The 252,483-nt window shown below is 49.0% G+C and overlaps 74 protein-coding genes and 4 non-coding genes across 78 annotated transcripts; 39 read left to right on the forward strand and 39 right to left on the reverse strand.

The window, feature by feature from the left end:
• Positions 1-2,848: 2,848 nt before the first annotated feature.
• Positions 2,849-5,088, reverse strand: F5J12DRAFT_780352 (uncharacterized protein; the record flags this gene model as incomplete). Its single annotated transcript, XM_051742456.1, has 10 exons — positions 2,849-3,134; positions 3,184-3,230; positions 3,309-3,449; positions 3,503-3,632; positions 3,716-4,004; positions 4,069-4,094; positions 4,224-4,426; positions 4,554-4,724; positions 4,836-4,885; positions 4,983-5,088. The coding sequence occupies 10 exons, from the start codon at positions 5,086-5,088 to the stop codon at positions 2,849-2,851; spliced, it is 1,449 nt and encodes a 482-aa protein (XP_051603858.1).
• A 1,073-nt stretch (positions 5,089-6,161) lies between these two features.
• F5J12DRAFT_910819 (uncharacterized protein) lies at positions 6,162-8,245 on the forward strand (the record flags this gene model as incomplete). Its single annotated transcript, XM_051749028.1, has 2 exons — positions 6,162-6,808; positions 6,967-8,245. The coding sequence occupies 2 exons, from the start codon at positions 6,162-6,164 to the stop codon at positions 8,243-8,245; spliced, it is 1,926 nt and encodes a 641-aa protein (XP_051603859.1).
• Positions 8,246-8,897: 652 nt separating this feature from the next.
• On the reverse strand, positions 8,898-10,294 carry F5J12DRAFT_780354 (uncharacterized protein; the record flags this gene model as incomplete). Its single annotated transcript, XM_051742457.1, has 4 exons — positions 8,898-9,253; positions 9,353-9,872; positions 9,912-10,155; positions 10,212-10,294. 4 exons carry the CDS (start codon positions 10,292-10,294, stop codon positions 8,898-8,900), a joined length of 1,203 nt encoding a protein of 400 aa, XP_051603860.1.
• Positions 10,295-10,530: 236 nt separating this feature from the next.
• F5J12DRAFT_807889 (rab-GTPase-TBC domain-containing protein) lies at positions 10,531-13,337 on the forward strand. The gene is made up of 9 exons (XM_051744696.1): positions 10,531-10,634; positions 10,689-10,818; positions 10,883-11,125; positions 11,183-11,250; positions 11,306-11,448; positions 11,500-11,815; positions 11,874-12,019; positions 12,068-12,474; positions 12,528-13,337. The coding sequence occupies exons 1-9, from the start codon at positions 10,594-10,596 to the stop codon at positions 13,275-13,277; spliced, it is 2,244 nt and encodes a 747-aa protein (XP_051603861.1). The 5' UTR covers positions 10,531-10,593; the 3' UTR covers positions 13,278-13,337.
• A 48-nt stretch (positions 13,338-13,385) lies between these two features.
• On the forward strand, positions 13,386-16,206 carry F5J12DRAFT_396567 (succinate dehydrogenase). The gene is made up of 13 exons (XM_051739222.1): positions 13,386-13,585; positions 13,647-13,696; positions 13,753-13,864; positions 13,916-13,939; positions 13,995-14,036; positions 14,087-14,164; positions 14,221-14,692; positions 14,743-15,042; positions 15,093-15,142; positions 15,190-15,494; positions 15,556-15,654; positions 15,702-15,819; positions 15,877-16,206. Exons 1-13 carry the CDS (start codon positions 13,454-13,456, stop codon positions 16,024-16,026), a joined length of 1,932 nt encoding a protein of 643 aa, XP_051603862.1. The 5' UTR covers positions 13,386-13,453; the 3' UTR covers positions 16,027-16,206.
• Positions 16,207-16,353: 147 nt separating this feature from the next.
• Positions 16,354-18,163, reverse strand: F5J12DRAFT_396616 (uncharacterized protein). Its single transcript, XM_051739223.1, has 12 exons — positions 18,068-18,163; positions 17,984-18,016; positions 17,842-17,856; positions 17,748-17,786; positions 17,670-17,698; positions 17,599-17,612; positions 17,515-17,550; positions 17,274-17,336; positions 17,097-17,225; positions 16,800-17,031; positions 16,696-16,744; positions 16,354-16,644 (listed from the first exon to the last, which is right to left on the reverse strand). The coding sequence occupies exons 2-12, from the start codon at positions 17,990-17,992 to the stop codon at positions 16,450-16,452; spliced, it is 810 nt and encodes a 269-aa protein (XP_051603863.1). The 5' UTR covers positions 17,993-18,016; positions 18,068-18,163; the 3' UTR covers positions 16,354-16,449.
• Positions 18,164-21,780: 3,617 nt separating this feature from the next.
• On the forward strand, positions 21,781-24,511 carry F5J12DRAFT_737491 (uncharacterized protein). The gene is made up of 5 exons (XM_051742004.1): positions 21,781-21,855; positions 21,908-22,076; positions 22,131-22,330; positions 22,383-22,527; positions 22,577-24,511. The coding sequence occupies exons 2-5, from the start codon at positions 22,016-22,018 to the stop codon at positions 24,205-24,207; spliced, it is 2,037 nt and encodes a 678-aa protein (XP_051603864.1). The 5' UTR covers positions 21,781-21,855; positions 21,908-22,015; the 3' UTR covers positions 24,208-24,511.
• Positions 24,512-24,745: 234 nt separating this feature from the next.
• Positions 24,746-26,701, reverse strand: F5J12DRAFT_396771 (uncharacterized protein). Its single transcript, XM_051739225.1, has 15 exons — positions 26,691-26,701; positions 26,544-26,630; positions 26,429-26,479; positions 26,340-26,372; positions 26,270-26,289; positions 26,191-26,205; positions 26,105-26,143; positions 26,019-26,047; positions 25,955-25,968; positions 25,864-25,905; positions 25,637-25,699; positions 25,462-25,590; positions 25,178-25,409; positions 25,077-25,125; positions 24,746-25,025 (listed from the first exon to the last, which is right to left on the reverse strand). Exons 2-15 carry the CDS (start codon positions 26,551-26,553, stop codon positions 24,831-24,833), a joined length of 921 nt encoding a protein of 306 aa, XP_051603865.1. The 5' UTR covers positions 26,554-26,630; positions 26,691-26,701; the 3' UTR covers positions 24,746-24,830.
• A 745-nt stretch (positions 26,702-27,446) lies between these two features.
• Positions 27,447-30,205, forward strand: F5J12DRAFT_961299 (uncharacterized protein; the record flags this gene model as incomplete). Its single annotated transcript, XM_051749939.1, has 6 exons — positions 27,447-27,720; positions 27,831-28,216; positions 28,266-28,482; positions 28,539-29,355; positions 29,412-29,737; positions 29,796-30,205. 6 exons carry the CDS (start codon positions 27,447-27,449, stop codon positions 30,029-30,031), a joined length of 2,256 nt encoding a protein of 751 aa, XP_051603866.1. The 3' UTR covers positions 30,032-30,205.
• F5J12DRAFT_396887 (uncharacterized protein) lies at positions 30,149-30,944 on the reverse strand. The gene is made up of 3 exons (XM_051739226.1): positions 30,764-30,944; positions 30,502-30,694; positions 30,149-30,433 (listed from the first exon to the last, which is right to left on the reverse strand). Exons 1-3 carry the CDS (start codon positions 30,836-30,838, stop codon positions 30,267-30,269), a joined length of 435 nt encoding a protein of 144 aa, XP_051603867.1. The 5' UTR covers positions 30,839-30,944; the 3' UTR covers positions 30,149-30,266.
• A 55-nt stretch (positions 30,945-30,999) lies between these two features.
• Positions 31,000-33,482, reverse strand: F5J12DRAFT_807948 (Mpp10 protein). Its single transcript, XM_051744697.1, has 10 exons — positions 33,296-33,482; positions 33,156-33,237; positions 32,998-33,133; positions 32,708-32,945; positions 32,518-32,652; positions 32,246-32,468; positions 32,066-32,211; positions 31,922-32,013; positions 31,504-31,842; positions 31,000-31,449 (listed from the first exon to the last, which is right to left on the reverse strand). Exons 1-10 carry the CDS (start codon positions 33,438-33,440, stop codon positions 31,084-31,086), a joined length of 1,902 nt encoding a protein of 633 aa, XP_051603868.1. The 5' UTR covers positions 33,441-33,482; the 3' UTR covers positions 31,000-31,083.
• Positions 33,483-34,681: 1,199 nt separating this feature from the next.
• F5J12DRAFT_780361 (uncharacterized protein) lies at positions 34,682-35,317 on the reverse strand (the record flags this gene model as incomplete). Its single annotated transcript, XM_051742458.1, has 3 exons — positions 34,682-34,771; positions 34,853-34,872; positions 35,056-35,317. 3 exons carry the CDS (start codon positions 35,315-35,317, stop codon positions 34,682-34,684), a joined length of 372 nt encoding a protein of 123 aa, XP_051603869.1.
• On the forward strand, positions 34,742-34,826 carry F5J12DRAFT_t42. Its single transcript has one exon. It is a non-coding gene; the product is annotated as a tRNA-Arg (tRNA).
• Positions 35,318-35,488: 171 nt separating the features above from the next.
• F5J12DRAFT_t46 lies at positions 35,489-35,572 on the reverse strand. Its single transcript has one exon. It is a non-coding gene; the product is annotated as a tRNA-Glu (tRNA).
• A 110-nt stretch (positions 35,573-35,682) lies between these two features.
• Positions 35,683-35,766, forward strand: F5J12DRAFT_t43. Its single transcript has one exon. It is a non-coding gene; the product is annotated as a tRNA-Glu (tRNA).
• An 897-nt stretch (positions 35,767-36,663) lies between these two features.
• Positions 36,664-39,014, reverse strand: F5J12DRAFT_903735 (uncharacterized protein; the record flags this gene model as incomplete). Its single annotated transcript, XM_051748443.1, has 8 exons — positions 36,664-37,204; positions 37,261-37,505; positions 37,563-38,159; positions 38,197-38,286; positions 38,316-38,360; positions 38,423-38,571; positions 38,624-38,755; positions 38,852-39,014. The coding sequence occupies 8 exons, from the start codon at positions 39,012-39,014 to the stop codon at positions 36,664-36,666; spliced, it is 1,962 nt and encodes a 653-aa protein (XP_051603870.1).
• Positions 39,015-40,345: 1,331 nt separating this feature from the next.
• Positions 40,346-41,518, reverse strand: F5J12DRAFT_807960 (SGNH hydrolase-type esterase domain-containing protein). The gene is made up of 4 exons (XM_051744698.1): positions 41,389-41,518; positions 40,786-41,334; positions 40,650-40,732; positions 40,346-40,587 (listed from the first exon to the last, which is right to left on the reverse strand). Exons 2-4 carry the CDS (start codon positions 41,212-41,214, stop codon positions 40,560-40,562), a joined length of 540 nt encoding a protein of 179 aa, XP_051603871.1. The 5' UTR covers positions 41,215-41,334; positions 41,389-41,518; the 3' UTR covers positions 40,346-40,559.
• F5J12DRAFT_397119 (uncharacterized protein) lies at positions 41,246-43,060 on the forward strand. The gene is made up of 4 exons (XM_051739227.1): positions 41,246-41,681; positions 41,736-41,873; positions 41,922-42,494; positions 42,581-43,060. Exons 1-4 carry the CDS (start codon positions 41,576-41,578, stop codon positions 42,772-42,774), a joined length of 1,011 nt encoding a protein of 336 aa, XP_051603872.1. The 5' UTR covers positions 41,246-41,575; the 3' UTR covers positions 42,775-43,060.
• Positions 43,061-45,383: 2,323 nt separating this feature from the next.
• Positions 45,384-46,675, reverse strand: F5J12DRAFT_807994 (uncharacterized protein). The gene is made up of 5 exons (XM_051744699.1): positions 46,272-46,675; positions 46,035-46,196; positions 45,864-45,985; positions 45,667-45,803; positions 45,384-45,609 (listed from the first exon to the last, which is right to left on the reverse strand). The coding sequence occupies exons 1-4, from the start codon at positions 46,272-46,274 to the stop codon at positions 45,797-45,799; spliced, it is 294 nt and encodes a 97-aa protein (XP_051603873.1). The 5' UTR covers positions 46,275-46,675; the 3' UTR covers positions 45,384-45,609; positions 45,667-45,796.
• Positions 46,676-46,834: 159 nt separating this feature from the next.
• On the forward strand, positions 46,835-48,109 carry F5J12DRAFT_889345 (uncharacterized protein; the record flags this gene model as incomplete). The annotated part of the gene is made up of 6 exons (XM_051747318.1): positions 46,835-47,129; positions 47,176-47,306; positions 47,364-47,543; positions 47,586-47,756; positions 47,818-47,879; positions 47,929-48,109. The coding sequence occupies 6 exons, from the start codon at positions 46,835-46,837 to the stop codon at positions 48,107-48,109; spliced, it is 1,020 nt and encodes a 339-aa protein (XP_051603874.1).
• Positions 48,110-48,167: 58 nt separating this feature from the next.
• Positions 48,168-50,724, reverse strand: F5J12DRAFT_925488 (glycoside hydrolase family 18 protein; the record flags this gene model as incomplete). The annotated part of the gene is made up of 17 exons (XM_051749366.1): positions 48,168-48,203; positions 48,310-48,420; positions 48,473-48,613; positions 48,698-48,747; positions 48,812-48,840; positions 48,907-49,115; positions 49,185-49,372; positions 49,431-49,450; positions 49,526-49,566; positions 49,627-49,707; positions 49,776-49,792; positions 49,861-49,950; positions 50,022-50,257; positions 50,340-50,423; positions 50,485-50,566; positions 50,649-50,656; positions 50,707-50,724. 15 exons carry the CDS (start codon positions 50,722-50,724, stop codon positions 48,549-48,551), a joined length of 1,218 nt encoding a protein of 405 aa, XP_051603875.1. The 3' UTR covers positions 48,168-48,203; positions 48,310-48,420; positions 48,473-48,548.
• A 1,313-nt stretch (positions 50,725-52,037) lies between these two features.
• Positions 52,038-52,866, forward strand: F5J12DRAFT_808011 (SGNH hydrolase-type esterase domain-containing protein; the record flags this gene model as incomplete). The annotated part of the gene is made up of 3 exons (XM_051744700.1): positions 52,038-52,261; positions 52,316-52,729; positions 52,783-52,866. Coding segments are annotated over exons 2-3 (489 nt in total), but the record flags the coding sequence as incomplete, so codon positions are not given.
• A 1,690-nt stretch (positions 52,867-54,556) lies between these two features.
• F5J12DRAFT_961323 (uncharacterized protein) lies at positions 54,557-55,786 on the forward strand (the record flags this gene model as incomplete). Its single annotated transcript, XM_051749940.1, has 5 exons — positions 54,557-54,713; positions 54,760-54,890; positions 54,948-55,148; positions 55,176-55,340; positions 55,402-55,786. Coding segments are annotated over 5 exons (951 nt in total), but the record flags the coding sequence as incomplete, so codon positions are not given.
• Positions 55,787-55,828: 42 nt separating this feature from the next.
• F5J12DRAFT_808026 (etoposide-induced protein 2.4-domain-containing protein) lies at positions 55,829-57,858 on the reverse strand. The gene is made up of 6 exons (XM_051744701.1): positions 57,557-57,858; positions 57,314-57,506; positions 57,026-57,249; positions 56,958-56,972; positions 56,746-56,905; positions 55,829-56,680 (listed from the first exon to the last, which is right to left on the reverse strand). The coding sequence occupies exons 1-6, from the start codon at positions 57,727-57,729 to the stop codon at positions 56,309-56,311; spliced, it is 1,137 nt and encodes a 378-aa protein (XP_051603878.1). The 5' UTR covers positions 57,730-57,858; the 3' UTR covers positions 55,829-56,308.
• A 711-nt stretch (positions 57,859-58,569) lies between these two features.
• On the reverse strand, positions 58,570-60,223 carry F5J12DRAFT_808032 (uncharacterized protein). Its single transcript, XM_051744702.1, has 6 exons — positions 59,988-60,223; positions 59,687-59,748; positions 59,526-59,632; positions 59,402-59,469; positions 59,048-59,347; positions 58,570-58,988 (listed from the first exon to the last, which is right to left on the reverse strand). The coding sequence occupies exons 1-6, from the start codon at positions 60,084-60,086 to the stop codon at positions 58,881-58,883; spliced, it is 744 nt and encodes a 247-aa protein (XP_051603879.1). The 5' UTR covers positions 60,087-60,223; the 3' UTR covers positions 58,570-58,880.
• Positions 60,224-60,745: 522 nt separating this feature from the next.
• On the forward strand, positions 60,746-61,881 carry F5J12DRAFT_903742 (RF-1 domain-containing protein; the record flags this gene model as incomplete). Its single annotated transcript, XM_051748444.1, has 7 exons — positions 60,746-60,827; positions 60,882-60,902; positions 60,952-61,122; positions 61,171-61,279; positions 61,336-61,463; positions 61,514-61,659; positions 61,750-61,881. 7 exons carry the CDS (start codon positions 60,746-60,748, stop codon positions 61,879-61,881), a joined length of 789 nt encoding a protein of 262 aa, XP_051603880.1.
• Positions 61,882-61,975: 94 nt separating this feature from the next.
• Positions 61,976-63,946, forward strand: F5J12DRAFT_889351 (adenylate cyclase associated N terminal-domain-containing protein; the record flags this gene model as incomplete). The annotated part of the gene is made up of 9 exons (XM_051747319.1): positions 61,976-62,025; positions 62,085-62,355; positions 62,404-62,628; positions 62,682-62,767; positions 62,824-62,929; positions 62,978-63,254; positions 63,305-63,396; positions 63,451-63,574; positions 63,627-63,946. The coding sequence occupies 9 exons, from the start codon at positions 61,976-61,978 to the stop codon at positions 63,944-63,946; spliced, it is 1,551 nt and encodes a 516-aa protein (XP_051603881.1).
• A 200-nt stretch (positions 63,947-64,146) lies between these two features.
• F5J12DRAFT_397468 (uncharacterized protein) lies at positions 64,147-67,793 on the forward strand. Its single transcript, XM_051739228.1, has 20 exons — positions 64,147-64,261; positions 64,326-64,463; positions 64,520-64,691; positions 64,755-65,004; positions 65,060-65,201; positions 65,267-65,421; positions 65,475-65,642; positions 65,698-65,717; positions 65,771-65,779; positions 65,839-65,843; positions 65,901-65,919; positions 65,968-66,004; positions 66,056-66,108; positions 66,163-66,310; positions 66,361-66,467; positions 66,522-66,754; positions 66,814-67,019; positions 67,077-67,164; positions 67,226-67,386; positions 67,438-67,793. Exons 1-20 carry the CDS (start codon positions 64,220-64,222, stop codon positions 67,481-67,483), a joined length of 2,199 nt encoding a protein of 732 aa, XP_051603882.1. The 5' UTR covers positions 64,147-64,219; the 3' UTR covers positions 67,484-67,793.
• Positions 67,587-69,722, reverse strand: F5J12DRAFT_903745 (uncharacterized protein; the record flags this gene model as incomplete). Its single annotated transcript, XM_051748445.1, has 3 exons — positions 67,587-68,013; positions 68,108-69,399; positions 69,654-69,722. The coding sequence occupies 3 exons, from the start codon at positions 69,720-69,722 to the stop codon at positions 67,587-67,589; spliced, it is 1,788 nt and encodes a 595-aa protein (XP_051603883.1).
• Positions 69,723-69,752: 30 nt separating this feature from the next.
• On the forward strand, positions 69,753-70,675 carry F5J12DRAFT_715109 (ubiquitin-conjugating enzyme; the record flags this gene model as incomplete). Its single annotated transcript, XM_051740929.1, has 7 exons — positions 69,753-69,785; positions 69,856-69,918; positions 69,977-70,054; positions 70,254-70,331; positions 70,398-70,425; positions 70,483-70,553; positions 70,616-70,675. Coding segments are annotated over 7 exons (411 nt in total), but the record flags the coding sequence as incomplete, so codon positions are not given.
• Positions 70,676-76,620: 5,945 nt separating this feature from the next.
• On the reverse strand, positions 76,621-77,315 carry F5J12DRAFT_889355 (uncharacterized protein; the record flags this gene model as incomplete). Its single annotated transcript, XM_051747320.1, has 4 exons — positions 76,621-76,800; positions 76,861-76,939; positions 76,995-77,134; positions 77,193-77,315. 4 exons carry the CDS (start codon positions 77,313-77,315, stop codon positions 76,621-76,623), a joined length of 522 nt encoding a protein of 173 aa, XP_051603885.1.
• Positions 77,316-77,764: 449 nt separating this feature from the next.
• F5J12DRAFT_808087 (uncharacterized protein) lies at positions 77,765-79,523 on the reverse strand. Its single transcript, XM_051744703.1, has 7 exons — positions 79,285-79,523; positions 79,101-79,167; positions 79,019-79,039; positions 78,811-78,957; positions 78,583-78,595; positions 78,080-78,523; positions 77,765-78,020 (listed from the first exon to the last, which is right to left on the reverse strand). The coding sequence occupies exons 1-7, from the start codon at positions 79,434-79,436 to the stop codon at positions 77,836-77,838; spliced, it is 1,029 nt and encodes a 342-aa protein (XP_051603886.1). The 5' UTR covers positions 79,437-79,523; the 3' UTR covers positions 77,765-77,835.
• Positions 79,524-79,571: 48 nt separating this feature from the next.
• F5J12DRAFT_808091 (N-terminal glutamine amidase-domain-containing protein) lies at positions 79,572-80,631 on the reverse strand. The gene is made up of 6 exons (XM_051744704.1): positions 80,390-80,631; positions 80,303-80,331; positions 80,162-80,268; positions 80,031-80,085; positions 79,905-79,968; positions 79,572-79,850 (listed from the first exon to the last, which is right to left on the reverse strand). The coding sequence occupies exons 1-6, from the start codon at positions 80,549-80,551 to the stop codon at positions 79,632-79,634; spliced, it is 636 nt and encodes a 211-aa protein (XP_051603887.1). The 5' UTR covers positions 80,552-80,631; the 3' UTR covers positions 79,572-79,631.
• A 548-nt stretch (positions 80,632-81,179) lies between these two features.
• Positions 81,180-82,728, reverse strand: F5J12DRAFT_808098 (uncharacterized protein). The gene is made up of 6 exons (XM_051744705.1): positions 82,529-82,728; positions 82,268-82,476; positions 82,118-82,218; positions 81,877-82,070; positions 81,684-81,827; positions 81,180-81,599 (listed from the first exon to the last, which is right to left on the reverse strand). Exons 1-6 carry the CDS (start codon positions 82,677-82,679, stop codon positions 81,526-81,528), a joined length of 873 nt encoding a protein of 290 aa, XP_051603888.1. The 5' UTR covers positions 82,680-82,728; the 3' UTR covers positions 81,180-81,525.
• A 1,176-nt stretch (positions 82,729-83,904) lies between these two features.
• F5J12DRAFT_397722 (muts domain V-domain-containing protein) lies at positions 83,905-88,326 on the forward strand. The gene is made up of 19 exons (XM_051739229.1): positions 83,905-84,600; positions 84,661-84,747; positions 84,801-84,895; positions 84,948-85,073; positions 85,128-85,297; positions 85,349-85,374; positions 85,424-85,515; positions 85,564-85,697; positions 85,754-85,928; positions 85,977-86,105; positions 86,156-86,288; positions 86,345-86,599; positions 86,646-86,691; positions 86,744-86,799; positions 86,849-86,913; positions 86,965-87,464; positions 87,514-87,650; positions 87,705-88,036; positions 88,099-88,326. The coding sequence occupies exons 1-19, from the start codon at positions 84,022-84,024 to the stop codon at positions 88,214-88,216; spliced, it is 3,255 nt and encodes a 1,084-aa protein (XP_051603889.1). The 5' UTR covers positions 83,905-84,021; the 3' UTR covers positions 88,217-88,326.
• Positions 88,135-92,435, reverse strand: F5J12DRAFT_961357 (DNA polymerase phi-domain-containing protein; the record flags this gene model as incomplete). The annotated part of the gene is made up of 13 exons (XM_051749941.1): positions 88,135-88,665; positions 88,688-89,268; positions 89,318-89,651; positions 89,714-89,944; positions 90,003-90,104; positions 90,143-90,342; positions 90,395-90,506; positions 90,569-90,743; positions 90,813-91,021; positions 91,088-91,272; positions 91,327-91,492; positions 91,556-92,098; positions 92,163-92,435. 13 exons carry the CDS (start codon positions 92,433-92,435, stop codon positions 88,222-88,224), a joined length of 3,555 nt encoding a protein of 1,184 aa, XP_051603890.1. The 3' UTR covers positions 88,135-88,221.
• Positions 92,436-92,592: 157 nt separating this feature from the next.
• On the forward strand, positions 92,593-95,127 carry F5J12DRAFT_903752 (bifunctional tryptophan synthase TRP1; the record flags this gene model as incomplete). Its single annotated transcript, XM_051748446.1, has 16 exons — positions 92,593-92,638; positions 92,703-92,740; positions 92,764-92,847; positions 92,899-92,950; positions 93,020-93,128; positions 93,164-93,266; positions 93,326-93,638; positions 93,688-93,749; positions 93,785-93,908; positions 94,068-94,207; positions 94,263-94,304; positions 94,409-94,523; positions 94,607-94,834; positions 94,911-94,939; positions 94,969-94,986; positions 95,050-95,127. 16 exons carry the CDS (start codon positions 92,593-92,595, stop codon positions 95,125-95,127), a joined length of 1,581 nt encoding a protein of 526 aa, XP_051603891.1.
• Positions 95,128-102,122: 6,995 nt separating this feature from the next.
• F5J12DRAFT_808135 (uncharacterized protein) lies at positions 102,123-103,780 on the reverse strand. Its single transcript, XM_051744706.1, is given in 7 exon segments — positions 102,123-102,142; positions 102,230-102,665; positions 102,729-102,999; positions 103,031-103,191; positions 103,271-103,304; positions 103,324-103,544; positions 103,610-103,780. 6 exon segments carry the CDS (start codon positions 103,727-103,729, stop codon positions 102,537-102,539), a joined length of 936 nt encoding a protein of 311 aa, XP_051603892.1. The 5' UTR covers positions 103,730-103,780; the 3' UTR covers positions 102,123-102,142; positions 102,230-102,536.
• Positions 103,762-107,058, reverse strand: F5J12DRAFT_808145 (glycosyltransferase family 4 protein). Its single transcript, XM_051744707.1, has 9 exons — positions 106,587-107,058; positions 106,272-106,517; positions 105,726-106,221; positions 105,644-105,657; positions 105,533-105,585; positions 105,252-105,451; positions 104,946-105,198; positions 104,513-104,895; positions 103,762-104,460 (listed from the first exon to the last, which is right to left on the reverse strand). The coding sequence occupies exons 1-9, from the start codon at positions 106,704-106,706 to the stop codon at positions 104,009-104,011; spliced, it is 2,217 nt and encodes a 738-aa protein (XP_051603893.1). The 5' UTR covers positions 106,707-107,058; the 3' UTR covers positions 103,762-104,008.
• Positions 107,059-107,190: 132 nt separating this feature from the next.
• F5J12DRAFT_808150 (uncharacterized protein) lies at positions 107,191-109,498 on the forward strand (the record flags this gene model as incomplete). The annotated part of the gene is made up of 5 exons (XM_051744708.1): positions 107,191-107,398; positions 107,461-108,014; positions 108,037-108,360; positions 108,386-109,372; positions 109,444-109,498. Coding segments are annotated over 4 exons (1,906 nt in total), but the record flags the coding sequence as incomplete, so codon positions are not given.
• A 225-nt stretch (positions 109,499-109,723) lies between these two features.
• Positions 109,724-111,770, reverse strand: F5J12DRAFT_808157 (uncharacterized protein). The gene is made up of 7 exons (XM_051744709.1): positions 111,469-111,770; positions 110,829-111,413; positions 110,737-110,774; positions 110,602-110,666; positions 110,374-110,498; positions 109,984-110,273; positions 109,724-109,932 (listed from the first exon to the last, which is right to left on the reverse strand). Exons 1-6 carry the CDS (start codon positions 111,764-111,766, stop codon positions 110,026-110,028), a joined length of 1,359 nt encoding a protein of 452 aa, XP_051603895.1. The 5' UTR covers positions 111,767-111,770; the 3' UTR covers positions 109,724-109,932; positions 109,984-110,025.
• Positions 111,771-111,917: 147 nt separating this feature from the next.
• On the forward strand, positions 111,918-114,250 carry F5J12DRAFT_961384 (LETM1-domain-containing protein; the record flags this gene model as incomplete). Its single annotated transcript, XM_051749942.1, has 7 exons — positions 111,918-112,373; positions 112,444-112,587; positions 112,647-113,261; positions 113,317-113,511; positions 113,565-113,726; positions 113,786-114,074; positions 114,153-114,250. 7 exons carry the CDS (start codon positions 111,918-111,920, stop codon positions 114,248-114,250), a joined length of 1,959 nt encoding a protein of 652 aa, XP_051603896.1.
• A 375-nt stretch (positions 114,251-114,625) lies between these two features.
• On the reverse strand, positions 114,626-115,410 carry F5J12DRAFT_715329 (Shr3 amino acid permease chaperone; the record flags this gene model as incomplete). The annotated part of the gene is made up of 4 exons (XM_051740944.1): positions 114,626-114,897; positions 114,967-115,014; positions 115,084-115,308; positions 115,362-115,410. The coding sequence occupies 4 exons, from the start codon at positions 115,408-115,410 to the stop codon at positions 114,626-114,628; spliced, it is 594 nt and encodes a 197-aa protein (XP_051603897.1).
• F5J12DRAFT_398143 (uncharacterized protein) lies at positions 115,341-116,329 on the forward strand. Its single transcript, XM_051739230.1, has 3 exons — positions 115,341-115,988; positions 116,042-116,104; positions 116,160-116,329. Exons 1-3 carry the CDS (start codon positions 115,575-115,577, stop codon positions 116,307-116,309), a joined length of 627 nt encoding a protein of 208 aa, XP_051603898.1. The 5' UTR covers positions 115,341-115,574; the 3' UTR covers positions 116,310-116,329.
• A 441-nt stretch (positions 116,330-116,770) lies between these two features.
• F5J12DRAFT_t45 lies at positions 116,771-116,841 on the reverse strand. The gene has a single exon. It is a non-coding gene; the product is annotated as a tRNA-Gly (tRNA).
• Positions 116,842-118,274: 1,433 nt separating this feature from the next.
• Positions 118,275-119,300, forward strand: F5J12DRAFT_903760 (ribosomal RNA-processing protein 7-domain-containing protein; the record flags this gene model as incomplete). The annotated part of the gene is made up of 4 exons (XM_051748447.1): positions 118,275-118,454; positions 118,489-118,558; positions 118,581-119,162; positions 119,215-119,300. 4 exons carry the CDS (start codon positions 118,275-118,277, stop codon positions 119,298-119,300), a joined length of 918 nt encoding a protein of 305 aa, XP_051603899.1.
• A 373-nt stretch (positions 119,301-119,673) lies between these two features.
• F5J12DRAFT_763912 (uncharacterized protein) lies at positions 119,674-120,870 on the reverse strand (the record flags this gene model as incomplete). The annotated part of the gene is made up of 2 exons (XM_051742161.1): positions 119,674-120,302; positions 120,390-120,870. 2 exons carry the CDS (start codon positions 120,868-120,870, stop codon positions 119,674-119,676), a joined length of 1,110 nt encoding a protein of 369 aa, XP_051603900.1.
• A 1,514-nt stretch (positions 120,871-122,384) lies between these two features.
• F5J12DRAFT_889369 (cytochrome P450) lies at positions 122,385-124,463 on the forward strand (the record flags this gene model as incomplete). The annotated part of the gene is made up of 12 exons (XM_051747321.1): positions 122,385-122,474; positions 122,534-122,641; positions 122,699-122,824; positions 122,880-123,039; positions 123,094-123,177; positions 123,224-123,297; positions 123,347-123,502; positions 123,550-123,645; positions 123,698-123,709; positions 123,770-123,944; positions 123,993-124,236; positions 124,292-124,463. The coding sequence occupies 12 exons, from the start codon at positions 122,385-122,387 to the stop codon at positions 124,461-124,463; spliced, it is 1,497 nt and encodes a 498-aa protein (XP_051603901.1).
• Positions 124,464-126,079: 1,616 nt separating this feature from the next.
• On the forward strand, positions 126,080-128,315 carry F5J12DRAFT_961399 (cytochrome P450; the record flags this gene model as incomplete). The annotated part of the gene is made up of 12 exons (XM_051749943.1): positions 126,080-126,169; positions 126,229-126,336; positions 126,394-126,519; positions 126,575-126,734; positions 126,789-126,872; positions 126,928-126,978; positions 127,074-127,207; positions 127,255-127,350; positions 127,403-127,414; positions 127,476-127,650; positions 127,704-127,947; positions 128,006-128,315. The coding sequence occupies 12 exons, from the start codon at positions 126,080-126,082 to the stop codon at positions 128,175-128,177; spliced, it is 1,452 nt and encodes a 483-aa protein (XP_051603902.1). The 3' UTR covers positions 128,178-128,315.
• Positions 128,316-129,300: 985 nt separating this feature from the next.
• F5J12DRAFT_398310 (uncharacterized protein) lies at positions 129,301-131,703 on the forward strand. The gene is made up of 4 exons (XM_051739231.1): positions 129,301-129,484; positions 129,558-131,279; positions 131,336-131,474; positions 131,534-131,703. The coding sequence occupies exons 2-3, from the start codon at positions 129,573-129,575 to the stop codon at positions 131,444-131,446; spliced, it is 1,818 nt and encodes a 605-aa protein (XP_051603903.1). The 5' UTR covers positions 129,301-129,484; positions 129,558-129,572; the 3' UTR covers positions 131,447-131,474; positions 131,534-131,703.
• A 403-nt stretch (positions 131,704-132,106) lies between these two features.
• F5J12DRAFT_808218 (uncharacterized protein) lies at positions 132,107-133,737 on the forward strand. The gene is made up of 9 exons (XM_051744710.1): positions 132,107-132,158; positions 132,210-132,446; positions 132,495-132,655; positions 132,710-132,771; positions 132,822-132,866; positions 132,919-133,021; positions 133,070-133,123; positions 133,174-133,251; positions 133,313-133,737. The coding sequence occupies exons 2-9, from the start codon at positions 132,422-132,424 to the stop codon at positions 133,589-133,591; spliced, it is 807 nt and encodes a 268-aa protein (XP_051603904.1). The 5' UTR covers positions 132,107-132,158; positions 132,210-132,421; the 3' UTR covers positions 133,592-133,737.
• Positions 133,738-135,445: 1,708 nt separating this feature from the next.
• F5J12DRAFT_398520 (cytochrome P450) lies at positions 135,446-138,159 on the forward strand. Its single transcript, XM_051739232.1, has 13 exons — positions 135,446-135,513; positions 135,568-135,828; positions 135,888-135,995; positions 136,053-136,178; positions 136,234-136,393; positions 136,448-136,531; positions 136,587-136,683; positions 136,739-136,865; positions 136,915-137,010; positions 137,063-137,074; positions 137,137-137,311; positions 137,365-137,608; positions 137,664-138,159. Exons 2-13 carry the CDS (start codon positions 135,739-135,741, stop codon positions 137,833-137,835), a joined length of 1,491 nt encoding a protein of 496 aa, XP_051603905.1. The 5' UTR covers positions 135,446-135,513; positions 135,568-135,738; the 3' UTR covers positions 137,836-138,159.
• A 1,814-nt stretch (positions 138,160-139,973) lies between these two features.
• On the forward strand, positions 139,974-143,976 carry F5J12DRAFT_780389 (uncharacterized protein; the record flags this gene model as incomplete). Its single annotated transcript, XM_051742459.1, has 15 exons — positions 139,974-140,562; positions 140,773-141,344; positions 141,411-141,692; positions 141,747-141,884; positions 141,933-142,365; positions 142,415-142,547; positions 142,599-142,710; positions 142,732-142,765; positions 142,886-143,046; positions 143,101-143,162; positions 143,214-143,258; positions 143,311-143,413; positions 143,463-143,645; positions 143,707-143,783; positions 143,856-143,976. The coding sequence occupies 15 exons, from the start codon at positions 139,974-139,976 to the stop codon at positions 143,974-143,976; spliced, it is 3,045 nt and encodes a 1,014-aa protein (XP_051603906.1).
• Positions 143,977-144,559: 583 nt separating this feature from the next.
• F5J12DRAFT_398585 (heterokaryon incompatibility protein-domain-containing protein) lies at positions 144,560-147,544 on the reverse strand. Its single transcript, XM_051739233.1, has 8 exons — positions 147,380-147,544; positions 145,476-147,318; positions 145,322-145,424; positions 145,218-145,266; positions 144,933-145,161; positions 144,845-144,880; positions 144,685-144,796; positions 144,560-144,631 (listed from the first exon to the last, which is right to left on the reverse strand). Exons 2-5 carry the CDS (start codon positions 147,311-147,313, stop codon positions 144,959-144,961), a joined length of 2,193 nt encoding a protein of 730 aa, XP_051603907.1. The 5' UTR covers positions 147,314-147,318; positions 147,380-147,544; the 3' UTR covers positions 144,560-144,631; positions 144,685-144,796; positions 144,845-144,880; positions 144,933-144,958.
• Positions 147,545-149,492: 1,948 nt separating this feature from the next.
• F5J12DRAFT_961420 (uncharacterized protein) lies at positions 149,493-152,519 on the reverse strand. Its single transcript, XM_051749944.1, has 15 exons — positions 152,446-152,519; positions 152,257-152,374; positions 152,060-152,190; positions 151,847-152,003; positions 151,764-151,788; positions 151,597-151,710; positions 151,425-151,546; positions 151,268-151,392; positions 151,051-151,218; positions 150,836-150,998; positions 150,671-150,783; positions 150,601-150,626; positions 150,432-150,541; positions 150,300-150,377; positions 149,493-150,239 (listed from the first exon to the last, which is right to left on the reverse strand). Exons 1-15 carry the CDS (start codon positions 152,468-152,470, stop codon positions 149,918-149,920), a joined length of 1,797 nt encoding a protein of 598 aa, XP_051603908.1. The 5' UTR covers positions 152,471-152,519; the 3' UTR covers positions 149,493-149,917.
• Positions 152,520-152,556: 37 nt separating this feature from the next.
• On the forward strand, positions 152,557-155,697 carry F5J12DRAFT_398865 (heterokaryon incompatibility protein-domain-containing protein). The gene is made up of 8 exons (XM_051739234.1): positions 152,557-152,662; positions 152,717-154,493; positions 154,548-154,673; positions 154,729-155,245; positions 155,292-155,330; positions 155,381-155,452; positions 155,512-155,581; positions 155,647-155,697. The coding sequence occupies exons 2-4, from the start codon at positions 152,721-152,723 to the stop codon at positions 155,215-155,217; spliced, it is 2,388 nt and encodes a 795-aa protein (XP_051603909.1). The 5' UTR covers positions 152,557-152,662; positions 152,717-152,720; the 3' UTR covers positions 155,218-155,245; positions 155,292-155,330; positions 155,381-155,452; positions 155,512-155,581; positions 155,647-155,697.
• On the forward strand, positions 155,698-156,934 carry F5J12DRAFT_398866 (uncharacterized protein). The gene is made up of 6 exons (XM_051739235.1): positions 155,698-155,858; positions 155,913-156,229; positions 156,277-156,333; positions 156,384-156,440; positions 156,495-156,571; positions 156,624-156,934. Exons 2-6 carry the CDS (start codon positions 156,011-156,013, stop codon positions 156,721-156,723), a joined length of 510 nt encoding a protein of 169 aa, XP_051603910.1. The 5' UTR covers positions 155,698-155,858; positions 155,913-156,010; the 3' UTR covers positions 156,724-156,934.
• A 127-nt stretch (positions 156,935-157,061) lies between these two features.
• Positions 157,062-159,449, forward strand: F5J12DRAFT_714498 (Cullin repeat-like-containing domain protein; the record flags this gene model as incomplete). The annotated part of the gene is made up of 10 exons (XM_051740896.1): positions 157,062-157,091; positions 157,150-157,198; positions 157,245-157,340; positions 157,392-157,476; positions 157,524-157,620; positions 157,674-158,063; positions 158,119-158,508; positions 158,563-158,731; positions 158,780-159,262; positions 159,394-159,449. The coding sequence occupies 10 exons, from the start codon at positions 157,062-157,064 to the stop codon at positions 159,447-159,449; spliced, it is 1,845 nt and encodes a 614-aa protein (XP_051603911.1).
• A 664-nt stretch (positions 159,450-160,113) lies between these two features.
• On the reverse strand, positions 160,114-161,168 carry F5J12DRAFT_714437 (silencing group B protein; the record flags this gene model as incomplete). Its single annotated transcript, XM_051740893.1, has 5 exons — positions 160,114-160,337; positions 160,462-160,590; positions 160,698-160,807; positions 160,926-161,013; positions 161,105-161,168. Coding segments are annotated over 5 exons (615 nt in total), but the record flags the coding sequence as incomplete, so codon positions are not given.
• Positions 161,169-161,757: 589 nt separating this feature from the next.
• Positions 161,758-163,866, reverse strand: F5J12DRAFT_889378 (cytochrome P450; the record flags this gene model as incomplete). The annotated part of the gene is made up of 12 exons (XM_051747322.1): positions 161,758-161,929; positions 161,997-162,240; positions 162,295-162,457; positions 162,530-162,541; positions 162,594-162,689; positions 162,737-162,863; positions 162,920-163,016; positions 163,072-163,155; positions 163,210-163,369; positions 163,425-163,550; positions 163,607-163,717; positions 163,777-163,866. The coding sequence occupies 12 exons, from the start codon at positions 163,864-163,866 to the stop codon at positions 161,758-161,760; spliced, it is 1,482 nt and encodes a 493-aa protein (XP_051603913.1).
• A 1,405-nt stretch (positions 163,867-165,271) lies between these two features.
• On the reverse strand, positions 165,272-166,495 carry F5J12DRAFT_808343 (uncharacterized protein). Its single transcript, XM_051744711.1, has 5 exons — positions 166,220-166,495; positions 166,035-166,104; positions 165,856-165,943; positions 165,584-165,737; positions 165,272-165,461 (listed from the first exon to the last, which is right to left on the reverse strand). Exons 1-5 carry the CDS (start codon positions 166,241-166,243, stop codon positions 165,363-165,365), a joined length of 435 nt encoding a protein of 144 aa, XP_051603914.1. The 5' UTR covers positions 166,244-166,495; the 3' UTR covers positions 165,272-165,362.
• Positions 166,496-166,717: 222 nt separating this feature from the next.
• Positions 166,718-168,829, reverse strand: F5J12DRAFT_889379 (cytochrome P450; the record flags this gene model as incomplete). The annotated part of the gene is made up of 12 exons (XM_051747323.1): positions 166,718-166,889; positions 166,957-167,200; positions 167,255-167,429; positions 167,490-167,501; positions 167,554-167,649; positions 167,697-167,823; positions 167,880-167,976; positions 168,032-168,115; positions 168,170-168,329; positions 168,385-168,510; positions 168,570-168,680; positions 168,740-168,829. The coding sequence occupies 12 exons, from the start codon at positions 168,827-168,829 to the stop codon at positions 166,718-166,720; spliced, it is 1,494 nt and encodes a 497-aa protein (XP_051603915.1).
• A 12,991-nt stretch (positions 168,830-181,820) lies between these two features.
• Positions 181,821-184,937, reverse strand: F5J12DRAFT_808353 (major facilitator superfamily domain-containing protein). Its single transcript, XM_051744712.1, has 18 exons — positions 184,850-184,937; positions 184,301-184,799; positions 184,172-184,245; positions 184,050-184,111; positions 183,953-183,993; positions 183,760-183,893; positions 183,652-183,699; positions 183,579-183,603; positions 183,477-183,523; positions 183,250-183,419; positions 183,081-183,196; positions 182,966-183,033; positions 182,884-182,906; positions 182,798-182,831; positions 182,590-182,745; positions 182,399-182,533; positions 182,187-182,343; positions 181,821-182,114 (listed from the first exon to the last, which is right to left on the reverse strand). Exons 2-18 carry the CDS (start codon positions 184,451-184,453, stop codon positions 181,827-181,829), a joined length of 1,731 nt encoding a protein of 576 aa, XP_051603916.1. The 5' UTR covers positions 184,454-184,799; positions 184,850-184,937; the 3' UTR covers positions 181,821-181,826.
• Positions 184,938-198,671: 13,734 nt separating this feature from the next.
• F5J12DRAFT_780398 (heat shock protein 70 family) lies at positions 198,672-200,876 on the reverse strand (the record flags this gene model as incomplete). The annotated part of the gene is made up of 7 exons (XM_051742460.1): positions 198,672-198,927; positions 198,969-199,017; positions 199,074-199,277; positions 199,325-200,340; positions 200,395-200,471; positions 200,523-200,582; positions 200,631-200,876. The coding sequence occupies 7 exons, from the start codon at positions 200,874-200,876 to the stop codon at positions 198,672-198,674; spliced, it is 1,908 nt and encodes a 635-aa protein (XP_051603917.1).
• A 1,030-nt stretch (positions 200,877-201,906) lies between these two features.
• F5J12DRAFT_709196 (uncharacterized protein) lies at positions 201,907-202,089 on the forward strand (the record flags this gene model as incomplete). The annotated part of the gene is made up of 1 exon (XM_051740614.1): positions 201,907-202,089. A coding segment is annotated over one exon (183 nt), but the record flags the coding sequence as incomplete, so codon positions are not given.
• Positions 202,090-202,378: 289 nt separating this feature from the next.
• F5J12DRAFT_714922 (uncharacterized protein) lies at positions 202,379-203,230 on the forward strand (the record flags this gene model as incomplete). Its single annotated transcript, XM_051740915.1, has 2 exons — positions 202,379-202,633; positions 202,694-203,230. 2 exons carry the CDS (start codon positions 202,379-202,381, stop codon positions 203,228-203,230), a joined length of 792 nt encoding a protein of 263 aa, XP_051603919.1.
• A 666-nt stretch (positions 203,231-203,896) lies between these two features.
• F5J12DRAFT_714312 (uncharacterized protein) lies at positions 203,897-204,372 on the forward strand (the record flags this gene model as incomplete). Its single annotated transcript, XM_051740885.1, has 2 exons — positions 203,897-203,941; positions 203,992-204,372. Coding segments are annotated over 2 exons (426 nt in total), but the record flags the coding sequence as incomplete, so codon positions are not given.
• Positions 204,373-205,560: 1,188 nt separating this feature from the next.
• On the forward strand, positions 205,561-206,390 carry F5J12DRAFT_715323 (uncharacterized protein; the record flags this gene model as incomplete). The annotated part of the gene is made up of 2 exons (XM_051740943.1): positions 205,561-205,688; positions 205,748-206,390. 2 exons carry the CDS (start codon positions 205,561-205,563, stop codon positions 206,388-206,390), a joined length of 771 nt encoding a protein of 256 aa, XP_051603921.1.
• Positions 206,391-207,581: 1,191 nt separating this feature from the next.
• Positions 207,582-208,310, reverse strand: F5J12DRAFT_399894 (uncharacterized protein). The gene has a single exon (XM_051739238.1). It carries the CDS (start codon positions 208,199-208,201, stop codon positions 207,701-207,703), a length of 501 nt encoding a protein of 166 aa, XP_051603922.1. The 5' UTR covers positions 208,202-208,310; the 3' UTR covers positions 207,582-207,700.
• F5J12DRAFT_903767 (uncharacterized protein) lies at positions 208,252-209,009 on the reverse strand (the record flags this gene model as incomplete). Its single annotated transcript, XM_051748448.1, has 2 exons — positions 208,252-208,360; positions 208,423-209,009. 2 exons carry the CDS (start codon positions 209,007-209,009, stop codon positions 208,252-208,254), a joined length of 696 nt encoding a protein of 231 aa, XP_051603923.1.
• Positions 209,010-213,490: 4,481 nt separating this feature from the next.
• F5J12DRAFT_780402 (uncharacterized protein) lies at positions 213,491-214,840 on the forward strand (the record flags this gene model as incomplete). The annotated part of the gene is made up of 7 exons (XM_051742461.1): positions 213,491-213,600; positions 213,657-213,831; positions 213,893-213,911; positions 214,019-214,187; positions 214,211-214,256; positions 214,460-214,492; positions 214,763-214,840. The coding sequence occupies 7 exons, from the start codon at positions 213,491-213,493 to the stop codon at positions 214,838-214,840; spliced, it is 630 nt and encodes a 209-aa protein (XP_051603924.1).
• Positions 214,841-223,101: 8,261 nt separating this feature from the next.
• F5J12DRAFT_808503 (uncharacterized protein) lies at positions 223,102-225,965 on the reverse strand. The gene is made up of 6 exons (XM_051744713.1): positions 225,682-225,965; positions 225,310-225,627; positions 224,215-225,268; positions 223,968-224,118; positions 223,707-223,912; positions 223,102-223,645 (listed from the first exon to the last, which is right to left on the reverse strand). Exons 1-6 carry the CDS (start codon positions 225,861-225,863, stop codon positions 223,580-223,582), a joined length of 1,977 nt encoding a protein of 658 aa, XP_051603925.1. The 5' UTR covers positions 225,864-225,965; the 3' UTR covers positions 223,102-223,579.
• A 1,947-nt stretch (positions 225,966-227,912) lies between these two features.
• F5J12DRAFT_808510 (Mu homology domain-containing protein) lies at positions 227,913-229,801 on the forward strand. Its single transcript, XM_051744714.1, has 11 exons — positions 227,913-227,934; positions 227,987-228,016; positions 228,069-228,103; positions 228,154-228,285; positions 228,334-228,464; positions 228,515-228,609; positions 228,658-228,787; positions 228,837-229,074; positions 229,123-229,356; positions 229,414-229,648; positions 229,695-229,801. The coding sequence occupies exons 1-11, from the start codon at positions 227,926-227,928 to the stop codon at positions 229,698-229,700; spliced, it is 1,275 nt and encodes a 424-aa protein (XP_051603926.1). The 5' UTR covers positions 227,913-227,925; the 3' UTR covers positions 229,701-229,801.
• Positions 229,796-233,646, forward strand: F5J12DRAFT_808522 (SIT4 phosphatase-associated protein-domain-containing protein). The gene is made up of 13 exons (XM_051744715.1): positions 229,796-229,982; positions 230,038-230,250; positions 230,304-230,505; positions 230,563-230,697; positions 230,749-231,195; positions 231,236-231,361; positions 231,415-232,086; positions 232,139-232,320; positions 232,376-232,799; positions 232,857-233,033; positions 233,085-233,162; positions 233,215-233,297; positions 233,353-233,646. The coding sequence occupies exons 1-13, from the start codon at positions 229,972-229,974 to the stop codon at positions 233,546-233,548; spliced, it is 2,946 nt and encodes a 981-aa protein (XP_051603927.1). The 5' UTR covers positions 229,796-229,971; the 3' UTR covers positions 233,549-233,646.
• F5J12DRAFT_808531 (uncharacterized protein) lies at positions 233,647-234,792 on the reverse strand. The gene is made up of 7 exons (XM_051744716.1): positions 234,707-234,792; positions 234,506-234,659; positions 234,366-234,443; positions 234,199-234,301; positions 234,090-234,147; positions 233,939-234,034; positions 233,647-233,885 (listed from the first exon to the last, which is right to left on the reverse strand). The coding sequence occupies exons 1-7, from the start codon at positions 234,746-234,748 to the stop codon at positions 233,727-233,729; spliced, it is 690 nt and encodes a 229-aa protein (XP_051603928.1). The 5' UTR covers positions 234,749-234,792; the 3' UTR covers positions 233,647-233,726.
• A 1,774-nt stretch (positions 234,793-236,566) lies between these two features.
• F5J12DRAFT_400549 (uncharacterized protein) lies at positions 236,567-238,314 on the forward strand. Its single transcript, XM_051739239.1, has 9 exons — positions 236,567-236,843; positions 236,898-236,930; positions 236,984-237,156; positions 237,205-237,287; positions 237,337-237,540; positions 237,592-237,730; positions 237,776-237,879; positions 238,097-238,181; positions 238,261-238,314. Exons 1-8 carry the CDS (start codon positions 236,703-236,705, stop codon positions 238,105-238,107), a joined length of 888 nt encoding a protein of 295 aa, XP_051603929.1. The 5' UTR covers positions 236,567-236,702; the 3' UTR covers positions 238,108-238,181; positions 238,261-238,314.
• F5J12DRAFT_400550 (uncharacterized protein) lies at positions 238,315-239,092 on the forward strand. Its single transcript, XM_051739240.1, has 3 exons — positions 238,315-238,345; positions 238,421-238,834; positions 239,067-239,092. Exon 2 carries the CDS (start codon positions 238,517-238,519, stop codon positions 238,754-238,756), a length of 240 nt encoding a protein of 79 aa, XP_051603930.1. The 5' UTR covers positions 238,315-238,345; positions 238,421-238,516; the 3' UTR covers positions 238,757-238,834; positions 239,067-239,092.
• Positions 239,093-242,626: 3,534 nt separating this feature from the next.
• Positions 242,627-243,950, reverse strand: F5J12DRAFT_903773 (GTP-binding protein; the record flags this gene model as incomplete). The annotated part of the gene is made up of 6 exons (XM_051748449.1): positions 242,627-242,769; positions 242,799-243,020; positions 243,078-243,160; positions 243,223-243,392; positions 243,534-243,666; positions 243,853-243,950. 6 exons carry the CDS (start codon positions 243,948-243,950, stop codon positions 242,627-242,629), a joined length of 849 nt encoding a protein of 282 aa, XP_051603931.1.
• Between the last annotated feature and the right edge of the window lie 8,533 nt (positions 243,951-252,483).

A 252,483-nucleotide genomic window follows, 5' to 3' on the forward strand; every position in this document is an offset into this window, starting at 1 on the left:
ATTTAATGTGTGAAGTCCAATTCATTTTGGTCTGTGACCAGATGCTCTAGCAGATTGAGATGGGCGACGATAGTGAGGTTTTGGAATATGAGGACGAGGATTTTGCCAGATCTTCTGTATGCTTGTACCTTTCTCAGCAAATCACTTAGAGGCGATGCAAGAATTATTGCTCTCTAGACTTAAAAAGTCTAGTGGAGGGAAATAATGATAGCTTAAAAAGCTCCAGTTGCAATCGTGCAATGGTATCCCATCTGAACAAAATCCAAGATATGGATCGGTGCAAGAATATGGTACATTTACAGCATCAGAGTAACGAAAATGAAGATCTTTTACAAATACTTCCAAAGTATTGTAAGACTTGTCAATGATGCAACTGTCAGTTCCCAAATGGTATTGCCCTCCTGATACATACAGTACATCCATCAAACTTGGAAGAAGATAGTTTTTGGCATATGGCTTGAGCTGCACAAGCTTGGCTAAGAGCCATAGTCTGTATTCTGCGAGGTCTGGGTTCTGCGAGATAATTGAATGTACCTTTCTCCATGGCACATTCAAGATCATAATTAATCTCTGTTGTGCCAGGCCAGTAAGCGAAGTCAGTGTGAGTGGCATTTGTAGACCAGAAAAGATGCCTGTTAGCAGGCATATATCGCAGCTCACTTCCCATATTGGAAGACTCCTTGAACCATCGTATAAACCCAAGTAAGTCACTATCAAAGCGGTCTCCTCCTCGTCAGCGTTCCTGGAACCACCTTGGGACACACTGGATATCAGTGCTTCCATCATCCCAAACTCCTCTGAAATTCCACTCCAGATGTTGGTTCCAAACTCATAAAGGAGGGATGAGGCCATGGAAGCAGGTGTCGTAGAGTGGATGGGTGTTATAGTAGATGTAGACAAAAGTGTCATGGGTAACGGTGAATGCTGGAACAGTGAGGAGGGAAGGATCTTCATAAGTAACACTGGGAAGATCACAACCATTGAAGTTAGTGATGGTGTGAGGAGTCGAAGTATGGGTAAGTTTAGGGAAGAAGTTGCTTAAATAGCTGTGGAAGGCTAAATGGAGGCCAGGATAGAAGTAAGGAGATTTGAAACTGGGAAAGTGGGGCATTATCTGCCATGCTGTTTCCACGGTGTTGAGCAGAACAAGGTATGTTGCAGGATTTGGCTTTTTGAAGTATGCCATAGATGATGGAACCGCCTCTCTCCAAGACGAACAGTTGTGTACATATAACATCTCAATAAATTCTATAATCTCTTTAACCACATATTTTCTCCATTTCACCTCATGCATTCCATCACGATGCTCAGCAGTGAGCAATTTGGTTTTCTTTGCAATGACGAGAGACATACTTGAGAAGTAAAGACCGTAGATTAGTTCCCATAATGACAGTGAAGAGTTATGAATGAAATTAGAGCAAATCAAACTCAGCATTGTCATCAGGGATGACAGCGAGAACGACCTCAGGATTGAGTAATTCATTCATCACAACAACTTCCTCTGGAAGAGGAGTTGGTGCACGACATGGAGGAGGTGCATCAGCACCCTCAACAACGTCATAGGGAGGTACGGGATCTAGGTCAGCGTCAAAGTCAATATCAGGGAGATGGAAATGCAGGTAATGAGGCAGCGGAGTTGGAGGTTGATGAACAAGCATCTGTATAAGAGCTCTGTGAACAACCATGTCTTGTAACAATAGTTGTTGCCATCACCACCAAGTGGAGAGACCTAGAAATGAGAGCCAAAATGCAGTAGAGCGTGCAAAAAGCTCCTGCAAGTGAATTGGATCATAACCACCATAATGAAGTAAAAGAACTGCCTGGTTTAACCCAGCAGCCAACGACACAGCGAAGATAACTACTACCGTCCCTAGTGCATCTAGGCCTACGATATCCATAGTGATATGCCTGTCAGCAGTGATCACTCTATGCAGATACATAAATAGTGCACACGCCTAGAAGATGGGGCTCATAACCTATTGCACAGAGGAATGGGAGCTAAACGAAGAGCAATAGACAAGAACACTTGCCTTTGTTAGAACAGTAGTAGATTTGAAGTTGAGTGTAGGGGCTCAATAGATTGTCGTGTAGACAGAAGATTGCAATGTGGAATTGCGATGATGCTAGGGGAGAAATCCCTGGGTTTATATATATGAGTAGGTACACATGGACCAGTAGTGTAAAAGGAAACTACTACTATGTATAGTAAGGAATAGCAGAGAATGTCATGGAATATGACATATAATATGATGTCATAGTGACATCATTGTGGAGCTGATTGCTAAGACAAGTCATGTGATAGACAACATGTTGATACACATGTATGTCTAGATGTGTCTAGACGTCAGAACATATGAAATATTTCCAACAAGGAGCTCAAGGACTTCAAGTTCCACAAGGCAAGTTGACTTGCAGGAGCATGAAAGCTACCCTCTTTTGGTCCTCCATGACCACTCCACACTGGCATGGTGATATTCCATTGCATGCTACTCTAGTCTGATGTCTTTCAATAGGGAAGATTACACAGTACATGGCCACCCTGTAGACACAATCAGGATTGTGTTGACAGTGACATGAGCCTGACATTTAGAAAATTGTGACCAGACACTTCGACATACAGATTGTGTTTGACAGATATTGATGACAGATGTGCCTGCTCCAAATGTTATATGAGGCTGACACAATTTCTGGAGCTGTCAATTTGGGCTGCCTGTTGTGCTCCTGATTTCACCTGATCACAGTATGCTTGTTCACCCTGCACATAAAAAACACATAGCTTGCATGTATACATAAATCAATGCAGAGGTTAACATAGAAATAGTAAAGCATAGATAATGGCCTGTTAATACTAGAAATTCTTGCTCAGCAGATCCTCATTACTGTCCTCAGCATGCAAACCCTCCAAGCAATGACTGCAGGCAGGTTGTGGTGATGTGTTGGTCTCAGAGGATTGCCTAATGACAGACAGCTGGGCTATACGAGATGTGCTGTGATTTCCAGGAGTAGGCAGTGCATGAGGGGCAGAAGAAACAGTAGCTGGTGATTCTGTGTACATGCTGGGGAGAGGCAGTAGGATGGATCCAATGTTCTTGCCATACAGTTCTTGATCCTGAGTGATGATCAAGTTGAAAAACCTACAAGTATATAAATATCAGTCACCAATAACAAGCTTGAGCTACTTACTCATGCCATTTATTGTTCTTCATGTCCTTTCCAAGCCAGTCAAGATCCTTTGAAAACATGCAGTCAATTATGCTCCAGAAGTCATAACCTGTTTTGACTCTGCCAGGGGGGGCCTTGTTACTTACTGTCCTGACATGTTTTGCAGGTGGTTCATTCATGGACCCTTTGGCACTTGCTTGTGTGGCCCCTTCACCACCACTCTCCAAGTCACTATCATTGCTCACAGTTCTCCCCACAACATATTGATGGGCCCTCCCATAATAATGCTGCAAGCTTGATTGGTCAGTGAAGGTTGAGAGAAGAGTCTTGTGTGACATACCAGGAAGGCAAAGTGTAGCTGATACTCAGCCTTTGAACCTGAACCTACACCACCACATTTGTATTTGCTGAGTACCATCCATGTAAGTTCTTCCAGCATCATGTGCATCTTCCCTTCCTCCTGGCCAGTACTGTCCAGAAGCACATTTGTGCATGTCTGTAGCACAATGCAGTGAAAGCCTGACATGGTTGGAAGGGTTGACATAAAACTTACTCAAGTTGGGCCACAATACCATCAAGCATTTCTAGGGGGGGAGCAATGTTAGATGTGGTGAGGAAATGGATGTTGCTCTCTTTGTGGACCAGAGCATGTGGGAGACCAGCTGCAGTGAAGAGAAATGAGTTGTGTTTGTTCCACTTCTTTGACATATTGCTGGAGGTGTCATCACAATAAAGCCATATCATGTAACTGAGGACATGGTGCCCCTTTGCACATGTGTGCCATATATTCCCAACCACAGGATCAGTCAATGTCCATGGGAGGACACCATGTCCTCTTGTCTCTATCAAACCTAACACATGCTGAGTCTGAATCAAATAGAGGGGAAGGATGGGCACCATACACACCTATGATATTGCATGGGTTGGGTTGACTGTTGATCTGATGCATTTGAAGCAGGTGTGGTAATGAGAGGAGAAGACTGCTCACTGGCACCTTGATGGTATCATGTGTGTGGATAACATATCCACACATGTGACCACTCACAATGGGGTGAGCTCACCATGCGCAGGCCCAATACTCAAGCTCAAAGGGAGGAGAAGTTAGTAATGCAGAGGGTTTTGTATACCAGCACTCGGGAATGACCATTGTGCCATCCATCAACTTCGCCAGCTCAAACACATAAAAATCTTGACAGCCTTCACAAATCATGGGTGTGGCAACAGTGGGATCACTCTCATACAGCCACCTTGTCACTTGCCATGGCTGGTCAAGTCACCCCCCAGCATCTTCAGGGTAATGGCAGATATGTGGGCAGATGTGTGGGTTCGCCATTTCCTGCAAGGGTGCACTGTTATTGGTTAACGAATTGCAAGCTAAAAAATGAACTTACTTGTGTGATGATAGAAGGCAGGTGGTTGACATAATAGACATGGCCAAGCGCACCTTGATAACAGACCAATGGAATCCCATATTGGGCCTGGAGGGAATTGTCAATATCTTTGAGCATCTTCACAGAGGGAACATTATCAACTCCAAGGATTGCAAGTCCCCAGAGGATGACCTGAAGTTGTGCATCTGAAAATAATGAACACAGGAGGTGCCATAGAATATCAAGTATGCATGTCTGTCAATTGAGTGAAATGATGCTCTAATTATATATGAAATGACATACCTGTTTATTGGGCCATGGGAACCATGCAGGATTTGCAGGTGCAGCATCACCTGCATGCTGAGATGAGCATGTCACACCTGGCTGAAGCAGCTCCGTGGAAGGATCAGTGCATTCAATAACCTGTGACAAGCATATATCACTTCTTACCTGGACAATATTCTTTGCCTTCAACATCAGGGGAGTTGGACACATCTTCATCAGAGGAGATCACATCATTACCATTGGCCAACCATGCAGCCAAGCTGCTGGCCATCATCATTAGTTGCTCATTGTGTGCAGATGGTAAATAGAGCTGTTCATGGTCAATGGCATCCCAGTCAAGTTGAAAACTACCATCATTATTAGAGGGAGTAGCCACCTGTGGCACACCATGAGGAGGGGATCCTGATTCTGAGAAATCTGCTAAAAGGTTAAGCAGGGGTGAGGTTGGGTCAGGTCAGGGTGGGGAACTCAAAGGGCAAAGATGAGGGGATAGAAGGTGGCCAACATTCTCTTGATGGAGGGTGGTTTTCTCATGTTGTCAAGCAGAATGGACATCTCACCACTTGTTGTCCTTGCAGGCAAGGCATGACCACTTGTACTGGTTGTGACCAATGCCTGTTGCCCAGACTGTTTACATCATTTGTGGAGTCAATGCATTGGCAATGCCAATGTGATGTGGAGGCTGAGGCTTAGATGTAGTAACCCAAAGTAATCTGGAGTTAGGGGTGGGACTTACACTTGGGATGTGCAAACTCTTCAGTCATCACTATAATATGACAGTGAGAGTTGAACTTTGCAAAAAAAAAAAAGTACATTAAGCACTGCTTCCGAACATCAAGATGCATTTCACTTGCATCCACTACAGTTTCAAAAAAAAAAGTCTTTAAGATTGTGTCTAGCCCAAACCATAGTGAAAATGCTATCCGACCTAATCGGGACTGTGTCAAGCTCGTGTTTCACGTGACGCAGTTCCACCTACTTCTCAGACTTAGTTTGTTTGTGTCACAAGAGTGGCCATGTACCAAAGGATATGTTTCCTATTTAGGATATGCCCTAGCATTTACTCGTAACGTCGCTCTCAATACATACATGGTTTCGCAAGCTGCTGCAATGTGATCGGTGGAATCATTGATAAGGATACCGACAGTCTACCCTATGACCTGAGCGTCGCTTCCACCACATCGATTTCCACACGAATCCAGAAACACTATTCAGAGAGCGTTTTGAACACACCGGCCTGGCCTGTCAGCCCAAGAAAGACTACCCTCTGGTGGGACATGGAGCTTTCGTAAAGTAATTCCCAAGACTAATTTTCATTTTAGTTTAGTCCAACTTTCCCCGTTTATGACTTCCGCGGGGACATCCATTGATCAGTTAACAAGAGATCGAAAGCCCTTCAAAGACACCATATGGCTCGGCGGAGTACATGACGGATACCCTCAAGTATCCTTTGCGGAATATCGCAAAATTCGAATCACTGACGAAGTCAAGTCGAATGCCCGAAAATCCGCTGCGCTAACGCAGAGTCACCTCACGTTTGGGTTGCTGGAATCGGTGATGAGGGTACGGGTGCAAGAGAATGTCCTGCTTAGAAAGCAGGACAACGGCGAAGTCATCGTAGTAAGCGATAACTTGTACCAGTTGCTGAGAGTCTGGCAGTATCGTATCCGTGAAGAAGGAAACACAGATTATTGCCAACAGTGGGCAGCGGATGTCCAGGGCATACTCACCCAGGCGGAAAGAATCTTGTCGCTCGAACTCCATTTTGAAAGCGGTTCTTTCTTTCTTGCGCGTTTGCCGCTATATGACTTCGAGATGATCTTATTGCAGTTGGCTTCCATCGGAGAGGCCCTCACGGAAGGCAGGCTCACATTCCCATCATCTGTACAAGTATATCGTGGGCTTTCGCGGTCGGCGCTGCCAGCCTGCACCGAAAGCAAATGGAAGAGGCGGGGTGGTGTCCATTCCTCATTCGCATCGCGTCAGAGAGAGTGTGTACATTGACCTATGCGAGCACACAAAGGCCCTTTCTCCGTGGTGGAGTGAAATTGCACTCACACTGTACCTGGGAGAAATGTGCAGCAAATAACATTAACTCCGAAAACTACACCAATCCCCATATCACTTCCACATGCGTCTGCACGTATAGCCAACCGCCCTTCCCTGACGTCGCTGGACCACTTTCGCGTGGACACATACCAGTGCTTCGATGGGACAAAGCGCACCACAATTTCCTTGTCGGAACCTCTTCGGATAACCCCTATGTCGCAATTTCTCACGTCTGGGCTGATGGTCTTGGGAGTACCACAGAAAAAGGACTTCCGATGTGCCAGATCGACGCTCTTGTGCTCGCAACCCAGCGGTTCATTTCCACTGGGGCATTCTGGATTGATTCTCTCTGCGTTCCCGAAGTACGGGATTTGAGAAAACGGGCGATAGGTTTGATGTCGAAAACCTACAGAGATGCTCAAGTAGTGTTGGTACTGGATTCAGGAATACGTTCTTGTTCCATATCGGCTCCACGCGAGGAAAGGCTGCTCAGGGTGCTATCGTCTGGTTGGATGCAGCGACTATGGACCTTGCAGGAAGCGCTGCTCGCAAACAAACTGGTTTTCATGTTCCACGATGGTATACTCTCCATCGATGACCTCCTGCCAACAAGACCCGACTACGAAGTAAAGGATACGCTCTTGCTCTCTCTTGCGGCAGAAGTTTTCCGTCTCACGAAATACAGGCGATACTCATTCGTGATGCACGACGGATTCACTATCGCTGACGTCGTAACTTGCCTTCGACATCGAATGACGAGCAAAGCCGAAGATGAGACTCTCGCCATCTCAGGTCTTCTGAATGTAAACCCCTCTGGGCTCGTAAATCTTGCCCCACAGCAGCGGATGAAGTCGCTGCTTCTTGGTGTGGGAAAGGTTCCCCGTAGAATAATCTTTCTGAACGGAGAAAAACTTTTGGATTTCGGATTTTCCTGGGCTCCTAGCACACTTATGGGGCACAACATGGACATCGGGTTTGAGGCAGATGCAAATGTAAGCCCCACTGGCTTGCATGCAGATTATGCAGCCATCTACTTCCGAACGACGATGGTCAGCACACAGCGAACAATCCGGTTGCTTCTTCCTGAGGAGGAGGTTTATGTGGAGGTCGATCATGATGGCAACCCCTTTGAATGCAATGCCTTACTCCTTCCAGGTCAGGTGGCATCGTACAATTTCGGTCCGGGTGTAGCTGTTCTTGTAACAGGGGCAGATACAAGCAAGAGAGAAGAGCCCGCTGGGGACAGATTCGTCTGCAAGTATCAGATGCGTTTCCTGCTTGCATCCAAGAGCCTGCGGTCGGACAAGGAAGGGCCAACCAATAAAGATTTTTTACGTGTCCAGGCAAAGAGTGGGATGATGAGAGTCAAACTTGTCTGACGATCATCTCAACACATACTACTTGATATCATCGGCTTGTGGTATATAGACTCCTTTGTTTGCTTGAGCGACGATGAAAAGTGCGACGAGCGCTTATATGCAAACGACGATCACGTGCAGGCACTCGACTTGACCCGCTGGATGAAGCGAAGGTAGAAATCTGCGATAGGAATCTGTATATTCTGTACATCGTGCGAAAACAAAAAGTCCGGTCAGTAATGGAAGGAGATAAGAAAACCTAATCAAGGTCGCTCACAGATATGCAGGCGTTGCTCAGACGGGGCAAGCCTCATGTTCGCTGCAAGCTGCAAGACTGGCTGAACGCACCTCTGTACTTGAAGTTGGGCTCTGCCATTACATTAAAAAGCTTCCAAGCTGTGCGACACAGCACGGATACTTGCTCAGCGCTCATCTCTGGACGACCACAAACAAGTTATTTTCCAGTCGTGTACGGAAGATGGTCATGACAATGTCATCGAGAGATTGAACATAGGGTCCTCGCTCCGCGATAGGCCAAGAAGGTCTGAGTCAATTTGGGGTATCGATTAAGAGTCCAATGAGTCAGCAGTAAGAAAAACAGAATGGTATACATGTACATCACAATGGATAATTCAAGGATGAATCAGCAGTCGGCGTATAACGGCCACGTCAATTAGACCAAACCGATAGCGGAACTAGAAGTTATGATGGTTGGACTCAAGATGGGTGGTCCTTGGGGTACAGCAGCTTTCTTTGCAGCATCTTGCTTATCAGCCTCCTGCGCTTTCCTTTCCCAGAATGCTTCCTCATCTGGATATAGTTTTCCTGGGAAAAAGGTCTGAAGCATACTCGCGCCGAGACGAGGATGTCTTTCTTCAACCTTCATTAGCGTTTGCATCACTTTCCGATCAAGGATGCACTCCTCGAATACCAAAGGCACGCCGAAGGCTTCAGGTGTTCGCGGAAGTCCAGCCACCATGACATTATGCATCATGCCAATGCCTCCGACTAGCATCAAGAACCAAGGATCTTGTTGAATATTGACCACCGTGATAAGATGTGCAATCCACAGTACGGCCAGCGAGATGGTAAAGAATCGAGTCTACATGGACCCCTTCGGGTCTGCACACGCAAGGGCCTCGAGATCCAGGGAGCTTTTATCGCCAATGATAACGATCGCATGCTGTGCACCGTTGCCGCGAGTAAGAATCGCGGTCTTCGCAACTCGTGAGTATCCCCATTTCTCCATCCCCCACTGCGGCAGCCATCCAGTGGCAAACGCAAGAACAATGCCCACGCTGGTGGTCAAAAGAACAACCCAGTCGTCATGAAGGATGAGAGGGATAGCTGCGATTATCAACTGCACGAGAGCGGTTGCGACACCGCTGTAGTAGATCCAATCAGCAGCAGGAACGCCAGAGGCGCGGTTAGGATCGGCCCGGAAAATCGAAACGCAAAGTCCGGCCTTGGTGCGAGGCGCGACAACAGGTTTGTTATCTTGAGGAGCGCCTGCGTTACTCTTCTGAGACGCTGACTTCAACATCTCGTCTAATCGTGATCCAACCTCCTGTGGTTTCCAGTGTTCGAAGTCCCTGAGAATGCGACCAAGAATCCAACTGTGATTGTCGCGCGAGTAACTGAAGAGACACTGTTTTAATGTAGAATAGAAATGGAAAGGCAAATCTACCAACCCTGTTTTACCATTGATCACTATAGAGGAGAAATCGGGTTCGGGCATCAACTTATTGTTGCCCACGGCAAGGACCAAACTGTTGAACGAGTACGCGACCCATCCGAACGAGAATGCTACTGGAGTGAACCGATGGCCAGATAATTGTGCGAGAGCACGCTGGATAACGTCTGGGCCAATTAGGGTGAGTACAGAAAGTACCCCAGGATGCACCCATGCGTCTTTGAGTAGAGTGGCGTCACTGTGAGTAAGGTTAGCGAGCACGAACTACTGATAGACTGAGTGGACGCTACTAACCTAGTGGACATCGAAAGGCTGGAAATGCAGGAACTAAGGTTGAGCCAGTAGTAACTTGCAAGTCGAAAGAAGGGTTTTTCCATTTGGAAAGTGACACGAGCTACTCTTCGCAGCACTGCAGGGAGGCTGCAGGGTCATCAGACTCCCAACATGATGCTTATATGTTGGCGATGTATGTCACTGAATCCTCGTCAATACGTATGCAAATGAAAGGCTTGAAGTGATGCTGGTAGTATGTAGATTCAACCATAAGTACATACTTGCCTTGCCCAAGGCGAGGGAATTCAAATCGAGGTTCCGTAGATAAGATATCAAGTCGTCGACGATAGACAAGTGCAATAATCCCTGCTCTCCTTCACTTTCGCCCAGGGTGGCGCAAGCAATGACCGAACGCAGTGCACGACCACCAGTACAGCTCATCCAGTGGGTCAAGACTCCTTCATGCATGTTTTATCATATATCTGACATTCCTCACAGGAATGTCTACCAGCGACTCTTTCATGATGGTGTAACACTCTCCAAGCTAAGGGATACACTCAGCCAAGGCCGTCTACAAAATAACCATGGCAGCACCGTTGGCGTACCGGGGCGTAGTCTGGCATGGAAGGCGAGAGTCCTCCATCTTGGTCCTTACTTCGCGGGGGTGTTCATGCTATAATACTGACCACTAGATGTTCCTCTTGCGCGGGCTGGAGCCGTTGGAGCGGCCATCCGACGAGGTGCCAAGTGTACCGATGGAGTTGCTGAGGGAGTCACGCAAACAGTTCTCGGAGCTCTTACTTGAGAAAATGCGTGCACCCGATGGAAGTTATGATGAAAGTTTCGTGGTTTCTGGGTTGACGATACCGCGGCGGAGTAGTAGTCAGGCACCGCTGAATCTCGAGACTAACAATCCGTTGAGTCTTCACGAAGAGGTATGTATCGAGGCTGCATCCCTGGCATGCAGACCCCACTGACTACCATCTGGTCAGAACCCGTGGAAGGAGTGGTTCACTGCTATGGATCTGCGCAAGATCATCCAACAGGACGTCGAACGGACGTAAGTTGGTATCGCGGTCTACCACGCGAAACGTTGTTTAATTGCGATCACTCAGGTTCCCAGACATGGGCTACTTTCGCAGTAACGAAGTGCAGTATCAGCTCACCAACGTGCTGTTCTTATACTCCGTCATGCATCCAGATATCAGCTATCGTCAAGGCATGCATGAACTGCTCGCGCCCCTGTACTATGCCATAGGTAATCTTCCATTCTCATCGCGAATATATGTAATGCTCAGCTTTACTCTAGACTTTGATTCGGTGCCGGAGGCGCATGAAATATTTGAAACGGATTCGCTTTTTGCAGAGTTCTGTTCCAGAGCGTGGGTTGCGGCAGACTCTTGGGCACTCTTTTCCGCAGTAATGCAGAAGGTGTCCCAGTGGTACGAATGGCGCGAGCCTGCACCACCACCACCCACAGCACGCGGTCCGATCAACTTGAAACCATATGTCCCTCCCATCGTCGAAGCATGCAATCGTATTCAGGGCAGTTTACTCAAGTCCGTCGATCCTACTTTGTACGAGGCAATGCAGAATGCAGGCATAGAATCACAGATATATGGGCTGTACGTCGTTTCTGTTTGTGGATGTGTTTCTTAGCTAGCATTTTAATGTTCTGTGAAGCCGGTGGTTACGACTGCTGTTTACGCGTGAATTCCCCATGGATGAAGCCATGATGTTGTGGGACGGCCTCTTCGCAAGCTCGTCTCTTACACCTGACCTCGTTATGTGGCTTTGCGTCGCAATGCTTATTCGCATACGGACGAAACGTAGGATCCATTCACCCTCCTGTTCTTCACACTCACCTCAAATTTCAGTGATCCCGTCTGATTACAGTACACAGCTGATGTACCTGCTGCGTTACCCACCATGCCCTTCAACAGAGCCCGGAGCCCCGCACCACATTGTTCTACTCATTCGACACGCTACGGCCTTGGAGATATCGCCCAATCCAGCAACAGGGGCCACACTCATGATGGAAAATCGGAATTTATTGAATATTCCACTAGATGTTCCAGATCCGCCGGTAGCAAGACGCAGACCTCGCCAACCGGAGAGAACTCATCAGGCGACCTCCTCAGAGAGCTCCACTCCGGGTATTTCTGGAAGCCAAGTGTTCTCGCCACAACTTAGTTTCCCGGAACTCTTTGCCCGTGGACTGCTTGATCGGGGGGAGAGTCTTGGAATCAACAGAACAGTCATGAATGCCGTTTCTGAGCTCAAGGTGAGTAGCATTCTCCTTTTGGCGATCGTTGTTAGGATCTAAAGTGTAATCAGCGCAATCTGCCTGACTTGACTTCTAATCTCGTCCGTTCACCGTCTTTCGCAACTAGCACATTCTCGGCATACCCCCTCCTCGATGAGAGGTCACCAGAGGAGCGTTATATCCGTAACCACCGCAGTGACCTGGAGTCTGCTCGGGAACTCGCCGACCTTCGCAGGCAAAATAAACGCCTAGGTGAGGCCGTGGGATGGGCACTGGATATTCTCGGTCAAGAGAGTGCGAGCGATACTTATCAATTGCAGAGGAAGCAAGCTCTGGAATCTCTTTCGTACATGCGTGACGTATTGACTGGACAGGTCGAGGAGGTAGATGAGCGTCGATTATGGGGCGAAGCCGAATTCAAAAGGAGATGGGAGGTCCGAGAAAAATCCCCATCCCCGAGCAGCGAGTCATCTCTGACTGGACGAGATGCACGCTCTGGTACTACGTCTGCGAAGTGGACAGCAGCTCGAGAGAATCGTCGCTTTTCGCAAGGCAATACCAGTGGTGGCCATCCCCGCTCTATTACCGCGACGACTATTCCACCGACCAGAACGCCACCCCTCCCTGCGACTCATAATCGTTCGCAATCTTCTGGGAACGTGATCCAAGGGTCGACGCGTGTGGATGTTCAACGGGCGCCCTTCCGCGTGTCTGGAAACAACCCATTCCAGAGAGTTTCCGGCGGGAGCAAGGTTGTGCAAGACCCTCCCAGCGTGCGGAGTGAGGCGGTCGAGTACGATCCACTGGGGGTGTCCAAGTAGTTAGTTAGCACATGATTTATGCTACGGTGCGGTGATTAGAGCCGGCAGCCAATGGCGACGGCTCCATTATAATTGCCTGTTTCGGGTGAGATCGTGTTGCGCCGGAGAGTCGCCGGCCGACGGTCACGCAAAGACATTTCGCTCGCCCGCTCCTCCTGCAGAAAACAAGTCAAGTCATGCTAGTAACAAGGACTCTTACAAGGACTGCTCCATCGAGAGCTCGGTGGGGCCTGCAGCGCTCTTTTGCAACTACTCTGCCTGCCAGAAAGGTCGTCTCGACCAATCCCGTAAAAGCTCAGCAGGTCAAGGTACATCATTCATCTTACATCTTCGACGTCAACTTGCTGTCTCACACTTTCTTTGCACTAGTCCTCGGCAAAATATCCGCTCATTGAACACGAATACGATGCCATTGTCGTGTGAGCGTAACCTCTTCGGCCGTCGTCTCATGGAAACTGAATCGGGCATGTGTTAGTGGCGCAGGTGGTGCTGGTCTTCGAGCTGCGTTCGGGCTAGCAGAGGCTGGCCTCAACACAGCGTGCATCACCAAACTTTTCCCAACTCGAAGTCATACTGTGGCTGCTCAAGTATGTTCCGGAGTTAACCGCGCACGACGGGTATTGACGATCATTTGGTAGGGCGGTATCAATGCTGCACTAGGTGTAAGTCCGTATGATGTAGACGAATCAGCTGTGATGTTCATGTGGTGGTTACTAGAACATGACGGAGGACAATTGGAGATGGCATATGTACGATACGGTATGTCCCTCGTCTAACTCCGTATCACTCTAGTAGTCATTTCACCATAGGTCAAAGGCTCGGACTGGCTTGGTGACCAGGACGCAATCCACTATATGTGTCGAGAAGCACCGAGATCAGTGATCGAAGTATGCTGATAGACTTTCTCGGAGTGAATAACATGCTTATCATTGATCGTTGCTAGCTCGAACACTACGGTGTCCCTTTCTCTCGGACAAAGGAGGGTAAAATTTACCAGCGTGCCTTCGGTGGTCAGTCCTTGAACTATGGCAAGGGTGGTCAGGCATACCGCTGTGCAGCAGCCGCTGACCGCACCGGACACGCTCTCCTTCACACTCTCTATGGTCAATCTCTTCGTCACAACACAAACTTCTTTATCGAGTACTTTGCACTGGACTTGATTATGGAGGACGGCGAATGTGTTGGTGTCATGGCATTAAACATGGAGGACGGTACCCTTCATCGTTTCCGTGCGCACAAGACCGTTTTGGCCACTGGCGGTTATGGACGAGCCTACTTCAGCTGTACAAGTGCGCATACCTGCTCCGGCGACGGTAATGCCATGGTAGCCCGCGCTGGCCTCCCTCTGCAGGACCTGGAGTTTGTCCAGTTCCACCCCACAGGTATTTACGGTGCTGGCTGTCTCATCACCGAAGGTGAGTGTCGCGAAGATCTCTGCCGCAGGAATTTACGACATGCGGTTTAGGTTCTCGTGGTGAGGGTGGATATCTGCTGAACTCGGCGGGTGAGCGTTTCATGGAACGATACGCTCCTACTGCCAAGGATCTTGCCTCACGTGACGTGGTTTCTCGCTCCATGACCGTCGAAATTCGCGAGGGTCGTGGTGTGGGACCAGAGAAGGACCACATTTATCTGCAGCTCAGTCACTTGCCCGCTGAGGTCCTCCATGAGCGCCTGCCTGGTATCTCAGAAACAGCCGCCATTTTTGCGGGCGTCGATGTCACCAAGGAACCAATCCCTGTCTTGCCCACAGTACATTACAACAGTAAGTGGCGTGATGTCTCTAGCAGTGCCGCGTGGCTTATGGCATGACAGTGGGTGGTATCCCTACAAGGTATACCGGTGAAGTTCTTACCGTTGACGAGGTGCGTCCTAGCTGATCCTTCCAGAGTCTTCTACTTATCCTTGACAGAACGGCAAGGACAAGATTGTTCCCGGTCTTTATGCTGCCGGTGAGGCCGCATCTGTGTCCGTCCACGGTGCCAACCGTCTGGGTGCGAATTCACTTTTGGATATCGTCGTTTTTGGCCGTGCATGTGCAAACCACATCAAGGAGAACCTTACGCCGGGAAAGCCTCACAAGAAGATTCCTGATGAGGCTGGCGTTGAAAGCATCGAGTTCTTGGATAAGATCCGCAATGCAGACGGTCCCAAGTCGACGGCGTCCATCCGGTTGGACATGCAGAAAGGGATGCAGACTGATGCAGCTGTTTTCCGGTAAGCAGATCAACGTTGATACTTGGCGTTTAGGGGGTTTATGCAGTCTTTACATCAACAGTACTCAGGGGACTTTGGATGAAGGTGTTGAGAAGTTGCGTACCATCTACAAGTCTTTCGATGAGGTTGGAGTCAAAGACAGGAGTATGATTTGGAATTCGTACGTAAGAACCCAATTACATATAACTCGCGGCTGACCGCTCGCAGTGACCTTGTCGAAACCTTTGAGCTCCGCAATATCCTCCAGTGTGCCGTTCAGACTATCACTGCTGCTGCCGCACGCAAAGAATCTCGCGGTGCTCATGCCCGTGAGGACTACCCTGATGTTTGCGTCTCTAGCTTCAGTGATAAGGTACATTCCACTCACGTTTGTCTTTGTTAGCGTGACGACGAGAACTGGATGAAGCACACGCTCACGTGGCAGCACGATGTCAACTCGCCAGATGTGACCATCAAGTACCGCGACGTTATCAACAAGACCCTTGACGAGAACGAGTGCAAGCCCGTCCCGCCGATGAAGCGCACTTACTAAACGATTTCTCTTCGGGTTCGTTCTTGGGTTAGCATTGAGCTCAGTGTCCCGTCTGCGTGGGCGGGACGGTTGGATCGTAGTAACTATTTCTGTTGTCTTTACGGAACCTCTTCAAGCTCGAAAAGAAGGCGCTAATCCTGCCGTCCACCCTCCCTGGGGTGTGTTTAGTATCCTGCCATCAAACGTAAGTGTCATATGAGCGGTGCACCAGCAGGCACGCACGCTCGATAATGCTGGTAGTTGTATGGTGCATTGACTGTTTTTGCTCTGAATCCGGATCTTACACTCCCAACATGTCAGTCCTCGATACTCAATGGAATATCAGGTACTATGATAGTACTGAGGGAATTTGGCCTTAAATGGCGTTCAATTCGGCTACACGACGGTCTCGGATAGTACCCTACTTCGATAGGAGAACACAAATCAACAAGATGTACAACTGCCAGTTGTGTACGAGAAGGCTATGGAGGGCCATGAGGGAGCTGGACCGTCCTCGTCAGTTACGTATGACGAAATGCGAAGTTGTGAAGCTGCGCTTCGGACATGCAAGATAAGGCGACAGCCAATAAGGATTGTGAAGGAAGCTCCGAGGGAGAGTATTCCAAGGAGCCATTCAACCTGTCAGGGATATCAGAGGTGAAGCCGCCTGAATGGCGAATGTCAACTTACAGGAAGGGTGAGTGATATTACTAGGTATACAATGGAATAAAGCATGATCCTATAGTTCTCGTCATTTCCTCACTTCCCTGGATATGGCGTTGGAAGTAACGTACACAAGAAAGTAAAGCACATTTCCTTCGATGAGAATGTCCTTTAGGCGTTTTACTCCATTCCAATTGGCGGGGAGAGGTCCGAGCTTCTCTCGATGCCGCCGGACGGCTGCAGCGAAAGCGAGCGAAAACAATAGGCATTCGCACGCTATCATAGCGGAATAATTGACGTAGATTTTGAGGGCTACATCAGGGAACGCGCTGACTTTGAACCCGAGGTTCAATAGGATTTCGTCTAGTAGATATCGATCAAATTTATACTCTACTTCATAATAATACGGAAGATGGTAGATGACAGACCTGCGGAAATCGTAAGAAGTGCCACGCACACGATCATGACGATGGCTTCTGCAGCCAAGCCTGAGACTGCCGCGAGTAGAACCTTCCGTGAGCCGCTATACAGAACGTAGAGCCGCAATACCAAAATAACTGAGGAAATCATCACCGTGCGATCTTTGATTGTAAAGATAAACTTACTTTGGACAAACCAGTAAGCTAAGCAACTGAACCACATGTCGACGGCAGGGAAATCATGAGTAACTACGACATAATCAGTTAGGTGAAATTTTACGATCATACGGCTGGCTTACAACTGTTGGTTTTGATTGGGAAGGACATCGGGGATCATGATCTGAATGTAACACTGGACGAGCAAAACTACGCACAACTGTTGCGATTCTTGTCAAGCTAGCGTGCTGCTCGTTGATCTGAGGAACACCTGCCTTGTTGGTAGAATTTTCATTCGCAATGAATTCTGATAGCGGTGAACATCCCGACACAGCCCAAGCGTTCTATAACCAACCTGCCATGGAAAACCTACGGTGGTGTTAAGCTCTGGAAACGTGATCCGAGTGCAACATGCGGTGCACGTACAGTATATATAGGATGCCGAAGTATCGAAACTGTCATTTATACTGAGCTCGGCGCCGAAACCGAATTTATGAAGCTCACTATGAGATAAATGACTGAGATGATTGAGAACCGTTTCTTCTGTCGTGGGGATGTGTCAGGATACTAGAATCCGAGAAGGGCATAAGCCATGTACCCAAATATATTCGACCTTTCAACGGAATGCTAGTCAGTTACTGTGGACCAAACGCCCAAAAGAAGTGCCGACACCTCATCATCCCAAGAAAGTACTGTCCACTTTGTCAATGCTCATGGTTCGTTGGAACGGAAATACATACCATAGTCATACACCATCAGAGTAGCCGGTACAACTGATGTTGATACGCTTTTAATACCACTAGTGTTAGAGCTTTGAGAATTACCTTGCAGGAGTCGGATCGTTTGAGCGTCTCTCTCTACACCAAGAAGGTCGTAATTGACTGTTGGTTCCATCTCTCCTTGGGGATGAAATAGACACCTGCTAAGTTCAAGGTATATAAAGCTTAGACCCGAAGCATATGGTGAACTGTGTTCCCGTCATCCACGGCATCTGAAACAGATGGAGGACCTTGGCCATCAGCGGATACATAATATGTAGGTCAGAATTCCCTGGCTGATCGATGTGATTGCAGATGTCTGCCGTCAGAGAAGGGTTTGCGCCAATTATCATTTCCCCGTATTCCGATGAATTCGTAGTTACTGAGCATGGATGTCGATTTCCCCTCGTGTCCTAGTGCAGTGTCGATAGTAACCCTGCTGAGACGAGAACGCGCCATCTTGGTCCCACGTCGCAAAGTACAGGAAGTTCTCGGGTCCTCCTTTTGGTTGGCGTTGTGCTGTAACACGACAGAGCATGACGCCTTAGTAGTAAGACACCAACCTGGCAGATGACCCGTCTAGAAACTGGACGGCTCACTTGAGACGTGACCAGTTAACACGATAACGCCCAAAAACTACCCAGGCTGAATATCGTGTTTAGAGCCTCACTTCACTGCTTGTCATCCTCTAAATCAGGTGTTCTGATAGTGGACAGCTCAGACCTCAAATTTCAGTCAAGAATGTTGAGGCTGTTCTCAGCCCCGTGACATATTTGCGATGGAGTCGCAAGAAAGGGTGCACTGAGTGAAGGAACTCTAATTTCGTACGGCGCGGACCCGGGGCGGAGTTCATGCGATTGTGCATTAATCTAGACATCTAAAAGGGGAAAACCTAAAAGAAGCCAGCTCGATTGCAAGAAGTCGGGGACACTCGTTCGCAATAAAAGACATTGACGGTCTTCGTAGGCTGCCAACCTATGATGCCCATCATGACCCTTGACAACGTCATTTCTAACTAAGTAGTTTTTCTAAACCTTCTATATGCACCATGGGTAGTTCAATCCTGCGTAAGCCGTCTTATCGGTTCGGTGCCCCTTCGCCTGGGGTCCCTTGAATTCCACCAGCTCCCCCTCATCGTCCCAGCTCCCCTTTAACTTGTGACGTTAGCCATGATTCTGACTTGTTGTGCCACGAGGTCGCCAGCCGCCCTCGCCTCGCTCCACAGGGTTCGCGGTTGAACGGACAAAACACGGTCGACGCAACGGATACACACAATCATTTTCGAACTGTAAGTCTCCAACATCTGTACCTTTGGAGAACCGAAGAACGTGCCCTCGACAATGGAGTCCGAGCCCGAATGGGCATCTTACACCCTGAATGTGGATAACCTGAAAAGCCTAGACTTGCACGCGGCGAAGAGGAATTCTACCTCGCACGATCCGCTTGTATCAAACTCCAAGGCGTCGAAGCACTCGAACTGATGCGCGCTCCGATGGATGAGATGTTCGTCAGTGGAGGTCCGTCGTATCACATTAAACCTCGCCCATCTTGACGAGGTGGTACACACGTCGACGAGCCTGCTGATGGACCCTTAAGAGGTGCGAGTTGGGCGTGTTTATCATCCCGTGAGGCCTTCGGTTTGCAGGCAGATTCAGGATCCTGGTGGGAGGAAATGGAGGTTTGAGTATATCAGCGAGCGTGAGGATATAATGGAACTCAAAGATTTGTTGGGACCGATGGGCATTTGATGCATGGGGTGGAAAACTTTCTGAGATTGGGTGATTGTAGATATGTCTACACGTTGCTATGTCTTCCTTCGACACGTTTCCGCCAACCTGTGTGCGACTTCGTGCGGATGTACACCGGACCTTGTGGGGCTCAGGAATCATTATTAGTAAGACTTGCTCTGCCAAATCTTTCGTTTTCCTGATCTTGATGCGACTGTGGCGATGTCAGTTGATCCACTGTATATTGGGTACAGCAGGTAACCCTACGATGCGTTGTCCTTTTCCCCTCTAAACCCCAGGACAAGTTGAGTTGGCAGGGCTTGCCAGTGGTGATGATGGGTGAGCACCAGCAGTCAGAGAGGCTGAGGTAGCCCTATTGACAGTCCGCTGTCGTGTTTCAGATGCGAACCGGATCGAAATCGTCAATGTACTCCAGAGTGATGTAAACGCAGTCACCTTTGCAGACGAAAGTCAGGTCATAGGAGGATATGCCAACAGTGAAATTCGTCGATGGAACATTGAAGACGGACAACAACGGGGCCTAGCCATGAAAGCGAATGGTGCTATCAATTGTATTCTCGTTTCCCAGGATGGTCGGTGGATGGTGTCTGGGGACCGCGGAAAGAAGGCCATCGTCTGGAATGCGGTCACTCATGAACAAGTGCGCGAGTTCACAGAAAACGTCGCCGATATAACAGGGATCGATATCTCGAGCGACTGTACTAAATTTGTATCTGCGGACTTGAAGAATGTCAAGCTATTCAGCATCACCTCCGGTGAACGACTCCATGCTCCCCTCCCACACGATCGGGTTGCTAGTGTCAAGTTCTCCCCCGACAGCAGTCGACTTGCTACCGCCTCGGAGCATTACGGTTTCCGTGTCTACAGTACCCACGACGGCAATATCTTGTTCGATTCAGGTCGAAACGGCTCAACGGGTTCATGGTCGAGAACTCGTTTGGCTTGGTCATCTGATGGCCAGCAGCTGTTCATCGTAAACAAAGGCCAAATCATTTGTTTCAACCTTTCTAAGTCTTCAACTTCAGAATGGTTGATCCATGAAAACCAATCTCTGGTGTATGCAGCATCCAACGGCAGGTTCATTGCGTGTGCTGCAGGCTCATCAGTTTCACTATGGGATTGTGTATCGCACAAGCAGATCAAAAGCCTTATCACACACACCTCACAAGTCACATGTGTTGCTCTCTCACCGAGCGGGAGGTATCTCGCATGTGGACACGGCAGGAATATCACAATTCACAATCTCAGAAATGTTCTTCCCCCCGAGTATTTCAACAGGCGGTGTAAGAGTACATTCACTAATTGAGCTCAGTTGGATCGCTAACAATCAATACACTACATAATTCATCAATCTGTCGGCAACTCCACGTTTCTTAGGTTCCGCTCATACAGGTGGGCGGTGATACCCTCAGGTCATGGACGCAGAACGACCCGATGAATACCGAAAGGCTGCTTTTAAAGGAGATCACGAGCGCTTCAAGTCCTAGTCACCACCTGCTGGCAAGCCGCTCTCTTATAAGGATGCGTTTGAGATACTTGGCACTTGCAATTAAGGACGCCAACGAGGTGAGGCCGCTTTCTTACCATTCCATGCACATTTTCACTCACGTGCGCCTTAAGTCCCTCCGGATTCAGCCATCACCTATCGGTCATATCGCGTTGGCGATTGCTCTACTTGGCCAGGGCGATCGAGAGGGTGCACTATGCACATTTGACCATGCCTTCCATGACTGTGAACCACATGACAATAAATTTCTTCTATTACTGAAGGTGCGCGAGATGATCTAGATCATTCTCACAATTAATCTGCGTTCCAATCAGTTTATCCTCGTATATGAATCTGGAAATCAGGAAGAGGCGATATTGCACGTAGAATATCTTACTACGAGGGCGAACGAGTATAACGATGATAAGGCCACCTACCTTTACACCCAGGCATGTGCCTCACGTAATACAGACGTGTATCGCCACTGATGCATTCTGCAGGTCCTTGGAGTTATGTACCTCAAGAAGGGAAATTACGGACGTGCGATACCATTGATCGAGCGTGCAAAGAACCTAGCCCCAAAGCATGATCAATGTTCTCCGCTGGTGACGATCTCGCTCGTATGTCTTCTGCCATCACTACCACTACCTATTAATCTAAGCCTCCATAAAGATATTTGGGTGGGATTTCAGTGCACTGGACTTCGTTCCACAGCGACGTTTATGTGAAACTCTTTATGCTGAGGGGCGCACAACTGAAGCCGTAGGGGTCTTCGTCAGCATGATTAGGACTTCAGATACGGCGATGCAGGCAAACCAGGCAACTGCAGATTGGGCCGCAGGTATGTGTTGTACCCACTAATCTGATTAACGAGCACATTCATGTCCGTCATCAGAGTTCACCCAAAGATGTGCCGTAGTGCTTGAGCGCGTTGGCGATGAAGCCCTCAGATCTGCAAGATATGATGATGCAATTACACAGTACTCTGCTATGCTATCCCTCAGTCCTCCAAGTCCTGCAGGTCTGTTTATCAAACGGAGCAGAGCTCGAGCAGCTAAAGCGTTGTGGGAGGATGCACTGCAGGATGCGAATGAGGTATGCACAGTATCCTTCTTGTATGGGTTGGTTCCCTAAAATAGTCATGTAGGCAATAACAGCAGACTCCTCTAGCCCTTGGGGCTATGAGGCCAAACATGCCGCGCTTCATGGGGCGAAATGGTATGATGAAGCAATCGATGCCTTCGAGTCTATGTTGCGAGTAATCGAGCAGTCCGATGATCCCGAAATCAGGAGTATGTACCTTTTCTATGAATCTAATGCCTATAAATGACGGTCCCGCAGGATTACGCAAGAACCACATTTCTCCTTCGAAGATAATTGCCGCTATTGATCCTGCTGTTCGTGAGATCCTAAAAAGTCGTCCTCTCATCCTCATCAACGTCAACACTGGCTGCCTTTGTGATGGCCCTGAGCAGATGCGTATCTTCAAGGCTAGTCCGACATGTAAAGAGCTCGTTTCATCTATGACGAAAGAAGTGGACAACGAGCGGATCCTACGAGTGGTTGCAAGGTTTTTCGGATATGTCATGTTCTCTCATACATGGCAGGGAAAGGAGCCTTCATTCCAGGACGTCAACACGGTCAAATCTGTGCGGAAACTCCCTGGCACGCCGCTGAACGAAAAGTTGCGCAATTTCTGCAAGGAAACACGTAGACTTGGTCATAATTGGGCATGGTCGGACACATGTTGTATCGACAAGTCCATGAACTCCGTCCTCGATCAGTCTCTCAAATCTATGTACAAATGGTATGGAAATTCGGCGGCCACCCTCGTATTCCTTGCCAATGTAACACATCCGTCCAAGCCCGGGGACCTCAGGTGCAGTTTATGGATGACCCGAGCATGGACTTTACAAGAGCTTCTCTCGCCACGAGTCATCTTTTTCTATGACTCTGAGTGGAGACCATACCTCGGCGATACTGGCGCGAACCACAAGGAATCCCCAGAGATTATGCAAGAACTAGCAGATGCTATCAAGATCCCCCGCGAAACCATCGTCACGTTCTCTCCAGATAATCTTGCGGTGCGCGAGAAACTTCGTCTCGCTTCGACTCGCATTGCAACAGTCGAGGAAGACGTCGCATACTCTCTCATCGGCATATTCAAGTCGGATATCGTGCCCCACTATGGGGAAGGGGCCGACGCTGTAGGACGTCTCTTGGAGGAGATCGTGGCCCGCACCGGCGAGGTCGCCGTGCTTGCGTGGTCAGGAAAGTCATCATCATACAACAGTTGTCTCCCAGCTTCCGTTTCCGTTTACAGCCAAACTTCTCACAACCCTCCATCACTCAAAGGGGAAGAAATGGAAATTTACATCACGAGGTTACGCAGCAAGTTGCCTCAGCGGGAAGCCCTGAGCATCTATAACCAGATCAACCCCCTTCCACCTGCCCGTTTTGAGAGCCGACGCCTACATCTTCCATGCATCGTCTTCTCTGTTGGAAGCCTCCGTATACAGGAACTACGTGAAGGCAATGAGAAACTATATCGCGCCATGGTATCGGGACTTGGAAAGGTGGAGTTCACGACGGCAGATGATCTCCCGCTGCGCGAGTCACACAAATTTGTCTTCGCACATCCGTGGATTCATTATATCCGCCGCCAGAGTAATGGGGTTTCTCTGGGAAGTGACTCAGAGTCTGACACTAGCTTTGACTCGGATTGGGATGGCGATATCAGACCCGATGAAGTTGTGTTATCGCACACTGTCTCCGCGTCTCAGGTTGACGACTATACCCGAGCACTACAGATGATTGCTCGCCTCGGACAGCCGTTCAACGCTTTGCTTCTCCTACAGCAGCCGAATGGAGAGTACAAGAGGGTTGCTACAGAGAACGAGATTGTCGTCTCGGGACTCGGAACCAACGTCACTCCCGAGAACGTTCGGGCGACAGTCCTGGAAATCCTTTGACATCTGTGGGGAAGTTGGGCTCAGCTGCTGGTGTCGCCCTTCATCCGCTATTTTTCTTTTTGTATTTCTGTGCTGTTCTCGTTTGTTTGTTTGTTACACGGAGATGGAGCCTCAAGAGACTCGAGGCTGAGTTGGAGATTTGTTCATACTTACGTTCCATGGACAACGAGAGCCTCCGTAACTTCTCCTTCCATTATTGCTTGTACTTGTGCATACGTCCTGGTGTAGTACCCCTAACAACCTGCGTACCCGTCACATAATTCTTGCGTAGTATCATGGAACTGATGGAGTGGTTTTCACGGAGGGTTTTGGCGGAGTGCCGTCCAGTTATTAGTTTGCCAACGCGGTGCAAATGATTGAATCGCACTGCAGGGCCCCAAGCTTTGGACGGTAAATAATGATTATGAGTTGGATCACTCAGAACTGCAACAGGTTGGCTCTGAGACTTGGACTCATGTATCACAATAGACCGCGCAGCCGTTAGGCTTCGGATATGCGATACGAGGCAGTAACCAATAGTGGCTGTCACAGAAAACCCAAGGAGAATGCTGGCAACGATCACTAGGACTTTCAGAGAGGCGAGACATAAAATTACACCATTATAAAACGGGACAGACATCGGATTAGGGTGGTAGGCCGTGTAGGTCTATCATCGTGCCGGTGCGGGGTGATCGTAAGACTACAAGAGTGTGGCTCTCACGTTCCTCCGAGTCATCCCCTGCAAAAGCCCTCGAACTTCTGATATGCAGGACAAGATGACATCCGAAGACTGCAGTTATGGCAGACCCCAACCTCGGCACCGCGACTATCCATTGAGTCTGATGGAGATATCAGACATCTCTACACTTAAGAGAGCGGCAAGGACGTACAGGGAGTAACAATGACACCACCACATAGGCAATGAAATAGAGTAGGGTTCTGCAAGTGCCGGTTACTTGATCCGCTCACAGAACACGAAGTTAGTACCTACCCAAGGAAGTAAATTACATTTCCACCTATAAGAATCGTCCTCAAATCCTTCATTTTGTTCAAGTTCACCGGAAGGGGAGCATGTTCCTCCTTGTAACGTCGAATGGCTGCATAGACTGCGAGGGCAAATAACAAGCATTCATAAGCCGCGACAGCAGCATAATTGATGTAGATGTTAGTGGCTACAGTAGGATAAGCCATGATATGGTTAGTAACGTTGATCACTTTGCTGACTGCACTTGAGTATCAGTCTACACCCGACATTGAATTGGGGTCAAAACTCACCTTCAAAATTGGTGATTTGTACCATGCAGGTGATCGTGACAATGATTTCGGCAACAAACCCCAAGAGTCCGGCGAGGAGAATCTTCTTTGAGCCATGATAAAGGGCATACAACCGCATTTGGAGAATTACTGAAAGAATGAGGTGATTGCATTAACTATATGAATAGAGGCGTACTTTGCACAAGCCAAATCAACACGCAGCTAAACCAGCTCTCGAGAACGGGGAGAAATGCTGGAACTATCCCAGAGTCAGTTTGGAAAGAAATTGCCCTAAAGGACGAGGTTACAACTATTCGTCATGGTAGGAGATATACAGGTCATCCTTGAGAACACATGCACAAATAGAAGGTACGTACAACTGTACAATCTTATTAGTGGATGCTGGTTAATGATCCAATGTACTTGCCTGTCCCGAGGAGGGGGAGCTCTTATCCACAATATAAACTGGTGACCGTGAGGAGCGCACAGGACTTGGCTGTATTCCACGACTTACTGGCCGTCGAAAATCTGTAATGAAGGTTGAGTACTGCTGCATGCGTGCATGCCAAAGGACATACAAAATGAGCGCGGTCCCAATGTACCGAGTCTGTCGTACTGCACTGAGAAATGCTAAAATCGAGACTTTAACGCATTTTGGGCTCACGATGAGATATATAGCTGAAGCGACTGACATGCGCCTACTCTGATGATGTGTTAGGATACAGTCAAGTGACCAGAAAGGTGAGTTACCCAAATACAGTCGACCTTCCATGAATGGGCTGCAATGAATGGCCAGTGGTATTGGATGGCAATGCAATAGGACTAGTACCTCTTCCTCCAAAGTAAGGACTGGTCATAAAGATCAGGTTTGAAGTGCCGCGGGGAAGCAGAAGGCTCACCATAGTCGTACAGCATAATGGCGGATGGTACCACTATAACGTACGTATCGGTGCTGACGTCTGGGACTCAGGTAACTCTGATGATTTACCTTCTAGAAATTTGATTGTTATGGTCGTCCACAAGATTGGTGCGACCATGACTAGAAGGTGGGGCGAAGTGGAGCGTCGAGTTAAACAGGCGTCTGATCAGCCTGGTATATATACCATGCACCATGCCTTAGATCATGGCTTTAATCTTCCTCGCCATCTTACGCGAAGTTGACACGCGTCCTCAAGGTTGACTAAATTGAGCTTCCCACATCAGTTTATCAATGGCGCCTGTTGCGAAGATATGGGCAAGGGAAATCTCACGTTCTCAGTAGTGTCCCCACTAAAACACTGCAATTCTGCGGACTTTGATCGACAATACCAGGGCTGTGAGCAGAGTATGCGGAAACTGTCGAAGCACAGTCAACTGCAGGGCACACGTACGACTTTGGATAGCGGCATTTTGCGGTTTGTGAAACGGCCCCACTTTCCGGGACTCGAGCACAGGATATCTTCTTCGCTTTGGTAAATGCAGAATCTCCACATACAAATATTTACAAAGGACAACCATGTGATATGAAGAATACTGAAGAAAGGCTTAGTATGATTATCATTATGATCACTGGCGGCCAACTTACCTTAGGCTGAAAGCGGTATTCATGAGCCGAAAGTGCGGGCAACGCTATCTACTTGTGACCGCGAAGATAATATCAATGCTGGTGACTTCTGGAAAGCATATAAGCCTACAATGCAGTCGTCGAGGGAGGATTCGCGGGCGCAATTGCTCCGGGGTACGAGCTTCAAGCCGTTAGCATTGGTTGGGTGAACCGCCAGTTTTGTTGTCGAAATTAAACGTTTCCACTAGAAGCGTTCTGAAACCAAACTTAAGCGAGGCGTTGCGCCTCTGATATCATGCCCATGGGCTTCCAGATAAGTCCTTCCTGTTATTATTGGTATAGTCAAAAACCAGAACTATCAGTCTATCAAAGCTTACCACCTAAGTGGTGGGAATGCTGATTACATAACGCTGAAGGGTTTGCCTCAGCTTATCTAATCCCATTCCCGCTCCTGACCACCACGATGTCGAGCAGAGCGGGTGGTTTGTATGGCGGCATCCAGTTTTCGTCAGGCGTAACGCTCAACTTTTCTTCGTCCGTCCCAACACCTGCCCAACCTTCAAAGTCACCAGAACACACTCTAACACCCGCAGTCAACACAACCGAACAGACGGGAAATGTACAACCCAGCACATGCAAAACAGAACGAGGAAAAGCTGGCTCCGAGGGATCGGGAGGAGGAGGAGTAGCGGGGGAACCAGCGTCAAAGTTGGGGTCTGGGTCAAAAGCTACAGCCGGTATCTCTCCATCCCCGTAACTTGCTCGTGACTCGCCCAATATTGACCGTTGTATCCATCATTCGTACCTCCCTCCATCTGCACTCTCCCAACGCCCGTCGTATTCACAGGATGGTCTGCTGCACTCGCTTTTGCACCAAGAAGGACAGCACAGAAGCCCAAACCACCCGCACCCGTTCAACGTCTGCCCGTCGGCGCCACCACGGTAGCCGCCACCCCTGCAACGATACCTGGCGTACCTCCCCCACCTATCAACAGCTCTTCGTCGTCCACAGTTTCTGCGACCGCTGTCATATACGCCCCTCCAGAACTCATCACCCCCAACACTGATCAAGCAGAGGACAAAGAAGACGCAGCCAGCGCGGCAGGGTGGCGCAAGAAGGAAGGATGGGGCAAAAAAGTAAAACCACCATCGATGGTACTTGACGAGGATATCAACGGATTCAGAACACAACAGAGGCAACGGAGAGGAGGGGGCGGTAAGAAAGGGAAAAAGGTCCGTCGATGCGTTTTCCTGTTATTCGACCAAGTTAACGCGTTATCAGAACAAGAATGCCCAGCCGATCGCGATGTGGGATCCTTATGAACAGTACGATCCACTCAGGCCGAACGACTATAACGAGTATAAGATATGGAAACAACGGGAGCGGGTCGACAGAGCGACAGAGCGAGCTGCCGAACGAAAGCGCGCCCGCGATGCCCGGGACAGAGGTAGTGATTATACAGACAGCGGCAGCGAAGATGATCGACCCAGGAAATCCGGTTTGTTATGGCCTGATTTTGCATGTCGGCGAATATTGACATATAATCTACTTTAGGGAGATTCGACGACAACGACACCTTTGACCACTGGTCTCGTGCGGACGACGACCGTCTGCGTGGTCCCAGCGTCCACGAACCGCTTTCAGCGCCTGTGGACCGTAACATGTCTGGTGATGATGCGTATATGCGCCGTCTCGCGATGTCGCAGGGCACCTCAGCTACTAGCGCGCCTTCGCCTCCTCCGGCACCCGCGGATCGAAATTTGTCAGGCGAGGAAGCATACCTTCGCCGTCTGGTGTTGTCAACTCGGGGTAAAGCTGTGCGACGCAGTCCAGAACTGGCAGCTACAGCATCAAACACGGTGAACATGGAGGAGGAGCACGACGAAGATGCGATCCCTGGTCTTGGGATGACTTCGAAAATGGACGCGGACGCCGACGTTCCTGGGGCGACCGATGGTCCCACTGCATCACCTTTTCGAGCTGAAACAGGCGACGAGGCCTACCAACGGCGTCTTACCATGTCCCGTGGCTTGCAGCCGACTGCACCCCCGTTCCAACCCTCTTTTCAATCCTCTGTTCAGGCCGCGCCGTCTCCTCCAGTCCAATCGCCTCCACCACCTTCCCCTCCTCGCATGGCCTACAACCCATTTACACCACCCTCAAGTGTCCCACCGCCACCCGCATCCAGCCAACAACCACAAAGGCCAAGCGGTTTCGAGGACAAGATCAAGCAAGCTGCTAGCATTGCTGCTAAGTTAAGTGCCCTTGCGCCACCTGCGAGTCTGAGCACCAGTGCGGATGGCAGCGCCAACGGGACGCCCGAGCCGGCTGCTGCTTCCAGTGCTACCACTGAACATGGCGGGGCGAAAGGGTAAGCCAGGCTCAAAGTCACAACGTAAGCGACTTTGACCTAAAATTACATCATAGACCTGGCCCACATGGTTTTGCTGCTCGCCTGATGGCAAAGTGGGGTCACAAAGAAGGGCAAGGGCTTGGTGCTGATGGGTCTGGCATCGTCAACGCCCTTACCGTAGAACAGATCGCCGCTCAAGGTAAAAACAAGAAAGGTCAAGCTCAGAGTGGGAAAGGCGGCACATCTATTGGGTCGAAAATGGGAAGAATTATCAACGACAATGAAGACGCCAGAGCCAAGGAGGACAAGGCCAGGTTCGGAGAACCTAGTCGGGTGGTCGTCCTCACGAATATGGTGGATCCAGAGGACCTGGACGACGGTGAACTTAGGAATGACATTGGTTAGGTTTCTTTGCGGCCTGTACGATGTTTAAATCCTAAAGTTAAATTCTTTCACAGGCGCAGAGTGCTCTAAGAATGGCACTGTCGAGCGCGTGATACTCCATCCTGCATTCCCACCTCCGGAAAATCCTGAAGAGGCGGTGCGCGTGTTTGTCGTGTTCGCTGGACCCTCTGGGGCGTGGAAGACAGTGCGAGAGATGGAAGGGAGGTACTTTGGAGGACGTCTGGTGAGGGCGAGGTATTATCCTGAGACCGCATATAGCCAGCATAATCTGGACGCTCCGCTTCGGTGATTTTCTACTATCTATTGGTTTGACTTCTTATTTTCGTCGTATTTTCAATGTGATGCAGGTTTCTCCCCTCAGCGTTGCGACTGTTCCATATAACAATGCATGTGCAAGAGCCGAAAAAAAGACCTAGCGCTAGACAAATATTGGTATATCACACAAGATGTTACAATCGTATCCCCCAGATCCACTACTTTTCCTATCCTACAAGCAAGAGGAAATCGGTGTATGAAAAATCGCTTTACTGGTTGAAACCAAGGGATTCCTTTCCTGCCTTCGTTGCTTGGTGATCGCCAGTGGCGACGCCGTAAACAATGTTGGCCGCGCCTTCAGCGGCAGTTGCGAGACGTTCTTTTAGGCCTTGCCCCTGCGTAGGGATCGACCGACCCATCGTTCTCCCACGTCCTGCTTCTGGATCATAAGGGACGCCATCCGTGATTTAACATGGTGTGATATTACACAAAGGATCGGCTTACCACCTTCCTTGTATTCCTCATCCAGAGGTTCGATGTGGGACGATTCGATGATACCCGGGTAACCCTCGACGACCCCCGCTGATGCTCTGCGGGTATGCATCGCATCTCTCTGGGCGTGCTTTATATCATCTCTGTGACCCTTTAAATGTGCGCCTGTACCAGTCCCCTTCTCCCCAAAAGTAGGTTCAGGAACCTTGGACGGGTTCGTTAAAACAAGGTCCTTGATGGCGACAAGGAAGTTCGATGGAAGGGACTCTCATACCTTAGGGTTTGAGGTCGAACCAGGGTATATACTTGCCGCCTTGCTCGCACCATTATCGCGTTCGTTCAGTGCCATTGTCTGTTTCTCTCGTGGGATGTTTTCTTGGTCCGAAGGCGACAGCGCCCAGGTTTATAAACTTTTGTAACCATGACGCAGGCCGGCGCGGGGCTCGACGTCATCGAGTGGCCACGGGAGCATAGGGTTGACAGGTCTCACTTCTCCAAAGTCAGATGATGAGTCGATCAAAATGGCGTCAAACTGCGGTCCAAGACACATCCAAATAAGCTAGCTAACTCGTAGAGTATCATAGCCCCCCTTTGCTATGACTTGCGTTTGCCAGCCGTCTTCACCTTTTTGCCTTCCTTCCCAACCACGGTGACACCCTTCCCAGACTTAACCAAACTTTTCAGCGCTGCATCTTTCTGCTGTTTTACACCCTTCTTTTTGGCAAACTTGTCGACGCTCTTTTCAAGCAAGTCACGTTCCTTCTTCCTCGCCTTGCGTTGTTTCGTTCGCAAGGCACGCTTCTCGGCCGGCGTGAGCTCACTCTGTACGCGAGGATCCGATGAAGCAGGCGCAAATATCTCCTCGGGAGCGAGCGTGCTCGATACGGACTTGTTGGTCGGTAGGGCAGACTCCAAAGTCGCAGCGGCGACGTCAGTTACAGTAGATATTGTTGCCTTTGGCTAGTTGTGAAAGGTTAGCCACCAACCGAAAAAATGTTCAACGCCACCGCGCACCTGCTTGGGGACGTAGTGCGCATTGCACAAAGCATCGAGTTTGTTACATATGCCGTCCCACAACTTGGTGATTTCCTCGTGTTCCTTGCTCAGCTTCGCGTCCCTGTCATTGGCAGCGGTACCTGCTTGAGCCGCCATATAGTCATTTTCATAAATCTGTGCGAGCGACTGTTGGGACTTGGTATCTTGCAGCTCAAACAAGCGAGACGGCAAGAATGCTTTGTCGTCCAAAGGCCGTCGGCGAACAACATCATCGAATAGGCCCTCTTTGATGCGTGCCTTGATGCGTTCCTCGAGCCCCGCCACCACCTCCTCAGTGACGATGGGCACAGATTTAGGCTATTCGATCAAATTCCAGATCTTCTTGGAGCAGTGAGTCGCGTGGGCGGCTCTTAGAAGATGCCTCTCCCATGAGTACCCAGTCCTTTTTGGCGACGTTCTCGGCCTCGAGTTGCTCGATTTGTTCCCGAAGTGCAGCCATTCGACGCTCGTGGGTGGTCATGTCCGAGTCTGCGTAGGAGTATGAGCGTCGTTGGTAGATCTTGCAAATCACATTACCCGCCTTTTTGCTGTTCCTCGTCCTCCGCGAAGAGGTCGTCCTTCATTCTCTCAATAGCCAACCTAGTACCATCCTCTGTTTGCACATCCTCTTCTTCCTCATCTTCTTCCCCTTCTTCCTCGTCCTCATCCTCATCTCCTTCCTCAGTCCTCTCCTTCCTCGTCATCTGACACTTCTACATACATTTCTTCGTCGTTGCTGTCATCATCCTCCGGCACAAAATCTTCGTCATCTTCGTCGTCTTCCTCGTACATCATAGCTGACACGGGAAGCCCCTTACCCCGTGCTTTGATTTTCTTAACCTTGACTTGATCGTGGAACCGGACCTTTGACGGTTTGGATGTGCTTGTTGTTCGACGCAAGTTCGATGATCTCGGAACATCGAAGAAGTCCTTATAGAAGTAGTCTAACCCACTTGTCAGGGCAACCGGGCACGGATTCCACACAATACATACCTTCTTCCAGGTCCTCCTCGTCCACAGCATCATCCACCGCCTCGAATAAGTCGACATCCGACTCGGTGCCTGAGTCGTCTGAATCTGAATCACGATGTAATCGCCCTTTTGAAACAGATTTTGCCTCCGCTTGGTCTGTTTCCTGCGTTGAACTCGTGGAGATTGAAGAAGCCATCGTCGAGCTCGGAACGTGTTCCTGCCTTCGACGCGGTAGGCTTTTTGCGGATGACGTCAAACATTGAAGACGGCCGGTCTTCATCCTCCTCCTCCTCTTCTGAAGACTCCTCCTGAAGTTCGGCGACGTCCTCCTCGCCTGGTAGTGAACTGTCGTCCTCTTCACCGTCGTCCCCCGACTCTTCCAGAGAATCCTCTTCTTCTTCGTCGCTTTCTTCTTCGTCGAACTCACTCTTTCCATCTTCGTTTTCATCCTCCATCTCCATCCTCCCCATCTCCTTCTAATATCTGCAAGTGTTCGCACACCCTAGCCCCTCTCAGATCCAACTGTTCCCAAATTTGTTCTATTGACATCCTGTCAACGAATAGCGACGGTATTGGTGTTTCCAGTTGTGATACTCTGTTCTTTTTCTTCTGAGGCTCATCAGGTAGGGCATGACTGCTTTTCCGCTTGGCAGCGGAACGCGTCTGGGGTGGTTTCGACATCCGTTAGGGTATTGAGGAGGCGTGCTATGTGTGGCCAAGATGCAGGTTCCGTTTGCACCGCTGTACCGCACCTTTGTATCAGAGCCTGGCGCTGCACAGATATCTAGATTGTGCTTACCCCAATCGAATACATATTTCGTGGCTCGGAGTGCAAGGCCTTGAAGCTCGCTGTTTTCATGGGCCAGACTTTCTGGCTGCGTGTCGATGAAAACAGACAAATCCTGGAGGGGAGGAGGCAATGGTGCAATTTGTTCGCCCGCCATGGCATATTACCGACTGACCGACTCCGGGTTGCTGTACAAAAATGTCGGCGATCACGTGATGCCATGGCTGCGGGCCGTTCCGCTGTGTCTGAATCAGACTGCCATATGCTTAACCGTTACGCCAAAATGCAGTAGTACTGAAAGTACTAAAGGTCGGCTCTTCATGACTCAGGTAAGTGTTCTACGCAGGTGACAGCCTTGTCATAGCCTGTCGCCATCCAGTTCAGACGGTTCACTGAAACCAGGTATCCGCTTCAGGGGCCAGGCTCTTTGTATCACTTGTGGATATCGTAACCACGTGTTCCCAGGTGGCGCCGATCTCGAGATAACTTACATCCTGCGATCTGACGAATGGAAACCAGAAACTTCCGCCATCGGGGCGCGATTGCAGACGCCTTCGTCAGCGCCGAGCTCTTACAGGTGCGTTTACTCCCGAGAAAGGTTAGCTAAGGTAAGCTATGGAACTCCACGGATAGATGTGGATAGGCAGGTCGATACACCGACGAAGAGTCCGCTTTTCGTCGGTACGAACTCCTCAGAATCCACTCTGTCTCATATCCTTCGGCTGGCCAACATATGGGTCGGGTCAACCCCTGTCGATTGCGCAAGTGTACACTGACATTTTATTGGTCGGAGTGAAGCTGACGGGTGCCCACGTGGTCTTTGGAGGTCTGACACTTCCGCAACAGGACGCCAGTCCGCCGAGCACAGCACACCATACGATCACTGTGTCGTCGTGATAGTGCCCTGGTACTTCCCAGCTGTGGTGCCTGACGTCCGATATTGTCAGTCACTGGTCTCTTGTAAAAGGAAATGGCGTAAGGATTAGTGACTAGTAGAAGCTTGTCGACTACCCACTTCGAACTGTGCATTGCAACCGCAACGCAGATCGACCTTTTTCATGCAAACAAATGTTGTGGCATAAGTACGTTAGCACACTTTACAATGGATTTTGCACTTTACAACCCGTTCCCGGCGAAAATTTCCCACTTTTCGTTAGCTAAGAGCATAGATAAATATGTGTAGGACGTGAACAGAGTTCCTCAGCACCCTCCCAAGCCATCCAACCCAAGCCACGACAGTGTGATGCCCGGCAGGGCCCACCCAAACGCTCGACCCCCTTCCCCGCTCACCCGCCTGAGGGCGGCATTTCCTTTTAAGGAAGTTCCCACGGCATCGCCACCTGCCAATTTTTCGTGCTAAGTCACGCCCTAAAATACTGCGGGGTCTCTGCGAAAGCATTAATGCTGTTGTCGCCAGTCCGGCACCTCATAGAGCCTCTGCGAACTAAGTTGCCAACTGGCCGTGTGGCGAAATGGCATCGCGTCTGACTACGACTGAAAGCAGTTCATCAGGAGATTGTAGGTTCGAGCCCTATCTCGGTCACTTTTTTTCGAAGCGCCTTTGCTTACCGGTTGTGCGATGAATGGATCTACATACTGCAGTGATAGACAAGTGGTAGATGATGAATTGATTTACACCAACCCAGAACTGTCCAATACGCTTCTGGAAACTACACTACCGCTAATAGGACAGTTGACAGTCGTTGGAGGCTGCCTAGTCTCAATGTAAGCAGCAATCCCCTACGTGGTTTTCACTTGCCAAACTATCTTACCATAAGGCGTTGCAGATGTACCCTCTTTCCCTCCAGGTTCTACCCAAAAAGCAGCCTCGTAGACACCGGGTCCCCGTTCGGCAACGTACGCTTCTTCGTCCTCGTCCACCGGCGCGCTCAAAATTAAGCGTGGCCTTAGTACCCCCAATCCGGAATGTGGGGTCTCCAGGGACCATGTATAACCCGACGACGAGTGCTCAACTGGGGGATCTCCAACTACTGATGTCAGTTGTGACGATTGAGCACCCAGTGACTCGGCCATCGTGAGTATCCAGACGTGTGAAATTCCAAGTACTCCAGATGGATGAAACTTGTCGACTACCCATTCGAACTGTGCATTGCAGATCGACCTTTTTCATGCAAACAAATGTTGTGGCATAAGCCACGCCCTAAAACACTGCGGGGTCTCGCGAGAGAACACGGAAAAAAGTAACTCGGATACGGGGAATCGAACCCCGAGCTGCCGCGTATCCCCCACAGTGAGAGGCGGCAATGTTAGCCGTTACACCATATCCGACACTCATGGTTAGTTTCCGAAAATCCTAATAGTACGACTAGCAGTTAGTTCACCCGGTCGAGCATAAGTGGAACAACTTGTAAGTTTTCATATGCCACTACCGAGATATGTCGGATATGGTGTAACGGCTAACATTGCCGCCTCTCACTGTGAGGGATACGCGGCAGCTCGGGGTTCGATTCCCCGTATCCGAGTCTTTTTATTTTCCCCTACCAATTCGCAGGTCGACGCATCAACAAGGACGAACTTAGGCTTGTTGAAATACAATCACTTTGATGATAATTATCAGAGTCGCTTACGCTCAGCCTCAACTTCACAGGGTGAGATAGAACATAGGTCTCATGATATTGCGAAAAGGTATAAACACAAATGTCACAGCCCAACGGCGGCACTGCAACCTGTTAAAAAAATTGGCAGTCACGAAAAGTCCAGGTCCTGTGCGGTGTAACAAGTACTCATGGAAGAAAGATGAGCTGCGCACGAGGACGCGGGAAGGGAGGAGCTAACGCAAGAGGACATAAATAGGTGTTAGGTTGTCACAAATGCATTGTAAATTTGGATGAAAAGATGAACATGTAAGCGACGAAAGGCGGTTGTAGGGAACCGTCCGTTGCGCACATATGATCAAAGATGATAATGAGAAAAGTGAGATGGAGATGCGGAGGCATTAAAACCCCGGCGAGGTCGAAAAAGTGGATCCGGTTGATTGTCGGCTTTAGAAACTGGGGGGAAGGGCGTGGACGGAGGCATTTGATCAAGATGGCTCGGAAGACATTGGCACACATGTGGGTTTCGTTTCCAGCGAGATATCGAAAGAGAGCATGCTCAGCATCGCAACGGCATCTTGGAAACGGGTGTAAGGGAGTGATGAAACGTGGCGATCTTGAACCTCATTGTTAGGCGCACAGCGAAAGATCGCAGATGAAAGGGCAAATGGTTGACGACTTCGAGCGACAACGGTGAAGAGCTCGCTCCAGCGGCTGAACGACAAGTAAGATTGAAAAGAAAACTTCTGATCGACAGCAAGTACTTGAAAGGACGGCAACTGGAAAAGTACGCAGTGCGAGGAGATAGAATGTTGTGAGATACCGTCAGTATACGGCCATGCGGGAGGCATCGAACGTTTCAGCCCGAGTGATGGGCGCGCGTCCTAATTTCTTCGCTTTCATCAAGCCACCTTTGTTAGGAGGTGGGCAAGGGCTGTCCCCAATATCCGTTTCCTCGTCGTCGGTCTGCGTAATGTTCCCGATCTCGGCCAAAGTCGAGAGACCGTTGCGACGGGTGCGAGCAGCATTGGCAGCGGCAAATAACTGCGTGGAGCCAACGGCAGGGGCTGTGTTGCGTTTCACCTGCTGTTGTTGGGCAATTCCCGCGAGTTTCGAGCCCAGGTCTCCATACGCATAGGATTTAGTGCGGCCGAACTTAACTTTACGGAACTGATCCAGGTCTTCTCTGCGCGAGTGCGCGTGGTTCGGATCGTCCATTGTCACATATCCTTGTGGTTGGCATCGTTCGCCAGAGTGTTTGAAGTATTCGCAGTAGCCGCCCTCTAGAATGTAAACTTCCGGGTAGTGAATCTTCGGATACAAATGGTTATTCATTGCACGGTCATGCGAACGGAGGTGCTTGGCACTGCAAAGCGTTAGTTCCAGCCCAAGCGGAGACTAAGGAAAACAAATTATACTTACAAGGTTGGGGCCCTCTTTGCACTAAACTCACAGTGGAAGACGAGGACAGTTTTCTTCGATGAATCCCCGCTAACACATGGCTTTGGCTTGCTGGCGCCAAGGAGGAATTCCTCAACACCTTGTGTAGTGTTAATGTTGACGGCACCGGGAATATGTCCTCCAATATACTCGTAGTCGAAGCGGCAGTCGATAATGAAATACCGCTCGATTCGGTGGTTGTACGCGCCATCCAAGAGTGAATCCAACTTTAGGGTGAGAAGAATATTTGAGTATGAACCATAATGCAAAATACCAAAGCTTACCGTTTGTGGTGCGATGCGCATGAGACCGTCCTCACGCACGCGATGGCATGGCAAGATCTTCCCGATAGTTTCGTTGTCACCAAAACCAGGTAAACCAGCACGCATAAATTTCGCTGAGGGGCTTTCGGCATTGATCCTTTGCACGACAGGCGACATGCCGCTTAAGGGTCTAAGGTCCTCGGCACCGTCTCGCCGGCGAATAGTCTTTACCTGCTGACGCTTAGCATAGGCTTGGGCGGGCGAAGACATGTCAGGTCCATCAAAAGATGACTCGTCAGAGAGATGGTCGAAGGTAGTCGGTGGGAGCATCGCGGATACGGCGCGCCGATTAAGGGGAGGAGCAACCAAGAGGCTCTGGCTAGGAGATCCATCGGAACCCATCGCGGGACACGCGGGTGTGCCCCCGCTCTCAGTGGGACATTCAATAGCGGAGAAAATAGGCCTACGGAGTCTTTTGTTGGCGAGGGATGGAACGCCAAGACCTTGCAAACTTGGTTTAGTAAAGTTGGTAGACGTAGACTCGTTGTTGATCCGTTCAAATTTATGTTCGGACGGCGAGGATGGAGGGGAAGACGAAGCTTCCGCATGACTGACTGCCTCAGGAGACAAGGAAACCCTCTTCTTGGGCTTGTACCTCATCGCCGCGCGAGGGTGACATATTTGTGTAGAATAAGTTGTGGAATTGTGTGACCGTCGGGGTTGCCGATATCGGCGGGGACGGCAACTAGCTCCGCAGGAGGAGCCGAGTCCGACATCCATCGCGTCGTCTGACGCAAGAGAGACAGATACTGAAGGGGGCTATAGGGATGTCATGATAGACGTTCCGGTGACTGGTCGAGATTGAAATATTTTGAACTTACCTGTGTAAACATAATGTCATCCATCGTCTTGGTGGCCTTTAGGGGTTGGGTCGAGGCAAGCCACTCGAACGGTAAAGCACTACGTTGTGTGCGCTTTGCCCCTGAATTAGTGCCGGACTTCGTGTTCAGAGAAGCAGAGTCATTCAGGACTGTTGTTGCTCATATCTTGTCCAAACATCCGCGCTGCGCTGGTGAACGCACGTGGACGCGTGATCGACCTACCACCCTGTTCATTCTCCTTCTGGACCGCTCTAGGCGGTGCGGGCGAAATATCCATCGGTTCACCGTGCATACTCTCTTGTCCGAGGTCGACGTAATCACGTGAGGGAGAGCCTGAGGGACATCGTAGAGGCGAACGACAATTCGAGATCGGAAGAGACCAATTCATCAACAGTCGTCACGGGACTTTCATTTGCTGGCTGCGTTTACACGAGGGTGCGAGAGGAGCGCCGAGATATTGTGAAGAGGCCGAGGAGAGCGTAGAAAAAAAGGTCATGTCGTGCGATGCGTGGCCGTACTCTTGATACCGAATTTTTTGGAATCTCTTGTTGGAATGATATTCTGTGAATCGTTTCATGAAGGCGTCGGACATTGTTGAACGCGTTGCGTCGCGAGTGTTATATACGTCGTACAAGCAGAATAATTGAGGGAATAAGTCAGCGCAGATGGCAGGTGTAGTGTGGTTGTAGTTGCACAAATCGACGCGACAGTTATCCGAAGAAAAGGAAAAACAGTCAGACGTCCTGGTTTAAGAACATGAAGTGGAACAAACGGCGGAAGAAATACTGACCGAAACGTGACCGGAAGCAACTTGGTCGTGACCAGTATGACTATAAACGCAAATGGCAGTGTGACAACTAGATGAATGATATGATCAGTAGGAAATCCAGGGGTTTGAATAAAGAGAGCTTGGTGCAAGGAGAGAGGTGGCTATTGTTCACCCAACACGGTTTGACACCTCGTGGCTGTCGGGTAAACTGCGACCACCCCGGTCCACCATTAAGCACATACATATGAAGAGGGCTCACCTCGAACTTAATGAATGTATGACAGAGGAGGCTGCGCCTGAGAGCGAAGAGTAAGCAGGGACAACTTTTCCAAGTCCACCAGCAGCAATATGGTTCAAGACAATAGTCTCACGAATATTTGAACGAGAAAGGCAAGTGAACTGTGTTGTGGACAATTGTGGGTCCCACAATTACGGCGCCTTGCCAAAACGAGGTGAGCAACGAGCTTCTTTAGGTCGGCTCCCTTGACAACTCACCAGAATAGACGAAGCCAAGTCAAATAACGGGTTAAGATATCAAAAAAACCAAGAAATATATACGAGAGACGCGTTTTCGAGGCAGTACCCTGTCGTTCTGGTTGAAAGAGCACTTGTTTGGACCCCCTTTGGTTCCAGTTGATATTCGTCACGTGCGCCCCTATGTCTGACCAGCGCCAACGCGTCACGTGAGCCCGGTCGGGTGATTAACTACAGGCTCATCTGTGCAACTGTGTCTTAGTAGTCTGCGGGTAGAACGTGCGGTCGCAAGACCATTTGCAGCTTAACAACAAGCCATAATTAACATTCGAAGAACTGTGCCGGGTAGGGTAGGCCTATTTTCCAGCTCCTCTTCGTCACCGCTGCCCACCATCACATGGTGGACTGGCAGAAATGCACAAGGGTTACCAGGTGTGATCACGTCGTCCGTCGCGAAAGTCAAAACTGCAAATCTGAATGTGTATTATCACTCGAGTTACGACACCGAAACTCAATCCTGGAGTCGCACGGACCCACATTGCGAACGCTGCTCAACTTTGAGCGCGCCTAATAATTGATGCATTGGCGATGATTCGATTTGCTGTCTAATCAACGAGCTCTGTCTCAATTGGATCAGTTCTCATTTCTCATCATACGAACGCTTAGGCTGACTGCGCAATCCACCGTTACCAAGCAACTTGTATTGCGAGAATCAGATGTGTAGAGATGCTCTGCGGTTACATGATCGGACGCTTGGGTGTTCCCATCCTTTGTATGTCTTCCATTTGACCAAACACCCTTATCGTGGTAACATCACCATGTTACTCATGTTCTCGTAAATCTATGTCCTTCCTTTCAAAAAATGGTGTTCCGTTGGACCAGTGGGGCATGGCCCTATTCGACTTCGACGTTTGCCCAATACCTGACAAGTCCGGAGTAAAACAATAAAGACAGGCAGATAAAACAGTAAAAACAGAAACGTACGGTGGGAAAACCGTTTCCAACCTGTCGTAGTGAATTTCGGGGTATTTCTCCTCGATGATCTTCATGATCAGATTATAGACCACCTGCATCTCCTGAGCCACGGACCGCTTCCACATGAAAGCGATCATATCTATACCTCGTATCCTGCCTCGTTTAGGTGCAACCCATCGTGAAGGAACTTTTCAAGCGCCCTCTCGTCTCTTCCACTGGCATCCCACATTGCAGCCCATACGTCCGCAACAGGTATGGCAAGTGCAGTTCCTAGTTCATTCACCGCCTCAGCGTAGGATTTGGTTGCGTCAAAGTTACGATCCTGTCTTTGATGAGAGTTTACCGGAGGCGGAGTGATGAGAATGATGCGGGTACTGGGTGAATAGTATGGTGAAGTAGGGGACCTGACCATGTTGACGAGATGCTCAAGATTCTCCCTGTACTGATCCCTCGGCACGTGCTGACGATTGGGGAAGGGTGCGGCATCGTTCGCGCCAAACCAAATGGTGAGTAGCTGTACTTTAGGAACATGGAGTTGCTGGTGCTGCATCGCGAAGATCTGCGCACTACGCATCACTCCTGTAATTAGACGGATGGGATATGCATTACCCACTTGTTCGAACATGGGTATAGCCCACTTTGTCTGGTAGCCGCTAAGCCCACGGTTTATCACGTCCATCTTGCGGGCGTAGTTCTCTAGACAGTGTCCGTCGTCAGGAGGTAAGTTGATATGAAGATCGAGCCTTACCAGCCAGTCGCTGACCAAACCCGCCTGGTACCCAGCCCCCTTGGGTGATCGAATCGCCAAAGAGCATGATAACATCGTGTGTGTTCGCGGCCATGCCCGGCTACGGAGTGGTACGTTCGGGAGAGTGCAAGGAGGAATGGACCTACCTAGTAGATTGATGTAATAGCTAACGCCCGAGCGTCCAAAAATGGGATTATCCGTAGACCTCGGTCCTCAACTATTAGTAGCATGGACGGAGGGACCAATCCCGCTACGAGTGTCGAATAAAAAAGCTTATGTATGGGACGTAGACGGCAAGTACTAGACAAAACAGCCTTGGTACTCACAAATCTGAATATTCTCTCCAGATGTCGCCAAACTGCGTTCTCGCCATGGCATATGTGGCATGCTGACTGGAACGCTCCCGCATCTGTCCCAGCAGAACGTCTTTTTGGGAGTGCCTCTGTTGCTTATGCCAGAGGAAGCGGTCTTCCTCGTCGAGAAGGGTAAGCGTTGGTGGTTTCGTGGATGTATTTTAACTACTAATTTTTTAGGCCTCGCATGTCTCGTTGACGATAAAAACGCTCATCACGATCCAGGCCCCTCGCGCCTTGCCAAGTGGGACAATTCCAGATTAAAGGCCATCGAACGCCAACTCGCCTTAGCGGAGGAAGAACAGGAGGCCAAGGAACACCAATACTCGACGATGACGGAACAAGCTATACGAAAACGAAACGAAAGGGGACGGAAAAAAGCATACGTTGCTTCATTCCCGAATGACAGGTCCTTCTCCTCTACGGAACCACCAGAAAACGCGTTGGCTCACGATAGCGATAACACCACCTCTGACACGCGACGCGGTCAAGATTCATCTGGCACATCCAAAGCTGGCACAGTGGGCGCAACCTTTACGGTGCATGTCGCCGCGCCTTCGTCCCAACTTGACTGGTATCAGCAGTCATCACATTCCTTCACCACACTCGCATCTGCACGAGAAGCTGGTATATGGGACTACCCAAGTACCCCCGAAGAGCGTGCACGATGCGCTGTGTTCCGTGACTTGCGAGGGAAGGGATATTACTTGGGAATCGGGACTAAATTTGGTGGAGACTATTTGATATATCCCGGTGCGTTCGCTTCACATGGTCTTACTCGCTGGACAGTTCCCAGCGATTCGCCGGAGGACACGAGATATTCATGTCCTCCCGTTCAGGTGATCCTCTGCGCTATCACTCGCATTTCGTGGCTTCTGTTATTGCCTCGCCCAGAACGCCCCTACGGCCAATGGAAATTGTGGCCCACGGTCGACTTGGTACCGGCACCAAGAAATCTCACCTTCTGTGCGAATGGAACGAAGAGAACGATATTGTCACATTTTATTCGATTGAATGGGCAAGATTCGGATGATTACCGTGCAAAGTTCGCGGCACGGTCCCGCCTATCTCATTATCATTACATATTGCTGATAAGGAGATAGTAATGTTGACGTGAGGAAAAGAGCCATGGGTACACGAAGCAGTCATGGGGAGATAGGCAAGGATAGAATCCACAGGAGATGCATGCGAAATAAAATGCTGTCAGGAAAGGTCGGTGTTGACAATATTCTAGCCTTGTTTCCGGTGACTGCCCTTCGTTAGACTTGACTGAGTCGTTAAGTATGCCACGAGTAGAAGCCACTGGGGACGTACACGATCGAATGAAGAAGTCACAATAAAACTCCCCTAACTCCAGTAGTTTGTTGGGCTGTCCGTTTGTTGTTACGATCTCCCTGACAAATAGCTTTATATCGCGGGTCAGAAAGTAGTGGAAGAGGTAACCAAGTATTCTACAGTGCATCAAGTCCTTCTCGTATCTTTCCCAGAGTTGGTCGCATGTCGAATCCTCATTTAAGGTCACGGCATAAGTTATAGCTGCTGGTAATCTCGTAATAACAGGGACGCTCTCGTATCCTGGGTGGAAGCATGATGACTCATGCATCATACTAGGTGGTTTCCTGCAAGGGTCGTTACATCGCAAAGTTACTGGATAGTTTTATACTGGGGTGGCAGCCGCGGGCGATCTGTGGCATAGGGGATAAGGAATAGACTCAGTGAATACGCTATTCTGTTCTGGTGACAACGAAAGCTTATGCTCGGGTGATGCAAACGAATCCGATGGGTAATCATTTCCTCGATATGACTTCAGAGGCCGATTGCGCGCACACCACGAACTCCCAGCTCTATTGTGATAACAATTTTTAGTCAGTACTAGTGGTTGTTGGGACAAACTAAGCTCTTGTAACGAGTAACCAAAGCGGTCCAGGTCTGAGTCTGATGAGATATTCGCGCTGGTAGACTCCCCGTAGAGTTCTTCTAGCCTGCCTAAAGATCGCTTGCAATGCTTCATCGGTGTCGACGGCGTGCGCATCAAAGACCCCCGTGACGACACACCGGAAGCCATCCCTGATGAGGAAGCCGCCTGCTTAGAACAGTAAGACACAATAGTATGTTCAGCTAACTAAAGCAGGTGATACGAACCGAGAGGACAGCGAATTCGATGGGGGACCAAATCTTGATCGTCCGCATCGAATTCGAACGTGGTGCCTCCGTCGTTGAAGGCAGGGTCGTCATTTCGGCAACAGATGTGACGTCGTCATTAGCGTGGGGGTCAGGGTCAGGATCTATGAGGCGTCTAGCGTTCGGTACAGGGTAGGATGTGCACCGGAAATGGTGGGAGGCGGTGCCTGCAGGCTCCGTGCGATCTGAGAGCGGGGTGAGGTTGATGGTGCGGTTGGTACTGAGGAAAGGGAAATCTGGGTGGGTGAGACGAGTGCGGGCATACTTCCCATGCGGGAGTGAGCGTGCACAGAAACTTAGTCTTACGTAGAGCACCTACGGGTACCGATGGAGAGAAAGAATGCATGAACGAAACGAAAGGACTTCGAGGCCCATAAGTTTCTCTGGAAAATACTAGTAGGAAATACCAAGTGCCCTCCGGACGCTACAACTACAGACAAATTGAGAGACAGAGGCAAACGGGGTCATGCACTAGGTAGACTACAGTGGTGAGTATGCTGCACTGGATCTGCAGACGAGTCCAGACCTGAGGAAGGACTGGCCAGGCTTCGGAGAGCGATAACTGCAGGAATATTGAAACCTCCCAACACGGGAATGCAAGCTGTCGGTGTCCTCATATTGTGCACAGTCCTCCATTCTAATATTTCTCTGTTACAGGTGGCAAAAGCCCCAACTGATGCCTTGCGTATGCTCGAACACGCCACCGTTTCGATCGTCTCTGCCCTCGTCCCCGAACAGGCCAACTCTGGCTCGCTTGGCAGCATGATCACCGTCACTCCTCTATGCTGAAACTCCGCATGACCCTTCCCTTGCATAATGTGACGCTGTCGGAACTGCAGAGATTGAAGGGACGGTTTGTAACGTCGCGTAAGGAAGCGATTACGCTTGGTACGACAGAAAAGGATGGGGTAGATTGGAGGTAGCAGAGCGTTGCGGACAAGTTTGTTGTGTATCTTGAAGAGAATATAAAGCCTTGAGTGGGCGACATCGAAATCTTGCGTGTAAATTATGGGGATCTACGTCGCATCCGTGAACAACGTGCCTGTCATCCCCGATGGCCCTATCTTCTAGTGTATACGTGTTGACAAAGAGTCGTGCTATGTGAGCCTAGGAAACCACACGAGAACCGGCCTCGTCAGCGATGTCAACCACCAATCAGCGCGCACCACCATCCATGTGCATTTGCACCTGAGTACCCCGCATATTGAATATTCAAGCACAACACAGAGATCGACCTTTGCCACCCAAAGGTCAGCCCCCCATAACAGGGTTGTTTCCAAAAACAGACAACCCGGCAAAAACTCGAGGGACAAAACAATTTCCAGACCTGGACCAGGGTGCATCCAGGAACCTCCTAATGAGTCGATCGACGTGATGTCGGATGTCTTACATCTGGATTGTCACCCGAAGAACTGGGTGGGCTCGCAGTACTGTTACAGTGTACAAGCTCTGTCGACTGACCTCCGGTAAGACATGGGTGTCTTCTATGTGTCTAAATATTTGTATTTTTTGGATTATTCGCACCGGAGAGATAGGCAATTTTGGTGCAAGCGGCATGGATGGCAAGGTAAGTTGGGCCAGGAAGAGGAAGGTTCTCCGGATCCGGGGTGGAGAAGGTTACATACTTCGGGAGTTGGGAAGTGAACACGTCCCGAGCTCCTTCGAGTTTATACGTGTTGGGTTCTTCCTACGATGCGAAGTCCTTACTCAATCCCGAAGTCGAAAGAGAAAGTATGGTACAAACCGTTTCACTAAACCAAATCCACAATCGATCAAAACGGGAATGAAGCGATACTTCCATCGTCACTATATTTTCTAGTCGATGTATGTTGGAACCGTCGAGCTCCTCTCGTAGCGTTGAGTAACCAAAGCGGTCAAGGGCTGTCCAAAAAGACGCAGCATACGTTTGCGTTGGTGGACTTCGGAAAGATGTGAGCGCACTGAGTGAACACTCCCTCGTCTCCTTCTCGCATAACCATCGTTTCCAACTCTGTATCGTTCAAGATGGCGCCGAAATCAGACTGCTTTGTGATAGTACACTGAAAGTTGTCCCCTTCGAGGGCCTATTTGAAACGTATGTAAGATAAAACTCGAAGGATTGATGATACGAACACGTGTTTTAGCCGTTTGATGATTTTGAGGGGGTTCTTTCAGTTTGGGCTCTATCTCATCTGCGAGCCTGTCAAATGAGGGTCGCGATGGGTGATGCGACCGCGCCGGAGTGCGGCCTTTGTTAGACTTAACTGGGCTCGTTAAGTACGTCACGAGCAACAGCTGTTGAGGGCGCACAGTGTTAAATCATGAATTTATAATAGAATTCCCCTAACTGGAGCAGTTTGTCTTGCTGACCATTTGTTGTTACGATCTCTCTGACAAAGGGTTTGATGTCGCGAGCGGGAAAATGATGAAAGAGGTAGCCCAGGATTCTACGGTGAATCAAGTCCTTCTCCAAATCTTTTCCCAGGTCAATCTCGCGTTGAATGCTCCATTCAAGGTTTCGGCACGAGTTATAGCCGCTGGAGATCTCGTGATAGCGGGGATGCTCCCGTATCCTGAGTGGTAGCGCGTCCTCCGGGGGTAGTCGTAGGGGTGGAAGCATGATGATTGGGTGCTACATGTAAGAATTGTTCAACTTCAGCAAACGCAGAAAGTCTAGCCCCCGGAAGAGTCCGGCGAGGCTTGCGAGGCCTCGCAAGAGCTAACCACCAGAGGGTACCACGGCGCATCCCTAGGACGGTTGGCGAGAATCAAAGGATCAGCATTGGATAAGCTGAGGATCCATGTATTAGTCTTTACCATATATGGAATTATCTTGTTACTTTGTTTACATAATAATCAGGAAGTGCCGCCTGAGGTGGCGCTGACCTTCTGCCTATATAACTAATGGACCTTGGACCCAGATTCGGTGCATCATGTTTCCACCGGAGGATGCGCTACCACTCAGGATACGAGACCATCCTCGCTATCACGAGATCGCCAGCGGCTATAACTTGTGCCGAAACCTTGAATGGAGCATTCAACGCGAGATTGACCTGGGAAAAGACTTGGAGAAGGACTTGATTCACTGTAGAATCCTGGGCTACCTCTTTCATTATTTTCCCGCTCGCGACATCAAACCATTTGTCAGGGAGATCGTAACAACCAACGGTCGGCCGCGCGAACTACTCCAGTTAGGGGAGTTCTATTATGATTTCTTCATTCGATCGTGTACGTCCTCAGTGGCTTTTACTCGTGGCATACCCAACGACTTCAGTCAAATCTAACGAAGGGAAATCACCGCCATCGTCGTCTCCCCTGTCACCGCACCCATCTGATAATGTCGCCCAGCTGATAGAGTGTATACTACAGGAGGCCCCTCAAGATCGTCGAACGGCTAAAAAACATGTTTGTATCATCACCTTTAAATCTAGACATGTTGCGTCTTATATATGTCCCGAATAGGCTCTTGTTAGAGACAGCTTTCAGTGTCCTGTTACGAAGGTGTATGATTGGGACGCCGTCATGTGCAGCGAAGAGATGGAAATGAAGATTACGTGCGAAGGAGCGGAGGGAGGGTTCACTCAGTGTGTTCACATCTTTCTAGAGTTTACCAATGCAAATATCACACCAGACTCGACCGAAGTTGGTTTCTTATTCAACCGAGTTCTTCGTTGTTGATCATAGTTCTGGGCGACGTATGCTGCTTCCGTTTGGGGGGTCCTTGACCGCTTTGGTTACTCGGCATTACGGGAGGAGCTCAATGGTCCCAATATACATCGACTGGAAAACATAGTGACAATGGAAAAATCGCTTCGTATCCATTTTGATCGGTTATGGATTTGGTTCACTGCAACGGTTTGTACCGTATTTTCTCTCCTTTTGTTTCCGGCATCTGAACAAGGACCTCACATTATAGGAGGAACCCAATACGTATAAACTCGAAGAAATTCGTGACTGGCTTATTTCCCGGTACCCGAAGTATGTGACGTTCTCAACCCCAGATCCTGAAGAACCTTCCTCTTCCAAGCCCAACTTACCTCTCTATTCACGCGGCCTGTGCCAAAATTGCCCATGTCTCCGGTGCAGGTAGATACATTGAGAAAATATTTAGATGCATGGCAGATGTTCGTGCCTTGTCGGAGGGTGGAGGGTCGGCAGAGCTTTTGGATGAAGCAATTCTGTCTTCGATGCATGCTATTCCAGTCTGATGTATTTTTTGCTATTCGGTCATCGCGATGTTTGTAGGATGTATATCTGGTCTGGCTGCTAAACTAGAACAGGGCCGTCGCCGCCGGCAGGCACCTTGTTTACCACGCCAAAATGCATCATAGGAACAAATGCAAAATGTATTATCCCATTACAGCCAAAAACAAAACACCCGAGAAGTGCGCTTCTTCGCGGTACTTACTTCTGGTGCGGTGATCCGCTGGCATGCACAAGAGATACTTGTGCCCTGTTCGCTGATCGTGGGGGGTTTGTAAAGTAGCACGCATCTGGTATAGCCTTTTGGTTTCTGGGCCTAAGTTGACGGTTCCATCGTCAACGCACACATCCACGGCAGATCGTCATACCTCCTTGTGTATCCAGCTATAACGCAATTGTCAACACGATCATCTCCGTTACAACGATCCGATCCGTGGTCTTCGGCTATGGAGGCCGTGGTAGTCGTTGATCGTAACAAGATGCGGTTTCGGTCCATACACCCGCTGAATCTATGAGATAACAAGAAAAAGCGTACGGCGCAGTAATGCATCACGGTTAGTAACGTGTCCATGAAACGTGGCCGTTGGACTCACCTCCAGGTACATCATCGTACGTCCACCATTTTGCTGTCCAAAGTTGACCGCTAGGTGATCAATTAGGTACGATCTGTACATATAACCGATTCGTCGGCAGAAATCACTACTCACTTGTAAATCACTTGGTCTCCGTCAACGTACTGAATTGATATGAGAGGAATAGGGTCAGCGTGATGCGGTGAAAAGATCGGTGAGCGAACACGTACTGCTATCGCACTCGACCATGTGCATATACCGGAGCAACTAGTACCAGTTGCAGTTGCTGTGGCATTCGCCGCTGTAGTGGCCGCGGTAGTTGTCGCAGTCGTCGTACCGGCGGTAGTTGTCGCAGCAGTAGAAGTACTAGCTGACGTTGCAACCACAATCCCACCAACCGTCAACGCATTCTTCACAGCCCGATCATACCTCGAATTTGCTAACCCAAACAAAAATCCACGTCAACTCGAATCATTCACTACCATCACCTTCAAGAAGAAACATGTACCATAGGCTTGCGATGCATCCCACAACATCACACCTCCAAATGACGAGTATTGGCTCTGCGTCTGCTGAATGATCGTCGCAAACGTCGATGCGTTAATGTATCCTGACCCAGCTGCAGACGGGGATGCAGGTGCACCGATGTAGACTTTGGCGTTTGGATTTGGAGAGACCGTTCTGGCCCAATTGTCCCTGTCCACGTCATTCATCCATTAGCAGCCATTCGATCGGTCAGGAGTGTTGGAAGCACCATGTACCAAAATTCCATGCCTAAGGAATGGGAATACCATGCAGCCGCGTCATGTATGCATCAGACACTGGCTACCCATTTCGCTACGCACTCACATTCACATTGCTATAGTTGTTGAGACCGCAGTAGTTATTATCTAGTAACGCAACGCTCGTCAAAAATGCACGCGCGGGCACAACGCAGGAGACACCCGCACAGAATTGGACATAGACAGCATCGAATCCAACAGCATTCAGTGTTGTGCCAATGTGGACGTCTGGGTAGAGACATTGTGGAGCTATTTGTGAGACATCAGCTTTGCCCGAGTCTCCTATACAAGTCGGCGGAATGATGTGTGGTACCAACCTGCAGTGATGTAGTACCTGACCAAAAATTCGAGCGCTTCGTGAGACGGCAGTCCAGAAAAGCGCCCAATATGACGAGGACGTACTGCTTGCTTCCCTTAGCCATCAGTGCGCGGAGTGCAGTTACGAAAGCCGCATAGCCGGTCTGACTACCACCTTCAATATCGAGATCAACTCTGGAAAATTGCGAATGCAAATAAGAACCATTATGATCGACCCCTCAGACCTTGGAAGGAGGAAATCTCACCCATCCAATACCGCAGAACCAAACGGACGATTAGGACTACTTCCCTCAAGAAAGAGATCCCAAATCGTCTGTGCAAACACTTGCGCCTGGGTATCATTCAAAAACCCAACCGAACCAGCCTCTCCGCCTAGGGAAATCGTGACGATCTTTCCTGCAGCTTGACAAGCTTCTATATCGGGGGCTAAAATGGTACAATTGAGCATCGATGTACCGGGAAATGAGGAATTAGAACACGACTGCAAGGAGGGGACAATGAATACAGAAGCATGAAGTTGGGGTTAGACAATTGCAAAATGCTCAGAGGGAAGAAAGACACACGTTCCCTAGGTTGATGGAAGGAAGACCTCCTGTAGCGAAGAACGCGTTCAAAGAAGCAATGGGAAATGTATCGATGGTGTCATCCTGCCAAATGGCTGCGGTTACATCCCGAGATCCGTATGGAAAATATCCAAGAAACACGCACATTGCAATAATATGACATCGGTTGTTGCCAGTTGGCGGTATCAGATGGATTATCCACGCCATACGAATCCTGGCCCCAGTATCTATATACACCACAAACAAAAGATGAGAGGTAGGGATGGGGATCGGTTCACCAGATGCTGGTTACAGTTCAAGGAAACATACACGACAAGCTGGAGGACTTCACATCAGGACAGAGCAGGTATCTGAATTCAGGACATACATTAGTGTTGCGTAGCATGCTAAAAGTTGGTGAATCTTGAGAGAAAAGCGGAAATGAAAGTGAATTGTGGGCAGACAGCCAAGAGATCATCATTTTGAAGAGGTAACAATAGCAAAGAGACCAGTGGTAGACAGGGGATCTCACTCGCCTAAGCCGAGTACAATTCCAGCTTTTATACATCAGCGCAGGTACGGGAAGCTTTTGATGGGGAGTTCGTTAAAGTGCAGAATATGAGCTGGCCTCAAAAGCATATCAGTGACACGCTAAAAATCAAAGTGAAAAATGGGAAAGAGTAAGCGAGAGTCATTTCAGTGGGGCCTGATGCCAGGTCATCGTCATCTTTAGTCGACCAAAAGCGCCGTCATCACCAATGCACCAAGCAGGAAATAGGAGAAAAATTGAGAACTGTAACCACGATCTTACAGGTGATTATGTGAATGAGGCTGGGGGCAGCGTCCACAGTCACTCGAGGAACATCATTGGGATTCCCATACTGCATCGTGACCGGAAGTGGATGTCATGAGACGTTATGCTGCGATCTTTGGATATCTCCACGAGGGAAGGCTGACAACTGGAACCGTCGACTTGGGCCCAGAAATCAAAAAGCTATACCGGACAATCAGAATTGGTCCGTGTGGGGGTGGACAGAAGGGCCGACCGCATGCGTGCTACCTTACAGATCCCCCACGATAAGCGGACGTCATGAACAGGGCACAGGTACCTCTCGTGTAGTACCTAAACACAAATGTTTTTCTTATGCCAGCGGATCACCACAGCAGAAATAAGTGCCGCGAAGAAGCTTCACTTCTCGGGGGTTCTTTTGGCCGTATCGGGATAATACACCGAGTTGCCGCATATATTTGTTTCTGTCATCGGAACGAGTCGCCACGTCAACAGAATGGAATCCAGGATGCACATAGGTATGTCGTACCGACCGCTGTGAACCTGCACGAGACTTGGCCAACATAGGTAATAGTATAGCTGGACATGTGCTCGATCGAGCAACTTAGAAGTTCGTTGGTCGTTCATCCGAAAAACTTGATAAATAACAGTCATTACACGTGTGCTGGAGACGGGTTGATAATGAGTCTATGCGGGTTCTTTCAGCACTTTGTTTACCACGCCGGAGCTCTGCAGAGGCCAAATGCACCACACGGAACAGAAACATGTGCTGTGAATACGATTTACAGTTCGAGCTGTAGCTGCGTGGCTGGTGGGATTTGCCGTGCGGGGGTGTATGCCAGCGCGGTTGTCGAAAAAAGCACGGGCTGGAGCAACTTTGCGCTCTCCCAAACGCACTACTCCGTAGCCGGGCATGGCCGCTAATATATACGATGTTATCATGCTCTTTGGCGATTCGATCACCCAATGGGGCTGGGTACCAGGCGGGTTCGGTCAGCGACTGGCTGGTAAGGCTCGATCTTCATATCAACATATCTCCTGATGAGGAACCGACGACGAACACTGTCTAGAGAACTACGCCCGCAAGATGGACGTGATAAACCGTGGGATTGGCGGCTACTAGACAGAGTGGGCTATACGCGTACTTAAATAAGTGGGTAATGCATATCGCATCCATATAATTACAGGAGTGATGCGTGCTGCGCAGATCTTCGCGATGCGGCACCAGCTACCTCACGTTCCTAAAGTACAGCTGCTCACCATTTGGTTTGGCGCGAATGATGCCGCACCCTTCCCCAATCGTCAGCACGTGCCGAGGGATCAGTACAGGGAGAATCTTGAGCATCTCGTCAACATGGTCAGGTCCCCTACTTCACCATACTATTCACCCAGTACCCGCATCATCCTCATCACTCCGCCTCCGGTAAACTCTCATCAAAGACAGGATCGTAACCTTGACGCAACCAAATCCTACGCGGAGGTGGTGAATGAACTAGGAACTGCACTTGCCACACCTGTTGCGGACGTATGGACTGCAATGTGGGATGCCAGTGGAAGAGACGAGAGGGCGCTTGAAAAGTTCCTTCACGATGGGTTGCACCTAAACGAGGCAGGATACGAGGTATAGATATGATCGCTTTTGTGTGGAAGCGGTCGGTGGCTCAGGAGATACAGGTGGTCTATAATCTGATTATGAAGATCATCGAGGAGAAATACCCCGAAATTCACTACGACAGGTTGGAAATAGTTTTCCCACCGTACATTTCTGTTTTTACTGTTTTATCTGCCTGTCTTTATTGTTTTACTCTGGAATTGTCAGGTATTTGGCAGACGTCGAAGTTGAATAGGGCCATGGCCCACCAGTCCAATGGACATCAGAGAAACAGGGAATGACAGAATTGCAGTCACAACCAGTCAGTGATGGGTTTAAACAGGTCCAAACCATTTTTTTGCTTCCTGATGGACATCATTGTTTGAAAGGAAGGACATAGAAATACAAGAATATAAGCAACATGGTGATGTTGCCACAATAAAGGTGTTTGGTCAAATGGAAGACATACAAAAGATGGGAACACCCAAGCATCTGATCATGTAATTGCAGAGCATCTCTACACATCTGATCTTTGCAATACAGGTTGCTTGGTAACAGTGCACACCATAAAATTACACAGTCAGCCTAAGTGTTCATATGATGAGAAATGAGAACTGATCCAATTGAGACAGAGCTTGCTGATTAGACAGAGCAAATTGGATCATTGCCAATGGATCAGTTATTAGGCATGCTCAGAGTTGAGCAGCATTTGCACCATGGGTCCATGCAACATCAGTAAATCACTTTTGCTGGCCAGAGCTGTCCAGAGCTGTCCAGTACTGGACAGATTCCCTAGGACTACCAGCTCACAAAGTGGTCTACTGATGGACTCCTTTCTACTGGCCTCAGCACAGCATGCATCTCCAAACTCTTCCCAACTGGAAGTCATACTGTAGCTGCTCAAGTATGTTCCAGAGTTAGCCATGCATGACAGGTATTGACGATCATTTGGTAGGGCGGTATCAATGCTGCACTAGGTGTAAGTCCATGTGATGTAGACGAATCTGTAATCTCGAGAGGCGCCGCTTGGTCAGCGTTCGGGGTTGGCTTCTGGTGTGTCATCACGGGGGTCTTTGATGCGCACGCCGTCGACACTGATGAAGCATTGCAAGTGATCTTTAGGAAGGCCAGAAGAACTCTACGGGAGTCTACCAGCGCCAATATCACATCGGACTCAGACCTGAACTGCTTTGGCTACTCGTTACAAGAGCTTAGTGGTCCCAACATACACACTAGTACTGACTAAAAATTGTTATCACAATAGAGCTGGGAGTTCGTGGTGCGCGCGCAATCAGCCTCTGAAGTCATGTCGAGGAAATGATTACCCATCCGTTGGCATCACCCTTTCGTTGTCGCGAGAACAAAATAGCGTATTCGTGGAGTCTATTTCCTCATCCCCAATATGTGATGATCCATTATGACTACGTGCGTTGGCAAAGAAATAGAGATATTATAGCCAACCTAACGCTGATGACAGGACTAAGATACAGGATAGAGTTGACGACAGGAAGCATACCTGATAACAGGAGGTTAACGCTAGAGAAAGTAAATGATACGCAAGTGGACTATATACTACACAACGAAGTGAAACAAGGTTCGCCATAGGGGCCTGCGGAGGTGGTCAGACCGGTCCAATCGGGTGATCCCTGCTGCAGCACACTGGGTTTGGGGACAGCCAAGTAGTAGCGTGCATATAACTAACAGATTCTCTCAGTGCATCATGCTTCCACCCGGGATGCGCTACCACTCGGGATACGAGACCATCCTCGCTATCACGAGATCGCCAGCGGTTACAACTTGTGCCGCGACCTTGAATGGCGCATTCAACACGAGATTGACTTGGGAAAAGACTTGGAGAAGGACTTAATTCACTGTAGAATCCTGGGCTATCTCTTCCATTATTTTCCCGCTCGCGACATCAAACCATTTGTCAGGGAGATCGTAACAACCAACGATCAGCCACGCGAACTACTCCAGTTAGGGGAGTTCTATTATGATTTCTTCATTCGATCGTGTACGTCCTCAGTGGCTTTTACTCGTGGCATACTTAACGACTTCAGTCAAGTCTAATGAAGGGCAATCACCGCCATCATCGTCCCCCCTATCACCACACCCATCTGATAATGTCGCAAAGCTGATAGAGTGTATACTGCAAGAGGCCCCTCAAGACCATCGAACGGCTAAAAAACATGTTTGTATCATCACCTCTAAATCTAGACATGTCGCGTCTTACATATGTCCCGAATAGGCTCTTGTTAGAGATAGCTTTCAGTGTCCTGTTACGAAGGTGTATGATTGGGACGCCGTCATGTGCAGCGAAGAGATGGAAATGAAGATTACGCGCGAAGGAGCGGAGGGAGGGTTCACTCAGTGTGTTCACATCTTTCCAGAGTTTACCAATGCAAATATCACACCAGACTCGACCGAAGTTGGTTCCTTACTCAACCGAGTTCTTCGTTGTTGGTCATAGCTCTAGGCGACGTATGCTGCTTCTGTTTGGGGGGTCCTTGACCGCTTTGGTTACTCGGCACTACGGGAGGAGCTCAATGGTCCCAATATACATCGACTGGAAAACGTAGTGACGATGGAAGAATCGCTTCGTATCCATTTTGATCGGTTATGGATTTGGTTCACTGCAACGGTTTGTACCGTATTTTCTCTCCTTTTGTTTCCGGCATCTGAACAAGGACCTCACATTATAGGAGGAACCCAATACGTATAAACTCGAAGGAATTCGTGACTGGCTTATTTCCCGGTACCCGAAGTATGTGACGTTCTCAACCCCAGATCCGAAGAACCTTCCTCTTCCAAGCCCAACTTACCTCTCTATTCACGCGGCCTGTGCCAAGATTGCTCATGTCTCCGGTGCAGGTAGATATATTGAGAAAATATTTAGATGCATGGAAGGTACTCGTGCCTTGTCGGAAGATGGAGATGGAGGGTCGGCAGAGCTGTTGCATGAAGCAATTCTGTCTTCGATGCAGGCTGTTCCAGTCTGATGTATTTTTTGCTATTCGGTCATCGCGATGTTTGTAGGATGTATATCCGGTATGGCTGCTAAATAGAATGACTTTCCACACCTCGGATATGCATATACTGCCCTGTCGGTGCATCTCCAGCCCTGTCGTTCGTTATCCCGCCCCGAGACACGTCTATCTTTGTGAAAATCAGCACCAAATTATTGTTCATCTACTCTCTATGCCACTCGGTACTCATTAGCTATGTGGTGATACTTGAGTCTGATCCTTGTGTGCCACTAGTGCATGATAAAGGGGATAAGAGTGCTAAGATGTAAGGGGGATTGGACAATACGAAGCCCGGAGAGGGGCGGCAATGCGAGCTGTGACCCAAAAAGGAAAGTTAGCGACGAGGATGGAAGGAGCTAAAGACTGGCCCTTATCGTACTGAAGGCTGGGCGTATTTAGTAAAAGGTTTGAGCATGGGAGAAGCTTGCAGGCAGGGAGGGAGAAACATAGCGAAGGCAAAATTAGCCAAGAATCAAGGGTATCATAAAAGGCAGTCGTAAGGAGGATATAGGCAAGGCGAGAATCTACAGGAGATGCATGCGAAGTAAAGTGCTGTCGGAAAAAGATCCGTAATGCCATCAATCTAGCCTCGTTTCCGCCTGTCCATAGACGGTTCCTTGCGGTGTTCTCTCGTTCGTTCGATGGGACTTCGGAACTCATTGCGACGAACCGACCTTCCACTTACGTTGTTAATAAGTCTGGGTGGCTCCACCCCCGTGCTTTCTTCCGCCTTCTCTGATGAATGACTGAGTGCTCTGTGATGGCGTGTGATCTGGCCAGCACTTCCAGTGATGCTCAAGATCTGAACAATAATATCGTTAAGCCATATCACAATAGCAAAAATGCGCAGGCGAATCGGGATCAGTGGCGATGGGTACCGCACGACGTCAGCGGATGGAAGCGGGTTATACGGATCTTGAGGTGCAGGACGAGCAGTCATTGCCATGATAATGTACTTTTTTTTGCCACAACTTAGATTCAGAAGCTGTGGGAATTAGGAAAGTACGCCTTATCACTCACCGCAGGGAATAATAGATAGAATAAGGCAGCATTTGCAAGTCCGCTTCCCCATGTGCAGATAGCAGCGGAGGGAAAGCCAAATGCGAAGTAGTACGCCCATCGCTCTTCAAGGTGTCTTACCCTACTAGCAAGGGATAAACCGCGAGCTACCCACACGAATCTATTTGACGACATCAGAAAACACGTCTCTCGGTGCAACCAAAGTGACTTTCTCAAAGCAATAGTACCTATTTAAAAATGTTATTTTGAGGGAATGTGAGGAACATGGACGTGAACTTACGCGTCGATCCAGCACATGAAGGCAAAGCTTATGAGTGGCCCAGCACGAGGGATTGCACCAAGACCAAAGGAGACGATCACAGATGTCAAGACCATGACTGTGCGATACGCTGACGTTGCTAACGCGTTGAGCATACCAGTATAAGTGACATGTCGTGGTTGGACAGCACGATTGCCATATTGCAGTACGAAGGTACGTTTAGCAATAGTGTTACACCATGAACTCTACAGATACAACTTCCGTCAGTAAGACGTATAGAACCAAATACGGAGAAACACGTTCACCAACATTGAGATAGAAAGATATACCCACTACGGGAAGGAGCCACAACACCTGATAGCACCAACCCACATTCCGACGCAGCCAACTCGGATGGTCGTGCACGAGTGGCTGAAGCAGCAAATCGAATGCATAGATTGATGCCAACGAGAGCGAATTCAAGAGGAGGGACTTGAGGATATTGGACCGTATTTCAGGGTCGCTGTGAAGCGCGTCAACCGTGGCACACGCGAAAGGCGGAGAGAGGTGTACCTCGTCGCGGTCGCAATAACCAAATCCCACCTAAAGGCGTCGAGGAGTCCCTTCAACAGACACTTTGTATGGATCCAAATTGTCTCGTGGAGTGAAAGGAATGATGGGTAGGCAGCTCGAGAACTGGACTGCAAGTGGCGCATATCATACTCATATGGGACTTGTCTCGACATAAACCTCTCCAAGTGTCCAAGTTTCTCGTAAACTGCTCGAGGAGTCTTCCCTGTCGATGGTTTCTTTCGCGGTACGAACGGAGGCTGCACGCGCGGATGCCTCGTTAAGCTGTAAAGGACAGGTCAGGTCGGCCTCTATGAGCCTATCATGCATCACGTAATAACAACCGCTGTTTACGTGGACACAAGAGTTACCCCAATTGGTTTGTTCCCCTATTCTACCCGCGAGCTCCGCGTTCGATATGATCTTAGTACCAGCGGCAGTCGTTGATTTTACTCCCAGCGTCATGATCCGTAGCAATTTTTGATCGCGATAGGGAATAGAGGTGAATATATAGTCAAGGAGATGTTGTTGCACGACGAACCCTCGCCCGTGGCAAGGCGATGTCACGGTGATTTTGTGGTGAACCCGGATCTTTGTCTACTTTAGCTAGCACGCCTCGTTTTTCTCATTTCATGTCACCGTTGTGGGAGGGGAAACTACTATATGGATGAGTGCAAAGATTGTGTTAATACTGAGAGTTGACGATATGCTCCCAGTCGACAGTTATCGGCCTGTGCTTACAGCAGGGACCGGAGAGGGAAACAGCACTGACAGAGGTCAGATAGGGTTCATAGAAGGTCGCCGATATAGTGCACCAAGGCGGGATGCTTGCCAAAACTCGTATATCCTGACTGTTGTCATCTGCTCGGTCGGAACATAGCATGCCACCCGTCCGCCACACCCCGCTGGCTCTCCTCCATCGCCGCCTTCCCGTACCTCCCTTCCCGGCCATGCAAAGCTGTGTGCACAATTTGGGTAAGGATCCGAGGCACGACGAAGTGTCTTTTACCTACCCCATACACCCATCCCGCTCCCGCGTATGCTCTCAGATTCCAAGTTACAACATTCAGTGCCAAAGCATATATACATTTCCCCTCTCGGCCGCTGGGCCTGGTTGGCTTCGACAATTATGTACTACAACAAATAACGACACCTGAGTACCAGCCACGATAAGAGTGAAAGAAAAGAAAAAATAAGAAATGACAACAGATCACAAGCGTACAAGTGCACAGAGAAACTAGAGTATGCACGAACAACTAGAAGTCATCTCTCATTTCCTCCCAGCCTGGAAGGGAGTAAGATCGCCGTTCTTTCTAGCATAAAATTTTCATACCTTCCTGCTTGAGGGTGCAGATGCCTTAGCGGCTGGCTTTCTTGCTGACTTCTTGGTGGCTGCCGCCTTCGCCTTGGTGGAAACAGTCGTGCCCGTGACAGCCTGCGGAACACGACAATGTCATGAGGTACCGCGTGAGAAGCAACGTACTACTACCGCACCTTCTTAGCAGCTCCCCGTTTGGAGGTCGTGGAGGTCTTCTTCGCAGATACGGGCTTCTTACCTGCTACAACCTTCTTGGGAGCAGCAGCCGCTTTCGTCTTTGATGCAGGCGCGGTTTTAGAGGCAGGTGTTTTGGCAGACTTGCTCGCTGTCTTGCTCTCGGTGGCCTTCTTTGTAGCCGTTGCGTCGGCCTTAGATTTGGGTACGGGCTTTTTAGCAGCAGCAGCCTTGGCAGTGGCAACCTTCGTAGGACGTGCTTTGGTTGTGGGCTTGGGTGGTGCAGCCTTGGCCGGCTTATTCTGTGGTGTAATTTAGTCGGTGCTAAAAGTCACGTGCCATAGAAGTGCACGGACCTCCTTGGAAGCGGATGTATCAGCAGCCCTGCTGGTCTTGGGAGGGAGTTTGACTCTCCCTGATATGCCTTAGATAACGCCGTCAACCACGGAACAGCCGCTAAAACCAAAGATAAGCGATTACCTTTAGGCAGAACGAAGATGCCTTTCTCAGCGCCGGTGGCGATGGCACGAGCCAGCTGAGTGTTCTGTGCGTTGCCGATCTGCAGCCTGTATGTCTCTTCAACGTACCTAAACAGTGCTGAGAACTACTATTGAGCAGAAAAAAAATGGATAAGAACAGACTTCTTGATATGGGGGCGGGATACCCCTTGGCGGGAGTCTTCGGTGCTGGCGGTGATACACTCCTATTTCGTTGAACGGTGGTCAGGAGACAATCTAGCGTAAAAGCCACCAATCCAAGGCAGAAATAACGCTTCGTGTACCAGCTGAAAGCGGTGGAAGCATGTCGTAATGATGAAAAATGATCGGACGATAAACCCCCCCAACTCGGGCGGATAACAGTGTTCCCACTCATATGCAAGCAATTACCATTGGTTTCGGAGAAAAGCCGAAGGAGCAGGCGCAGTATCAACGTTTTACAGACCTTGATCATGTCAATCCAGCTTGGATGTGTAGGGGCGGGCCGACTAGCAGCCTTCTTGGTGGACGATTTAGTAGCGGAGGCTGTCTTCCTTGCGGACATCTTGATGATTGCTGCTTGTAGATATGTGACTGTATCCGATATTCTTGTGGTAGTAAGAGGTAGACTGAGGGGCCGGGGGGTTCGAACTGGGAGGTCGCGCAGGAGATGGTGGTGGTTTAAGAGAGGGGAGCGTTAAAACTCCGAGGGCGCGTCCTGCGATCAACAAACTCAATTCTGCCAAGTCACGTGAGTCGATATCTGGGACGCGTATGACGCGACTGAATATCGGCCGCGTTCGTCTTGGGAAAGCCCTGCTTGCGTTCGCCCACAAAGTTGAAGGAAAAAGGGCGTGTTCTAGCAAGAAAAAACCGAAGAATTTGAGCGTTGAAGGTGGTTCATGCCTAGCACCCAAACTGTCGCTGTAGGACTCAGGCACGAGCGTAAATATCGTATATTTAGTGCCAGTAGCTATGATTTTTGCCCGTAGTTGATGCGGTGGCCTTTGATTCATAATTTTTGGACGGTTGCTTGTTTTTTGGGAGCGGAAAACATTCGGTGTGTTGGAGGGCAATCAACGGGGACGCGGCATGTCCAAAAAAGGAGCGCGTCTTGCGCCCGCCGAATTTGGAAGTGCCACGCGATGATCTCAGATCGCGAACGTCAAAATTCCGGGTTCCGCTCGTCTCAGCTTCCGAGTGTTTTTAGAGAGAGCGTCTGGCATGGCTGCCACCCCAGCTCTGAGAGCAGCCGCACGCTCGGCGTACCGCGATTTGCTGAGAGCATCGGCATCTACCTTCTCAGGTAAGTTGTCTTGACATTAGGCTACTTGAGTGACAATAATAAACTTGCTTTCAGGCGATGAACCAGTAAAACGAGGTATAACAGCATGATTGCTCGGACCCTGCCCACCGCTCACAACGAGTAGCCTTCAGATTGAAAATGCGCACAGAGGCACTTGCTCTGGATGAAGTTGCACGACATGATGCGAAGCAGGTGGAAGAGAAAATCCAGCTAGCCAAGGACCTAGCCACGATGCTGCGCAGAAACGTCGTGCAGGCACGGAAGATCGAAAGTGGCAAAACTGGAGAGACATGGAGTGCGTATTTGATAATTCGGAAATTTCAGTAACATTGACATTATGGAGGTCTTCGCTTTACCAAGGATACCGAACTCGGTGACAATTCGACCATCAAGAATCCACCTCCATTGCAATCAAGCCGTCGCGCGCGGAAAGATGGGAAAGGAGATACCCCGTCAGTGACATTTTCATCCCCGGATCACCCTTCTTCTGAGATGGCACTTACCCTAGACTCATAGAACCTGCTGCTCCGCCTGACCCTTCTCCCCCACGTAACTACTCAGCACTGAAAAAGGCACACAAAGAACGAAAGATTCCGGAGTTGCGTGAAGAGGATATAGAAGAATCATTCGTTCGTGGTTAGTCTGCGTTCTTGGAAAACTAGGCGATGGTTAGTTATTCGTTGCAGGTAGTGGCCCAGGTGGACAGTCGATAAACAAGACCAAAAATAACGTGCAACTCCTACACAAGCCTACTGGTATCCGTGTGTCATGTCAAGAGACCCGTTCCTTACAAACTAACCGCATGCTTGCCCGTCGTCAACTACTTCAAAAGGCGTGTAATAGTAAATTCCGCTCGTTTCGTACATTCGGTGCTAATGCCAATCCGGTTTTACTCGATTTATGATTGGTTCAATGTTCATAGTTGGATCAATTGAATAATCCCGGCCTTTCAAAGGCTGAACTTCAACAAGCGAAAAAACTTGAAAGAGAGCGTCAGCGGCGTAAGAAGGCAAAGAAGAAAGCGAGACAGAAAGAGAGCTCTGGCGACGAATGAACTTGATATCTTTTAAGATATTGGATTACGTAATGCATGAGTTTAGACGCGTATGCCCGAGTCCCGTTTAGTGTCTTTCACAGATCATACGACCATGTCGAATACAAACCAAGGGTTGTACACCTTGGCTACCATAATCAAGCGGTAGGTATCAATCAGTAGTCACGAGGAATATGTCCTGAAGCAGATGTTGCAACCATCAGATTGGAGGCGGTCGCGTCACGATTCGAGGACCTTGAGGAGACTACACGGAGCAGAACTTCCAAACGACAGAGCACTAGCACCGTAACTGATGTCTCAGAAGCTCAAGCCGTCCATTCGCCACGTCTAGAACCACTGGTCCCTCCTGCGGTCGTGATCCAGCCGCTTTCGCCGCCGAGTGTGACAGCATTCGATACGATCGTCATCGATGGCAAGCTCAGGGCCTTCGTGGAGTTGACGAAGGCCTTTGCCCCTCAATTCTTGATTGATCAGGTTTGGTTCAACCCATTAACCTCTTATGCGCTGTTCCGATGAATCTAGGTCACACTATTTGTCGATGAGCTGAATCTGCTGCGCAACCTTCTGCTTACTGCCGCAGCATGCAAGAAGCCTGATCATAAGGCCTTTGTGAAGCTGTTGGAGCCGCTGCAAACTGCCATCGAATCAATTTCACGTGCCAAGGTTACTCATGGAAAGGAGACAGCATGGGTCAACCACCTTTCAGCTGTTGCCGAGAGCGCCCCATGCGTAGGTTGGGTCACTGTGGTAAGCGTGCAATAATGCTCGTGTAATATCTAGGTTTGAAGGATGCCTTGCAGGAACCGAAACCTGCAACATACGTCAATGATGTCAAAGACTCTAGCAGATTTTTCACAGATAGAGTGCTGAAGGAGTATAAGGGGAAGTACGTGATTGATCTCCAAACCAGTTCGCGACCGCTCAGATTGACGGTTGCACAAGGGACCCTAAGCATACAGATTGGGTTCGAGCCCTCATGGCCGTCGTAGATGAGATGAAACGCTACGTTCTGGAGAATCATCCTGTTGGCCTTGCCTGGAATGCTTCTGTAAGAACTCCATAATTGTGGCTGCTTGCATATTAAGCATGTTTCTAGGGCGTCCCTGTTTCCGAGTACAAGGCTCCCTCGCCAACACCTGTGGTATCTGGCGCAGCGGCACCTCCGCCTCCGCCTCCACCCCCTCCTCCGCCCCCGCCTGTCGAAGTTGCTGCTGTGCCTCCGGCTGTTGGTGGCACAGCTGCCGTGATGGCTGAATTGAATCGCGGAGCGGAAGTGACCAAGGGATTGAGGAAAGTGGATAAGAGTGAAATGACCCACAAGAATCCAGCGCTTCGCGCTAGCAGCGTGGTCCCGGCCTCAGCAGCCGCATCATGTAAGTGATATCTGTGAAATCAGAACTTCTACGATTCTAAGTACCAGTAGCTGGCAAGAAGCCTGTGAAGCCTGCTAAACCACATGCTTTGATGGGCAAGAAGCCTGCCAAGTTTGCGTTGGAGAGCAACAAGTGGCTGATCGTCCGTGCATTTTGCCACTTTATCTGACTCATCACCAACTTTCAATACAAACAGGAATATCAAGAGAATGAACCCGCATTGGAGGTCTCCGGTGCGGAGATCAACCAAATTGTCAATATATTTGGTTGCAAGAACACCACTGTTGTCATTAAGGGGAAAGTGAACGCAGTAACAATGCGTAAGTGAAGTCAATCTGCTTCCAAGACACTAGGTTCACTTGCTCTCGTCAGTTAACTGCACCAAGACGTCAGTCCTGGTGGACTCGGTAATTTCATCCGTTGAAATCACCAAGTCGGCTTCGTTTGCGTTGCAGATCACTGGGACTGCGCCGACGATCCAGGTGGATTCGACGGATTCGGGACAGATATACCTCTCGAAAGCGTGTCTTGGAGTGGAAATTACCACAGCCAAATGCAGTGCTATCAACGTAAGCGTACCCGTTGAAGGCGAGGAAGATGGCATATTCCAAGAGCAGGCTGTGCCAGAGATGTTGAAGACGGTTGTTCAGAATGGCAAACTTGTGACATCTGTCGTCGAGCATGTTGGCTGACCAGTGTCCAGTATATACTGTGTGGGGAGTAGGTAGGCTCGGTGGTCGATATCAAACATGCTCTCACGGATTTAATATTCATTCCTCGTGTCTATCTCATGCCATGTGAGTGTGCACGCTTTCGCGGACGCTCGGATCAAGTTTTTGCAAATTGCGGGATACACTGCCGAGAACTTGACATATGTGGCGTAGCTGATAGTCTTCTAGTACAAGCACTGCTTGCTAGCTTCTTATACATAAGTCGCACACCACTACCACACAGACTAGACAGCCATGGACAACGCGGGTTGGCATGCCCAACGCAGAGCTGAAAGGGTGTGAAACCTCATTTTGATTGCGGCAAAGCACCAATATTGATCAAATGTGTTTCATACTACAGGATTCATATCGCTATTTCTCTCGTCGCCATAGAGGCTCAGATGGCCAGTACGTTCCTGAGGTGGTGGTGGGACCGCTACCAAGTGGGCAATATACGACACAGTCGCCACCCGAGCTTGCCCCCCGGCCTTCCAATGTCGTATGCCCCGGACTTACCGTACCGCCTAACGGTGCCTCACTGACCTCGTATCGTAGAGCGACTCCGCCACGCATAGGGTGGGCTTGGCACAGCTCCCCCCTGCTGAACGCGCCAGGGCACAGAGAATCCCGCAAATGGATCCGGTTCTTCAGTTTATGGTCGGTCCGCTGTTACGATACGATACGGTTGACATGAATGGCGTCTGGCATGGTGCAGCGCTTATTGTTAGTGGGTATCAGATAAAATCTAACCATTTAAATAGACTGTTGATATTGTCGTTATACCTTGTAGCCGCTGATGCCGGATCATTCTATGACCCTGTGCCTGTCCTAACGTACCAATGGGATCCAGAGGAGCCAGCGAGAACACCGAACGGTTCCACGCTGTCGACTTTCTCCAAATACGATCTGTCACCCCATCCAGCGGACCCTCATGCAACTGCACTACTTACCTGGGAGGAGTCAAAAACTAAGGCTACATCGATTGACCAGACTCAACGCGTGGTGGGTCAGGAGATATATGTGTACAGCGGACGTGGTGGGTGAGTTTGGAACCATCTTCAGTCTAGGATCAAGCTTGTGTCTGAACGAGAACAGGACATTCACATTCTGGCGATTTCCAATCCGCATACAACTTGGGTATAATGAGCTGTGCATCAAGTATAGCATTAATGGAGGCATGCAGCTTTCCTTTCATGTCCCGACAATTCAACAGAATATGCGCTGGGCTACCTATTCTGTGAGTTCTCATAACGAAACCGTGGCTGTTACAGTTTTTACTCAAACTACTTTTTTTTCCTCAAGTGCAATGGGTTTAGTGCTGGTGTCAATCCTGATGATTTTCGAGGACCCGGCTTTAGGAGTGGGTATGACCCGATGTGGGTCGACCTCCTGCAACAGCATTCACAGCAACCTTTCCACGTCCTGGTTGGAGGTGGCGACCAGCTCTATTGCGACTCGTAAGCTTTATCAAACTACGGGCATCTACATTAAAGACCCATTCATTAATCAGCTTAACCCGAGAGCCCGAGATGCAAGATTGGGTACACTCACAGAATACAGCCGCTAAATTATCGTGTCCTCTCACACCCGAAATCACCGAATGCATTGACCGATTCCTTTTCAACCATTATTGTGCTTCGTTCAGACATGGTGCATTTGCCCGAGCCAACAGTTCTATGTGAGTTGGTCACTTACGTATGTACGCATTTGGCTGATATATGCCTCCACTTAAGTCCTATGCTGAATATGTGCGGTGCGTCGTTTGAACCCGGGAACCATACGCTTAATTAACCTGTCCGTTGCCAGATGATCATGGTGCGCCACGTCACATATACCCGTTACGTTTTTGCTGACGGTCTTGGTTTGATGTTAAGATTTGGTATGGCCTTTCACTTGCGCCAGTTTGTAGTAGGCTGATTAGGGACCTCATCTAAAGATTGACGGGTTTGGAAGCTGTAATGGTGATCACCAGTCCAAGAATTATTTACTGATGAGTACCTCAGATCCGGACGACTTACAGTCTTGCCCAATTTTCCAAGCGTAAGTTCCGTCTATTTTTCCCCGCTGTCTCTAACTTTACGTTTCTCGCAGCATCGGTGCTCGTGGTTACTTCTTCTTCTTGCTTTTCCAGTGCTTCATCAATCGTATGTGTGATGCCGCTAAGCGTGCCCGCTGGTATTAAGGACTCTTCTGCGCAGCCTATTATGACGGTCTCAGTGACAGGCCCGGTGAACACCCGTTCAAATCGCTTGTTCTAGGATTTCAGGGGCCGTTTGTTGGGTTGCCCTCACATTCATTCCTTGCACCCTTGGGACCAAATGTGCAGATTCTAATGCTGGATTGCCGGTAGTTTCTCTCTACCGCGTTCAACAAACCAGAGCTAACGTCATCTCAAGCGCCGAAAGGAAAAAAGACACAGTTTGCAGCCAAGCTCAGTACAAGAAGATTTTCGACTACATCACACAGCTGCCAAGTGGTGTCGAGCACCTGATTGTGCAACTCGGTACGTCGAGGTGATAGCGTATTCTCTGGAAGGCGTTCCAACGTCGAGTGTCAGGAATTCCTATTGCATATCCTCGCCTCGTGTTCTTGGAGACAGCGCTTGAATCCAAGCTAAACCCACTGATCGCATTGGGCCGCACTCGTAACTTCGGTTTGGGTGGCTTGGTGAATAAATTCAACTCAGATGCAGAATTACTGGATGATCTGGTGCGAGTCAGACTAAACTGTGTTGATCGCTCACTGGAAGTATGCCTCAGAACGATCACTGGACGGCAACTGGCGCACAAAGTATGTAACTCATCAACTGGTGATTTGACATATTCATGGGAACACGGTTTGGGTTTTAGAAAGAACGTAATACCTTTATCCAGGAACTTCAAGGTATCGCAAAGATGAAACGCCTTCGCATCACCTTTTTATCAGGAGATGTACACTGTGCCGCTGTTGGCGTTTTAAAGACTTTAGCTGGGGGAAAGAACACGCCCGAAGTACCTCCTTCAGTAGACTTCCGGTATATGATCAACGTCGTGACCAGCGCAATTGTGAACACTCCGTGAGTCTCAAGACCAGCAACGCTTCTTTTTCAGAGGGCTAAAGTAAAGCATGCTAGTCCACCCGTTGGGGTTATCACCATGGTTTCCTCGTTGGCAACCAAAATGCACAAGACACTTCACTATGCCCAGACTGACGAAACGATGGTAATGAACATTCCAACCCGTTCTTGCAAATAAAATATGTCGAGTTGACCAACGCCTATAGATGCCAATTTTCACTCACGATCCAGATGGCACATCGCGTGTCAAAAACAAGTATATCATGGGTCGGCGGAACTGGTGTGCTGTGCGGTGGGATAACAGAACGGGAGAAATGATATTCGATCTCCGCGTAGAGAAAGAGAAAGGCTTGGGCACCAGTGTCGGGTGAGCCAACTTCTGCTTTTCCAGAGACAGGCATAACTCAATTTAGTGCAGTTATGAGGTGAAAGTCCCACCGCCGCAGTGGGCTCCAGGGCGCTAGGATAGTCGGAATGATTTTTCACATTCTATCCGTATCGTATGCCATTATTTTCTGGCTAGTTTTTTGTATGTAGTATGCACTATTATTCGCTTTGTATTTCTTGTCACAGCAATTCTTCCAACTCAAGGTCTATCGATGGAACACCGTCCGACCTATTTTCCGCGTCCATATTTCCGTACTGCTCACCCTCTCCGTCACCAACCTCCACTTCACCATCCGCGTGATCCGATTCGTATTCACTTCCTGCATCATGGACGCGATAATCAATACTGGGCGTCGTCGTCGGCGCTGGGGAATGGGCCATCTCGATATCTTCGGGCAACTGCATCGTGGCCGCAAGCAGGGAAGAGACGATAGGTTTGTAATTGTCGCCGAAGTCGGCCACAAGCTCCCGTTCGGTGGATGTCCGCGATGTGGAGATAGCCCTGACGCTAGCCTGACGTGTCTCTGCTTCTTTTGCCCGCTTCTTCGCCTCCGTCTGCCGCTTCCTACGCTCTTTTTGTGCTTGCTTGGCTGCTTCAGCCTTCTGCCTCTCAGCCTTCAATGCCATTTCAACTTTGGCTTCTTCCTCCTCTCGTGCATCGAGATCCCATTGCTCCTGCATGAACTCAGGGTACCGTTCACAGATGGGCCTGCCAGGTGCGGTCACATGAGGGTTTGATATCTTCATCTTCTTTTCGGAGCAGTGCTTCGATATCCGGGGGAGGTGGGAATTCAAAGTCTGGACCTGGATTAATCCTCACGCGAGCATAGTTAAATAGGGATATGAACGGATAATATCCGAGGGTGCCATCGTCATATGGATTCTCCTTGTGCTCCCGTGGTGCACCTTCCCGAGCACGTTTTTTCGAACTTTCTTTGTCTTTGCGCGACGCGGCCGTCCTGCGCAATGGGAGGTAGTCAAACAGATCGCTAAATGCGACCTTTTGACATTCTCCGTTAACGAAGAATGCTATGTGCGAGCCTCGTAGCTGTGGAAGTGGACGCAGTACAGGTGTTTCTGGGCCTGGACCTTTGCGTTCGGGTAGACTCTTTGCATTTGCAGATTTCTTGGAGGGGACAGACGGGAGGGAGGCTGTAGAGGAGGCTTTATTGGAATACTCCATGAGAGCGATCATTTCTTTGCTCTGCGCGTACTCCAGACTTTCAAAGTACTCCTGTCCTTTGAACTCGATAGGTATGCGCTCTCGCTTCAGATGCGCAGGGTCGTGAGGATCGGCAGGATCGGGTTTGCGTCGCGGGGGAAGAAATATGTACATCCCAATAACATCGCCGCTCCGAAAGCTATGCCCATATGTGCGTGGCCTTGATAAATGAACCTTGTCGCCGGTTTTGTCCCGGTATCCATAAGAATATCCGTCCAAGCCCGCAGGTCCGTTCAATGGTGCTTCTCTGCGTGCCCAGCCAAGACGGACATGACTTCCCTCGCGCATGTTGACGTCTGGTGCATCTGGAGGACGCTCTCCGCCACCGCACTCAATACGTACCTCCATATACCAGGCACCCTCTCTTATAGGGGCATTGCATCGCGCGCTGCGAAAGCCCCGTTCGCCCAACAAACCTAATCCGTCCGGGGTAACCTTAATGAAAGCGCTGCGATCTTCCCAGCTGACACGGAATTTCGCCGGGCCACTTTCGATCGTGCGACATGGCAGAGCAGAACCGAGTGGTGCTACGCCCGCAGGAACGTAGCGGAATCCGAGTCTGTTCATCGCGAGCTGTTCGGTGGTGTGGTAGATGATATTAGGGGTATCTTGAAAAGTTGGAAAGCGGGATATCGTGAGTCTTGGACGAGAGAAGAAGTCGTGACGGGCGGGGAGTGTTACGTTGGCTGTTGCAGTTGCGTTATTACCATTAGCAGAGTCGGACGGTGTAGGGGATGGTTCTGGGACCGTATTAGCAACATGTCTGCGTTTCTTTGGTGGATAGTGGAGGTTGTTCGCAGTGGTACCCGGCGTGGACTGTCTGGAGGACTCATTGGGGACGTTCAGCGACGTGGAACCGGTGGTCGCCATTGATTTCAGGGCTCGTCGACCTCCCAAGTACTTCTCTACATTGAGGCACGTGACTCAGACACATGTTACCATATTCAGGGGGTACAGGCGGGGCAGTGGCTAAATGGACTTGGCTTCCTGCAACGATCATGACTGCTATTAGGTACGAAACTCACATGCACATCGAGATGCTGATTCTTTACCCGTGAGGCAGACGGATCCAAAAGGTACAGCCGTTGTTCCATGTGGCAGTACCGATTCAATTATGCCCTTAGGAATTGAGAGACATCAAAGAGAGACCTATCGATGTACGTATGATAACCACCCTTCGATCCACATTGTCGGCCCAGGTAACCTGACATGCACACGCTTACGTAGGGCATCTTTGTCGAACCGGAGAACGATAATTTGTTCGTGTGGAATTGTGCCGTGAAAGGGGCTGTGAGTGAGCATCCGGACGAGTTCTCCGTTCCAGACCACCGATCGCCCACATGCATAGTCCGATACTCCATACAAGGGTGGAACCTTCCGTTTCAAACTCGATCTGCCGTCCAACTTCCCGTTCAAAGCACCTACCGTAAGTCACCCCCCGTAAGAACTTGTACCATGATCTCCGCCTCAGGCGTGCCTTGTGCATCCGAGATGCCGTCCGTTTTTCATTTACGCCAACCACGCATCCTTTCACATTGACATATGTAGAGTCTTTTCAATTGTTTTGTTACCCACCTCAACTCTTGCTACCGCGTGTTATATTACGAAACTCATCGCGATTGCAGGTTGTATTTCAAACCAAGATCTATCACCCGGGGATCAACGAGGAAGGTCATATCTGTGTACCCATCCTCCGCGACGAAGTAAGCACTCGGATTCTTCCTGCTCACTTGAACTAAGGATTGCGGACACCGTTGCCAACCTACCAGTGGAAACCTTCCGTCACGTTGTCAACTGGTACGTCCGATTTAAATCGCTTCCCCGTCTGTCGGAAATGAGACGACCTCGTTCTAGTGCTGGCAGTTATCCAGGAGAAGGTGAACAACCCGAGTGCAGATGACCCATTTGAGCCAGATATCGCGGCAGTGAGGACCTCATTTGACCCTTTGTAGTTGAAACGCGTTGATTCATTACTTCTGGTTCGTAGTTGCTGAAAAACGACAAGGCCAAGTTCTTAGCCACAGCGAGGGAACACACGAAGAAGTGAGTTCTCCGATAGCAAAATAAGCTCCCCTTTCCGATGCTGATAGTTCTGTCTGACACAGATATGCTACTTGACGTAGACGATGGGAAGCAGACCTAACCAGATTGGTAGGAGTGATTGTAGCGATAGTGTAATAAGACATACGCATGTGAGGTTGCGGTGATAATGGCCTTGCGGTTTGTCCCCGATCGATTTTTGATCAAGGTGCGGGCATTGGTTATTTGTTTGATCGAAAATAAACGCTACTACGCGAGTCGCTTGCGGGAGGGGACTGCTGCACCAGATCACCCCGCGCACGGATGGTATATGACATATTATGGCCATCGTACCATTAATTATGGATGGATCTGGGTGGGCGTGGCACGGCAAGGTACAGCTGCAGCCTCTGATCCAGCCGGTGTCCAGTCGAGACTCAAGCTGGTCATCTCCGGCGCCCATCCTTGTCTTATCTTCAGTTCATTTAGTCATACTACTGGCGTACTAGCTTGATAGGCACTTTGACAACACCGTGTGGGTCAGGAGAGCCTTTCGGAGCAGGTTCCAAGGTTCCTTGTTCCCGTAAACACCAACTCCTCGTGTTCACCACGTTCCTTGTCTGAGGTCTCATCTTCTCGTCTCCCAAACCTTGAGATCTAATCCTGGGACTCCGTCACAGCAAACGTGTTCGAAACGAGGGTACTCGTGCCAATGCATCGTTTGCGGTACGATCCCACTGCTAATTCTTGTCTATCGCCATCTCATTCATCTCATGCCCCGATGTCATAATAATCTGTGCGGCCCATAATCTTCGCCCATTGCAACCCTGTCGCGTAACCGTAGGAAAAAGTCCGACGCTCCCAGCCAAATCGCCCACAGTTCCTCGTCCTCCACAGTCTCCTACGACACCGACCGGCCCCCAGAGCTCCCTTCAGCAGAACACTTCCGCACTTCCCTCATCCTCCCAGAGTAAGGTTCACTTGTTCGCTTCCAGGCATCGGCGTTGATTCAAATGCCGATTCAGACTTGCACGCCGTTTCACACTCCTCCGTACCCCAACCGGTGACCCCGTCTCTCTGGAGGACCTGAGGCAACGCTTCGCAGTCCAGAGAGCCAGGGGCGGTCCCGACCAGATATCCGAGACTGAAGAAGACATGCTTCTCGAGACACTCGGCCGTATTCGCTCCAAGAGCACGGCATCCAACAAAACTGACCACCATGAACCTAACGCTCCCAGTATGTCCGCAGGATCTGGCGCAGAGTCTGATTATACCCCCGAGCGCTCGTCCAATTATTCTAATAACACGTCAAGCTCGTCAACATACCCTGCTTCTTCACCAACCTCGTCACCAAGCTCGAGGTCCGCTAAGCGATATAGCAACAATTTGTTTTCTTCCGGACGCCTTCGAGATTATTCCTACCTCCGTTCTATATCACAAAAGAGTGGGAGTAGCAGAAGTGCTGCATCCATCACCCCCACCGACTCTAGCCAGAGTTTACGAGAGGGAGCATCTTTGATATCCTCAGACAGTCTGAGGCCTGTAACTCCCGAAGAGAGTGGACATGACTCCTCGACACCCTCGAGCCCAAATGAGAAGACACCTGTTGCACGTTCAGTATCACTTGTGTCATCCAACGAAGACGTGCCTCCACGAGCCGAGAGTGGGGACCATCCTCATACGTTGGAAGACTCGAGCACTGCAAGTTGTCAACGGACGTCCGCGGCCGTAGCTGAAGTATTTAAGGAGATAGAAGAGGAAGCGGAAGATGAAATCGTCATGCCACGCACAAGTCGAACACCTCGTCCTGATACCGACCGCGAACGCGTTTTCAATGACACACGAGACCAAGCGGAAATTGGCACATTGGTAAGGGTAAGACCAAATATCGTTTTCAAACCTCTCACCATATGGCATCCAGAACCATTCATCCACGCACCTCCACTATGAGGCAGGGACTGCAATATCCTCCGACAAACAGATTGTCGTTGACCCAGGTACTCACCGAATGTCACCCATTCCTACTGGACGTCCCGGGGCAACTTCACCCCGCCTGCCGGGCTATGTACCGGGAATGCCTCGCCCCATGACTCCGCGCGATCCCATACTCGACGATGATATCCGCTCGCACTCCACTACACCCCGTGCGATGTCACCCAATCAGAACGGGCACGTGTCTCAACTCTCGTCAACTTCATTTACGTCAGGCCCACTCAGACGTGGTTCTGACGCATCCCGTAGCACCCCTCGGCCCACTTCCCCCCCTTACACGTCTTCGACCTCCTACTCACCGAGGAACCTTACCGGAAGGCGGACGCCAGATGAAAGTCAGCGCGACAGTACCAGCGGTACTGAGCAAGAGGGTCCTGGCTCATCTCTCTTCCTGCGAAGGCGACCGGTATCGCCCTTGACCAGCACTACTTTTCAGCCAATGGCTGTTTCCCCCCGGCCCAGCACGCCTTCCAACGTCACGTGGAATGTCGGGCCTGCCGGCAAGTCCGAAAGTAGATCAATGCACAGCCGAAACGGAAGTTTGACAGACACCGATTTTTCAGTTTACGCGGACTCTTCCAAGTCGTTGACCATGTCTACCCACCCTTCGGATGCCCCAGTCACGCCTAATTCGGTTTCAACGAAGTGGAGCCGATCAGCCAGCCCCGCTGTTTCGGTGGAGTATCGTTCGCCCTCAAGTCTCTCTGGTTATGACGTTGGTTCGCCTTTGTCTTCAAGCCATACCCTTCGTTCTCCAACGCCTACACAATCCCGTAATGTCGCCTCGCCTGCATTCACCTCTTCTGACCCAAATCCCGTCATTTCGCGTACTTCGAAACAACATGCATCCAACTTCTCTTTAGGCTCCTCTCAACTCTCGCTTTCTCCTTTAGCCAATTCTTCTCGTTCTTCATTGGAATCTACTGGGTCAAGCTACCATTCGGAGAGCGGCCAGGCAAAACGCCAGGCCGCAGGTATTTTCATTAATGGCGCGGGCCAGGCGCAGCCCGCGTGGCATGACCTCGATAAGTCGAATTCTACCACTCCTAGCAGTTCACAAGAAGGATGTGATTTCGAAGACATCGTAAGACGTTATGCGGGACTGACGAAGTCCGACTTCTTCGCCATCCAAGAAAGGCTTGTTGGAGCTGCGGTTCAAAAGTCCAGTTACCCTGACACGCGGGAACGAGCCAACTCATTGCGCAGGCGCAGGCCGTCGACCTCACAGTCAAACTATTCTGTGAATGGTAAAGAGAGCCGGGTAATTTACAGTTGTATCTAAATGACGTTTGCAGTCTCTAATACTTGGTACAGGTTGCTAGCCCGCAACCGGTTCAAAGTGCAACTCCCGGTACCCGCTCACCTGCCCCGGACAACAATGCCAAAGCCAATGCTCTTCTGGAGTCCGTAGTGGGTAGTATACCACCGATTACCCTCACTATAGACGACAAGGTCGAGAACAAGCCCCCTTCCGAAGTTTCCCCTACCACGCGAAGAAATCGTGATCTCGCACGTGCCTTGGGCTTTGGGACCGAGGAGGAGGATAATGGAGTTCCTGAACCAGCATTGACACATGAACCCGAACCATCCTCCTCGTCGGTCTCGCTTACCGTGGAGGCAATTTTGCCCCACGTTCCTTACCCCGACGAAGAAGAGGTTAATCCCCCTGCCATTACGTCCCCACAACCTGAACACATACCCCTTGCGTCTTCTCCAAGTCCTAACCCTAACCTGCAACGTTCCACTTCGGTTCAGGACCCTAGATCAATTGACGAATATGAGTTGGAGAAGGAAGTACAGCGCAAGGCGGAGGCCGCCACAGCTGCTCTTATGAAAACAACTTCAGGGCAGAAGTTTACGGAGGCTAACTCTTCGATGGTGTCTGTGACCCGTAAAAGAATAAGTCCGAGCCAGATATCTACTCCGGTTTTGGTCTCTGCTCCAACCAGTATGGAGACGATACCCTTGCCACAGGCTGGCACAACTCCGCCTTCCAATACCCAATCATCTCTTGGCATTACACAGCGCGTGAGACGCTTCAGGGATACGTTGCGGGTGAAACCTGCGGTCTCCAGCGTGGAGGAAATCTCATCCCTACCTACTGATCAGCAAGCCCAAAACAACACTTCCTCAGGCCTCCGTAGACGCCCTACACTCCCTAAATTTAGTCCACCCGACCCTGCGAAGTCCAAGATTCCTCCATCTAACACCCAAGCTTCGACAACGACACCTGGTCTGAAAGGATTGATCGCACGTTTTCGGAAACCCAAAACTAGCGAAACCCATGGAGATAGTCACTCTAGCAACCGTTCTCGGACATCACCTTCCGACTCTTCGCCTACGGCATCGGCATCGTCTCATCGCGGGAATTCTGTGGCTACCCTGCCGATGAAATCTGGCGGGTCTTCGTCAGCGGAGGCGACTGCCCGTCCAGCTACCGTCACAGCCGCACTTAACAGCGAAATGGATTCCGCAGCCGTGAAACAACTCTTCGACGCTGCCTCAAATCTTGGGCTAGACAAAGTGGCATTGAATGACTTGCTTGCTCGTTCGACGTCTGTGTCGCGTGCAACGGGTTGGGGTTTGTCTGCAGGGTCTCGTGCCGCACGTGGGACTAAATCGCCGACACCTACTAGGCCAGTGGCCGATAACGTCGATCAAACCCTCTCTGTTACACCCGAAGATAAACGGAACGATGACGTTAACAGCACTGTGAATGGCGCAGACGACAGGACCGTGAGAGCCATGACAATGCGAAAACCCGTAAATTCCACACCATCCGACCAAGGTGTTGAAAGCCCCGCAGTAGTTCGAAGGACACTCATCTTTCCCTCGGACTTTAGAACCTCCAAAGTCGATGCGAGCCAAAGTTCCCGGAGGCATTCTATGAAGAAGCATCGCCGCTCTAGCAGTGCAACTTCGGCGCAGTCAGCCCGGTCTGTGCATGATCGGGCACCAACGCCACCACCTCCGAAGACAAACGGTGCTCGGCGCCTGTCAACAGACCGCTCACCACCTGTACCGTCGATGGCAACCTCTATCACCGCACAAGCCGAGGCGCTTCTCCGTGGACCCACTGGAGGTGTCACGACGGAAAAGTCGAACTCTGCGTACGAGTCACTGTGAGTGATCTATCCCGTCCCAGGGTTTCTATCTGATCATTTCCTTGTGGATCAGTTATGACATGTACTCTGGCGAGAACAAACATGCATCCACCCTCGTGGACGATTCAGGTCGGGAACGTGGTCATGATAGCACAGCCACTCAGGAGGGAACTGCGGTTGAGGTCGTTGAGATGGCCAATGGGGAGACGATCTGGTACGTGACTTGCGTATACTTTTTGCCGTATGCGGGACTTATTCTTCGTCAAGGTCTATCGTGAATGGTCTACGGGAAGATGATGTCGAGTCATTTAATGCCAGCAGGACAAGTTCACCCGATTGCGCGCGGGAGAACAGAGATGATGTGCAAATATTTGTCAAGGAACATGCGCGTTCGACGTCAAAGGGTAGCAGCTCCTCGTTCTCGCTGAAAAAGGCATATCAGGGCAAGAACCGTCCGGAGACGAAGGTAGGCCGATACAACATATCAAAATTAGCCCAACACCCAATCACCTGCGCCCCAGATTTATTATAGCTCGTCTGCGCAAATTGGTCGACTTATAGAAAATCTTTCTCAAGGAATGGACAGTGGTTCCTTCAACTTTATCCCTAATCACCATTCTGATCGCTCGAGTCCGAGCTCCTTCCAGTCTGGTGGCGATGGTCACTGGACGGTTGAGGAAAGACTTGAACAGCTGCTTGGCGCGATGAGGGACCCTTGAGTGCTTGGTCGGTTTACTGATAGCATATGGATATTGTGTGGTATATGGTATTCTTCTTGGTTGTCTTGATAATGGATTACATACAGTGCTCGTATCATCTCTGTTTAATATTCTGGGATATGTTGGTTCCCTTGTCGTGTTGTTATGTAGTCCTCTCGTTACCCGGTCATATTCAAGTCAAGCCAACGGTTAAGATTCAGCGTCACGAGTGCTTCAATCAAGAGCAGCCCATTCGTGAAGCAATATTGAAGGGTCCCGTGTGACATACCGACGGGAGTCGAATGGTCGAACTTATGGAATGTGGCAATTTGTACATTCAGATTTGGGCCTGCCCACAGCTGACAGTGACAGCGAACAGTGAGTTGTCTGCACCTACATAGAGCCAGATGTCAACGTACTTCGTATGATGTAGGGTCTTCATATGACCGACGCCATTCATACATCCGGTCGTCGGTAGCGGAGACGAACTGGCGGGCACTGACAAACGGTACGTCAACGACTGAGAGGGGGGACAAGAGAATTTGAGAATTACTTGGGACTGGATCCCGGCATGATGAGACGTTCTATGGGGATCTCTCTGGACTGTCCGAGTGTCAGGAATTGCGCAGACCCGAGTCCGGAATGGCCGCCTGCCCAATGGAGGGCAACAGCGGGTTGTCTGTCGCTAAAAATCTGCAACAGAAGGGGGCGGGTTCACGACTGACGTGGCACAGCCAACGACGGTGCCTACCGTGGTGCACATGTCCGTGGTCTCAAATTCGAAGAAGACGTGCTTCTCGTCTTCTCCGATGACCATGCAATCACGGGGATCATCGCGGCCAGTGAAGAAAACTAAGTAGGGGAAAGCAGACATGGTGAAGTGGGTTGTTTGACTGGTAATTCATGAACTTCGCAAGGCTTCATATACCCTGCGGACATTGCAAGTGCTTCCCCGGTTTCGTCAGAGGCCCCCTTGCGACCACCGGACGGATGAAAACTAGGAAATAAAATAATACCTTATCGATATTGGCTTACAGCCAGTACAGGAAGACCCCCCCTAGGTGGAGCGAATAGAAAATTACTGAAAAGCACCCGTCTTGGGGAAACGCGGGGGCTCGTGATTGTTTAATTACCCGGCTTCGTGCATCACGCTAGGTTCGTGGCTATCAGCGCGTTAAAAGCTAAAACGGGCACCTACCTTGTAGGGGCATCTCAAGGAATTCATAGTAGTCAAGGCCATCCATGCTGTATCACTAAGGAGTGCTCCGTTCATGGCCTTGGCCAACGCCAACAATATTGATGCAGAGTTTGGATGAAATCAACACATGGCGTGGGATCATTGATCAACTAAACCTAACATAACGCAGTATAGTCGAAAACAGCACGTCGGTGGCTTAAGAGTTAACCTTCCACAGCGGCCGTTTTCGTATCTTGCGAGTGACATGGACAGCACTTTCACCCATGTGACTACCACCAAAGGCAAGTACGACCGTCTCTTCTGCTCCACGACCCCGCGCAATGCCCTTTTTTCTCAGCTCTACGGCGTCCTTTGCAAATTTAAAACGACTTTGATCTGAACCTAATGTAGCGGGTAAGATTATAGCAAGTCGGACCAACGTGAGGAAAACGAAGCCGTACCTATTTGGAAGGCCGGGGACTCAACAGCCGCCTTGAACATGTCGAAGGGCACGAGGGAAAATATCTGAAGCAAGGTCTCTCGTCCCGACCTGCCTTGTGACGAACCAGATTCGGAGACAGCGGATGAATTTACTTCCAATACATTGGGAAGGGTATCCACGAGAAAGTGGAATACATCATCTCGCAACCTCCGCGCGTATTGACCAAATACGGATGTTAGGGTTTGTTGTTCGGGATCGAGTGATCCGTCTGAGCCAGGAATGCTGTCAACGAATTCGAGCCATTCATGAATCGTCTCCACATTGATGGACTGCCTGCAACTTTCGTACGCGTACACACAGAGATCATCCATACCCCCCAGTAGGCATCCGGCCGCCAGAACGCCTCGTGAATTGTCGGGCCGGATAAGATCGATGGAAACAGATGAGTAAAGGTAACCAAGCGCTGACAAAATGACAAATAATGAGTGACCCGTGACGGACGAAGACCCATCAGTGTGATACCTATGACGAAACCCTGTGAATGCAGCGATTAGCCTGTCAAATCTAGTAACAGCTACGTCAATGAAAATGTCCAATGCGGACCCCCGGAACGGTAGTTGTAAGAGATAAGGGTCCTCAACTACTAGTATCCGGGGGGTAATTTACAAATACCGACAAGGGGTATATTCATCGCCACCCAGAGTGGCACACAAGGAACGGACCAATGATTCACGTAGAATGAATGCCCACCTCTTGCGTGACTTCTGGTTCGTTGTCTAGTTGTACATATATTACGCGTTGGCCACCTGCTGGGGGGGAAGTGGACATTAAATGTGCGAGGAATGGTGACCGCGAGAGGATTATGGCGTGAAGACGATACGAGTTCTGGCGGACGTTCTAAACTCAGACGAAACAATTGATGCCCCTTCTTCGTAGATTAAATGAACAACGAACTCACAAGGATAGTGTCGGCGTAGTGCTGTATCACATGGGGGAAAGTTAATTTGGGGTATTTTCTAAACTAAAACGATGGTACTCACGCCGGTCTGAAAGCCTGCATGATAGAGATGATGTATAATTTCTTCGTTGTGCGAGTTAAGTGCTCTACTACAAAAAGGGTGGCAGTTTCATGATTTTCCCGTGTGCAAAACACGGAGCGCAGCCATGAATGATAAGATCCAGCAAGATGATCGGGAAAGAAAGCACACTCTGGGGAATACTCACTGTGAATACCCATTAGAGGTGGGGAGAGGAGATACTGCAACCGAGTCACATGGAAGGTTTTGCTGGTTTTGTATTGGGGTTTCGAGACCGTTACTAGGAGTGCCATGACCATTAAGACTTGCGCTAGACGAGGAAGAGAGCAGGATTTCCATGTTTTTATCTGACGAACGGTGCGCCCAGCAACTCAGGATATGCGTCAAGTCTGGCGGTCGCTCCAACGAATCGGACGGGGTTGGTTGACCAAGTCCATACTTCCATTTGTGCGTCACATTTTTAGGTGACGGTCACTGTCACACGAGAGGATAGGGGGATCCTCGTAGCATAATGCGGGCATATGTACTAGTTTTCTACACACTTCTAGGTACTGGTTTACTGCCTGAACACCAATCTTTAAATGATGCGAAATCAAGCACGGTGCCAAGTCCATTGACTTCGCCACCCATATAAACGAAGTCACTCATCAAATTGTGGCTGACACCCTGCGCAGCTGCCAAGGGTCCACAGATACAAGGGTATGAAGGAGGCACTGCAACATAATGGGGTCCGTGAGAGGGATCGAAAATGACCTAGAAATTTCATTGGAGAGTTAAGATACCAAGGACGATCAGTGTTTGCGTTACCATGTGCGATCTATCGGATGCAAAGCTGTCCAAGTAAACCTTAGAAGGAACGACCCTGAAGAGACTGCAGAGGACGACGAGTCTCCACTGAGATAAGGTAATCGGATTTCCCGTAGTTGATTGTACCTTTGGAATTGTTCTGGCAAGTCCGCGTGGCCGGGGAAAGTTTGCTCCACGTATTCTATATAGTAGATAAGATCCGGGTTGAGCCCATGCCAGAAGGCGATGAAGCGTTTCACAGTCGAGTTTATACGCACCTTCCCAAGGACATGGCACGGGAAGGCGAGTGTCCAGATCATAGATCCAAGTTCCTTGTTCGTCATCTCGATTTGCAGCGAAGGCCCCGCGCAGCGTTAGAACAACACTGGTAGTCCCATATCACCGCGGTATCTCTAGACGAGCTTATCCGCTGGTTCCATAAAGCGACCTGTTGGGGTAAATAAAGTTGTGGCAAGAGAGAGTCGTCGAGGGTGAGATTGCGTTACCGTCCTGGATAAATTGGATACAAAGATAATATTGATATCCCACCTGCTGTCACTGTCCGGCTGTGCCAGCATTCGCTGGGCGAGATGGTAGATATTCTCTTCGCAATACTGACTTGTGTACACGTTGTCTTCGAAGTTGGGTAGCATTAGATTCTCACTCATACTCCGACGAGGGAGTGCTGTATTGCCCCTATTTGGGTCATTTTGCGATCGCTGCCCAGCTGTCCAGGTTTGACATTTTGAACAACTCCAAGCTAGCGAAGCGTCTTATTAGAATGCAGGGTCGCTGACGAACGCATAATCTCCACTGCAGTCTTACTAACCCTTGACCCATTGGCAGGTGGCGGAATACCTCTTATGAATGGCGCGAAATATTTCCCTTGTCAACCTATTCACGTACAATTTCATCCGCAACACGCGATTTCGAAACTCCTAGGGCCGGCTGCTTGAATGGCCGAGGGTTCCCAGCAGTCCATCTTGTCACCAACCTGTTAATCAAGTCTGCAGGGAAAGGGTCAAGTGCGTGGCTTAAAGTTCACATTTCCTGCACTTCTCGGATCATGCTATAGTGGCGTTGGCCAAATTCCGCGGGAAGTATCCCTGCTAGTTACACTCGACGCAGTAGTAAATCTAGATCACCCAAAGGCACACAGGATCCGTACTGACCTTCCAAGTCCCATTTCTTGATTTTTGTGCATGGTAAAATCACAGAGGTTGAATCTTATAAAAGCAGTACACATCAGGCTCCACGCCAGCACTTAAGAACGTGCTTGATAATCAAGAGGGATTGCAGCCACTGACTTGATGCCTGGTTCACACACCTATAAGTTACATGGCCGTTCTGTAAGGTCATGCCGCAAAGAAATCGACTGAACCATGATATCGTAACTGTCGAGTACTACTTATGTAACGATCGCCGACGTCAGAAAGAAACTCTGGTTATGAAATGCGGGACGGCCCTCCGGAACAGAGTTTGACGTTTCAATGCCAATTAGGGTATCTACTCACGTCAACAACGTTGCTGAATCTACCTTCCGGGGCCCGGTGTCAGCCTTTGTGAGCAACAGGTTTGGACAGCCATACTACGCGACGCCACGGGAACGGATCGATAGGATGGTGTGCCAGATAGGAAAGGCTTAAAGCATATTAGTGACCAAACAAGCAGAACTCCCCAATTCCCTGCGAACGTCATGGAAATCTACGTCGTGGGCTGGTGATAAGAGTTAAATGATGCACCAAAAAGGGATGGGCACGATCACCATCCTGTGGGCAAGAAGAGAGCGAGGAAACTCACTATCTTCCACCTCTCCCCATCTTTGAATCTGGCTCTCCACCTCGACTCGCGCAGCAGCAGCGGCTTGCTCGACAGTAAGGTGCCGCTTAACGAGAGCAAGCGCAATGAGGAAGGACTTCGTCACATAGGTTGCGCGCTCCATCGCTAAAGAGAAAGGTTGGAACCAACTCGCACAGTTACATTCGCAGCGTACCAGCCATCTCCCATGGGTCCATCTGGCCAATAACATCGCCAAGTACTTTCTTCGTTTGCTCAGGCTGAGAGTGTAAAAGTATCGAATCAAACACCTTGACTTCGACACCATACGTCACCTTCACCCACTCAAGAACGGGCTCCCAGCGCTTTTGTTGCAGCTCCACCAAAGGCGGTGGGTCATCGTGATGGAAACTATGACAGAATGAGCAAGACCTCATATATGACTTTCACGAACGTACCAAATAGTGTCAGTGTCTAGGTAATTCAGGAGGGTAGTCTGAACCTGCTTCCGGGTTTCCTCATCTTGGAGAGCGTCGATTGCTCGCGCAGCGATCGATGTCTAGGACATTAGTCCACAAAACAATATCAAGCCAGCTTCCCTAACTTACCATTGGCAGAGCGTGTTGTTTAAGAAACTTTTCCTGGTTTTCCCACTCGTTGGCTATCACAGTTGCTGCCAAACGCTTTCCCTTTGGGAGTAAGAGTGTGTTGCCGGAGGGAGTCTTTAGTGCTCGTTTGTCCAGCGTCACGGCAATGCCATTATCCCTAATGTCAATTCCAACTGTCTTCCAGAAACGCTTCAGAGTAGCCTCTGCGCCTTCACGCATTCATAAGAACGCTGTGACATGGTATGATGCAAAAGCACTTGCGATTAGTTTCGGAGACCACGGGGCCCTCTCCTGATATTGAGGTCGTAGTATATTTGCGGAAATGGTGTAGCATATAACATGTCTGTACGACTTGTCGCGACGATGACCAGGTTAGCCTGGCAAGAGATAAAGTTTGCGCGCTCCGCATCATCAGAGTTGATGGTATTTACTTGGGCTGGTAGTTCGACGCGTAAAAATCATAAGCACGTGACTCATGTAGTCTGATTCCGAAAGCATCAAATTTATTGAACAAACAAAATAACACATATAGCTCGTAGCAATCGGGAGGGAATAGATCTTCGCAGCTAGTGTACCCGGTCTTGCCTACAAAGGTCATAGGTTGCACACCAGAAAGAAGGACAGAAAGTTGCTTTAGTTCCGGTGCAACGATGTGAGAATATGCGCGAAGCAAAGCTGCAAATGGAGGGTCAGCTGAGCATATGCAGCAAAAGAACAAGGAACCAAGTGGTTGCCTCAAGATCAACATTATTGGTATCCACAAACCGTAACACCCGGGATGGTTATTTGGGTAAGCCCATAGTGAAGTTAAACAGTTGACGAGCCTCTTCTGCGCCAAAGACAAGGGTAATTAGCTGTTATAATAGCCGTAGAGGGCCATATGGGGATGGAAATCTGACCTTGAATATATGGTTCGAAGGAGACCAGAGCGTTCATTCGCATAAGGCAGAACCGGTCTGCGAGGTCAGACATGACAGAAAGTTGAAGTAGCTTGAACCGTCACTTTGGATGACATGAAGTGGTGCAGACCAGGCCGAGGTAAAAGCAGTAGACTTGCCCTATAAACGGTCTGAAGTGCATGATACTGCGTGTTCCATCATCAGTTTCGGGCAAATAAACTCTCAGCAGGGCCAGAATGTTCGTGTGTGGTTTGTTCAGAAGGGTTAAAGGTCGAAGGATGGCCCGGATGGGAGCAACGACGACTCGCAGGTCACGATGAATAAATCTACATACATATGCGTCATCAATGATGAGCGTCGAATGACAGCAACTGACACAGACTGACAAACGGAACGGGAGCAAAAACGAGCTAAGGTCCCATACCTAATAACTCAAATGCTTACTGGGTGATTTGAGACAGCCCTCCATCACAGCAGAAAGTCCACTCGGTTATCGCCTTGTTTACTGGGAGCGAAATTCTATTCCTGATCAACGGCAACGGCATCAAAAGGATTTTATCTTAGGTGTGATTTGCATGATGGCATTGAGAATCAGCGGGAAGTCTCGATCACGAGTCTGTTTTCGTCGATCCAAGTAGTTCCCTGTCCTATCCTGTACCGATGGCACAGTCCGCAGTTTCTCAGACTACCGGCTTAGTTAAAAATGCGCACCCGATACTGCTTACCAAATACTGGTCGGCTCCTTGAGCTCCTTCAAGGACATGCACTTGCTCCTCGCATGACGTCACGTGCCAACCAAGGTTGTCCGCACGGCTATAACTAGTGCCTCTCTGTCTTGAGGAACATCGTCTTACAATGAGTCGAAAATCGCCCGCAGTGCCAGTGGGGATGCAGAGTCAGTCCCGTATCTCTGCCTACTTCTCCCAGACTTCGTCGCCGGCCAAGAAGCGTCAACACGACAGTGGAAGCCCTGTCATAGACTTGACCCTTGGTGATTCAGAGGCGGTTGAGCAGCGACCCATCAAAAAACTTAAAGCAAGCCAGGATGGCCGTCCCTTGGAATACTGGCGTTTCGACCCAAGTCAGCCGTCTTCAGCAACTGTTGAAAGAGCATCATCCATGGACGAGGGCAGAAAGAAGAGACACGAGGAGTTCAAACGCGTCCTACTAGGGGAAAACAACATTTTCGCTCGTCCTAAGCATATTCAAGAGCAAGCCGCACACTCAGACGTGGGGGAAGTGAGTGGAGAGGATGAGGATGGAGGCCCTGAATCCGATCGCTCCGACGTAGCGTTCAAGGAGCTGACAGATTTGTTCTCGCATAAGCCCGTCAGAAAGAAGGGCAAGGCGAGTGCTCCTAGTATAAAACGAAACAAAGGAGCTTCAGAAGAGATTGGGCCGAGTGGGCTGCCATACACTCCTGCGGAACTACAAGTGGGTATCCCTAAACTTGGTGGTCTGACTCTTCTCAGGAAGCGTTACTTTCTTACACAGTCATTGAAACTTATCAAAGACAATCCGGGGGTAGTTCTGATGATTGAATCTGGCTACAAATATTATTTCTACGAAGAAAGCGCTACGGTACGCTTGCCGGGAGTAGCGCAGCGGGACACCTATCTAAGAGATATCCGCAGATAGCCAGCAAAGAACTTGGCATAATTGCCTACCCGCGACGCAATCTCATGACTGCTGGTATCCCCACTCATAGGCGTGATGTACATGTCAAGAAGTAAGCCCATTTTCTACTAGTGGCGATTCTGAAGTTTTACCTGAGCCATTAGGCTCCTTTCCCAGGGATACAAGGTCGGAATTGTGGAGCAGACAGAGACAGCAGCGCTCAAGAAAGCAAGTGAAACCAGAAACATGCTATTTGAGAGGAAACTCACTTATCTTTATACTGCCACAACGTACGCAGTGATACTGGGGAGAGTCAACATGATTGTGATGCTGTTTATTTGCAGATACGTTGATGAAGTCGGATCTACCGACGACCTTGACAAGTATGGTGCTCCGTTGCTTGCTTGTTTCCTCGAGTCACCCAGCCGTGGAGCCGTCCCTGACGACCAAGTCTCGATAGCAATGATCGCTATCACACCCAGTACTGGTGATGTTATATGGGACGAGTTCGATGGTTAGTCGAGTTATGTTCGACTTGCTCGTCTTTTCTGCTTACCCGGAGTAGATTCGATTATGCGTTCTGAGCTAGAGGTCAGCTCTTCTTGGTATGACAAGGCGTGGGTTCGTGACGCTCCAATAGACACGTCTTGTACACACTCGGCCAGCAGAACTGGTACTTCCGGAGCAGGGATTGAGTAGATTGACAGAGAAGGTGTTGAAACATTTTGCCAGGTAAAATTTCCCCCGTGGCTTCTCGCCAGTATTAACAGGGAGTTGCAGCTCCGCAGCAGGCGAGCATAGAGTTCGAATCGAACGCTACGAGAGTCCCATGGAGTACACAGCAGCCTTTGATTTTGTAACACAGTTTTACAATGATAAGGCAAAACAGGGAGCCATGAAGGATCCCAAAATGGGTATGAGACTGTGTCTTTTAATATCACCACTCTGCTATTCATTTTGGGCCTTTCAGAGGGTGTCCTTGGCATTATTGCGAACTTCCCGCAGCGAGTTGTCATAGCTCTTGCGCACGCTATTGAGTACCTTTCGGCATTTAGTATAGCGGATGCATTCCTTGGCGCCAAATTTTTCTCGAAGTTCGCTAACAGGACTCACATGTTGTTGAATTCTAACACTCTTACCAACCTGTCGGTCCTCTCTTAGCACCCTAGAATCCAGTCTAATGCATCTTACAGAGAAATTTACCATAACCAGACAGACTACACAACCAGAGGGTCGTTAATGTGGATTCTTGATCACACGACAACTAAGTTTGGGGCCAGACTACTAAAGAATTGGGTGGGCAGACCACTCACCGATAAGACGTTAGTGGCCTGTTTCAAACAGAGAGTTTCTGCGAAGCTAACTTCAACAGGATCCTGCAACAGCGAGTAGATGCCATCGAAGAGATAATCGCCTGTACCTCCGAAAGACTGGTTGCGCTTCGGCAGGTTATGAGGAAGCTGCCAGACCTTGCGAAAGGACTCTGTCGGATTCAGTATGGGCAAGTGAGTACGCTGAACTCGTTAGATCGGGTGTGCGGCTGAATCGCGTATGCATGAAGTGTTCTCCCAAGGAGCTTGCAACACTTCTTCCCGCATTCAACAAGGTCGCAAACGCATTTGACGGTCTTGTAAACGAGCCTAGCGGTGGCTTCACATCCAAACTATTGAACGAAATCGTTTTGGCGCTCCCGAAACTTAAGGCACCAATGCGTGACCTGCTGAGTGCCGTATCCTTGGAAGAGGCTGCCCAAGGATCCAAAGTGTCCCTATGGAAAGATGACGAGAAGTACCCTGCGTTGGTCGAGCTACAGTTGGTGCGTATTATATCTTACTGTCGGAACTCATGATCGACCTTTTTAGATGATTCAAACCGTTGAGTCTGAGTTATCGGAGGAACTAAAGAGAAGTGAGTTGATCCTTTGCTGTTGAAATCACTCATTTCATACCAACACATTCAGTCCGCAAAATTCTCAGAATACCGTCACTGCAGTGGACTACAGTCCTTGGCTTTGAGGTACTCTTCTTTGCTATCTGTGGCTTCTAAGTACCCTGACGGCTACTAGTATCTCGTAGAAGTAAAGAAAGCTGATAATCGCGAGGTTCCTGTTGGCTGGGAACTGGTGTCAAGGTAACGCTCCATTCCTGTATTGCTGTGAATCGTTACTCTATGGTTACCCAGCACAAAGTATCTGAGACGTTACTATACTCCGGAAGTCAAGAAGCTATTGCAGGAGCGAGCACGGTATCAGGAATTGCTCACGGCTGAAGCTAACAAAGCATACAAGTCTTTCTTGGGCGATATCATGCAATCATACTATCCTGTCTTACGTGACGCTGTGAGTAAGTTGGCAATTGCCGATTGTCTTTGCAGTTTGGCGCAGGTCGCGCTTCAAGATGGTTACGTGCGACCCGAGTTTACTGAAGACGATGTTCTCGATATCGTGGATGGCCGCCACCCGATGGTGGAAGCTTTGAGGCCAGATCCATTCGTTCCCAACACAATTTGCCTGGGCGGGGATTCTCCAAAAAGTGCGATCATTACGGGTCCTAACATGGGTGGCAAAAGTTCAGCAGTTCGGATGGTTGCTCTCATTGCCATCATGGCACAAATTGGATCGTATGTCCCTGCAAAGGCTGCTAGGATTGGGATGTGTGACGGCATCATCACGAGGATGGGAGGTAAAGGATCTTGTTGGCCGACTTGAACCTGAACTTAGAATTTCTACAGCATCGGATGAGCTAGCGCGCGGACGGTCAACGTTCATGGTCGAGATGGCAGAAACCAGTGAAATCCTCTCTATGGCCACCCCCAAGAGTCTAGTGATCCTTGATGAGCTTGGTAGAGGTACGTCCACAGCGGATGGGGTGAGTACATATATTTCTTTTCCTGGCCTCATTTGAATCCGGACGGGTTCCTAGATGGCAATTGCAGACGCAGTCCTCCACCACCTAATACAGGACGTAAAGTGCAAGACCCTATTCATCACGCATTATCCCCTTGTTGCCATTGACATGGAACGACGGTTTCCGATGGATGTTCAAAACGTACACATGAGTTATACGACGGAAACCCGTATAGACGGGAGACGAGACGTAACGTTCTTGTATCGCCTAACCAGGGGCTTTGCTAAAGAGTCGTTTGGAGTGGAATGCGCACGGTTGGCAGGTATTTCTGAAGAGGTTCTTGCTGTTGCAAGTGAGCGCTCCGAGCGTTGCCGGCTGTCCGTCGAGGCTCACAACAGCCTAATTAGGTTTGTGGTATCAATTTTTTGGTGTTACACAATCGTTTTCATTGATCCTGGTGTTATTTCAGAATGCATGGTTGTTTTCATCTTATCCAGCAGTGTCTCGCAAATCCACCAGACGCAACCCAGTTGCTACGAGAACTCCGCACCCAAATGTACCTGCATCGATCTACATTAGGAGCATAGTGTTACTATGATTTGGTTTTCTTTTGTTTCTTCCGACCCGATTTTTTAGAGGAATCCGTAGTATCTACCACTTCATCCGCCTTGCGTTTTCCTCCATCGCCACTCCGAGTTGCGGGTTTCAGCTGAGAAGCAATTGATTCTATTTGACGACACATGCTCAGGAGGGGCGACGACGATTTGAAACGGTCGCAAGCAGCGAGTCTCGCATGTAGCGCATTCCATGCAGCAGGGTTCCAAATCACCTTTCCGGGCGACGAGTTTGACTTCTGCACCTGGCGGATACAGATTAGGACGCCTTTCAATAGGTCCTTCAGCTGACTGGCACTCCAGCTGCATTGATCGTCGACAGCTCCGTTTGCGAGATCTAGCACGGTTTTCTGTAGACTCTTCTGGAACGACGACGTGATCGCCTGGTCATCCTTCTCCCAGTCAACGTCACCCAAGTACCTCTAGAAAGACAGACAGACACACCTTGCTTGGCTGGCTCAAAATTATGCTCAGGAGTTGGAATGCCTGGCATCTCCTATAGGAATTGACGGCGTTTGAGGACGCAGTCAAAACAGGGTCACGGAACTTTGATCCTAGTACCTGGAAGCGACGGACGAAGTCCTGGAAGAAGCTGAAGTTGGCCTGAGATGCCTTGCGGGACATGTAATCATCCAAAGATTCCTGGTATATGCGGACCACACCATCATCTTCATTTAGCTGGACCAGTACCCGGCACAAATAAAGACTACTTTGGCTTAGGACCGAGAGGTTGTCCGGGGAATGCGACTTCCGAACTCGTTGGTGAACCTCGCGAAGGATGGTTTCGACTTCATCGCGTGTCGCATTGATTGGCACGTCCTTGGACTTGGCAAGACGGTTATTAAGGATGCCCTTCGCCTTATCAGAGAGCTGTTTCTCGTCCATCCCGCTCTTCGTCACCAGGTCAATCAGAGGGAGTATAAGTCGAATGTTGAGCGGATTTTGAGGTTCTCTCTTAACGAAGGTATCGACGAGGTCAAGAACCCTATTCTTGAAGTGCGTTGCTTCTCGTTGTGCATCCACACCTGGCGTAGACCTTAGTAAGATAGACGTTCAGAGGTGACTACTACTAACCTTTCTTGGACCTCTGCTCGTCCTTCCGGAATCGGAAGATCTTAGCAAGTTGCTCGTCTATTGCTATCATCTGTTCATCATCCATAAGTTCTTCGGATTCTTCGTCAGATTTTTCATCCGACTCGTCATCCTCGACGCTGCCCATGCCGCTAGCCTTGAGCAAGTCAACAATTTTCTTCCGAGTCTCCTGAGCGTCTTCATCGTCACTCTCTTCAGACTGGCTTTCGTCATCGTCCGATGCTTCTGAAGAGTCCTCATCTTCTTCGTCGCTGTCGGCATTCATCTCTTCGATCTCAACCTCAGCAAGCTCGGCTGGATTCCGTCGTTCAAGTTGCTAGCCAATACAAACTTGCAGTCAGAGCCTTGCAAGACAAGACGTGACAATATATTGCTCACTGTAAGAACGAGATCTATTGTGCTCTCCTGAACCGCACCAGTGACACAGGAGAAAGCCTCGTTGGCCACTGAGCGCGTGTATGCACTCGCATTTTCCAGGTACCCAATGAGCAGGTCCACCAGAACATCAATCGGTTCTGGCTCGTCTTCCGCGGGTAATTCACTTTGTTTGCCTTTCTTCTTGGATGATTTTTTAGCTGCGAACATTCGCGACGCTGCGCTGAGACAGGCCTTGGAAGTCAATGTCAACCTTCGAGTAATGCGTTTGATAACATAGACAGCAAATTACTTCGAGATTCCCAACACTGTCCTCTCCACAGCGACATTGGAGGACTAGGGATGAAAGGACGAGTTCGAAGCCTTTCGCAATTTCCTCCTTCTCAGCGGACACCTCCCTCACGATCAGACGAACATTCACTGAGCACGTACCAGTACAATGAACCTCACCTTGCCCAACTTTTCATGGGTTTTCTTGACCCTGTCCAACAACTCTTGCCTCTCCTCATCCACGGGTGCTAGCGGACTAACATGTTTGGTATCTTTGTCTAATTGCGCCAGCGTCGTGAGTACTTTGGATATCCAGAATTCACCGTCAGCAGCAACGGCCGTCTCTTTGTGTGTTTTGTCACCTGACCAAGCGATCAGGTCGACGGGGGCTCCCCAAGGTGAAACTTGACATACCCTTCTTCACGATCGTGGTTTGGCTCGTGAGGTCTGCGAGACTACTGAGCAACCTTGTACGACAGTGGGCTTGGAAACCTTCTGTAAACGGTGGAGACGGAAGTGCACGAAGCTGGGTGGGAAATAAAAAAAAGGGATCAGAGAATCGCGTGTCTGAATATCACGAATACGAACCGCTCGTATCGAGCTAGACCCGGATTTCTTGCGAATCGAATATAGTCCGTTCACGGTGTACCAGTCTAGAAGAATTTGGATCCATTCATCACTTTTTGGCACAGATCCATTACGTATTAGTGCTGCGAATTGGTCTGCGATCCAAGTTCGCCGAGAGTTCAGAGCTGCAACATCCCTGATGTGATCATGAATATTTGTAGTTATTTCTGCTCTGACGGCCATTTGAAAAGAAAGTGGGACATACTCATCGGCGTCCTTCGCATTTGCTTGGTCTAGCAAAGAAACGATGTAGCTCTTGATTCCCTCGCTATCCATAACTGACAGAATGGACTCCACTGTCTTTGTTCGGGTCAATTTGTCGAATTCTTGGCTGCCATTGATGCCTGTGAGTTGCAGGATCAAGGGAAATCCCAAAGTAGGATTTTCTTGGACGAACGACTGAATGTGTTTTGCCTGCGGAAGTTTCAATCGTATCCCCTAAGGGTGGCAGAGGTGACTACAATTATTTAAACGACGCACCACGTCGAGGGAAATTTTGTGCAGATAGCGGTCGCTTTTAGATAGGTGGTTTATCCATGACCGCATGAGATTTTTGGTGAAGAGCATAGGCAATTCGTCGGTGCTGACGCGGGTAAGCGCCTTTTTAAAGACTTGAAAACCCCAGTACTTCCTCTCAGCTGACGACGTGGAGGAAAACAAGGAATCTAACATGTCATGTCAGATTATAACAACGATTATGAAGGGTTGCGAATAGTCACCATCGACGACTATGCGGAAAAATTCTCGGAAAGATCCTTGCGGGGGTTGTATTGAGTTAGAGGTTGGTAAGAGACGGTCGAATAGCATGTCCCAGACAAAGTGGATTTGGGGATTCCATGAACCAGAACCAGGATTAGGAACTTCATCATCATCTAAAGCAGACTCCTGTGATGGTAACATCGACTTTCATGAGCCCAACTGCGCAGGAACCAAGGGATCGATGCATACCTTCAGAATCCGCCCTAATGAAGCGAGATTCGCGACAGCCAATATGTTAGAGCCCTTAAACACAGGTGCCAGCGAACTCTCCCAATCGTGGTTCGGCAAGAGAGGCTGCAGCTTCAATGTCATTGCAACTTTTTCCGGCGACCAAAACGACTCCTTTTCCTTCGAAAAGAGATACTCGACAGTTGTATCCACTGCCTTCACTTTCCACGGCACGGAGGACTCTTGCACTGCATCGATGGCCAACCCAACCGTCCACCACGCGCTCTCTCTCAGCCACGACTTCGTCTCCCCAACCTCGATCAACTTCTTCAATACCTCTTCGTAGCCCTCTATGCTCGAAACTTGAGTATTGGACGAGCCAGAACTCGGGAGAGGCGTCTGACGAACGAGGAGGCCAGAGCGAATGACAGCTGTGAGTCCAAACAGACGGGCGAAGAGAATGTCGCGTTCTTCTTGACCCGACATCGAGCCTTGTTTTTTTGTCGAATCGCTTATAAGAGAAACGACTTGTGTGCATGTAACGGTGTTTATTCTCGAGAGAAGCTGCAATAGTTATGGATATTGTTCCAAAGCTCGTTCACATAGACGGACGGTTGACACAACGTACCTCTGTCAAAGCAACGCTGAATCCCAATCTGCTGCTTTCTCTCGGACTTGCAAGACCTCTTAGAAGCCTACGTATCGAGTAAGACACATCCGGCGAGTTGAGGAGGTCGAGTGCATCGCCGCCGCCGTCCTCGGTGTCTGAACCGACGTCCGGCTGAGGAACATGGTTTGTCTGAAACTGCTCGAGTGCGCTGATGAGCTTGACGGACGCGTCGACGCGCTCCTTCTTTGAAGCAGAGGACAAGTCCCAGAAAAGCGGCAGTGTCGTAGACATGCTGTCTCGACTTCAAAATTTCAATCTCGATCAGGCAGGCGTGTTTGTTGTGGACTGTTGTAATTAAATTGATTTAATCAATTGAACAACCCAGTTCTATGAAGTGAAAAGCTCCATGTCGAGTACACTTACCACCACGACTGACAAGTGCATCATTATGGATGCTATCAAGGCAGTGTTTGACGCGAGCCAAGCAGAGCTTCGTGATATCTGAATTGCTAGGTGTAACTCATCCGCTCGACGTCCTGTAGGGAAGCCATGCTTTAGCACTTGTCACCGCAGATTGTCCGAGCGAGGATGACTCCGTCCCATCCTTTTAGCGATGCAGACCGGAGGAGTTGATATCATCGAAGTTAGTGAACTATTCTCAGGTCCCATCGCAGACCGTCTTGCTATTCAAGAAACTAACCTCGTGAGTCTGTTCATTCCAAATCTCGTTCGTACGCTAAGAGGAGTACATCAGGTTGCTCTTCAAAATAGAGTCGACTATGGAACGATTTTCGCACAAATCAAAAGTCGCTCGGAGCAAAGGCCTTACGTTTTGGGTGCTTCTGATGGGTGAATCCAGAATGCGACATCATGAGGCTGTTCGTGCTCATTAGCTTGTGCAGGTTATTACAACCCTATCCTTGCATACGGCGAAGACCCGAAGAGGCGTCCATATTCTGCGAGAAATATGTACACGAAAGCTGGGTGAGCACACATGCCGCTGAATCGTGAGGGTTAAGGCAAACTCATCGGCGAGCTATAGCCTGTCTTATGTCCCTCTCGTGGCACCAACTTCCTTACTTGGCCCCCACTGCAGATCCCTTCATTTACATCGTCTCGCGTGTAAGTTCTTCCTCTATGTTAGCGGGACATTATCGGAATATGCATACCACTTCTCCCAGATGGGCACTACTGGCACTTCCGTCAAAGGGTTCGTGAACAACGAGTTTCCCGAGATCATCACTCCTATCCGCAAGCACACCTCCGTCACCCTTGTCGTGGGGTTTGGAATCGTTACACGTGTTCACTTTGACGCTACTGTCGAAGCTGGAGCTGATGGCGTCGTCGTCGGGAGTCGCATAGTCTCCCTCATCAAAGAAGCGCCGGCTGGTAAGGTTCCTCGGGTAGTCGAGGACTCAAGGAATCATTGTCCTCCAACTCCTTCACTGCCGGAGTTTAAAGCTCGCACTATCATTACCCCGTCGTTGCCGGGATGTCTCGACCGACTGAAATGACGCTTCTCCCCTCGCGCTTCGCCAGCTAGGGGGCTCGTATGTGCCGGAAGTGCTTTCCGACTGCCTCGTCGAGTTAGAGGAGGCTCATAATGTGACGCGAGATGACCCAATGTTCTGGGCTGAGAGCGAAAGCCGCTTGGTTTCATGAGCCGCTCTTCCAAGCTATACTTTGCAGAGAGTCTGACCAAGTATGCTAATGGTGCACAGATCTGGCTGAAAAGAGAGGGTCTGTACATGCCCACAGATCACAGTACAATCGGCCCAAACCCATCCTTTCACGACAACCACACAGGGTCGAATAAAATCAATAACGCAGCTGGCCAGGTGCGTGCTTGCCCATTCTTTTGAACCTTTTAGATTGAACGTCGGCCAAGATCTTGTTGGCCAAGCGTCTTGGAAAAATTCACAGAAACGGTGCCGGGCAGCATGGTGTGGGGGGTGCGACCGTGTGTGCTCGTTTTCGGGATGGAATGCACTATGGATATTGGTGCGCAGGATGCACGGAGACAACCACTGAACGTTTTCCGTATGAAGATGCCTGACGCGAAGGTACCCAATTTGCCATCATGTAAATCAATCAAGGTACTGAATATGTTGTACTTAGGTCGCGCCCGTCGAGTCCGGCTCGGAGACACTGAAAGATGCTGTTTGACGAAGCAAAGTATTTCCTCATCGGATCTTGTTTCGGCCCTCATCCAATCCCGACTATTATCCGCTACTGGTAAAAGGTGATCGGACGTGAAATCAAAGCACAGATCACGGATGAAGGAGACGACAGGGAAACTTCGGGACGTAGTTGTCGCATGCGTTCGCGGCGGCAGCAATACCATTGGGTCCTTTTGCAAGTTCCATCCCGGGTACGTCTGTGCACCTCCTGGGCATTGGGGCAGGAAGCGAGGATGGGTATATGGATAAATGTACCGTCCTTGTATGCTACCACTTGATAAGGTATCGACGGCGACCGTCACGGTGTAATCCTGACTAGAGGCAAGCCGGGTGTCTTGCACGGAGTTCGAATATATGTCCTGCGAGATCCCGCTAGTCAAATTGTAGAAACGCATTCTATCAGCGCTGGATTGGATTATCCTGACGTTGGACCGGAACACTCCTGGTTAAGGGACAGCGGGAACGCTGAGTACGAGGTTGCGATGGACGAGGAAGCTTTGAGAGGATTCCGTCTGTTGCACTCACCTCGAGGGTATCATTCCAGGTTAGTATTTTCTGCTCATAGAAATGCATATTCAGTGACGAGCATTAAAATCTTCACACGCTCTGTGGGGGGTGTTCGTGGGGCAAAGACACTTCCAAAGGAAACCAACTTCGTTATAGTATGTGTCTCATTTTCAGCCCCTCCCATCTCTGTTGACACCACGGAATGCAGTGCCTCTCAGGGAGAGATAACAGACGTAGAACCGATCTCTGAGCTCTTACCTGGACAGTGGGCCAATCACTTTGATTGGCACATTTAAAAGATGATAGAGGGAATCTAGCTGAAGTTGGGGTACAACCTACAAGTGATTGAGTGTAGGGTAATATGTACATTTAAGGTGTTCGACAAGCATATGAGGGTAACTATGTGATATTGGGTGTGCCATTCCATTACAGATGCCAATGTGGTGAACAAATTCTGTTGCTTACACTGTACTTGGTAATCAGAATACAAAGAGAGTGACCCATGGATAAAGCACACATCAACATTATGCATTGTATTTGAAACATTCCTGCCATTGGTTTCCATGGACCATTTTACTCAAGTCTAGCTCCACACAACAGCCACTAGGAATGATCAATGTGGTGGGCATGGAATAGAATGGGCATTGCAAAGATGTTAGTATCCAAAGAAGCAATCTACCCTGTAGTCCTCTGATCCAGCCATCATGGTGGAGCTGTACTAGTTGAGTGTTGCCTTCAATGGGACCATCAAGAAGTTGTTCACTGTCAGGTAATGCATGTGATGAGACAGATGAAAAGCAGATGGGATGTGTTCCATAAACTTGAACAGCTTTTTTGGAATGAAGTCAGATTGTATAACAGCATAAATGCAGGTACCTGCAGGTAATGTACTCACCATTGGTAGCATGTGGAGTGGCAGGAACTTCATTTACATCTCCTGGGATTCCAACTGTATTTCCTGAGTTCCTGTTGCCATCAGGAGAGGATGCAACTGAGGTGACATGCTGAGTTTGGCCCTGAGGACTGTCAACCTGAACTCTATTCTTTGCATCCCACACCCTCACAGTTTTGTCATATGAGCCTGAGACAATCCTGTTGCCATCAGGGGAGAATGCAACTGAGGTAACCTGTATACCATGCCCCTCAAGAGGGCTGCCAATCTGAACTCCACTATTTGCATTCCACACCCTCACAGTTTTGTCCCAAGAGCCTGAGACAATCCTGTTACCATCAGGGGAGAATGCAACTGAGGTAACCCAACTACCATGCCCCTCAAGAGAACTGCCAATCTGAACTCCACTATTTGCATCCCAGACCCTCACAGTTTGGTCCTCTGAGCCTGAGACAATCCTGTTGCCATCAGGGGAGAATGCAACTGAGGTAACCCATCTACCATGCCCCTCAAGAGGGCTGCCAGTCTGAACTCCACTATTTGCATCCCAGACCCTCACAGTTTGGTCCCAAGAACCTGAGACAATCCTGTTGCCATCAGGGGAGAATGCAACTGAGGTAACCCATCTACCATGCCCCTCAAGAGGGCTGCCAATCTGAACTCCACTATTTGCATCCCACACCCTCACAGTTTGGTCCCAAGAGCCTGAGACAATCCTGTTGCCATCAGGGGAGAATGCAACTGAGGTAACTGGTCCACCATGCCCCTCAAGAGGGCTGCCAGTCTGAACTCCACTATTTGCATCCCAGACCCTCACAGTTTGGTCCCAAGAGCCTGAGACAATCCTGTTGCCATCAGGGGAGAATGCAACTGAGGTATTCAGGTCATTTATCCTACTCATGCAAGTTCTGGGCAAAGCATCTGGCAATGGCTAAATTTGACATTTCCCTTGCAACATCTTTGCAAGCCATCATGGAGAATGAAAGAGTGCTATTCTGGCTTGAGATTCTCAGTCTTCTTGGTGCATTAGGGAGTGCTGAAGTCTCCTTTGCAACTGTAGCCAGATGGTTGCAGGTAAGTATGCTAGTCAAATAGTATTTGATCTCTTGTTAATGTCATGTGAAAGGGACATGCAGGTTATGAGGTCACATTAGCATTAGCAATGGATGGAGTCAAGTTTATCCAAAATTGCACCACAGGAATATCATGCAGCACACCACACCTATACCTCTCTGCACTGCCATTTGCACCTTCTAGTTCTTTGCTGTCAAGAATGCTGATGCCCAAATTCTCCCACCTTGTGCAAGTCCAAGGGGGTCTGCAGGACTGGCCAGCTGCCCAGCTTGCCTTACATGGGCACACTGGGCCTGTCACCTCAGTTGCATTCTCCCATGATGGCAACAGGATTGTCTCAGGCTCTTGGGACAAAACTGTGAGGGTCTGGGATGCAAATAGTGGAGTTCAGATTGGCAGCCTTCTTGAGGGGCATGGTAGTTGGGTTACCTCAGTTGCATTCTCCCCTGATGGCAACAGGATTGTCTCAGGTTCTTGGGACCAAACTGTGAGGGTGTGGGATGCAAATAGTGGAGTTCAGATTGGCAGCCCTCTTGAGGGGCATAGTAAAGAGGTTACCTCAGTTGCATTCTCCCCTGATGGCAACAGGATTGTCTCAGGCTCTTGGGACCAAACTGTGAGGGTGTGGGATGCAAATAGTGGAGTTCAGATTGGCAGCCCTCTTGAGGGGCATGGTAAAGCAGTCCACAGATGTTGAAACGTAGCTCCATGCGAAGTAACTGCAGTGAGGCATAGGCCAGGTCGCTTGAGTCAGAAATGTCAACGAAGTGGGCTCCACTTCGTGAATGATCAGTTAGGAAGTCATAAAACGATGCATGGAGGGGTCGGACTGGCAGCGCATTGTCTGCAATACCACTCAGCACGGGAGCCATGAACTGAAGGATGATGACTACATCGTAGCGGTCATTTTCATCGGGGAAGCAACTGCGCATGGCATTCAATGCGGTCATCGGCAAAGGTTCGAATGTCATCAGAAGCTGTTGCATAACAGAGCAGAATCGCAGGAATGGCGTGCCTGACTTTGGCACAACACTTTCAAGGATGGCAGCATACATACTATCCAAAAGTGTCTTGCTGTCGTCGGATGGCATGGCTATTAGGCTCTTGAGTCGTTCTTCCACAGTCTGACCAAAAGTGTTCGGGTTGATAAACTCGCAGGCCAGACGTGCCCATTCGAATAAGCCATTCGACTTGTGAACGATCTGTTGTATCTCCGTGGGCGCAACATCTTTGAGGTCAACAAGTGCCTTCGAAACAAATAGAGTGACGTCACGCTGGGTCAACTCCGCAGGGACGTCGTCCAGACACATCGCTTTGACGTGCTTAGCACTACGGAGAGCACGTTCAATATCCGGTAGAGGTCGGAATGTTAAAAGGATGCGAAGTTTAGGCAAGGTCGCGGCTTCTGTCGATGTCAGAAGAGACAGGATGTGCCTCCTCGATGAGTCGGGGCCACTTTCATCTAGCGCATCGATGACAACTACCACATTTCCGACGATAGCACCTGTGGCCTTGCCCAACGGCTCCAAGATCAGTTTCTGCCATTGCTGCAACAAGTCAGGTGTCGTCTTTAGAGTGTGATCCTCAGCGAGAATGTGTCCTAATGCTCGTCGAAACGCGGGGTATTGGCCAGCGAGATCTCGGGCAATCGATGTCAGCATCTTCTCCTCCCGACGTTCAACCTGCCTGTCACGAGCAAAACAGAAGCACGACCCAAGCCCTCCCATATCCTTGAGCCAAGATGCAACGGTATGGGCAATAGCAGATTTGCCCCTTCCGGCCTGCCCGTGAAGCCACAAGATGCATGGGGCACTGGGACTGGGGTCATTGACCCAGTTGATGATATCCCGCAGAATCTCTGTCCTCGTGTTCTCTAGGCATTTCTTCATCGTGTTCAGGCCTGCGCCGCCTGCGTAAGCCATACCCTCCATGCTCAGGTCTTCGAGCACGCGGTAGATGTTGATCTGGATGTCCCGGGTCTGGCAGTCTCGGTATTGCTGCATCAACTCATCTAGCGTCTTCGTGTAGTCGCTGATGGCAGTCTGCGTCTCGGATATTATGTTCTTGCCGAGTCTCCTCCCTGAGGACGTATGAGACGAAATGAGAGTTTTATAACGACAACGGAAATAGACCTACAAAAGTTTCTTGTTCCTGAATAATCTTTGATGAACTGTGCACCAGCACTAATTGCCCGCGCAATCTTCGCCAAGGGGACTCTCATGCTATCGACGTTCTTGATGGCGTCGTCTTCCGAAAGGAAAGCGTACACGGAGCCGACTTTCTTCAAGAGCTCCGATACTGCATTATCTAGGTTCGCTTGCGTAATGATCAACTGGCGCGAGGACGGAGTGAGTAAAGAATGTAGATAAAGGATCCTGACTCGTACTTGGGAAGCGACGATGAGAATGCCTAAAGCTATCTGGGCATAGGGATGGACCTGTGCAGGATCGTTCAGTTGCTAGATAGATGCCAGAATAAACTACGCACGTTTGCAACAGTGGTAACTATGCTATTAAAGACTTTAAGAGGTTTGAGATAGGTGTCATTCAAGTTCTGCAGGTCAGCAAACGCGGCACCAGCCCGCGCGACAGTTTTGACAACAATTTCTCCGCCGCGCGGGACGGCTTCTATGCTCTCAAACACTTGTTGAGCGACATCGAGGTCATCACCCGCCGAAGCTGGGTCAGGTTCAGGTTCTGCTTTATTGAGTAGCCCTTGATTCTGCGAGAGATACACGCTTAGCATCGTTGCAGTGCTGGACGTCGTAGATCACATACATCGTCGTCTTGAACAACTTGTGGCGGTTCTGGATCCTCCTGGGCACCTTCCGATGTAATGGGGTTGGCAGAGGAACTTGACGGGCCTCCGTGGGACCGGCCGAAGCGACTCCTCACAGCGGCCAGTCGGCCCATAAGGCCATGTCCCAATTGTCCAAGATTCGATGCAATACTTTCAACAGGAGCCTGAGACTGCCCCTGCGAGTCATGCTTGACCGATCCATTAGTCTGATGCATTGGCTGCAACAGATTGCTTACTTGACGGACGTTAGGCGCTGATGAGGGTGACTTTCCAATATAGAAAAGACGATTCTTTGACTGGTTTCTGGCCATTTAGGAATCAATAGTTTTGATATGTACTGTGAGTTGGATTGCACTGCCGTTTGTGTGTTGAGAACGAACGACGATGCTGGTGGTAATTGCAAGTGTGCTGTGGTGCAGGCCATACTGTAATGTAGCCGATCACGTGGTATGCAATAGCCACCTCCATGCCTCTCTTATGCCTCCTCACCTTCGCCAATGCGCTCAGCTCAGCCCGTTCTCTCGTGTCTCCTTCCTGACCCGACGGTCTTCCTTTTCCATCTCCTCACCAAACTCCTCTCGTCCGAGCTTCCTTTGCAGTGTCCATCCAATGTTCCAATACTTTGCTACGACGCAGCCGACGATGCGCAATACACATGTGAGGGCCGTAATAACCCGGACGACAACAGCCCGCCAGCCTATCAAAGATGACGTAACACGAGAAGTAACCTAAACATCTGGTATCTGAGGTAGTGTGTCACCCTTGGTGAAACCCCCAAAATAAGACGCCATCGTCGTAAGAATCCCGCAGGGAATTGGTTTCCAGCATGCTTACTGTACATTTCCAGGGAAAAGTACAACCGACGCAGGACCACTCATTGACCGCTCCGCCAGCCCTGTACTCTTCTTAGTAGACCTGAAGGCTTCCGTCAGTAGGTCGTCTTGCGTTTGAGACATCAGCAACCAGCCACCGATCTTACTACAAACATAGCTCCCGTCGTCTTCCCTCTCGTGATCAGGCTCCGGGCTACTCATCTTGATCAACACTATGTCACCATTGTGCGTGTGTTGTGCGGTACACTCTGGTTCTCGTAGGAGTGAACTCATCCTCGCAACGAACCAATATCCGACGAAATGCTGCAGCGTAGGCTGGACATGTAGTGGGCTCTGGTCAATGTCAGGATGAGAAGAGCGGAATGGTGGTGATTGGCTGTCACGCTTTCGAACCCCCCAAGTTTAGAAAGTGTTTCAGTGGGGCGCTGACGGATTCCAAGCAACCTGCCCTACTGACGAAGGAGTGAGATTCCCAACCCGCCGAAATCAAAGCCATACGACAATTCGTTCTATGTCTTTTCAGCCACGCTTACAACACTTGTTTTGAAGTGATAGGTTACGATTGCCTGTATACTGACTGCGTTCTCCGCACTAAAAGGTGCCAGCGATTGTTCTTAGGTGTCCGTGTTCCTGTTTTGTGGACGCTGAAGTCCTGAAGTGAACGAAATAATCATTACGAAGAACGTACAGGAAACTGGCGCGAAGCCCTCAAGAGTGATTCGGGGGCATACCATCACGGGCTGAATCGCTGCCAGTACACCTGTGCCGGCACCGAGGATAGGTATAGTACTGGATGAACAAGTTGATTTGATCTACCCTCTCATGTATCGTAGTGCCGTACAAGTAGCTTCGTATACATACATAATAGTGTTACAGGTGTATGGTTCATCGACATGCAAGCGTCATCAACCACCATCTAAGTTCAGAAGTGCCGTCTGCTGGTGCGCCACGAATGGGTCCAGTAAATCATACCAAGATGCTTTTATTCTCTTTTCTCCGGGGTGGTGAGTCGCTTGGGGTCCGACCCAGTATACGGCCATGTGTGAGAAACCCCTTACTTATTAATATGATCCACTCTTCCCTTCAGCGACATGATCACTGACAAACCCCTTGGCCTGCGCGAGCTGAACATGTGTTCAGGTAACGACTCATCGCGAGTCCGAACCCACCCTGATCCCGAGAACCAGCGTCATACACAATACCCCAATGACACTTACGTAGTTGCTGATCGGGAGCAGCACTTCGTCGGTAGTGGGGGTCCGATTAGGCGTGATGAAGATGATTTTGCGGATGCGGTCCGCAACGCCGCGCGTTGTATGTCGGGAAGCGCACGAGTTATTTATCCCCCACTGAGAAGCGAGGCAGTATGCTCGCCTCTTTTTGTCGACGAGGTGGGGATGTGAAGGTTGTAAAGTAAAAAGCTGACAGGGTACCTTCCGAAGAAAAGATGTTCGATAGGTCAGCTTGTATTAGAGGGACGGCAATTTGCATCGACCACTCAGCGATCATGTAAGAGTTACGGAACCAGGCGGTGCGCTCATTCTGAATGAGAGCCTTGGTCGTCATCTGAGACCGAATGTGGTCACGAACGGCACTATGGTCTGCGCAAAGTGATGTTTCCCCTAGACGTCAATGAAATAAACCCACGATAATGACCACTCGAGCACATTTGATACTGCAAATATCATTTTCACTGGAGTGGCGGGAGGCATGCTGCTGAGGGAACAGGGCGCAAAGGGATAAGTCGTAAAGTAATGACGAGAAGTAAAGGAAGACAGCCGTAGCAATAAAGACAAGTACTTGCTGAGAGCTGGCGGAATGAGTCCAATTTGTACTTCACAGCGGTCAAGCACATCAATACACCCATAGTTAGGTCGTGACAGATAGCAAGCGCATCTAGTCGGAATACTAAGCGGCATCGAGGCTCTTTTGGTTGAAAGGGTAGTAAGAACTACAAAAAGCGCATAGTACACAGACAAGCAGAGAAAGCAATGGTTACCACGGTAGAGCCGAAGCCCCGACGCTAGTGACGGCGTTCACGAACGCAATCACGTAATGGACCCTCTCAGGGGCTAATTGAAAATGTCTACATAATAGACAGGCTCTCTCAATCCAAATGCACCCAATGACCCTTGACACCCATCCTACACTTCATACAATCTACCCGAGGACCCATAGTAAATCGCTGTTTCCTTCCTGGTCCAGACGAACAAGGTGAAGAAGGCGGTAAGCACGACTTGCCCATCGATATACTACCACTCCCCGTCGGTAACGTATCGTTGTGCCGAGATTCAGATACCGATACCCCGCTCGAGCGTTCTATAGTGGTAATACCATGTTGGTGGTGGTGGTGGTGGGATGGGCCAGCACATAATTCGTGTTCCTGTTCTCGAAAACCGTAGTCATGCGACGGAGGCGTGGGTGCCTCGGAAGACGGGGTTGCGGGGGAAAAGTAGATCGCCGGGGGATATGCGGCCGATGGCGCCATGGAGGATGTTGATGATGATGGTGGGGGCGAGGGCGAAGTTGACGAAGACGACGTAGTAGTAATAGTGGTCGAAGCTGGTATGCTGAACGGTGTGGCAGAGGGTAGGAGGTGACATTGTGTGTTCACGGGTATTATGGTCGTCCATTGCAATCGTAGTATTATGGTGGTGGTTGTGCGACGAAGATCTGGGTGATGACAATATTGACATAGCGGACTCCTCAGGGATGATGGGCGCGTCCGAATAAGGATGCGAATGGGGCTGCATGTCTATGATCTGCAGTATTGCCAAAAGGTCATCGTCAATCGTATCTACGACCACTACGATACCGGTGGGATTGGGGACGACGGCATACCATATTCTCGTCCGAACCACCGCCACCCGGTGCACTGTTGACGCCTCCTTCACATATCGCAAGGTCCTTTGCTTGGACGTATCCAATCGTCCTGGAATCCCATTCCAGGCTGGTGTCCCGACAAATGCAGGGGCATCGACGCCGACGAAGACGAAGACAGAGGAAAATGACACGGATCGCTGACGTCCGACGCGGCGAACGAAACACGACGGTTCACATTGAGCACAGACGTTGCCGCGTCGCCCCCATTTGCGATAGCAAGCGCAACGCGTTTCTGCGTGAAAGCCTCGAGTAAAGAGAACCGTCCTCATTGAGTAGGGTGATAATACCGATACTCACAACTTGCCTCTCCGCCGTCGTCGGCGACCCAGGTCCAGGTGAACGGGCCCTCTTCAGAGTCGTCGCGTAAGGAGTCGGTGTCGAGACGGCCGTACGGAATGACTGGGGCGGTGATTGCATGTTCAATGAAGGCCCCTCATAAGAAATCAGGCCTTTAAAGCAGTCCAAAACACAGCCTTCTAATTCTTTTCGTTCTTTCTACGAGCCACAACAGCAAACATCTACAGCAGGGATACACAGGTATACAAGCCACTCCGATATACGCAGATAATCTCTTTCTACTGAAACACCACCTAATACCTTCTACGTCGTTGCTGATATAGTACAGCGGGATAAATGGGACAGAAGCAACAGGACAAGGAACACTGATTGGTGAGTGAGTAGTTGCGGGAAATCTATTTATCCTTGAAGTTTCATTCCCCCTCTAGGCAGCCTCGGCTCGCCCTCCACATACAGCTCCCCAGTCTCCTCCCGGAGCATGTCGTTCAACCACGCACCGTGTGGCTGAAGCTTGATCCCGCGGTTGTACATAACTGCAAGGTACAACCAAGCAGCCGCGTTTCCGACCGTGCCAACCTCATCCGAAACGTGCGAAGCGGCGTACTCGCTCACTTGCTTGTACAATGCCTCGTCCGTGTAGAGGTCAAATAGGTGCTTGGCCACGGCATCGTTATCACCAACTTCGGTGAGGTAGCCAGACTTGCCATGCACGATCTGGAGAGGGATACCACCTGTGCGAGAAGCGACCACAGGGATACCGGCATGGAGAGCCTCCGATACCTTGACTTCGAAACCCTCCCGCAGAGACAACTGCATTGCAATCTTGGCATTGGCCATCAATGCGTTCAGGACTATAGAATCAGTGAGTAAAACACGTCCAGAAGCAAACCACGATATACGTACGCTGGTCACTGGGAGGCAGCCTCATGACAACGATATCCTTGGCGTACTGCTTATAGTCGTCCGAGTGAATCAAGTTCAGGACCTGGTCGTATATGATGCTTGCATCCGGGTCATCGACGGCACCATGGCCACAGATCAAAAGCTGAGGCATTTCATCCTCATTAGCCACTTTGCCAGAGGACTTCAAGAGCTTCCGGAAACGAGCGTATGAATCGATGACGTTGGGGATACCTTTCGAGGGGTCGAAACGAGCAACCTGAACGACGTAGTCGCGAGCGGGCCACTTCAACTCGTTCATCTTTTCTTTGACACACAGGCTGCGGAATTCTCCCATGTAGTATTGTGAATCCCATGGGTTGAGGTGCTTGTTGAGACCATCGAGCCTGGTATCACGACGTTAGTAGTCGCTTAGCAAACCCAAGGCAATACGTACCAATCCGTGGCAGCGCCGAGCAGAGCTAACTTCTCGATCGGGACATCGCTAGGCACAAATTTGCTGACGGGGTGGCTGATGAACAAGTCGGCCTGCTTGATGTTCTTCCAGAGGTACTCCCAGACTTCTTCTTGGGGAGATCCCTTTTGGTGAACGAGATCGCTGCGGATCTCAATGTGCGAACGGTAGATAATGGGGAGGTCGGGTCGGACTTTCTTGATGAGGGGGATAAGACCAGGCATCTGCGGGTCGTCTGCGGCCGAAGTCAATGAATGCCAAGACCCCCGTTTTGTAGACCAGACTAACCAATGAAGGCGATGTCGACACCGCCGGGGGCAAGAGGTCCGCCCTCAGCGGTCCATCTCAAACCATTCTTCAAAATCCATGCATCGAATTGATCCTTGGCCTCCTGGGTCAAGCGCAGATCGGGAGCTGCGACGCCTTGCAGAATGTTGTGGTTGTTTTTTGTGGTGCGGAAGACGCTCGGCGATGGATTAGGCACGTACCTATGCACGCATGTGCAGGGACATCAAATTAGTTCCGAAAATGAGGCGCAAGAAGGCATGAAGCCATGTAATAATGCGCACCATGCGGCGTCAACGTCTAGGAGGGACAGGAACCTAATTAGCGCATGTCGCATCTGGCAAGTTGTGGATAAGTATTTGTTCCCTTGACGTTTACGACGGCGGAAGACGTACGAGAGCAACCCCCCCTATAGAAAACAAAAAGAGTAAGATGTCATTTCTCCGCGTATGCCGGATAAATTTAGAAACACCGTACCTCCTTGGGGTGTGGAGGAAAAGAACCCGATTTTGATCTTTTTCTCGCGCATTTCGTCGGCAAGTTTGATAACGGCGTTCCAGGTGCGCTCTCCAACTGACTTTCTGTAGACATCGAGGTCGTCGATCAAGTGGATTTTTCCACCGGCGTCCACGGTGACTTGGTTGCGGGGTCCGATAGTCAAGCGTGGGTTGTTATTGGGGCCGTAGTACATGAGACATTTGCGTGCGGCCGAATCGGCTTGCTCATCGAGCGTGCGAGGGATCGGGAGCTTGTTAGTAACGCCAGGTTGCAGGGTGTTTTGGTCCATGAGAGGGGAGGGGTCCACATATACTGTGGGTGTTTCGGCACCAGAAGGGACATAAGAGCCAGTTGTGGACGAGATGCGATGTTTGACGTTGGGACGTGTGAGTGAGTCCGTGTGGAAAGCCTTGATGTTGAACACGATGGGAACGATGTCCAACTCGAACCAGAGGCGCGTGCAAAGGTTAGGACACTGTGGATGTACTGTGAACAAAGATCGAAAATCATCAGGAGATCACTTACCTCCTTCAAGAGGCTGAGGGTGACACCTGCGCCGAGGAATTTGCAGATGTGTTCCTGGGAGAACCGCTTGATGATATCAATGACGTGGTTCTCGATGTCGGCGGCGTTCTTGGCTGGATCGTTGGGGCTGTATGAGACGACAGTGGAAGAGAAGTCGGTGTTGTAGACGGAGTCGTGAACGGAGATGGCCACTTCGAACGATTTGCCGCCGTTGACGACAGTGCCGGCGATACCGGCCCACATGGGCTAGAGAGGGTGATGAGACGATCAGCGCCGAGAGATAAGTATCGAGATCAGATACCGATGGCGACTTACAGTGAGGCTGGCATAGGCCTGTACGAGGGGTTTCTTCCCCGTAGCGCTGGACAGCCTGCGCCTAGCGACCGATGATGGCTTTGATTCGAACTCGAGGTGGACGCTGGCTGCTGGGGACATTGCGAACACAGAGAGGGTTGGGTTGGGGGGAAAGAAAGGGACGTGGATTGGGCAGGTATTTATGTGATTGCGGGGCTGGGAGGCTAATAAGCGGGTGGTCGTATATGGGATAAGTCACCAAGATTGAAATCTAGGGGAAGGAATAAATTGTACCATCTGGCTGGGATGGGCTTGTCTGTCCAGTCGCCGATTTGAACAAGGCCACACGAAACCCCCTAATAGCAGTAGTCACCTGAGGTTGTTAGTGGCCTGACGACGGCAGCACCCCCATGACAGGCAGACAGACATCCCAGCTCGTCGGTTGTGCTGTCTGCGATGATCTCGAGAGTGTCGGCTTTGCGGTCGGTCGCCGCCATCACTCCAGAAAGAAGCCTATCGATGATGCCGAACCGAATGAACAGAGTTTCCGGGGTCCCTCTTGCCACGTGATCTGCACGTGTCTTTTTCTGTTCCTAGCCTCAGACCAGGGTTCAGAACGTTCTGTGATGTCCTGTCCCGAATGCGGCGCAGAGTGTGTCGTTGAAGACGACGGGTTCAAAGTCTGCACAAGTTGCGGACACTATGAAGAACAGACCATCCTAGCTACCCATGTCGAACACTACAACGACCCGTCGTCTAGCAGGGCTGTCCGCAATCGAAAAGGATGGGATCTTGCCGGCCAGTCCAAGGAAGCCCGCGACAAAAGGAACATGGTACGTTCTCGGCACCTCTTTCCTATTTTCTGTCGCTCACTTACTATATTCGACACGCGCAGACATCCATGTCTATCTTCATCAATTCTGTCTTGACCAGGCTAAACAATCCCGGTCTATCCCCACGAGCCCAAGCCATATTCGCACAAGCAATGGCAGCCGGTGGATATAGGTGGGGTCGCAAGGCAAAGCTCACTGCAGGCGCTTCTGTGGCAATAGCCCTCCGCGAGTCGCACAAGTCAGACTCGCTGCGCGATATCGCATTTCTCCTGGACGAATCCCGGCTTTCCATCGCCCGCGCTTTCCAGTCCGTCGTTTCCCTTCTCAACTTCTCACTTAGCTCTACAGACCCCTCCGTCCATTTCCCAGCTCTACAAACACACCTCGTCTCGCTTATTCGCCCTGATTCCGGCTCAGCACCGCCTACTTCTGCCACAAGGCTTCCTGTGGATCTGCTCGCTACACTTACGCCCCTCTCTTTGCCCGCTGCTATTCGCACAGCAACATCTCTTGCGGGAATTATATCCGCTTACGTCCCGCCGCTCCCTATCACGTCCCTTCCCACACCCCCTACTGCATGTGCTCTCCTCATCCTTGCAGCTCGAAACCGATATACGTGCACCTCTTCCACACGTAAGTGAATTGGCATGTGCCCTCGGAAGCCGATTTGGTCTCTCGGGCGGTGTCGTCTCATCGCGATACAAGACAATCTACGATCTCATCGAGGTATGGATCCGTGACGTCCCCTGGCTTGATCAGTTCCCGCAGAAAAACAAGGGTCGCAGTCGTCCAAAGCTCCCTAAACGTGCCGTTGTCGCAAAGGGAATTAAAGACGTTATCCAGTTCCGAGAAGAGATATGGAAGAAGCAGATCGATGGGCAACGCAAGATTAGCCTTGTGATTGAGCCTGACCCTAGCGAAAATCCCGCGGAAAGTGCCAGTAGTTCGAGATCTTTCGTCGAGTCATCGACGAGTGGACCCTCAGAGATACAATGTCCCCGAAAATTCAACCGACGTTCGATCGCAGGCTACAAAACGGCGCAAGATTATCCACGGAAGTACATATGAAGCTTGTCGGTTCTTATTGAATCCTCTATCATTTCCGACCACGTCATTCCGCGGATCCTCTTCCTCTCGCGAATACCCGGGTAACGGAACAGATGCCGGCGACAGTAACCTTGACGTATCTCTAGCGACGGATTTGCTAACGCGCCCTAACGAAGCAGAAGAATTCTTTACGTTCCAAAGCAAAGACCCACCAACGCGTCTTCAGCTTCTCGCGCTATCTCGAGGGGGCAGTGCGCCGCAAGACATTTCTGATGAGGAACTGTTCGAACAAGGCGAGTTGGAGGGACTGTTTAGGAGTGAAGAGGAAAGAGATGCTCTAATACCTTTGTTTGAGCTGAACTGGGGAACACAAAGCTCAGCCAAGGATTCAACCCCTGTTTCACGACAAAATAAGCCGATACGGACGGAACCCAACCGTGGCGCAAGACGTATCAACATGGAGGTTTTAAGCCGTATACTTGAAGGAGGAAGTACTGAACTTTCCCTGTCGGATGCAGGCTGGGAAGATAACTCGGAAGAGGATGACAACGAGAACAAAGCTGACCAATTTGCAAATCGACTTGACTTCTCGGTCGAAAACATATGCTCTTCTCCTATCAGCGAACCTAGGCGTATCGGTCGTTCGTCGATAGAAGAGGAAGTCGAGACGATAGATGATTGGCGGCCCCTTTCTCCGGAAGCCGGGTTTAGGCGATTTGGCAATACTGCTGAAGCCGATAGGTATGAGCAGGAATGGTAACGACATAATCGAGATCTTCATAATATATATTGTCCGTTCGACGTCTCTTGTGATACCATGTCTTCGACGAATGCTCACCCGTTATCATCATCCTGTGGGTTATTCTTTCCTTTTAGTACCAATGATATCTCTACCCCAAGGCTTTTGTTTCCGGCTTTTGATATTCCCTGATTGAAACAGAGTTTTAATAACAGCAGCCCACGATTGAGCAGGAGTGCTCCATGTTCTGATAACTTGCCTCCCGCTTCCCTGAGCTGCTTCTCGACTTCTGCTTCCTGCAGCTTTGCTAAATATATATTCCATGCCGACGTATATGAAGAGGTATCCGTGGTCTTCGTCAGTTGGCGCCTTGGCAATTTTCATAATGAAGTTTCAGGGTAGCACCGTATCCCCAAATCACCGTTGAGTACACCCTCATCAGCCCAGAATATCCCATTTGATACAAGTGGCTCTTCGAAGCGATGGCGACTTTGGCAGGCTCTTCTCGAAATGTCATATTGGCCCGATGTGCGGGTGGCGTGATATCTACAGATATATACAGTAAAATCTACCCAGCCGTTTCCAAGGATTCATCATAAATGTTGGTTATGAGACATAGCATATTAAAAATCCACTTTGGAGCTCGGGCTCCAACGAAGTTCTCATGTGTGTCTTGTCTTTGTCACTTGCCCGACAGCCGAAATGACAGAGGAGCGAGCCCAAACTCGCATTGGCTTAGTTTATTGCCCTGAGCAAGTCTATAGTCCCAGGAACCAACAGCTAGACACATACTACCTACCCCAACGTCAGTCTCTCTTTCATCGACCTTACCCACGTTGGTCTAAGTGTTGCTGATGCGGAGAGCGGGGTTGACAGTCCCAGGAACGAATCCTTTCGGAAAGACCTGCCGAACGTTGATATTGATGCGGGCGTTCTGCATGTAAGTCCCATATGGCTCCCACGCCGACGCCACAGTAGTAGCGCTAGCCCTTTCGGTCTGGGAAGCCGAAGGGTTCGCGCCATCGTTAGCTGGCCGTGACGACTGTGCAAAGTGTTCAGGGAGCGTGCTCTCCAATATACGTGGGACGCCTGTCAGTGCGGATTTACACGGTCAGCTATCGTTCAGGCGGGGAGGAGTGGCGCCGTGTGAACAAGTTGGAGAGCGCGTGTGTATATTGTACGTACGTACCATGATATGCCCGTCTGCATGCTGGTCCAGACATAATCACGACATCACCGGATCGCAGAAGAATAGGGGTGGGCTCCACATCCCGTGTGAGACCACCAATGAGGAAGATAGCGGTGTTGCCTAGTCTAACATTAGAGTCAGTGCTTATTAAGGCACAATGCGGATCACAAAATGAGAGGAGACGTCTGCTTCGGAGGGAAAGGTCCAGTGTCAGACAGAGAGACTTACGAGATTGACACCAGGGGTGATGTCGCACAAACTTCGGAGCGATCAACGTGAGCCATGAGCGTATCCTGTGTTGTACAGTATCATTTACATTTAGATCAGGGCGGATTGGACGTGCGGAGTATGTAGATACCCCACCTTGGTCTGGTAAAAATTGACGATCCCCGCATCCGGTTCTTTCCAAAGGAATGAGGAGAAATACCTTCGGCATTGAAGCCATGTATACATACCATAAGTCTCGCTCCACGTCCTCCAATCATTGTCTCCCCATCCTTCTTCGAGGCTACTGTCCGCGCCAAAAACCTTATCCCAGGGTACCAAACTCACAGCATTCCGACACAGATCTCGGATACGAGAATTGACGTGTCCTTTACCCTTTGAAAAGTCATACTGCTTAGTTCCCCAATGATACGACCACCCGATATTGGCCCATCGTAGCTTCGGAACGAGCTCGGATGGGCTACAATCGGAGACTGTCGTAGATGGCTCCGGGGATGGTTTCGGAATCGCTTGGAGAGAGTATATGTTGTCTGTACCCGCTGCATCATTTGAGATGAGTTGGCGTGGTCCGGAGGGTACGTTCTTCTGGGAAACTACTCCTTCGGCAGTAGATGCTTTTGTTTTGACTAAGGATGTGGCATCCTTGGGGCAAGAAGAAAGGGATGCTACGTGTGCATTCCAGATTCCCTCGGGTGGGAGAATGTAGTGTGCGTCGAGATTCGTTTCATTCGGGTGACGTGCATGATCCCGGAGAGCCCATTGGACAAGCGCGCGTTGGCCATCTGGTGACACGAAAGAGGGTAACAATACGAGTCCTATTAGACGAAACGTTGGATTAGCGGTCCACCAAATACGACGGGCTCACTATACCTGGCACGGCTGGTACAGTGCAAACATTTCCTCCATCAGACAACGTTCCGATACAAACGGCTCGTCCTCCGCCCGATCCACCTTCACTGCGATCCTCTGCAGCAAGATCGAGTACGTTGGTTAGATCAGGGGGCGGGAATCGAGCCTTAAATTTCTTTTCAGCCGCTCTGAACGGTGTCCAGTTAGCATCTACATCCTGGTTTCTGTTCTTTGTCGTCCTTATATACTGCCTCCTGGCTTTTTTGAATGCCGCGCTAGACGGGTCTACTGCCACGACGTCAGTGGTACTCGGAGACATGGCATATTCCTTTTACAAACATGCACAAATATATCATTTCACTCAAAATTTGCCGGTTGCCGTTCAAGTTGCGTAGTATAGGCGTCTGTCCGTGGATGGTCCAACGTCGAGCCGGCTAGCAAGTTTATTCTGTCATTGGAAACCTCATCCTATGTCTATATGGCTGCCGCGTTCTCAGCAGCAGCATGTGGTTTTCTCGCTGTCGAGTAGGAACCATCGAGCTCTGCTACACACCCATGCATTCTGTCGACCGGCTGCGATCGCTCGTTCGTCCGTATTCCTCGTCGCACGGTGCTTGGATGATGACTCGCGAAATACACCGAGGACATTTGCGGTAGTACGGCTACAGTCGACAAGCACGAGTACAGCTGCAAATACCGCGACGGCGACTCCTCCTTCCCCATCCTCGCCTGAACAACCAAAACCCTCTCTACCGGCTCCGAAAGAGGACGCGCCTCTGCTGACAAGGGCATGGAAAAAAGTGAAACATGAAGCTCAGCACTACTGGCACGGTTCGAAGCTGCTCGTGTCGGAGGTCAGGATATCTGCAAGACTGCAGTGGAAGATTTTGCATGGAGAAAGTCTCACACGGAGGGAACGCAGACAGGTGCGTGTGGCGCAGTATTATATGTGAATGACCAGAACTATTAACTTATTGGATGGCCGTGGTTCCTTAGTTGAAGCGGACGACACAGGACCTGCTCAGACTCGTTCCATTCTCCGTGTTCATCGTCGTACCATTTATGGAGCTCTTACTCCCCGTTGCCCTAAAACTCTTCCCCAATATGCTCCCTTCTACCTTTGAAGACAAGTTCGCAGCTGTGAGTGATCCACACTTCGTCTTTGCACTCGTCCCCTCAACCAACATGAAAATACGCAGGAAGAAAAACAACGCAAACTCCTCCGTGTCCGTCTAGAAATGGCCAAATTCCTGCAAGAAACTCTACGTGAATCCGGACTCAGGGCCAACGCGCATATCGTTGGCTCAGACGCATTCAAGGAGTTCTTCCGCAAGGTTCGTTCGACAGGTGAATCACCCTCCGCGACAGATATCATCAACGTAGCCAAACTTTTTGACGATGATCTCACCCTCGACAACTTGTCCCGTCCACAACTCGTATCTATGTGTCGTTACATGGGCATCAACGCATTTGGGACGGACAATTTCCTCAGGGGCGCTATTCGCTCGCGGCTCAGGAATCTCCGTAGGGATGATCAATCAATCGACGCTGAAGGCGTGGATTCGTTGTCCGTCGCAGAATTGCAGGCGGCCTGTCAGTCAAGAGGGATCCGTACCTCTGGAGTGTCTCCAGCGAGACTCCGCGATGAATTATCGACCTGGATCAGCCTACATTTGCATAACCGCGTGTCAGGGGTACTTCTCATCCTTGGACGGGCGTTCCACTTTGATAGAAAGTCTGGAGAAGATGAAGATGGAAAAACTGTTGTCATCAAGGGCTTGGAGAGTGTCATGAGCGGGTTGCCGGATAACTTGGTTTGCCTTTTCCCTTTATGAGCATTTCTCGCTGCTTGCTTATGCATCTTTCTAGCTCAACGAAGCCGAACTCGAAGTGGACTCGGACAAAGCAAGTTACAAACAGAAGCTCGAAGTGTTGCAACAGCAGGAGGAGCTCATCGAGGATGAAGAAGAGCAAGAACAAAAGGAAGAAGATGCCCGGCGTGCTAAGCGTGAATCCCAGGAACAAGAAATACGCACTGCCCATTCACTTCTTCCTGACACGGAAGTGAGTATGCACTTGGGACCAGAAATGGACGAGGCTTAATAGTGTTGCACCAGCTCCATCCAGAGGTCACCCCAACTACTGAAAATGCCCGCATGACAACGGAACAGCTAAATGAACTAGGAGAGGCACTCTGCATCTTGTCTGCTAAATCTAGTGTCCTTAAAGAACGCGACGAGCTGCGCACGCTTATGGAGGAAAACCTCCAAAGAGACGAAGCGAGTTCTTACTTCTTTCTTTCGACTACCAACACGCTCATTTTTTTATTGTTACACAGGACCCTAAATCGCCCTCAGGTGCCCTCACGAAACGTATCCGAACCATGCTCACTAAGATCGACACGCACCTCCAAGAGTACGACACCCACGTAGGAAGTTCGTTGCAGATGATCTCTGCGGATGCGCAAGGTCGAATTCCAGTCGAAGATCTCCAAAAGGCGCTCACGGTTATCAAACATCGCCCGGATGACGAAGTCATTCAAGCTGTCATCCAGAAGCTGGATGTTGACCAGGATGGATATGTGGAACTTGAACATGTGTTGGGGTTGATGGAAGAGGAAGGGCTTGGTAAGTTCTGCTCGCTTCCATTTCCACGTGCCCTCCTAAATGCGTGAATGTGTGCTCATTGTGGACCCGCATGGACAGGCATCGAGGTTGACGACGAGGCACGAACCATTATCGTTCAGGGCAAGGAGATCAAGATGGATTCCAAGCCCCGAAAAGAAGACATCGTCCAGGAGTAATCCATTAGCAAGCTTGTATACACGCACCCTTTAGATATTTAATGCAATCACAACTTAATCAATACTCGAATGATGGTTGTGATGGTGGGCGGGTATGGATGGTATTACTTTGTGAGATGTGGATAGTGATACACCATCGTGGTAACGTCAATTGCTATGAACATCGAAAGCATACGAGAGGAAGCGAAGAAGAATATGCCGAAATAACCGCGAGGGTCCGAGAGTATGGTGGATCGTGTAGTGAGGGAGGGAAGAACACTAAACCTCAAAGGAAACATGGTTCATGCACGTAACGTCCACCATATCAAAGGAGCGGAGCCGAAGATCGAAGCACCAGTGGTGGCCCCTTGTTCATCCACAAACTCTCAGAGGGCGCTAAAGTGGGGGTATCGGAACGTGGGGTTGAGATATGGGCTCCTCAGCGGGTGTGCCGGGTCCCTCTGATTTTTCCTGGAAGTACGTCGGTTCGTCATCTCCATCAGACAGTTCAGCCCACCATCTGCCGGCTTGGAGAATGAGGATGCCGGTGAGTGCGACACTGCAGATGAGGTGATTGGAGGCGAGCTCAAGCGTCGAGGATCGAAGAAGGCGGGGGAAGGGTTCGTCAATCCGATAGTGTGGGAGCGATGAGAACTTGGCCACTACACCTGGATGCGGAGGAGATAGATTCGTCAGCGGAAGGGAACGACCCGGGATGAGAAGTAATACAAACGCACTGGGGATAACAGAGTACAAGTACATCATCACTGTCGTACCATAGAGGACTGAAGTGGTGGGTTTAGTACCAATCAGACTGGACACACGACCAGGCATTAAATATTGGTAGTTCTTACCTATACTACCTCCGTCGAACATGAGGTTGCCAGCTTCGCCATCGCGGAAGCTCCAAAATATCGTGATGCCTCCCAATGCAACGATGGCAAAGAGGACATATAAGAGTTCTATGGGTGCCTTTGTGAGTATAGAATAGTACAAGGCTGCGGTCCAAAGGTGCTCGTCCGTGACGGGCGACTTCCAGAGTGTGAGAGAGTCTGCAATCCAGTGGGTAAACAGAGAACCTGCAATGTGATGGTCAGTTGGGCTGTGCCTCCGACGATGAACTGGACCTCACCGAGAAGAAACGAGGTTGTGCAGACAACGATACCTGCTCGTACACCCATGGTGAACTGCGTGTAAGGCAGGCTGTTATCCTGCCCCCTCCTTCTTGTACTTGAACCGAAAATCACAAGCTGTCAGCTGTCGGCCCATTCCTGAGTCCGACAGTTGCCTTTCCTGGAACATTACAACCCTCGCTCACTTGGTCTTCGGCCGAGTAGGAAAGGTCATGCAAACTGTACTGCGAACAATCTTGCTGTCGTCCAAGCCAACGACGGCAGGGACAAGTATATCTCACACCGTAACGCGTCTGCTGTCGACCAACGCAGCACCATCACCATGGTTCGTGGACCCAGAGCCACAGCCATCTCAAAAACACACCCCACCCCATCTCACACCTAAAGTACAAGAGTTTCCCCCAAATCTACCGGGTCCGATCAGACAACTGTATACAAAATTAAGCCAGTCTCCTCTCCTGGAGCTATCCACGTTGGATGTACGTGAGTCTGTTGCACCTCCGCCAGGTCTACCGCTACCCAAACGGGCACCACGGGGTCGTAGAAGGCGCGGGGGAACATACGCAGGGGAAGGTATCGACGAAGACGCCGTGGGTGGTTTATGGAATTGGGTCGTCATTGCACAGGTAAATCACGCGCCCATATCTTATCTTCTGTTGCCTGAACTGCACAAATAAAGGTGAAGGAAGGCACTGAGAATCGTGGGTCGATTGCAGCTGTCCTACGAACTGTCCGGAAGACTGTAAGCACATTTCGGAACTTGGCCACCATATTCGATTGCTCAGGGCGTTTATCAGTTGCTCACGATGGATACCCCCATTTGCCTTCCCCCGGGCTCTAAGAGACGGGCACATAACGGCTGGGCAGTAGTCGACGCAGGGAATTTTGCAGTTCACATCCTTAGTCGAGACGCCCGGCAAAAGTATTTCGAACACTTGGACCAGTGATGGGTCTCCACGTCAATTCCCCGACTCTACTTCCGATATCCTACATCATCAGTTTATTTGCGAAGACGATAGATATATTGGGGGCCTCGCCACGTTTGCTAGGTGACCCGATACTACTTGGAAAGGGAGTGCCGCGATGCGGTTCACCACGATTAAGTATATTAATAGTATTGTCTGGCTGCCACTGCTCTCCCATCTCATCTGAGTCACCTAAACTAAGCTGGTGGGGACTATCGACGGCAGCGTTACGCCGCCAATACTATACCAGTACCGACTAAATAGGACCTTGGATGTGTCCCCGACTTCTACCATCAACAGATATCCCATTCCCAGCATCCCGTGTTTCAAGAGAAAAAAGAGGGGAAAAAAACATCGTAAAGGTATATTGTTCTGCCATAAAGCATTTGGGCAATGTACCCGCGAACACAGCCAATAGGCTCACCAACCCCCAATCTCATATTTGCATCAGCCGGGAGTCGAACCCGGAGCTAGGCCATGGGAAGACCCAATGTTACCGCTACACCACTAATGCCTGTACACCCCTATTAGACCAGGTACCCTCACAACACTGAGAGCATTTCTAATACCATAAGCATGTGCACGTCCTCCCGCATGATAGCATGAAGCATCATTAACACTTGCCATGTCAATGGAGAAACATCCCTTCGTCGCCCAACATCGCTCTAATTCACTCAGGTCCAACCACCTACTTTTTGTTATTAAGCCTCACTCATTGTCTTTCGATATCTCCAAACAACGGAGATGCTCAAAAAACCATGCAGAATTTCCTGCACCCTTGCTCCGTTCCTTGGAACGGCCTCGGAGTCTCCCCCCTAGAATCAACAGAACGCGCGTTGTAACCAAGTCGTGAAACGACACTTGCTTCACGACTTCGACATAACACACATTCCACCAGGGGGCCATCGAGCTGTGGGCAGAATCAATGAGATGCACTGGTTGAAATGTCCTGATCCGCTGATGAAACATGCATAAATCGGAGATAAGTCTCCGCCTCGCCTAGTCCGATATTCGAGTCAAGCAGCATGCGAACGAATTCCAGGCAACATTGCCACAACCGTCAACCCAACAAGGAGCCTAAACCACAATTGCGCACTGCTCGTGGGTGTTGAAACTTCCAGCTGTACAACGCCAGCCTTGAGATTCGGATGGTTCGATCCCAGGCCGTGATGCTGTAGTTCATGTATGCGCGGCCCGACTGTACATTGTGCATATTCCTTTGCAGAAACTGCGAAACGATACCCCGCTTTCAACGAGTTGTCCTCGAGGATGGCCTTTGTGGCCTCTAAAGCTTCGTCGGTTACGAGGTTGAGAAAATAAACGAGGGAGACTTCGCCGTAGAGGCGGAGGTGCCCTGTCAAAGAGCGCTGAAAAGTTCAACCTGATCCACCTTTCACTCCAGCGATGTGTCAGAAAGGAAGTGTACCCACGTAGAATAGCATCATCAAAGGCCGCTCTTATTTCTTTTCTCTGCCTCCCAAGGCTTTCTATCAAGAAGACACTTCCACGATTCCTTGCGAACGCATACCGTATCGTCAGCTAGGAATTCATTTAAAACGAGCGTCTCTTGCGAGAGTGGCTAAGATAGGACAATCAAATATGCGGGTCAGCTAGATTGACCATCATGTGAGGATATGTTCCGGCCATACGCGCACCTGTAAATGCTACGCTACGTTGCGCTGCACCAGGAAGACGAGTGTCAACGAAGTGCCATCGATTTGGACACGTACCTCGATGGGAGGGACAGTCGACGTAGTTGCATATGTGACACCAGTCGATCAACTTGTTTACGAGGTACAGTAGTGACCCGTGCAGATGACAGTCTTGTTATGTTCCTCAGGAATGTTGCGCTCGCCCTAATACTTACGGATCGAGCTTGATGACGACAAGCAAAGGGACGAAAAGGGAATGCTCCCATTTGCTCCAGTCTCCGCCACACCACCCGTCATGGCACTTCCAAAGATCGTGTCGGGCTTCACAGTCCTTCCAGTCGCATACCCTCATTCAACGCATATCATATACGCAAGGGCACATGCATCCTCCTCAAAGTCCTCGAAACCGACCTTTCCCCCGGACAGAACGCTCTTTCTCGTCAACGTACCCGTAGATGCTACGGAACGTGAATCTGTCACTTTTTTTCAGATACGCCGGTACGGTGGAGCGGGTGATATTCGATCAGAATGATTTGGATGACACAGAGCTGCAGGGGGATGCATCGGGGAGTGGGAGTGGTAGCGAAGGATGAAGTTTCAGATGCCCCGGACTCATCTATGGAAGTCGACGCCGAAGAAAACGCAGAAACTCGACCTCGAAAAAATCGCAAAGACAAAAAGAAGGATGAACCGGCACCCCCTACTGTAGTCCCACTGCCTACTAGCCCTCATCGCACCCTTCGCAAAACCGGCGCCGTCGCACACCTTGTCTTCCTCGATTCGTCTTCGCTTTCAAAGGCGCTCACACCCCTACCAAAAGCACGCTCTTGGCCATCATCTGAAGAACTGAGAGGGTTGGCTCGCTACCGTGCTCTCTACGATGAACAACGACCCCCTCTGGACATCGTCAAGGCACATGCGGACACCGCCATGGAACTCTATGAGTTCGAGCTCGCCAAGAGTAGACGACAGTCGGCCTATCGCAAAGGAGAGGCGATAGTGGACGAGGACGGTTTCACTCTGGTCACTCGTGGAGGAGCGTATGGTAAAACGCTTGGCGGTGGCGTTGGCGTTGCCAACAAGCAGTTCCAGGCTACTGGGAAAACTGGCAGTAAAAAGAAGAAGGAATCAAAGGAGAAAGTGTCGTTCTACGCGTTCCAAAAAGCGGAAAAACAGCGAAAAGGTAAACCATCGAACGCGTGTTACATTATGTGCAACTGAGCCTTCCAATGTAGCTATCATGGATCTCAAGAAAAACTTCGAGGCAGACAAAGCCCGAATAGAGAAATTGAAGCAGTCCCGTCGTTTCAAGCCTTACTGACAAGCTGTACACTTGCGGGTCTGTTCGTCATCTCTGTCATGTCCTTTGAGAGAACTTTGGTCCTAGCGACCTTAGTTCTGGAACGAAGGGTGAAGCACGCAGAATCCGGTTTTTTCTCCCCCACGAAGCACAACGTTCAAGCTCCAGGACTGCTACGGACATCGTAAAGTTCATTTCTTCATCAATATTACACTTATCAATCAACGTCTTTCCGTGGCTAAAATCACGAAGTCCGAACAACCACGGATCCGCACTGCCGAAGCTTTGAAAATGGAATCCATTGAGTACATCAATACCAGGACATACGAGTCTGCACCTTACCTTTCCATCTTATCTACAAAAAGGTTGTTCTATCCCGACGGGTGATCGTCGATCAGTGTTTAGAACATCCTTTCGTGCCACAGCTATAACAAAATGCTGTCCCACATCGACATAGCATGTGAGAACATCCTGAAACACGTTCCACTATCATCTTGCAGCCGGGGCAAGTCTGCCACCTCTCCCTGGCTGCAAGCGCCTTCACCTCACGCGCGAGCGAGTTCTGCTTGCAGTCGTCACCTGGGTGAGCTTGCTCCGTGCATTTCAAGCAGACCAGTGTATTGCACTTGGCGCACGTACGCTCAAGCTGCCTTGTATTTGTCTTCACTTCGCCCATGAATGCGGAACATGTCGCCTTAGGACAATATACCCGCTGAGAGGTTGGAATCGATGCTTCTATAATTTTCTCCTGGATCGCTTTGCGCCGTTCTTTGGGCAAGCTTTTGAGCAGAGGATCTACCGGGAGTAGTTGAAGACAACATTGCAATGGAAAGAGTTGTTCATCGCGGCACGCAGCTTCCACCATATCTGCTACGCACTGACGACAGAAGCGATGTGAGCATGGTGCGCTCAACGAAGTATATACGTCGCATATTTCTCCGCAGACGACGCATCTGCCACGATAGGGTGTTGGTTGGCTGTGATATCTAGTCGAATGCAATTCATGACTTACATCTCTCTCTCCTTCAAGGCTTTAGTTACGGATCTTGTCAAGGGTCGCGTTCTGTTCTCAGGTTTCGTCGTGTCTTCTCTGGGTTCTTCGCCGTTAACCCTGTGACCCATTCAGTTTTGTGCTCATTAGGCATGAAGGAACATACAACGAGAGGGGCCCTAGCCTTTGCATGGCTTTCTGGGCTTCCGTAGGTTCGGGAAGATCCTCTCCTCGCGCAACGGCTTCTGCGGCTCTACGGTCATCAAACTCTGCCTCTGCCAGTAATGCAAATTGCCCAAGCAACTCCTGTGTGTCGGGAATGATTGCACTTTGTTCCCCACGGCTACGCTTGGAGCTCGACCTAGCTGTCAAACGCAGAGTCCCCGTTCTCTGCAACGCGTCTTTCACACGGCCAGCGAGAGCGGATAGATTACCCATAGGAGAACCAGCGTCGCTCGAATTGGCTTGCCCACGGACTCGAGCACGGTTGAAGGTGTCTATATCTTGAAGAAGTAGTTCTGTTATGAGGACTTGTGTGTCGACGTCCCACTCGCCGTCGTCAGCAGGTGCAGGTCGTTTTCGTAGAAGAGCTGAGGCCATGTCTTTGGGGGATGAAGAAATGGAAGACACCCCCTAATCACCGAATGAGTGCGAGGCTAATTGTGCCCCTGAGTCGTTCTAGATGATATTTCATATGCGTCATCCACAATGGAATGTTTGGGGACTTTCGGCAAGTTGATCCCTTACCAAGAATACCACCTTGTTATCTGTTCAATTTAGGAGCTCCAATTCGCATCGGTTCCCCACCTGCATGTGAGGCTTTGTGCAATCATCGCTGTTACCTTAGAGTGAGGACAAATGAAGAAACACACGCGGTTATCCGGTTCGTTTATATCGTCCAATTTTCTACGTGTCGCTGGAAGCCTCTTATCTACCCTCGTAAGGATGTCTGAAGCGTTCGACTATCGTGAGTTCAAATATTCTTGCACCACGGAGGTAAGATTATCCAATATTAATCTCCCTTACGTACCCCCCGAGCACACGTCGACGATCTAAAAAACATAACTCCCAACACGTGGTGCCAGGGTGATATTTGTTGTCTGAAGTAATCCGGACTGCGGAACTCCAGAGAGCTCTGCATTCAAAGGTCGTTGGAAATGTGTGATAGTAGTGTAGGCCGTTTCTTTTTGCGGCGGCTGTTGCAGCGGCAATTGGAGTAAGGGTAGACCTTTCCGTGCCAGATGACACTCCTATCTGGCCACAGTCTTTGTCACGCTACCATCTTGACACGATTCCCGTTGTGTCCACACCGGCGACGTCCCATGAATAGTGTATCATTCTACTTTTTTGAAGTGCTTGCAGTGTACAGGCGGCAAACGTTCGGTGATAGGCTTCTGTTTAGCCCCTTTCTCCCGCGAGTCGACAGGGTATTTACTATTGTTTGTATCACAACTACTCTCCTCTGTCATGATAGGGTGGTTCTTCTTGTGCAAAGCAGGAGGCAAGTGCACTTTATCCATTGTCGACACACACGCACTTACATGCCCTTTTTGTGACTTTTGACCCTCGATTTTTGTAACCCTACCTCCGCAGGCTGACATATGGGCGTACTGAGCTCCGATCCTCGTGGTTGTGATATTATTAGGTTATGATGCCACTCGGCGAATAGCGACGGCACGGGGACAGAAGTCATGTGTCACAGTTATTTCCAAAGTTCAACGGTCGTAGTCAGTTGTCTTACCTAGCACCGGAAGAAGAAATCTGGAGTCTCACCATTCATCCAGATACAGCGACTCTAATCTCGATATTGCAATAGTAAGTATTTGACCTGCGAGATTATCTAAGATCGTCCACTGTTCGGATACGGTATGGCTTCATAAACATTGGTCCAAGGTTACCGTCACTCCGGCTCCGTCGGGAGCAAGGCCTAGCTACCGCAAGCAGGCTTCGAACTTTATGACATAGACTATACCGTCGGCAGGTGGATATCTCTTTCATATGCACTCCGACGGTGGACACCGTCGGTTTCTCTACTTCCACGGGTGTCTGGATGGTATATTATCGTCGCTCTTCAAGGTCGTTGGCCAAACCAACTCTTGGTCAACGTCCACTTCATGGATTTCCTCTCCACGCCTTATCTCGTCGCTACTATCTGTGCTGCTCTAGTCGTAGCATGTTCATTCAAGCTTCTTAGGCGCCCAAACGTAAGTCGAACGCATTTTAACAGTGATCAGGGATTGTTGAAGGTGTGCTCTGTAACAAGCTCCATCACATCCCTATTGTAGGCCACTCAAGTTTATTGGCATCGTACTGGTTCACGAAAGGACTCGAAGTCGACCGTCATCGGTTTGTGCAGGAGGGATACGACAAAGTGGGGGGGTCTTTTGTGTCGGTATCCGTGAGGATGGTGCTGACTGCAATAATTCAGTACAAGTCTGGAGTATTTAGGATCGCTAACTTGACACATTGGGTTGTCTGTTTGGACCGCAGTCACCTTGAGCACGTGGCGAGGGCTCCCGAAGATCACCTCTCCTTTATGGAGGCAGCGGATAACGTAAGTCAATCCCATCTTTCGGATGTTGGTTGTAATTCAATGTAGGTCACTGCAGATCATGAAATTAGAATATACGCTCGGCTTGAAGATCAGCGACAACTATCATATATCCATTATTCAATCAACTCTTACTCGCAGCCTTTCCGTTTTATATGCAGATATGAGGGACGAGATTGTCGTTGCATGCAACGAATACCTTGATATAAAGCACAATGGTCATTTACTGCATCACATCTAACTGGAAGCCACTAACGGCCGTTTGATTACAGAATGGAAAACCATCTCAGTAGTGCATGTTGCTCTCCAGATGGCGAGCAGGACAAGCAATCGGATGTTCGTTGGCCTCCCTCTTTGTAAGTCACCGAGTTGATGCACCGTGCATATCTTTCATTGGCCTAGGTCGTGACCCCGATTGGCTCGAATTGAATATAAATCTCCCTGGTGCAGTTGTGGACGAAGCAAGAATTTTGAGAGTCTTTCCTAATTTTTTGTTACCGTCCGTTTTTCTCTACTCTCTTTCAGTATGCTTTGCTTTACGCCGAAGTTGATAGACTGGCTGCAAAGTTTCTCGCCAATCTCTCCGGACGGACCTGTCGGGGGGTTACTTTCCTCGGTCCAGTAATTAAGGAACGTCTGCAACATATGGAAACAGAGGGCACCAACTGGTACGGTAAACCGGTGAGCCCCTGCGCTCGTTGTACCTTGGAAGTGCTAAGATCTGGTAGAATGACTTCTTGCAGTGGTGCCTGGATACTAAGCGAGAGACTTCCCTAACTTCACTGACCCAGCGTATCATCGCTGTTAATTTTGGTGGCATTCACGTTCGTTCGCTTATTTCCAATTCTTCTTTATTGATCACTTCCACTACCACAGACGACCTCGAACGTGCGTTCTTAATTACCAGCGGGACCGGCGCGCTGATTTCAGTGTGGTGTCTGTTTCCAGACTCTCTCTCAGGCGCTCTTACATCTTGCAGAACATCCACGACATGCACAGGCACTCCGCGAAGAGGTCGAGCTGGTTGTTAGTAAGTACGGGTGGACGAAAGAGGGTCTTTCGAAGATGCGAAAAGTCGATAGTTTTCTGAAAGAAACTCAGCGTTTTGACGGGCTTGCTGTTTGTGTGTATCCCTTTTCATCACTCCAGCTGGTCAGCTCAAAATTGTCAGTGGGCGTTTCGCGGAAAGCAATGAGTGACATCACACTCCCTGATGGAACCTTCATACCTCAAGGAACCTTTTTGGCCTTCCCAGCGTATGCCATGCATCGCGACGATGCAGTGTATGAAAACCCAAAAGAGTTTGAGCCGTTTCGATTTGCTGAAATGCGAAACAAAGAATCTGAGGGTTCTAGGCATCAAATGGTCGCTGTAACCCCGGATTTGTTATCGTTTGGCTTTGGAAAACACACATGGTAGGCACACAATTTTCCCACCTAAAATTACCTCCTCATGCACGTTATGCTGTAGCCCTGGCCGATTTTTTGCGGCTACTGCGCTCAAAACTATGTTGGCGCATGTTGTCATGTTGTATGACGTCAAGAGGGGAAATGATGAATCTCAGCCAGACACCTTGTACGCAGGGGATGCTATTGTGCCCAACCCCATGACCAAGATCATGTTCCGGAAGAGAGTCAATTGACTGCTGATTAACTTTGTACTTCGATACGCACTTCTCGTTCTTGTACGTTCCTAGCCCCTTCCAGGAGTTCGCCTTCCACTTTGAGTTTATTTCTCTCCATGACTGGTACTCTAGTCCCAGAGATGTTCTGCGTGGCCTCAAGGTCAGCATTCGACTTAGAGATGTGTTAGTTGTGCATTGTTTCCAATGTCTCCCTGTGAAGAGGTACAGCCACTCACAGCTTCTCAGCCGCACGCGTTCAAAGTTTTCTCGGATTACTACTGCCGGTATAGGTTTGCCGCAAAGTGACAAAGCACTGATGTTCGAAACTAGAGCGTTGATACCTCTGCTGCGGTTTTCCCCACCTGATATCCGAACCTTATACCCCCAGGCCAATTGCCCCACTGAATCGGATCAGTGAACTAGAGAATGAGCCGTCGTGAACGGTGGACACCCTGTGTATGGCTGGGCCATAGATACCCGACTGCAGTGATGAGAGCCAGAGTTCCGTTTATTAGACTGTCCTCTCAGACTTCACCTCATGAAATATTTGTTCCCTCGGATTTTTCCATTCCTCACGAGACCTTTTGGAGGCTTCGTGCGTCGTCCACCTGTGCCGACAAGATCACGATCAGGAGCTCAAAAGCCGCAGTGGTAGCCAAATTATCTACCAGCCTACTTTCTTGCCCATCAGTCATTGCCACCTTGGCTTTACGGTGATATTCTTGCCCCCTTTTCTTTTCCATCTTCCGTACAATGTTCTCACTGGTATCAGAGCTCTTTCGGCGACATGAAAATGTTACCACGATTATCAAGGGTGTTCGGTCAAAAAAGATTTGGAACACGTAAGCGTACTATCACGTAACCGCAGAATATTTCTACACATTCGACTCTCGCAATACAGGTTGCTCGATAGCAGTGCACTCTACGATCAGCCTAAGCATTTGTATGCTGAGAAATGAGAACTGTCCCAGTTGAAACACAGAACTCATTGATTGGACAGAGCAGATGTGGGCCCTTAAGATACATTTTCAATGGATCAATTATGTCACTAAATGATGAAGTGCGCTCAAAGTTGAGCAGCGTTCACACCGTGGGTCCGTGCGAGGTCCGTGCGACCCCTTTCTAGCTAAATATGGCAATGTACTTCGGCTAGTCGTTCGAAGCGATACTCCCAGCAGAGCATTTGGTATGTAACTCCTGATATAACCTGCAACGCGTCCCATTCCGCAGGCTACTCTATTTCCAAGTGGCGCACGCCAAGTACTGTCCGTATCTCCTGCATGAGCTCGGCCTTCACCACTGCACTGTCGGAATGGTGTGCTAGGCCCAGGGGTGGTCATCTCCAAGTCGTCAAAACCTCACAAGACAAAGGCGCTTTCCAGACCTGGACTCAGTCGACCGCATCTGGGAACAACTTTGAAACAACTGCTAGTGTGCCATCAGCTTCGTAATCGTAAGGTCACCATCACCCTAGCTCCCTCAGAAACCTGTACTGTATGGCCATTGCAGCTAGACTTCGAAGTGCACTGCGATAATCACTGTCAGTTCCCACCTTCACTGTATGGAGTCTGGAGGGTATAATACGACTATTGCAACGTTGTTGACCCAGTCAGCTCTTGGTTAACGCCCAGCTCATGGATTCCCTCTTCACGCCTTATCTTGTCACTGGTATCTGTTCCGCTCTAGTTGTAGCATGCTCGCTCGGTTTTCTTAGGCGTCCAAACGTAAGTCGTGTACGTCTTACTTGACGTCGGGTGTTGTTGAAGATGTCTACTGCAACAAGCTCGATCACATCCCTGTCGTAGGACACTCAAGTTTACTAGCATCGTACTGGTTCGGAAAGGGGCTTGAAGTCGACCATGATCGGTTCGTGCAGGAGGGATACGATAAAGTAGGGGGGTCTTTTACGTCGGTATTCGTGACGCCAGCACTGACTGCAAAAACTCAGTACAAGTCTGGAGTATTCAGGGTCGCTAACCTGACTCATTGGATCGTCTGTTTGCACCGCAGTCACCTCGAGTACCTGGCAAGGGCTCCCGAGGATCACCTTTCGTTTGACCATGCAACAAACAACGTAAGTCAATCCCACCTTTCGAAAGTTCGTTGCAATTCAAGGTAGGTCGATGCAGTTGTTGAAAATGGAATATACGTTCGGCTTGAAGTTTAACGACAACTATCAAGTATCCCTTGTTCAATCGACTCTTACTCGCAACCTTTCAGTTCTATATGCAGATGTGAGGGACGAGATTGTTGCCGCATGCAACGAGTACCTTGATTTAAAGCACAACGGTTATTCGCTGCATCACATTTAACTGGAAGCCACTAACGTTCATTCGATTACAGAATGGAAAGCCATCTCAGTAGAACATATCGCTCTGCAGATTGCGAGCAGGGCAAGCAATCGGATGTTTGTTGGCTTTCCTCTTTGTAAGTTGCTGAGTTGATGCACTGCAGATGTAGTTTTATTGACCATTTTTCCTAGGCCGTGACCCCGACTGGCTCGATTTGAATATAAATATCCCTCACGCGAATTGTAGCAGAACTAAAACTTTTGAAGTTTTGCCCTAGTTTTATGCTACCGTCAGTTTTTCTCTACGCTCTTTCGGTATTCTTTACTTTACATTGCAGTTGACAGATTGGTTGCAAAGGTTGTCACCAATCTCTCCGGACGGACCAGTCGGGGAGTTACTTTGCTTGGTCCAGTCATCAAGAAACGTCTGCAGCATATGGAAACAGAGGGCACCGACTGGTGTGATAAACCGGTGAGCTTCCGCGTTCATTATGCTTCAGAAGCTCTAAGACCTGGTAGAATGACTTCTTGCAATGGTGCTTGGACACTAAACGGGAGACTTCGCTAACCTCATTGACTCGACGTATGATTGTCATTAATTTTGGTGGCATTCACGTTCGTTCACTTATTTCCGATTCTTCTTTATTGATCACCTCCACTACCGCAGACAACCTCAAGTGTGCGTCCTTAAATTGCCAGTGGGACCAATGTACTAACGTTGGCGTGCAATCTCTCCCCAGACTTTCTCTCAGGCGCTGTTAAATCTTGCCAAAAATCCACAGCACGTACAGGCACTCCGCGACGAGGTAGAGCTAGTTGTTAGCAACCACGGATGGACGAACGAGGCCCTTTCGAAGATGCGAAAAGTCGATAGTTTTTTGAAAGAGACTCTGCGTTTTGAAGGTAGTTCACTTTGTATGTATCTGCCACCATTGCTCCAACTGTACAACTCAAACACTAATTGCCAGTGGGCCTTTCTCGGCAAGCCATGAGTGATATCACACTCGCTGATGGAACCTTCATCCCTCGAGGGACCCTTTTAGCCTTCCCAGCATATGCCATGCATCACGATGGCGCAGTGTATGGAAACCCAAAGGCGTTCGAACCATTTCGATTTGCCGACCTGCAAAACGAAGGGTCTGAGGGTTCTAGGCGTCAGATGGTCGCTGTAACTCCTGATCTATTGTCATTCGGCTTGGGAAAACACGCATGGTGGGCACAATAATTTCACAACAGAGATTTTCTCCTCCTCATGCGTGTTATACTGTAGCCCTGGTCGGTTTTTTGCGGCTACTGTGCTCAAAACTATGTTGGCACATTTTGTCGTGTCGTATGACGTGAAGCGGAAAGACGATGAATCTGTCCCAAACACCCTGCGCATGGGAGATGCCATTGTGCCCAACCCCATGGCTAAGGTCATGATCCGGAGAAGAGTCAATTGACTGCCATTTACCTGAGCACAAGAACTACTGGCTGACTTGTCATGTGTGTTGTTGTATTGTATTTTCGACTTGCTTTCACGTTTTCCTCGTTGTTTCTAGTATTTGCCTTCCACACTAGATCTATTTTTCTCCGTGAACGTGGTACCAGAGTTCCGGAGATGTTCTACACTTCATGTTTCGTGAGCATATACGCAATTTACCGCGACGTACCAACGTCAAGTAAAATCTTGTGCAGATAACAATCGCTTTTAGATAAGTGGCTCATCTACGGCTTCCTAGATTTTTGGTGGAGATAGCCAGCTGATCAGCGCTGACAATGTGGAAGAGGATGTCATGTCCGACAGCGACAATAACCATGAAACGTGCGATAGTCACCGTTGATGACTATGCAGGAAAATTCTCTGAAAGATCCTTGCGGGGGTCGTTTCGTATCCAATGCTGGTGAGAGACGATCAAATAGTATGTCCCAGGCAAAATGGAATTGGGGGTTCCATGAACCCGACCCGGGATTAGTGGCCTCTTCTTCATCTAAAGCAGACTCCTCTAATGATGATATTGACGGTCGTGAGTCCGACTGAGCAACGACCGACGGACCGATACCTACGCTCAGAACCCGCCCGAACAAAGCGAGATCCCCAACAGAAAGGATATTAGAGTCCTTGAACACGAGTGCCAACATAGTTTGCCAATTGTGGTTTGGCAAGAGAGCTTGCAGCTTCAATGTCAATGCAACCTTTTGCAGTGACCAAAACGACTCCTTTTCTTTCGAGAAAGATATTTGACGGTTGTGTCCAGCGCCTTCGCTATCCACAGTACAGGCGAATTTTGCACTGCGTCGGTGGCCAACTGGCAACCGCTCACCGTGCTCTCTCTCACGACTTTTTCTCGCCAATCTCGATCCACTTTTTCAATACTTGTTCGTAGCTCACTGTGGTCGACACTTGAGTAGTGGAGGAGCCCAAACTGGGAAGTGGTGTCTGGCAAACGAGGTCTGAGGAGACCCGAGCAAACGACGGCTGTGAGCCCAAGCAGACGGGTGAAAGGAATGTGGCGTCCTTGACCCGACTCAGAGCCTTGCTTGTTTGTCGATGAATCACTTGTGGTTGTCTGGAACGACCACCGTTCCGGACCAGATGGCCGTCTCGCGCCGGTATCAACGCAGCGGACGAGACCGGCACCAGTACAATGCTATTGGCGCTTCCCGTTTCTTGCCAACTCCCTCATCATTGTCTGATCATTGCTTCTCCCCAACTTGGGTCTCTTTCGGACGGACGGTTTTTTTCCTTATTCGTACAGCGAGCGTCACGGTATGGTGTGTACGAGCTCTGTCACCGTTCACGGATCTCAACCATGACCCTTCGTTAACTTGGGCTTTTGTAGCCTACGTGGTGAGCGATGCGCTACATCATCGTAGATGCATTCTTGGAGAGGGAGAGGCAAATACAAAATGGAATGAGCGAATCTCAACTCAACGTCTTCGAGAAATGCAGAGCTCCGCGGATGGACTATTGCATATTATCGCATCGCTGGACGACAGAGGTAACCTACGAAGAAATGGAGAGCCTCACAAAAATAGAGAACAAGAATGAGATACGCAGCCGGAGCGGTTATCAAAAAATCCTTAGGTGCTGCGAGCGGACCCAGTGCGACGGTCTTGGGCTACTGTGGATCGATACGTGCTGTGTCGACTTTTCGAACGTTCCGGAGACCTCCGATGTCATCAATTCTATGTTCCAGTTGTACCAGAACTCGAAATATTGCTATGCTTACCTCCATGACACTTCTGTCTTTCCGACAAGACGCGACGACAAGATGTTCGGAAGGTTCGATGGATGGCCGGAGTGGTTCTCACGGGGCTGGACACTGCAGGAATTGATAGCTCCGGAAAATCTTCGATTTTTCAACAAGGACTGGGAGTACGTCGGCGATAAGCGAAGTTTGGCACCCAAGTTGGCGGAAATCACAAAAGTTCCAGTCCGTGTTTTGAGGGATGGTCTCTCTTCATACCATCCTAGCGCCGCTCAAGTTATATCCTGGGCTGCTGACAGGAGGACTTTATGCGTCGAGGACCGAGCATACTCATTGCTAGGTCTATTGGACGTCAACATGCCGGTATTATATGGGGAGGGAAAGAGAGCATTCCTTCGTCTTCAGCTAGAGGTTATGCGGATGTCAAACGACCAGAGTATCTTCGCATGGAAGCACAGCGTGACCTGCAGTGTCCGGTGGACCGGCGGTGTGTTAGCTGATGATCCGATCTTCTTCAGAGATTGTCACGACGTCATCAAGATGGAACCGAAGGAATTCTATGAAGGGCTTTCACTTTTGTGGGAGTCAGATGCAAAAGGACTCGTCACCAGCCAAGGAGACGAAGGAATTCCCGCATTCATCGTTACCAATGGAGCGATCCAGATACGTCTTCCCCTTTTACCTTACTACGGCTGTCCGTCAGTCTTCTTAGCGGCATTGGCGTGTCGCAAGGAAAATGACCCACTGCCAGTGACCATTGGGTTAGCAAGCTTTGCATCCAACTATTATAGATATTCCGGTGCAACTGGACCCCTGCAACTACTTCCCCAGTACCGACAACTCTCTCTGGCATATCGAGGACAAAGGTCTCAGGCCATCACATTCAAGCTCGATGACAGGATGGTCCCATATTATGGTTTCACTCGCACTGATGTGCTCCCAGACGGGGAGTCACTTGCAGGCAATTCCCTCAGACTGTCGGACACCAGCCCTCTTGCGATAGTAAGCTATGTCAATAGCGCCGTCAATTCTTCCTTCGCTATCGCATTCGGTTTCTGCTTTGGTCAGGACTGGGTACACATTATTTGCGACGAACATGAAGCGATCGATGTAGAGAAGGTGCATCGCAGAGTATGGAATACAGGCGCAGAATATGCCCGTGTTATGTCTGAAGTGCGCTTTGGTAAAAGGGGCCGGCCTCACTACGCGAAACATGAGCCACTCCCTTGTACCATTTGGACTGTGAAAGTTATTTGTGGAGGACTTGAGGATTCGAGCGATCGCAGAGTTACAGTCGACGTTATTCCACTCCCAGGAGGTCATTGGAAGACGCACGAGTGGGAGCCTGTATATGTGAGTACATATCTGCTCACATTATGAACAGGGCTGTGCTAATTTGCTACATCTAGGATATTGAAGATAATATCCATATGCCCTGCCTCATGAAAAAGACATCTTGGATCGGTGGACGCTTTGACAACCACACACTGCTAGTTGGACTCGATTCCCAAGGTGTTTGACCTTGCTCATGCTCTGCAAGTGGTTGAGGTGAGTTGTAATGCATATCAAATGCGTATACTCTAGTTCCACGAACTTCATGAATGCAGTTAGGCGACTATGGCATTATCACATCCGATACCAACGGCATGGGCCACTTTGAACATCGAGGCAACATCTTTGATGACTTCAAGTCACACGCTCATGAACTTGGCATAGACCCGGATGATCCAGACCTCATGCCTGTGGTGCACACGGTTCATGCTCCTTACGAAGGTAGCGCACATATGACAAGCAATGATGTGACGACAAAACTTATCAGTTATGACGGTGACCCTCGGGTAAAAGCCGGGTTGACTTTGCGCCAACCGAGAGGTCTTTCACTCCCGAACACTCAACCTATCCTTATGTTGTTAAAAATGCTGTCTACTCGGAACAGGAACTACTCGTTAGTGACAACGGTTGTGCAGTGTTCAACATGCTACCTCACCGACGACTTCAAACAAAGGATCAACTCAGCAGTGACGCAATACCCCAAATTTTGGCAGAATTGTAGGTTTTTCCGTCAGTGCCGGTCCGTTGGTTCTTACCTCTTGGATAAGATACCACATCGGACCTTTACAATGTCTCCATCAATCTACATACCATTACTCCCTTATACATGGTCTCCGATCCCTGGATTTGGTGCAGACGTGAGTTGAACGCAAAGGTGGTAGAAGAATACCGAAGAATCAGGTGGGTTTGTCATTCGGTCGTATGGTTGATGCTACATCCTTTGGTATTTAGAGAACAGTTTAGCATCATACAAGGCCACCTGCCACGACATCGGGAGGACCTAAAGGAACCAGCGTTCAAATTCTTGAAGGATATGTTTGGTGTTGAGCATTTGGAACGTGTCGTGAGTGCTTGTCTTGTCCGGGTATCTACTAGTACACGGGCCTAGAAACCACCAGGTCGGCGATATAACCTTCTTTGAATGGCTGGCCTCGTCTTTGCGTATGGGCAAATCAACAATCTCAGAAGGTGGGATTGATCTGTTAAGTCATGCTTATCCTTGACATATGGTTGTAGGGATCGTGCCTGGTTCACCGAAGCGATGTGTTAAGCAACTAGTGATGATGTTACTTCAAGCAATGAAAGGGGTCACGCATGCGTTCCAGATGCGCCAGTCGTCAAGGGTTGTGGAAATGATGTACATGACAAATCCGATCATGACAACCCTTGGTGCGGAGGTAAATGGCCCAGTTGCTATCGTTAGAAATCCACGTTCTTATGCTGTTGAATAGTTCCTTGCTGATATCAGTACTACATTCCTTGGAGCAAAGGACATACTTGATGATGTTAAGTCGTAAGTAGTTGGGACTACTTCTGCTGCTTGTATGATTTAATGTGCTGCAGTGCAGACAGACGAGAAAGAAATAACTGTGAAACTAAACATTGCAGGTGAGCACAGGTATCGAAAACACCGCCTGAGAAGAGCTATATATATGCGTAGCATCCAATCGCTGGTGGACGAGATTATGGCTTTGCAAACGCAATATCATAAATCAAAGGATGACGTTGAACGACTGGCTCTGGAACAAGATATCGTTGGCACGGTACGATGGATTGGTGATGTTAATGGCTTGGGTGACAATCTTCTACAGATCTTACTGGCTTGCTATTATGGAATATCTTCGGAGATCCAGCAAACAATCAGGCAGGAGAGCCCCCTCCTCACTTCGTCCTTTCGGTTGTACCTGATGCAAAACAGGTTACAGATGACGTTCTGAGATATGAGACAACAGACACGTCAATGGCTTTGCCAGAGAGGAAAGAACGTCTCAATGTAAGCTTTTTCTTCGCGAAATAGACTATAAACCATGCTTAGCTCGCATCTTCCGCATCAGTGTTTACATTTCGTTGGAGACATCTTCGAGGATGCATTCTCTGGCGCACCACTTGATAACCACTTTCACTTGCGATGGTATGTACACCATGAACAATCTAATTTGAGGTCGTCATATGAAGCATCGATTCGTGTCCATTTTCTAATCAAGCCCATGGCCAACGCCAAAGCAAGGACATCAATGCATAAGCTCTACCTTGCCACTCGTTCTGGATGGGATGTCAGAGGGACTGGCAGTATCCAACTTGATTCGCAAGGCTCCTTCCCGGGTGATACGTGAATATTTCATGTACGAAGGACTTGATGTCACCGCGGCCAGGAACTGTGCGTGGCATGCATCAAAATAATACCGCTGCGTAAGTATAGTATTTGTCAATGTTACTGCAATACTACAACAAACGTTTCACCACACTTACATACGTATGCACTTACTATTACACTGTTCGCGATCGCCTTGCTAATTTAGCCGCCCGACTGAGTCTGGTACAAAGCCTCCTCTAGATACATTTTGTCATTCTACGTTCCCGCCTTCGCATCTACTTTGGCTCTGTGTTTCCGGGCCGCGTTGGTCTTCCGTACTGATGGGAAAATGCAAAATCATAGCACATACCGCCACAAATGAGCTTCGCTACCGTCTGGGATATCACCGAGAATATCTTACAAGACCTTGGCGATTTTATGCACGTCTCGGCAAAGAGTCAAATTAGATCAGGAACTTCATATAACTCTGCGTATTAGAGGTCGTCACTTGTACGAGCAATGATTCCAGTGTGCTGCATTCCTATCTTGCTCGGAGTTTCCATCTCGTTATACAACAGCGATTTGACAACCCGGAGGGTCAGATGGCATCAACGAGAATGACAGTGTCAACTCTCCATCATTGCCGCTTGCCTGACCTCAAGGGAGATTCCACGCTTGCACGCCAAGATCTACCCGCATGACCATCAGTGAAAGTGATAATGCGATTGTTTCTTGTCCACACTTTCCCACAATATCTTCTTCCAGTGCTCGCCATTCTCCATCATGTCACTCGTTTTGTGGCATTCTTCTTCTAGTGTGTTTATCTTGCACCATACTGTATATATAATGGGTACTGTGATGGGTAAGACTGCAAACCAACCCGAGTACTAAGCATGCAGTGTATTCCATAAATCATTTATCTTCGGGAGGGCAGAAGTGATGTCTTCGATGAACTACTCGTCCGGTGACTGGGTGTGCAGAGACCTGAAAGCTGATTAGAATACGTACCCCAAAACCGAGGGTGTTCACTATTGGATGCACTTCTCGGACCACCATAGCCACTGATTCACTAACGAACAACCAGCTTATGTGGTGTTCCCGGCGTTTTGTTGAGCTCTAGGTACTCGTATCACTAGGCAGTGAGTCCACTTGTAAGGACTGTTCCACTAGACTCCTTACCGGCTCTCGAAGGTAATGCCAAAGCGCTCGAAAAAAAGTCATGTTGCCAGCCTGGCAAATTTCATCTGTCGACATTTCGAATGTCCTGGAGACCTCCGATGTCATCATTTCTATGTTCCAGTTGTACCAGAACTCGAAACATTCTTCCACTAAAGTACTGGTGGTAAGGATATCCAAATCCTAATGTCATATCTTCCCTGGACAGGTGTCCCGGCGTGGAGAGACCCGCTCTTTCAATCGTCTAAAAAACATATTTCTCTTTACCGCCCAACGGTATTTCGTGGATGATATATGATACCTCTCTCTAGCCACGGTAGTTTCACTCAGTTCCCGTATCTCCGCATCCTTCTCACTATCATCTCCGCTGGCTAGGGGTTTACTGTTGTTTATACCTGACATACTGTATGCGCAAGTGGTTCATTTGCCATACTTATGGTTCCTCAAATGAAGCTTCGCAGCCACTGCTACCAAGTGGCGTCCGTCGTCCAATACACGTGCATTTACGTATTCTTTTTGGAAATGTTGACCTTGATTTACTTCGAATGTAGCAAGCAATGCCGCAGTAATCTAGTGATCCACGCGCTCACTGCAATGCCACTCACTGCGGAAACGAGATTTAGGTCTGGTATTGGATAAGACTCGGTGGCGAGTCAGCAGCGTCGTGTGGTGAAGTCCTGTATTACTTTCCAAAATCCAACGGTCGTAGTCAGTTGCCCAACAATGGAACCTTCAATCAGATACAGCGGTTCCAATATTAATTCATATTGCAGTGAACAGTTACCGGTGAGTATCTGACCTATGAGATTATCTCCACTGTTCGGTTGCACCAATCAATAGTTCCATAATCGCAAGGTTACCGTCGCTCCAAGTATGGTTGCTGCAGCCCCAACTTGAAATCCACTTTGATATTCACCGCCGGTACCCGCTTTTGCTCTCTGGAACCTGGAGGGTATAATACGATAACTTCAACGCTGTTGGCCCAACCAACTCTTGGTTAATGCCCAGCTCATGGATTCCCTCTTCACGCTTTACATCGTTGGTGGTATCTTCGCCGCTCTGGTAGTAGCATGTTCGTTCAGTTTTCTTCAGCGTCCAAGCGTAAGTTGTGCACGTCTTATTATATATCAGGCCTTGCTGAAGGTGTGCACTGTAACAAGCTCGGCCACATCCCGGTCGTAGGCCACTCAAGTTTATTAGCATCGTACTGGTTCGGAAAGGGACTTGAAGTTGACCATGATCGGTTTGTGCAAGAGGGATACGACAAAGTGGGGACTCTTTTAATGTCGGTATTCGCGACGTTGGTGCTGACTGCAATAACACAGTACAAGTCTGGAGTGTTTAAGGTCGCTAACTTGACTCATTGGATTGTCTGTTTGCGCCGCAACCACCTCGAGTATGTGGCAAGGGCTTCTGAGGATCTCCTTTCGGCTGGCCAGGCAGCAGAGAACGTAAGTAGATCCCATTTTTCGAAAGTTGGTTACAATTCAAGGCAGGTCAATGCAGTTGTTGAAAATAGATTATACGTTCGGCTTGAAGATCAGCGACGACTATCATGTATCCCTTGTTCAATCAACCCTTACTCGCAACCTTTCAGTTCTATATGGAGATTTAAGGGACGAGATTGTTGCTGCATGCAACGAATCCTTTAACGCAACGCACAACGGTTATTCACTGCACCATATCTAACTGCAAGTTGCTAACGGTCGTTCTATTACAGAATGGAAGACTATCTCAGTAGTACATGTCACTCTCCAGATTGCGAGTAGGGCAAGCAATCGGATATTTGTTGGCCCCCCTCTTTGTAAATCGCTGAGTTGATGCACTGTCTGTGTGTTTTATTAACTATTTATTTACAGGCCGTGACCCCGACTGGCTCGATTTGAATATAAATCTTCCTCATGCAATTGTGGAAGAAACAAGAATTTTGAGGTTCTTTCCTAGTTTTATGTTACCGTTAGTTTTCCTCCGTGCTCTTTCGGTATGCTTTACTTTACATCGAAGTTAATAGAATCGCAGCAAAGTTTTTCACCAATCTCTCCGGACGGACCAGTCGGGGGGTTGCTTTGCTTGGTCCGGTAATTAAGGAACGCCTGCATCATATGGAAGCAGAGGGCACCAATTGGTGTGATAAACCGGTGAGCTTCTGCATTCGTTATACCTTGCAATACTGCTAAGATCTGGTAGAATGATTTCTTGCAGTGGTGCTTGGATACTAAGCGGGAGACTTCGTTAACCTCACTGACCCAGCGTATGATTCTTATTAATTTTGGTGGCATTCACGTTCGTTCACTTATTTCTGGTTCTTCTTTATTGATCATTTCCATCACCACAGACAACCTCAAGCGTGCGTCCTTAAATTACCATCGGGACCGGCGCACTAACTTGACAGTGTGCCGTCTCCCCCAGGTTTTCTCCCAGGCGCTCTTAAATCTTGCAGCAAATCCTCGACATGCACAGGCACTCCGAGATGAGGTCGAAGTAGTTGTTAGCAAGCATGGGTGGACGAAAGAGGCTCTTTCGAAGATGCGAAAAGTCGACAGTTTTTTGAAGGAGACCCTACGTTTTGGGGGCATTTCACTTCGTGTGTATCCTTTCCCATCATTCCAACTGCTTAACTCAAACACAAATTGCCAGTGGGTCCTTTGCGACAAGCAATGAGTGACATAATGCTCAGTGATGGAGCCTTCATCCCTCGAGGGACCCTTTTAGCCTTCCCAGCGTACGCCATACATCACGATGGCGCAATGTATGAAAACTCAGATGTGTTTGAACCATTTCGATTCGCCGACATGCAACACGGAGAGTCTGAAGGTTCTGGGCATCAGATGGTCACTATATCTCCTGGTCTGTTGACATTTGGCTTGGGAAAACACGCATGGTGGGCACGAAATTTGACAGTTGAGACTCTCTTTCTCATGCATGTTACTCTGTAGCCCTGGTCGGTTTTTTGCGGCTACCGTGCTCAAAACTATGTTAGCCCATGTTGTCTTGTCGTATGATGTCAAGCGGGGAAGTGATGAATCTGTCCCAAGCACCCTGCGCGTGGGGGATGCTGTGGTGCCCAACCCGATGGCTAAGGTCATGATCCGGGTAAGGGTCAATTGAGTGCCATTTACCTGGGCGCAAAGATTGTTGGTTAGCTTGTTGTCATATGTATTGTTGTATTTCAGCTCGCTTTGGTGCTTCCCTCACTGTTTCCAAGCTTCGCCTTACACTCTGAATTTACTTTTCTCTGAGACTGTAGTACCAGGGTTTTAGAGATGTTCTATACTTCAAGTTTCGGTAGGATATGCGCAATGTTCTGTGCAGATAGCGATCGTTGTTAGATAGGTGGTTCATCGATGACTGCGTTAGGTTTTTTGTGAAGAACTAGGCGGCTGATCAGCCCTGTCAAGTGTCAGCACCCTTTCGGCGACGTGAAAACTCCAGTACTTCGTCTCAAGGCTGGCAACATGGAGGATAATGTCATTTCAGACAATGACAATAACTATGAAACGTACAACAGTCACCAATGACGAATGCGGGAAATTTCCTTGCAGGGGCTGTTTTGAATTCGATGCTGAAAACAGACGGTCAAGTAGTATATCCCAGACAAAATGGATTTGGAGGTTCCATGAGCCCGACTTGGGATTAGAGGCCTCTTCTTCGTCTGAAATAGACTTCTGCAAGGATGACATCGATGTTAATGAATCCGGCTGCGTTGGAATCAAGGGACTGATGCCTACTTTCAAAATCCGCCCGAATGAAGCGAGATTCCCGACAGAAAGGATGTCAGAGCCTTCGAACATGGGTGTCAGCGTACTCTCCCAATTATGATTTGGTGAGGCAAGTTGCGGCTTCAATGTCATTGCAACCTTTTTCCAGTGACCAAAACAACACCCTTCCAAGAAAAGATACTCGACAATTGTGACCATTGTCTTCACTTTCCACGGTATTTCGTTGCGTCAGTGGCCAACCCAACCGTTCACCACGCAGCCTCTCTCAACCACAACTTCATCTCCCTAATTTTGATTCACTGCTTCAGCATCTCTTTATAACTCTCTATTCCCGACGCTCGAGTATTGGATGAGACCGAACTAGAAAGCAGTGTCCGACGAACGAGGAGCCCTAACCGAACGACGGCTGTGATCCCAAACACTCGGGCGAAGAAAATATCGCATTCTTCTTGACTCGACGTCCAGCCTTGCTTTTTTTGCTGAATCATTTAAAGAGAGACGACTTGTGAGCACGTAACGGTGTTTATCCTCAAGAGAAGCTGTAATAGTAAGGATATTGTACCAAAACTCATCCACATAGACGGACGGTGACACACGTACCTCTGTCAAAGCGACGCCGATACCCGGTCTGAAGCTTCCTCTCGGGCTTGCAGGACCTCTTTCAAGCCTACGTATCGAGTAGGTCGCATCCAGGGAGTCGAGTAGGTCGAGCGCACTGCCGCCGCCTTCCTCGGTGGCTGAACGTTCCAGTGGAGGAACATGGTTTATCTGAAACTGTTCGAGTGCACTGATGAGCTAGACGGACGCGTTGATGTGCTCTTGTTTTGAAGCTGACAATGACAAGTCACAGAAAAGCGGTAGTGTCGCAACGTCGCGTTTCGTGTCCTATCTTTATTATACCAAAAACCCTTTGGGCGAATGCCATACCAGTCCAAAGACGTCCATGAAAAACTGCGTGTACAGACATTGCTGACGCCGTCCTACAGGTGTATGTGAGGGGATATGTGATCCTGTGCATTTGGACGGAGCCACATGCCGATTCATATGCTAAGTTCATGACTACTGGAAAGAAGAGCGGAATTCCTGCGAGAGATTTTAGTATCCATAAGAAACAATCCTGCATCTATATTACTACGTTAGAATAGCTTGCAAAGCACAATATTGCTGCTTGATCTTTCAGCACATGCTGGTTTGTGTCACGGTGTAGCGTTGACAGATTAATTACGTAAGTATGGCTGGAACGGTAGCCTTCCAGACCGGTCGGTTACCTCGGACCGGCGCCAGGACCCTGCGGGAACACAACCGACACGAGTGACAGTGCTATGGGCGCTTCCCCTTCGCCGGTGCGCTTAGCGTTGGCTAATCGTTGCTTTGCTTTCTTCCCAAGTTGAGTCTCTCTCGAGTGGCCGGTTCTTTTTTCATTCGCACAGACGACGAGCATTGTGGTGTGTACCAGCCGTCTCACCGTTACAGATCTCGAACATGAACATTTCTTAGCTTAGGCTTGCGTAGCCTACGTAGTGAACGATGCGCTTGATCATCGTAGATGCGTTCCTGGAGAGGGAGAGGCAAATCCAAAATGGAACAGTCGAAGCTCAACTGGAGGTGTTCGAGCAATATAGGGTCCCTCGCGTGGACTATTGCATATTATCCCATCGCTGGACAGATAGCGAAGTAACCTACGAAGAGATGAGGAGACTCACAAGAATGGATAATAGAGACGAAATACGAAGCCGGGCTGGTTATCGAAAGGTCCTGAGGAGCTGCGAACAAGCCAAACACGAGGGTTTTAGATTGCTGTGGGTCGATACGTGCTGTGTCGACTTGCTGAACAGCCCGGAGATGTCCGATGCCATAAATTCTATGTTCCAGTGGTACCGGAAGTCGAAGCAATGCTATGCTTACCTCCACGATGTTTCTGTCTTTCCCACCAGACCGAATAACGAGTTGTTTGGAAGGATTCAACGGGATGGCCGGAGTGGTTCTCGAGGGGCTGGACGCTTGCAGGAGTTGGTGGCCCCAGAGGATCTCCAGTTCTTCAACAAAGATTGGAAGTGCATCGGCGACAAGCGAAGTTTGGCACCCAAGCTGGCCGGAAATCACGAAGGTCCCCTTAGTGCGTTTTGAGGGACGGGACTATCTTCATACCGTCCTAGCGTCGCTCAAGTTATATCCTGGGCTGCTGACAGGAGTACTACACGTGTCGAGGACCGAGCATACTCACTGTTGGGTCTATTAGGTGTCAGTATGCCGACATTGTATGGGGAGGAGAAAGGGAGCATTTCTTCGCCTACAGCTAGAGATTATGCGGATCTCAAATGACCAGAGCATCTTTGCTTGGAAGGACAGCGCGACATGTGCAATGCTCGCTGGTCCAATGGTGTGTTAGCTGACGATCCCGAGCTGTTTCAGAGACTTGTCACGACTGTCATCAAGATGGAACCGAAGGAGTTTTACAAGGGGCTTTTACTTTTGTGGGAGTCAGATGCAAAAGAACTCGTCACCAGTCAAGATGATGATGGAATTCCTACGTTCACCGTCACCAATGGGGCGATCCAGATACGTCTTCCCCTTTTACCCTATTATGGCTGTCCGTCGGTCTTCCTGGCGGCATTGGCATGTCGTAGGGAAAGTGATTCACTACCGATGACTATTGGATTGGCAAGCTTCGGATCCAACTATTATAGGTACTCCGGTGCAACTGGACCTCTACCATTATTTCCCCAGTACCGGCAACTCTATCTTGCATATCGAGACGAAAGGCTTCAGGACATCACATTCAAGCCCGATGACAGGACGGCCCCATATTATGGTTTCACTCACCGTGATGTATTCCCGGGCGAGGTGTCACTCGTAGGGGATTCCCTCACGCTGTCAAACACTAGTCCTCTTGCGATAGTAAGCTATGCTAACAGCACCCTCAATGCTTCCTTCGCTATCGCTTTCGGCTGCTCCTTTGGCCAGGACTGGGTTCACGTCATATGCGACGAACAAGGGATTGATGTAGAGAAGGTGCATCGCAGAGTGTGGAATGCAGGCGCAGAATATGCCCGTGTCATGGCTGAAGTACGCTTTGGTAAAAGCGGCCGGCCTTACTATGTCAAACACGAGCCACTCCCTCGTACCATTTGGACTGTGCGAGTTATCTGTGGAGGATTGGAGGAATCGAGCGATCGCAGAGTCACAGTCGATGTTGTCCCACTCCCAGGAGGTTATTGGAAGACGCGCGGGTGGGAGCCTGTATATGTGAGTGCGTTTCCGCTCACGTTGCGAACGAGGCATGTAATTTGCTGCATCTAGGACATCGAAGATAATAGCCACATGCCCTGTCTCATGAAAAAGACATCTTGGATTGGTGGCCGCTTTGACAGCCATACACTACTGGTGGACTCGATGCCCAAGGTGTTCGACCTCGCTCATGCTCTGCAAGTGGTTAAGGTGAATTATAGCGCATATACTCTAGTTTCATGAGCCTAATGAATATAGTTGGGCGACTATGGCACTATCGCCTCCGACGCCAGTGGCATGGGCCACTTTGAATTACAAGGCAACATTTTCGATGACTTAAAGTCACACGCCCATGAGCTTGGCATAGATCCGGATGATCCAGGCCTCATGCCCGTGGTGCACACGGTTCATGGTCCTCACGAAGGCAGCGGGGACACGACAAGTGATGATGTGACGACCGAGCTCACCAGTTTTGACGGGGTAAATGCCGGGTTAACTCTGCGTCAGCCAAGAAGTCTCTCACTCCCGAACACTCAACCTATCCTTATATTACTGAAAGAGTTGTCCACTCGGATCAGGAACTACTCACTAGTGACGACGGTTGTGCAGTGTTCATCATGCTACCCCACCGACGGCTTCAAACTACGGATCAACTCAGCAGTGCCGCCGTACCCCAAATTCTGGCAGAATTGTAAGTTTTCTGTCAGCGTCCATTCGCTGATTCTTACTTCTTGGATCAGATACCGCATCGGATCTTTATAAAGTCTCCAATAGTCTGTATACCGTTACTCCCTTATATACTGTCTCCGATCCCTGGGTTTGGTATAGATGTGGGTTAGACGCAGAGGTGGCAGAAGAATACCGAAGAATCAGGTAGGTTTGTCATTCAGTCGTGCGGTTAATGTTACATCCTTCGGTATTTAGAGAACAGTTCGGCATCATACAAGGCCACCTGCCTCGTCATCAGGAGGATCCGAAGGAACCAGCATTCAAATTCTTGAAGGATCTGTTTGGTGTTGAGCATTTGGAATGTGTCGTAAGTACTTGTCTTGTCCAGACATCTACCTGCACGTGGGTTGAGAAACCACCAGGTCGGCGACATAACTTTCTTTGAGCGGCTCGCCTCATCTTTGAGTATGGGTAGTACAAGAATCTCAGAGGGTGGGATTGAGCTGTTAAGTCATGTCTGTCTTTGACATATATGGTTGTAGGGAACACGCCCGGTGCACCGAAGACCTGCGTCGAGCAACTAGTGATAATGCTACTTCGAGCGATGAAAGGGGTCACGCATGCGTTCCAGATGCGCCAGTCATCAAGGATGGTGGAGATGATGCATGTGACATGTCCAATCATGACAACGCTTGGTGTCGAGGTAAATGGCCGAGCTACTATCGTTAGAAATCCATGTTCTTATGCTTTTGAATAGTTCCTTGCAGATATCAGTACTGCATTCCTCGGAGCAAAGGACGTGCTTGACGACATCAAATCGTAAGTGGTTTGGGCTACTATTTGCCGATTGCGCAATTTGATGTGCCGCAGTACGGATGGGAAAAAAAGAAACAGTTGTGAAGCTAACGATTCCAGGTGAGCACGGATACTGAAAACACTGTCTGAGAAGAGCTATAAGTATGCATAGCGTCCAATCACTGGTGGACGAGGTGGTGGCTTTGCAAACGCAATATCATAAATCAATGGATGACGTTGAACGACTGGCTCTGGAACAAGATATCGTCGGCACGGTACGACGATGTTGGTGATGTTAATAGCATAGGTGACATTCTTTTACAGATCTTACTCGTTTGTCATTATGGAATATCTCTGGAGATCCAGCAAACAATCAGGCAGGAAAGCCCCCCTCCTCACTTCGTCCTTTCAATTGTACCTGATGCAAAGCAGGCTATAGATGGCATTTTGAGATATGAGACAACAGACATGTCGGCGAATTTGCCAGAAAGGAAAGAACGTGTCAATGTAAGTCTTTTCTTCGCCTGATAGACCATAAACCCCACTGAGCCCACATCGTCCGTACCAGTGTTTGCATTTCGTTGGAGAAATCTTCGAGGACGCATTTTCTGACGTACCGCCTGATAACCACTTTCATCTACGATGGTGTGTACGCCGTGAACGATTTAGTCTGAGGTCATTCTACAAAGCAATAACTTGTGTCCGTTTTCTAACCAGGCCCATGGGCAACGCCAAAGCAAGGATATCGATGCACAAGCTCTATCTTGCCACTCGTGTTGGATGGAAAGTCGGAGGGGCTGGTAGTATCCAATCTGATTGGCAAGGCTCCTCTGGATGATATGTGAATATTTCATGTACCAAGAACTTGATTTCACTGCGACCAGGAACTGTACGTAGCATTCATTAAAAATAGTAACGCCACGCAAGTATAGTATTTTCTAACATTACTATAATACTATCAAAGCATCGTACTGTTGCGTTGTTTCGTGATCGCCTTCCTAATTTAGCCGCCCGACCGAGTCCGGCCAAGATCTTGTACCAGCCTCATCCAGATACATTTTGTGTTTCGATGTTCCTGCTTTCGCATCTGCCAGGGCTCTGCGTTGCGGGCGGGGTCGCGTCAGTCTTCCATATTGATGGCAAAACACGAGGTCATAGCACATACCGCCGAAAATGAGCCTGGCTATCGTCTGGGACATCGACAAGAATATCTCGCAAGACTTTTGCAATTTTACGCACGTGCTGGCAAAGAGTCAAATTGGTTCAGTAACCGTATACAACTCTGTGCATATTGGAGATCGTCACTTACACGTGTGGCGGTTCCAGTGCGCTGCAAGCCTATCTTGTCCGTAGTTTTCGTGTCGTTACACAACAGGGATTCCACAACCTAGTGGGGATCAGATGGCATCAACGAGAATGGTATAATGTAAACTTTCCATTGCGGTCGCTTGCCTGACTTCAAAAGAGATTCCACGCTCGCACGTCAGTAAGATCTACCCATATACACTGTCGGTGAAAGTGATGGTGCGATTGCATTGGTACAAACTTTTCCCACAATATCTTCCTCCAGTGCTCGCCGTTCTCCGTCGTCGCTCGCTTTGCGATGTTCTTCTTCCAATTTGTTTATTTCTTGCACCATATTGCATATATAACGGGTACTTTGAAGGGTAAGACAGCAACTAACCTCGGTGACTGACCATGCTCACTTATCGTTCCATTTGTCATATTCGTCCCTTCGATGACTGAGGTAATATCGTAAACTGCAGGGCTCACGAAAGAGTACCAAGCACGCACAATGTATCCCACAAATTCATTTGTGTTCAGGAGGGCAGAAGTAATATCTTCGATAAACTACTCATCCGGGTAACTGGGTGTGCAGAGACTTGAAAGCTGATAAGAATACGTACCGCAAAACCAAGGGTGTTCACTATTGGATGTACTTTTCGAACCACCAAAGCCACTGATTCACTGACGAACAGCTGGCTTATGTAGTGTTCCCGGCGTCTTGTTGGCCCCCAGGGTACTTTCTGACACTACATAGTAAGTTCACATGTAAGGGACGTTCCATTAAACCCTTACCAGCTCCCGAAAATGATGCCAAGCGCTCAAAAAAAGTTATGTTGCCAACCTGGCATGCTTCAACTGAGCAAGCCGCCACGGTGGTCAAGGAGAACGATACATACAAGATCTTTGAGATGCCTGATGCCGAACACATCCATGAAAGGCTTGATCGCAACCTCCTTCCGATCGTTCGGGGATCTGTGACATATTGCATGGAAGGAATCCCTGAAATCCGCAAGGAAATATCATAATATATAGAACCGTAGATCAGCCTACCTTAACCTGTTAAATTCCGACCTCGTTGCTGTGTCCATGTTATGTGAACAACAAACTCGGAGATTGGCCGCAGTATGTAACAGGGCAACAGGGGTAACGGGATGTGGATTTGTCAAAGTCCATCCTGGCCTTCCTCCGCAACAGCCTGCACATTGAACGACGTCGATACTTACTTTGCAATTGCCTGACCTGCCCCGGGCGCCATAGACTACATTTACAGCCCAGATAGATTTTGGGAGATGGCCGTGCTTCGTGTAGTATGGCTCACCTTCCTTCCCAAAGTGTACCTCAGCCATGCGCTGAGCATAGGCAGCACCTGAGTTGCGCATTCGTTCGTCCACCTTCTTGGCGAAATGGTCTGCCGAGGGCACATTTTGTTGCTCGCATACAACATGCACCCACTCCTGGCCAAAGCAGTAGCCGAATGCAATTGCAAAGTAAACTTTGGCACTACTGTCTGCGTAAACAACAGTGGCAAGTGGATTGGTGGTCGATAGTGCTATGCAATATGAGTTGGGCAAAACCACGTCTGGTATCGGAGGGAAGATACCACAGCGAGAGAAACCAGAGACCGCGCTGTCATCTACCTCAAATGTAAAGTCGTGACGCGCGTCATCTCGACAAGCAAGGTAAAGTTGTTGGTACTCTGGAAGTGGCTGTGGCCTTCCAATTGCGCCGATGTATCTGTAGTAGTTGGATCCGAAGGAGGCCAGGTCAATGGTCATTGGCATCATGCTGTCCCCCTTGCGGCATGCCAATGCTGCTTGGAAGACCGAAGGACAGCCGTAATACGGCACAACTGGAAGCCACATCTGAATTCCCGCGTTAGCTATGGTGAACACATGGAGCCCTTGGTCGTCTGGTATGGCAACTGGCATGTCGGTTACTGCTGACAGCGACGAAGACCAAACCGAGAGCATCTTGCGATTGAATTCCTTCGGTTCTATCTCGACGACGTCATGGCAATCCTTAAAGAGACCCAGGTCGTCAGCGAGGACGCTGCTGGTACGCCGCGTCTTTCCCTCTGGATCCCAAGCGAAGATGGTCTGGTCGTTCGATGTGCGGATGACCTCAAGCTGTAAGCGTTGAAAAGCCTTCTTTCCCTCTCCGTATAACATAGGCATGTTGACGTCTAACAGACCCATCAATGAATATGCTCGGTCCTCGACGCGTGTCGTCCTCCTATCGGCAGCCCATGACATAACTTGGGCAACACTGGGACGGTATGAAGACAAACCATCCCTTAAGACGCTAGACGGGACTCTTGTGATCTCCTCTAATTTGAATGCCAAGGTTTGTTTGTCACCGATGCACTTCCAATCTTTGTTGAAGAATTGAAGGTCTTTCGGCGCGATCAACTCTTGCAGTGTCCAGCCCCGTGAGAACCACTCTGGCCAGCCATTGAACCCTTTGAACTTCTCGTCGTCACGTTTGGTCGGAAAGAAGATGGTATCGTGAAGGTAGGTATAACATCGCCCCGAGTTTTTGTACCAATGGTACATAGAATTGATTGTTTCGGACAGCTCCGAGCTGCTCTGCTTGTCGATACAGCACGTGTCGACCCACAGCCATTTAAAACCATCATTTTTCGTTTGCTCGCAGGTCCTAAGGATCTTGTGATAACCGTCCCGCCTTCGTATTTCGCGTCTATTGCCCATATTTGCGAGCTCCACCATCTCCTGGTAGCACACCTCGTTGCCCCAGCGGTGTGATAATATGCAGTAGTCTTTGTTCATGTCGTCACGTTCCACAAAAACTGTAAGGTTAGGTTTGCCCCATAACCAACTTTGAAATTGCTTCTCCCTCTCCAGGAACGCGTTCACGTCGATCAAACGCATCTTTACTGGGCAGCCGAGGCAAGTCTCAGCGAATAGTCAATAAGCTATAATGCAGCTAGTGCGCACCGCAGTGATGAAGCCCCTGGTTTAATGGAAAACTCGCTGTCTGAATGAGGGAGACACAAGTAACCAGTGGACGGAATGGCACAACTATGAGAGAAAGTAATGGCCTAGTAGAGAACTGTCCGCCCTCCCCGTACCATGTCGAGGACGTTCGCAAGACTAGGCGCTACATACCAAGTAAATATGTACATACAAAGTATACTTGGCACCAATTCTGGTCAGGTGCCGTTCCAATCTTCGCAAGCCTGTACATAACAAGTTCCTAGTGCCAAGATAGAGCTACTAAGCCTCGAACGCTCACAAAAACTGCGCTGAAATTGAAACCTGATGTCGTCAAAAGCTGGAGCAGCTCGAACAAAACACACCAGGTATCGAAATAGATGATATGTAGGTTTACCCTTCAATCTAGAGGCAACCCGTTCATCCAAGTAGCCGTCTTAACCGGTCTCGATACACGTTCGGTGAAAAGTTAATATTATCACTGTACACGCAACTCAGAAGTTGAACTAGAGGTCCCTCATTTGGTTTCATCCACTCTACCTGTCGACTGAGCTCACGAACGGGCCAGTATATATCGACCATGCATTATCAAAGATTGACGAAGTCGCGAGTAGCCAGGAAGGTATCGTCGCAGAGGAGGGCTTGATGCTACGAGGGTGCTTCTATTTCGATGGCTAGAAAGATTTGACTGACATTGTTTCAGCCCTCAACCTAGGTAGGTGGAGGCGCATATGGACACCCTTGGGCATTGGAATGCGGCTGTTGCGCTCAAATCCTCGGATGCAGACTCTTGGGATACTGTATACCTGACCTTTGTCTGCCGTGTCCTTACTGATGTGCGAGTTGTATGCTGGCTCGTTTGGTCGAAACAGGAGCCAAGAAATTTACATGGGTTGCCGATCTACTTTGGACAGCAGAGGTACGTCCGTTGTCGCCTGTGATTCTATCCTTGCTGACAAGTCACTTTTAGATGGGATATACTCTGTAGTTGACCCTGCTCCACTTTCCAGTCTATCCCTCCTTCATCAACTTACAACACTCTACATACCCCACTGCTTCAGCTTTTTACTGACACAAGTTAGTCCTTCACTTCTCTCGTTAAGCGGGCATTGCACAAATGCACATTTCATGCACTGTCTACCTATTCTGCTCTCGCATCTTCCAAGGTTCAGTGGGAAGCCCTCTTGGCACGAAGAGGTGATGAAAGGAAGGACGCCAACGAACCAAGGGGTGGAACAAATGCAATCAATGGTGTTTATTTTAAGAAGTTTTCGGCAGATTTGAAGTTGACCGCCACCGGATAAGGAAGGGGTGGAGAACTGGATGTGGGATTGGCAGAAAGTATCTCCACCTTGTCTTATGCTTCCGTATACTGAACGATTCCAAGATGATGACATCACCACCATAATCAACAGTGTCGCCATCGTTTCGCGGACATGACAGCAAGGTGCCATTGGTTGGTCTTCCTGTTGAACAATATATCCCATTTCCATACGAGCGTGCTTCTTTAAGTCATGCTTCCTCCCCATTTCTGGGATTCGTCTTCCACTCTGAAATTATTTTTCTCTGCGACCATTGTACCAGAGTTTCAGGGATGTTCTACACTTCATGTTTCAGGAGGATGTATGCAATGTAGGTACGTCTCCAAGAGCAGGGTTCCTAACAGTTTTTGCAGCTGTGCATTTGAAAGCTGGAGCTTCAAGGAAAGCATTCACACCAGAGATAATTGGTGCTGCTTAAGAAGTTGGTTGCATGCGTGCTTGGATGTCATCTGTGGCCATAGTATCGTAAACAAGTTAATAACTGCAATGGCCCTTTTCCTCTCCCCTCACAAGTATGAACAATAATATGCAGATCCTGCGAGGCCATGTGATCGATAGGCCAGCGCCCAGCAGTGTTAATCTGACAACAAACCCTAGCCATCAAATGGATAATCGTAGAATTTGTCATTGTCATCTACATACTTTCCCAACTATTCCACACTGGCAACTTCGCGAGCCTGAACAGTTGGCAAGGTTGTTGAGGATAGCGTTTCTGCTGCTCATACCGCAACATGACTTTTGTGCACTACCTCCGCTAGACTAGGCCTGGGAGATCTTGGATACTTGTCATGTTCAACCGAGAGATGTTCTGTTCGAAGCGGAGAACTACATCATGTGAGTGGCCAAGAAATCAAGTAAGGCACCTTCCTCCTCTGATGTCCATACCACAGGCAGCCACAAGGAGTTACAATCGCCGACTTCATTGAAGCCAAAGCAAGGTTCGATGTTGGGAAAGACGGAAACACGAAGCGGGAATGTGTCAAGATGACACCCACGAGCCTCTGAGCTGTCGCGCATTGACGGCCGACTGTAAATGTTTTCCAATAAAAATCCATTCTGGAAGACTAGTACGCGGTTAGTATAACTACAACTACAAGGCACGACGACAGGGATGACAGGCAAGCGACGCGACAATAAACTACAACCGCACAGAGGACCAGGTGAAAGTCGAACAGAAACAGGGGTCTCAAGAGGCTTGCTAGCTATTGGCGTCGATATGCTACTCTTCATCTCTCTCCAGGTCAACTGAGTCCATGGCCAGCCCGAGCACTCTGGACACGTTGGTGTCCATATCATCGGAAGAGAGGAAAGATGCAATATTCTCGAGTATCACATCACGATCTCTAATCTGATGTCCGAAATCCCTAATAATCCTGTGAACGACCTGCATCCGTTCCGATGCAGAGTAAACTGTGAAAGCAAGCCTAATTGCAGTGCGAGTAAGCTTCTTTCCCTTCATGTTGGTCGTCAATGCAAACAATATCTCCAGAACGTTTGTCAAATCCACAATATAAGCCACAAATTGGCGAGCAGCATATTGCCTGAAAAGGTGAGAGTCATTTGACATTTCTGAAGGCGGAACATCGCAAATTACTACGTACAGTCGCATGTATAATTTTATGAGGACTAATGGCAGGGTTAAAGGCAGCAGAGTAATAAAAGAGACGAGATTGCTTGTGCTACAGCGACTTTCATTGAATGTGTCACTCAAGAGCTTGCACGGCAGCACTTACCGGGCTAAATCAGCTGCTGCGTAAATGGTGTTTAGGATTGACTCTGGCGCTGCACTAACATTCCAAACCATTTTCGTCATGGATTCTCGAAATTCATTGCTGTACAAATACTGTAAGGGAGACGTCAGTTCATGGTAGTGATGCTGACCGGTAACGTTGCAGTGCTCACTCGAGAAGGATCACAGAAATTCCACACTGATACAATGTCAGTGTGTATGTCACGAAGACAGTCCGACAACCCGTCATTCCGGAGACTAGTACAGACAGCCAATACCCTCCGGCATCCTTTTCAGGGAGTGTGAGTTCTCTAATATATCGCTTCATGGCCAAGGACTGACTCTGATTTCCGATGCTGCACGTAACACAATTCAGAACATGACACAACTGCAACGAATGAGACTTACCGGACCGAAAACTTTGCCTTCAAGCTAGGCACCATTCTTTGTGCCATGGCGGCTGCCAGAAGTACCGGTGACAGTGTATTTAGCTGAGGCGTGAAGCTCTCAGATATTTTGTCATAAGTGAGGCTTATCAGTTCTTCATGCCCTTGCTCGTGAGCGGGTTGCGCTAATGGTATTCAGGATGAATATTAGAAAGGGTCTTAATGAACAACACCCACAACTGACTGCAACATATGAAATGTTCATGCCTCCCATGAAGTCCTGAATTGGCTGGATGCAATACCTTTGCAGGTATAGTTTTGCTTCTGCTTCAGAGTCCCCGTCATGACTTCTCTGCATATAACCTACTAGCCTGTCATATTTTGTGAATATGACTATCGTAGGGGCTGACGGCAGTCATTACACTGGAAACACAACAGGGGGATACTTGCTCACTGTTCCCGAGGACCGCCTTCGCATCGTCCAAGAATACTTCTGCTCCCTCTTCAAATATAGGTTCACCATTTTCCTGTAATGGGTACTTGGACACACAACCTATCACACCGGCCCGCTCACACAAACTTTTTAACGCAGCAGTTTCAGGGAAACTTACCAGACTGCATGAAGTTGGTCTTTAATATGTGACATCCTCTTCCTGTTCGCAATGAACGCCTTCACGGTATCATAGTCGTTACCTTCACGCAGTTCACAACTGTGCAAGATGAATCGCTCGTTCTGTGGAGAACTGAGTTCTTCCTCGATATCTCCTTGCCCCGGTTGATCACTTCTGAGGTACTATGCTGCTCTTCAACGACAGACAGGATGCCAATTTTTGATAACTCAACTGCAGCTTCCACACCAAAGATTCGACTGATCAAAGAAGATTTCCCAACACCAAACTGCAAAATATCGTTGCTGAAATCCACCTGGGTGACACATGAGTTTAAGTTACCTTTCCGATTATCAAAGCTCGAAAACTGTAGCACATAGGTGAGATAATCACATGTAAGTTCAAAGTTGGAATTCGACACTCACCAAGGACTCTGTCTGATATTTTCCTTGATGAATTCCTCAGTGGTTGTGTTTAGAATCCCTTGATTACGCGGGGTGGATATGGTTTGGAAGAGGACTCCTAGTGTTACAGATAAAACACCGAGCGTCAGGAGTACCTTGCCACCTTTCCTCTGAAATTCTGTGCATGTTTCAGAAGTAGTCGAAAACGTCATACAATGGGTACGGAAAAAGTACTTCTCCCCTGTAGCTTGGACAGGACCTGGCCAGAGCTAATAGTGAGGGTGTCGGAGGCTGTTTCAGATGAAAAACCAAAGCGCGACTTCTTTGGGTGCACTGAGAGAGAAAGATGCTCGGTTGCAAATAGCCTATCATATGTAAGTCAAGGACATGAGACACTGCGTTGACGAATGTGGTGCTGAAACGAAACTGACAGTGGTTCATGGAAAACTTGCGCAAAAGTACCCCTTCCTCGTCGGGGGATACAGTATCGAACGTCATTGAGGACGAGCTCGACAAATTCTATGTCTTCTGCATCCCGTATCCTGATGTCTGCTCATACATGTTTGGTGTAAATAGATTAGCCTTGTCGAGATCGTAACTGAAGGTCTCAAAAGCCGTACAGGACAGTCGCGGAGGCAAAACCATGGTAGCAGTTGGAGATAGCCTATGTGCGTCGCTTACGCATGGGTCCCGTGGTAGAACACGTGGACTTGTTGCCTTCCTGCTCCCCTCTCCAAACTCCGACCGGAATCCTAATTGAGAAGCTTGAGTTCTGTATCCTGACCCAATCTCTCTGGGAATAGAGTGTCAGATAAGTGCAAATTCACGGTCCAGAGTGTACGCACAAGTTTTGTAATCATGCACCCGTGTCATGATATCTTTGTTTTATAGGAAGATGCGATTGTTGAATGTGGAAGCCTTTCTCGACAGGGAAACGAATATCGGGCGAGCAACACCCGCAACTAAGGTGTTGGAAGAACGAGATGATGCGACCACAGCTTATGCGATATTGTCCCATCGCTGGGGGGATGAGGTGAACTACAATGAGATAAATGAACTGACGAGGACGGGCGAAGAAGAGAGAGAGAAAATTAGGGCACGTAATGGCTACAAGAAGATCCTCGGGAGTTGCAGACAGACCATGAAGGACGGCCTCCAATGGCTGTGGGTAGACACTTGCTGCATCGACAAGAGGAGCAGCTCAGAGCTATCTGAAGCCATCAATTCCATGTACCGGTGGTACGAGAACTCGGCCAAGTGCTATGCATACCTCCATGACGTCGACAGCCCCACTTTCGTTACTGAACCCGACCACAGGCAGTTTAACAACTCTAATGGTTGGCCAGAGTGGTTCTCACGCGGCTGGACACTCCAGGAGTTGATAGCACCAAGGGACGTTCAGTATTTTAACGAGCATTGGGTGCCCATAGGAAGCAAGCGTAACCTGGCGGATACTTTGGAGAAAATTACACGCATTCCACAGGCTGTTTTGATAAACGGTCTGGCTTCAGGTGTCCGCAGTGCGGCCCAAGTGATGTCATGGGCCGCAGACCGAAAGACAACCCGGGTGGAGGACCGGGCATATTCATTGATGGGATTATTTGGAGTGCATATGCCAATGTTGTACGGGGAAGGGAAGAGCGCCTTTCATCGTCTCCAGCTAGAAATCGTCCGGTCATCCAATGACCATAGCATCTTCGCATGGGACCCAAAAGGAAGGATTCGGCGATCTGGTAGCATTTTGGCCGATGACCCAAGCTACTTTCGCGATTGTAATGGCATTTGGAGCGTAAAACCAGATTGGTTCGTGCCACGGTTCAAGTCTCGCTTGCAAGATCATCTGCCAGCGGTTAGGCGTGTTATGCCTGCGAATCTAATTCAATCCGTTCTTTTGACGCTGCTTGGACAATCTCTTGTCAGAGAGCTGAGCACATTTTCTATCACCAACGGTGGCATACAAATATCATTGCCCCTTGCCCCTTATCCCAACTCTCCGTCCCTTTTTAGGGCCACACTGAGATGTAAAATGGATATAGCGGCACCTCTGATGACGATTGACTTGTTATCCGACTCCACCGTCTATTACAGGTTCTTCGGTGCAACGGGAGAACCCACGGTCTTTCCCCGCATCAAACAACTTTTTCTTTCTTGCGATCAAGATGAGTCACGCCACAGTCTCACACTTGACGATAGGACCGTTTCTTACTACGGGTTCACTCGCTGCGGCACCTTCCCGCGCAGTATTTCAGGAAACTCCGTAAAGCTGTCGCTTTCGAACGATTTAATCGTCATAATCTATGCTAACGACAACGCTAACGTTCGCTTTGCGGTCGGACTCGGCTACTACCTTAGAAATGCATGGGTCCATTCTGCCTATGACGAAACCCGGGTCCAAACTTGTACACCATGGGAAGATTATGCCAAGCAAGTATATGATTGGATGTGGACTAAGCAGGCAGATCTTGCCCGTAGTATGCCAGGCCGCGGTACTACTGCCGATACCAGTTCCGATAGTGTGAGCTTCATAAAGCACACCCGCCTTCCCCGATCAATCTGGGCCGTGAGGACCATGTGGGGAAATTGGCCCAGCGGCAATTGTACGGTCACTATTGATGTTGCGCACTGCGCTGGTTGTTGTAATGGTCCCCTTGAGTGGAAAACGTTGGTTGTTAGTATGTTTTCTGTCGTCCTGAAACAACATTTGATATGCATGTCACCACAGAATGATTGGGACGGCCTTGACACCCCGGGACCTATGCAAATGGCTGGTCCTCTCTCGCCGAAGTATGTGTTGTACCTGGATGGGACCTATGTGCAGTTTCTTAAGTCCACCTATATTGGAATTATGGTAAGTAGTAATATATCCCTGCAAATCGTTTCCGTAATTTACATGGTGCGAACAGCTGGGTGATTACGGCCGTTTCGATTCGACCTTCAAGCGTGACGGCAACATCTTTCAGGACCTTGAGTCACTGGCCGAAGTCCTCTGCGTTGATCCTACAGATCCGGCTTATCGCCCAGTGCAGCGTAGTGTTTCTGGTGGAAATGCTGCGACAAAAGAAGAGGACACGGTGATCGCACGAGCTTCTGGCGATAGTTCCTCTAGATTAATTCTACGTCAACCCATTGGCCTGTCGCTTCCAAACAATCAACCACTGGTGTCATTGCTGAAGGCCTTATCTACTCGCCTCACCAACAAATGTCTCGTGACGTCGGTCGTGCGTTGCGCAGTGCAACCCGGACAAACTGTTACACGTCTTTGCTACTTTTCGACACCTCAAGTTTGGCATGCGGTTGCACCCAACGAAGTGCGGCTGGCACGGTTCAAAGAAATTAGGTGTGACTTTTGCAGGTGTTATCGAAGGATGGTTGACTTCACGCTTCCATCGTAGGGAACAGTTTTACATCTTGCTGAACTGGGTACGTTTATCCACTAGTCATTTCGCACACTCCTAAATGTTACCAGCGTCAGCCTGCCACATCAGCAAGTTCTAGTCGGTCTCTGGTATGCATAACGCTCTGATTGCAGGACTATACTCACAAGCTGACAACCAGAGTGGTAAAATGATAAATGGGGCAATCAAATACTTCTCAGACTTATTTGGGATTGAGCATTTCAAAAACTATGTATGAGAATGTGCTCTCTGTGACCGCTAATGCTGAGATTATCCTGTCCTGAAAATTAGGTTGGAAAGACAACGTTTTTCAACAGACTCTCTAGCCTAGACGTAGGATCTCCCACCCATTCGCCCGAAGGTAAGTTTGATGTAGTTTTTACTCTCCGTACTCCATGATTTCAGAAGACATCCCGAATTCGTCAGGTTCTCAACCGGAATCATCAAACGATCCTTCCTCAATGGCCTCCGGACCATCTGTGGAAAGAGAAGAACCCGAGGTAGCGCAGAATTCCTCTATCAATGCCTTAGTGAGGACACTGCGTAGAAGGATGGACAGAGCAAGTACGAGGCATAGAAAACGAATGCAAGAAGTGAAGCGTGAGCTCGGCGCCATATCCCAGACGCTCGGAATTAGGGCATGTGCCTCTGCCGTTGATAAAAGCGAATGACGCTAATCTTGACGACCGTAGCTTCTCGAAGAAATATCGGCGGTCTACGCAGGAGCGCATGATATCCTCTACCCGTTGTGAGCATTCACCTGACCCCTACGCTACATTGCCATGTCCTCATGGATCTAGGCACGATAACTTGGATAGACGCTACTTCGAGTATGACACCTCCTAAACCACTTACCGAGTTTGTTGGTAGCCTTGACCCACAGACGGATGTCTCCGGACACGACGGTATTCAGAGTATGGTGCGAGAGATTAAGAGTCTCCAAGCAGTACTTGATGTTACGACGGATATCGGTGAAAGATGCGCCCTTGAAGAAGATATCACGGGAAAAGTGAGGTTTGGCCCACGTTTACTGGCTTCTGAACTTTATCTTGTTAGATCTTATGGACCTGTCATTGCGGACTTCGCTTTTCAGTAGGACATATACCGGCCAAGGCAAGCTAATGGAATTGGTCAGTCTGTGATCGTTTCTTGACCTTAATCAGGTGCTATACAGTATTCTGAAAGAGGACAAGGTGTACGACGTGATGAATCGCATCTCTGTAAGTGACTTTACATGCACATGAACCGATTGCACTGAATCATAGCATGTCAAGTTCTTGGAGGAGATCTCCAAAGTATTTAAAGACGCGCTAGCTGCACTACCAAGTGATGATCACACTCATTTGCGACGGTGAGGGTGGCGATTTAACTTGAGCATTGTGACCAACTGCTGAACATCCCAGTATCATGGCCGACGCAGAGGCAGGTACGTCAAAACATCAGCAGCTCTTCGACGCACGGACACAGGAACTGAGGATACCGGGAGCCATCCGCGAGGGATAAACCTCAAATTCAGCTTGGTACCTAGAACAAGGGTTAGTACTTTTCGCTGTATAACCCTCACATATTGGCCTTCCTGTACACCGAGGACGAGGGTAACCCACAGCAGTACATGGTATGACCGGGCACGTCCGCATTTTGTATGTACAGTATAAATGGGCATGGCGGTAGTACAGTAAATTCATAGTAAGCCATCCGCGACACGTGTACACTACCGAATCTATTTCTACTATCTCAGCCGCCCAGTCCATACGGGTGCCAGTTTATCAAATGTTCCAATCTAAGCAAGCCGCTGCATAACAGGTCCATACTTTTTCATACTCGGCGACGAAAGGTCTGTTATGGAGGACGATAGTGCCGAGATAGAGCTGGTAAGCCTCAAACGCTCTCAAAAACCGCGTTGAAATTGAGACCCAATGTCGCCAAAAGCTGGAGCAGAACCTGAACAAAACACACCAGATATCGAAACGGATGATATGTACGTTTGCCCTTCAATCCATAGGCCAACCTGTTCATCCAAATAGCCATCTTAACCGGTCTCGATACACGTTTGATGAAGTTGGAAAAGTCGATATTACCGTTGTACACTGCAACTCAGAAGTTGAACCAGAGGTCACTCAGTTAGTTTCACCTGCTTTACTTGTCGACTAAGCTCACGAATGGGCGAGTAGATATCGACCGTGCACTATCAAAGATCGACGAAGTCGCGAGTAGCCAGGAGGGTATCGCCGTAGAGGAGGGCTTGATACTACGAGGGTACTTATATTTCAACGACTAGAAGGATTCGACTGACATTGTTTCAGCCCTCAACCTGGGCAGGTGGAGGTGTATATGGACACCCTCGGGCGTTTGAATGCAGCTATTGCGTTTAAATCCTCGGATGCAGACTCTTGGGATACTGTATACTTGGCCCTCGTCCACTGTGTCCTTACTGACGTGCAAGTTGTTTGTAGGCTCGTTTAGTCGAAACAGGAGCCAAGAAACTTACCCAATTGTACACGAAACTCGTCGCAGAAGGATCATCCGGTTCTCCGCCTATCGCGGGACTTGATTTCACCCCAGTCATGTTTCCTCCCTCGCTACTGGCGTCCTTGAAACCCCTTGTCGCATTTCTGCGCACTTTGCCTGTGCCGTCCACGCATCCCTCACATCCGGCATCTCAGACTATTCTGGCAACTTTGAAGGAGGCACAGCGGGGATACGCTGATATGCGCGGGACTTGGAATCGTAAAGCTCTAGAAACCAATGCGAAGCGCGTCGTAGATCGCGCCGAGACCCTCGATGGTGTCGTGGCTGGCAAGGAATTTGGTGCATGGGTTGCCAATCTACTTCGGACAGCAGAGGTATGTCCATTCATGCCTGTTATTCCGCCCTCATTGACGAGTCACTTTTAGACAGAATATACTCTTGCTAGTTGACCTTGCTCCGCTTTCCAGCCCTTCCCTCCTCGCATCAACTTATGACACTCTACTTACCCCACTGCTTCAGCTTTTTACTGACACAAATTCGTCCTTCACTTCTCTTGTCAAGCGGTCATTGCACAAATACACGTTCCATGCACTCTCTACCTATTCTGCTCTTGCATCTTCCCAGGTTCAGTGGGAAGCCCTCCTGGCACGAAGAGGTGAAGGAAGGAAGGACGCCAATGAACTAAGGGATGGAACAAATGCAATAAGAGGTGTTTGTTTAAGAAGCTTTCCCGAGTTTTTGGCAGATTTGAAGTTGGCCGCCACCGGATCAGGAAAGGGCGGGGAATTGGGTGTAGGATTGGCAGATTTTGTTGTTTCGGTGAGTATTTCCACCCCGCACCTTACTCACCGGACGTTGAAAGTATCGTCTTAGGCAGTACAGTATTTGGACAAGCTGCCCGAAGTGGAGAGAGCTGTGGGTTCTGCTCTCCACGCGTTGGGCGACGGGAACTGGAAGATGGGTGATGGCAAGCAGGTCGGAAAAGGACAAAGAGCAACAGTTGGCGAAGTGAGCGAGACAGTTCTCATCCAACACTACGTCTGTACGTTTGCGCATTCCCTTACGCTTCCGTATGCTAAATGGTTCCGAGATGACGTCATTACCACTACCATCAGCAGTGTCACTGCCGTTTCGCGGACACAACGGCGAGGTGCCTTCGGTTCGGTCTTCTTGTTGAATAATATAACCTACTTCCACACGCGCGTACTTCTTAAGCCTGCGCACTCTGGACTCGCGGAGTATCTTTCAAAACCTACAACAGACGCACTGGCTTCTGCCTTCCGGACCGCCAAGGCTGGGTACTTCGAGGCCAATTACTCACCGCTGATGCAAGCACTAAGCGAGGACAGAGAGAAAGAAAAGGTGGGAAGCAGTGCATGGAAGGCTGCAACAAAGGAAAAGTTTACGAGGTTCTACGACCTCTTGGAAGAAGTGGGGGAAAGACATCGGATGGCGAAAGTTTTGGAAGAGGATGAAGAAGCGAGAAAGGCTGTTGGAGAAGAGGCGGTGAAGTTGGTAGTGCCAAGCTTGCAGCGGTTCACGCAAAAGCAGCGAGAAAAGGAGTTCAGCAAAAGTCAGTACCTCCCTACCCGCAAAACTGTAGACATGACAACTTTTTTTTTCTGACTCATCTCCATCACGAACAGATCCGCAGAAGTGTACGTGTCCTCTTCTCCCAATGGAGGTGTGCTCACATTCCTCCAGACATTAAGCTTTCGGCGGAAGAAGTGGAGAAGCAGATTCGCAGTTTCTACAAGTGATCTCTTGCGTATATTTGGTCATCTATTGCAACACAGCTTAAAGTGACATTTAACTAACTTGGCCTTCGAACAGACATGTATTACTAACTTTTCTTCCCTCTCCCAAATGCGTATTTTCCTGCATACCACAGTCATATGTCAACACTTTGTCAGGAAATCTCGTTCCCCGTGTCTGAGCAGTTAGCCTCCCAGTACCAGGTTCTTCGCCTAGTACAGAACCGTAAGCTTAGAATTATTAGCGGTCGAGCTTCCCACCACGTCGCTTTTTGCAAATGATCGTTTTCGGAATGTCTCTGTCACTGACTGTTGGGGAGTGGCATCCTAGCCAGCGAATCACGCACATTCCTTTTCTTTCATAGTACTCACTGATGCTGCACGAGTGCAAAGGGAATAGGGTGTGTGTGTTATTTTGTGCGCGGTCATGATCGGTCAAACTCCAAGCTTCAAGCTTTGAAGGTAGTCATCATGCTGCTCGACATGGAATTAATGGACCAGCCTATGAATAAAATCTCGCACACCATAGGATGTACCTTCGGAGGTCGTACCTACAGACAGCACATACGCATTAATGGCGCTGGCTTATTTTATGTAATAGGAATAGATACGGCGGTATGATAGATGTTTTGTCATTATCACGTTGGTGAACGTGACCTTCGAAAACAGGCTAGAAGTAATCGACCCTTGCACGATGCGTACTGATGCACGGCGCGAAGCACTGTTCGTCTTTCTTGCCTAGTGTATGTAAATTGGGGGGGTTCGTTAACGCTCCTGCGTCCTCGCACATTGCTGAGATGAGATAAATGAAAGAAAGAACTGACCGTGTATCCGCCACATTTGGATTGCCGTGAATCCAAAGCCGCATGGTGAACGCATCCTCGCTATCAGCATCTGCGCGCAGTAAATTCGTATGTCCATGACCGTTCCAGCACAAGTGTGGGCGATGTAAGGGGTAATTGACATCCTGGCCTTCTATACCTTCTGAGCTTGACGCAAGAGACGGGAGCACGCTCACAGTATTTGCGCTCGACGCGATAGATGGTGTACCCCAGAACGTCCCGATAGAGGGCTAAGGCAGCCCTGTTCGATATCCGCACGTTCAGCTGGATATACTGGAGGTGGTAGGTGCTTGTCATGGATTCTCCTAGGTAAAGACATCATGTATATGCCGGCACCGGCGAGGGGAAGAAAAATATTTCAGTTAACGTCCCGCAGTCAAGAGAGGAAACACAGCGGGTGTAGGACACGTACTGGAGATATTCATGAGTCGCTTCGCGAGCCCAAGGCGTCGGTAAGGGCGAAGGACAGCTAGAGAATTGATATGTCCGATTAGAAGATGGGGTTGGCCGTCAACTGGTTCCCTGCGCGGCAGAGGAATTAGTTTATTAAAGTCGGGTGTGACCACAAAATGAGAAAAGGCGGTAGAGCGTGCACAGGAAGCTGCGAGTGTCGAAAATAGATGTCCAACCAATTACTTACACGGACGCCAGTACATAACCAACTACCATTCCGCCTGCGTTTTCTGCAAGGAACGATGCATGAGGCCACGATACGATAGAGAATGCCCCTACATCCGCAGAGCAAAGCGAGTGGCGAAAAATCATTCCGAGAGTCAACCCAAGGGAGGCTGCAATAATATCTGACTGAAACTGACTCACAAAATTGTGCAAGGTAGTTTTCAGGTAAACAGAGCTGGTTGCATCGTTGGATATTAATGAGATCTTTTGGCTGGTGTGAATCGGAAATAATGTTGGATAATCAGACAAAAGGGAGATCATACATAGGAAACGTTCCAGCACGGGTATGAGCGCCCAGCAGTTCATAAGAAGCAGGACAGACGTACATTCGCAGGTCTAATATTCAACATTGGATACTGCCAGTTCGGAGTACTGGTGTTTCACTTATCCACCACTAAATGAATCCGGTCGGGCAGGGTATATGGCGTGACACAGGCTGGGTATCAGGTGGGGCAAGCCGCAACAAACGCGCCAACGTTCCGCTTTCGAACAGCAGTGCTTCGTCGCTTTGAAGCGAACATATACCGGTAGTAGTAATCCGAGGAAACTCTGAACGCGCCTGGCTGAGAAGCTGAGTGAGTGACTGATAAGAGGGCAGCTGACTAAGCTCTTGGCTGCGAAGGTGCCTCTCGAAAAAATCTACTGACTTATGTAAGAACGTCTTTGAAACTCTGGTATTACAGTTACAGAGAGAGAAATAAACTCAGGGGAGAAGGCGAACCTCCCTGGAAAGTATGAGAGCGATATCGAAGTACAACAATACTTATAACGACGAGCAGCAGTCGACTTGCAATTCACTCTTCTCTTTTCCGGAACATGACCTTGGCCGTGGGGTTGGGCACAATAGCACGCCCCACATGCAGGGTAGTTGGGCGACTTTCATCATTTCCCCGCTTGACGTCATACGACATGACAATATGCGCCAACATAGTTTTGAGCACGGTGGCTGCAAAAAATCTACCAGGGCTGTACATGCCGTATGCACACAACGTGAATGAGAAGGCAATCTTGGCTGTGAAATTTTCATGCCCACCATGTGTGTCTTCCCAAGCCAAATGATAACAAATCCGGGGTTATAGCGACCATCTGATGCCTGGAACCCTCAAACTCTTTGTTTCGCATGTCGGCAAATCGAAACGGTTCAAACACATTTGGGTTTTCATACACTGCATCATCGTGATGCATGGCGTGCGCCGGGAAGGCCAAAAAGGTTCCTTGAGGGATGAAGGTTCCATCAGCGAGTGTGATGTCACTCATTGCTTTCCGCGAAAGGCCCACTGGCAATTAGTGTTTGAGCCAATCAGTTAGGGTAATGGGGGAGGAATACACACAAATTGAAAGGCCTTCAAAACGCTGAGTCTCTTTCAAAAAACTGTCGACTTTTCGCATCTTCGAAAGACCTTCTTTCGTCCACCCGTACTTACTAACAACTACCTCGACCTCATCGCGGAGTGCCTGTGCATGTCGTGGATTTTCTGCAAGGTGAAAAAGCGCCTGAGAGAAAGTCTGGAGAGAGATTGCATGCCGACGTTAGTGCACTGGTCCCGCGGCAATTTAAGGACGCACGCTCGAGGTTGTCTGCGGTAGTGGAAGTGATCAATACAGAAGAATAGGAAATAATTGAACGAACGTGAATGCCAGCAAAATTAATAGAAATGATACGCCGGGTCAGTGAAGTCAGCGAAGTCTCCTGCTTACTATCCATGCACCATTGCAAGAAGTCATTCTACCAAATATTAGTGCTTCTAAGGTATAGCGAACGCAGGAACTTACAGGTTTATTATTCCAGTCGGTGCCCTCCGCTTCCATATGTTGCAGGCGTTCTTTGATTACCGGACCAAGCAAAGCGACCCCCCGACTGGTCCGTCCAGAGAGATTGGTGACAAACTTTGCAACCAGTCTACGCAACTTCAGTGTAAAGCAAAGCCTACCGAGAGGGCGACGAGAAAAACTGACGGTACCATAAAACTAGGAAAGAGTCTCAAAATTCTTGCTTCGTCCACAACTGCACGAGGGAGATTCATATTCAAATCGAGCCAATCGGGGTCACGGCCTAGGGGTAAATGGCTAATGAAAGATAGGCACGGTGCATCAACTCGGTGACTTACAGAGAGGGAGGCCAACAAACATCCGATTGCTTGCCCTGCTCGCAATCTTGAGAGTGACACGTACCGCTGAGATGGTTTTCCATTCTGTAATCGAATGATCGTTAGTAACTTATAGTTAGATGTTATGCAGAGAATGACCATTGTGCTTTAAATCAAGGTATTCGTTGCATGCGGCAACAATCTCGTCCCTCACATCCGCATATAAAACTGAAAGACTGCGAGTAAGGGTTGATTGAATAATGGATACATGATACATGTCGTTATTCTTCAAGCCGAACGTATGTTCCAGTTTCAATGACTGCATTGACCTACCTTGAATTGAAACCAACATCCGAAAGATGGGATTGACTTACGTTGTCCGCTGCCTCGATAAAGGAAAGGTGATCCTCAAGAGCCCTCGCCGCGTGCTCAAGGTGACTGCGGTGCAAACAGACAACCCAATGTGTCAAGTTAGCGACCCTAAATATTCCAGACTTGTACTGATTTTGCAGTCAGCACCAACGTCACGAATATCAACATAAAAGAACCCCCTCACCTTGTTGTATCCCTCCTGCACAAACCGTTCAGTGTGGTCGACTTCAAGTCCCTTTGTGAACCAGTACGATGCCAATAAACTTGAGTGGCCTACGACAGGGATGTGATCGAGCTTATTACAGCGCACACCTTTAACAATGCTTGATCTCTGTTAAGACGTACACGACTTACGTTTGAACACCTAAGAAGCCTGAACGAACATGCTACAACTAGAGCGGCACAGATACCAGCAACGAGATAAGGCGTGAAGAGGAAATCCATGATGTGGAGATTAACCAAGAGTTGGTTGGGCCAACGACCTCGAGGAGTGGCCATAATATACTGTCCAGGCACCCGTAGAAATAGAGGAACCGACGGTGTCTACCGTCGGAGTGCATAAGAAAGGGATATCCACCCGCCGACGGTATATTTATGCAATGAAGTTCGAAGCCTTCCTCCAATAGCCATACGTTAGTCCCGACGGAGCTGGACTTATGATTATCCTGTCCAATGATTATGAGGCTATTGGTTGCCGCATCCGAAACGGTAAGAAGACGATCACGTAGGTCAGGTCCTTGCTGGTAATTGAACGCTGCGGTATCGATATTAGAATCGTTGTATCTGAATGAAGGGTGCGGTTTCTTTCTCTATCTGTGGATGACTGACCACGATCGTTGGATTTGGGGAGTAACTCACGGGACTTCCCTCCGCATGTCCCCACTACTCGCCGAGTGGCATTATAGCCGCGAGGATCATTGCGGAATCAAACCTTATATAGTCCGGTGCTCACTACGTTCGAAGTAGGGTAACAAAAAAGTCTGAATTCAAGAAATGGCATGTAAGTGCATGGGAATTGGCACTGGATAAGTGTACTTGCGTCTCGCTCTGCGTAAGAATTATCCTATTGTTAGAGGATGCTCTAACGACCGTGACAATGGCTACGAACGGATTATTGGCTGACTACAGTTCGTCGGGTATAAACAACAGTAAATGCCTCGTCAATGATGATACGGAACAGTACAGAAGTTATTAGTGAGGATATTATGCCCCCGTAATCCGACGGATACTTACACTTTTCATGCATCACGCACCATGCCACATGTTATAAATTCTGCACGGGACGGGAAGAACGTGGACTGCGTGACCAGAGAGGAATGTCATCCAGGAAAGGCCGTTAGGCGGTAACGAGAAATGTTTCTTAGATCGTCGAAAGAGCAGGTTTCCTCCCCCTACCACTGGTACTTTAGTGCAAGAACATTCGAAAACTGCATCCTTACACGAAAGCGTCCAAAGGGCTTCCAGCACGTAGAAATTTGGGCGACATCATTAAACCTAGATCACCTCGTACGTCTCTAATAGGCCACGAACAATTGACTTATATTTTATGAGCTCGTTGCTGAGAGAACGCTTGCCTGGCATAGTACTCGGAAAATGTGGTGCACTACGGATTTTGAGAGTGAGTGCTGTCTGCTCCGAGCGGGATCTGGCCGCCATAAATTTACGGTGTCCCAGGTAAACAAGTGGCCAATATCTGTGCTGTTGTATCTAGTCACTGGAGATTATACAGTCGCGTATAAAATATGATATATGTACTTACCAATAGGACAGATGTGCATATCAAGATCGAAGTTGCTTTTCATGTGGCCTGAACCTCCTCCTTCGGAACAAGAGCGATTGAGTTTGTTCGCGTTAAATCTGCACAGTGCCCTTCATCCTCTGCTTTATATTTTGCCTCTTCCGCCGTGGCCGCCATCTCAGCATCGTTCGGACTTCCCCACTCACCTCTCACGAGCTTGCATGTCATAGAGTACCCTCGCAGAAATAGCATCAGAGCCAACGCAGCGCCCGAAATTGGTGTATTCATGATCCAGATTGTGCTGATAGATCGGGAATAGGCATGCAGAATGGCATTACGAACGGTGACATCATGTGCGACACGTTGATAAGAATCACGAGACGAACAAGGCTCCTGGGAGTCTCAGACCAGAACGAAACTCACCGGAATAAGATGCAGATACGAGAAGTCATCATTCAACAACGCAGTAGAGATATTCATGAGCCGCTGCGCGAGCCAAAGGCGTCGGTAAGGGCGAAGAACAGCTAGGGAATTGATATGTCCGATTAGAAGATGGGGTTGGTCGTCAACAGGTTCCCTGCGCGGCAGAAGAATTAGTTTATTAGAGCCAGCTGTGACCACAAAATGAGAAAAGGCGGTAGGGCATGCACAGGAAGCTGTGAGTTTCGAAAATAGATGTCCAACCAATTACTTACACGGACGCCAGTACATAACCAACTACCGTTCCGCTTGCGTTTTCTGCAAGGAGCGATGCATGAGGCCACGATACGATAGAGAATGCCCCTACATTCGCAGAGCAAAGCGAGCGGCGAAAAATCATTCCGAGAGTCAACCCAAGGGAGACTGCAATAATACCTGACTGAAACTGACTCACAAAATTGTGCAAGGTAGTTTTCAGGTAAACAGAGCTGGTTGCATCGTTGGATATTAATGAGATCTTTTGGCTGGTGTGGATCGGAATAAATGTTGGATAAACAGACAAAAGGGAGACCAGACATAGGAAACGTTCCAACACGGGTATGAGCGCCCAGTAGTTTATAAGAAGCAGCGCAGACGTACATTCGCAGGTCTAATATTCAACATTGGATACTGCCAGTTCGGAGCACTGGAGTTTCACTTGTCCACCACTAAATGAATCCAGTCAGGCAGGGTATATGGCGTGACAAGGCTGGGTATCAGGTGGGGCAAGCCGCAACAAACGCGCCAACGTTCCGCTTTCAAACAGCAGTGATCCGTCACTTTGAGGCGAACATATACCGGTAGTAGTAATCCGAGAAAACTCTGAACGCGCCTGGCTGAGAAGCTGAACGAGTGCCGACTGAAAAGTAGCTCAGTAGGCGGCTGACTAAGCTCTTGCCCCGAAGGTGCGCCGTGGAAACACAGCATGACTAAGACATCTGCACTCCTAAGTCGCCTGGCAGCACGTAGAACGTCTTTGAAACTCTGGTCGGAGAGAAATAAACTCAAAGGAGAAGGCGAACCTCCCTGGAAAGTATGGGTGCGACATCGAAGTACAACATTGCTAATACATATAACGACGAGCAGTCGATTTGCAATTCATTCTTCTCTTCTCCGGAACATGACCTTGGCCGTGGGATTGGGCACAATAGCGCGCCCCACGTGCAGGGTATTTGGACGACTTTCATCATTTCCCCGCTTGACGTCATACGACATGACAATATGCGCCAACATAGTTTTGAGCACGGTAGCTGCAAAAAACCTGCCAGGGCTGCATATGCAGTATGCGTGCAACGTGAATGAGGAGGCAATCTTGGCTGTGCAATTTTTATGCCTACCATGTATGTCTTCCCAAGCCAAATGATAACAAATCCGGGGTTATAGCGACCATCTGATGCCTAGAACCCTCAAACTCTTTGTTTCGCATGTCGGCAAATCGAAACGGCTTAAACACATTTGGGTTTTCATACACTGCATCATCGTGATGCATGGCGTGCGCCGGGAAGGCCAAAAAGGTTCCTTGAGGGATGAAGGTTCCATCAGCGAGTGTGATGTCACTCATTGCTTTCCGCGAAAGGCCCACTAGCAATTAGTGGTTGAGCCAATCAGTTAGGATAATGGGGGAGGAATACAAACAAACTGAAAGGCCTTCAAAACGCTGAGTCTCTTTCAAAAAACTGTCGACTTTTCGCATTTTCGAAAGAGCCTCTTTTGTCCAGCCGTAATTACTAACAACTGCCTCGACCTCTTCGCGGAGTGCCTGTGCATATTGTGGATTTTCTGCAAGATTTAACAGCGCCTCAGAGAAAGTCTGGGAAGAGATACCACACTGAAGTTAGTGCGCCGCTCCCACTTGTAATTAAGAACGCACGTTCGAGGTTGTCTGCGGTAGTGGAAGTGATCAATACAGAAGAATAGGAAAAAAGTGAACGAACATGAATGCCAGCAAAATTAATAGCAATGATACGCCGTGTCAATGAAGTCAGCGAAGTCTCCTCCTTACTATCCATGCACCACTGTAAGAAGTCATTCTACCAAACCTTAGTGCTTTTAAGATATAGCGAACGCAGGAGCTCACAGGTTTATTGTCCCAGTCGGTGCCTTCCGCTTCCATATGTTGCAGGCGTTCTTTAATCACCGGACCAAGAAAAGCGAACCCCAGTCTGGTCCGTTCAGAGAGATTGGTGACAAACTTTGCAACTAGTCTACCCAACTTCGGTGTAAAGCAAAGCTTACCGAGAGGGCGACGACAGAAACTGACGGTACCATAAAACTAGGAAAGAGTCTCAAAAATCTTGCTTCGTCCACAACTGCACGAGGGAGATTTATATTCATATCGAGCCAATCTGAGTCACGGCCTAGGGAAAGATGCCTAATGAAACGCATGGACAGTGCATCAACTCAGTGACTTACAAAGAGGGAGGCCAACAAGGATCCGATTGCTTGCCCTGCTCGCAATCTTGAGAGTGGCTTGTACCGCTGAGATGGTTTTCCATTCTGTAATCGAATGACCGTTAGTACCTTCCAGTCAGGTGTGATTCAGAGAATAACCATTGTGCTTTAAATCAAGGTATTCGTTGCATGCAGCAACGATCTCGTCCCTCAAGTCTGCATATAAAACTGGAAGGTTGCGACTAAGAGTCAATCGAATAAGGGGTAGATGATAATCATCGTTAATATTCAAGCCGAACGTATATTCTGTTCTGAATGCCTGCATTGGCCTACCTTGAATTGCAGCCAACATCCGGAAGATGGAATTGACTTACGTTGTCTGCTGCGTGGTTAAATGAAAGGTGATCTTCGGGAGTCATCGCCACGTCCTGAAGGTGACTGCGGTGCAAATAGACGACCCAATGGGTCAAGCTAGCGACCCTGAATGCTCCAGATTTGTACTGAGTTTTTTGCAGTCAGCACCAACGTCACGAACGCCAACATAAAGGACCCTCCTCACCTTATCGTATCCCTCCTGCACAAACCGATCAGTGTGGTCGACTTCAAGTCCCTTTGTGAACCAGTACGATGCCAATAAACTTGAGTGGCCTACGACAGGGATGTGATCGAGCTTGTTACAGCGCACACCATTAACAGTGCTTGATCTCTGTTAAGACGTACAGGACTTACGTTTGGACGCCTAAGAAGCTTGAACGAACATGCTACAACTAGAGCGGCGCAGATACCAGCAACGAGATAAGGCGTGAGGAGGAAATCCATGAGGCGGGCATTAACCAAAAGTTGGTTGGGCCAACAACCTCGAGGAGCGGTCATAATATACCGTCCAGGCACCCGTGGAAGTAGAAGAACCGACAGTGTCTACCGTCGGAGTGCATGCGAAAGGCGTACCCGCCTGTTGACGGTATATCTCTGTAATGGGGTTCGAAGCCTGCCTCCATTGGTCCCGACGGAGCTGGACTTATGATTATCCCGACCAATGATTATGAGGCTTTTGATTGTCGCATTAGACCCTCGCTGGTAACTGAACACTGCGGCATCGATATTAGAATCGTCGTATCTGAATAAAGGGTGCAATTCCAAATTTCTTTCTCCATCTGTGGATGACTGTCCACGATCGTTGAATTTTGGGAGTAACTCACGGGACTTCCTTCCGCATGTTCCCACTACTGGCCAAGTGGCATTATAGCCGCGAGGATCATTGCGGAATTAAACCTTGAACAATCTGGTACGTTCAAAGTAGCGTAACAAAAAAGTCAAAATTCAAAAAGGGCATGTAAGTGCATGTGTATTGGCACTGGATAAAGTATACTTGCTGGCAGGTTCCCGCTCTGCGTAAGAATTATCCTATTGTTAGAGGATGCTCTGACGACCGTAACAATGGCCCCGAACGGATTATCGACTGACCACAGTTCGTCGGGTACAAACAACAGTAAATACCTCGTCAATGAGATGATACGGAACAGTACGGAAGTTATTAGTGAGCCCCCTTATCCGACGGATACTTACACTTTTCACGTATCACGCACCATGCCGCATGTTGTAAACCCTGCACGGGACAGGGAGAACGTGGACTGTGTCCAGAGAGAAGTGTCATCCAAGAAAGGCTGTTAGGCGGTAACGAGAAATGTTTCTTAGATCGTCGAGAGAGCGGGTTTCCTCCCCCTACCACTGGTACATACTTCAGCGCAAGAACACTCGAAAACTGCATCCTTACACGAGAGCGTCCAAAGGGCTTCCAACACGTAGAAAATTGGACGATATCATTGAACATAAATCACCTCATACGTCTGTAATCGGCCACGAACACTCCCATTGACCTACATTTTATGAGCTCACTACTGAGAGAACACTTGCCTGGTGTAGTGCACTTGGAAATGTGGTGCACTACAGATTTTGAGAGTGGTGGAACTCACCACTGTGGGGTGAGTACACTCAGAGCGGACCACAACGACAACAGAACATGGACAGGCATGTGATATTAAGTGATCAAGCGCACACACTGATACAGGTAGATCGATATATATATATAGAGAGAGAGAGAGAGGAGAAAGAGACATAGTACTGTGGAAACGAAATTTTAGCAGGGGGCATAACCAGATTCTCCAAATGTAGATAATCCGACCTTGATTTTTTTTTGTAAGATATAGCTATTAGTCTGAGTAAAGTCCGACTCAATGATTTTTGAGTAACATATCCAAATAATCCGACGTAGGCAAGATCCAAATATAGGCAATACACCAATAGCCTGACCTCTCGTACATGCATTTTGCCACCCTGACTATGCTCGACTCCATTGGCCATAGTCCAACTATAATACCATCAGAAGAGTGGCTCTTGCCACCTGTTACACTTCTGTCAGGGGTCTTTCCTTTTCCGACTCTTCGTGGTCACGTGCGTCACATGCCTAGTCATGTCCCTAATAACCATCGCCATCCTAGGGGCCCGGATGCTTCAAGGAATGCTTGGATCACAAACTGTGGAGGTATTTCCAATACCTGTCACCTCCAGCACTGCTTCCTAGATCTGCTCCCATTGTCTCCTGATGGACAACATGTTTACTTCTTGGTTCGATGACTTGTTTCCCTGACTCATGTGTTGTACTATAGATCCAGTGTCTGGCTCCTCACTGCGCATTGATTGTGCAGCCAGTATAGCCTTCGTTTCCCTGCCTACCCCCATCTTTGACACCGTATGACTCTTTTCTATTTCATTGATGAATTCGTTGATTACTGCGGATACACGTCACGATGCGTCACTCGTGACTGGTACGGTACTCGTACTTAGGAGTATATAATCCTATGTACTTCGTCCTGTATCTGCAGTTTTTCAATAGCTTGCAACTGAGCTTCATCCCATTACTCTAATCCTCGTTCTCTCTCCATGCGAACCGATTTTGGACTTCGCCAGCAGACAGAACCTCTGTCAGATTATTGTAATAACTCAGCCATAGGGGTTACGACAAGTTTGGCCTGTAGACTCCCACCTTGCGTGCTTCGTGCCTATTCCATTTGAAGAAGTCACCGCGCTCGGGCATAACAAAATCGAAAAACTCAAGTGTAGTTTTCGGGACTCGTCGACCTCTTCACGAAAGTCTACTCATCCCTCAGTTACTAAACTTCAACAAACCAATATCAAGTCTACCAAGGCTCGTTGGTCTCCCTCAGTGTAAAGACTAACTTGCTTTCAACACATCCTGCTCCTCAACCTTGCTCTTTGGACAAGTAACAAAATTGAGAAGCATCCCTCCTCCCTTAATCAAATTCACCGCTCTACAGGCAGCCACTAGGCTTTAATAGATCGCCTCCCTAAAGTCCACACTCGCATCTCCCTATGTGTAAAGCCACTCGCGCAAAACCAAACCCCTTATGCTGACAGGTTTCTTTTGAGAAATAAATCCTCCCTCAGCCTTCGTTATCACTTCTTGTTAAAGTGTCTAATCCTCAAAAGTCGAGACCTCCAGTCCCACCCCATAATACTCCTCTAGGACTTGGAAGGAACCTGCCTTTGCCGCTGATACCTGGAAGACTTGGGCCGTCAGCCACAGCAAGTAATCCCAGGTTGTCCTATTTGTCCCAATTTAGGGATAAGGAAGTTGCACTTAGTTCAGAAGAAGAAGACGATCAGAAGTCCGATACTTCTTACGGATCAGTCCTCAAAGAAGAACAAGAAGCGCACAAGTTACCCGTTATGTCCATGACACTTGGTCATGGAGAGTCAGCCCCTGAGATGCTGTCGAAGGTTTTCTCTGAAATGGAGCTGAAGGAAAAGTTGGATGAACAGAGACGCTCTTTGGCGGAAGACTGGCGCAAGATAGCCAGTGGACAGTCAAGCGATCCCTTTCCAACAGGTACGCCCACGGACTCAGCTCTACGAGCTTGGTATGCTCGGAACTACGGAAAGGTAATTCCCCCAGAGGATCCCATTGGTGGGTCCAGTAAGGGTAAGGCCTCAGTAGATCCGGACAACTCGTATGATGTCCGCCCACCCAACGGAGGTCGGGAGTTTAATGTCAGGCGCCCCGGTGAATACGACGGAAGCCACAATGGGCTTCAGACCTGGATCACGCAGGTCGAAGGTTACCTGAACCTTAACAAGCATGTCTATAACATGGAATCTCTCAAGATCTCATTTGCCCTTACATATATGACGAAAGGAGCCACCATTTCATTCACAGAAAATTACCAAAATGAAAACAAGTTGCTTGATGGAACCATCTGGTACTCTGACACCTTCCAGAGGTTCGTTGAAAGACTCAAAGCCACCTTTGAGTCCGGCGACCAAACTGCTTTGGCAATTCTCCAGCTCTCCAACATCACTCAAGGAAAACGAGAACTTGAGTTGTACATTGCCAAGTTTACCGGGCTTGTCAACAAGGCTCAGTTAAAAGAAGAATCATGTGAAGCAGGGATCTTCTTCGGAAAAGGATTAAACAAAGAGTATCGCGAATGGGTTCTGAATTCAGGGTGCATGCCTTCCATGGTAATCGAGTGGATCCAGTGCACAGGGGAAGCAAGAACAGCGATTGTGACAAAGCATATCCTTGAAGGGAAGGAATCTCGGTATGAACGAAAGTTTGTTCATTACCGTGGAGGTTCCTGAGATCCTGATGCGATGGACATTGACAAACGCAAATGGAATGTTAGATGTTCAAACTCCAAAATTACGTGCTTCAAATGCGGAGCAAAGGGTCACTATTGACGTGACTGTACCAAATCAAGATCGAAGTCCCCGAAGGAAATCCGTGTGGTCATCTCGGATGACGGAAAGAAGGAAGCCTTCATGGGGAATCGTCACACTAATCCCAACGAAATGAAAGTGGCTGGGATAAATTTTTAAATGGGACTGCCGAAACTCCTAAGGCAGGTCCCATGTACATGTCTTCTGTAATCTGTACTACTTCCATAGAGGATGAATCTGTCATGCGCATTGGTTCTCCTCTTGGAAGGGTGTGGTTACCGGATTTCATGGCAGGAGTAATGTGCTGCATTGACTCAGGTGCAGAGGTATCCCTCATCTCTGAGCAGATCGTTCAACACCTGAAGATACCGACATATCGCGTCAAGAATCGCTTCAAGATGACGTCCTTTACTGGAAAAGATGTGGAGTGGATCTCTCGGAAAGTCATGCTTCGCATGATCATCAAGAATCATGTTATCCACGTCAAGTGTTTTGTCGGGCCCCTGGTTGGGAAGGAACACATTCTGCTCAGAATGCCTTTCCTTTGCGAGTTCAGGCCAAGAATGGACTGGGTCAACAACAAAATAACCTGCTGGGATGATGGGTTTGTTCCTAACTGCGAAACTGACTATTATATTAGGGACCATGTGCCGCATTATGAAGGATACATGGTAAAGTTCAACAACGACAGTTCTGAAAAGGAACCGGTGGTAAGTAATATTAATAAAACCACTCTTTCGACAGAACTCAAGGCTGCCTTATCCTCGGCTAAGGAGGAAGTTTTACTTCCAAAGGAATATGAAGAATTTGCACAAGTGTTCTCCAAAGAGGACATCCTGTTGCTGAAGCATCGACCGGGTCTTGATCACGAGATCCGTTTACGAGAAGACTTCAAGCCCAAGAAGGCAACAGTTTATCCGATGTCCCTGGAGGAGTTAAAAGTGTTAGATGAATTCCTTGACAAAAATCTTAAATGTCACAAGATTCAACCGTCAACGTCACCACAAGCTGCGCCGGTATTCTTCGTAGCAAAGAAGGATGGAAAGAAGCGGTTAATTCAAGACTACTGCTATCTAAATTCGTTCACCATTCCAGATGCTCATCCGTTACTGAATGCACAGGCCTTGTTCGATGAATTGGTCGAATTGAAGTACTATGCCAAGTTTGACATCCGATGGGGTTTTACCAACCTCCGGGTAAAGGAAGGTGACGAGTGGAAAGGGGCGTTCATCACGCCAAGAGGGTTGTTCGAGCCGACAGGTAATGTTCTTCGGCCAATGCAACTCACTGCCCTCTTTCCAGTGCTATATGGACCAAACCTTCGCCTCTCAAAGAGGAAAGCAGGTCGGATATATGGACAACATCACAATTCATGGCAAGACTAAAGAAGAACTCCGGTCCCATGTTAGAGAGTTCCTCCAAATCTGTGCCAAGGAAGGTCTTCGCCTCAAGATTAGCAAATGTGTCTTCGAGGCTGAGGAGATTGAGTTTTTGGGAATGATTATAGGTCGCAGACATATCGAGACTTCGCCGATGAAGACCGATGCGATCAGCACCTGGGAAGCCCCAGACAATTTAACTGGACTCCGACACTTCCTTGGGTTCTGTAATTTCTACCGGAAATTCATCCCCTCCTTTTCAAGTATCACTCGTCCCTTACACGATCTCACCAAGAAAGGGGTGTCCTATCAATGGACAGATGAACACAACTCGGCGTTCGAGAAACTTAAATCTTTGTTATGCTCAGCTCCTGGTCCTCTCTATCCCTGACTTTTTGAAGCCTTTCACCCTGTTCACTGATGCTTCGAAACTCAGAATGGGCGCAGTTCTTGTGCAGAAAGGATCTGATAACGAGTGGCACCCCTGTTCTTACCTCTTGCAGTCCTTAGTGGGCATGGAGCAGCACTATCAGGTCTATGACCTTGAGATGCTCGCTGTTATCCAAGCCCTGAAGGCGTTCCGTCCATACCTCCTGTCCCCTGTCGAGCCTACTGTGGTCTTCACGGATCACAAGAATCTCGAGTATTACCAGTGAGCCTCAACAGCTCACCCCTTGTCAAGCTTGTTGGGCTGCCACTGTGCAGTCTTACCCCATTCGTTTCTCCTGGCAGGCCAGTCGCCTCCAGGTTCCCGCCGACACTCTTTCACAGAAGAATGAATCCACCGAGCCTGCTCCCATTGCCATGGTCCTTCCCCCAGACCTTTGGCTTTTGTGGGGGGTGGACTCCCAAATTTGTCTCGTTTCACCCTTGTTTTCTATTACAAAACTACAAAAACAACAGAAAATCAACCGCTTGTGCTGTATTGGATGGGTTCCATCTCGAAAAGAGAAGGCTAAAACCCCCAAGCCGTATTCCCACCCACATGAGGACACGTCAAAAGGGAATCGGCTGCCTGATGCTTGCACCCTTCTGAGGAAATAACCAAAGGAGCTAAGGGTGTTTACGCCATCTCTGCCGACCTGTATGAATGCAGTCAAGAACAATTCGTCAAAAGTTTCGACAGGTCCAGGAACCCTCTGACAACATAACACTCATGCAAGACGGAACAAAAAGGTTCGGAACAACTAGACTGTATATCCCCCCAGAACATCGACACCATTGTATGCGAACTTACCATGATCACGAGTCCTCCAGTCACCCAGGACAAAAGGCGATGTTCGCAAAAATGTGCAAAGAAGTATGGTGGGAAGGTATGGGAAAAGACATTAAGGCTTACAGTCGCAGGATGCCCGGTCTGTCAGACCACCAAGGTCATTATGCATCCTCTGACACCCCTGGTTGTTCCCCATGAAACCCCAAAAACAGCCTTCCCATTCCAGCAAATCTCCATGGATCTCATTACAGACCTCCCGATCTCGGGAGATGAAAAGTTTGACTCTATTCTCATGGTTGTCGATCAGGGCCTTACCAAGGCTGTGCTGTTCCTACCATGTCATAAGACTATAGACTCCGAAGGGCTTGCCAGGATGTTCCATTGGTTCATATATGCCTGATATGGAATTCCAGAGTCTGTCATCTCTGATCGCAGACCTCAGTTCGCATCATCATTTACCAAAGAATTATACAAGGCAATAGGGGTCAAAACCAAGTTGTCTACTGGATACCACCTGCAGACCAATGGAGAAAGCGAATGTGTCAACCAAGAGGTGGAAGGGTACCTACAGCTGTATTGCTCCGAGTTCCTGAACTCTTGGGCTGCCAAGTTACCTTCCGCCAAGTTCGCTCATAACTGCCCAGGTCCACTCCAGTACATCAAATGACCCCCTTTTCACTCATCCTTGGATACAACCCTGCCCCATACCCTGAAGTACGGATCACTCCAGTACCTTCGGTCGATGAATGGCTGGAACGACTCACGTCAAACCGGGATGTTGCCATCCTTGCTCATAAAAAGGCACAGGAGTCAATGAAACTGCGATCAAAAGGAACTTATGTTGCGCCGAAGATAGGAGATAAGGTACTCCTGGATACGAGTCATCTTTCGAATCAAAAACCAATGCAACAAGATCGTGCCCCATTGCCTTGGCCCCTTTGAGGTGACTCAAGTCGTCTCCCTGGTGGCTTTCCAATTGGACCTTCCAGAAACTTGGAAGGTTCACCCCGTGTTTCATGCCTCTCGTATCTTTCCATTTATTGAAAATGATACTTATGGAGCTGCACCCGCAGCTTCCCTTCCGGAATTAGTCGACGATGAAATTGAATGGGAGGTCGAGTCAATTCTGAATCACAAGCTTGATGGTCGTAGAGGAAAGAGACGGTACCTGGTCAAGTGGAAAGGGTTCCCTCATTCGTCAAATATGTGGGAACCTGAAGAAAACATAAAAGACCATGCCTCGGAAGCCCTCGACCAGTACAAGCTTGCCTGACACCTCAAAAGTTAAATGGACTCCCCCCATTCTACCAACACTGAAAATGACTATGCCGACCTCCCCTACTCCTCAGAATCCGTTTACCACGCCGACGACTGACAGGCTCATACCCCCCGTCGCTATCTATGCCCCAACCTTGCCTCCAACATCCCCTGCTGGCTTTTATATCTCCGGGCTCTCCTCGCCCGTCTCTCAATCCCGTCCAGTATCGCCCCCCGTCTCCCACATTAGTGGACCGCGTCCACTCAAGGGGTTCTTGGTGCATCGGGTCCCCGCCCCCAAGGCCAGAGCCCTCCCCAGTGAGGACAGTAACTGAAAGGGAAAGGGTAAGGCGCGCCCTGACAATGACCCCGAATCACCCAGCAACTGCCACCAGTAGCTCCAATGCTGCTGAACCTACCAACCTACACACCACCTTCACCACCTACTCCGACAGCAGCTCAACGTGCAGCCCTTGACCTCCTCACAACGGCTGCCACTGCCCAGCTTGACCAGCAGTGACTACCAGTCTCAGCAAGTGACTACTTGGACATTGTTAGGGCACTTGACATCTTTGACGACGGGGACAACATTAATGGGTGCTCACCAGAACAGGTTGAGTATTTTGGGATGTTGTCTAAAATCTACAGAGCGTCAGACATAATCAATGGGCTGGTATCAAAAATCTGTACTTGGAAGCTAAGCAGTACAGCTCCGCTGTTGGAAGTCATCATGATCAACATGCTCGAAAAAGCTTCTTCGGATCTTACCGAAGCCATAACTGGAGGAGCATATCATCATTTACAGCAACAACAAATTGGTGAGTTTCTCACTCCACCTGCTTCTCGACTTCTTGATCGCATTGTCCTGAAGCAAGAGGAACCATCAGCTTCGGAGATTAAGAAGGATCTTACAGATCAGGAGAAGGAAGAGAAGTGGCGCTCTATGGAGTTAGGGTTTGTGGACTCAGGAGAGCTGTTTAAAGAGGTTGGTGCCCACCTCGGTACTGGTACTCACAACTCCTCTTGGGAGGTTTTGCTCCAGGACGCGTCGTGGGCAGGAATTCATAAAAACTATTTTAATGCCGTCCACTCCGCCGATCCTCTCCCTTCGGCTCCCTTCATCCCCATCCCTACTGATCAACTTCGGTTCTACCTCAGAGGACAGTCCCCTGTTCCTCCTGACCACCCTCTATACCAACACGCATGTTTCCAGTGTTGTTACCTGGGACATTGGTCGTGTCGGAACAGATGTGGCTCCCATTTTACTCCGTCCCTCGAGGAACCGCATACTCCATCGCCATCATCGCCCATCGCCACTAGGACGCATTCCTGCATCTATACTACTCGCAGACCCCTTTCCACCCACCATTCCAATGCAGCTCCCGCTTCATCCTCAAGGGTCTGAGGACCTTAGAGGGGGGGTGATGTTATGCTTCTGTCAGGGGTCTTTCCTTTTCTGACTCTTCGCAGTCACGTGTGTCACGTGCCTAGTTGCATCCCTAATAACCGTCGCCATCCTAGGGGCCTGGATGCTTCAAGGAATGCTTGGATCACAAACTGTGGAGGTATTTCCAATACCTGTCACCTCCAGCACTGCTTCCTAGATCCGCTCCCGTTGTCTCCTGATGGACAACATGTTTACTTCTTGGTTCGATGACTTGTTTCCCTGACTCATGTGTTGTACTATAGATCCGGTGTCTGGCTCCTCGCTGCACATTGATTGCGCAGTTGGTATAGCCTTCATTTCCCTGCCTACCCCCATCTTTGACACCGTATGACTCTTTTCTATTTCATTGATGAATTCGTTGATTACTGCAGATACGCATCGCGATGCATCACTCGTGACTGGTACGGTACTCATACTTAGGAGTATATAATCCTATGTACTTCATCCTGTATCTGCAGTTTTTCGATAGCTTGCAACTGAGCTTCATCCCATTACTCTAATCCTCGTTCTCTCTCCATGCGAACCAATTTTGGACTTCACCAGCAGACAGAACCTCTGTCAGATTATTGTAATAACTCAGCCATAGGGGTTACGACAAGTTTGGCCCATAGACTCCCACCTCACGTGCTTTGTGCCTATTCCATTTGAAGAAGTCACTGCGCTCGGGCATAACACCACCCTTGCACCCCTCAGAAAAAATAATGGACTTTGCGAAAATTTTCCTTGGTCTCCAAGTTCACTGGTTTGCCATGTACACCATGAACCAACCCAAGGTATGTGGTACTCAAGTCCTCCAGCCTATCTACTCACCTCCAAAAGTTCCATATTGATGCTAACCAGATGGTTCCAACCTTACAAGCCAACAAAATTGAGTTTGTTGGTCCCCCAACAGTCATCAAATGTAGGCCACACATCCTTCAACTTCATGTCCCAACCAGCATCCAAAATGTTATGCTCTCTTTCAAGCCAAACTCCCAAGGCCCTGTGGTACATGTGGCTAATTATTGTTCATGTGTCTTCCACTCATGGCCATACACCAGACCATAGAAATCTCCCTAACAACAATGTCACCAGAACTTGGCAATGATACCTTTTGTGCAACTCAAGCGTGTGTTGTCAACTTCGGTGCTAACATTGGTACTGGTGGGGTTAAGTTGGGGTCTGCAGATGCCCATGTTTCAGCCATCTCAGTAAGTCATCGTGTAATTCATATCCTTGCTGATGGTATTACATAGGATCCTCCTCCCTCATTGCCAGTTTCTTTTTCATATTGCAATGCAGCCTTCTGTTGAGTGGCAGCAACCTACAATGTATCAGGTGGGTTCATATGATCACTCGTCAAAACTACAGATACTTACTGTGATACGTTGTGCTCGCTGCCAGCTATGTTCAAGCCTTGCCTCAAACTTGCAAGTGCCTTGATCGCTATGAAGCTCTTTCGCCCTTTTACACATGCTTCAGAAATATGTTTTGGCGCACTCTAGGATTATTGGTAGGGTGAAGGATGTGTCGGGTATGGAATTCATCTTGGTTTGTTCCCTCTGACTCTGTTGGTCACAGGTGAGCACACATGATTAATCCCAATCGCTATGAAGAATACCTTTTCATTATTAAAGGCACACTTGGCGACTTCTCTGATAAATCTAGCATTCACCTCATCATCAACATTGCCAAGCCAGTGCGGGTGCCAAATCTGTACACCTTCATTTGTCATCTCAAAGGCTTGTTTGTTGTCAAGTGGCCTGATAGTGGTGAGGGCCGCAACACGATTCTGCTTTTTACCATCACAGTCAATTCTGCACAACTGGCAGAACAACAGTTGGAGAATGGACTCAAAATTAATGGTACCAAGTGAGTACTGACATACAATTGCAAGAACGGAGTGCTGATACATACCTTGAGAGCTACATGATTGTTTGAACACGTCTTTGTTGCCCCTTTGTGACCTATGACTTTGCTTCAAAGCTCTGCAAGGACCTCCTCGACATCATTAAGACGAGAGATGATGGACTTGTTCTCTTCTCTGATATTGGTAAGTTTGTCCTCCAGGTTAGTGTTCACTTTACTGAGATGTTTCAGATTGGCTGTTAGCTGGGCAACCATCATATGTAGACTCTGGTTGCTCGTGTGATTGTAATTGGACTCTTCCATCAGGTAAGATGCACTTCAGGAGTGGGATGCTGAGTACAGAGTACTCTGATGATCTTCCAAAGGAGTTTCACTTTGCCCTTGACCAACTGACTGACCATGGGAAGATGCACCGGCATATGAGAAGGACATATGGTTATGGGTGCCCTCGCTGCTATGGTAAGTAAATTTGAGCGGTTGGTTTGACTGACCCCTTCCCTGATAGTCATAAGATGACCCCTCTTGTGGAACAAGTGAATCAATGGGACTTGTGGGATCCATTGTGTCATGGAGCTGATGTGGGAAGGAAAATTCTGGCAAAAAGAGCTTTAATCAAAGCATGAAGTGAGTGGAGTATAAATAAAGGTGTGATTTGTACTGACTGATGGACCATCGTGGTCCCTTCATTGAGCAGCAGGCCTGGATGCGAATGGATCATCAAGTCTGCTGTGTATAGATGGAAGGCCATGTTGGGAATGCCCTGAGGGCATCATTTGGGTCTGTGGTACATGAGAACACCTGTGTGTGACACCCTCTTGACTCATTGAGGACTGCAATCCAGGCTGTGTGCTGCCGCTCATGTTTCTCTGTGGTCCAAGGCCATGTTGGGGATGCCCTGAGGGCATCATTTGGGTCTGTGGTACATGAGGACACCTGCGTGTCACACCCTCTTGACTCATTGAGGACTGCAATCCAGGCTGCACGCCGCTGCTCAGTTGTCTCTGGGAATACATAGTACTGTACCACAGTACAAACACCAAGTACTTGCAAAGGAGGTGAGTGCGAGTAAGCACACAGGTGGGACACTTTTTTTCGGGGGGTGCCAGGGGCAGGAAAGCATTTTCAAAGCAGTCATCATAGCGAGCACACTGAATGTAATCTGATGTTACTATTCTGAAAAGCACAACTGAAGTCGAGAGGATCATTGATATTAATACAATGCAACTCAATATCATAGTCTATAACCACACTCGAATCTGATCTGAATATTATCTGCATTGTCAGGATTACCATGGTGATAAGTTTGCGAATCAAGTTGGGACCACACTTGGAAACAAGAACACTTAGCTACTATAGTCAAAGGTATTATTAACTTTGGCTTCCCTCGACATATAGCACAACTATTATTACTAACCCGACTATCCCCGAACCTGATTAAAAACCTGTTTCCGCAGTGAGAGATGATGACCCGCGCATACAGATAGCACCAGTATATATATGCCCCCAGAGTCCAAACAGCACAACACAGCTGAGGGGATCCGCATGCCCAGACGGCGCAATAGGAGATGTGATACCGTGACGAGAAAGCGTGAGCGGTGTAGTGGTAAGCGTATGCTTACAAGTGGGTACCGTCTGCTGCGTGGCTCTCAAGCAGAGACTCTCCACGGCATTCTTTGGAGTGAGGTCTAGCCGCCATAAATTTATGGTGTCCCAAATGAACAAGTGGCCAATATCCGTGCTATCGTATCTAGTTGCTGGAGATCATACGATCTCATATAAAATATGATGTATATACTTATCAGTAAGAAAAATGTGCATGTCAAGATCAGAGTTGCTCATCAGAGAGACGGGGAATGACGGAATCGCGGTCACGACCAGTCAGTGACGGGTTTAAACAGGTTTAAACCATTTTTTTTCGCTTCCTGATGCTTTTCATGTGGCCTGAACCTCCTTCGGAACAAGAGCGATTGAGTTTGTTCGCGTCAAATCTGCACCGTGCCCTTCCCCCTCTGTTTTATACTCTGCATCTTCCGTTATAGTCGCCATCTCAGCATCGTTCGGACTTCTCCCCTCACTTCTCACGAGCTTGCGTGTCATAGAGTATTCCCGCAGGAATAGCATCAGAATCAACGCAGCGCCTGAAATCGGCGTATTCATGATCCAGATTGCACTAATTGATCGGGAATAGGCATGCAGAATGGCATTACGAACGGTGACATCCTGTGCAATACGTTGGTAAGTATTACAAAATGATCAAGGCTCCTGGGAGTCTCCAGCCAGAACGAAACTCACCGGAATAAGATGCAGATACGAGACGTCATCATTCAACAGTGCAGCGGTAGATCCAGAGACGTATGAACTTATTCCAGGTATACTCGCTATCTTCTTCGAAAGAAGACTCGAGATAATGGCTTCACCGACGGAGATACCGACCGCTCCGCCGACCGTACTACCAGCAGAAATTAGGGGGCGACCACACTTTCGGCCAGTAACCGCTGACGTACCGAAGGAACATGAAAGCACTCGAAGCAGTGGCCATGTCTTTCATTGGCATTGCTGCTTGAAGAGCGATAATGGGAACCTGGAATAAGCACCCAACACCAAGGGTCGCGACGAATGGGTACAATTCCTTCTCCGCACTGAGGATGGTGCCTGGATGAGACCACGAAGTCAACTGCGAGAATGTATCCCATACTTGTTTGAGTTATAATCCAGCATAGTCATGAGACCCCATCCGAGTGTCATCATAGCATACGCCGACCATATTATGGGGCGGGACTTGCCGGTTCGAGAATTGATGACTCCCGCGACTATGGACATAATAGCTGTGCCCAGTGAGAAAGGAATCATCCTAGAGGAATTCTTAGGTCAGAACGGGAAGGCTCCATGGAGTAATATCCCACCTGATTCCTGCACCAGTGGCACTAGCACCAAGGACTGCATTGTATCAGTTCATATTCATGAAAGCAAAAGTGACCCGATCATGAACCTTGATAATAAAGTGGAAGATAACTGAAAGCGGGTCGATGGATGCTTGTGAGACATACTACATGCAGAACATTAGTACTCACTATGTAGCGGTGAAGAACGTAATAGCATGAAGAAATGCGCTGACGAGCAACACTGCAGTTGTACGAGTCTTGAATCCGTAAGTTGAATGGACGTCGCATAGTGGTCACTGCATACCTTGAAAAGGCGTGCAGGCACAATTGCAGAGCGTGTGGTGAATACTTCATTGACGCCTCCCAGAACAAGTAGTGTACATCCAACAACGAGCAAAGCGATAGTCTTGGCATCAGACCCTGATGATATGCCCCTCTAGTTCCAGCTGTCTGCAAGGAGATGAAACACGTACAACTTGTCTGACTGAACTGGAATCCGAGAAGTAGACACACAACACCCCCGACAAAAGAGAAGAGCCCGACAAAGTCAAGTTCTGCAATCTGCTCGTGGATAGGGCGACTTTGGTGTGGGTTGAGGTTCAGGAAGATGAATAGTATCACTGCAGAAACGCCACCTGTCGGCCTGTACAAGCGGAATTAGGACATGGACGTAATCTTGGGTCAGCTACTGAATGCTCACAAATTGATGAAGAAACACCACCGCCACGAAACGTGTTCCGTGAGGGCCTGCAGAATTCAATCCTAATGAGGTACGAAAAATCACTTGAGAACCAGGACTCACACCGCCCAACAGTGGACCAATGACACTGCATACCAATCAGCAAAACCTGGTGTCAAGAGGAACAAATACCTGCCTAGCCACACCAAAGGTAGCACCGACAAAACCCCCGTATCGCCCTCGACTGTGAAGAATTAAAGCTAAGCAAAACCGAAAAAGAAAGAGAAAGTGGCTAAGAACTTACTCCTTCAGGGGAACGATATCTGATATTGTGATAATCACAAGTTGAATAATCCCTCCACCACCGATGCCCTGTACTGCACGAGCAACGATCAACCATATCATGCTCTGGGCTGCCCCACATAACGCTGATCCAAGCTAGTGACAAAATTCAGACAACACTCAGGGCATAGAAAACGAACGGAAGAACACCCTACCAAAAAGGTACATATTGAAGTATAGAGTATCGGCTTACGACCTACATATTATGGTTGATGGGTGACAAACACAAAAGTTAGCTGGAAAGGTACATACCAAACATATTGGATAATTTCCCATACAGAGGGCCAAAAGCGCCGGCCGACAGCATGTACGCACTGAGCAGCAACGGCACTGTCATCAACCAATTTACGAAAGTAAGGGAAGAATGCACACACCTGCCGACCCAGCTGTACTGACTACCCCCACCAAGTTGTGCTACTATCGTTGGGAGTGCAGTGGCGACAATAGTCTACTCTCCGATGCCTATCAGGGACATGGATTCTGAAGACACACCGGGAACTTACCTGATCCAAAGCCGCTAGGAAAACAGAGCACATCAGGCCTAGAAATACAATGCCCAATCGATTTTTGGGGAGAACGAGCTCTTCCTGGTCCTGCCATGATGCTCCCGGCGGAGCCTTGCGCCCGGAATTCTCTGTTTGCGTCGCTGAGGCCATAAAACCCGAATGATGGAGTCAGAACTAGGACAGCTTATTAGTGGGAGTGTTATTTTATACGGCCATCATTACAAAGGCAGGTGAGAAATTGGGGGTATATGCGTTCCGGGTGGAATGCCGACGACCAACGTCGACTTGATCACTATGGGATGTTCCGCCTTTGCTATAAATATTCACGTTGCCTTGATAAGTGTCTCTTCCCCTAACTGCTCGCGGTCCAAAATCAGGCTGACTCATAACGAGGTATCTCCGTGACAAGCTGGCTTGGCATATACCAAACACGACTCCTAAAGGGGTACTGCGCCAACGAGATGATCGTATCATGTCACCCAAACGGTAGACAGTTCTACATGCCGATAGTTGTCAGCCTTGCAGGGATCCAAGTCAGAGACCTACATGACGTTGGTAATCCAACGCTAGGTTGCCTGAACGTGGCGTCATTAAATGTCATGGGACGGTGCCTTGCTGACTGTCGCTCATAATTTAGTCAGCAAAGCAACAAACCCATTACGTAGTGGTTTCTTGCAACGCATGTGGCATGCATGGAGACAGAAGAAACGTTGAAACTTCAAGATCGACACCAGTGATTTTTACTGCACACATTCATATGAGCTTTTCCAAGGATGGTAGGTAAATCAGAGGAAATATCTCAGTAACACCTCATCATGTATGAGATCTTGCGAAGCTCACGGTAAGTGGCCAAAACTTTGAAGCTTGCACTGATTGGCAGCCTGGGGCAATCGGAACGCGTCGGAAGTTAGTCGGAAGCTATTCAAACGTCCCATTGTCAATGCTGGGAAAGTTACTGAGCTCTTATGTGATATTATGCATGCAAATACAAAACAAAAACAGGCAATAACTTTGCTTGCGTATCTCCCGCTACCTCCCGGAGTTCCGCTGTTGGCGCAAAGAGCGTGAGTCACGGAATGGAAAGCCGGCCGCAACGAGTCGCGGGGATTACGAAAGTCACCGTGAAGAGGCGATGGCTTGGATTTCTCCATCAGAGTGATCGGGAGGACTAAGAATAATAAACTAGAGAATTCTGCAAGAAGTTGTGATCCGTATTCGTGTGATACTTACGGTGAGCCAAAAGTCTGGATTCCATAAAATGGGATCCAGCTGCCATAAAGCCGTACATTGTAGTGTCCTAAACAAAGAAAACTCAGGCTAGTGGGCCATGGCGCGTATTCTGTGGGGAAGAATACTTGGAGGTCGCAGAGCGCGGAAAGGATGGGCATACTAAGGCATCATAAATGAGAATTTGTGCAGGTATCCGATCGACACACTCTTCAAGGATTTTGCCACCACACAACACTACGGAGGGTCGATGTTAGTTACGCCATTCGGACCATGCACTCAGCTTACTGTCCCAACCTTGCTGTACACCCACTTGCGCTAACTCGCTGCTGCTCCCAGATCACCACCTTCTCGATATGATACAGGGCTGACGCCGGGCGGGCATGCGTGTAGAAACACCAAAAGTGGTGAAGTGTGATCCCGACCAACTTGGTCCCATGAATTATGATCCCTTTCTCCCGGAGTTTGGAAGTCAACAATGGAAAGGGAGTCCATCACTGCATGTTTCGCGTGCATAGCCTCTACTCAGGCTGGGCACCGAGCGCTTATCTTCTTGATCGCAGTTAATTCTCCATAGTACAGCAACATTCCATTCATGGAACGAAATGATGCCTCAAAAGTTAGTGTGAAAGGTTGGCGTCGGCGAATAGCAGGCAAGTTGATGGTCACAAGCCACGAAGCTCGCCAAGTAAGCGCGCGTCTTGTATTTGCACTTTGTAGGTTCAGCACCGGAGGGACTCGCAGAGCAACGGGTTGCATCCAAGGGACATCAGGGTTTCCTCACCTAAGTACGTCAAGTCGCGTATTGGTAGCAGGTCGTTTGAGAGCGCTCAGCTGCGTACAGTTCTTCAGGTTCCCATCCAATACACCTTCGGTGCGTAATTCAAGATCTGATAATTCCGACGCCAACGAGGGAGGTAGTCGCGGAGGTGTAAATCATTTTCGAGTTCTGTTAGAAGGTATATCACTCAGATTCGCATGTAGCCTTTACTAGTTCACCCAGAGCATGATGACGGTGCCTCGGGCAAGCCCGACCTCACTGTCGAAGGAAGCTCGACTGGAGAGCCCAGGAAGGTGCTTTCACTCCGTGCTTCGAGTTATGGTGCCTGTATATTGATATATACCTCCTCACAGATCACAAATGAGGACGTTACTGATCCAGCCGTTGCGTCTGCGCCGCGGGGTGACCCCGAGCGTCTCCGGGGAAACTTTTCACAAATACGGCTAGAGCCAGCCGCTAAAGGTCTTCGACGCATTCCTCAGTACTATATCAAATGTGCGTGTTGGCTCTTGGGGCAGTATACGTATGTCTATTTGTCTCATACATAAACAGATTCACTCATACGCCAAAATTTCTCTCGGCGTGCTGTCCTGGACATCACAGGTGCTGTGCAGTGGATCGCAGATAGCGGAAACCTTTCAGCTGAGATGATTTGGGACAGATAATCATCTCACAAGTGAACCTCGATATAGCAATGTCTGCTCTGCTTTCGAAGATTAGCAGGGCTTATAAACTCCTTATGGAGGAAGAGACGTCAGCCAAGTTCGCGTCAATGAAGGATTCGCTCTTAGAAATCGCCCAGTTAGTGAGGGAATGTGGCCAGTTTATCGGCAATTATTCCGAGACTAAGAGTTTTTGTGCGCTGATCAGTCTTACCGAGTCAAGCTGCAGCTCACACTCCAAACAGGGGTTAGATTAGGCAAGAACGTTGTATCCGAAACGAATTCCATCGTTTCTGGCTACAATACAGCATTGGACGGGTTGATGCAGCAATTTCGCGACTATGCGATACGCGATATTCATACAGGTATTCAGCAGATGCTGGAACACAGTAATGGAGTCCACGGCCAGCTCGCGCGAGTTGGTAAGTTTCTAGCAGCCTTTTTGGAAATTTCGGTTTAGCACTTACCTTCACATAGAGGAAGTCTTGCATCTTGAAGGTATTGCATACGCAGCCGGAGCTGGGCTGAATACGACAAAGAAGTGCTTGAATGGAACAAGAGTCGAAATTCTAGCTGAGATTGTTGACTGGATTGAGGCCCCGGAGCCTGGTATTTCTCGCGTCTTTTGGCTCTTTGGCCAAGCAGGCGTAGGAAAATCTGCGATCGCTCACACTATTGCTCTGCGTTATAAGGAACTAGGCAGGCTCGGCTCGTGTTTTTGTTTTGCACGAGACAGACAAGCAGAACGCCGTCACGACAAGTTATTCACGACCATTGCACGCGACATGGCCGACCGTGATATAAGGCTAAAACCTCTCTTAGCAGATGCAATCGCGACCGACAATTCACTGGGAGGCACTCTTGATGTCACACAGCAGTGGCAGAAACTTGTCTTGGAACCCGTATCGAGACTTCCGAGTGCGCTTGTCGGCAATGTGGTGATTGTCATCGATACGCTAGATGAAAGCGGCTCGGAAGCGACTCGAGAGCACATTCTTGGTATCTTGACTTCCACACAGATGGCCGAGCTTCCATCGAACTTTCGCATTCTGATCACCTCCCGGCCGTTGCCCGACATCCACAATGCGCTGCACCATGCTAAACACGTTAAACTCTGGTCCATGGATACTGCCTCTGCGACCGTCGCCGAACGTGATATTTGTTTGTTCATCACTGACAAGTTGCGGAACCTGAACGACACCTTCCCAGACAATGACCTAACATTGCTGGCGAAGAAATCTGATGGTCTTTTCGAATGGGCTCGTCTTGCTTGCGAGTTCATCAAGTCTCATAAAGGGGGTGTTACTGCTAAAGAACGGTTTGAGGATCTCATCTCACACTCCCCGGAAGAAAGCAGGACGCTTTTAGACGACATGTACAATGTAATTCTTAGCGATATTATCGACAAACCGACCAAGGCACGTCAGCGATTCCATTCTGTCATGCGACAAATCCTGTGGACGCTAGAACCTCTTCCAGTGGCTTCCCTGAACGCCATGCGCTGTAGGGTCGCTCAAGTGACAGACCACTACGATGTTCAGATAATACTCCGCCCTATGGCTTCTCTCCCGAGTGGTATCACAGATTCATCCATCCCTGTCCGCCCCCTGCATTCATCCTTCTACGACTACCTGACTGACCTCGACCGAAGCCAAGATTTCTTCGTTGATTTGTCGCAGGGTCATCTGGACCTCTCATTAGCTTCGCTGCGCGTCATGCGCGAAAGTTTGCGTTTCAACATATGCCAATTGGACAGTTCGTACCTGTGCAACACAGAAATCGGTGGTTTAGATCAGCGCATCAAGTACTACGTCTCACCTCACTTATCCTACTCTTGCCGTCACTGGACCAGTCACGCACCAGCAAGTGCCTTTGACTCACGGCTTGCAGCCGAAATCGGGGAGCTGTTCAACGATGTGCGAGTTCTCTTTTGGATTGAAATACTCGGTCTCCTCAATGGACTCAGCGCCACACCTGGTGCGCTCCTCAGGGTAGCGAAGTGGTTGGTGGTAAGTAGTTCGTGCTTTTTGCCTGATCGATTTTTACCAAGGTCCCCATTTCGCAGACAAATGAAGAGTGTCATACTTTCGCCGTGGTGATTGACACTCTGAAATTTATCCGAATGTTCGGGGGGTGTCATCTCAGAAAGCACTCCGCACCTGTATCTCTCTGCACTCCCGTATTCACCTACGAGTTCGCTCTTGCCTACGAGATTCTCTTCCATGTTTCCAAGGATTGCTCATGTTGCCTCCGGAGGTCCCGTTCACTGGCCAAAAGTCCAGGTTTCCATGAGAGGGCATACTTCCTTAGTGCTGTCGGTTGCATTTTTCCCGGATGGAACGCGGATTTTGTCGGGATCGTATGACAAGACTATTCATATATGGGACGCAGAGACAGGTTTGCAGCTCGGCAGAACTCTCGAAGATCATCGCAGTCCGGTTAGCTCAGTTGCAGTCTCACTAGATGGGAAGCGGATTGCATCCGGTTCGTATGATAATACCGTTCGTGTGTGGGAAACTCAGAAGGGTCTGGAGGTGGCAGAACACTGTGGCCATACTGGCCCCGTTTTGTCCGTGGCCTTCTCCCCCGACGGTGAACGGATCGTATCAGGCTCGGAGGATGGAACGATTCGCGTGTGGGACCCGGAAGGCGGCCTTCAACTGTGCTGGTCATTGTGGGATCGGCCTTCCATCAATGCAGTTGCTTTCTCACCGGATAGTGAGTTGATCGCATCGGGCTCCTCTGACGCGGCTCTTCGTGTTTGGGATGCGAAGACGAGCTCACAGGTGGGCATAACATGCTAAGGACACATTGACCCTATTCTCTCGGTAGCCTTTTCGCCAGATGGGAGACAAACAGTATCTGCATCATCCGACTGTACTCTCCGCATGTGGAATCTCGAGACAAGCTCTCAGGTGGGCAGGTTATCTGGACACAGTAACCAAGTCTCCTCAGTATCTTGGTCGTCTGATGGCCGGCGAATTGTTTCGGGTTCAAGTGACTACACGGTCCGCACTTGGGACGCTGAAACTGGGAGCCGGTGGATCGTCCCATGACTGGACATACGGGACTGGTTAATTCGGTTGCCTTCTCACCAGATGGCAAACGGGTTGTATCCGGCTCGTCCGATCATACACTTCATGTGTGGGACACGGAAATCTCGCACGTTGGGGACCACCCCGATGGGTTCACAGAACTCATATATTCGGCGCGCTTCTCATCTGATGGTAGCCGAGTCTTGGCAGGAATCCAGGTTCACGGCAAGGATGCCATCCGTATCTGGGACGCAGAGACTGGCTTGCAAGCAGGTGACGATCATAGGGGCCACAGATTTCGCATCACCGCGATCAAGTGCTCCCCCGATGGGGCGCGGATCGGCTTCAATTGACTGCACTATACGCCTGTGGGATGCAAAGACTGGTCTGCCGATAGGCAAGCCTCTTCGCGGTCACAAAAATGTTATATACTCGATCCAATTTTCCTCCGATGGACAACATATCGTATCGTGCTCTAATGATTCCACCATCCGTATCTGGGATTCTGCAACTGGGTTACAGATCGGTGATCCCATGGCTTCTGGTTCTGTCCTTCCCTTCGCTGTCGCGACTTCTCCAAATGGCAGGTTGATCGCGTCAGGTTCGGATGACTATGCTATCCATCTGTGGGATTTCGAAACTAAGTCCGAAGTTTGCAAACCACTTAAAGGACATACACATTGGGTCTCCTCGGTGGCTTTTTCTCCAGACGGCAAGTACATTGCATCGGGTTCATACGACCACACCATTCGAATCTGGGATGTAGACACGACTGCTCAGCATGGCGATCCGCTCTATGGACATTCGAATACTGTCTACACCGTTGTATTCTCGCCCGATGGTACGTTACTCGCGTCCGCCTCGGGCGATACAACCATCCGGCTGTGGGATACGACGACTTGGTTGCCTGTTGGTTTCCCTTTCAAGGGACACCCAGGGCGAGTTATGTCGGTAACCTTCTCCAACGATGGAAGACGACTTCTGTCATCTTCTACAGATAACACTATCCGCGTTTGGGATGTTGAACCTTTCACTGCATCACAATCTGCGGACTGTGCAACGGTCCAAACCAGTCACAGTTTCCATGCCCCTGCGACGTATCCGATATGTTTCTCATCATTGCCGGAACATGCACTCTGCAATTCTGATCGTTTCTTCGATGGCGCCACCATAGAACGAGACTGGCGGGAATTGGTCCAGCTGGAGAGAGATGGGTGGATTGTCGGACCCAAGGGACGTTTGCTGTTATGGGTACCAGTGACGTGCCGTGCATCTCTCTGTTCTCTTCGATCACTAGTCATCCCGAGAAGTGGTACGGAATTGGACCTAAGCGACATGGCTCACGGGGATATGTGGCAGCATTGTTTTCAGCATTCAAGTCGTTAACTCCGGGACTTTGCTAGCGTTGCAGGTGTACTATGCTGCTGACCCCTGTATAACCTTCCGAAGGAAGCACATAACTACATGCAATGTAAAGTAGAGGAGACAACACTGAGTATCAACGGTCCTGATGGAATAGATTTAACGACAAGCAAGGCTTGGCGTACATACGTAAGACAAGCTTGCAGTTCTTGCGCCGTTGGAGACGCAACACATCTCAACAGAGGTCCAGCGAAATAATGAGTTACGCAGGATTGGAAATGGTCTCATTATTTGGTCATCATCGACGGCGCCGAAGGTATGGAGATTGCCACCGCCAAAGCTCCTTGCATTCACAAAGCACAAGTTACTGGCACCTATTTCACTCACCTACTAATTGATTCACTTCGATCGCACCGAGACCGTACCATAATGCTCCGAACGGAAACGACTTAAACACGTTCATACATTCCATAAATGCGCACCTCGCAATTCTAAGCCTTTTCATTTCGGTGAGGTGAGGTAGGGATGTCACCCCATCGACCTTCAGATAGGAGGTACCCAGCTATTGATATCACCTGCTGCGAACTTAACAAGAAGATAACTTACAAGGAAGATCAGAGGGCCAGATCGAAAAGGGAAAGAGGGGGAAGGTGGGACGACACTGGCCTACTTTGGCGACCAACAATGGCAATTAAAGTGCCTCCCCGTGCAGAGCCAAGGCAGGAATCCTGGCTTGTACCTGTGTCCAGTACCTTGGGCGGAATCTCACCCAGCTGACTCGACTCTCTTGGCCAAGTCTCATCCGGTAACTGGCAGTCTGCACCACAGGGCAACACGAGTACAACGCATTGTGGGCGCGTGGGCACGTGTAGTTGCGGCATTGATATAGTAAGGAGGGAGAGGAGAGGCATCTCTTATCAGATATCTGTTTCTCCGAGATGACTACCAAAGACCCCGCTACCGCAGTTCCTGACACAACCCTTCTCGGCGAAGTTGCGCCATACGTGAAGAAAGTTTGCGATCCTAGACTCTTTCCTTTCGTGAGTGTATCCATTCAATAAGGTGAAGCGAGAAGCACATGCTGGAGATGATCGCAATCAGCTTGATGGGAAAGACGCAGTGAACCGTGTGACTTCAAACGGGGCCTAGCTAGCGGATTATAATTGGAAGTGACGATTGTGAACGAGCGAAATTGTCATTTCGGAAGCCTTGTCGGCCGTTCAGCCCCAGAGAGGACCCTGCTGGCGCATTGGCAGGTCCACATACGTCATATCTACACCGACGTCACAGGGGTATATGCCGTTGACCAGCGTATTATGTAGTGATGTCATCGATTTTTGCATAGCGTTGTGCTCGAAACTCAACGGGGTGCAAAGAATTGCAGTTGACCTACACCGACAAGACGCAATATAGCCGCACGAGATATGAAAATGGAACTAGAAGAGTCCGTACCAATTCAAATCCATTCATGAGATGCATGAGGGGCTTCGCGGTGAAATTAGCAGCCAAGAGCGTCAATTGAACCAACACATAGACATTCGGCTGTACAATGTGTACTCACAGAAGGGTTGAAGTTCAGTATCCGCTCCGATCACAACATGTGCTCCACTTGCGACCGATCGCAGCGAAGCTTGCATCACCCCACCATCATCATAGATAACCCCAACCGCGCACGGAGAGATTACTTGGCCAAGGTGAGCAATCATTTGCTGCGGCTGTATATTTCGCATACCGATGATAATGGAAAGAATGCGACATCCTCGAGGTGATTACGGCGGGCGGATGGGCCCCGGGGAACTTCATGGATTGCGTCAGATGTGGGAGGGAAATCTATCGGCATAAGTGCCACCTGCAGCCGGTTACAAATCGGGATACTCATCCAAAGCAGTGATAGTGACATATGCTGCGTGCAGCACAGGTGTAGGTCCAACCGAACAAATCAAATACGCCATTCGCTGTCGTGGATCCTAGGAACACCACCTTGAACTACGAGAGCGGGGCTGAAGCGGACGAGGAGGGACATGAATACAGGGATGACCAACTGGGCGCGTGGGCATAAATGAAATGACCCCCACGCAGGGATGCCCTCGATTGCGGCGGCAGGAGTGATGACGCCATCATAGCCACGAGGTAGTCTAAGTCTCGGAGTTGACGTGGGTACTATGCTGTGAACTCATCCTTCGGAGGAGGACCAATCGGATTCATGGAGCAGCTGAGCCTACGTGCTGTGCAATCGCAGAATTTCTTCTCGCAGTGCAGGAGGAAGAAGGGAAGGAAAAGCCAGTCGGAAAGTGACAATGGAATGCAGACCACCACATATCCTGTGTCGAAGTATCCCCGAGCGACACCATAGAGACATAGCCATACCATAACATCATTTAGACTTCGGAGGGGTCGAAGAAGACATAGCCTGCAGTATGGACACGGCGTATAGCACCGAACAGGAAAGGGGCGACCATGCGCAGTCCGCAAGGCAGCACCCCTCGTCTGTGCGCGGGAAAAAAAAACCATGGATAAACCAACGGTGTGGCCAAGAAGTGTGTCTGTGGCTGACCGCCTAACACCGCAGGGTACGATAGCGATGACGACTGACGACAAGACGTCAGTAATTCGCCAGCAGGGTGGGTTAGGCACATTAGGTGCGTGGGCCAGCGGGAACAACCAACCAAAGACGAAGCGTGAAGCGTGGTTAGATTAAGCATGGACGGGGTAGATATGAAAGGAGCGAAAGACACGCGAAGCGGGGCTCGGTTAGATAAAGTGTATAGACAAAGAACGTGCACCGGGCCGGGATGAAGAGGTGGCCATGTTCATTGGCTAAAGAGGAGAGAGGCGAAACGAACGAATGAATGAATGCAAACATGGAACGAAGAATCAATAGAGATGAAGCGAAAGAATTCACAATTGCCAGACGTTTTCCATGCGTGTGATTGAAACTGTTTACGAGACATACATGGTGTACGTCCCGGGTGACACAGTCGCAACGGAAGCAAACGTCGATTGATGGGTCACAATACACCACAGAGAGGATCAACACGCACCCAGAAAAACGGGTAACCAAGCACAGGGCCCTCGATCCGCTCCGTCACGGGATACATCCAAAGAAATGATGAACCATAGAGATGGAAACTTACGATCAAATTGTCAAGCGGGACTCATGCAAAGAGTGTGTCCCGCCACGGACTTCATCTAACATCTCCTGTAAAGCTGCAAACGCCGGTTTCTTTACGTCTGGCCGACTATCCCTCGAATGTTGCTCTGCCGACCGGAAGGAGCGGTGATCTTTCCCGTAAAAATGCAGGTCGCAGTGCACGAACCGACGTCGGCTTCCTTGGCTAAGTGCCCTGTGCAAGAAAGGAAACTCGAAAGCCCCACCGACAAAGATCGCCAGCCAAACCTTATGCGCAATCAGCCTCGAGGATGTGTGGCAGGCTCCAAGACACAACTCCCCAACTTGGAGGTCTGGGTCGGGAGTCCGGGAGTATAATTCCGTCGAATAAACATAAAATGTGTGAACCACAAGTGGCGTCCTTAGACACAACGTTTGAGGGTCCTCGACGGAGAACTAGGCGGAAGTAGCACATGGACGGAGACTTGTTTATTGAAATTGGCTGAAACACGAGACCCTGCTAGGGGTCTGAAGGCTGCGCAGCAAGACACGGTGGACTGAGCCTAGACATCAGGAAACAGAGTTTAAAGACCAAAAATACAAAAAAAAATTACGTCCAGGGATGAAACTGCACCTCGAGTCGTAATAGGCGAGCATCAAAAATGATTAACAGAAAATTGATGACAGTCGTATGTAAGATAAGCGCACGCTCACTGAACTGTCCGGCATCAGCGTGTTCCGATAATTCAGCAACTGTCTGTCAAGTTGTAGCGAATTGATCGAAGTCCAACGGGTTACAGCCCAACTCAGCGATCTGGACTTCTCGGAGGGTATCCAGATGGTCAAACAGACACATACACCAAGCCCAGAGTCTTTGCTTACTATCTATGGCTTACGCCAAAGTAAAGGTCGGCACTGCAGCATTGAAACCGCTGGCGTGCCCCACCAAATTGCCAAATTCAGTGAACTCTGACTCAGTCACCAACAGCCAAGAGCTTGCATCCGACCCAGGTACATATCCGACCGCACATCGTGCGTGGTAAACGCGTACTACATCCTATCTCTTGGAAGGTGTGGCAGAAATTCAAATCTATCATCAAATTATAGCGCCCCTTATCGCTGAAGTTCTCTCTAATCTACACTAATTGGACGTAGCGTTGCGGTCAATTGTGGTAAGGCCACGCGAACGCATGCGCACAGCGCATGACGAGACCGAGTCATTATCTTGTTCGGTTCAGGTCCATACTAACCTGCCCGAGAAGTTTGGACAGATAGCCCACTTATCAAGCGCCCAAGCGAACATGGTGTTTTATCATATCATGTGTAGATGACGCTCAAATACAAACCGCCATCGGTTCTACTCACGTCCGCCATCGAATCGACTAAACAGTCGCATCTCTCCCCAGCGCATGGGTCCGCCTAATATTGCAGATATATATGTATGGTTATGTATGCGCATCCGCTCCGATAAGGAACTCTGCCGCGCGGCGCTGGCGCAACCACTCACTAAATCACGAGAACAAGCTGTATATATCAAACACGCGCCGCGCCTCGCGCTTCGTCCAAAATTCCCAAAATCGATCCGGAACCAAAATACATGTGCTGTCATGATAGGAAACCGTGGTTGAATGGCATGATTTTGGGGCGGACCTCGTGCGCGGCCAGTGCGCTCTACCATATATACGCACGGACGATCATACACCTACATCATACCAGCATCGTGCTGCCTGCAAAGGCCAAGAAAGGAGACGATTTTTATTTTTACTTTTGAAGATTAGGGCATGATGGATTCCTAAACCCCTTCCCATAGGCATATGATGTGCCTCCATATGGCCGCAGAGGCGTTATGTGTTGGAAAACACACGTCTCTCCGGACATCTCCACAAGACCAATAACGCGTGTGGTACGCATGACGGAACGGCAGGACAGGGCATCTAGGCCCGAGTCCCGAGTTCCTTTGCAACAAGGGAAAGGAGGGAAGAAAGGGGATCGGCGTCTCTCCGACCCTGGCCGTACATGGAGTACGCAGGTGTGATTATCAAGTGGGGGTGGAAGCCTGTGAGGACGGAATATTGGACGTGCTTGATACCGAATGGTCTTTATTTACGACATCCAAGGATTGTTATGTACTACAGCACACATTGTGTCGAACTAAGGGACACAACGTTGCGGTGGAGTGGGAAGTGGCAAATGGCGGGATTCTGAACGTTCGTAAGATACTGTATGGTGGGACAGCGCGATGAGTCAGCGATGATTGGAGGTCTGGCTGCTAATAACCTTATGAGATATGGAAGGCGCCATCCGTGGCTGCAGAGTGTTTGCAGGGTGGAGGGTGCCAGGGAGGTCGGCCCCTCTCCCCGGTCCATTCATCCTCCATGAATCGATCACAAACGCAAACAAAAACTTTCTTCAGCCCTCCAATCAATCATATTCGAACATCAAAAAACTGTCATGAGATCCTCTTCACAGGCTGGCTGGCCTACCTCAAGTTTCAGGTTCCCTTGGCAATAACACCGTTCCGCATACTCAGTTTTTCTCAACAATCACCATACTGAGCTTTCACAGACATGAATTCATCCACCGCGATTCCTGCGATGAAATGTTATGGTTTAACCGCCCGAACCTATCAAACTTTGAATGCAGAACATACACACGACGTCTATCCATAGCCTTTCACGGAGAGAAATTACCGTATTCGTATGCAGACTGGCATGCCGCACCGTTCAAAGAATACACACGCGCGCCGGATCCTTTGACACACCAGGTAATTCCCTATCATAAGAGGTTAGTCTCACAAGCCTGCGCGACAATATTACTCTGTGTCAGATGTATATCGTGTGATCGATCGTCATGCCTTCGGGGTGGCAGCCAGCAAGTCCTCGGAAAGCTGTATATTGCGCGCTCTTTCCTTGACCAGATATGGGATTCAGGGCCTGGACCACACAAACAGACTTCCTCACCCCGTCCCACCTTTGTGGAAAGAGGAGGAGCTGGAAACTTTCATGTTCGGTGTGTGCATTCATCGTGTCCGCAATGACTGCCCGGTACCCGGGTTCTTTCTTGCTAGGTCTTTTTAATGAAGAATACACGAAACGAAGCTCGTTCCTCCCCCCCGCACTATCACAACTCCACAACACGACGTTCGGTACCCACTCAAACCCGCCCCGCATCCGCATCTACTGAATTCCGGACGCGCAAGGTTGAGTTGAGATCAGGCTATGTTTCATGAAATCATGATGGCAGTGTTTTCTTATTTCTCTGCAACCGAATGGCTGTCACCCCTCACTTGGACGAGGCCGAATTCCGAAGGTCAGTCTAGTGGGTGCTAGCACTAGCGCACTGCCGTTGGTTCTTGACATCGAAGATGCCTACGGTAATACCGCAAACATGAAAAAACGAAGATCAACCGCCTTGATTCTCGGCCTCGCTGAGATAGCTCGGAATTCCGGCTTGTTTTCCCCTGAGAGTTGCACGCCTCCACCATGCCATGCACGAGGCCCTCTTAGCTATCTAATCTCACTTGCATACTGACCCTTCAAGTTCTTATCAGCCAGAGCCAGACTACTTAGTTTCATTCTCTAATGGAAGCCAGGGTAGGCATGCAAATTTTCCATTTCGCCACACCAAACTTCAAAGCATGGAATGCATGAAAAAGATAGTACATACACATGTAAGTTGATGCTTATCAATACATGTATACCATCCTCGCTGTTGCCCGAACTCGTCGCAACGAGAGCCCACAAACCGAACATGACCCGATGCGAAATTCGTAAAGTCTGACAGGCAGCAGGGTCATCCTCACGTAAACCGCCACCGCATTTGGTACACAGTTGCACATGGTACAGTAGGCTTTGTATCAAAAATTTCCAGTGACAATCTGGAATCTGCGTTGCGGCCCACGGAGCCTTTTGCCCGCGTTTGTACAGGATCGTCGAACCTCCGCTCTCCGCTCTTTTTTTTTTTTTTCTTTCCTTTTTCTTTTTCCTAGGCCACGTTTTCCGCGCAACCCTGCCTCGCGTTCTCCCCGCGCACCGCTATTCACTATGACGCTGCATCTGTAACATTAAACAAACAAAAATAAAATAGCCGATTGCGCGACTTTTGCAGCACTGCGCAACTTAAAAACAGTGACCCGCAATTTTTGCAGTCACCCCTCCATTTTTTTTTTCGAGTGGATCAATAAGACGTTTTATCATAATATGAAGATACCCATACTACAGCTCAGAGATCTGACTACCTCGAGTAGACCTGTGGCAGACGGAAGTATAAGTAGGACAAGGAAGAGCGTGGGGGGCGTGTCCTCAGAGCCTTGCGTTAACTGCGTGGAGGACGCATTCTCTGCGCCGCGCTTCTCGTACACCTTCTGGAAAAGGCCTAGCGAAACTTGTTGAGTCTCGCCGATCTTCTCCTCGATTTGCTCGGCAGTGACAGAAGCATCGCCGGGAGGCCTTTCGAGGCCAATTCACTAAGTTCGCCAGCGAGTTTCGACACCTTCTCCCTCTCGGCAGCATCAAGCTGCTCCTTGAACTCGTTCATTGCTATCACAGGTGCGAATCAATGCGGGAAAGTGAAGCACCATGTAGTAAATACGTACCCTTCTCTGTGTCGACACAGACTGACTCGCCCTTGTTTGCTTCCTCGATGAGTTCCCAACGGGCCTTATCCACATCGGCATACTTCTCAGCGTCAGAGATCATGCACTCAATGTCCTTGTCGCTCAGACCTGACAAAGACGCGATCGTCATAGACTGATCCTTGTTGGTTGCCTTATCCTTGGCGGTGACGTGGACGATATCATCTACAAGGGATGAGGAAATTATCTGAAGACCTGTATAAAAGACATACCAGCATCGATGTCGAAAGTGATCTCAATTTGAGAGACGCCCTTCGGGGCCGGAATACCGACGAGATTGAAGTTGTCAAGGAGTTTGTTGTCCCTGACGAGTTCACGTTCACCCTGGAAAATCTTGTCCTCAATGGCGGTCTGGCCATCGGCAGCGGTAGAGAAAACTTGCGACTTCTTCGTTGGGATGGTCGTACTGCGGTTGATGAGTTTTGTCATGATACCATCGAAAGTCTCAATGCCGAGGGAGAGTGGGGTGATGTCGAGAAGTAGAATGTCGGTGACATTTCCGGCGAGAACACCACCCTGGATAGCAGCACTAATGGCAACGGCTTCATCAGGATCGACACCTTTACTCGGCTCACGACTGAAGATCGACTTCACGGACTCACCGACCTTAGGCATGCGGGTCATACCACCAACGAGGAAGACTTCGTTCACCTCACTAGACTTGACTCCAGCATCGGACAACGCTTTCTTGCAGGGATCAACGGTACGTTGGATCAGAGGGCCGGTAAGGGTCTCAAATTGAGTGCGGTTCAACTTCAAGTTGATGTACTTTGGACCGGTTGCGTCCGTGGTGATGAATGGCAAGTTAATTTCGGTCTGCGTCGTGGATGATAATTCAATCTTGGCCTTTTCGGCAGCCTCACGAATGCGCTGAATGGCCATGCAGTCTTGATTGAGGTCAATGCTCGACTCTTTCTTGAATTCGTTGAGGATGTGGGTAACAAGAGCGATGTCAAAGTCCTCGCCACCAAAGTGGGTGTCTCCATTGGTGGACTTGACCTTGAAGACTCCTTTGTGCATCTCCAGGATGGAGATATCAAAAGTACCACCGCCAAGATCGTACATGGCAATCACTGATGATTCGGTACGATCAAGGCCATATGCCAGTGCCGCGGCCGCCGGCTCGTTGATGACTCGAAGAACCTCAAGGCCAGTGATTTGACCAGCGTCCTTGGTGGCCTGCCGTTGCGCATCGTTAAAGTATGCGGGGACCGTAATGACCGCATGACTAATAATAGTAGTCAACACTGGGGGACTCCTAACTAGTATACGCGCAACTTACTTGACTTTCTTGTTGAGATACTGCCTGGCGGTCTCACGCATCTTGGTAAGTACCATGGACGATAACTCCTCAGCACTCTAGAAAGTATATTAGTTCTCTTACTGATCCAGAGGGGTGAAAAGGCATACGAATTGTTGTCTCTCGCCACCGATGTCAACCTCGACAGCTGGTCGAGCATCTTGAACACCCTGCAGATGATATAAGATGCTTTCCTATTTAACAATTGTCGCATGTACTAACCAGTGCTTCATGTCCTCCTGGACCTCCACGTCCTTGAACTTGCGGCCGATCAAGCGCTTAAATGTGAAGACAGTTCTGGTGGCGAGTGGACCAATGGATGGAGCTTGGTGCGGTGAAGGGCAAGAGCAGTGAATTTCTGTATCTTGGTCTTCAAGCCGGACGAGGATGGGGGCAACTCCGGGCAAGCGAAAAAGCAGGTGATAAAATGAGTACGAAGAGGCATCAAATTGAAACATGTTCATGGCTGTAGTATTCGTCTTGTCATGCGATGGGCTGTGTCGGTGGTGGTTTCGACGAAAATATGATATGGGAATCCAATGTCGACCGCAGGTGCCCGCACTCGCACTGGTAGTTGGTACATAGCAAGTCGTGTTGCGGTATATCCGTCTTCCTCGGGCTCCTTGGCACTTGCATCGTTGGTAGTCTTGCATGGATTCACGACGACGAGGGCAGTGGAGCTGATTCTAGTGCAAGGTAAGTCCGCACCTGTGGGCCCGTGACCGTGGGAAATGGTGTCGCACTACTGAGACAGTGGCGACACACCAGCAATGTCGATGCCGTGGACATGAGCTCCATCGCCCAGCTAGCGTTCCTGCCCCTTCCACAGCCCAGCCTTGGTAGATGGCCAGCTAATATCCAGACCGCTCATGGAACCATCAAGAAAGTGTACGATCAAGCTCTTTATGTCCTGCGATCTGATAGTTTTCCGGATCCCACTCGGGTTTCATTCCACATAGACGCACTCACTTCAACTGCACTTCCCATCCTCGAAGCACTTATCCCTAGTGGTGCTAGTCATGAGGATGAATCTCTGCCTCAGGAGTGGTTGGTGGGTGTCGCAAGGCTCATTGGGCAGGCAGTGCAAGATCTTCGGGACGTGGCACAGGTTGTTAATATGTTGTATGTCCGATTTTCTGTCGGTGAATGGCGCTTGACTTCTTTTCAAGTGAATGGCGAGAGGTTAGTATACCTGAGCTTGTAACGGAGTCCAAGAATGGTCGGCGCGGACGGCCTCAGAAGTCTGTATGCCCTGACTTCCTTACTGAGGTTGTCACCGATAATAGCCGTCACATCAGTCTCAGTGAACTTGCTCGCATCCTAGGCATTAGCCGCATGACACTCTGGCGAACTATGCGGAAACATGGCCTGAAGCGGAGCTACACCGTATTGAGCAACGATGACTTGGATGTAGTTGTGAGGGCGTTCAAGAAACACAAACCAGAGTCTGGATTCCGCTATTTACTCGGACACTTACGCCATCATGGGATTCGAGTCCAACAAAAACGAATATGGCAGTCATTGTCTCGCGTTGATAGACTAGGTCAGCGGTTACGTGAACATCGTGTTATAAAACGCAGGGTGTATCGTGTCAAGAGGTCAAATGCGCTCTGGCACATTGACGGACACCACAAACTCATCCGATGGGGATTTGTGGTCCATGGAATTATTGATGGTTACTGTCGAACGGTGTGTCGCAGCGCTTACTGACATGTTTGATTGACCTTACGCTTTCAACAGATTACTGGTTTATGTGCCAGTACAGACAACCTCGCATCAACCGTTTTCAATGTATTCCTCAATGCACAGGCAGAGTATGGAATGCCATCACGTATGAGAGGTGATCGTGGTGGTGAAAATATCGACGTGGCTACATACATGGTAGCTGTCCGAGGTCCCAACCGTGGATCATTTATGTGGGGATCGTAAGTCACAACTACGCGCCAATGGCTGTCTTTTTGATGTCATGTACTACAGGTCTACCCGAAACTCGAGGATTGAACGCGTGTGGGTCGAAGTTGGAACTCAATTTGTACGCCGCTGGCGGGGATTTTTTTCTCGGTGTGAAAGACTTCACTGCCTTAATCCTGGTGACAGCAGTCACCTGTGGCTCATTCAAAGGCTCTTTCTTCGGGAAATTAATGATGATTGTGAGGACTTCCAGTGCGAATGGAACCTTCATCCAATTAGCGGGCCAACGACCAATAATAAAAGTCCACAGGTGTGTGAAGCATATCATTTTAAGGATGGGCCGCACTCAATTTTACTGACATATCCACAGGATTTACGGCTTATCAGTAATGTCACGCTAGGAGAATACTACGACGAATATGAGGGGATCCATCCCCTCACTATTGAGCGATATTATGGCGTTCACGGCCATGTACGGGTTCGGCGGAATGGCCAAACGGGTGCGGGCCATTGCCCCGACGAGGAGCCAGAGGCCGATGACGAAGAAATTGCCACAAACGAACATAATGGTATTCTGAGAAGGGTTGGAGCTGACCTCCAGGAGCAAGTGCGCCATGAAGCAGTGGAAGTTCCTGGCAAAGGATCACCTTTCGCATGTGTCAAAGACGAGGCAGAATTTTGGTCAGTGCTTGACCGCGTTGTCATTGAAGATATCACACCAGCAGGGTATGGAGATGATCATGGGTCAGAAGGTGATGAATCAACAGAGGAGCACATCGCAATTGGTCGGCAGGGAACACGGTTTGTTACAGTATCATTAGCAGAGCCCATATGGGCAAGACGGGCAAAAACCTGGTGTCAGGCACTCGCCGTTCTAACTCTCTTCGATGCAGATGGTTATTTTTGATCCCCCCCTAGTCATACATGCAATGTATTTACTGTACATATGGTCATGGTCAATTCAGTGGTTGTCGAGTTGAGCACAAGCACAACACTACCGGCTTAGTCAACATTAGACAGACACATCAGAACTCAGAGTCCTGCCTCGAGCTTCAGTCTTCACTCACTCCTTCTCTCGTTGCCGGTAGTTGGTCCAATCCCTCCATGCCAGATGTCGACGAGCGGCTCTGCTGCTATTTCGATGAGAACGGAAAACAATGCAGTTGCAGGATGTTTACCGCACCTGCCAACAAGAATGCACGTTATCACTGTCGTGAGTGCACGCATGGTTTCAGTAATCACCCGGAAGCACAATTTAGCAACAAATCCCCGAAATTGACTATGGATGTAAAGGTAGAGCCTGCAACCGGCAACCGGCTTTTGGATGTGTTCCATCAACGGAAGACATCTCGCACTATGGAGTTGCCTAACTCCCTCCAGCATGTGCGTGAAGAGGTCCTGAAAGGATTCCGTGCTGGTAGCAGTGGGACACAACGAGTTACATCAACTAAAATTAAGGTGCGTTGGACCACTTCCTAAGCCAGTGTCCATACTCCAATATTGATGATCACAGAAACCTAACTCTACTGGGAAGCGGGTCCCATCTGGTAACCATGATGGGTCCCAGCAGGATGTTTTAGTTGGAACGTGGCTACTACTGATCAATGCATTGGATGAGGTATGTGCTATTGAACTAGCTCCTAACAAGTATTAATCACAGATATACAGGCAGGTGAATTGATCCAGACAAAACCACTGTCGAGAACAGAAATGTACACAGCAGAACATCGGCAGTGTGTGCACACTGGTGCCAATGCGGCCAAATTCGCATTCCGGCGGGACTGGACTCACGACGATGTCGACAAGTACCTCAGAGAACACGTTTTCCCGCGTCCGATGGAGTATGCACTTATGCACAAGAAGGGTAAAAGTAAGGCGAGCTGTTGTTGGAAACTCGCCTTCAAGGAGAAACAACGATTCGGACTCGCAGTGACCGAGGACCTTCCGACTGGCCAGGATCTATTCTACTATCGAGGACGGTTTAAATGTGGCACAGATTCGAGCATAATTATAGGTATGAGTTATGCCTTCCACCTGTTAAACTACTAATATATCAACACAGCATTGTGCGGTCATGTCCCGGAAGAGGAATATGCGTCTTGGGGTCTAAGACAGCATCAGGAGAGTAGTGAATTCCAGCCAGCAAAGCTTCGAGAGAGTAGCGACTCCATCCCTCCAGCAGCCTCAAGTGAAGACTCCGAAGACAAACGGACAATATTTGAATCCATGATGCGGAAGCAGGGACGCAGTCAGCACCCTGGTACGATGACCAGAACCCTGTTCTAATCACAGCTGACCTCTGAATTTTCCCCTCTGTGCAGACCAACCAAAAGGGAAACGAGGCCGATATCAATCACCGGTAATCGAGATCGAGAGTTCAACTGACTCTACTCAGCCACCGCCCAGCACCCAAGTTCCTCGCATCCATGGTGGATCCATCAGGCCATCAACACGTAAGTCCCATTTCTTTGTTTTTGACATGTGCTCACACCGCAACAGTTTTTCTCCCATCAGGCGACAGTGACTTATTGGATGTGGCTGACCTCCCGACTCAATTGAAGGGTCTCTCGGTTTCTCCACCTCCACCCACATTCGTTGGCCAGGCGCCTCTCGCCACTGTGAATCGCTATGTCTCGTTGCCCCCCAAATTTTTACAGGATCTTGATCCCTTTGGATCACTGGTCAACTCCCCCCTCTTACACCCGTATGTAAATCCGTGGTCACCTGATTATTTCCTTGGTGCGGCCGACTACTTTTGATTTGGAGGTAACATGCTATTGAGTATGAATGGTCATCCACTTACATCTAACCGTAATCCACATTCATGTCTATGGAATTTTGAGGTACCACCCACATTCGTTTAATCAGCATTCATGTCGACGCAGTTACATCCTGTAATCACTTGTCCCCAGCATCAATATACCGTTGATCTCGAGGCTTAGCCCTCTTCGCAAATATTGTTGTGGTTTGTTTACTCCTGTCAGCGGAGCCAGCCACATGTCCTGCTCGTCGACGCAAGTCCAATCCCTCTGCAAAGTGATGGATGACCAAACCCAAACCATGCCCATGCGACGACATCACATGTTCTACTACGAAGACGGAACCCATATCTTCCAGGTGAGTTACCTAGCATCGTAGTAACATCTATCAGGCTGTTTACAATACATCCAGGCTCAAAGTTCACTATTCAAAGTCCATAAGAGTGTTCTCTCCGACAAATCCATCGCCTTTAAGTCTATGTTTGCTGCACAAGACAGTACCGGACTTCCCCAAACTGATGGACACAGCGACGAAAAACCAATTATTGTGCCTGATCAAGTCTCCGACCTAGGATTTGAACTGTTTCTGTCCGTGTGCTACAACAAGTAGGTCGATCCGTATGCTGCCATTGAAAATATGCTATATATTGATGTTGTTATTTCAGATGGCGCCCAGATACTTCACAGGCATCCGAGACCACCCTTCTTCAGCTCCTTGAGCTTAGTCGCATGTATGAGTCCAAGGACGTCCGTGAACACGCCATCAAGCAACTCGCCTCTCGCCGCTATACCATCAAACCTATCACACTGATCTCCATTGCCCTAAAATATCATATCAAGGACATCTTCTGTTACGCATTCAGACGGCTCATCCCAAAGCCTATAAACGAACTCAACCACGCCGATTATGAGCTTCTTACTGTCCCTGTATGGATGACGCTCCTCAGAGTCAAGGAGCGACTCGAACTCCACCGCCGTATTGTGGCATGTGAGCCACCACCTATGGTGCATTCGCCGTGTTGCCAGGACCACAAGAGGTGTGTTGACGACTGGCGCCAAGTATGGTGGAATGGCATGGGCCGGTACTTGCTTGATGGTCGTAGTCCTCAGCCATACAACTCTGCGGTCAAGCAATTTGAAGGTCTTAGCTATGGGAGTGTCGACCCCGAGTGTTGGAGAGTGATGCTCGCTCTTGTCAAGGAGGGGAAGGCATTTCAGCACGAAGATGATCTCATTTACCGCACAGCTCGGGGACTGGCAGAGTACTTGATCCACGAACCCTTCTTCGGCGATGATATAGACATGTGATCCTACAGTTGTACATCTAGTGTCGTGGCCATCCACCCAAAAAATCACAGGCCATATATATTTAAAGTATTAATGACTGCAAAAGTTGCGGGTCACTGTCTTTAAGTTGCGCAGTGCTGTAAAAGTTGCGCAATCGCCTGTTTTATTTTGTTTGTTAATGTTACAGATGCAGCGTCATAATTCACGGCGATTGCTGACCCTGGAGAAACATCGAAAGCAGTAGTCCACCACAACATTGCAACGCTTCCGCCTCGGAACTCGTCGTCGTACAGGAATCCTATTAGTTAGTGTGAGAATAAAGACATTTTGAGTTTGTGTGTGCGTATGGGTGCTCGTAAGTAATACTGCAAGTACCAATCCTTTCTGGAACGTCGAATGCCGCTGCTGTCCGACGTCGCACTGCGCCACGGCCCTGTAAAACGAGACCGGTAAGATTATTCTATAGCTCGGAAATGAGTACTCATACTACTACGATAGTCCTAATCCTAATGACTAAGAAGTAGATCGTTTGGGATTCCTCGAACAGGTAGTTCACTTGTTCAGTTTTCTGCATTCTACTTATGGAGACATGTATGTATGTGTACAACTTGTCATGTCTGAGTCCGAGTCCGAGTATTTGAATCCACAGAGTTCCACTAGTATAAAATGATTGACACAGCCTACTGTGTCGACGGTCTCGTCTCGAACTTTAGGGATGATCCCTGAACCAGCTGAGCAATGACAACGAAACACCGAAATTTTAGCTGGTCTGACACTTTCGAGATGGTTCGAGGGCTACAATGAAAATTTCGACAGAGTACGTGATCATAAGCGATGGTCGGTCGGCTCGCACAGTAACTAATCCAGTAGAGTTCGTATGCCATCTGGAACGTTCAGGTTCAAGTTGTCGGCCGGGCGGCGTCCCACCACTTGGGAGCGTAGCACGTTTCGACCGACGTCCACAACGGTTGTCCAATGCCACTGCCCCAGTGGGGACGGTCTGAAAAAACGCTTAGATGACACCAATATTGCATGACAGACTGAAATGACAATGGCATGTAGGCACGCGAACACACATGGATGGGTACGCATGTAATCGATCGTACGATAACAAACTTATCTGCTATTCGTCAAAATCGTCTAAATGCATAACACGGCGTGGTATCGTATACTACTACTACTCGTCCATTCTCTCCTTCCTTCGATCATTCCTGCGTCCAACTAACCTCGTGTGACCCGTCTCGAGTCCCGCCAGGGAACAAAAAGACGAAGTCTATAATGAAAATACATATAAAAGAAGGCGAAGAAGGAAGGCCTGTAAAGAACAGTAATCATTGTGCATGTTGCGCCGCGAATAAACAGAAAAGGAAAAACCCGAGCCGAGAAAGCAATGCATGCACGATCCGAGAGCGAAGCGATGAAATGTGAGAAAGTCCATGCAAGATGATTGTGAATTGAAAACCATGGCAAGAAAAGCCCATGAAGAATATAAAACCGAGAACGAAATAGGAATGAGACACTGTATGGCCACGACGACCATGTGGATCTGCGTTTAGCTCCAGCAGTCGAGCGGAGCTGACGAGGAGGGGAGCCGTTCCAAGACGGCAAGAGTGGCGTCTGCGGTGATAAAGGCAAAGACGAGAAAAGTGTATGCATGTACGCGGCAAGTAGAAATCGGGGATATACTGGACGCCAAGCATGGCACAGACCGTATACGCAGGCACACCCCTGCCGATAAAGCCCTGGCGCTGAAGATATGGCATATACAAACGATAGGCGTCAGGATGGTGCCGGCGTGGAGTACGCGCGCAATGATAGCGATAGAGTAACATGGTTGCCAATATAGGGGAATGTGGAAAGGGGGCACTGGAGATAGGTTCATTTAGCGAGTCATGCGTCGCTTGAGACGGCGTTTCGTTCTGAAGAGACTGAATCGCAGACTGAGTGCGATTGCCTGCCACTGTCGACGCAGACTGTCTGTACAGCTGGGTCTGGAATGGGGGTTCTTCTGGTCAACCAAATGGAATGACAGAGGGAAGGAAGAATGACTCACGTCCAGTCCTCTTCTCTCGAATTTGGGTCCTCGCCTGCCTGCTCCGTCTTTTCATTGGTGTTATCCCGGAGAGGTTTGTGACGCGGCGAGCGAGTGCGGGTCGAAAATGGCCACTCCCTTTCCTTGAGAGGGGCGCGTTCGAACAGGTCCTCGTCGTCCTCTGCGAAATGTCGCGAGGTATAGGAGGAAGGTTCCTCATATAGAGGATAGGCGTGTGCCGCAGTGGCAATAGTCGAGGAGTGGTACGCGGTAGACGACGACGGTCTCCGCCGTTGTGTCTCGAGAGAGGACCTTCTCTTCTCTTCTTCGTACTCGTCGTCGTCGTCGTCGTCATCGTCATCGTCGTCTGCGGGTGTTGTGTAAGAAGTTTCCCACCTCTGGCGGTGACTGGTGAGATGGGAGTGCATGATGGGGAAGTGGCGGAAGTCTGGGTCGTGGAGGTCGCCGTGATGGTCGACGTAAACATGGCGTATGCCGTTGGTGTTGAATCCGTTGTACGGATGTGAGTTCGGAGAGGCATAGGCTGGGTCGAGGAGACGAGCGATGTCGGAGTGGCGGGTGGACGGGGACGGGGATCGCTTCCTCATGAGCCTGTGTCTGGCTGGAGGGGACACGCTCGACGAGGAGGAGGACGAGTAGTAGTCTGGATAGTCTGATGAGACGAGCCGCATCGAGTGGGGTGAGTGAGTCTGGTTTATTATGCGACGGGGGGACAGCACCCGCTAAAGGGTCGATGATTATATATCAACTCCCAATACACAAGCCCGTGCCGATGCAGTAATCCAGTCCCGATTTGGTCTCTCGACCCCCCTCGGCACATTTCCTTATCTGGCACACCAGATCTCAGATCCAAAACGCGGCATTTCTCTTTGTCCAACCCGGCAGTCCGGCACATTTCCTATTAGCAACCCCCCCCCCTCGACCCTCTCCTCCTTCCGTCCTCCCCCTTGCACGTTCCCTGCCTCGAGTCGTCTGCATTGCCCCGTCTTTCGGTTCTCTCGATTATCTTCTTTCAACGGAGTGCACAGCTCCTCTCCTACCTTCCATATCCTCTCTCTGCCGGCCCATCCGGAACTCCCTCTGCCAGATACTGTCATTGCTGACTCATCACCCCTCCTCCGTTTCCACCCACACCCGGCATTCATCCAGTAACAATATTATCTTATCTCTCTCCCCATGTGATCGATTCCTCCCTCTCGTCTCGCGTCACTGTGGGGAGATACACTCATCATCTCCCCATATCAGGCACCACTCCCTCGCAGGTCCATGACAGTCGTCTTGCATCATGATTCAGTCAGGCTGACTCCATCGCTCGATGTGATCGGTCAGCAACCTCTATCGCACCTCATCATCCTCCGAGCGTCTCCTCCTCACCGCCATATTTTTCTATTTCCTGCTCCTCTGTCTATATATGGGCCCCTCCGTACGCATTTGGCTCATCACGAATCTCGGACGAATGGAAAAACAAGAGCTCACGCGCGTTTATTAATAGCGTCCCCCGGCAACTCATCTGGAAGTTCTGCAGTGCATGGGTTCCCGTCTACGGGACTATTCCTCGCTCATTTTATAAAGAACATACGCTCGGCTTCTTCCTCCTCCTCTCGTATCTGTCATCACATTTCCAGTTAGTGACTAACGTACCTACGTCTCTGCTGACACAGCACCTCTTTCGTTTTGATGACTCGTCGAACGCGATTTGCTGTGCAGCGAGGCGTTGTGTTGATTGTCCGGAAACCAGGTGACTCATCTCATCAGTACCATCCCCACCCCAACACGTTCCGATATCAGCGATATCTCCTGCTCTCGTATCCTGACAGACTTGATGTATGTACTTACACCCCCCAACACTCGTGCCGCCTTTCCGGGCCATCAGATGCAATGCGCCTTCCTTGCGTCCAAACACCCTTGACCCGGTCTATAAGCCCATCGTAGAGTATCCTACCCATCGATGGGACGAGAGTGCCTTATGATGCCACTCCGACCTAGACCCACGAGTTTAATCCCCATACACCCACCGCCACATCTCCGGTGTCAATGATAAATATACTTACAATCGTAGGTGTGGTGATACATAAATGGCGCTCCTCTTCGCCGCAAAGCGGTCCGCCAACCTTCTCCGTGTTCTTCTCTTTTCTCCGATCTTATCTTTCTATCCAACCTCCCGGCGCTTCTCACTGGTGTAAATGGCCTCCTGGGAACGCGCGCCACACGATCGTTAGGTTCCGGGTTGATATCTTTAGCTGTTAGAGACGTCTACGTGGACGCCACGCTCTACGACTTTTGTGGTATATAGCTCCTTGCGATCGAGTGTGTTCAGTTCCCTCTAACAGCTATCCTGTCTGCTATGTGGCGTGGTTGCCACGCTATGACGATTGTAGTTCCTCCCTCTAACCCCTAGTACACATACGTTCTGTCCGAGTGTTCATTCCTTTCCGATCGGAGTCCCAAGGCCGACCTATACATACGGGGGGTGTACCTGGGTGTTTTATGTGTGTACGTACAAACAAGAATTTCGGAGAGCCGTTGCTATCGTGGTTGCCAAGTTCCGTTCTGGTGGGATTAAGGTTAGTTGGTCGTCGTCAACTGACGGCATTCCTTGGTCCAAGCACCTGCTGTGGATTCCGCTATCCAGTAATACACTGCCATGATTGAACACAATACTTGTGTACGTATGCGTGCATGTTAATCAAGGAACTTGGCCAAGGACCTGGCGTCCCTTCATATTGATCTCGTCCCTTGTTCAGTGTATGAGCAAGGAGCAGGTACTCGGGTCAGCATGCCCGAGCACACCCCCACCCTTCTCCCTTCCAAATACTGCGACGCAAGGGCATCCCGTCATCCAAACCTCAAAAAGGGGATTGCTCGCCGACGGTTACACGAAGTACACGTCGGATTAGCATTTTGCAGTTGCTAAGCTGGGTGTGTGGGAGGCACGTACTTTGACCACGTCAGCGTACCATGGGGAAGTGCTACTTGTAGTAATCCTAATCTCGTCATTGCAATGAATGCATCATCGACTATCCATAATCACCCGAGTTCCTCCAATCGCATGATTTATCGATTATCCCAAGGAACACACACGCAAAGCATGGCTGGCAAGCCAATCGTGTTGAGCCGCAGTCCGATGCGATGTATATAGTAACTACCCCTTTTTGCGATTAGGTTTCCCTCTTCGTCCATACCACTACTAAAATGCATCTGACCACATCACACACTTGCCACGCCTTCCTTTCTTTTCCATGTGTCTGTGGACCTAAGCGGAAATGGAAACACAGGGATGGGGGTCCTCTCCATACCAAAGAAGCTTTTCTGTGTGCTTAGTATGTATGTATGTATAGCTCAAGAGCATGCGTGCCACGATGCAGCAGCAGCAGTTCGAATGTATTAGATCTAAGGCGCTACTACTCTCCGTGTGGCTAGATCCCAAAGTGGAAGAAACGAAGTTAGGAACGCGGGAACGATTCGTCTCGTTATAAGTGCCTCGAACACTACTGAATGAATATGGTCGGTCCATCTTCGAACTTCGACGTTTTTTCGTACGTATATGTACATATAAACCTATCTGTCCCCCCCTATGAAGAACTTCCCAGTTTCATTTCTTCCCTGTGTTCTTAAGACCGCGCCCGATCTGTCCTCATTATGATCAAGAAGACAATAGAGACGAAGAGGTCTATGATAGAGATTCTGTACGTGTATCAGACGGCGCCTACGTATGTACATTAAATAATAACCGGACTAGCAACACAGCGTCTCGCCTTGAAATCCGAAAGACATGGCAACGGATGTGACGAATCGATACGGATCGTCACAACGCCACGCGCTTTCATATGGCAAAGGAGCATGTGTACGTGTACGTGTACATATGTAGATCAACTCACACATTTCAATTGAGATATGGATGTACGTCGAGCATGCGGAACAGACGTCATAAAGAGGGTACTTACACTCCAAATAGGATGCGTAGAGGATCCTTGGGAGCTGGTGTCTAGAGTCTAGACAGCAGGTCATATGTGCATTGCTGTCCACCGTTGCGCAACTCGTTTGACCCACCTATGTCCGGATCTACAGCTTCTTGAAAAAAACCTGGATGGGCAGCTATGCTCCGGTATGAGCACAAGGCCAACGGCAACATGACTCACAACACCTCGATTCGGTATGAAGAACGTTTCTTGAACGAAACGCGGGTACGTCGTGCATAAGCTTCTTCTTTCTCTCCGTTGCAACCACCTCGATATGGGTCCTCGAACCTTGGGGGGGTCACTGCCTGGCTTCGCAGGAACATGTCCAGCCACCTACATACGTTCCCATTTCGACATCAATCTGTTCAAGTGCGCAGCCGCAAGCCAGAACGTGCAGGTACTCGATGGTGGTGCAGTGTCACAGCCGGCACACACACGCGCGCGCGTACACCCTACCTTCGCAGAGGACTCTGCTGCTGTACAGCGCAGCTGTGGCAGCAATACTTCATCAACACCCTCTTCTCTTCAACAGGCGATCGAAGGAATCCATTAAGTGTCCATTGCAAGCCTCCTGAGGAGGCTCCAGTGATAGCTTGTGATCGTGATCACTTACCTTCCACGGTTTGGGGTGGCGTCACTTTTAGAACTGTTACCATCTCCAATGTAGCAAGTTCGGGAAACATGCCATCAGATAGAGTACCCCTGTCTCTGAATCGTTAGCTGCCCAGAGCTCACTCACTAAATGCAAACTGCAAAACGTGTCACATCCTATATATATCCCCATTAGCAGGAAACGTCCCCGAACGGACATGTTCGCCCTCTATTCAGGAACAATCTCACCCCCCGCACACGTCCCTCCTCCCCTGTGTTCCTGTGTGCTCTCGTTCTGTCAGGAAATGCTGTGCAAAGAGGGGTGCATGACCTTGTTTTCAGATTGAGAGAACTACTACACAGCCTGGTGGAGTCGGTACATCGGCCGTGGCGAGGCCGGAGACCAAGCTTGATTAGCTGACTCCAAGTAAGGTTTTTTCCAAGGATGGTATGGAGGGGCAGGTGCGGAAGTTCTTGGCCAGTCCTCATGCGTGAGAAGGTTTGGAGGGCAGACCATCATGGTTGGAGGCCAGGGCAATATTGCAGGCGCTTGGAGGGCGGATACTTGGCAGCGTGGCCAAGGCAAGGCTTGGACTTTCCAAAATCGGACCCACTCATGGCACCCAGCGTGGCTGTGCTGCACATAACGTGACGTCATCATATCGTCCACACGTCCATACCCAGTGTACAGGGGGAAGTCGGAACGTTGGAGGGCGGAGGGTATCTTCAAACACCAGGGTGTGAGATGGTTGCCTACTACGTACTCAGTATGTTACATAAAAGATGCCGCAGGGCCATTGAGGGCTTTGGGTTCGAGTATGGAAGACTGCTGCAGCATGCTGCGTACGGAGCTTTTCCAGTATGTACTTACGCCTCGCAATGATGAGCCCGGGAGCCGGTATTAGTGCATACGTTGACAGTACCATACCTGTGCGTATGGTGCGTGGCCCACCATCTGTGGTTATCTTGGAGAAACGGGTTGACTTCACTGACTGCGCGCGCGCGCAAATTCGATCATATGATTCATCTCGTCACGTCATTGATAGTTGGTGCGCGCCAAGCTCATTACCTCGAGATAGCCACGGTGGTGGGGAGGGGGTGGTCTTCGGAAGCGGCGGCCGGCACGGGCGTACTATCATCGGCAGTATGGTCCGGTAGTCGTGATCTTTGTTGTTGGGGGGGTGCCAGACTGCAGTGGTATGTGTCCTTTGACAAGTGAGTGACAGGTGAACGTGTAGATTGTCTCAAGGAGGGAACAAGGACGCAAAGGCGCGCAGCTGCGCGGTGAGTGCATGGCGATGACGTGACACTGCCTGGCGTGGTGTCGAAAGAACAATATTTGTCGAGGATCGGAAACTTCGTAACACTAGATTCATGACTTCTTTCATCTTGGTCCAAACTTTGTTCGAGTTCTTTGTCTCACTAGCACACACAATCGATCATTGTGGGTTCCATTCACTGTGAACACAGAAACAATTCCTTTACAGTTTCTGCCTTTGTATTTTGTGAGCGCTCTTATTGTAAGTGTTACCTTCCACGCCGGTTTCACACGTCACATCCCGATCAGCGTTCCACACAAAAAAGCTTATCGTGTGCCATAGGTTCGCCCGATCCCGGATAGGCTGCCATCCGCCTTTGTGTTTCTCTCTTCCTGCCACGCCCGAGCACTGTGTCTGTGCACATGCTCTAACCTCACGCCAATCACATGCCTTCCGAAGGGCTCGTCCAGTCATGTTTCACGTTTTTTTCTTGTCTTTTACCTTGTTTGTCTTTTGCGCCGCCAATTCCAGTCAAGACCGCCACAGCGATTTGGAGTCCGACAACAGCACAAAGGGCACTCTGAGGTGACAGACTGGAGATGGGCTTGAAGCGTCGTGTTTTGCCGCGGCAGATCTGCTCGGCACCTGTAAGTAACAATACAGTATGTCTTTCAAGCTTGACGAGTTTGGCATGTCACCCCCCCTCCACAGTTCTTCATTCAATTGTCCCGCCTTTGTTGAGGTCTCTCAGACAGGCGCAAGAAGGGTATTGGTCCTCTGCTTGTTGAGAAGAAGGTCGCATTTCAGATTAGAAACCGAGAACGCTCTGATAGGTCATGTGCAGTACATATGCTGTGGGGACGAGCCGTTCGGATGCTATTACGTCGTGTATGTATATCAAGCTTTCCTCCGAGATTGTCGCGGGGACGACGGTCGAATCCGAGACCCTTTATAGCTTCGTTTCACGTATGGTATAGCTGCAAAGTATGTAAGCCTGTACTGATCGTGACCCCTGCAAGGATATCGCGTGTTGTCAGCGACAAAAACTAGATGAAATCTGACTTGAGTGCGCCTGAATGCACGGGGGATGCGCTCCTCTGATACGTGTGTCGAGGCTGCCACAAGTTCTGCCATGCTCATATCACCCCACCATCTCGAGGTCGTGGCGGGGCATTCCCCGTTGCGGACGCCTTTCTCGGAGAGCCCTGAGATCATGATTAGATAGATCCTTGAAAAAAGTACCGATTCTCACTCTTATACACTCACACTTGCCGAAGCCATCTCCGATCCGGTAATGTCCATCAAGTTGTACACTGATCCTCGGAGACGTCGTTCCGTCTTTCCTTGTCCTTTTTAAAGTTCCTTTCCAGTCGGACCGTGGACCCATGGTCCATGGATATACCACTACTACTAGTGCAGTACACGCACGCGTGGTTGACAGCGTTGAAAAGTTGCCCCTACGGCGAAATCGACCGCTGTCGAGATGTCGTTGACACCGCCGTACTCGTCCGAACAAATGGGAGCTCTCTGATCTTCTTTCACTCGTATGCTTTCACGTTCACGTTGGCAGATCGTGACTGACAGACAAGTTACTCTGGCACGACAGGACGTGAAAAGATGGGGAGCACTATCTTATCTCTCTTGCTTTGATCTGTTTGCGAGGTGGCATCGGCAACCAATCAATTACCTTGTGAACCAATCGTACGATCAATGTTCTTTTTCCTCTCTTTGAGTAATCACGCCAGTGATTGATGCATACGCCTACCCATCTAGGTGTACGGTATCCACAATACGCGCCACAAATTGGCCGTTCTAGTTGGATATCCATGCACTGCCTTCTCGACTCCGCTTTACCCGGATCGTAAGCCGAGTAAGCTCAGCCCCGTCGACGGAACAGGGATGCGCAATGTCCATCGCTAGACGAGGCTTCCAAGACATTAACCCGCCTCGGGCGAGGAGTACTGCCGGGGCCCGACAATTCTCCGCCCCCGGCGAGCAACTTGTTCTCCAGACTAGGTCACAAGAACTATGTCCCGGCGCAAATCGATCAGCCGCCAGTGCCGATAAGCGGGGAACTGGAGCACTGGGTCTCCACTCCAGTTGGACGCAAGTTATCGGGGAGCCGACTTAGTGTGCGGTGGCCCCTCTTGGACCACGTAGGCTCTGGTCCGTGGACATAGGATAGGAATAATCAGTTCCAGGCTGACCGGGGCAGTCTTCGCCATCACATCACCACCGTGATTTGATGAACGATCAAATGCGACAGACAGGTCTTCCAGACCACTTTTCGCATTTGACTTGATCAAAATAGGTTCTCTCGAGTCTAGGAACGTCAAGGCCGCAGTTTCAAGTGACAACCATACCCACGTGAGAAGTGGAGGAAGATGTGGAACTGGAGATGTGATCGGCCCGTGTCGACGGAGGGGAGGGGGGGTCTTCTCGGCGTTGTATGTATGTCCGGCCAATCAGATCGGTCGCTTCGAAGCGATGTATGTTCCAATCGCTCCAATTGCGCACATTGAGAATGGTTCTCCAGGCCGCTCAACCACATGGTTCAGCCTTGGCGTTTCAGAGGGTATGGTCCTATCGTCTGCAGAGGACTTAGTGCGCCAACTCCACGCAGGTCAGCATTATGATCACTCTCATCGTTACTCATGGTCTGCTGCTATCGATCATCCATTCACACACGCTGTCATTCGATGCAGCTGCCCCACGACCTCGAAGGAGAAATTGCGGTCACTGTGAATCCGCACACGAACACCTGCGTTCAGGGGTAAGACACATTCGTCATCAATGGTCATTGCATTCAACGCCGCATCACCCGCACATGCGGATTTAAATGGTCTTTCTCGGGTATACGCCTACCGAAATACCAACGCGTCTGCGGCGAGTGCCTTCGTTCACACAAGGCTAAGTTAATCCCGTTTGTAGTTCAGGTACTGGGTTATCGGAGATAGAGCTGAGAATCACACGTCAGGTGGTTAGGGGTATGTGTATATTGTAAGCTCGTATAGGATTGGCTTGGCTCGATAACGAGACGTGGGTAGTTGGCCAATGACAGTTCATTGACAGTTTGCGTAGACCTTGCCATCCGTGGACACCCGATGATAGAACGACATGCCCCCAAGTCCAGGCTCGATACCCGGCGGTCCCATTTGCGAATCGACCACTCGATGTAGCGTGTCAATCCATAGATTGCGAACTGCGAATTGCGAATTGGGTGAAGGGTTCAGAGCGCTTTGATAGATATCAATCGTTCGTGGTCTATGATGCACGTGCATAGCGTACTTGTCATTCAGCTGTTACTTACCTGTTGGGTGTCATTCATCTAAGTAGTTCCCCTTCGGACATGGCATCGTTGAAAGATGGTGATATTATATGACACTGACAGAAATAGGATTGCGGCATCTTCGCTCCGATAAGATATATAATGGGCCCGCGGATGAAGTATATCTAATCTAATCAGCTGCGATAATGACACCCAAGTACGTACATTGTATTGCAACATTTCGCAACCCCCCTCTCCCAATGCGAAAAAAATACGACCATACGTATGTATCCCCACAAGGAGGTTGCATCGTCTCTCATTACGTAGAGAACTCCATTTATTCCACCTGTGCGAACGATGGCGTACGATGACAGACTTCCAAGCTTCCAGCTTCCAAACGTTTATCACGCACCCATCCTTTCACATCAATCAATAGGTGAATGGACAATCATAGCAACTGTCAACGAACGATGACTGAATTGTCCAGCGGTATCCCCTTCTGTTCTGCATTATGCCGGATGCCCAGAATAGGATACTGATTTCATTATCTTGCTCGGTGATAACCTTGAGATAATTTGCTTTTTGGTGGAGCGAGAACGAGCCTCATGGATTCAACGACGGATATAGACCTTTGGTAGGTCAAGCATCAAGTAATGGACGGCAGCGGTATGTATGTATAGACTATGGAAATGTGGCAGAGCAATAATGACTTACCCTTGCTGCTAAGGAACGAGATTTGACTAAACTAGCGTCCGTTACATGACATCCGGGCCTCTGGACGGTTATGTAGTCTTCAATTTCCGCGGACGCACAAGTGATACACCGCGAGCATCAATGATTCGATGGTGCGTGTAGGGGGAAAAGAGTTGCGTCACCATCGCCCTCCCTTGCCTTTCCCTGCAATGTTCGCCACATCGCCGTGTAGTGCTCCAACGTACTTACCAAAGCCAAGACCTACCAGTTGGCACTGTCCAGGACGTCGTCCACTGCCTGGGAAGAAACATGCTCGTGCATACCTGCATGGGACCGAGATCGCGTTATAGCAGCTTCACGTTTCCTAAACCCATCCGGGCATTGGATGTAAGACTCACAGGTTCTAACCTCCCAAGACGTAATGGAAAATTACAAAGGCGTGTTCACGGGTCTCGGTCACTACAAACGCGATGCGGATATCTGAAACTGTTTGCGTAGTTAATCTTGTACCGCCTCTGGTCCACGATGAGATGTGTAGATTATTGGTACACATGGACGGAAGAGCATCTAGACATGCTGATATGGATGAGTTGCGACGAGGGCAATAGAAGCCATGTCAATTGCCGTTGTGATTCGTCCCTCCGTGGTCATAAACGCCGCGCAATTGCATTATTGAGATGCGGTGCGCAAGAAAAAGCAAGCACGAAGGCCAGCTGGAGACCTCATGCTAACATGAAACTCCTGTTCGGTTAATTGGCCACAGGGGTTTGCAGCTCTACAGGTTTGATGGACATACCGTAAATGTGGGTGACTCTTACTAAATGATCAACACGATGGTTTCATTTACCTTTGATAGTGGCGCGAAAACCCACCATAGGATACGGTGAGCAGGGAGACGCTGGTCTTTCAACCACTGTGCAACGCCAGCGTTCTGGCTTCTTTGAAGCTGTGCGATATCATATCCGATGGGATTCTCTTGGGTGTCCCAACGAGGGCTCAGATCGTTCAGTTTGGATCTAGAAGCGTGCCTTTTGCCAAAAAGTTCAGTTCCTCTGATCAAATTCACGTAGCTTAGCGTTCAGTGTTGATGCTTGATAGAACGCTGGCTACTCCGTGGCGGATCAATATTAATGATGGTGCTCCCGAATCTGCACCAAGTTCGGTAAGAACATCGAAAATCCAATTAACAGTAGCACAAAATTGTCAGGCCATACCTTGATCTTGTGTGTGACAAGTAGATTGACCTGCGACGGCTTTGACCTAGTGCAAATGCTCCTCGATCCCTGTGGCGCCATACACTTTTTTTGCCACTCCGACGTGGCACGCCGACCCAAGCTACTCGTCTCTTCGCAATCACCAGCCTGGTTACCGCAAAAAAAGGACGTAAAATAATACGAGGTGCTCTTCATGCATGTCCGTTCTTGTGGTCGCGTTTTTGCTGCCACTTTTAATCGACCCACGTTACTATTCCATTTAGTCTCACGTTCGTGGCTTTCCCATCCCAACTTCACTGGCTCCGGGTTGGCGCCACTCCCGAGCTTTAGCAGATTTTTTTTCAGCCCGGTCAATCTCGTCTATCGGACCTCGGAGGCTAGCTCGTTCCGAATCCTAGGACGATTTCCCAGTACTCCATCCTTCCACGTTTTGGCAGACGTAAGTGATTATCCGTCTATCCTTACGGTAAGATACCACAATCATGCATCAGTTCAATATCTCAAAATCCCGTTGTTCTCAATCCAGGCCTGGAGGGGAAGTAAATATTTTTATGATTTAGGTATTGGCAATATCCCAGCCTCGTGATCGGATCCGCTGTTCACTGCCCACCGGCTCCACCGTTCCACACCATGACAAGTGGCTCCACGACGTCCAACTCATCTGGTTCACAGTGACAACCTTGAGCAGATCTTCTCACTTCATTATTTATCATCACCATCTTTGTGGACCCGGCTTATACCACTCTGTTCTTCTATCCCCAGATGATCTAGGGCATGTCGTTACGCACCAATCAAGGGTTTTGGCATGCTGCTTTTGCCCATCCTTAATTTATTTGCCCTGACTCCCCGGAGCCCACACGTCTGGCCCATGAGACACTGGCCTCCATGGACGTGCATGCCAGTTATCCGCCGCCTGGAGTTTTCTCTATGCTTCTTACCTAAGATCCTGCGACACAGGTTACAAACCCTCCGACGTTGTTGGGAGATCATGGTTCACCGGAAATCACTTTGGAGGCGGGCGGCTGCTTCGCACTTCCCGATAGGTGCCTACTTTACTGCATGGTTTTGGATTCTCACAGCTTCGAGGGTCAAGTCCCAGCCAACCGTCCTGGTCGAAGCCAAATCTATTTGGGCAGACACCAGTTTTTGGATGCCTTCTGCAATGTTAAGCAACACCCTTTTCCATGTTTACTCCTAACGATTGTCTATTACTTCGTGATAGGTCTCCCCGAATGTGGGTACTAGTTAATACATGTGACACATGCTTCCATTTTTCGACTACATTATGCTCCTGGCGCTCGCTATCCTGCATGGCGACAACTTTTGGTACAAGTGATTTCTTGTCAACGTCAGCAACTTCTCCAGCGACATCTGGCGGAAATGCATAGCAGGTACGTGCTTGTTCTATAATTCGGCTGAATGAGACCCCTTTCGACTGCATGCTCTAACCTCTCACCCCCTTTCTGTCGCGATCATCTTCTGTCCATCTTGAGTATTTCTTGTAAGTCGGCGACTCACGCCCTGTTAGCCAGTCCACGTTTCAGCAACGTACTGAACCATGATCGTTGTACTACTGACCCAATTTGTGCCTTTTATGTGGCAGGTCATGTTTCCTGTTAGACCTGAAATGCCAGAAGTCATTAGCCGGAAACAACACCAGGTTTTGTGCTACTATATGAAATACCTGGCTTTAGGTGGCGGCGATATGCTGTTTGATTCTGCGGTTGCTTGGATGACAGCGAAGGCACCCATAGCAAGATAATATCGTTGGGGCAGGTCTTCAAAGAGAACCGGGTTCTCAGTTCACGAAACCCAACGAGGTAAGTGTTAAGAAGGTTGGGTGGACTGGAGGTTTTTACCCTATTTTGCGCGCACACAGGCAGCCTCATCGTTGCACCACTGGCATTTATACCCTTAAATAACGTTCTGGTCGTCATTTTTGATTCTACTGAAGCCCTCCATGAGAGCCTACGGACGTACTAATCGAAATTGGAGTGGCTGGAGGTCGGCACACTAGTGGCGTACTTAAGTTACGTAATACATGGAGGGCTGCCATATTAATGTCACACGAGATCCGCAGAAGCGAAACCTGTTTTTCTAGTCTCCATGAACGGGAGACAAATATGTCTCTTGGGGAGCTGCAGAGGCTGCCCTGATTTTGTGAGTATAGTTATACCTCCAGTCTTAACAGGTTGAACGTACAACATCCGTGACGCTTGTGCATATTTCTGACTGCCAGAAGACAAAGCAAGACTTGAAGCTTGAACCTACGCGTCCAGCGTGCAGTGTCCTTCTCGAGCCTAAACTTCCTCCATGCGTATTCGTCCTTCCGGAACTCCAACCGAGGCTCACAATTTGTGAATAGTCAAGTGTCTCTGAGACAAGACACCGTAGGCTATGAACGATCGGGATTTTTTAACGGAAGGTACGACGAGAAGGTGCGGTTGGATACAGCCAAGAAAAGCAACGGTCTAGTCAAGCACTGGCCCAATTTCGATCAGTGGAGGATATCGAAAGTATATACCACGAACACTTACCGTTCCGGAATGGATGGTTCGAGGACATTGACCATCAATCACCCTTTATACCGGTCTGGGTAAAGGAATCTCCCTTAGTCAAAGGATTCCACTCCGTCGCGAGATGGTACCCCGCCAGTAAGTTGGAGCCATGGATGTACGTAGAACTCCGGAAGGTAACGAGAAAACATCCGGTGTTCACAGCAGAAAGGTTAACCGCGAGGATAATCCAATATTACAGTAATGCTCTCCCCGAAGAAAATCGCGACCTCCACAATATTCGGCAGACCTCTCATTACGAGGTCACATTCAACAAACCGTAGGCTTCGATGAGAGCAAAGCATCGTGGTTGAGTTGATAGTGCGTATAGGAATTGACATAGGACCCGTAGCGCTACCCGTGGTTGTTTTTATACCAGGTCAGAGCAACGAAGAATACAATATACTTTCTCACAATGCATAGCGTAGGGCCAGCAGACACTGACATCTGGTACTGCCAAAATCTAATAATGGGAAGGGACAGCTATGCATTACGAGAAAGTGTACCGTGCGCGGTTTCCCATTGACCTTTCTCTAGCTTGGCATGGGACGCTATAGTGACATGTTTCGAACTGAGCACAGCTCTCCACAGCTTTTCGTCAGCGCTGATCTAAAGTTCCAGATCTCGCTACTATCGTGGGACAGCACCTGCAAAATGGCTTACAGCCAGTAACACCACAATTAAGATATATTTAACGCTGGAGTCTTGTAGAGTAGAGTGTATTTATGTAGATTGTATACTTAGATACAAGACAAAGTGGTTGTGGAAGCCGTGAAACATAAAACATTGTCAGCCATCAGGGGAATTTACATGGTCCTAGGCACTTGTAGCAGTGCTTTGGTCTGATCTACTACATGAGGCTGTACAATTCTTTCAGGAAATGTGCACTAGGTTCTGATCTACATGCAGATACTTAAGTTTACGGTTAGAGGGAGAAGGGTATGCTATTCTAGGTATATGTAGGGCGTCACGCTAGTGGCATCGTTCATGCTCCGATTCGGCAGCAGTCGTTTACCCTGCCGATTTCAAACGCAGATTATCGGACTTTGCAAACTTTACCCTCGGCTGACGTGCCGTATGTGACAATCCGTGACAAAATTGTGCCTCCGGTGGCATTTTTGACCGTTCAGATTGTGTTCTCTCCGCCGCACTCAATTCGTCACTTATTGTAAAACTCAACACGGATGTAGCTTAGATCTCATTCTACCAAGTAAAAAAAATTCGAGATTTGAATGTTGAATTGTTGTGAAGTCAATATTTCGCAGAAGTTTTGCATCTGCCATCCAATGGTAGTATGTGACAACGGGCCGAGACAATTGGCCCATTGCAGTTGTTACTTCGACTTCAGCACTCCAAACGCCCAGAATTTGCCAGCATGTATCGAAAATTGTTGGAAAGCGCGGATATAGTACAAACTATGAAATCCGAGAGGCGAAACTGCCTCATTTTGGGTCAAGCAATGTGAGACTCCCTGGCAACGTAGCGTGTATCCTCGGTAGTACTACGCAGCGAAAAACGGTTAAAAAGCGCGAAAGATAAATGGTATGGAAAGGAAGTGGTTTCTTTTTGTTCATTTGGTTGCGGTTGAGAGGTAGATACCCATGTCAAATTCACACCTTCACTGAGCTTTTGGTCTCAGTGAAGGGTGGAGGACCAGTTCGTGCAGAGCTTTGCCTGCTGGTACCTGGAAATGAAAGGCACAGTCAGGGGGGAGGCGACTAACCAGTGACATCCTGCAGTCGCACCATGGGATACACGTGCTCGTTCCTCTCAACAATACACTCCATGAGGACAGGTTTCGACCCGTCATACTCCAGGAATTCCTTCATCTTCTCTGGGAGCTCCTCCGTGCTGCTGCACCGAATAGCATGTACACCCATCGCCTTGGCAAGGAGGACAAAATCAGGATTTGTCATTCTTGTGTGGGAGTACCGAGCGTCATAGAACAGGTCTGGAGGGTACGATGAGCGTTCCAGCCACCCAATAGCGTTTAAGCGATAACGTACCCTGCCATTGCAGTACCATTCCTTGGAATTCATTATTCAACACAAGAACCTTAACTCCAATATCAAACTGCGAGGCCGTCGCAAGCTCCATTGCCGTCATACTGAATGAAGCATCTCCATCAATATCAACCACAAGTCTTGTTCGGGGCGGCTACCTTCGCGCCAATTGCGGCAGGCAGCCCAAAGCCCATTGTCTAATATCAATGAGCGTCAGAGAAAAAAACGCACAACAACAATAATTGCATACACCGAGACCTCCAGAAGTGACCATTGAACGTGGAGTTTTCCACCGAAAATGTTGCGCAGCCCACATTTGATGTTGGCCAACACCAGTGGACACGACGACCTCCTCCTTCCTGTGGGCCGTCTGTTTATCCAACTCCTCGATGACAGCCTGTGGCTTCATCCGACCATCGGATCCTGATGCAGAGTTCACGTACGTAAAGGGATACTTCTCCTTCCACTGTTTGATATCTGTGAACCAGTCCGTACGGGGCGATGACCGAATCAAGGGCACAAGGGCAGACATATTCGATACGACGTCACCAAGGATAGGAATAGACGCTTCGACGACCTTGTTGATATTTTTGGGCTGAATCTCGAAATGGATTATGCCTCCTCGTCCTTGAGCTGCTGCTGCACGAGCGGCAGGGGCAAAAGTATCGATCTTTCCTGTAACACGGTCGTCGAACCGTGCACCCAATGCAATGATCAAGTCTGCGCTTTGCATAGCAAGGTTCGCATACGCTGAGCCATGCATACCGAGCATATGCAAGCTCCTTTCGTTGGTCTCGTCGAATGCACCTAGACCTTGCAATGTCGTCGTCACCGGGATATTACCCTGCTCTGCCAGTTGAGCCAGCAGCTTGGGACCAAAAGGCGACGAGAGGACACCGTTGCCGGCGTAGATAATGGGCCGCTGTGACTGATTGATCAGACTGGCGGCTTGCTGGATAAGGACCATATCGGTGGGCGAGGTCACAGCCTGCAATGGATTAGAAGGAAGGGTATGAAGGCCAGGGGTTGTCGCCTTGTATGGCAGCGGAGTGCGCAGGATACCCGCTGTGACATCTTTTGGTAGATCTACAAGAACAGGACCCGGGCGTCCTGACATGACGATTTTGAATGCTTCATTTATGCGTCTGGGTAGCTCCGTGATGTCCTTGACCATAACGTTCCATTTTGTGCAACTCCGCGAAATGCCGACGACATCAGCTTCTTGAAAAGCGTCAGAACCGATGGCTGACGTGGCGACCTGACCACAAAAGACAACGAGGGGGACACCAGTCAGACAAGGCATCCTGCATCGGCGTCACGACGTTTGTTGCGCCAGGGACCTGACGTGACGAGGACGACACCGGGCTTTCCGGATACACGTGCGTACCCTTCGGCCATATGACCGGCACCTTGTTCGTGGCGTGGTAATATGAAGTCAAAATGCTTAGAGTTGTAGATAGCATCGAACACAGGGAGAATAGCACCCCCTGGGTACCCGAAGATGTGCTTCACTCCATGTCGAAGCATCATTTCGTGAAAGATCTCGCCGCCTGACATCCCTACGAACGAGTGGTCAAGAGCTGCGTGTATTTGAGATTCCAGCAACGGCAAGGCCCCGCTGCTAGGTGGCAACTGTTGAAAACCTGGTGCCGGCTCGGGTCGACTGGAAGGAAATGTTAGCTCTCTGATCGTACAACCGAAAGTAGATCATATGTACGCAGCGGCAGCGGGGATAGCACCTCGCACGGAGGATCTGCTGATTTGTCTGGCATGGTCTCTCACTCTGGCTTTGGCATCTACGATCGAGTTTGAAGAGACGGTCGACCTTGAGCGAATGAAGCAGGCATTCGCTGCAGATTTTTGTGCACCCCGTGCACGCAGAGCACTAGGCAACGACATGAAAGCTTGCAGGTAAAGTTAGCTAGAGAGGGAGATCAACTCCAGGCTTCTGAAGTTAAGTGGAGTCAAATTGATGGTGACTCGATCGGTCCACGCCACGCCACAACAAATTTGCTTACCGACAAGTCCGACAGCCTTCTCTCCAGCCCAAGTACGCAAGTACTACTATGCTAGGTATACTATACAAACACCACAAGACCCCCTACTATCATCGAAATGCCGGAGAAGCATACAGGGTGTTGTATTCGAGGGAGCAGGGTTACGTCTCCGCGATTGTTGGTACCCAGATTGCTGTCAGACCGCTTCGCCGTAATAGCTCAGGAGAAATGTTGTGGGTGCCCTGCATCGCAAATAACAAGTATCAAGTGCATGCCGGTCATAAGTTCTGGGTGCACGGAAGTCTCGTTTCCCCACTCGTCTCAAGTATAAGCTAGCTTCCGAGAAGAGCAGAACTTACTATCCGAAGCCAAATATGAGGCAGGTTCTTAGTAAGAAACAAGTTTGCAAACCGTTGGGTTCAGGCCCGCCGCATTCATTTCACGGTTGACTCCACTGAAACACGAAGCGCTCTGAGGATATCAGATATCTGGCTTCAGGCGGACTATGTATCGAAGTCTTCGATCAGCGTAATAGCCGTACAACAACAATCATCCGTTGGAGCGTATTGAGGGACAGCAATACAAAGTAATTTGAGTACATGCCTTTACAGCAAATTCATTTTGGATCCTTCTCAGAATGCTGTGCTAGTGCGAATCGTTATACTGCTTTTGTTGAGGCTGCGAACATTCCCATGCACAGGAAGAATAATTCACCACGGCGGAAACACCAAACAATCGGCTTCAATGGATCACGGACAAGTACTGAGTGCAATTACTAGAAGGGTACACCGACGTCAAGAACTTGGGAGTCCTATGGAACAGGCGCAGTAGCGTAGCAAACAACATAGGATAACAAAAAGGCTCTACGCACGAACCGGGACACCTTCGACGAAACGCCAAGCATTTTGAGTTACAGACATTTCGATCTCATCACTGGACGGATCAGGTCAACGGAGGTCGCAGTGAAGCCACGGATTGTATTAGCTGGAATTACAGCAGGGGGGCCCGACGGAAATATTACTTGACCTATGCGCGACTTTCTGAGCAGCGCTCGCTGCCACGACTATGCCATTAAACCTACCATCAGCTGGTACCAGATCGGATGTAATGGAATGAATGACCGCGGTGAACGGGAACTAGTGTTTTGTCAGATCCAGGCAGTCATATTCACGTACAGAGTGGAAGTAAGGCGAGTACGGCGTGTTTAAGCGGCTGAATGGCGATATAGGTTATGGCAGACGTTGCGACCAGACGCGTGTCCAGCATTGAGAGCTAAGATCGACCAGCCTTAGCGCCAAAAACGAGGGATCTACATTATGCCTAAGCAAAAACACGCGCAACATCAGAGTACGGCTCGTAACCATGGAGAACTGGTTCGAATTCTCTACGAGGAACCGGCGAGAGGGATCCTCCTTTTCTCTGACATCGTGAAGAGATGGCCTCCGGGTTGGGGACGGCTACTCAGGAGCAAATAATCCACCTGAACCAGAGGCCATTCTCCTCAGAGCACATGACGTTGCTAGTATAATAGAGGATCACAGCTTTCCTATTGGGGTCTACGGAACATCGACCGTTGGCTTGCGAATGTGAGTTTCGGGAGGCAGCGATAGCTCATCGAATCGAAGGGCCTTTCAGGTTGACCCTGCCGTAGTCATCCTTTACTACAGCAAACCTGGCATTTTCGTATAGCGTCCTGTCGCAAAACTGAAGTCTGCTGTCTGTGTTAAAGATGTTCACGTATCTTCCATCATGTGTCCGCGGGGCAATGGTACCAGAGAGATGGAACGCGCTGTACGTGAGTGAGCACCTGTTGGAGGCGAAAGGCCCACTTAGAAGGGGATGAAAACGACTGTTGGCTGGTCACTCATGCCATGGTCCGACAATTCAAACCACTGGCAGTGATATGAATTCACGTGACTTTATAAATGTGATCAGGCGTGTGCGCTCTCCCGTTTCGGTTGACCATGATTTCGGTAAGGGCACGAGCAAGACGACTCTTGGACTTGTAGCTGATACATTTGCAAGGCATTTTTTATCTTCAATCAAAAAGGAGAGGCAAGTCTTTGTTCCGCGTTTCATTGAAATTGTCATTCATTCCGGTGAGCAGGTCCTCATATCTCGTCTATATCGGACAGACTTCAAGTCAGTTCTCCACCTCCACCCCTTCTCACCACCTCATGATTGGAATCTAGGCGCTCCATTGCAGATGTCTTTCGTATTCAGGTTATATCAAATAGCGACGTGCGATCACCCATCATCACGTTGGGTTCCACCAGCTTCTTTCACGTCCGGGTGAACAATCTCTATGTAGTTGCAGTCACCAAGTGAAGCGCCAGAAAACCGTCCCTATTTGACGCTCATATGTCCCTTAGAACTAACGCCAATGCTGCGCTCGTATTCGAGTACTGCTATCGTTTGATATCCATCGCAAAGTCGTATTTCGGCAAGGTAGACGAGGAGGCTGTCAAGAACAACTTCGTGCTGATCTACGAGCTCATTGATGGTGTGTGCCTCATGTAAAGGGACGCGATAGCTTACTGATGCACATGATAGAAATTAACGACTTTGGATATCCTCAAAACAGCGAGACAGATACTCTTAAGTCATACATCACGACAGAGAGCATAATGTCAAGTGCATACGCGGCGGTAATGCTCGTCCTGCGTCTCGCTAGTCCATACTAATCGAGCTATTAGGAGGAGTCCTCAAAGATAACCACACAAGCAACCGGTGCAACCAGCTGGCGGCGTGGCGAGGTCAAGTATAAGAAGAACGAGGCATTTGTGGATGTCGTAGAAACAGTAAATCTCAGCATGAGTGCGAAAGGTCCGTACCCGAATCGGCGAGCTGAGTCAGGTCGTTGATATTCCTTTAGGCACCGCCCTTCGTGCAGATGTCGACGGACACATCCAAATGCGTGCATACTTATCCGGAACACCTGAATGCAAGTTTGGTCTCAATGATAAGCTTGTCATCGACAAGAACGAGAGAGGTGCCAGTGATGCCGTGGAACTTGATGATTGTCGCTTCCACCAGTGCGTCCGGCTGAACGAGTTTGACGCGACCCGTACAATCAGCTTTATCCCGCCGGATGGCGAGTTCGAGCTAATGAGGTAAGCGACTTGACGCTCGTCTCTTCTATACTGAACATCTTCTCTGAGGTATCGGTGTACGTCGAACGTGAAGCTTCCGTTGCGCATCATTCCAACCGTAAATGAGATCGGCACGACGCAAGTGTCATACACGGTGTCTGTGAAAGGGAACTTTGGTACTAAGCTGTCAGCGACCAATGTCGTACTGAAGATACCTACACCTCTAAATACGACGACGGTGGATTGCAAGGTAGCAAGCGGTAAAGCCAAGTATGTTCCTGCAGAGAATATCGTTGTATGGAAGTGAGTTGTCAGGTTTCGAGAGACGCATTAGTTCTGAGCTCCGTTTCTCTCCCCCAGGATTCCACGAATACAAGGCGGCCAGGAATGCACATTTACGGCCACGGCTGATCTGACTTCTACTACTGTTCGACAAGTGTGGGCGCGGCCCCCAATCGATGTCGACTTCCAAGTGCTGATGTTCACCGCGTCTGGCCTGATCGTCCGGTTCCTCAAGGTGTTCGAGAAGAACAACTACCACAGTATCAAATGGGTGCGGTATCTCACTAAAGCGAGCGGGAGCTACCAGATTCGGGTAAGCCTCGGTTGCCTGATAGGGTTCTAAGACTGACCTAGAGTAGTTCTGAGGACTCTGAGGCATTCGTGGGTTGGGTAGTTGTTTTTCCCACGTGTTACCTTACAGACTTTTTTCTTAATGATATACCTTTCTTCTTTGGGGGGACGCCGGATGTTTCTGTGTGATACATTGAGAGTAGGCAGTTCCTGATCGCAGATGTCCAATCTAGGCATCTCGCCTAAACACTACATAGCACTCTGTCGTAAGTCGCGCCTAGCCCCAGGCCGAGTGGCCTAACAAACAGACTTGTCTCTCTTCGTTCCATCCAAGAAACTGTCTCCATGTTTTGGAGGTAGTTTACCGCCTTTTCAGAGATATCGTAGTCCTGAACAAAAATTTTCATACAGGTTCGGGTTCCACAATGTGTCGGCTATCGACAGCCTACTAGACAAGGAGGACGTCTCACTTGAGGCGATTTTGGACGAGGACGATCTACTACAGGAATGCAAGGCTCAGAACACGAGGCTTATCGACTACTTTCAGCGTACAGATGTTCTCAAGCGTCTGTTGGGTTATGTCACTGGACAGATTGAGGGTCATGAAGAGAGGGGACGCTTCAAGTACGTGACCAATTCTAGCGCCCGTTCATCTCGCGTTTGACTGCGGTCACAAGATATCCTTACGTTGCCACGGAAGTGCTCTGTAGTGAAATTTGGTCCGTCGTTGAGACTTGTGTTAATAATGCCGACGAGCTGCTGGCACCCTTCTGGGAGATTGTCCTCGACAAGTCACCAGAAGACATGAAGACTGAAATGGTCATGGCGTCCCACTTCGCCAAGGTAAACTCTGTCTTCCTCACAAAAAAGCCCGCAGATGTAAGTGGTCTGCGTTATTCTTCTATGCTGTCGCGCACGAGACACATCAATATCCAGATGCTTGCCTTCATCCAATCTCAACCGAATATTGTGGAGCGCTTACTTCACCATGTCGAGGCACCTTCCATAGTCGACTTGCTAGTTCGCATCGTCCAATTAGACGAGCAACCTGGAGGATCTGGTGTTCTAGAAGTATGCTCTTGTGACCTCTCGTGTCCATGTCTCACCTGACTTGTTACTCAGTGGTTGTCCAGCGAACAGCTCATGGGCCGCCTAATTGACCTCCTCTCACCTGCTCATAGCAGCGATGTTCATGCGGTAGTCTCAGAACTCATCAAAGGTATCATCTCTATGGCTGCACCTTCCCCGGGTGCTGGTTTAACCGACGGACTTCAAAATCTTCCCGCTTCAAATCGCTTCGCTCGTGAGCTCGCTCGAAGGGAAAGTATAGATACGTTAGTCGGCTATATTCTTTACGAATACAACGACCAATCGCCTACCGAACGATACGCCGGCGACGGGCAACATAGTGATCATGGCAACACCCTTGGCCACGACCTCCCAGACATCCATTCTGCTACTTCATCCGTCGTCCACTCGATATCTATAGTAATCGAGCTCATCCGGAAAAATAATTCAGACTATTTCGAACCATACCTCTTCCACACTCTACGGAATCGATTGATACAAGTCCAGCAGCAACTACATGGCTTCCGATAATGCACGGGAGACTTTGGAGAACGCAATGAACGAGATGGTTGACCGTATGGGTGTTGTTCATTTGGGTCCACTATTGGATGTCATGTCAGAACGGCTGCCTGACTTTCAACGGTATTTGCGGCAACCACGCTCCTCAGTGCGTTCATTTTGAATTGAAGTCGTTACTTATGGCTCACATTACCGGAGTAGCAAGGCCCAGTGCCCACGACAGTGGGTCTCATCCAGCCGCTGACGTTCGAACGGTATCGTATTTGCGAGCTTTACGCAGAACTTTTGCACTGTTCGAATATGTCTCTCCTGAACCGCTCATCAGAGCACGACTACCTGTATGACAACCAAGGTCGATTGCAAGGCGGTTTGTCGTCGTTGGAACAGCTAGCACGCGTAATTGCCATCGGATCTGGCGATGAGGCGGAGCAGGAGAATGAGGGCCCTCAAGATGAGGTTGAACCTGCGCTGGAGTTGCCCATCCATAATCCACGCGGCTCGTCGATGCTAGACTCAGATGACGACATGAGCGACGAACCGGGCAGTTCTGACGACGACGCCATGGAAGAAATCGTGATGGACGACATAGCGACGAAAGACACGCAGGCGGAGACTACTGAAGCACCCATAGAGTCTCCATCAATGCTGTCCTCTTCTCCAATTACGACCTCGTCAACATCTCCCGATCAAGGTGTACTTCGGCGGAGCCCAATTAGCGAAGGTTCTATCTCGAATAGCCCGGTGTCGAAAGCTTATTCCAACAATTCTCGTCGAAGTTCGAGGCGGATGACGAGGGATCTTGTCTCGGAAGTACCCGCAGGAGAGAGGATGAAACAGGTTTTCCTCCAGGAGTCCGTGCTCTCAGTACTACTGGTGAGTAGTTCACAGTAATTTTGCTTAATCGTTCTGACTTCTGCCGCTGCAGGACCTGTTCTTTGAGTTTCCGTGGAACAACTTTCTGCACAGCGTGGTCTACGATTTCATCCACCAGATACTTACCGGCAGAGTGGATGGTGGCTTGAATCGAGAATTGACCATAGCGCTCTTCCGAGATGCTCGACTGATGCATCGCATAGTTGAGGGGCAGAAGAAAAATGATGCGGAAAGGCAAGCTCTACCGTCTTGGTCTATTTGATTGCGCCGTGTAACGACGGCGTTTCAGCGTCAAACCCAAAGGTGTACGTTTGGGGTACATGGGCCACCTTACTCTCATGTCAGAAGACGTTATCACTGCACTAGAGCATTATCCCCTGGAGCTGCGGCTGATGATAGAGCGGCACGCGCCGCACCCCGATTGGTCTGAATACGTGACAGGCAGATACAATGAAACGAAGAAACGAGATACAAGCTTGCTTGGGGGTGGCAAACCTAATGTCAATGCTCCCCGACCCGGCACGCGATGGGCCGTCGACGAAGAAGATACTAAGTCTATGTCGACTGCCGGTCCAACGACGAACGGAAACTCAATGTTAAAGGGTGAATTTAGGCGAGCTGCCGCTGCAAAGCCCAGTCGGGAGACGAGTGCCGATTTCGGTCCAGCGCCAATAGACGAAGACGAGGACGACCACGGGACAGGACCGCCACAGGTGTGCTTAATATGTCTGCTTGTTCTTTATTATGTCTTAATTGCCGGGACCCCCCAGTTCGCGCGGTATCTGGCACAAGAGATGCACTCAGAATTTTTCTCTTCTGATGCAGACGACGATGAAGACGAAGAAGATGGCGGCTGGTTGGCACATTCTACATTTGACTTGGGAAAACCACCCCCAGCTCGCCGTCATCAAAACAACGCACAAATATCAGCATCTAGCGGCTTTGATGTTCGTATACTTTTTCTTGAATTTTTTTTTTAAACCGACAAACGCATCCAGGACGCCTTTTGTGCATCCTCCTCTGCGCCTCTCAGAGAAGCGCTCACCGATGATCCTTTCGGAGCCCATTATGATGAGGTCCTTACGATCCTCCTTAATTCTTACCGCTCCCGTATTGATTGATTTGCAGGACGACGCTTTTGGTCCCTTCTCTGATGCGGCTGGAACCCCGACATCAGAGCCTATCCAGTTTTCGACGTCGTTTTCGTCGCTGTCTTCAGGACGATTCGTTTGACTTCGGGGAATTCCACTCGGCAGACTCGGACAGTGTGAGAGATGGCGACCTTACTCCAACTGCCGGGAGCTGGACATTTGCTAGCGGTTCAGAAACCGAGGGCGATTCTGAGGGAGATGAGTTTGGCAACATGACTGGCGGCGTTTCGGAAAATGCCTTGCAGACGATATCACTGGAAGAGGTGAACGAACGGATCGATGATGTACGGAACAGTGGTTGGGATAGCTAATTGGCGAGGTTAGTGTAGTTAGGATGCGTGGCGTTTCACTGTCGCTGCAGGTATTTATACTGGGCGGAGGATAATGTTCTTAATTGTAGTGCCGATGAAGTTTAGTATATGCTCTATTTCACAGCGGACGTGTACAAATGGTGATGATGCAGCATTGGGATATAAAAGCATACCACAGCTATAATTTGAACAGGTAACCACCAGTTCTTGCGACCGCCGTAAAGTCGATGGCATCCAGGACCTTGCCGCTGGCATCAGCTACAGCGCATTCCACATTGTCGCCGGGTGCAACGGGCCCAACGCCTGAGGGAGTGCCTGTCAGGACAAGATCACCCTCCTGGGGGTTTGGGGTCAGTTAAGCTCTTAGAGATAAATGGCCATGTCTCTCACCTCCAGAGTCATAATAGAGGAAATGTGTTCGATCAGTTGAGGGATCCGGAAGATCATGTCGGCAGTGGTGCCATCTTGTTTGGTAATACCGTTGACCTGAAGCGCGAACCTGAAGACTATCTCTTAAACAACAATGTTCGACTAAGCTTACCTTCAGCGAGAGCCTAAGCTCATGAGGGTCCAAGACCGTCGACTTGGGAATGAATTTCCTGATAGTTATAAATGCTATGACAACTAGTATAGAGGAGATATACACGAACCCTATTGGCGTGAATGTATCAAATCCCTTTACGGCAGACCATGGAAGACCCTTCTTCTTGGCCTCCTCTTGCATGTTTCGAGCCGTCATATCAATGGCCAGTGCTAGCATAGAAGACACGAGCTTGTAAAAGTGACGTGCGTATATGGTCTACATATCAGCACATACCGTATCCAGCAATATGGGATTCAGCAGCTTCCTGAGAGATTTCCCTGCCACTTTTTCCTATAACGAGTCCAAGCTCGACTACGGGTCCAGTGTGAGCAGAGAAAAATGCCTCGGACATGTGCACGGCTCTGTAAGCGCACCCTCATGATGAGCAAGTATACCGCGTGGTATCTCGATGTTCCCTCCCGAGGAAACATAACTAGTGGTAGGCTTGAGGAAGAAGAACGGTTCCTTTGGTCTCGTATTGCCGAGCTCCTTGATGTGCTCAGAGTAGTTCCTTCCAATAGCCACAATCTGAAATGTGAATTGGGCTCCGCCAATGAAACATAATTCCAGCCTACCTTTCTCCCTTGTCGCGCGAATTGGGAGGCTATGGACGACATGGCCTACGCGTACAAACCAACTGCCTTTGTTCACTCTCTACACGAACATCATTGACGAGGACGCATTTTGTTCTGTTTGGACAACAACAAATACGAATAAATAGCCCCTGAGTCCACTCATTGTCATTTACATACTCCAAGTTTCAGCACGGTGACTCTACAGTAGAGCTGGTGGACTTAATATGAAAATAAGTCGTAGAAGAGAAGAACTAGATAAGCTCGAAGATCACCGTTGGCCGTACCACAACGGGAACCGTGGCTTGTGTTCACTAACTGTTGGAAGTTAAAACATTACCTTCACCCAGTGACCTCTATGACTAACGCTTCATGAGGACGAAAGTAAGTAGGGCATACTCCACAAGCACCAGAGAGGGGGGCGCTGCAGTTGTGATGAGACTTCCTTTGTATATACGGGCTTAGAAAGTAATCAGTTAGTAAAATCATGAAGCTGGGCTGCCAAGCATAAAAGCACCACAACTGCGTTAAGTCGGTATTGGGTATTGAAGTCCGTACTGTGTGCACGCCCGGTTTTCAATGGCTGTCATTGCCGTGCAACTTGATGGTATTTAATACCCTGCCCAGGGCAACACGATGAAGAGCTCGTGCTTTCTTTTACTACATAAACCCCGGAACATTCAACGATATCCTTCAAGTACAGAGTGTCAACGCCCATCACTCACCATGTTCATTGGTCGTTTGGAAACTAACGAAGCACGCAGGACAGTCAGGTTACCTTTGAGTAGTACAGAGACAACCAAAGACTTGTAGGGGGTCCGACACCACGATATTAATATACATGTACACGTCGAACGAGAGCAGAAAGCCACACTTCACAATTCGACCTGTATGGTTTTGGATGAAGCTGAATGGGCAACAAATGAGATGCAATACATAGCATAACAATACAGTTCTGACGAAACGGAGTCAATCTGGTTGCAAAGGGGAAGACAAGGTTGTGGAAGAACGAGGGGCACATATAACTGCGAACTAGTCCTGATCTGTCTGGTTGTTTGGTCGATATTTGATACAGCGACCCACGGGCTCTGCTTCTACATCTTCCGGAACGCGTCCTTTGGCTTTGACAGTATACGTTTCGCTTTCGACGCCAAAGAGGAAAAAAGAAACCGTCAACAACGCTAGGGAGCAAACACAAGGCAAACAAGACTCACCCGTTCTCTGTCATAGCGCTACCAAAATCGGTTCAGGATCGATGAAGGAAGTAAATCCATCAAAGTAGATGGTGGTGCAAATGGATATGCCATCCGTAGGCTGCTTCATCTGTTTCACAGAGAGAGGCATAAGAAATAGGATTTTTGAGATCTCGTGAACAGGAAGAAACAACAAACGTACCCTTGTTAGAGTCTTTTGGATATTGGATCATGGAGCATAGCGGAAATGCTCAGAGATTTTTATATTTGCCTTGAGAAGGAATTGAAGCTGTTGTTGTGGAAGTTAACGTTGTCAAGCTTCACTTGATTACATAAGCGCATGAGTCAGTGTAGGAAGTACGCGCCTTTAGATCGATCGACTTGCTGTGAGTCGATATCACGACCACGGGCTTCACGCTGATCCTCCGCACGCTTTAAGTTCTGCGTTGTGAAGTACGCAGAGTCGTATCTTACGTTTACATGGCTCCTGGTCGTATCAAGAAGTGGTTCAAGTCTCTCGGCAGTGATTCGCATCGTGCCTGCCAGAGCGATTCAAATGATTTAACTCCTACAGCCACCGAAGCTACAGCTGCAGGTACGATATTGTTCTAGCATACGGAATATGACGTACTTCATATGGGGACACAGAAGCTAGTGATCTTGTCGGCGATGTGGCGAGTCCAGTTCTCTCTCAGATTGAAGTTCCTCCGCACGGTAATATTGTTGCTCTTCATGAAATCTAAATTGTCTAATGCCGAGTCACAGCAACTACATCTTCTAGACCTGCTTACCGTCTCAATTCTGAGATGGCTCAAGAATACATGAAAAACATTGAGCGTTTTCGAATCCTGGTCATGGGCAGAGCGAATGCCGGAAAAACCACCATCATCCAAAGAGTGTGCGACTCTACAGATAAGCCAGAGGTCTTCGATAGCAAGGGAAACAAGGTATAATCCTATAGGGTCGGTAGAATACTGTAACATGTATCTAACAATTTTCAGATTGATGGTACTATTGTGCAAGGCACTTTGGCGGTAAGATGCTGTGTTGGCTCGTGGAAGTTCATTTGAATGTTGAGTGTTCCCAGCGTGGCTACCATAGGATCGAGCATGAACTCATTTTTCGGAGCAACCCAGGCTTTGTGTTCCATGATTCCTGTGGATTCGAAGCAGGGGCTGCAGAAGAGTTTGAACAGATGAAGGACTTCGTGGTTGACCGTGCAGCCACACCGAGGGTGAATGAACGAATCCATGTCATCTGGTAAGGAATACATTGTGAGTAACTACAGGCTAAGGCAATAGAATGTAGGTTTTGCATCCCCATGACTGAGAGCTGCAGGACAGTAACTGCTGCTGAGCAGAAATTCTTCAATGAGTGTGATACAGGACATGGTGAATTCCTCTGCTTGGCTGATTGTCATGTAACTAAGGATCTGTCTAGTTCCTGTGATAGTGTTGTTGACAAAGGTGGATACCTTGAATCTGGATGCAATTGAAGAACTTGAAGATGAGGGTTGGGAGATAGGAGGAGCACAGGGAAGGATTGCAGAAAAGGAAAGGGAATTGTTGGAGAAGTGGCTTGCACACATAAAGCATGAGCTTGGCAAGTGCAAGTCTCCACCTAAAGGATATTTGTCACTTCAAAGTGGGTATTTCATCATTCAGAGACAGTGCTACTAGAAAATCCTGGTGGCAGAGATGGATCAACAGAGTGCAGACTGCAGCACTTTGATGCATTGGACAGCAAATGTGTTGAATGAGGAAGATTTACAAAGGTTACTTATATCAACACAGCAGTCAAGTATTACACTATGTGTTCAGTATGCTGTGCACAAGTAAGTGAGCAAGTGTATTTTGGCACAGATACTGATCTACTAAAGGACATTGAGAAACAGAATGGAGCTAGGTTTCATGGGAAGAGTGCAGGTGGATGCAAAAGAGTTGGAATGTGATTTGCTGAAATGGTTTCCAAATTGTGATGTAAGTGACCAAGTTCTTCTAACATATGGAGTCAATGATGTTCCCATTTTGTGTTCCCTTGCATGTATTAACAGGGGGTGAGTAATTAATGGCATGCTCATGCTGGATTTGATGACTTCTGATATTGGTGACATGGCAGTATGTGAGTGATTTCATGTCATGGTTAACTGGATGTCTGCTCAATGGCCTCACTTGCACTCTTGATGTGGGTGGAATGACAGGGGGTAAGTGATTTCATGGCATGTTTGGCTGGATGCCTGCTCAGTGGCCTCACTTGCACACTTGATGTTGGTGGCATGACAGCAAGTGAGTGATTTCATGGCATGCTTATCTGGATGTCTGCTCAATGGCCTCACTTGCACTCTTGATGGTGGTGATATGATAGCTTGTGAGTGATTTCATAGCATGTTTAGCTCAATGTCTGCTCAATGACCTCACTTGCACTCCTGATGTTGGTGGCAAGACAGGAGGTAAGTGGTTTCATGACATGTTTGGCTGGATGTCTAATGACCTCACTTGCACACTTGATGGTGGTGGGATGGCAGGAGGTGGGTGATTTCATGGTATGTTTAATTGGATGTCTTCTCAATGGCTCACTTGTACCCTTTATGTTGGTGGCATGACAGCAGGTGAGTGATTTCATGGCATGTTTGGCTGGATGTCTGCTCAATGACCTCACTTGCACTCTGGGTGTTGGTGGCATGACAGAAGGTGAGTGGTTTCATGGCACATTTTTCTGGATGTCTGCTCAATGGCCTCACTTTACACTCTTGATGTTGGTGGCATGTCAGGAAGTGAGTGATTTCATGGCATGTTTATCTGGATACCTCAATGACCTCACTTGCACACTTGATGTGGGTTGCATGACAGCTTGTGAGTGATTTTGTGGTATGTTTAGCTGGATGTCTGCTCAGTGAGAAACCTTGCACCGTTCATGGTGATGGTATGGCAGAATGTGTGTGAATTTAGTCCAATATCAGATCTTTTTTGATTCCCTTGGCTTCCATACTTTGGGTTCCACTTGACCTGTAGCTGGTAGGTGGTTCTGCCATGTTGCCCCTGGTTTTTGCTAAATTTTATTCATTCTCCAAACCACCCTGTATGGTAGAATGTGAGTGGTTGCATGGTTGTTTGAGCACATAGACTGATCATGATTGTGTGGTGCCCTTGGTTTGACCTCTTTTTTGGCAGGAGGTGTGCAGCCTGACAGCAGCTATAACTGGCTACATGTCTCATCCATCTATGCTTTGACCATATTTGTTACATGTGTGCTGTTACAATTCTTAGCTTGTAAGCATTGACTTGCTACCCCTCTTTGTCTAAGGCAAACATATAGAATAACAGTCAAAATTTGAAGTCAATGGTGCTGTCCAAATGCCAGCTCTGCCCAAAGATGTCACTTTGTTGGGGAAGTTCCCAACTCCTCAATCAATGGCTGAACATGCCATTGGTAAGTGTTTCCCATTGTCCACACAGGATATACTCACTGTTCTAGGATGCTTGCTTGTTGCTGAGCATTCTTACTTTTTAATGCAGCATGGGCAGCATCTTTGGCAGGAGGTTTTGTCATTGGGTGTGGAGGAATACAACAGCTCCAATATACAGACTGCCATTTCAAAAGCTGTCAAGGCAGCTTTTCATGACCATGATGGTGATATGCATGATTTATGTGATGCTATTATCAAAATCATCATTGAGCATCGCATGTGTAAGTGGATATTGTCACTATGTATGGAGTTGTTCATCTGATATGTTTTCAGCAAACAAGCTGTTGATGGAGTCAGAAGGCCAATAAAGTCTGTAGATGGTCAATAGAAAGAGTAGCATGTCTGGATATGGGACTATTACTTATCATCAATTTGCCAGGCATGCTCAATATTCAATCTCCACTGCAAAATGCCTGGCATCAGTGTGGTGTTGGTACTTGTCACACACAAATTTCATATCTGCCATTTCTCCACTGATGTGAATGATTGAAGTTTGGAACATTATGTTTACTTGTATACATTGTTGTGATGTAAAAATATGGAGTGTATGCAACTACAGAAATGTTCTGAAACAGTGGTGAATACCCCTACCTGTAAGTACCCATGGCCATGACCATGGTTATATACAGCTTTTATGAAGTGTACATTTGTATTTGCTGCAGTCATGCTCATTGCTTGTGACATCTCAACAAATGCAGCTTCAGGCTTCCACCATCAAGTGCACTCAACCCAAGGGCCTTAAATCACTCTGCAAGATATTCATGTGGTAGGGTCATAGCTTTTGAAGTTGTCAAGTGTTTGGAGACCAACTCATCAACCTTCTCACATCAGAGGCTGCATGCATAAGATTAGCTGGATAATCAGCATATGTCACAACCATGCACTCATGCCACATTCCCCATCACTCCACCCACCACTCTGCTGCCTGTTCCATCCACTCTGTGCTTACTCTGCCCATCCTCTGGCTCTGAGGTGCACCTCTACTTCACATGTTTGATAGACTTGGTTTGGACCCATCAGCAGTCTCTGTGGACCAGGTTTCTAGGGGTCATGTGGTGAGATCTACTCAGGGGATGATACTCTTTCTAGTGCTGCATGCCTAGGTACAACACAGCACATGCACCTTGTGGGCTGAGGCCTAAACTGATGCCTCCCTACCTCTGTGGTTTGAGTTCTGTAGTATCAATGCTACCCTGGAGGGGTTGTTTCCCTTTCTATCTTTCTTTCTTGTCCTCTGTATGTTCTCCAACCCTTCATTCCTCTGTTGAAAAGATTTCACTTGAAAACTTATCAGTCCCCATATATTGATTCCAATTCCAAGTACTCTACTGCCTCACTGCCCCCTGTAGAGTATACAGTGACTTCCAAAATTGATTCAATGTTTGCATATTTTGGGTTGTTTGTTGAATTTATCAAGAACAAAGACAAATAAGACCAAAGTGTAAGTTGATGACATAAGCCATTTGCACAGGACTATCCATCAAAAAAAAAGAATTATACAGTTTGAATTAGTATCCATAAAGGTATATACAATTTAAATTGCCATGTCATTGAATCAATTTTGGAAGTGTGTATCAGAGATATAGAAACTGATAATTTTAATACTTTGTATGACCTCCCTTGGCTTTTATCACTGCTTGGACCCTTCTAGGCATACTTTCAATTAAATTCTGACACACTCCTGGATCTACATTAATCCACACCACTGCCACTCTCTCCCAAACCTCCCAAACTCCCTTTGGCTGTGTTGAATACTTGTTGAGCTCCTGTTTGATGTGATTCCAGAGGTGTTCAATGGGGTTCATATCTGGAGACTGTGGAGGCCAGTCTGGAGCATTGATATTGTTGTCCTCCAACCACTTCTTGGCCTTTTTGGAGGTATGTTTTGGGTCATTGTCCTGTTGAAAGATAACATCCTTCAAAGGAATTCCAGAATCTCCCAAGCTAGGAAGCAACTGGCTCTCCAAAATGTCCACATATTGGTTGGCATCCATCCTCCCCTCAATCTCTGCAAGGTGGCCAACACCTTCCCAGCCCATACATCCCCATACCATAATGTTTCCTCCTCCATGCTTGACTGTTCCCTGTATCTCTCTCTCAATAAGCCCCTCTCCTGCCTGTTTCCACACCCAAACCTTCCCATCTGACCCAATCCTATTGATTTTGGTCTTGTCTGACCAGATAACCCTTCTCCAGTCCTCCACAGTCCATTCTTTGTATTTCAGAGCAAAGGCTAATCACTTCTTCCTGTGAGTTATAGAAAGGAGTGGTTTTTTTTCTTTGTTACAGCCTTGAATGAATGTTTTCTGAGGACCCTTCTGACTGTTTGTGAGGAGACTGGATTGGAGATTATGGAATTGATGTTCTTTGTAATCTCAACAGCATTGGTGGCCTTGCCTGTGGTGATTTGTGTAATAATAGCATGTTGAGAGGTGGATGAAAGCTTAGCAGGACATCCAGAAGAAGGTTCTTGAGCACCCTGGAGACTGTAGACTGGCTGATACCCAGCCTGGAGGCAATAGTGCAAGTAGAATGACCATTACAGGCCAGAGAAATGATGTTTGCCTTCTGAGCAGAGGAGATGGGGTGCATAGTATAGTTAGGAAGCATTGACAACATAGACAGTGGTTAAATAGCTTGAACTGAAATGGTTGCTAAGGTACAATAACCATAGCAACCATCTTTGATGATTTTTGAAATTGTTTTATGTGATATTGGTTGGATTCTGATGGATCCAATACATAGTTACAAAATTGATTCAATGACATGGTGATTTAAATCAAGTATATTGCCATGGATACTAATTCAAATTACATAATCTTTTTTTTGATGGATAGCCCTGTGCAAGTGGTTTATGTCATCAACTTACACTTTGGTCTTATTTGTCTTTGTTCCTGATCAATTCAACAAACAACCCAAAATGTGCAAACATTGAATCAATTTTGGAAGTCACTGTAAAACCCTGTACAGTACTGTAATGACTGGTAGGCTTTTCACTTCTCTTGTTCACATGGGTGAGAGCAAACATCATCAGCCTGCACCCACTACCACTCATGATTCCACTAACATACTATCACCACCCCAACAGATGGCAGTCAGCATACAATCATCTCCAACCATGCAACTCCTAATGCATACATATGGAAACTGACTTACTGGAACAGCTGCCACTTTTGTTGGCTCATGATGATCCAATCCCCACTTCATGTACATCTTCAATCCTCTTCATATTGTCAATACATGTCACAGCTGCAATTGTTATGCTTAACTCTTTATGGCAAATTCAATACATAGTGCTATGCTGGACTGCTGTGTTGATATCAGAAGCATTTGCAAGCTTTCTTCTTTCAGAGCATTCACTGTACATTTCAGTAGGTCAATACAATCTGCACCTTCTTGTTGCATCCCTGCAGTGCCCTTTGACTAGGTCTGCCACATATCATGGCTATGGTAGAGCACTTCCCTCTCAATGGCAGAAAGTCATGGGGTGGGAACCTCAACTCATTCAACCACCTCTTGACCTTTACCAGATTCTCATCCAACATCCTTTGTTCTATAGCAGCAATCTCTTCATTCACCCCCAATTGTTGCTCCTCCATCTCCTGAATTGCCTCAACCTCCAAAGTGCCTGCCTTCATCAACAACACTATTACTGGCACTATGTAAACCCTCAATCCCACACCCATGTGCATATCACAACATGGTATAGACATACCATGGCCTGTGTCACATTCATCAAAAAAATTCCTCTCAGCTATAGTGATCATCCTGTGGCCCTCACTCAATAGAATGCAAAACCTAAATCATCATTCATAAGGAACACTCCACTCCACTTAGCACATCAATCATGGCATTCTTACCAGATAGCATGAATCCATTTCTCCAGCTTGGGCATGTTGGCATGATCTATCACAAATTTCTTCATGTTGAACTGCTCCTCACTGCCAGCTTCAAAACCACAGGAATCATGAAACACATAGTGAGGATCACTCTTGAATGCCAGTTCATACTCAATCCTGTGGTCCCCATGCTGAATACACATCAATTACAAGTTACATGCAACCCTAGGGCATAATCTTACCCTCAATGAACCTTGAAATGCACCAGCATCAACCTGAACATATCCAAGTACTTTGAACAGGCATGAAGAATTATAGCACATTTCACATACCTTCCTTCCATTGCCATCAAAAATTTCTGGTTGATCCATAGAGTTGCAGAGCCTCTGCAAGATAGTTGTTTTACCTGCATTTGCTCTGCCCATGACAAAGATACAAAAACGATCAATGTGATTGACATGCTCCCTAGCTTGGGTGGGATTTAGGCAGTAAGTAGGAGCTGTCACTGGTCACTGATATTAGACTTTGCCTATCATCACAGGTAAAACACATGCCCTTGGGTATTCCTTCACTTGATAAAGGGGCATCATCCTCATCACCTTGGGGAAAATATGCACAAGTGGTAATGTCCATTAGCCCAGGAATAGAGACTCTCGTAGAGGGTGCAGAAGAACTTGGACAGGTGGCTCCAGTAGGTGGAGAAATAGCAGTATCAGTAACAACTGGTGCAGGAACATGATCATCTGCATTGCCTGCACAGAACAAGAACAAGTTACATGACACTGGTCAGTACAGGAATGCAACTTTTTCCCCTAACCAATAGGGCACACCTGTTTGAGCAACTTCAGTGGGAATGATAACAGTTTGTGGAACAACCACCCTATTGCGCAGAGGAACGGAAAGAACGAAGAGCAATGGCAAGAACACTTGCCTTTATTCAGAACGGTAGTAGCGTTTGATGAAAAGCTTTGTTAAGCGTTGAGGGGCTCAGTTGTCGAATAGACAAGTGAAGAACAAATGTAGAATTCGATGGGGATTGAGGAAGAAATCCCCAAGTTTATATACATGAGTAGGTACGCACGGACCAGTAGCGTAAAAGGAAACTACTACTCAGTATAGTAAGGAATAGTGCAGAAGGTCATGGAATATGACGTATAATATGATGTCACCATGACATCATTGTGGAGCTGATTGCTAAGGATTGTCATGTGATGAACAACGTGTTGATACACGTGTAAGTCTGGATCAATCTAGACGTCGGAACTATTACGGATATTTCCAACACTCCCCCTCGCTCTAAAATGGTAAGGTCACAAGACCCATTGACGAGCAATTAGTTTCGAACTTCTGCCAAGTTAATGATTTTGTAAGACCATCTGCTTTTTGTTTGTCAGTTTGAACGTATTCAATACTGAACAAATTATCTTGAACACATTTGCGAACGAAGTGCCATTGGATGTCAATATGCTTTGAACGACCATCCGATACAGGATTCTCTGCAATGAAGCAAGCTCCCATATTATCGCAGTAGAGAATAGTTTTCTCGGTCTTCAAGTTAAGTTCATCAAATAGCATTGAGAGCCATTTGATTTGTCTGGCAGAGTCACATAAAGCCATATACTCAGCTTCAGTGGAAGAGAGTGCGATAGTCTTCTGTTTTCGAGATCGCCAAGATATAAGGGAATTGCCAAGATACATGGCATAACCGGTAGTCGAATGACGAGTGTCTTTATTTGAAGCCCAATCAGAGTCTGCAAAACCATAGATTCGAGATTCATTTCCCGAATAGTATAAAGCCAATTTTGGAGTAGATGCAATATAGCGAACTATATGCAAGGCTTTATTTCGATGATCTTCGGTAGGATTTGCCATATATTGTGACATGCGAATAACCGCATAGGTGATATCAGGACGAGTACCGAGAGCCATATAGAGTAATGACCCTATGATTGATTGGTACTGTGACTGAAGAGAGGATGTGGCTTGGTAATCTGATGGTGCTTTTTCCGGTTGATATCCAGAGGGTAATGGAGTGTGAACATTTCGAGCAGTCTCCATGTTAAACCTTTTAATAACCTTTTTGACATAAGGTATTTGATCGAGATAAATTTCTTTCTTCGATCTATCTCGGTGAATTTGAATGCCAAGATATTCCTTGACTTCACCAAGATCTCTGGATTCCCATTTCTTCATAAATTGTTCTTTCTTGGCTTTAAGAAGACGTTTGTCCGATCCTAGAAAGAGTCCATCGTCGACATAGATGAGAAAGATGACGATTCCAGCTTTGGATATATGGATATAAATCCCAGCATCCACTTTGGATCGAATATAGCCCATAGCGAGTAAAGATTGATGAAGGGCTTTATTCCATGCCAGTGCAGCTTGCTTTAAGCCATACAAGGCTTTAAGCAACCGATAAACCTTGTGTTCTTGACCCGAAACTTTGAAACCTTCTGGTTGCTCCATATAAATTTCTTCATCAAGGTTGCCATATAGAAAGGCAGTTTTAACATCCAGGGCTTCTGTGTCCCAATTTCTTTGGGCAGCAAATGCGAGTAGAATGCGAACTGTTTCAAAGCGAGCCACTGGAGAGAAGGTATCTTCAAAGTCGGTACCAAATTCTTGTGTAAAGCCTTTTGCCACAAGACAAGCTTTGTAACGACCATCACTTTTAATAGCGAAAACCCATCGACACTTTACAGGTTTCCGATTTTTAGGAGGATCCACCAAAGTCCAAACTTGTCTTTCTTCAATAGACTTTAATTCGTCTTTCATAGCATCGAACCATTTCTTTTGTAAGTCGGGAGATAACCTTAGCACATCTTTATAATGTTCTGGAGATTCCTTCACCCTGGCTGCTAATGCAAACTCGAAAGAATGCATATCAGGACCAGGCATTTGAGCATGTTGGTCTGGCATGCCTTTAGGTGAGGAAGGAGTATCCGGTAGTGGAGTAAGTGGTGATCCAGGAGATGAAGGAGTAGTTCCTTGTGGATGTTCAGTCCACTGATGAGGAACTTCAGGAGGAATCATAGCAGGAGGTAGCCTCGGAGAAGGAGGTCTTCTTTCTTCTGCATATCTCCGAATATCTTCTCTGGAATTGCGAGCATGTTGCTCAGCATTACGAATCCACTGTTGTGCTAAATCCCGATTTCTTTGTATATCTTGTTCGATTTCAACTGGGGGTCTGTCTCCATAGAGATTCCCAGGACAAGATACTGGTATATATCGACGCTTAGGACGAGGTTCTCTGTTATTGGCAGGAGGATGAGCTCTGCGAACATTGTGTGAGTCTCCTTGAATAAATTCAGGTTGATGAGGATGCCTTAGATGACGAGGGTCGACTGATGGTGCAGCAGCAGGTGCTCTTCTTTGTTGTTGAGCTCTAGGCTGGTCCGCAGCTCTCTGCTGTGGGTTTTGTTGTGGTGGAGTATTAGGACGATTTGGTGGTTGCTGGTGATGAGGCGGCGGTTGGATCTGATCAGGATCCGGAAGTGAATGTAGGCTTTCAGTATCGGAAACTGATGATTCATGGTCGTCTTCGGTATCGGGGTCAAAGGTTTCGGATTTGTTTTGACCAGAGCAAAAAGGAAAAAAGTCTTCTACGAATTTTGCAGTACGAGAAAGAATAATCTTCTGTCCGTGTAGGAACCGATATCCTTTTGTATTAGGCTCGTAGCCTAAGAAAATCATTTCGACTGCATGAGGTTCCAATTTGTCTTTTCTTTGTTCTTTCGGAACCCATACAAAAGCTTTGCAGCCAAAGGTGCGAAAGTATGTGACATCCGGAATTTTTCCTAGGAAAAGCTCAACTGGAGTCTTGAATTGAATCCTTTTGAGAGGAGTTCGGTTGTACACATGTAGTGCACAATCAAAGGCAAAGTTCCAGAAGCGTTTTGGAACACAAGCATGATGTCAAATGGTCCCAGCTTTTTCGGAAATAGTCCAATTAAAGCGTTCTGCACGACCATTTTGTTGAGGTTGGTCGGCAATAGACAATTGATGGGTAATGCTGTGCGAAGAAAGGAGCGCTTTGAAAGTAGAACCCATAAACTCTCCCCCTCGATCCGAACGGAGTGCAAGAAGAGGATGCCCAGTAGTATTTTGCATAGACACCATCCAATTGGCAAAAGCAGTATAAGTGTCGGATTTGTTGCGAAGGTATAGACAGAAACCGTAGGACGAATAGTCATCCAAGAGGGTTAAGATATATTTGGACCGAAAATAAGATTCGACAGGTAATTCAAGAAGGTCAGCATGGACCAACTCGAGAGGTTTAGTTGCTCGCTTCCAAGAAGGTTTAAAGGCTTCAGAAGAAAGTTTGCCCTGTGCGCAACCTTTGCAAGAGGTAGTCTCCCCCTGTAATGTGATATCTTGTTTAAGGCCTAATCTGCGAATATGTCTGAGAACTGTATTGGCAGGGTGACACATGCAATTATGCCAGAGAGACTCTTGTGTTTCCTTGACCAAAGGGCAAAGGACCCCAAAAGCAGTGGTAGGTGGAAGTGGTACGCCCACAAACCAATGAAGAGGTGAAGTCAGTGAAGCCACTTTTGCTTCAAGGACAATCTGGCCATTTGGTGCTCTGATAGTCTCGCCAGTAAGTGTCGCGGTGCTCCGATATCCGTTATTTAGGAGTGCATTTCGAGAACATAGTCGCTTTGAAAGCAAAGGACTGTAAACAACATTATGTAGTGGCAGGTTACTGCCATTTTCCAGGCAAATAACCACTGTTCCTTGACCGAGAAGTTGAACCTTTTTTGGTGCCTGCAGTAGAGGCCAAAGGTTGATTTTTAAATTCTCAATAGGTCAAGAAATCAGTTTTAAAAGGAGTCACATGATGTGATGCTCCAGAATCCAACATCCACAAAAACTCACCCTTTGGAAGGTTCTTTTTTAGATTCGCATATGACAGTAGCACACCCAAGGGGTACAAGTCATAAGAATCGAAAGCATGTCCATCGAATTGCATGGGTAAATACCCAGATGCAGATTCGTTTGGATCATATTCGATGTCTGGATTATGCTTTATACGAAAAGGTTTTACAACAGGTTTATCTGGCACAGATTCGTGAAATTGAGATAAGGACATTGGCTTAGCACGCTTTTTAGCGGCTTTTACAAGTACGGATTGTCAGAGATTCTCCATCTCTACTATTCTGTCCTTGAAGTCGAGGGGAAGAGAGATCAAAAGTCCGTTGTTGCGTCTCAGATGCAGTGCCATTATCCTTAACATTCTGGTTCTCCACCAAGTTCTCGCCAGCCAAAACAGAATTTCCCATTCATACTGAGGGTTCGAGGGAACCACTCGCACATGACCCGTCCTGCTCAGCAGGGGGAAGGGAAATCTTCCTCGGATGAGAGTCCGAGTACTCCCGTTGCTTGGATTCCCGAAGGGAAACCTCCAGCAGGTTGCAAGTTGTGGCTGTTCGGCGACAAATAGAACATTGGCATGAATTAGATCCGGGAATGTTGACACGAATCAGTACTAACTCAACTTGATCCGGTTGGAAATTCTGAATTTCCTCCAGATACCAAGGAGCAAGATTTCCGGTTGTAACATCAACTGGATAATTGGGGGATTCCCCAACAGTTTCCATCGCCATTTGTAAATCTTGGCAAGAAAGATCAGGATCATAAGTCTCGGTTTCAGTTATAACATGTTGTCCGAGATAAGTATTAAGGTCAGAAGAATAAACTCGTTCGACCGGAATTGCTTCTGGGAGAGAATATTCGGGAGATGGTTCGCGGTGTGGAACTTCGAGAGCATCAAGCTCCAAATCGAAGTCAAAATTTTCAGCAGCATTCTCGAAGTGTTGTTGATCTGGGTAGATATCCCAAGATCTAGAGTTTGGATCATAAGAACCCTCAGGGAGTTCTTCGATATAGGCAGCGTCAATAGTTTCTGTGCCTTCTACTTCGAGATTATTGGCTCGGGCTTTGCCCTTGCCTCGGCGACGGTTTTGGCCTCGGCCACGAGAACCAGAACCTTGCTGCTGTTGCTGAGTATAGGGAGTGTAACCTCCACATCCACGTCCATGACCTCTGTGACCTCTTCTGCGACCTCCACGGTAACTGCGAAAGGATCCTGATCCAGATCCAGATTGATGATTGGAAGTATTGTGTCCGCCTCTGCATATTTGACAGAGTGGCGGCTTATTCATACGTGCCAGAAGTGTTATGCCCGAGCGCGGTGACTTCTTCAAATGGAATAGGCATGAAGCGCGCGAGGTGGGAGTCCACGGGCTGAACTTGTCGTAACCCCTATGGCTGAGGTATTGCGAGAATCCGACAGAGGTTCTTTCTACTGGCGAAACCGTTAAGGTTAATCGCACGGAGGCCGAACAAGGATTAAAGCAAAGTTATTAGCTCAGTTGCAGGCTATCGAAAAACTGAGGATACAAGGTAAAGTACGTGGGTTTATATACCCCTAAGTACGAGTACCCTACCAGTCGCGACAGACGCATCGCGACGCGTATCCGCAGCAGTCAACGAACTAATCAGTCAAATAAATAAGAGTCATACGGTGTCAGAGATGGGGATAGGCAAGGGAACGAAGGCTATACCGGCTGCGCCATCAATGCGCAGCAAGGAGCCAGACACCGGAACTATAGTACAACATACGGGCAACATATGTGAGTCAGGAAGAGTCAGAGAGAAGGAAAGAGACATCTCGACAATCACGGGGATCACGAGAGCGGTGAACGTCACGGACAGATCACAATTGATGAGTCTCGACAGGTGTTGGAAATACCTGGACAGTGGGTGATCCGAGGTCTCCGCGTAACATTCGTACTCCTAGTATCGCGACGACCACCAGGGACGCGACGAGGCACGTGACGCACGTGACCGTAAAGGCGTGAAAAAGGGATAGGGGAAAACGGAAGCGTAACATCACCCCCCCTCTAAGGTCCTCAGACCCTTGAGGACGGGCCGGCTGAGTTCGTAGGGCGGGTCGACAGGGGTCGGCGAGTAGTATAAATGCGGGAACGCGTGCGGTGGGCAACGGGCGACGGTGGCGATGGAGATGGCGGCTCTTCGTAGGCTGGAGTAAAGCGGGAGCCACGTCCGTTGCGGCACGACCAATGTCCCAAGTAATGACACTGGTAGCACGCGTGTGCATATAAAGGATGCCCGGCGGGTACTGGAGACTGTCCTCCGAGGTAGAACTGAAGTTGATCCCCAGGGACGGGGACGAAGGGAGTTGCAGGGAGAGGGTCGGAGGAGTGCACGGCATTGAAGTAGTTTTTGTGCATTCCGGCCCAGGACGCATCCTGCATTAAAACCTCCCAAGCGGAGTTGTGAGTCCCAGTTCCCAAGCGGGCACCTACTTCTTTAAACAGCTCGCTGGAGTCAACGAACCCTAATTCAACCGCTCTCCACTCTTTTTCTTTCTCCTGGTCGGTGACATCTGCTTTAAGGGCAGGCGTAGGCGTGACGGATTCCTTTGGGATGATCCGATCAAGAACTCTGGAAGCGGGTGGCGCGAGGAATTCATTAATCTGCTGTTGGCGAAGGTGGTGATAAGCTCCGCCAGTGATGGCTTCTGTAATTTCGGCAGAAGCTTCTTCCAGCATGCCGATCATGATTACCTCGGATATGGGCGCTACTCCGGTAAGCTTCCTAGTTCGGATCTTGGATACGAGTCCGTTGATCACGTCTGACGCTCTGTAGACCTCAGACAGCATCTGAAAATATTCAACCTGTTCTGATGTGCACCCGTCAATGTGGTCCCCGTCGTGGAAGACGTCAAGTGCCCGAACAATGTCCACGTATTCACTTGCTGGGACTGGTAGTCGCTGCTTGTCATTCCCGGCAAGGGCGGTGGCGGCGAGTGCCTCGAGGGCCGCGCGATCGCCTTGGTTAGCGTAGGTGGCGAAAGCGGGGCGTACGTGGGAAGGTTCGGGAGCATCGGGGCGGACGGGCCCGGCGGTTGAACTATCGGAGTCATGGTCAACCCGCGCTTTATCCTTTCCCTTTCGGTTACTGTCCTCCCGAGGGAGGACTCTGGCCTTCGGGGTTGGGACGCGTCTGACCGTGATGCCCAGGAGTGGGCGCGTGGAGCGAGGTCGGGGTTGAAGGGCCTGTAACGAACCGGGCTGGGACACGGGCGAGGAGTACCCGGACACATAAAAGCCGGTGGGGGATGTTGGAGGCGAGGTTGGGGCATATGAGGAGACTGAGGGAACGAGACCGTCGTCGTCGGAGAGGCGAAAGGATTCATCGGGGGTGGGGAGGTCGGCATAGTCGTTTTCTGTATTTACGGAGCGAGGGGAATCCATCAACTTCGAAGGTGTCGAGCGAGTTTGTACTGGTCCAGCACGTCCTCAGCGTGCTCCTTTAAATGCTCTTCGGGTTCCCAAGTGTTTGACGAATGTGGAAACCCTTTCCATTTGACCAAAAACTTTTTCTTACTGCGGCGACCTTCGGTTTTATGGTTTAGGATAGATTCCACCTCCCATTCGATTTCATCATCCACCAACTCCAGTAATGGTGCTGCGGGCGCAGCTCCATATGTCTCGTTTTCGACAAAGGGGAATATTCGGGACCCATGGAACACAGGATGTACCTTCCACGTTGGTGGCAGGTCCAATCGGAACGCGACAGGTGACACTTGATGAGTCACTTTGAAGGGCCCGAGACGTCGGGGCGCAATCTTGTCACACTGGTTTTTGATGTGCAGTTTGCTGGTATCCAGGAGAACGAGATCTCCGACCTTCGGGGGAACGTAAGTTCCTTTGGATCAAGATTTCATCAGTTCCTGCGCTTGTTTGTGTGCCAGGATGGCGACATCTCGGCTTGCTGCCAGCCGTTCCAATCTTTCTTCCACGGATGGTACGGGAGTGATCCGCGTTTCAGGGTAAGGGGAGGGGTCATAACCAAGCAAGAGAGAGAACGGGGTCATTTGATGAACGGAGTGGATCCGGGAGTTATGGGCGAATTCTGCGGAGGGAAGTTTGCTGCTCCACGAGTTGGGAAACTCGGAGCAATAAAGACGAAGATACCCTTCCACTTCCTGGTTGACCCGCTCGCTTTCTCCGTTCGTCTGCGGATGATACCCGGTAGAGAGCTTGGTTTTGATTCCTATCGCTTTGTACAACTCCTTAGTAAAGGATGACGCGAACTGCGGTCCTCGATCGGAGATCACCGATTCCGGCAATCCGAATCGGGCGTAAATGAACCGATGGAACAGCTTCGCGAGACCTACGGAGTCTATTGTCTTGTGACACGGAACGAACAGGGCAGCCTTTGACAGCCCCTGATCGACAACCGTGAGAATCG

Source organism: Pisolithus orientalis (genome assembly GCF_024613125.1).
Source record: "Pisolithus orientalis strain OTSU chromosome Unknown F5J12scaffold_4, whole genome shotgun sequence".
Taxonomy (NCBI): Eukaryota; Fungi; Basidiomycota; class Agaricomycetes; order Boletales; family Pisolithaceae; genus Pisolithus; species Pisolithus orientalis.

Excerpts from the sequence above, each read along its gene's own strand:
- F5J12DRAFT_807889 (XM_051744696.1), top strand. The coding sequence starts at position 10,594 with ATGACCGAACGCAGTGCACGACCACCAGTACAGCTCATCCA. Across the intron at positions 11,251-11,305 it reads CAACAGGACGTCGAACGGAC|GTTCCCAGACATGGGCTACT; the intron begins GTAAGTTGGTAT and ends GCGATCACTCAG. Across the intron at positions 12,475-12,527 it reads ATGCCGTTTCTGAGCTCAAG|CGCAATCTGCCTGACTTGAC; the intron begins GTGAGTAGCATT and ends AAGTGTAATCAG.
- F5J12DRAFT_396567 (XM_051739222.1), top strand. The coding sequence starts at position 13,454 with ATGCTAGTAACAAGGACTCTTACAAGGACTGCTCCATCGAGAGCTCGG. Across the intron at positions 13,697-13,752 it reads GAATACGATGCCATTGTCGT|TGGCGCAGGTGGTGCTGGTC; the intron begins GTGAGCGTAACC and ends GGCATGTGTTAG. Across the intron at positions 15,043-15,092 it reads GCCCACAGTACATTACAACA|TGGGTGGTATCCCTACAAGG; the intron begins GTAAGTGGCGTG and ends ATGGCATGACAG.
- F5J12DRAFT_396616 (XM_051739223.1), bottom strand. Across the intron at positions 17,226-17,273 it reads AGCTTACTGGTTTGTCCAAA|TTATTTTGGTATTGCGGCTC; the intron begins GTAAGTTTATCT and ends TGATTTCCTCAG. Across the intron at positions 17,032-17,096 it reads ACTTCTTACGATTTCCGCAG|ACGAAATCCTATTGAACCTC; the intron begins GTCTGTCATCTA and ends GATATCTACTAG.
- F5J12DRAFT_737491 (XM_051742004.1), top strand. The coding sequence starts at position 22,016 with ATGATTAGGACTTCAGATACGGCGATGCAGGCAAACCAGGCAACTGCA. Across the intron at positions 22,077-22,130 it reads AACTGCAGATTGGGCCGCAG|AGTTCACCCAAAGATGTGCC; the intron begins GTATGTGTTGTA and ends GTCCGTCATCAG. Across the intron at positions 22,331-22,382 it reads CACTGCAGGATGCGAATGAG|GCAATAACAGCAGACTCCTC; the intron begins GTATGCACAGTA and ends ATAGTCATGTAG.
- F5J12DRAFT_396771 (XM_051739225.1), bottom strand. Across the intron at positions 25,700-25,863 it reads CCCCTCCTCGGGACAGGCAA|TTCCAGCATTTCTCCCCGTT; the intron begins GTACATTGGATC and ends ACTCTGGGATAG. Across the intron at positions 25,126-25,177 it reads AATGTAATTTACTTCCTTGG|AACCCTACTCTATTTCATTG; the intron begins GTAGGTACTAAC and ends CGGCACTTGCAG.
- F5J12DRAFT_396887 (XM_051739226.1), bottom strand. The coding sequence starts at position 30,838 with ATGGCACTGAACGAACGCGATAATGGTGCGAGCAAGGCGGCAAGTATA. Across the intron at positions 30,695-30,763 it reads GTTCGACCTCAAACCCTAAG|GTTCCTGAACCTACTTTTGG; the intron begins GTATGAGAGTCC and ends AACCCGTCCAAG. Across the intron at positions 30,434-30,501 it reads TGAGGAATACAAGGAAGGTG|CAGGACGTGGGAGAACGATG; the intron begins GTAAGCCGATCC and ends ATGATCCAGAAG.
- F5J12DRAFT_807948 (XM_051744697.1), bottom strand. The coding sequence starts at position 33,440 with ATGGCGGGCGAACAAATTGCACCATTGCCTCCTCCCCTCCAGGATTTG. Across the intron at positions 32,946-32,997 it reads TGGATCTGAGAGGGGCTAGG|GATGAAAACGAAGATGGAAA; the intron begins GTGTGCGAACAC and ends ATGGAGATGGAG. Across the intron at positions 32,212-32,245 it reads GACAGCAACGACGAAGAAAT|GACTGAGGAAGGAGATGAGG; the intron begins GTATGTAGAAGT and ends GAGGAAGGAGAG.
- F5J12DRAFT_807960 (XM_051744698.1), bottom strand. The coding sequence starts at position 41,214 with ATGCGTAGTGCGCAGATCTTCGCGATGCAGCACCAGCAACTCCATGTT. Across the intron at positions 40,733-40,785 it reads TAAACGAGGCAGGATACGAG|GTGGTCTATAATCTGATCAT; the intron begins GTATAGATATGA and ends CAGGAGATGCAG. Across the intron at positions 40,588-40,649 it reads TTGGAAACGGTTTTCCCACC|GTATTGGGCAAACGTCGAAG; the intron begins GTACGTTTCTGT and ends CGGACTTGTCAG.
- F5J12DRAFT_397119 (XM_051739227.1), top strand. The coding sequence starts at position 41,576 with ATGGGATTATCCGTAGACCTCGGTCCTCAACTATTAGTAGCATGGACG. Across the intron at positions 41,682-41,735 it reads TTATGTATGGGACGTAGACG|ATGTCGCCAAACTGCGTTCT; the intron begins GCAAGTACTAGA and ends TATTCTCTCCAG. Across the intron at positions 42,495-42,580 it reads AGACTATTTGATATATCCCG|GTGATCCTCTGCGCTATCAC; the intron begins GTGCGTTCGCTT and ends CCTCCCGTTCAG.
- F5J12DRAFT_807994 (XM_051744699.1), bottom strand. Across the intron at positions 45,986-46,034 it reads ATCAAACGGCTAAAACACGT|GCCCTCGAAGGGGACAACTT; the intron begins GTTCGTATCATC and ends CGTTTCAAATAG.
- F5J12DRAFT_808026 (XM_051744701.1), bottom strand. The coding sequence starts at position 57,729 with ATGTCGAGACAAGTCCCATATGAGTATGATATGCGCCACTTGCAGTCC. Across the intron at positions 57,507-57,556 it reads GTTATTGCGACCGCGACGAG|CGACCCTGAAATACGGTCCA; the intron begins GTACACCTCTCT and ends CGCGCTTCACAG. Across the intron at positions 57,250-57,313 it reads GTATATCTTTCTATCTCAAT|AGTTCATGGTGTAACACTAT; the intron begins GTTGGTGAACGT and ends TTGTATCTGTAG.
- F5J12DRAFT_808032 (XM_051744702.1), bottom strand. The coding sequence starts at position 60,086 with ATGTCCGCAAGGAAGACAGCCTCCGCTACTAAATCGTCCACCAAGAAG. Across the intron at positions 59,749-59,987 it reads GCTGGATTGACATGATCAAG|GAGTGTATCACCGCCAGCAC; the intron begins GTCTGTAAAACG and ends TCAACGAAATAG. Across the intron at positions 59,633-59,686 it reads TCCCGCCCCCATATCAAGAA|GTACGTTGAAGAGACATACA; the intron begins GTCTGTTCTTAT and ends AGCACTGTTTAG.
- F5J12DRAFT_397468 (XM_051739228.1), top strand. The coding sequence starts at position 64,220 with ATGGACAACGCGGGTTGGCATGCCCAACGCAGAGCTGAAAGG. Across the intron at positions 65,422-65,474 it reads GACCAGCTCTATTGCGACTC|CTTAACCCGAGAGCCCGAGA; the intron begins GTAAGCTTTATC and ends TTCATTAATCAG. Across the intron at positions 67,165-67,225 it reads CCCAGACTGACGAAACGATG|ATGCCAATTTTCACTCACGA; the intron begins GTAATGAACATT and ends CAACGCCTATAG.
- F5J12DRAFT_808087 (XM_051744703.1), bottom strand. The coding sequence starts at position 79,436 with ATGGAAATCCTGCTCTCTTCCTCGTCTAGCGCAAGTCTTAATGGTCAT. Across the intron at positions 79,040-79,100 it reads ATGCAGGCTTTCAGACCGGC|CACTACGCCGACACTATCCT; the intron begins GTGAGTACCATC and ends CATGTGATACAG. Across the intron at positions 78,958-79,018 it reads ACTACGCCGACACTATCCTT|AACGTCCGCCAGAACTCGTA; the intron begins GTGAGTTCGTTG and ends GTCTGAGTTTAG.
- F5J12DRAFT_808091 (XM_051744704.1), bottom strand. The coding sequence starts at position 80,551 with ATGAGTGAGAATCTAATGCTACCCAACTTCGAAGACAACGTGTACACA. Across the intron at positions 80,269-80,302 it reads TGGAACCAGCGGATAAGCTC|TGTTGTTCTAACGCTGCGCG; the intron begins GTCTAGAGATAC and ends TGGGACTACCAG. Across the intron at positions 79,851-79,904 it reads CATCCGATAGATCGCACATG|GTCATTTTCGATCCCTCTCA; the intron begins GTAACGCAAACA and ends TGAAATTTCTAG.
- F5J12DRAFT_808098 (XM_051744705.1), bottom strand. The coding sequence starts at position 82,679 with ATGATGCGGAGCGCGCAAACTTTATCTCTTGCCAGGCTAACCTGGTCA. Across the intron at positions 82,071-82,117 it reads CTAGACACTGACACTATTTG|TTTCCATCACGATGACCCAC; the intron begins GTACGTTCGTGA and ends ATTCTGTCATAG. Across the intron at positions 81,828-81,876 it reads GGACCCATGGGAGATGGCTG|CGATGGAGCGCGCAACCTAT; the intron begins GTACGCTGCGAA and ends CTTTCTCTTTAG.
- F5J12DRAFT_397722 (XM_051739229.1), top strand. The coding sequence starts at position 84,022 with ATGAGTCGAAAATCGCCCGCAGTGCCAGTGGGGATGCAGAGTCAGTCC. Across the intron at positions 85,298-85,348 it reads TATATGGGACGAGTTCGATG|ATTCGATTATGCGTTCTGAG; the intron begins GTTAGTCGAGTT and ends TACCCGGAGTAG. Across the intron at positions 86,914-86,964 it reads GGCTGGGAACTGGTGTCAAG|CACAAAGTATCTGAGACGTT; the intron begins GTAACGCTCCAT and ends ATGGTTACCCAG.
- F5J12DRAFT_808135 (XM_051744706.1), bottom strand. The coding sequence starts at position 103,729 with ATGCAATCACCGCCCCAGTCATTCCGTACGGCCGTCTCGACACCGACT. Across the intron at positions 103,545-103,609 it reads CGACGGCGGAGAGGCAAGTT|AAACGCGTTGCGCTTGCTAT; the intron begins GTGAGTATCGGT and ends GCTTTCACGCAG. Across the intron at positions 103,192-103,270 it reads GTGGTTCGGACGAGAATATG|ATCATAGACATGCAGCCCCA; the intron begins GTATGCCGTCGT and ends GCAATACTGCAG.
- F5J12DRAFT_808145 (XM_051744707.1), bottom strand. The coding sequence starts at position 106,706 with ATGTCCCCAGCAGCCAGCGTCCACCTCGAGTTCGAATCAAAGCCATCA. Across the intron at positions 105,199-105,251 it reads TGTCGACATCGCCTTCATTG|ACGACCCGCAGATGCCTGGT; the intron begins GTTAGTCTGGTC and ends CTTCGGCCGCAG. Across the intron at positions 104,461-104,512 it reads GCTGCCTCCCAGTGACCAGC|TCCTGAACGCATTGATGGCC; the intron begins GTACGTATATCG and ends CTGATTCTATAG.
- F5J12DRAFT_808157 (XM_051744709.1), bottom strand. The coding sequence starts at position 111,766 with ATGTCTCCGAGTACCACTGACGTCGTGGCAGTAGACCCGTCTAGCGCG. Across the intron at positions 111,414-111,468 it reads CACTGTACCAGCCGTGCCAG|GACTCGTATTGTTACCCTCT; the intron begins GTATAGTGAGCC and ends TTCGTCTAATAG. Across the intron at positions 110,274-110,373 it reads ATGCAGACGGGCATATCATG|GCGTCCCACGTATATTGGAG; the intron begins GTACGTACGTAC and ends CCGCACTGACAG.
- F5J12DRAFT_398143 (XM_051739230.1), top strand. The coding sequence starts at position 115,575 with ATGCAAACTGTACTGCGAACAATCTTGCTGTCGTCCAAGCCAACGACG. Across the intron at positions 115,989-116,041 it reads ATTGGGTCGTCATTGCACAG|GTGAAGGAAGGCACTGAGAA; the intron begins GTAAATCACGCG and ends GCACAAATAAAG. Across the intron at positions 116,105-116,159 it reads TACGAACTGTCCGGAAGACT|TTGCTCACGATGGATACCCC; the intron begins GTAAGCACATTT and ends GGCGTTTATCAG.
- F5J12DRAFT_398310 (XM_051739231.1), top strand. The coding sequence starts at position 129,573 with ATGCGCTACATCATCGTAGATGCATTCTTGGAGAGGGAGAGGCAAATA. Across the intron at positions 131,280-131,335 it reads ACGAGTGGGAGCCTGTATAT|GATATTGAAGATAATATCCA; the intron begins GTGAGTACATAT and ends TGCTACATCTAG.
- F5J12DRAFT_808218 (XM_051744710.1), top strand. The coding sequence starts at position 132,422 with ATGGGCAAATCAACAATCTCAGAAG. Across the intron at positions 133,124-133,173 it reads AGATCCAGCAAACAATCAGG|CAGGTTACAGATGACGTTCT; the intron begins CAGGAGAGCCCC and ends CCTGATGCAAAA. Across the intron at positions 133,252-133,312 it reads AGAGGAAAGAACGTCTCAAT|TGTTTACATTTCGTTGGAGA; the intron begins GTAAGCTTTTTC and ends CTTCCGCATCAG.
- F5J12DRAFT_398520 (XM_051739232.1), top strand. The coding sequence starts at position 135,739 with ATGGATTCCCTCTTCACGCTTTACATCGTTGGTGGTATCTTCGCCGCT. Across the intron at positions 136,684-136,738 it reads TTTCCTAGTTTTATGTTACC|AATCGCAGCAAAGTTTTTCA; the intron begins GTTAGTTTTCCT and ends CGAAGTTAATAG. Across the intron at positions 136,866-136,914 it reads CCAATTGGTGTGATAAACCG|AATGATTTCTTGCAGTGGTG; the intron begins GTGAGCTTCTGC and ends AAGATCTGGTAG.
- F5J12DRAFT_398585 (XM_051739233.1), bottom strand. The coding sequence starts at position 147,313 with ATGCGTTTGATCGACGTGAACGCGTTCCTGGAGAGGGAGAAGCAATTT. Across the intron at positions 145,267-145,321 it reads TCAGGCATCTCAAAGATCTT|GTTGGCAACATAACTTTTTT; the intron begins GTATGTATCGTT and ends GAAGCATGCCAG. Across the intron at positions 145,162-145,217 it reads GGCATCATTTTCGGGAGCTG|TACCCTGGGGGCCAACAAGA; the intron begins GTAAGGGTTTAA and ends AGTGTCAGAAAG.
- F5J12DRAFT_961420 (XM_051749944.1), bottom strand. The coding sequence starts at position 152,470 with ATGGTTTTGCCTCCGCGACTGTCCT. Across the intron at positions 150,999-151,050 it reads TTCATATGTTGCAGTCAGTT|CGCAACCCGCTCACGAGCAA; the intron begins GTGGGTGTTGTT and ends GAATACCATTAG. Across the intron at positions 150,378-150,431 it reads GCAGCAGCTGATTTAGCCCG|CACAAGCAATCTCGTCTCTT; the intron begins GTAAGTGCTGCC and ends AAGTCGCTGTAG.
- F5J12DRAFT_398865 (XM_051739234.1), top strand. The coding sequence starts at position 152,721 with ATGCGATTGTTGAATGTGGAAGCCTTTCTCGACAGGGAAACGAATATC. Across the intron at positions 154,494-154,547 it reads TTGAGTGGAAAACGTTGGTT|AATGATTGGGACGGCCTTGA; the intron begins GTTAGTATGTTT and ends ATGTCACCACAG. Across the intron at positions 154,674-154,728 it reads CCACCTATATTGGAATTATG|CTGGGTGATTACGGCCGTTT; the intron begins GTAAGTAGTAAT and ends TGGTGCGAACAG.
- F5J12DRAFT_398866 (XM_051739235.1), top strand. The coding sequence starts at position 156,011 with ATGGATCTAGGCACGATAACTTGGATAGACGCTACTTCGAGTATGACA. Across the intron at positions 156,230-156,276 it reads AAGAAGATATCACGGGAAAA|ATCTTATGGACCTGTCATTG; the intron begins GTGAGGTTTGGC and ends TTATCTTGTTAG. Across the intron at positions 156,572-156,623 it reads GATCACACTCATTTGCGACG|TATCATGGCCGACGCAGAGG; the intron begins GTGAGGGTGGCG and ends TGAACATCCCAG.
- F5J12DRAFT_808343 (XM_051744711.1), bottom strand. The coding sequence starts at position 166,243 with ATGTTGAATATTAGACCTGCGAAT. Across the intron at positions 165,944-166,034 it reads AAACTACCTTGCACAATTTT|GGGCATTCTCTATCGTATCG; the intron begins GTGAGTCAGTTT and ends CTGCGAATGTAG. Across the intron at positions 165,738-165,855 it reads GGTTATGTACTGGCGTCCGT|GGAACCTGTTGACGACCAAC; the intron begins GTAAGTAATTGG and ends TCTGCCGCGCAG.
- F5J12DRAFT_808353 (XM_051744712.1), bottom strand. The coding sequence starts at position 184,453 with ATGGCCTCAGCGACGCAAACAGAGAATTCCGGGCGCAAGGCTCCGCCG. Across the intron at positions 184,112-184,171 it reads CAGTACAGCTGGGTCGGCAG|TGCGTACATGCTGTCGGCCG; the intron begins GTGTGTGCATTC and ends GTTGCTGCTCAG. Across the intron at positions 182,344-182,398 it reads AGTGCTTTCATGTTCCTTCG|TACGGTCGGCGGAGCGGTCG; the intron begins GTACGTCAGCGG and ends TTCTGCTGGTAG.
- F5J12DRAFT_399894 (XM_051739238.1), bottom strand. The coding sequence starts at position 208,201 with ATGTTACTCTATCGCTATCATTGCGCGCGTACTCCACGCCGGCACCAT.
- F5J12DRAFT_808503 (XM_051744713.1), bottom strand. The coding sequence starts at position 225,863 with ATGTCGTTGCCTAGTGCTCTGCGTGCACGGGGTGCACAAAAATCTGCA. Across the intron at positions 223,913-223,967 it reads AATGGTACTGCAATGGCAGG|ACCTGTTCTATGACGCTCGG; the intron begins GTACGTTATCGC and ends CGTACCCTCCAG. Across the intron at positions 223,646-223,706 it reads ACGAGCACGTGTATCCCATG|GTACCAGCAGGCAAAGCTCT; the intron begins GTGCGACTGCAG and ends TTTCATTTCCAG.
- F5J12DRAFT_808510 (XM_051744714.1), top strand. Across the intron at positions 228,104-228,153 it reads CTATATCGGACAGACTTCAA|GCGCTCCATTGCAGATGTCT; the intron begins GTCAGTTCTCCA and ends ATTGGAATCTAG. Across the intron at positions 228,286-228,333 it reads TATGTAGTTGCAGTCACCAA|AACTAACGCCAATGCTGCGC; the intron begins GTGAAGCGCCAG and ends TATGTCCCTTAG.
- F5J12DRAFT_808522 (XM_051744715.1), top strand. Across the intron at positions 232,087-232,138 it reads CCGTGCTCTCAGTACTACTG|GACCTGTTCTTTGAGTTTCC; the intron begins GTGAGTAGTTCA and ends CTGCCGCTGCAG. Across the intron at positions 232,321-232,375 it reads AAGAAAAATGATGCGGAAAG|CGTCAAACCCAAAGGTGTAC; the intron begins GCAAGCTCTACC and ends ACGGCGTTTCAG.
- F5J12DRAFT_808531 (XM_051744716.1), bottom strand. The coding sequence starts at position 234,748 with ATGTCGTCCATAGCCTCCCAATTCGCGCGACAAGGGAGAAAG. Across the intron at positions 234,660-234,706 it reads TCGCGCGACAAGGGAGAAAG|ATTGTGGCTATTGGAAGGAA; the intron begins GTAGGCTGGAAT and ends TTCACATTTCAG. Across the intron at positions 233,886-233,938 it reads CCTCTATTATGACTCTGGAG|GAGGGTGATCTTGTCCTGAC; the intron begins GTGAGAGACATG and ends CCAAACCCCCAG.
- F5J12DRAFT_400549 (XM_051739239.1), top strand. The coding sequence starts at position 236,703 with ATGGCTCAAGAATACATGAAAAACATTGAGCGTTTTCGAATCCTGGTC. Across the intron at positions 237,157-237,204 it reads GAACGAATCCATGTCATCTG|GTTTTGCATCCCCATGACTG; the intron begins GTAAGGAATACA and ends AATAGAATGTAG. Across the intron at positions 237,288-237,336 it reads TGAGTGTGATACAGGACATG|TTCCTGTGATAGTGTTGTTG; the intron begins GTGAATTCCTCT and ends GGATCTGTCTAG.
- F5J12DRAFT_400550 (XM_051739240.1), top strand. The coding sequence starts at position 238,517 with ATGGCATGTTTGGCTGGATGTCTGCTCAATGACCTCACTTGCACTCTG.